We start from the raw sequence: 247238 nt of genomic DNA, 5'->3' as shown, positions 1-247238 counted from the left end.
CCTTCTGGGGCGCCTGTGGAACCCCCTGCCACCAGGAGTGACAACTTCAATTAAATATGTTGGGGGGAGCAAGCAAGCTCCTCCCCGCATAATCGATCACAGGACATGGCACATGCACGGCATTTGAATGATGGCAATGCCCATTAACTTTGGGGGGCAGCCCCCTCAAATATTTGGGGGGGCTGAAGGGACCTTGGTCCCTAGGAGTTTGCTCTGATGCCTGCTAGACTTCCCCAGTCACCAGAGCGTTTCTGTTTCCCGCACCCCAAAAAGAGCCCGTCACCTTTAGAACCCAAACCCTCTCCCAACAGCACCACGACAACAAAATGCTGCTAGAATGCAGGTGGCAAACCTGAGCACAGGACTGGGCTGCTTTTTCCAGTAGCTGGAAAAGAAACCACCATCGCCACTGAAAGTTTGTGGCAAAATATGCCCCCAAAGGCCCAAGTTTCCTTATGTGACAGGCCACCTGTGATTGGGTCCCACATCTTAGGAAGCAAGTGGGATGCCTTCCTTCTGCCATTTCTTTCCCCTATTCCTATGCTTCCTTAACCTCCCATCCTCTGCTGCTCTCCTATGGGCTGCTTCACCTGTTGCCCCCTTCTCTCTCTCCCCTGCCTTTTTTTAAACAGTAACAGAAGCAAGAAGGGGCACCAATGGAAGCTTCTCTCTCAGGACTAATACTAGAAATGTTGGAAGGGGGTTAGATTTTTTGGCAAAGCCATGGCAAAAAGGTTATTGAACCTCGACATTACAGTCCCAATGAGATTCAGGTGTGTTTCAAGAAAAGCAGCAACAAATGGAGTGTTTGCTATCACATTCAGCTGGGCCCAGAGATACAGTTTGCCAGTCCAGGCTTCAGAGACAGATAGATAGATAGATGTCGTTACTCCACACCGAGGGTGAAAGGCTGCAGGGGTGGCGGGTGGGCTAAAGCAACAGATTTAGGAGACCACTGAATGCCATCAAAATATCAATTATTTAGCATAGTATTAGAATTTTTTTACTACCATTGGTGTGAGAGTGGGAGCATGGGACTTCTTTTGCCCCAAACATCAAAATACATTGGCCTATCTCCTGAAATAACTCCTAGGTGGGTTTTGAATCCTGACACCTATCTTTCCACATTTCTTGTGACTAGGATACAGTAGTTACATGTTCTCCAGACACTAAAAATATTCACTAAAGGCAGCCCTAAATAACCAGAGTTTTCAGCTATGCATATTTAGCAATATGTAATTCAATCCAGACAGTGTAGACGAGTGTGAACAATTCATTGGCTGTGGAATAAAATCAAGACAGGAAGCCAGCCAGGTTTCACAACTAGGCTGCAGGGATTTCTCTAGTTTCCTCTCACAAATGAAGTTACAGATCTCCAGCATGTGGCAGAACAGTGGAGCCAACAGGCAAGGGGAATTTAGGGGTAAGTCTTGCTCATTGTTTACTTCATACTCCATAAATGTTAATTAAATTGGACACAAAACAAGTGCAGATCTTTGGCACAGTGCTTGTTGTTCAGTCTTGCTTCACTTGAAGTAAAAGTCTGTTATATTCAGAATTTTCCCATGGTCAATGCAATTTTTTTAATGCATTAATTGACATGGTCTTACATGGGTCTAGCAGGTTAGATCATGCATTAGACCACATCCATTGCCTTCCAATTTGGTTTTGGGTTCAATTCAACATGCTGATTATGTCCTTTAAAGTCTTAAACTGGGGTGAGGAACCTTTTCAGTCCAAGAACCACATTCCTTCATGGACAGCCTTCTAGGGGTTGTGGGAATGGCAAGAGACAAATGCAGAAGAGAGACCAGAAAGATGAAAGTGAGTAGAGCAATGGCTATGACTCTTACCCTTTTATAGTAGACTACATTCCAGCTTTGCAAAACTAAGAGGTCTCCACACATGCATCTGTCCGTTCTTGATCCAGGCAAGCATCAAGGACTCATTCCAGCCACAGTTTCATGTTGACACTAAATAAAAAAAATATTTAATGTGTTGCAGTTCCAACCAACTTTAACACTCTTTTTTCAGATGTTCAGAGAGAACACTTGACAGCTGAAACCAGGCAATGGGGGGGGGGAGCAACTTCCCCGTGCATGCAAAGTGCACTTGGAACCTCCCCTGTGATCAGAAACACTGTTCTTATGCCACTGCAGCCCCCCCCCATACATTTCAGGCCTTGCTAACCCCCCCCCCCACCTCACAAGATGCCTTTCAGGGGCTTCAGTGCACCTCTTTCAAAAAAAGAGTTTTGCTTACACAACAGTGGAGCGAACCATTAACAGCAGGAACTGCTATTGCCATCATCTGTAATGCTCATTCCAGATTTAAACTTTTTATGGCCTGCACTTGCCGTTTCTGACTTTTTTATGCTTTGACATTTTTCAAGTTTTCAAAGAGACGGTGGGATTAATTTCCCATCAAACAGGGACAGTGCATGCCAATGGAAAACGGCAAAGTTCTGTTGGCCAAACTGGCTCTTCCTATGAGGTGAGTGCGGCAACTCCATTCATCCTGTTTGAAGTTTTAATGAAATGTCCTTTGTAAAATCCTCAGTACTGTGGTGGCTGCTAAACAAAGAATAGTTTAAATTAACTCGGGCAGCAGCAGCAGCTGGAAAAAGAGGATGTCCCAGTAATGACAAGCAGGGCTGAGTCTGGCCCAACACAAATTGGAAATAAACAGTGTGGCTCTGAAACAGATCAGGTTGCTTCCCAAAGCTACAAATGCAAGTCAAATGTTGTGGCTGATGCACACCGCTAGAGTAAGACCTTTTGAAGTAACTGAAGCAATAACATTACCATCTTAAAATAATTTAATTCAGTCTAAAATTATGCATGCATCACTGGCTGAAAATCTCTCATCTAGAATGAATGTGTATTAAGTGTTGAGCATTATATATTGCTTCTTATGGTGTTAATTGCTTTAAAAAACAATGGAGTACACCTATTAATGACTGCCCATGCAATCCTAACCTCATTTACCTGGGAGTAAGCCCCACTGAATCAAATGGAACTTCTTTCTGAGGAGAAAGAGTTAGGATTGCAGCCTAACTTAATCCAACTGATTGCAGTCTTTGACTTAGTATAAGAATTTTTGGGAAGAGTGAAGCTAAGAAATAATTTTTTTAAAGAAAACAGAATATTCTTCACTGCATGTCATGCTCTAAGCTTCCATTTTAAAAAATTGTTTATTTTGTGAGTTCTTCTGAATGCCCACACAGGACTTATTTGTTTTGTTTTGGGGAAATGCACTTAATTCCTTCTGTTTTCCTCCATTGATTATAGAATACTCAAAAAGAAGCAGCTCTGGGAAGATGCCAGAAAACGCAGGGACAATGTAAAATATTTCTAAGCAAGGATCACTACAGTCCGTGGGAGGAAAGTATTTTGCAGAACTGGAATCTGTGATTGGTGCAAATTAATGAGGAGCTTCAGAAAGGCTGTAAAGATCTCATTAGGCGAAGTTCGTCGAGGATTACATCTTTGTTTTCTTAATTTCACCTTTAAATGGTCTTTAAATGGAAAGAATAATTATGCCATGAGACAGAAAGGGATAGGCAGTGGTGAATCATATTCCACAGCTCAATAGTTTCAACTTGAGCCATTTACTATGTTAACTTAGGCAGGAAAAACGAAGCACATCTACACCTACAGCAGACCAGTGAACACAGCCCCAGCTTTTCACCAGATGAGCTAATTCTACCCAATGTTGACTGGACTGGGACCAGCACTTGTGAAATTAATGGAACATAAGCATCTGGTGTGGATTTTGCCATTCTCCCGCCCCACATATGAGCCACTGGCTCACCATATCTGATTTCCAGAAAAGCCGTTATTATGCCAAAGGACCCACCAGTTAGCTTTGATTAACAAGGTTAAATGCCAATAAGAGCTTCACACACCAAGTATGCACAAATTATTGTTCATTTGCCGTGGCATGTGGAATTGGCTATGTGAATCATCATAAACTGTTCCCAACCATCATGTGGGTGTCTTAAAAAATGTTAACAAAAAGAACACCATCAAGCCCAGGCAAAGTTGAGGACTTTTTGAGCCCTCTTTATTTCACGAGCAAAATGAAACATCACTGTTGTTTTTAGAGCTAGTAAAACGGTAAAAATTCCTATTTTATGAGCTCTTAACCATTATATCATAATTATTATTAACATCATGCAGGACCTGTAACACAAGGTTGGAGTATATATTCAGGGATCCAGGCAGCACAGAACAGCAGCTTTATAGTGCTATTCAAGGGAGGAGGAGGAGAAGAAGAGGAGTTTGGATTTGATATCCCGCTTTATCACTACCTGAAGGAGTCTCAAAGCGGCTCACATTCTCCTTTCCCTTCCTCCCCCACAACAAACACTCTGTGAGGTGAGTGGGGCTGAGAGACTTCAGAGAAGTGTGACTAGCCCAAGGTCACCCAGCAGCTGCATGTGGAGGAGCGGGGAAGCAAATCCGGTTCACCAGGTTACGAGTCCACTGCTCTTAACCACTACACCACACTGGCACACTGGAGAAGCGTGAGAAGGAGTGAAAATAATGAGGTAGCCGATAGGATGTAGTGGCTGGTATTGAACTCGGACCTGGATTCAAATCCCCACTCAGAAAGACTTGGTAGCCTTGGGTTAGTCACTGTCACTTAACCAAATGCACTTCACAGGGTTGTTGCAAGGATAAGAATAATGTAGGCCACCTTGATAATAATGTAGGCAACAACAGATGGCGCCAGAGAGCAGGAAATTTCAAAATGCGATTTCCCATAGAGATTTTTTTTCTTTGATTATAACGATCTAATTTCTGACTTATTTGTAGCGTTTTTTTCCTGTGTCTAGATCCACCCTGAGAGTGATTCTGCTATTTTGTAGAGGTTGGGTAGCTTGTTCATTTTGTTTCAATATTCCTTTCTGACCCAAATCCACCCTGGGTAATTAATATACAGTTGTACCTTGGATCCCAAATGCCTTGGTATTCGGATGTTTTGGCTCCTGAACGCTGCAAACCTGGAAGTGAGTGTTCCAGTTTGTGAACATTCTTTGGAACCCGAACGTCCGACGGGGCTTCCACGGCATCTGATTGGCTGCAGGAGCTTCCTGGTTTCTGAACGTTTTGGAAGTCAAATTGACTTCCGGAATAGATTCTGTTCAACTTCCAAGGTACAACTGTATAGCATAAAAATGCAATACAAATACAACACAATGTCATAAGGGAACTTGAACATTACGGGCGGTGGGGAGGACATAATGAACCAACTTGATTCTATGCCAGGCTCTAACAGATACCCTTGGGGGATAGGATCTCAGTCCTGGGAGTTCTAAGCCTCTGATCCAGATCACTTACAAATGAAAGCAAGAGCAACCGGTCAGCTTACTTCAAGCAAGCCAAGTTCAAACACTGGGAATCAGCCTAGGTTCAGAACATACAAGGCAAAGTGGCTATCACACGACAGCCAGATAAGACTGTACAGTGGTACCTCGGGTTACAGATGCTTTAGGTTACAGACGTTTCAAGTTACAGACTCCGCTAACCCAGAAATATTACCTCGGGTTAAGAACTTTGCTTCAGGATGAGAACAGAAATCGCATGGTGGCGGCAGCAGGAGGCCCCATTAGCTAAAGTGGTACCTCAAGTTAAGAACAGTTTCAGGTTAGAACAGACCTCCAGAACAAATTAAGTTCTTAACCCGAGGTACCAATGTGTATTTATCAGCTATATATATCATTTATATATATCACCTACCATAGATTCTGGCATATTAGGCAACTGGGCGTATAAGATGACCCGCCAAATTTTTCATAAAGCCCCTCTGTGCCAGTTCCAGGGGGACCTTACTGCTCTCCTAGGTGCTTAGCCTGCAGGGACTTGGGTTCGTCCTCTAAGAGCTCTGAATCCAGAACCAGCTTAGGACTAGGTATGACATTCAAGCAGAATGAAGCAAAAGAAAAACCCAGTCCTCACTTTCTCCCAAAGCAAGTAGAGTACCAGGGCACTCAGAACAGGTTCCTTCACCAAACCAGGCCAGAAGCTGGATTCAGACTGCATAAACACTATACCAGGCACAGGCAAACTCGGCCCTCCAGGTGTTTTGAGACTACAATTCCCATCACCCCTGACCACTGGTCCTGTTAGCTAGGGATGATGGGACTTGTAGTCCCAAAACATCTGGAGGGCCAAGTTTGCCTATGCCTGTGGTGTTGTTGTTGTTTATTCATTTAGTCGTGTCTGACTCTTCGTGATCCCATGGACCAGAGCACGCCAGGCACTCCTGTCTTCCACTACCTCCTGCAGTTTGGTCAAACTCATGCTGGTAGTTCAAGAACACTATCCAGCCATCTCATCCTCTGTCATCCCCTTCTCCTTGTGCCCTCCATCTTTCCCAACATCAGGGTCTTTTTCAGGGAGTCTTCTCTTCTCATGAGGCGGCCAAAGTACTGGAGCCTCAGCTTCACGATCTGTCCTTCCAGTGAGCACTCAGGACTGATTTCCTTAAGAATGGATAGGTTTGATCTTCTTGTGGTCCATGGGACTCTCAAGAGTCTCCTCCAGCACCATAATTCAAAAGTATGCCTGTACTATACCTAATAATTCAAAAGTATGCCTGCATTATACCTTTAAAACACATCTGAAGTGCACACTTCCCTCAAAAAGTTTTGGGTACTGTAGTTTACACCTCACAGAATTATAATTCCCAGCAGCTCATAACAAACTACAGTGCCCATAATGATTTGAGGGAAGAAATGTGCTTCGAATGTGCTTTGAAGTTCTGGCATGTATGCAGCCTGAGATGGATTCATAAAGTACATCACACTTCCAGAGGAGCAATAGTCAAATTTCTGCTGAAGAAGGGATCGGTTAAAATGGATGAGGAAGGGAAGTTTACAAATGTGTTAAAAGTGTGACACACTTTATAAACGGTATTTCAGTTTTGAATGCAAAGGACCAGGCGTAGCAATTCAAGGAATGTTTAAGGTCATGGTAATATTTATCAACTCCAGAGAGCTTCGGAAGAAAGTGCGCCGTAACAGTAAATCACATTATGACTCCAGTATCCGTGAGTGACAGCTCAACATCCTATGCTACCTATCAGACCCAAATCACTATTTATTCCCATCTTGAAAGAGTGCATGTATGTGCAAACAAACTCAGGAAATAGCACAGGGAGCCAAGGCTGCTAGATATTGCTAAGCACATTCTATTAATTAATTTCCTAATTATTGTTCTTGATATGCTTCCGCAAAACCTGGGATGAATGGTTTTATAATTATGGGTGCAAAACATTAATTGTGATTAATAGGTTTTGGCTCTAAGAACTACAGGAAGAAATAATAAAGCAACATATTATCTCATCAAAAAACGGAAAGATTTATTACTGTTGAGCAGAGAAAGAACAACTCAAGTTTCTTTTCAGTCATCGTTCTAGTGCTTTTTCTAGTCTTTACATCAGGTATCACAAAAAGTAAACAGTTTCTTTGTTGGCACAGAATCAAAGAGTTGGAAGGGGCCCAGAGAGCCATTTCATCCAACCTTATGCAGTTGGCCTACATGGGGATCAAACCCACAACCTTGGCATTATCAGCACCATGCTCCAACCAACTGAGCTAACCAGTGTTCATAATGCAGTTGACAGCAGACAGTCATTTATTTTAACTTTGGCTCACTTGCTACCTGGAAATGCCATGCAGTTATTTACTTTCAGCACACCATAATGAAGGATCTGATTATACTAATGAGAGGTTGGGGGGGGAGAGTTGTTGGTCTGAATGATTCCTCAAGGATTCGACTGTAAAAGATCCAGGTTTAGCAAGGTGTAGCCAATATGGTACCCTCCAGATGTTGGGCTCCAACTTCCATCACCCTCAGCCACCATGGCCAATAGTCAGGGAAATAGTAGTTTAGCAACATATGGATGGAATTACATTTACAGTGGTACCTTGGGTTAAGTACTTAATTCGTTCTGAAGGTCCGTTCTTAACCTGAAACTGTTCTTAATCTGAAGACCACTTTAGCTAATGGGGCCTCCTGCTGCCGCCCCGCCGCCGGAGCACGATTTCTGTTCCCATCCTGAAGCAAAGTTCTTAACCTGAAGCACTATTTCTGGGTTAGCAGAGTCTGTAACCTGAAGCATATGTAACCCGAGGTACCACTGTACTGCCCCTGCTCAGATGATACCTTTGTTTAATGGGGGTTTTTTTAAAAAAAGAGGGGAATGGTTTGTCCTTTTCTCCTATGAGGACACAAGTAAGCTAAACTGGCATTCAGGTTGCCTCCAGACTGCCAGTATTTCACGTGAAAGATTCAAGTGCATACGGGAACTTTAGATCTGCACAATTAAACTGGATTAATGCTCTCTCTCACGCTACCACAACAAACACAGTTTTAAAAAGAATTGGACCTTCGGCTGTTTGGAAAGTGACCTGGAAATGCATGGGAAAATGTGGGATGAATAAATGATCAATGGGAAGGATGACAGCATATAAACACTGTGCAAGCAAATCTGAATGGATGCTTCTAACTGCCCCACAAATAAATCAGAACAAATGCCCAATAAGAATCTGACATCGTCTAACCTCCCTGTGAGCTTTGTGCAAGTATGAATGCTCAATAAACAGGTCATCCAGAGGAGCCCTCAGAATGCCAGTTATGAAGTGGTGCCGATATTGGCCCAAATTGGCAGCGGTGGGAGGGCAGGTGGAGAAGCAGTGGTGGGGGCGGTAGCAGTGGCAGGGCAGGGCAGGGCAAGGTGGCAATTTCTCCTCAAGCGGCGAAGCAGGACATGCTGCCTCTGCCCCCTGGAAATCTAATAGGATCTGCTGGAGTGTTAATGCTCTGAACCTTTCACTTAGTCATATCCTTTAGGTAAAGGTAAAGGGACCCCTGACCATTAGGTCCAGTCATGGTCGACTCTGGGGTTGCGACGCTCATCTCGCTTTATTGGCCGAGGGAGCCAGAGTACAGCTTCCGGGTCATGTGGCCAGCATGACTAAGCCACTTCTGGCAAACCAGAGCAGTGCACGGAAACGCCGTTTACCTTCCCGCCGGAGTGGTACCTATTTATCTACTTGCACTTTGATGTGCTTTCGAACTGCTAGGTTGGCAGGAGCAGGGACCGAGCAATGGGAGCTCACCCCGTCGCAGGGAATCGAACCACCGACCTTCTGATCGGCAAGTCCTAGGCTCTGTGGTTTAACTCACAGCGCCACCCGTATCCCGTCATATCCTTTAGTTGCATGTAAATAGACCATAAACCGCCAACATACCACAAGTCTCCAAAGGAACCTGGCTACACACTGTGTCTCTGGAGTTCTCACCACACACTGAATTGGCATCAGCATAACAATACATCTAGGGGACATTGATGGTAAGGCAAACTAATGGAACATAAGATTTTTTGCAAATGCCCTGCTAGGGATGGGGAATAAAGTACATTAAATTAGGACAGGGGCTAGCAAGCTTGTGTCTCTCTTCAACCAGATATTGCACATTTACCCATGCACAATAACACAAAAACTTCATCTCCCATTTCCACATGGAATCCCCGGTCTACTCATATGCTTAAATGTATTCACATGCGTACCTGGACTGAGACCCAGATTGCTTGTCTGGCAGAATATGTGGCCTCATTAACTGCTTTTGTGCAGTACTAGCAACTAGAAGGACACAGAAATTGCAGTGGGATAATGTGCTTACACAAGGAATGCTGGACGGAGGCCACGCAAGTTAGAGATGTGTCACTACGAGGTCAGAAGGTATGGAATATTCACAGCATCAAGAAAGCATTGTGTAAACTCTGTTGACTGTTAAAGTGGGGAATTGGCAGTGCATGTGAATCTCATTTAATATACTGAGGGTTGTTGTTGTTAAAAAATGAAAGCCGTATTTTTTCTCCATAAAACCGTGAGCACAGCAGGGTTTGTAGATTCCCTGTCAACTTCCTGAACAGATTATGGAAAGAAGAATGCAACATTGTGTGAGACTGTTCTCCTTCCTCTGCAGCCTCCCATGTGTCCCCTAAATCTGCTCTGGGGGGTCCCCATACCCCGTGGAGCAGATTCTTAGGGTGCACAGGATGTGCAGGGACTACAGGGATGTACTAAGATGGTGTCCCATTACAGAAGCTGAAATCACACATAGACCCACAGAAATCATAAGAAGCCAGGATAGAGAAGACCAGGATTCTGCATCAGGAATGGAAAACTTCTGACACTTCAGATGTTGTTAGACTACAGCTCCCATCACTGCTGTTTGGGGCAGATGGGAGTTGGAGTCTAGAAAAATCTGGAGGGCTCCATGTTCCGCTTCCCAGCTCCAGAGACAAAAGAAGATCAACTAAAAGCATGAAGACTCGAAGATCCGCTATAGGCTAGGAGGATGAGCGGATAGAAAAAGAAAGAAAGAAATGCTTTGAAAAAGAAATAAATTGCTTTATTACCAAGTAATAATAAAGTAATAAATCACTTTATTACTAAAATAAGAAAACTATCAACTAGGTTGAGTGGGAAACATTTTTCCATGTTATTTTCATATCTAAACAGCTTTTAAGTCTGCTTTTCCCACTTAGAAATATCACAGGAACTGTTTAATTGCTGCCTTTCAAACAAAAGTTTCTTTTTGTTGTTGCTAGAGCCTTCATCTGATGCCTTGATATTCATTCAGCACCCAATGACCTCCTCAGTCTACATAGTACAGTAAGTTAGCACTATAGTAAGGGCACTTCCAGATTGGGGGGGGGGGGTTAATGAGAGGGTATATTCTGCAACATGTCATTGATGCAAAAATGGTGGATTTATATTGGAGCACCCACACATTATCAGTGGTTTTATGATGCTTCCCCGAGGCTACTGCATTATCGCCATCGAAGGGGCATTCTTGCACTATAGTACAACAGCATCATTGGTGGAATGAAAAGGAGATTCCAACGAAACATATGGGGGAAAACTTTCTGAACGTAAGAGCTGTTCAACAGTGGAATGGTCCCCCTTGAAAGGTTGTGGACTCTCCTCCCTTGGAGGTTTTTAAGCAGAGGTTGGATGGCCATCAGTCACGGATGCTGTAGCTGAGATTCATGCATCGTTGGGGGTTGGAGTAGATGACCCTTGAGCCCCTTTCTACTCTAGGATTCTATGAAAAGTTACAGGATTTCAGCAGGAAGCTATGAAACATGCTCTAATCTGAAACAAAGGAGTATGTCCTCTTGAAAACCTTTTCAGGTACAAACAGTATTTAAAGAGAAATCACACATAATGATACCTGATACCACATATACCTGAGAACACATATAACCATGAATGCACAACAAAAATGGACCTCTGGGGAAGCCCTAATGCATTCCACAGAGGTTGGGAAGGCTACAGAAGCACTATTTTATTTTAATTTAGAATTGCCATGCAATCACACATCTCTGGGACAGAGGGTATAATTTTGGGAAGTAATCATTCCATTATTCATGACACAGGATTATATCTTTCATTTGTCGTGGCCAGATGCAAAGTCGTATCATATCTCCATGGCTTTGGGTTTTGTTTTGGTATTTTTTAAAAAATGTCGTCTTCCATTTGTATTATCTCCCTGCATTTACCAGCAATACCGTAACAATGGGAATATTGAAGACATGCAAAAGGCAGAACACAGAGCTATTGAGCTGTCTGGTGTATCACAGATGCTATCGACTGCAGTGTCTACTGCTACCTTCCTCTTTGCTTCCACTTCAAAGGCTATCGGCAGAGCCAAGCAAATGTAATGTAATTGCGATGCACTTAAAGGTTCCAGAAGAAGAAATGACATTTCAACGTCCTTATTGTACAAAACATGAAGCAAGCATGCAATGAACCTTCCATTAATCATCTAGCAAAGAGACCTCAGCTCATTAGTTATTTCTCTCTTTTTTAAATGGTCAGTCAACAACAACCACAAGGGAAGGTTAGATGCAGTCATTTAATGCATCTAAGTTCATATGTGTAACTTATGGAAACTTCCTATCTATACCACAGATGAGAAAAAGATGTAAGAACTTCTGACTGGTCCCTGCACTGTTTTTATATTTAGCTTTTGGTTTTAGTTAGTTCATTTCCTTTCGTTAAAAATATTTTTGCTTTCGGTACAGAAATAAACAGGAACCATGGAGTAACACTGAAATAACAGAACCTACATTTTTCTCCCCATCACTTACGTAAATTAAAATCATTGGTGACTATTGGATGCATGCAACCTCACCTGTATGAATTGAGGGCCCAAGGAAGCGTTTTAGCATATTGGAATCTCAGGTGGCAAGAAATGTTCAGGTGTTGTTTGCATCCCACTTGGCAGTTAGTTGCCTGCTGGTAGGTTATTCTGGTCTCTGGTTTTGGATGGTGTTGCTGAATGTGTGCGATTTATTACTCTGTTTCAATGTGATTTTGTACTGTGTACTTGGAACCCATGTCCTGGGATCTAGGAGATGCAGGCTATCCATATTCTTAATTAATGAATGAATAGGGGTATCCATTCATTCATTCACTCATATTAATAAATATGAGTATCTACCTACTCCCTAGGGATGGGCAAATTTGTCAATTTTTGTTTTCTTCTGTTTCTCATTTCTGCAATCTTAAGGTCAGTTCTCCACATCAGCTTGCAAATTATTACTTTTTAAAGTAGAAGTGTTTTGTGCAATTTTCTCATAATATACACTTCTTTGCAAAGCCATTTCCCCAAGACAATTTTTTGTTGTTGTTTTAAGCAACATATGCATTTTTGTACACATTACTTGGCCAGAGAACTGGGTTACAAAATTCAGAGAAGCATAAATTTCAGACGGTGGCTGTGTTTTGGTTAACATATTGTTTCAGAAAGTGAGAATGAGGTGAGTTCACTTTTAAACACTGACCAAATCTCGTTCTCCGCCATTCCTATTGCTCTCGTCTCTGCATGTATTTTTGTAAATAGCACGCAAGCTAGGCATTTCCAGTACACTCCCCTCACATGGGAGAAACCAATCCCATAGAAGACTGGCTTTAGAGTTATTATTGTAAACCAGGGTTTCCCAAACTTGGGTCCCAGCTGTTTTTGGACTACAATTCCCATCACCCCTGACCACTGTTCCTGCCCGCTAGGGATGATGGGAGTTGTAGTCCTAAAACAGCTGAAGACCCAAGTTTGGGAAACCTTGGTTTAAACATTTGGGGAGCACAGGAAGCTGCCATACACTCAGTGGCAGCAGCTGTCCAGAGTTTCAGGCAGAGTTCTCTCCCAGCCCAATTTGATGATGCTGGAGATTGAACATGGGACCTTCTGCATGCAAGGCAGATGTTCTACCACAGAGCTATGACCCTTGGGTATCCACAAACAAACCTGATCCATCAACCTGTTTGCACTTCTGCAGCTAAAACAGAGCTCTGGGCCTGGCAGCTAATGCACATTCCTATTTGCCAGCACATGATTAGGCCAGTACAGGATTTCATTGGGATCTTACAGCTCTGAAGGATCCATAAATCTGGAAAGGGAGAGTGGATGAGGATCCCTTGCTTTTTCATTGATAAAACTATTACCTCATCTCCATGATTAATGATGGGGTTTTTACGAGAGATTTCATGGCTTCCCTAACTTCAGGCAATCTGTAATTTGACTATCTTTGGTCCTGGTGAAAATTATCCATGTGTGTTATATTCAAACAAAATGCACTTCCAATCTCAGAGCGGCAGACAAAGGTTAAAGATCAATTAAGGGAGCTCAAAGATAGCCTGCCTAAGGCTAGAAAAATTCCAAAGATGCTTCACTAGAATACAGGCATAATGATGGGTTTGACTATACCGATGGCAGACAGAAACACACAGACAGTCATGGTGCTCTCTGTGGAAGTTACAGTTTTTCAATTGCAATAAAACCGATTTAATACAAATCATGCTTACGGTTGGAATCCTAAGCACATTTACTTGAAACATGTCTCAATAAAATCTATGAAACTTATCTATGAATAAGCTAGGTGATGGATTATAATTCTCATCTGTGATCTGCCCAAATGTTGAGATCATCTTCAGAGACCCTGTTCCAGGTAACTTTTTTGGTAACTCCTTTTTGTTGGGGGGGGGGTTGAGTCAGTTTTAAACTTACTACACAGAAACCCATTCCTTCAACTACACCTTTGGAGATAAGGCTGTGGGCAACTGGGGACAGAGCCTTCTTTGTGGTGGTGCCTCAGTCTTGAATTACCTTCCCAGAGAGAATAAAAAAAAATTTTCCAGTAGCACCTTAGAGACCAACTAAGTTAGTTATTGGTATGAGCTTTCGTGTGCATGCTCTCTGTAACTTCCCAGAGAGGTTCACCAGGCACAAAATCTTACGCCTTTTCAGTACCAGGTGAATTTTAAAATTATTATTATCTGTTTTACAATACGTTGAATGCTGCTGACCTTTTCAGACTATGCTGCAGCCTTAACCATTGCCAAAAGGTAATGCGACAATAATAAAACAATCTATTCCACAGTCGCCTGGCAGTGTTGGCTTGTTTATAGTAAAAAGGAGGCGGCTAAAATATTATAAATAAATAAAAGTCCTTTGTAGGAGTTGCTGCACAAAACTTTCACGTTTCTTTCTGAAGTTTATGGGCTGGGTTCAGAGATCTCCATTAGGAATGTGTGTGTGTGTGCATGTATGAAGTACTATAGATATGCATTTTGAGGCGTTGAGCCCATTTCATAAGTGGGAAGGAGATATAGCTCAGTGATAACATAAATACTTTGCACACAGATGGTCTCAGGTTCAATCTCTGAGAAAAACCAGTCAAAGGGTGAAAGACTTCACTTAGGAGAGCCACTGCCATTCAGATAGGAGGATTCAGTGGATCTGCATTCCAAAGTGGACTAAAATGTGGACAGGAATTTGATCCTATTTTGAATCTACACTCTAAAAAAAATCTAGAGCTGCCTTTTAAGCATTTTCTTTTCTTTTCTTTTACAGGTAACAGCCACTTTGAACTGCTAGAAAGCAGCACAGGTCCATTGGGGCAGCCATTTTTCTTCTGCATAATGTCCCTGGATGGAATAACAAGTGTTCCTGCCTCATTTCTCCCTGGGTCATTGTGGCCCTGGGGATGCGGGTGGCGCTGTGGTCTAAACCACTGAGCCTAGGGCTTGCTGATCAGAAGGTCGTGGTTTGAATCCCCGTGACGGGGTTGTTCAGTCCCTGCTCCTGCCAACCTAGCAGTTCAAAAGCACGTCAAAGTGCAAGTAGATAAATAGGTACTGCTCTGGCAGGAAGGTATACGGCGTTTCCGTGCGCTGCTCTAGTTCACCAGAAGTGGCTTAGTCATGCTGGCCACATGACCTGGAAGCTGTATGCTGGCTCCCTCGGCCAATAAAGTGAGATGAGTGCCACAACCTGAGAGTCGTCTGTGGCTGGACTTAATGGTCAGGGCTCCCTTTACCTTAATTGTGGCCCGATTTTCAGCCCTAGCAGAAGTAGCCATGCTTGTTAGCCCTCCAAGCTTCTATTATCTGCTTTTTAAAAAAATAAAAATTCAAAAGTAGTCCTTGCATCACATTGTAAGCATATTTTTAAGAGTTTTCGGCAGATTTTTTTTTTAAAGAAAGATCATAGAATAATGTAGAAACAGGATGGAATGGACTTAAAAAGGAAGTAAAATTGGCACATACTGAATTTAGAGTTATCAGCTTATTCCTACAATCAGATTGGTCAATACAGATCATCTGACCTGGTATAAGGTAGCTTCCTCTGGTTTTAAAAAGCGATTGTGCCTGGAGAAGGGTGCAGATCAAGGAAGGCAAATCCCAGAGTTCCTTCATAGGCATGGAACTAATTGTCGGCTTCTTGTGTATCCCGCATGGATATCCAATATCTCTTCCTACTTTTATGCATCCCATTAGACATCAGAACTGCCCTGGAGTTCAAATATCTTACCATGAAGTGTCTCTCCTTATTGTACACTGTCTGTCAAGTTGCGTTTCAAATTGGCTTTTAACCCTGCTGAAATGTAAAACCTTCCAAGACTGGATCCTGTGCTGCTTGAACAGTCTGAGCCATTACTTCATACCCCCCGAGACTGTAATTATCTTGTCATCGTCTTCAGTTGGGCATTGGCCTCCCAAAAGTTATTTCCTTCATAATATATATTTCTGGAATGTGCATCTCCTATGTCCTTCTCCCCCCAAAAAAACTACCTATCTTGACTTTCTCACTGTGGTCCACCAGTTAGAAGGAATGGCATGTGTAGGAAGAATAATTGTTTTAAGCAACAGTAACGTCTTTCATATTCCATAGGGGCAACAAAACCCAGAATACTGCGAGATCATCAGCCACCATCTATTTGCTCATTTGTTTAACTTTGTCCTCACCTATAGGGCTGTAGGACAGCATCTTAAAAAGCAGAGACATCACCTTGCTGGCAAAGGTCCATATTGTTAAAGCTATGGTTTTCCCAGTAGTGATGTATGGAAGTGAGAGCTGGACCATAAAGAAGGCTGAATTGATGCTTTTGAATTACGGTGCTGGAGGAGACTCTTGAGAGTCCCATGGACTGCAAGCAGATCTAACCTATCCATTCTGAAGGAAATCAGCCCTGAGTGCTCACTGGAAGGACAGATCGTGAAGCTGAGGCTCCACTACTTTGGCCACCTCATGAGAAGAGAAGACTCCCTGGAAAAGACCTTGATGTTGGGAAAGATGGAGGGCACAAGGAGAAGGGGACAACAGAGGACGAGATGGTTGGACAGTGTTCTCGAAGCTACAAACATGAGTTTGACCAAACTGCAGGAGGCAGTGGAAGACAGGAGTGCCTGGTGTGCCCTGGTCCATGGGGTCACGAAGAGTCGGACACGACTAAACAACTAAACAACAACAATAGGGCTATAGCTGGGGGGGGGGGTGATCTGCTTTGCATGCAGAATGTCCCAGCTTCAATCCTCAGCATCTCCAAGTAGGGCTGGCAGAGTGTCTAAGGACCCCTCCCAGTCAGTGTAGACAAGACTGAGCTAGATGGACCAATGGCCTGACTGGGCAAAAGACAGCAGCTAGGGCCACATTCCCTCTGGGTAAATTTTCAAGTGCTAGCTGCCTGAAGTCTCTTGGTGGTGGAACACCACCTATGGAGTCCTCTCCCAAGTGAAGCTTGCCAAGTGCCTACTCAGTGCTTTTCTTCTAGAAAAAGAAGTGCCAGAACTCACCATGAATGCCTTCCTTATTCTCTTATAATGGCAATGGTGCCCATCTGAGAGGTGCCAGTTCCAGTGAGTTCTTTTTTTTTTTTTATAAAATTTTTATTGGTTTTACAACATTTTTAAGAAAAACAAACAAACATTAAAAAAAACAAACATACACGTATAATTTCAAACATATTTTCATAAACCTCTTTTCTTGGACTTCCCCATACCCCCCCTCTCTGCATCCCAATGTCCATAATTCAACTAGCAACTCCCAATTGTTACTTTCCAATCTCTATCATCTTAGTCCTCTTTTATAGTCTAACCTTATATCCCTGTACCCTTTTGCTTCTGGGAACCACAACATTTTAGCATTCATTAAGTTTATAGTAGTCCTTAAGGTAGCTTTTAAATTTTTTCCACTCCTCTTCCACCGTCTCTTTTCGTTGGTCACGGATTCTGCCTGTCATCTCGGCCAATGTCATATAGTCCATCACTTTCATCTGCCATTCTTCCACAGTGGGTAAATCTTGTGTCTTCCAATACTTTGCGATGAGTATTCTTGCTGCTGTTGTGGCATACATAAAAAAAGTTCTATCTTTCTTTGTCACCAATTGGCCGACAATGCCCAAGAGAAAGGCCTCTGGTTTTTTAGGAAAGGTACATTTAAGTACCTTTTTCATTTCATTGTAGATCATTTCCCAGAAGGCCTTAATCTTCGGGCATGTCCACCAAAGGTGATAAAAGGTACCTTCAGTCTCTTTACACTTCCAACATTTATTATCGGGCAAATGATAGATTTTTGCCAGCTTGACTGGGGTCATGTACCACCTGTATACCATTTTCATAATGTTTTCCTTTAAGGCATTACATGCCGTAAATTTAATACCGGTGTTCCATAACCATTCCCAGTCAGCTGACATAATGTTATGTCCAACATCCTGAGCCCACTTGATCATAGCCGATTTAACTGTTTCATCCTGTGTGTTCCATTTCAACAGCAAGTTGTACATTCTAGATAAATTCTTAGTATTGGGTTCTAACAGTTCGGTTTCTAATTTTGATTTTTCCACCTGGAAACCGATTTTCCTGTCCTGTTTAAAAAATTCCATTATTTGACGATATTGGAACCAATTTTCTACTTTGTGCTTCAATTTCTCCTGACTTTGTAGTTTGAACTTATCTCCATCCTGTTCTAAAATTTCCCAATACTTCGGCCATCCGACCTCCATATTGAGTTTCTTCACTGCTTTAGCCTCCACTGGTGAGACCCATCTAGGGGTTTTGTTTTCCAATAGATCTTTATATCTTATCCAAACATTAAACAATGCTTTTCTAACAATGTGATTTTTAAAGGCACTATTAACTTTATCATACCAAAGATATGCATGCCAACCAAAAGCATTATTAAAACCTTCCAGATCCAAGATGTCCGTGTTCTCGAGGAGCATCCATTCTTTCAGCCAGCAAAAAGCTGCTGCCTCGTAGTACAATTTTAGGTCCGGCAGGGCAAAACCCCCTCTTTCTTTAGCATCTGTCAATATCTTAAATTTAATTCGGGGCTTTTTGCCCTGCCAGACAAATTTCGAAATGTCTTTGTGCCACCTCTTAAAACATTCCATCTTGTCAAGAATCTGCAAGGTCTGAAACAAAAATAACATTCTAGGCAATACATTCATTTTGATTACTGCAATTCGGCCTAACATTGACAATTTCAAATTTGACCATATTTCTAGATCTTTTTTAATTTCTGACCAACATTTTTCATAGTTGTCCTTATACAAATTCACATTCTTAGATGTTAAGTAAACCCCTAGATATTTCACCTTCTTTACCACAGTCAAACCTGTTTCCTCTTGAAATTTCTCCTTTTCCATATCTGTTAAGTTTTTCCCTAAAACTTTGGTTTTTTGCTTGTTCAACTTAAATCCAGCTACCTGGCCAAACTGTTGTATTATTTCTAAAACCTTTTTCGTACTAGTGTTTGGCTCTTGCAAAGTCAATACTAGGTCATCTGCAAACGCTCTTAACTTATAATGTTTAGCTCCGACCTGCACACCTTTGACCTGCTGGTCATTTCTTATCATGTTCAGCAACACCTCCAGAACTGAAATAAAAAGTAATGGGGAAATCGGGCACCCCTGTCGTGTTCCTTTTTCTATCTTAAGTTCCTCAGTCACAACATTATTTACAATCAGTTTAGCTTTTTGTTCAGAATATATTGCAGCCATACCATTCTCAAAACCCTGGCCTACCCCCATCCCATGGAGATTCTTCCTCATAAAACTCCAAGAAATATTGTCAAAGGCAGTTCCAGTGAGTTCTGGCTGGGGGAAAAGCCCTACTGACATTATTATATTGTTGGTTGAATACCACCCATAATCTCACATATTATTCTGCAGGTGCTCTTGCAGAGCAGAGTGAGAGGAGAGCAGTATTGAACACTGGGAGAAAAATGACTTATGTGTATTTTGATGAAGTAATGACAGTGGCAGCTAGAGGAGAAGGTAGGAAAGACTTGGAACAGTATCATGAGCCGCAAGATTGTCCGTAGAAATGAAGAAGATGTAATATTTGTACATAAAAGTATTATAAAGTGGGACGGAGTCTCTATTAAACTAAGGTTTGGTTGCCCTGCTGGAACAGAGATGGTAAAACTGCTTGCGCTACATTATGACACATATTTGTATATGCAAGAGTTAGAAGTCTGAGTTCTCTGTATGAATAAACATTGGAAAAGTAAAACCATAGAAAGCTTCTGAGATTTATAACATAAATGAAAAAGTCATTTACAAGTTAAATTTGTTCTATCTGTCCAATGTATGTATGTAGGTATGTATGTATGTATGTATGTATGTGTATATATATATATATATATAGAGTTCAAATGCCCAGTAAGGGATGGGCAATTTGAGCAATTACTACAGGAACGCTGTATGAGCCAGATGGCAGGAAATCATTTGCATTTTTACTGATGTGCAGACAGTGTGAGGCACATAATATCTGCAAGGAAAGTGGTGGATAAGCGACCAGGGGCTAAGTAGAAGCACTGTACTTTTGCAAATGCATGATTTATTTATTTTTTGATTTTTTTGCCATTTCCAGGAGGCAACCCAAGTCTTTCTCACAAAAGGCACAAACTAATTTCTTTGCCACATGCGCTCCATGACATCACACTGATTTTTCATGACACTACTTTAAATATTCATGCTTAAATGAGCGTGCTTTGAAATGCCAGGCCCTCTGTTTTATTGCAGGAGATGATGTCCCTCCTGCAGGCAAGTTCAAACTGGCGAGGAAAACGACTGACTGACGGATAGAAAGATAGAAGAATGGAAGAGAATGCTCCCAGGTAAGGCAATACATCTGTTGACGGGTGGAGGATAATGCATGGACACCAGCTCACTTCAAATGAAGCGCCCACTATACTGGTGGGGAATCTCCTTCAAATGAGAAATGGTGTTTCTGCTGCTGCATGGTCCTTTGGAAAGAAATGCAGCTCATTGGTGGAGCATCTGCCTTTGAATGCAGAATGTCCCAAGTTCAATCCCTGACATCTCCAAGTAGGACCAGGAAAAACTTCCTGCCTGGAACCCACCAGTGTAGACCATGGGTAGGCAAACTAAGGCCCAGGGGCCGGATCCAGCCCAATTCTAAATCCGGCTCACCGACGGTCCGGGAATCAACGTGTTTTTACAAGAGTATAATGTGTCCTTTTATTTAAAATACTATCTGGGTTATTTGTGGGGCATAGGAATTTGTTCATTTTCCCCCTCCAAAATCTAGTCTGGCGCCCCACAAGGTCTGAGGAACAGTGGACTGGCCCCCTGCTGAAAAAGTTTGCTGACCCCTAGTGTAGACAGTACTGAGTGAGATTAAACAAAGGTCCCACTCAGTATTGGACAGCTTCCTGCGTTAATTGATTTCCCTATCTATTTTCTAAAAAGCAGTGCCACAGCCAAAATGTCACTAGCTGCAAAAGATATCTCAGAGCCAAACTAGATGCAATGTTAACCCCATAAATGCAATTAATGTGTGTGTTTATTTAAAAAGTTAATAGCAGCTGCAAGGGGGGAAGGAGTAGTGGCACCACAGCAGAAGGAGAAGGAGAGTTTAACTCTCTCTCCACCCCTACCCCACTGTGATCCTGATGAAAGTCATCTCCCTGAAGCTGGCTTCTACACTGGCATCAATGGAGGCTTCCCTTCCAGTGCAAATACCAGCTTCACTGAGATTATTTTCATCAGAACCACAGTAGGGAAGGAAAAGTTAAATTTTTACCCCTTTACCACTGCAATTGCTCCAGCTCTGCTGCAAATGCAATAAAATAAGAAAAGAGCAAATTAATTGCATTCATTCTGGAGTGAGCCCAAGGACTGATGGGTCGAAGTTACCACAAAGGAGGCACTCCTCTATAGAAAAATAGCATATGTCCCACATGTAGATTATCACATGGCAATTGCATATGCTGACATACATCTTTACATAGGCACTGTCTAGCTAGGGTCACTACACAAAGTTGATGTCTGTGTGGCAGAACCACACACATTCAATGCCCCTTTTTAATGAGTTCAAAGAATTCCACCTATTGGCTGCCACATGCCAAACCACTGATAGGTGGGATTTTAGTTTTATTGAAGAGTTGTGTGTGCACAGTTCCACGGGGTCTGTAAGAACCCAAATGGATCAGGACAAGGAGGTACATGGCATTGGGAAGCTATGGGCAATCAAGACTTCACAGCATCTACAATATCATTGCAGGGTAACCTTTTTACAGATGGTTACTCAGGAAACTTTAATGAAGGTTATTGTGTGGCTTCTGTTGATTTCCATAAAAACCTCTTGGTGATTTTCATTGTTCACAGCAGTATTTAAAAAAAATAAAAAACAAGCAATGAACAAACAAAAGTAGGATGGCAAGTCATTTCTAAATTTGTTCAATCCCTACACAGAAGTGCTTTTGTGCTGAAATGTTGTCAAGTCTGAAGTGGCTCTCAGAATAGAGCATTTTATGATGGGTACCATGGAAAGTTTGCTTTCAACTCAGCAATTACAAATGTTTATTCGCAACCCCATTGCCAAAAGGCACACGTTGGTTTTATCTCAAGCTCAGTCAAGATAATCTATTTCATCTGGCCCATCACTCCATGGGGCTACATAAGCCAGAAGAGCCAGGGGACAAGATGCTGGCTTGAAATCAGTGAGTCGTGAGCCACATGGAAGTCTCTAACCATCTGCTGCTGACAATTTTATTTTTAAAGACTTTCACATGACTTAGAATTATTTATTTTATTCAGTCACGTTTCTCTGGCCCAGAAGAATCATGCTGGATGCCTATTTTTCAGGTACTTACTTTTCCATCAGCCAAACAGTATTTTTTTCAGTTTTATAGCTAATGCGCTTTTCAGCATAAGTGAGGCTGTGAAATGCTAGCAAAGCAATGAACAGCAAAGCATGTCTTGCAATAGGAGGATGGGGACAGGAGTCCCCTCCAGAGACCCTTTTTATTGTAGATTCATGACCATTTGTGCTCCCCATGTCACTGTGGGGTTTATAGGCAATCCCACTTTCAATGCATACTTGTTTTCACCTACAAAAGTTTTGGCGCAGACATACTGCTTCATTTCTGTGTCTCTCCCAGTAACTTCCTGCTGAAATCATGTCTTTTTCCATATCACAAATATGTTTCGCCTTGGTTCTGTTGCTCCATGGTGCAAAGAGCACCCCTGTAGATGACAATAAGGCCATGACAACGGAGAAGCATCTCAGAACCACTAATAAATTGGAATGATGTGTAAATGGTCCACCACTAACATTGCAATGGCAGCAAAAGAAGACACACCAGTCCGGAGGGACCCACTGTGTTTTGGGAAGCTATGAGGCAACAACATGAGGAAAGAGTAATACTGAACACTCCTGTAATATTGGCACTCCTGGCTAGTTGGCTGATTGCCACCCAAAAAGGGATGCTCCCGTTAGGATGTGAAGATCCACAGCAAGAAAAATGTCTCCTGTGTAATGCACATACTTTCAACCTGAACACTTTGCTTTTATTGATGAGTGGCATTGAAATGCTTGTTCTGGTAGAGTTGCTTTAATTTGGATAAAGCATTAGGATTTTTTACTCTCCAAGGTTGTCTGGAGAACAAAATTCATTACCAATGCATTCCTGAAGAAGAGCTTCATTCGATTCAGAGCATAAATCGCCTGCTGAAGATTTGGCATGCCTTTCATTATTTCCATGGCAGTATTTTTGCACTTTGCCTTCACTACTTGGCCATCTTTAGCCCTAATATGAAGAAGTCTGTAGATGTGTCAGATAGCAAAGACAGAAAACTGGTTCCTACTCTGTGCCTGATGAAATCATTTGTCCTGTAAAAGACAAAAATGGATGACCTTACTGAAATCCAGACCTGGGCCTCCTACAGCTAGGCAGTGCTGAAAGATGGTTTGTGCCTTTTCCAGATAGTGGGGACATGGTGAAGCAGAGGAAGAAAGAAAGGTTATAAATACTGGTGTACAATGAAGTGTGGAAAATATATTACCAATTAAGGGGAATGTTTATAGATGTTGGTACTTCTCTCTTTAACAATCTATGTAAGACCATACCCCCATTAATAAATGCTACTACTATCCCACAAACAAAGCAGCCCTATTGGCTGAAGTCACGTGGGAAAAGTATCATATTGGCTGCAGTCATGTGGGACAGCATACGGGCCAATAGGACAATGCAACAACTAGCCAGGAACATAGCGGGTGTCGCAATTTATTACCAGGCTTTGATTGTGTCAGTTATAGCCAGGATGCACTGTGGTGGCCCCATAAATGTATCTATCCAAGCCAATCAAGTTATGTGTATTACATTTTTTTCTTTCTAGCCAAGTCATAAACAGAGCCTCCATGTCCCTTCATCTATAAGATCCAGAAATCAATGGACGGCACCATTGGAACATTTTCTTTCAACAGCCAGAGGCAAAATCTAACACAATCCTCCACTTCAGGTAAAGTTTCATCTTAGAATTAAAAACGCCACCCTGTTCTCAAAATTACCGTATTTTTCGCCCTATAGGACGCACTTTTTCCCCTCCAAAAATGAAGGGGAAATGTGTGTGCATTCTATGGGGCGAATGCAGGCTTTCGCTGAAGCCTGAAGCACCGACCCCTCTCGCTCTCCAGGCTTCAGGAGAGCCCCACCGCCAGCCCCACAAGCTCGGGGGACAGCGGGGAGGCGCAGCACGCCTTTCCCGCTGTCCCCCAACTTAGTTAGAAGGCTGGCGGGGGGGAGAAGCCTGCTCCTCCCCGTCGCCAGCCCCGCAAACTCGGGGGACAGCAGGAGGCGCAGCGCGCCTTTCCCGCTGTCCCCCGACTTGGTTAGAAGGCTGGCGGAGGGCTTCCCCCTCCTCCAGCCCCGCAAGCTCCCAGAGCGATGCCAAAGCTGCACGCAGCTTCGGCATGGCTCTGGGTCCCGTTCTGGGGGCTGGGGGAGGGGGAAGCTCCGCTTTCCCTGCCCTCAGCCCCACAAGCTCCCAGAGCGATGCCAAAGCTGCACGCAGCTTCGGCATCGCTCTGGGTCCTGTTCTGGGGACTGGCGTTGGGGCAAGCCCGAGCTTCCCCCACCCCAGCCCCGTGCCTGGGGGGGGGGAATTTTTCCCCCTTTATTCCCCCCCCCCCCAAATCTAGGTGCGTCCTATGGGCCGGTGCGTCCTATAGGGCGAAAAATGCGGTGCTATTGCAGAAGCAGCAACTTTTTGATAAATCATTCTTAAAGCCTTGTGGAATACGGTGGTTTTCCTGTGGTGTTAAAATAATTAGAGGGTAAAATATCTCAAAGTAGCTATGGGTGTGTACAATCTACATACCTGCAGAATTCTGCTTTCTTCCATCTTTTTTCTCTAATGACACATGTGCCAGGCTCTGAATCTAATGTGTGTTTGCTTTTCTTGCTGGACTTGTTGACCCAGCTATGTTTTACCTCAGAACTTTTTGTTTTAAAGGCAATCTTTCTTTCTCTTACAATGTTGCAAGGATTTTTTTTTATTTTTTTTATTTTTGGTTGCCACAAGGGCCAATCAATCAGCACTCTCCATTGGCAGCTTGTGCAGGAAACAGGAAGAACTTGAGTTTGATTCTGACTTGCAAGAAACGGCCAAGTAGAGAAGGCAAAGTTCAGAAAGACTGCCACGGAAATAATGAAAGACGTGCAAAATCTGCAGCATGCAATTTATGTTCTAAACTTAGTGAGGCTCTTCTTCAGGAATGCATTGATGATTAATTTTGTTCTCTAGGCAGCTTTGGAGGATAAAAATCCAAATGTTTTATCCCAATTAAAGTAACTCCTGCAGAACAAGTATTTCAAAGCCGCTCATCCAATAAAAAGCAAAGCTTTCAGGTTGAAGCTCTGCATATTACACATGGGACATTTTTCTTGCAGTGTATCATCACATCCTAAAGGAGTGCTCCTTTCCCACCAGCTAGCTAAATTCTAATCCAGAATACTCCATTCCATTCCCCTTTACCAGTTGCCCATTCTTTCTCTTCCACCTGACATTTAACACTATATAGCTGTATCTTCAGACTTCACTGAAGGTTGCCCCCATGGCATGGTATCCAATGCATTAAATGAAAATGACCATCACTCTGAATTATTGAAGGTCAAGGACTGTTGAGAATCTGAGTGCTAACTTTGTTTCAAAACTTAGTTCCTTTTTAAGTTCACAGACAAAGTGGGTTACTCATGCTTTATGAGTAACATAAGGAGAGGTTCAGTAGATGCTGGCTGCTGACAGAGTTTCATGGACCATTTTTTCCACACAATAGAAACCATCCCAGGAGACAAATGCTCATTAGTAGAATACATTTTGGATGAGAAATATTTTTATGAACTTGAGCTTCTGCCAATGTGAACTCATTAACCAAGTGCAAAAAATATTCCTTCTTTTGCCAAATTACAGTAGCTGTGCATGGCATAGCCAAAACTAATTATGATAAACTTTCTGCTTTCAAGAGTCTAGGAATGACCTCTTGTTCTGCTTCATAGACATCTTTGGAAATTATCAGCACTTCCATTACTGGTTTATGATCAAGCTAGACAGGGCAAGCTTCCTATTTATGAGACGTCAGCAGGCATTCTGGAGCTTTAAAGCCACACAGAGTTATAAAACAATATTCCACAATGCCGAGCTTGGCAGTGTTTATTTATTTACAATAAATACACTGCAAATGCATGTGCATTGTTTATCTGTATCAAAATTACTACCAATAGGGATATTTTTTAAAAACCAAACTCTTAAAACATTTTCATTACCATCACTAAAGACCAGAAGGCAAAATTACAAGCTCAACATTCACAAGACAAACATAGGAAACCATCTTACAATGACTTAGACCATTGGCCCATCCAATTCAGTACTGTCAACACCGACTGGCCCCATTCCCTCCAGGATATCCGATCCTACCTAGAGATGCCAGGGATGGAAGCAAGGACCTTCTGCATACCAAGAAGTTGCTCTATGGCTGGATAATAACCCTTCCCCCTATTTTACTTCCTGAAACCAAAGGCAAGATGGTGGTTCTCCTCACATTCCTTATTCAGGAGGAGCCATCTAGCTAGTAATCAAATCCAGTTCAACACTGCTAATGGAATAGCATGCTCACTCACAGGCTACTTCAGGGGACATGGACGGCCCAGCTCTGTCCTCTAACGGAGGGGAATGGCCAATGGGGGCCAAGAGAAAAGGCTGGAGGCTTCTATCACTGCCTCCACACCATCAATGATCTGCTGCCTCAGATGACTGCCTCACTCTGCCTGCAGAGCCCTGAACGTTGTGAAATCAGAGGACAGGCTTCATACAATTTGCTTGTACATGCACTGGGACTTCTAAAGGCCTCCATTCTTCCTGCAGTCTTTTCTACTAAACACACACAAACATAAATGTCAGGGGACATTTGTGAGAAGCATTCAGCATGGAGGTCAGCAGCTGGAAAGGAAAGTTGTTCTTCCCCATCCTGTGTTTATGCACACATCTTTAAGTCATGCAGGGGGCTCACTTGCATGTGTCCACACTGATCATGCTATATGAATAAAACAACCTAAAAATTAAAACCATGAAATCAAGGGGTTGGATCCAATGGCTGGGTCCAACAAACATCAGATGCTTGCTTCTCTTTTTGAAAGAGGAGTTCAGATCATGGAGATCTCTCCACAGAAGCCTCTTGTTCCTGAAACAGAAGCTGAATCTGTACATGGAATGGACTCCTTTGGATTTAGCCTTTGGTGTCTTTGTTTTTGTAAGCTAAGGTTACTTGCCAATAGCTCCCCCCCCCCCATTTTTTAAAATGTATTTCTTTCTAATCAATTTTGGAAATGGAAACATTTTGGACTGCATCCAAAGTTTTACACCTCCTTTTCACACTGTCCTTTTCTTACAAGGCAGAAGGGCACAAGCATATTTTGTCTGGGAATAAGGGAGAGATGATATGGCAATGCACTGCAGCAACATTTCAAATTGATGAATGCTTTTTTCATTGATTATATCCATAAACAGTGCTAATAATATTTGCCCTCTGTAGAGGATGGATGTCAGGCTTCATCTGGCATTAGGAGGCACTGTTCGTAAGGAATATATATATATATATATATATATATATATATATATATATACACACACACACACACATATATATATATATATATATATATATCTCAGTGGTGAAGTGCATTGTTGCCTTTTTGTTGTCGTTAATAGTGCCAAAGCTTCTCTCTTTTCCTCTGCACACATTAATCGGAAGATTTCCTGTGGCTTTATAGCTGGACTTCCTTCTGAATTTAAAATGCCTCTGAAATGCACAAAGGGATCTCTAATTATCTATATCGCAGTGTCCAATCTGAGAATCAAAGGGCATGGGGCAAGCTTTTGAGAAAAGGCTATTATATTTTCTGGCACTTAATTTAACATAGTATAAAAATAGCCTGAATAAAACATTTTAGTGGGAGAGACTAAAGCGATTGATGAGGATAATGATGAACTCATTGAAACTACAGTGACACTTAGCCTGCTGCCACTAACGCAGCCTCATGCATAATTCTTTTTGGAAATTTTATAGTACGGGAAATGGCATCTCACATGCCGACATTGAAATAATTTCCATTGAGGCCAATAGAAATAAAGCCTACAGATGCCTGGAGGGAGGAAACAGGCTGATAAAGAATTAATACACCCTTTATGTAAAGCAGTATTGGTTTTGTCCTCTGTTTTCACATGCATGGATGGTTTTCATTGCAGTGATAACCCAACAAATCCAACTGGATTACTTCAGAAATCTCATATTATTACTATACATTCAAACAATAGGGGCTTTTTCAAATCTGATGCAAAGAAAATAAATACCAATGTAGAGGTGCTCCTGGAATTAAAAGCAATATGTGTGTATGAATGCATTTATGAACACAAATGCTGATCCCAGAAATCGGTAGAACAAGCAGATTCATTAACAAGCCTGATTTAAAGGGTACATGATACTAGCATTAATGCTTTAATACTTACTAGCACAAAGAGCAATGTACAATAATGCATGGGGTGCTTTTGCCATACACAGGTGGATGGGAATTATTTCTAACTTGTTCCTTCTCCTCCAGGGCTCCTGGTACACACATTCTCTCTGTTACCTGGGACATTGAAATCCTCTCCTTGACCTCCCCATTCCTCTGCCTTTTCTACACAGCTCTCTTGGCTGACCATTTCCTTGCTTCCTAGTGAGTAGGCCCCAGTTCATAAGCAGGTCATTGAGGCCTCCTGGTGTTGTGATGGAAGAAGCTGATTACCCAGTATTTCCATGGCGGGGATGCTACTCAGTGTTACAACACATGCTTTGCAAGATACCTTGACCTCTCAAGATAGGGCTGAGAAAGCCTCCCATCTGAAACCCTAGTGTTGTAGTCTCCTTGCTGAGCAACAGCGTGCAGAGCTCAGTGGAGTGGGAGGCCAACTAACCAAAAGAGTCTCTGAGGTGTACTTGCCTGGAGGCAGAGCCAGCTTCCAAATTCAGGAGCAATCCTAGGGTTGGGCAAACAACCATCTGCATGGTCAGATACTCCGGAAATCCGATGATCAGGAGTTCAAGGGTCAAGCTGAGCAGGAAGCAGCAAGGTAAAGCCAGGAACTACAAGCATTACTACCTGATTGCTGCTGGAAGCCCTGCTTAAGAAAGCTGAAGCCAGCTGGTTCTCATCAGTGCCTTCTCCTCTGTCTCCTTGAAGGCTAATCAGCTGCAGGTGGAGTCACTCCACCTTCTCCACCTTCAGGCTGCTGTTCAGCAGGTGCAGCTGACACCTAGAAAGCCACTACCTGTCAGTGTAGCGAGAGCACTGAGCCAGGTGGACTAACGGCATGTGTTCCTTTGCTCCTTCTGTGCTTAGCTTTTCCAGCTTTTTTCATCCCTCTTCTCCCTCATTTCTGTATCTGGGGGCCCTGGCAAAGAGGGATTGTCCTTCAGGTCTTTGTATACATTCATTCTCTCGCTCCGGGATCTTCAGAACTTTGAGGGAGTAACTACAAATTTCGTAAGACAGGGTTGAGAAACTTGTAGCCCTCCAGATATTGTTGGACTCAACTCCCATCAGACCCAGCCAATGTTCAGGAATGAGGAATGAGGAGCCAGTGGTTAGTAACTCCTGATTTAGTGCACTACAATCTGCTCACGCCAAGGTACCTGACTTGAGTGACAACTATACTGTTTCAGTGACTGGACATCAATAGCAGCTACAGGTATATATTACCGTCCCTGTTCGTTCTTTAAACAAATAAAAGTGTGATCCCATAGATCATGCAATGGCCTTGCCTTAAGGCTGCTGGGTGGCAGCTTTAAATCTAGTGTATGGGAGCTGATGCTGTTTTTTTTACCTTCTATCAGAAAATAGAACAGGTTTTTCTTAAAGTCACTTTTTATAAAACATGAAATAACTTCACACTCTCAAATTCTGTGATTCTTCCATATGATTTTTTAAAACCTCACATCCCTTTTAAGCCCTGTCCCTGTTATATCTTCCTCGCCGTCAAATTCAGATGTCGAAAAGAGCCGGGAATGTGTTTCACATTCCGTAAATCATGTCCGTGTTCAGTCTCAGATGTGCATTAACACTTTATGCCAAGCCCATAAATTTCCATTCCGAGAACTCCCACACCGCATGAAGTCATCTCCAGTGACCTTTGAAGCAGCCTCCAGCTGATAGCAAACCTCAAGATCAAACCTTCAGTGAAAACATTTGCAAAGCCGGAGCACTTGTAAAAGCTAATAGCTTGCTCCTTGTCATGGAGATACTGCCTTTCGATGTCTTTCAACTGTCCAGGTTTGTTTACATTGCGCCATCCTATCTCCTTAACCTTTGCTATAGACAGTCTTCAGCTTCTGGGCATGTTCCACAGCTGCAGATGTGCTATGAATGAATCACAAAGCAAAACATGTGATTGTTCTCTCTGGCTTTTACATAGCACAGTGGCTAAGAGATGGAAGTCTCATCCTCACCATGCAGTCCAGTCATGGCTTTCCCCAAAGAATCTTGGGAAATGTCGTTTACACCTCACAGTGCTACAGTTCCCAGTACCCTCAACAAACTATGATTCCCAGGATTCTTAAGGGAAAGCTAAGTATGGATGTTACCTGAGCTAAGATTCAACAAATCCTATTACTCTTGCCTCTGCCATTAATAGGCAAGATGTTCCGTCTATGCAGAGGTAGTATGAGGAGGAAAATTGAATGTTCCAGACTGAGTCTTAGACCAGAAGTTGTACTCCCTTGAAGGACTATGTCCATGGTTTGGAAATTCTCAGGGATTTGACCCTGAGTCTCCCAATCCTAGCATGACACTGTTAACTGCTACCCCACCCTAGTTGGGAATTCAATACTACATATAATTCAATACTGCTTCTTTTCACTCACACTGAAGGCTACAGTTGTGTTGTTACTTTAGAACTGCATTACCATCTTCTCTCTTCTGTTTATGGTGGAACAAAACTGCAGGGTGGTGATCTGAAAAACCAGCGATAAGAACAAAAAAGAGCTGTGCAATGGAAAACAAAGGAACACTGCGCTGCGACCTTTTAAACCACATCCTGAAATGACACCGGTTATATCCTTTGCACAAATATATCCCAACCCTCACAGCACTGAGGAGCTTCCCAAAAAACTTTCACTTGCTGGTTTAAACTGGGAGTTTTTCACACACACAAAATCACTTCCTGCTGATACTTAAGTTTGAAGCAAACAAGCTAGTTCAGTGTGGGAAATAGAGCATACCTTAATATAAGGGTTAGCAGACAGCATACCATAGTCCATCAGGGGCAAATGGACTAACTTCTAGTCAAACCATCATCTTATTATTACCATCATTGCTGGGTCATAAGCAGAAGAGAGAAACCTTTTTTCTTCTTTTTTGGGGAAATAATTTTGGGGGGGTGTTTTTAAAAACTGTGTTAAAAATAGTTGTCAGGTGTTTTTTTAAGGTTTTGTCAAGTAACAACTTTTATGGCTAAAAAGTAAATATTGTCATTGAAGAAAAATTACCACTGTGGGAGAAAAATATACAATTTCAGACAAACCCAAAACCTGTGCAAAGCATTATGCAAGCCCTGCATAACAGACCTAGAAGGTATGGGGCTCAGCTGGTAGTGCAACAGACTCTTAATCACAGGGTTATGGGTTCAAGCCCCATGTTGGGCAAGAGATTCCTGAATTGCAGAGGGTTCAACTAATGACCCTTGTGTTCCCTTCCAACTCTACAATTCTATGACTCTAAGAAGGCTTTGGCTCAACTGTCCATCAGCTGATGGCCAGTAGAGTCAAAGGCATCATTTTGCAGGCATTGGCTGTGCGAGTTCCCCAGATCTCTTGCAGCCAATCCAGCAGGCAGGTTTCTGCTCTTCCAGCTGATGACAGTAAAGCCCAAATCTGTTCTCCCTTGCCAATACACCACTGGGAATGCACTTTCAAGGCTCCCAATGGTACGTTGGCAGGTGTGTTTGTCCCTGCCTCTCACCTGAAGTCACGTAAGATGTCAAACGTTGGGCTTATGGGCGTGGTTTGTGGAAAACAGCTTTACAGGCCAAATCTGAAACCCAAGTTTGGTCCCCAGGCTAGGGATATCCCTTCTGTACTCTAGAAAAAATTATCAAAGTAGCCCCCCACAGCTTGGGATAAAAGGTTCCCTCTCCATACATATCTGCACTATTTTTGTATGTGTATGTTTTACTTCAAATCTTGAAAACTCTTACCTGCCACCACTGGCAGATTTACAGTTATGCACAAAGGCTTATGGAAGCAACTTCTTTTTTTAAAGAAAAACACATTCCCCCACCCGCCAAAAATGTTCAGATCTTTGGTGCACTCTTCTTTTTAAATTGCTGGAAATATTTGTGGCTTACATTTTTGGCAAATGTCTCTCCTGTATTTAATTATATCCCCCAAATCTTTCCCCTTCATTAAGCTCCCTTTTCACCTTTAAGTGCTGCATTTAGCCACAAAAAAGGGGGTGGTGTCCTACACAATGCCTTTACTAATCTGTTATATCAATCTCATCACACTTATCTGGCTTCAGGGTATTAAAGCTCACTCCCCGACCCCAATGAATATCATCCAAATCTTTGTCTTCTTAATCTCCTTAAGGGTTCAATTATGCTGCTCCTCGCAACATGGGGTGACGAGGAGGAGTGGCACAGGTGGGGATGGAGGCTGCACGTCTTTTTTTAAAAAAAACCCTAATCCTTTCAAAGGTGCTGGAGAAGCATAAACAGAGGCACAGTGAGTGTGTGCTTTCTCAAAGAGCATGCATATGAAATACATGGGTGCCCTCGTGTTTCTTGTGCTTCTGTCTTGGCCAACGATACAGAAGGTTAAATACCAGGGCAATATAGAGTTTGTGTATGCATGGCTGTGCAATTATTTATGGAAAACTTTGTTTTGGATGTTTGTATGTGATGCCAATACAAGGTTTGATGATGATGATTTATGGAACACCAATGGACAAGAATCAATGATGCCAAAACAGATGTGAGAGACTTTTCACACAGAGAGACTTTTCCTAGATGCAGTCCTTTTTTCCTTCCTTGAGTCCCCTCCCCCCCCCAGGAAGACTATTTGCATGAGGAAATGGCTCCACCAGTGCAGTTTCCCCACTCAAAACTAGCTTTCTGGAGTCTTAATTTAACTGAAGCTGCATTTACGTGCACATGCAAATCAGGACATCTTCTTCCTCTACCTCCCATAAATTGGATTTAAAACTTGCATGTGGATGTGCCTGGCGCAAAGAAAGGACGAAGGCTGCCTCAAGTTGTAGCCAACATTTCTCACAAACACCTTCGTCATCTCTTCTCCCTAGGCAACAGTCTTCAATTTCAGTCATTATATGAATTGAGAACCTGTGCAAAATGTTCCCAGCAGTGGAGTCACAATTTATAGAACTATGATACCCAAAATAAAATACGATGAGTTAGTATAGGAATCTGTATTTGCTGCATTCCAGTCTCTCACTCTGCTGCGTCTCTCATATAAGAACCTGCCTTCCCAATCATTCATTCTGCCCAGCAATTTCTGCTCACAATGCAGTGGTATCAAAGCAACATTGCAATCTGTGATCCTTTAAGTCACGGGTGGGAAACCTTTGGCTTCCCAGATGTTGTTGGGCTGCAAGTCCCATCAGATCCAACCAGCACTGCCAATGGTAAGGGATGATGGCAGCTGGAGTCCAACAAAATCTAGAGAGCCACCGTTTCCCATCCCTGCTCTAAGCAGAAATGCTGGGGATTAAACTAGAACCTTTTACATGCAGAGTGCATGCTTGGCCACTGAGCTTTGCGCTCATGGCTTGTTTCTAGCTGTGGTGTGCATTTGATCTGAATATCTGCTCCTGCTAAACATAGGGTATTTCTTGTTTTAATGGAAGCTCAGTATAAGGTTTATCCTCATTTGTGTCGCAAACCCTAGAAAGTTCACACTCTAGAATTTTGAATTTTCACTCATTAACCGAAGTATCCTAGATGCAATTTTACCCATTATTTCTTCCAAAGTGACACAGTACAATACTCTTAATTAAAGCACCAATTAAATGGCATCTAGCTATTGCTTTGTGATGCCATTTACAACTTGCAAAATTTCAGCCCTTTGTGTGTCTCACACACGCATGCATAGTAACCAAAAAAGCTTTTAATAAAATAGCACCACATGTTAATCCTGTTCCCAGATGATCTTGGTTTCTCTCCAAAAGACTAGCCATCACCCATATTGGGTAGCGACCTTTTCTTTACATCGTAAACAAAATCAAACCATTACCTTGTCTACAAGTAACAAGAAGAAACATTTTTTAAAAATGAAGGACATATTTTTTTGCAAACAAATGTCACAAAAATCAGGACCCCCCCCAAAAAAAAAACCCCCAACAACTAATGAGCAATGCTCATGGAAGAATTCAGGTTTGAGTGGTGCATAATTCAGAAGAGGCTGATCTTCTTACTTTCATGCAATTCAAATTTAGTTAAATAAAATTAGAGCCTGAGCGTGCAAAACCTTGGTTCAAAAGCAGAATGATTTAAGACACCCATGAGCATGGTAAAACAGAGCAATAATTAAGGAGAGTTCTGTAGTTTAAACTGAAGATGTTACTCTCTGTAAAAAGATTATAATAGTAAAAAAATAATATTACGTTTCCTAGGCAACTGTTTTATCTAGACATGATCCTTCTAAGTTGCAGTATTTTGTCATCCTATGTACAATACATTTAATGCCCGGGGGTGTGGGGTGTGAACCAGCCCCTCCCTGAGAACAGCAAAGTATACATGCAGACCTGCACATCTGTGCAGTTTTTGGTACATGGGAGGGAAGAATCCCCTTGTACGTGCAAAGATCTCCACGTGCAAAAGAATTCATTCTGAGAAGGACCGAATCATGTCTTTATTTTTCTCATCCTCACAACAACCCTGTGAGGTAGGATGTATTTGTATGTAGGGAAAGGATGGTCCCACAAACTGACCTGCCTGCAAGTCAGTAGCTGAGCAAGGATTTGAAGCCTAGATTCCTAACTGCAACATTTCATCTGCCTATAGATATTGGATGGCCACTAAGAACACATTCAAAATCCACAGGGTGACTGAATAAAGCCGCCCCCTCCAAAATGAGGAGGGGGAGGAACCACGAAGGCAAATTTTACAAGAGGAAACTATTGTGCACTGATGAGGAATGACCTACAGGACCTCGGGGTTTTGTTTAGTTTCCACTGTATAATATTGCTAATTATTTTCTGTAAGGTCATGATGAACAAGATCCAGACAAGTTACACACATTGAAAACAATTGGGGGTAGGGGGAAGAGCACAATAGGTTTTGCTAAGCTACAAAATTTCAGGTGTATTAAACGCTTTCTCACTAACTGTATAGGTTTCCAATTCATGCGCTGTTTGTAATGCTAATGGATACTGGTGGCCTCCATCCAGTGTGGGTTCATTGGCCACATGCAAACTGTTTCCGTGCATACACTAGAGTTTCCCCTTTGTCTTCTTCTTGACTATTGTGCTGAACTAGTGGCAGGATCTAAACTAAAGGCTTTAGGTGCTTTTTTTCTGGGCTGTGAAGGGGTCCAGAATTTCCACACACTGCCTTACACTCAGGCACCTGTCCCCACCCCAAAAACACCCCACTTTATACATGGGTTCATGGTGAAAGACATGGTGAAAGATACTGAAAAGTAGAGATGCCATGGGCTGTAATTAGTTAGCACACTATAATTAGAAATAGGCTTGCAAAACCAAGGTTTGTGCTGACTATGATATCTGAATTTCCAAACCATAGTTGCAAGAAGAAACCTAGTAAACTGAGTCAGACCTTGGTCCATCTAGCTCAGTAACTGTCTACACTGATCAGCAACTGCTCTCTGTGATTTTGGACAAGAGTCTTTTCCAGCCTCACGCAGAGACGTTTGTATTGAGCACTGAGAAAAAGGTAAAGGGACCCCTGACCATTAGGTCCAGTCATGGCCAACTCTGGGGTTGTGGCGCTCATCTCGCTTTATTGGCCGAGGGAGCCGGCGTACAGCTTCCGGGTCATGTGGCCAGCAGGACTAAGCTGCTTCTGGTGAACCAGAGCAGCACACGGAAACGCCGTTTACCTTTCCCCCGGAGCGGTACCTTTTTATCTACTTGCACTTTGAGGTGCTTTTGAACTGCTAGGTTGGCAGGAGCAGGGACCGAGCAACAGGAGCTCACCCCGTCGCAGGGATTCGAACAGCTGACCTTCTGATTGGCAAGTCCTAGGCTCTGTGGTTTAACCCACAGTGCCACCGGTGTCCCTATTGAGCACTGGTACCTATCTGTAATTACATAGATTCCTCCATGAATTTTTGATAGTTTATTATTGAAGAACTGATGTAGTAAGAGAAAAACCATGTAATTCACATTTTATTGCTGTGGTATGGCTTGATGTCCCAATAAATAGGATGTTTTAGCAGATGTCACACTGTTCCATCCATTTTAAAGATTCATCTTCATCAAATTGACTATTCTTAAAAGTGATATGGGGGGGGGAGACATGAGGGTTCAATGCTTAACCTCTATATCAGAGGGGGGAAAGAACAATTCCTTATTAAGATAATATGCAAAATGTACAAATTCTCCTGTCAACCAGAAACTCTTCCACTGACTAGAATTCCAGTAACTAGCCAAGTCAATACAACATTTGGTCATCGTGTTTGGTCTTTTTAACATTTTGAACAAGCTGGTGTCTTCACCGTAAAAGTAGCACTCTTCAAAAACAACAGAACACAGCACCATTCTATATTTTTTCTTTGTTTAGTAGATGTCAGAGGATTCTTCTTCTTTGTTACCATCTCATGTGGGTGCCATTGCCCATCTAAGAGGACAAGGGAGGCGTTCAAGGTGAGTTCTGGCACCTCTTTTTCTAGAAAAGTAGTACTGGTCACCATCTGAGAGACGGTCTTCATATAGCTCCAAGTGACAAATTAAGTCTGCTTGACAGAAAGAGTCATGTCACAAAACAAAAATGGCGGTGACTGAAACCAGCAACAGGATACTAGCAGCCTGTCTGCTGCTGCCAGACGTCCTCCGAGCATGGACAACTGCAAATACCGCATTAGTATGATTTGTTGGTATGTCTACATTGCAGATCATCCCTTCACAGCAAGAGATGCATTCCTGTAAGTTTTAAAAGACAACATATGATTTTTAAATTTAATTAATCAATGAATTACATCTGCAAAAAGTTGCATGTGAAGAAAAATAAACATTCTGAAGGAGCATTTTTTGTTTTGCTATAGTAGGCTCAACTTAAGAAAAGGCACTCCATCAAAACACCATGGCAGAGGGATGCCTCTTTTATGGTGGTACCTGGCATCTGTGGGTTGGTGTTTTGTTTCGCAAGTACCTGCATTACAAATAAGCAAGCGATCTGTTTCCTGATTTATTGGAAGTCACATATTTAAAATTAGAAGTTTTTTAAATCATTCATTTGATAACAATTAAAGTTGCTTCCACACCAAGTTCCTTACACTTAACTGGAAAGGAAGTTCCACAGAGCAGTAATATGGCACTATGTTATCCAAATGTACTGTACCTCTGTGTCAAGGAGGCAGAAAGGAACCCACTGCTCTTGAACAGAACAGGAGCTAAATGGCAGTTCATTATTATCCGTCAACCAAACTGAAAGCGGAGAAACAGCAGCCGCAATGTTTCTACAGAAGTAAAAGTTGCAATCCTCAGCAATGCTTTGCCTGTCTACATTGCATTTGTGTTGTGCAGCAAGAAATAGAAAACAAATGCCACAAATCGAGCCCAGCAGAAAGGGACGGGGACTCCTGGGATATAACAATTTGGCAATGGCATTGTCTGGATCCTCTGTAAGAAATGAGTGAACGAACGACAGTAATTCCTGAGAAAAGAGCTAATTACAGTGGAAGCAACCTAAATGTCACAGCCTCATATGGCAGCAGTTTCTTTACCATAATTAATTAACGGAAACTTGACATTTTTATGTAACTGTTAAATGCATAATAAAGGGCTGAATCCCTGCTAAATGTGTGCTTTTAAACAGAAGGTTAATAATTTGTGTAATGCTCTTGACATGTGATGTGCAATCTAGAAGAATGTACACTTGCAGATTCCCATTGCCAGCAACAGAATGGTAAACCATGTGAGTACAAAGGAAACATCCTTCATCTGTGGCCAGCACTGTTGAATGTTCTGGCTTCCCCCTGCTTCATAATTATCATGGTTTTTCTCCTCTACATCAGCTCTGTGAGAATAATGTCCATTGTCCCCATTTTATGGTTGTGAGACTGAGATTCAGCCTGAATGAGATGCCAAAACCACCCAGTGAGTTCTGTAACTGAGCTGATACTTCAGCCAATGTCCAAGCATGGCACTTCTGTCAATAGGCCACACCAATTCCCAACAGTGAAGACCTCAGTCAGTGATTCAGCTACATATAAACACGCATCATTTTGTCTACTACATGCTTGCAATATCTAGGTCAAAATGTATTAACCCACATACAGATATTCCCTTAGCAGCCTGGTCACAGATGTCTGACAGTCTGGGACCTCGGCTATCAGCAAGAACACAAGGGCCAAGGAAACCTTGCTTTTTCCAGCCTCTTGGGCAGGATTGTGTCCTTAAAATAAATTAAAAAATCAAAATTCTAGGTAAAGTGGAGTGATGTTCTGCAACCTATATAAACAAATGCAAACCAAGCAAAAATTATTTGTATGTTCTGTGCAATGTAATCAGCTTCTTCTGGAACGCTAATATGTGCATAATAAGCTGCTCCTGGTGAGTGACTAAAATAAATTTAATAATTAATAATGCACACTATGGCCTTTTAAACTGGGGGGGTACTGTTTTTGTTTGTTACTATGTTGTGTGTTTTTGTGTTTTTATACTGTAAACTGCCCTGTGATCCTTGGACGAAGGGCGGTATAGAAATTTAATACAGTCATACCTTGGGTTGAAGTCGCAGATGCTCAAAATGAGGTCACGTGCATGCGCGGAAGCGGCAAATCATGACCCACGCATGCGCAGATGCGGGTTGCGTTTGCTTCAGGATGTGAATGGGACTCTGAAACAGATCCCATTTGCATCCAGAGGTACCACTGTACATCATCACCATCATCACCAATGCAGGCAACAACTATACTTGGGATGGGGATTACTGTTGTCTTCTGAGTGTAATGATTGCCTAATTTATGCCTTGGGTGTGGAGGACAGAGAGGGCACCATGTTCTAAAGTACTTTCCTGTACACAAAAAGACAATGCTCACAGTGTGACTAGTTTCCCTGTGGTGGCGACATCCAACAAAACGGCACTCTTCTCTGGTAGCACATTTTTTAGTGACAGAGGTGCTCCTTCCATGACTGGTGAAGTGATGGACTGTCAAGCAGTACTCTGTGTCTAAGCAATCAAAAGGAAGAAGAGAAAATCAGTAATAGAGTTGATGCAGTGAGATTCAAATCAGAGACTGGACTTTCTGACCAGAACTCAAGATGTCTGGAGTTTTTTTATAAATAAGGCATTCTTTTTCTGCCCCCACTGACCTGCATTACCTGGTTTGACCACAGACACATCTCTCCTTGCTTCAGAATATTTTAAAAGTTTGTTCTATTGGCTCTGAAATTGGGGCATACACTTTCTGGTCCTGTTCTTCCTTAGATGGGAAATCCCTACATATTAACATACGCTCCTGCATTCCACTGGGTGCAGGTTTTCCCAAGGTACTGGAGAAGGTGGCCAGGATACTAGCACAATCCACCCTGCACCCATTCTTTGACCAGCACATTTTCCCACACAGAAGGCAAGACAGCACTGCTTGCATCTAAATGTAATCTGCGGCACACATAGAGATTGGAGGTGTGGGTGTTACCTAGACAAAAACTCAAGGAATGAGCACCACCTTTCCGCTACCAAGTCGCCATTTTGTTTTCCAATAACATGTTCCAAAGGTGCCCTTCATATATTACAGAGGAACTGCTGATTTGTGACATGTTAAAGTCTTGGCATCCTATTGGTGGGTTCGGGCTTGTGGTTTTTTCTGTGCAGTGGATGACAAGCTGGGAATGAAAAACAGTCCTATGGGAAAGAGCCTTACAGCAACAACATAAAATGAAGTTACTGATAAGCCATATGAAGGACACCAAAGTCAGATATACATGTGATTGGCTCTGTGACAAATAAGAAGCATGGCAAGTATAGCAGTGTACTCAAAAGCCAATAGTGTTAAATACCTTCTTAGCCACTTCGATATCTAAAATATGGTGTAAGGTAAAGGGACCCCTGACCATTAGGTCCAGTCGTGGCCGACTCTGGGGTTGCGGCGCTCATCTTGCTTTATTGGCCAAGGGAGCTGGCATACAGCTTCTGTGTCATGTGGCCAGCATGACTAAGCCACTTCTGGCGAACCAGAGCAGAGCAGCGCACGGAAACGCCGTTTACCTTCCCGCCGGAGTGGTACCTATTTATCTACTTGCACTTTGACATGCTTTCGAACTGCTAGGTTGGCAGGAGCAGGGGCTGAGCAACGGGAGCTCACCCCGTTGCGGGGATTCGAACCGCCAACCTTCTGATTGGCAAGTCCTAGGCTCTGTGGTTTAACCCACAGCGCCACCCGGGTCCCTAAAAATATGGTGTAGTCTGATGAAAAAGCCAGAACAAATAACATTAAATATCTTACTGTTCCCCATGTACTTACTCTGAGGACACCATTTGTCTTCAGCCCATCTGTTACAGTTGTAATTGTCAACCACATTGTCACATGTAAAACACTTGAAGCTGCTTGGAAATGGAGTAGCTTTGAAATTAAAAAATAAAAATAAAGAAATGAAAAGAAGTAAATAGTTTCAGAATCCCAAATGTCATAACCCCAAATTCAGTTCTTCCCCAGTTAGGTTCCGGAGAGAGGGGAACCAAACAGCAATGAGCCTTGTTGAATTGCATCACAATCCTAAGTATACTCACTATGGGCCTATTGATTTAAGAGTGGGTTTCAGGTGTGTGGAGGGGGCTGCCATATGGGGAGGAGCTAGGAAAGCCCCATTGCACGAGTGGAGTTTTGCTCAGTTTTCTCAGCATGGAACCGTTAATCATTTATATCCTGTCTCTCACACCCAACCAAGATACTCAAAGTGGATTTTGTCCTTTGGATGCTTTCTTGATTTTATTCTCCATCTCAAGAGCTCTCGGTGGCAGCATAGCCCATTGTGGGGTACCCACTGTACCAGGTTAAATAAAACAGATCAGCACTAACTACAATACAGTGGTGCAAACAGACGTTAAATGAGGAGCCGATCCAGCCCCTGGTTTCTTGTGATACAACATCCAAAGAGCAAGGCAACACATGGAAAACCGCTATGTTCAATTACAGATGCAAAATCTCAGCAGAATGTGTCCTAAACAACAGTATGAGAAAGATGTAGCAAAAGTAATAAAAAGAGGAACATGCAGGTGTGCTTTAATCAAGGGTTCAGCCAAAAAATTAACAACTATCAGAGAAAATCAAGTTGATGTTTAGCTTTTAGGTCTATTAGAAATGCATTGTGAATTCATGATGATGATGATGATGATGATACAAGGCATTTCAAATAGAAAATGCCCAAAGAGTTGAAAACATATGCACTGGCATAGCCAACAAAACTGTAACAGAACTGTAACTGGCTACTTACGGTCTACTGGAAGTCTCACATTATGGAAGTTGATGTTCTTGGCTAGAATCCAACTATTGGAGACTATGAAGAGCTGAACAAAAGCTGCAGCCAACATTTGACAGAGGAACGGCATGCTGTTTGTTGCACATCAAAGCATGAGGTTCTTATAACTGAGAGAAAGAAGGGGAGAAAGAATGTATCATTACCAAAAAAAAAGCCTGAGAACTGATTTTATGTCTGGCACACTCTGTACAATACGTTACTCACATCCACCTCTGCCAGCACTGTTAGTCCCAGCAATGGCCTAGGAGGCATACATGAATTAAAGGTGACATCAGCTTCACAAAGCTAAGCTGGCACTGCCTTCTGCTGGCCTGGTTGTAATGTACATCACAGCACTGCTACATATTACAGCAAAAGGCCTTTCATAAGTGCAGCGGTTGTGATAGAGCAGAGGAGGTTAAGAAAAAACATCCATTAACAACCTTGAATGAATAAAATTAAGCTTTTTTAGAAAGAAAGTTCAGTGCAGGTTGCAGTGGCCACTGGCAATCTGAACTGCAGAAGCATACAGGCCTTGGGTTTATTTTTTAAAGAGGGTTTTCAAGACTCTGGTCAGAATCTACAACACTATGATTTCTAGGCTGCCCATTTTCTGCTGAATGCAAAACAAGTTCACACATCGTCATTACTGCATGCATTTTAAATTTCTTAATTAATGCTTATCTATCTTTAACAGGTAGCATGCATATTCAAAAAGTAGTTGCTCCAATAGAGTTACCTACTTGCCTATTTTGCATCTCTCATCTTGCACAATGCCATCAAATCAGCAAGTATCAATGCTCAGCTTGAAGGTATCAGAATTCCACACGCAGATCTGCAGATGCTAATGAGAAATAAAAAGGCATTCAGTGTGATTTCTCCCACTAAAGGTCACATTTAAAGAAAAAGTCTTCATGGATAAACATTAAAGAATTTTTCCAAGTCACAAAGACTCATTTACCAAAATGGGAGGGTGGATTTGATATTGGTTATATAAAGGACAAAAGAACTTAATAAGTGCAGTCACATATTCAAGAAGAGGATGGATTTAATCCAAAGGTTTGGTGAAAAGATGAATATGGAACATAGAAAGCTGTGGGTCAGGCCACTGGTGTATTGAACTCAGTAACACTGCCTGACAGAGGCTGTGCTGAGTTTCAGACAGGACTCTTGTCCATCTCTCCCTGGAAGTGCTGGAAGTTGAACTACAGTCCTTCCACAAAATGTATCATCAATATCACAAAGCATTTTTGCCATGAATGACATGATTTACAACAGAATACACATGTGTCAAAGCTGACAAGCACGCACACGGTTAATGTTGTCATGCAGGAACATTGTTGGCACTTCTGAATATTGCACAAACACAACATGGACGTGTCAGATATTAGTGGACTGTATACGACTGCTATTCAGATTCACCACTAGATGGCATAAGATAAGATGAGATCTGCAGAGTTCCCAAACCCTTTTTTGGACACTGGGATCTGAACTGCAGCCAGTTAAGGTGCTGGGAACCAGCCTGTGCTTCTTCTCCCACTCAACGTGCACAAGTCAAGTCAAGTTTCATTGGCTAAAAACCAATGGCCATTGCAAACATGTGACGGTGACTGGGTATTACAGTTTATCATAGATTATTTCCAGAAGAATGTTCCATGTTTAGCAGGCCAAATTAATCCCCAATTCTTCCTAGGACACACACAGTCTTGTGTATGATATGTTTATCTCCATCTGGTCACCAAATAAATGAAACAATACCCATATGAACATCCCAACACACCGGGCCATGTCCATACTTCAGGGTTTCTAACTTACCACGGTTTATTGGAAACTAGCTGTGTGCTGATTAATTGCTCCTGCTGAGCTCCTCCTTCCCTGGTGCGCATGAGAGAAACAAATCAGGAAATTGATACTAAACTTGGCTTCTTGAGATGTCCTGGATTGTGCACCATTGCTCCCTGGCAAACCAGAATTACTAGCCATAAAAGCATGGTTTGTTGACTAAAAATTCCTGAGGAAGCAAACAATGAACTTGGGTTTGAACATCTCAGACTATGGTTTCTTGCTTTGCATTTCCCTATGCATGACAAGGGAAGAGCACAGTAGAATATATCTGCTTATTCCTGATAAATCATGAGAGGAATTCAATGTTGCACTAATCGTTCTGTCAGTGCAAGCATTTTGGCTTGCCACACAGAGTGATGACCCCTCTCCTACCCACCACCATGTGCTTTTCCATTGATTCTTCTGATCTACCCCCAAGCCAATGTCGGCAGGCACAGGGGGAGGAGATGGGGGGAAGCCCCATTGCACAAGAAAAAGTCATTGCAAAGGGCTTCCGCTGACAGTACACATTAGTTGAATCCTGCCCCATGGAAGCAATGCTGACTTACTGTGACGTGCAAACATGCCCAGAGACTATACTGTCACACAAAAACAAGTCCAATTTGTTAGCAAAGTTATTATGTTATAACTCTAGAATAATTCCAGCCACCAATACCAAGTAGAAAGTGCTCCCCCCCCCAAAGGATGCTGGTTTTCCTTGCTGCCAGGGGTGCCAACTTGAATAAAATATTGTGGGGGCCCAAGGTAAGCCGTGCCATGCATAATCGATCACATGGTGCAGTGCGCACACACCACTTTAAGAGGAATGCCCATCAACTTTGTGGGGGCCCAGCCCCCTCAAATATTTTATTGTGGGGGCCGAAGCCCCCATGTCCCCTAGGACTTGGTTCCTATGTTTACTGTATAAGGAGGCACACACCGTTCTTTAAAAATATTATCTTCGATCTTGTCTGCTTAGAACCATGCATTATTTTTGCTTTATTTCCATTTGACTTGACAACTATTTATCCCTCATGCACAACTGAAGAGTGGTAACAGGAGTAGACTCACCCTTGAAGTACAGTGGTACCTCCATTTACGAACTTATTTCATTCCAGAAGTCCATTCTTACACTGAAAGCGTTCTTAAACTGAGGCACACTTTCCTCAATGAGGCTTCCGATTGCCAGTGCTGGCTTGTCTTCTGTTCATCTTCCAGAGCAAAGCTTGCTAGCCTACTTCCAGTAGGAACATCTACTTCCAGTTTTGCAGAGTGCGTTGCCCGAATTGTTCATTAACAGGACTGTTCTTAGACCAAGGTATGATTGTACAGTGGACCCTCCAGATATGAATTAAATTCATTCCAGGGGTCTGTCCGCAACCCGAAAAGTTCGTAGGCAGAGGCGCACAGCAAAACTCAGAAGTATACACTTCCGGGTTTGCCGCGTCCAGAGCAGTATGTAACTAGAGGGTCCACTGTATTCTAAAGCTTTGCATAGCTTTGACCGTACACAGTGTTGCAATACAGAGAACTTTGTTTCTCCCAGTCCTTGAAACTATTGTTTCTGTTCTCTCTTTAAGTATCTCGTTCTGTACTCTTCAAACACCAAACTAGCCAAAGAATCTTGGGCCATAATATAGGGTATGTACACATTAGCAGCTTGGAGCCCAGCAAAGTTGTTTTCCTCTGCTACATTTTAAGTCACATCACCAATGCCCATTACCTTATTTGTTTCAGTGCACCAAACTCCAGTTCACTGAAACTGTAATCTGCACATGCGCTGTAATCTGCACATGCGCAATGACTGCCTGAACTGGTTTCCTATGGATTGTGGCTAGCGTCATGTGTACTCAGCTTCCACCACCAATGGTGCAAGTGTGCTGGAGCTGAATTAAGTGGTAATATAGACAAAGCTTTATTTCTGAATAGCTCACTTAATGTTTGCTCCGTGAGGGTGGGGCACTGATACCCTTCAATGCAGGGCTTATCTGCCACAGAAAAGCAACCAGCTTTTATGGGAGCAAGGCATGACACAGAGCTTCTGACAGCCAACACTCACCTTAAAACACAAAACTGCACCTGCACCACCAAACAAACATTTCACTCTAGACCTTGTCGCTTCCGTATGAGCCACTTCGAGGAAAACAAACAATGCAAGCTAAGACCAGACTTTGCCTACCTGCTGCCCACAAGGTGTTTTGGATAGTAATTCTCAACAGCCCCAGCCAGCATAGATTTTCTCCACTCTGAAACATCCCTGTACAATTTTTTTAAAAAAAAACAAAACAAACAAACTCATGGCATGTTTTTCTGCAATCCCAATCCCTCATCAAGGATGCCTACTATAATGTGTCACTGGCCTGAACAAGCCTATTCTCTCTTCTCTGCCTCCATCTTGTTATCTCCTTCCCTCCTTCTCAGACTAATGTCTTAACATTTTGTATATCCTGGAATCCCATGGGTCCTTGCTTGGTTGCTTAGAGTTTCTTAATATATATTTTTTTCTGTTGATTTACAAACTTGCATACATCAACACACCTAGGGTGTCCCCTGAGTATGTGGAAACCACTGACTTATTTTTGAGTGAGTCTATTTAGTTTCCAGACTGACTAATGCTTGACTGTCTGGGTTCACTATCAGAAAAGTGATTCTCAAAACTCTCCTCAGCCCCTCAGATGGACCACTTGAAAAATGCTGAGAGCCTTGGTGGGACCACTAAATGATTTTTCTGCCTGTTGCAGCCACAGTTTGAGAACCACTCTGAAAGGGAATTGCCTAAATTTGATCAAACTTTGGATGTAATATTCTTTCCCTTCTTCATTTTTAAAAATAAAACAAAAACTAGGCACAGAAATCTGGAGAGCTCAATGATTTAACACCCCCCCCCCCGGTGTGTGTACACCCAGGTGATGTTGTAATTACTCAGTTTTGGAATTGTCTATTTTTATCAGAAATTTTCTGCCCTCCAACCTAAATACTCTAATGTGGAATGTATAGCTATTTTTCCTCTACACACAGAGTTCTTAATTTAAATCTGCCCACCCCAGGTTACATATTAAAAGCCAGCCGAGTCAATAAATCCTTCGGTCAATAAAGTCTCTGTATCTCAAACATTTACACTGCCACTACCCCAAAGGGAACCAGCCTGGATATTTCCAGAGGTTTCTGCCCACCATCCACGACTTCATTAATCAAATTGTTTTTGCACGGCAAATGGTGTGCAGCAGCCTGTGAAAGTATCTGCTACTACAATGCAAACTGAACAAATGCACTGTTTAGAGTTTGTTTTTTACCAGTTGTTCCTGGAAGCTATTGGGGGGTTTTTGCAACTGAAAATTGTAGCAATCCAAGCCATTTCAGCTGCTACTTGTAATTAAAAACCTAAATGGAGTCACCAACTGTGAAAAACTACGGTCTTGTTTAAGTCTGGTAAAAGACTGATAAGATAATAAAGCAGAAGCAACTGGTGTTAATGTGTTGGGATGTAGTATTTCAATGTGTGGTTTTTGTTTTTAATGAAACGCAATCTCTTTATCATTACCTAATGCAATATATATCCCACCTTTTTTTCTTTAAAGGGGAAGATAAATAGTAGTGTGGTACCTCAGAGATTAATTTATTTATTCTGGCATGAAGCTTTGCGAGTGACGTCCTGCTCCATTAAATATAAATAATATAAACTGAACAGAAGTGGAACCCATGTACAGTTTCGGCACACTGAGATTACCCAAAGTCAAGCCTTTCTATTGCTGTATGTTTTGTTTCTAGGTACTGTTTCAGCATCAGAACATTTATGTCATGGGTGGAGAACTTGGGTTCCTCTAGAAAATGTTGCCTGAACAATGGTCAAGGTTGATGGGAGTTGGGGATCCAACAATATCTGGTGGGCCACAAATTTTCCATCCTTCCTCATACCTGACGTCAGATGTCGGGCCGGTGGGTGTGGTCAAATGGGGGTGCTGTATTTATGGGCTGGACATTTCCCATCCCTGCTATATGCCAAATTAGATCCCATACATTACACACTTTATGTATGACTGAGAGTGCAAGGGGGAATGCAAGTACTTGAACCAAGATTTTAAATTTTTGGTTCATATTAAACCAGATTAAAATTTAAATGAAGGGTTGAATGATTGACAGGGGATTTTGTTTTCCTAAGCACGATAAAACCACCTTATGTGTGGATAACAAGTGGATGCAAGTTTTCTCCTCTGCTTTCTTTACCATTTTAGGTGGCACACCTGTGCTTCAGAAAGGTGTCTTTGTTCTCTCTCATTCCACTGCTGTCCTCTCTCCCTTGCTTTTCTTTCTTCAAGCTTGTTCCCTTTTTTACTCCCTCTGGTTTCTCCTTTTGCAATGAAACAATCCTTCAGGGTTGTGGGGGAGGTGTCTAATATGTGACAACTGTGGTTATGTCCAATAAAATATGGCAATCTTCCTCTCTATAACCAACATGCCATGCATCTCTGAATTGAACTGAACCCTGACATTGCATTAACAGCTCATTCTTCAGACATTGGTGACTCAAAGGGGGAGGGGGAAAATGTGTGTAAACAGCTGCAGTTCAAGTTCATTTCTTTTTAAAGTATCACTCCCTTGTCTGCACTACAGCAGAGCCTCGTTTGGGTTAGGCATGTTTGTACTTACGCTTAACTGAAAGTCCAGTCTGATCCCCCAGCTTCAAAGGAACACAGACTGCTGGTAAAGGACTGCAGGGCAGCATTTGCAATGAGCTCACTATACCTCCCAGGACTTCAGCACTGCAACCCACAGCATTCCCCTGCATGTGTCTGAATGTTCCCTTTCTGGCTGCACACTTTCCCACTGGGAGAGCCATTGAACATGTCCTTGCCGGAACGCTCTCCTGCTCTCTGCTATCAGAAGACCAGTTCAACACCGATGGTAAAGAAAGAGTAAATCTTAACATGGTGTTGTAAAGCATGATTACAATTGTAAAGCAACCTGTGGTCTCTTGATGAAGGGCAGTATATAAATTTAATAAATGATGACGACGATGCTTTGTGAAATAACAGGGACCAAGGGCTAAGAAGGGTTCCCAAAATGAGGGGTTCAGCATCCTGCTTCTCTTGACTAGCAACAGGATTATGTAAAAAGGCAGTGACCTGCTTAAAAAAGGCAGGAAATGAAAGAGAAGTCCCTCCCCTCTCCCTTGCTAAGTGCAATGTCTTCTCCCCTACCTGCACCTTCCAAGGAGCAGATCAATGGAAGAGGAGGCTCTGGCCTAGCACTGAAGACAGAAGGCTGAGATACAACCTCCTTCTCTCTCTCTCTCTCTCCCCCCTATATTGGTAAGGAGATTTAAGTGGAGAGCATTGGTATTGCCCCAACTGCAGTTTGAAGCGATATAGGCCATTCTGCCACCTCAGGACTTTACACCTCCCTCATCTCATATATTGTGGTGGACAGGCAGAGGGGAGGAGATACAAATGGTTTGGGTTCAGGGAAAGAGAATCAGTGGTGGCGACAGAAAATATGCTGAAGGAGGGGGAAGGCAAAGTACTTTTCTGGGGCGGGCAAGCACTGTCCACCATCTTAAGATTTCTGAAAAAGAAACAACAGTGTATTTCACATTGGCACTCCCATCCAGTCAAGTCCCGTTAACTTTGATGGAATTACCCAGTAGGTATGCTTAGGACTGCAGGCTTGTTTAATTTTATTATTAAACTGCATCTTGTATGGAAGAGTGCCTTTCCTTCAAGCAATCACATACGTTAAATAATTGGGAGATGGGAAGGGGCAAGACACTTGTCTACTGGGGGATGCCTGGGTTTAGCTCCAAGAACAGTGAGGCAGATTGTGTACTTCCTCTGACGCCGATCCAATCCAACCACAAATAAACCAACTCACACCCAGGCATCAACCCATGTGTATCAATGCTTCCTTCAGACCAACCTTTCCCCAACTTTGGGTCTCCATATACTGGGTCCCCGTCATTCCAAGCCACCACAGCTAATGATCATGGATGATGCAGGTTGTAGTCCATCAATATCTGACCACCTCGAGTTAGAGGAGGCTGCTAGAGAACGTGGGATTTTGTAGAAAGTTTTATGGAATGTGTATGAAGGGCAGGTCATCTGAACATCACACTATTTTCTGCAAGGGTTGTCTGCACAATCCTGTCTTTGGTAATTCACATGCAGTGTTGCACCCCCTAGCACCCCCACAAGCAATCGTTTTTCTTACTCTGTCACAATTCCACTGTATGTCCTCATTCAGCCCTGCTGTCTCCAGAGGCTTCATTAAGATTGATCTGATTAAAGGGAAACTAAACTAAATCAACAGATCAACTGAAGTAGGTTAATAAGAACTTCCTAAAAAGAGGGCAACATGCTTCACTTACTTCATGCCTGAAAACAGGGTAATAAAGTAGAGATGCCTCAAGGTAATGTGTGTGTGTGTGTGTGTGTGTGTGTGTGTGTGTAGGTGGGTGTTCCCTCCAGTGTGGTATGCTGCACACTCATGTTAATAAAATGTACCTGGAGTTTTTACCCGCAACCTGCATACCTTTCACTCAGACATAAATCAGGAGCATGAAAAGGAAAGGAAGAGAAAAGCAGGTGGGGACACTACAGTGTCTCAAAACGATTAAAATTCCAGCTCTATGTGGTTCTGAACACAGTAATTCAGCACTGGTATTTGAAAAACTGATCCCTGATTTCAGCAAAAGCAACCTTAAATTAGGACGGTTTCAACAAGGTAATGCTTAGTGACGAAAAGGTAAGATAGATGAATAACCAGGAACAATCTTGATTAACCTACCTCTTGTCCACCCTGATAACATATGAGTAGGAATGGGCAAATCTTGCAATTTCAGTTTCTCATTTTTCCAATCTCAAGTTAAGTTCCCCACATTTTCACAAGAGTCTGAACATTTTTATTTTTATTTTTAGAAAATCCTCACAAGAATTTATCAGGATTTTAGGTCACATTTATCCTAATATGCATATTTTTGCAAGCACTTTCCCGTAATATATATGTTTTGGTATGCTATTTCCAACAATATGGGCATTGGTTTCTTCTTCTTCTTCTTTTAATAAAACCCTTTTTATTTACCTTTCATATGCTGTATATAGGTAACTAATATCCAGTGCAGATAAGTAATGCAATGAGTATACAGAGGTACATGACGCAACAAGGATAAACTAACATCTATAAGCAGAAAATAACAACAGCAACAAACATTCCTTCCCCCACTGCATTTCTATACACATGCTCCCCTAATATACACACACTGAACACGTTATTTGGTTGGAGAGCCACACTGCAAAATTCAGAGTAGTGCACATTTTGAAGAATAGCATGTTTCATGTTTGCACATTGTTTTGGGACATGCAAATTTGCATTAAAACGGAACCCCATCCCTTTATATAAGATATGCGTTTTGCAGTCATCCTTAGGTTTTTGTATTTCTGTTATGTCCTGTGGCCAATATGAAAATAAAGCTAGGCAGGCAATATATCATGGTGGTGTCAAGTCCTGCTAATCTTAAACTTGAGGAGATGCTGAGTGTCTTTGCTGAGTAAAGGTTTCCTTAGTGTTCTATACCAGGCTTCCTCAACATCGGACCTCCAGATGTTTTTGGCCTACAACTCCCATGATCCCTAGCTAGCAGGCCTAGTGGTCAGGGATGATGGGAATTGTAGTCTCAAAATATCTGGAGGGCCAAGGTTAAGGAAGCCTGTTCTATACAGTAAAATGGACTAAATTCCTTGGGGCTTTAAGGCATCCCATGAAACTACTCCAGCACTATGATGTTGATTTGAGACAATACTTCAATAGCCTTAGCTGCCAATTACCCAGATGTTTATATTACACTTCAACAAATCCAGATTTGCTTCAGGGTACAAAACTGTGCTGTGTCAGATAAGAAGACTGTGCAGGTTTGTTTTATTTTTTGCATATATTATACATCACATCTGACATGGCATGGCACTCGTGTGTTGAACGCAAAATGTAAAGTAAGAATTATCTCATTGAAATGAGTCAGCTCCTTTCAGCTAAGTGAGAAGTGGCCTTTTTAAAGCATACGGTTTAAAAACAGGGGCACTGAAGCTAAGGTTAGCATTCCACCATTGCAAAGATTTCCTTTTGCAAAACAGACTGTTCTCCCTCCCCCCCATTCATTCTGGGTTCCCCCCACAACTCTCCCGATGTGGGGATGGTGCAAAGCCACACAAGGGGGAGGGGGGGAATCCACTTGCACTAGCACGAGAAGTTAGCTGAAAACCACCTAAGAATGCTTAACATGTTTTTAAGGCTGCAAATTTATGCACATTTAATCCCACTGAACAGCAGGACAGAAGTATAACATACATGGATTTGTGCTAAGATAATGAGACTAGTTTTGCTAGTTTGTTCTAAAGTCTATGCTAGGGCTGGCCCACCCATGAGGCAAGGTCAGGCAAATGCCACAGGTGGCAGGATCTACGGAAGCAGCAGATCCCAATGCAGCTCTTTATTTTCCCACCCCCTTGTTCCCGATGTAGATCCTCACTCCTTTTTCCCCGGAGGGAAAGAGAGGTACCATTTTGTGGTTAGCCTAAGGTGCCAAAATGTCTTGGTCCAGCCCCGGTCTATCCTTTTACTAACTGAAACCCCAGTCTGCAACCATGAGTAAAGACTCCCAAAGCTGCACATCTGGTGAAATTGGGGTGTGCTTTATACAAAAGATGACACAACAGAGCTGCACAGCAACTGTGTTGAAAGAGTGTATATAATCATTCACAAAATTCTCCTGTGCTCCTAAAATCTTTTCTGCCAACTGTCAGCCTGAGGCAAATTTTTACAGGTGAGTTATAGCTTTCACTCTTGAAAACTGGGAGGGGTATATAATGGAGCTACTGACAAACCATCTTAATTACTACTGCTTTGAAAAATATGTTAGAAAGTAAGTCATAAAAGCCCCACATCCAAACCCCCAAAAGAGATTAAATCAGTAAGAATTCCTTTGCTATGAAACTACCATATGGGTATACAAAGGGAAATCTACATTATGCCCATAAATCAATAGATCCTTTTGATCTCTGTGTAACCTGATGAATTCTGTGCCCCTGATTTACACACCAGGTGGTGGCAGGCAATTGTCAATTGGCAACCAAAAAGGAAAAAAGAAAGAAAAAGAAAACAGCAGCCAGCAAGTTTATTGCAGACCAAAATGTTCACAATAGCCTTTGGAAATCAGGACGTCATTCTTCTTTTCTTGATGTGCTCATATTGATCATGAACTGAATCATGGCGTTTAAATGCCACCAATAAAAAGCAACATTCTAATCTAGTTCAGGGCTTATATGGTGTCACAGAAACTACTGTGGCGAGAGTGAAAATTCAAGATTCATAAGCGTTTGTCAAGGACAGAATACAGGCATAGAGCAAGTTTTGTTTGTTTTTTATGTCCATGTAAACCCCAGTCACAATTTGGCACCCCTTTTATTGAAGTGAGAGATATTTATGTGCATGCTTTACCCTTCCAGTAAAATCAAGGAGACAGGAAAGTGCCAGACTCTGGGAGGGGCATGATCCTATTGTTTCACACAAACACACCCCAACATGGGCAACTGTTAGAAGACTAAAACGATTGTACAAGCCCCTGTCATATACTAAACCCCTGCTGGCTTGCACAAAAAGAGCAGAGTAAAATTACTAGCACTTAAAGCAGCCTGAGCATTTAATTCTTGGTTATTAGGCACATATAATTTCCTGCAATTTAGACACTGCTGCTGGATGCCTCTTTGATGTTCCATAGTTTTAAGGTTGAGGAAAGACCACCACTAGCAGTACCATCTCAGAAAACGTGGCTCCTTGTTCTTTCATTTGTACTTGTTTGCTCATAGCACTGTGGGTGGAGGGGGAGAGGAAATCTCTTTTCTTTACATATTAAAATTGCTCTCAAGTATGCAGTTAGCAAAGCTTGTCCTAACAAATCAGTGGCCACACACATAAAGCAATCTCCTGGCTCCCAGGTACTCTGCACTCTGCAGCGTTAATGCTACCAACATATATTCCGTTGTGCTAAGGAAGAATATCCAGCTGATGTTGTTCTGCATAATGACTGTGCCCTTATGGTCTATTTACACTGTGATGCTGTCAGACAAGTCCTACTGCCTTCAGTCTAGCCAAGGTTTAGTCCCATTGAGAACCACAAGACTTGAGTTAGTTGCAACTAGATTATTTATTTAATTTGCATACCACACTTCATCCAAAGAGCACAAGGCAGTTCACAACATGCAAAAATACAGAATGAGAACACAAAATACATAACACAAAAACAAACTAATAACTCCCCTCCCACAAAAACATTTTAAAGGCCATAGAATGTCAATCAGCCAAAGGTCTGATTATGGAGAAATGTTCTGTTTGTATCAATGGGGACACCGAGTTTAACCACTTACCTACCCAAGAGTATGTCATTTTGGGAATAACAGAAACCAGGGTGGAAATTGAACCTGGAAGCTTTCCAGAGAGTTAGCTATGCTAATCTCTGGCAGCAAAAGCAACGAGGAATCTGGTGCCACCTTAAATAATAACAAATTTAGTGTGGCATATGCTTTTATGGACTAGACTCCACTTCCTCTGGTAAAGTACAGTGGTACCTTGGCTCTGGAACTTAATTCATTCTGGAAGTCCATTCCAAAACCAAAGCATTCCAAAACCAAGGCATGCGTTCCAACAGAAAGTAATGCAAAATGAATTAATCCGTTCCAGACTTTTAAAAACAACGTCTAAAACAGCGATTTAACATGAATTTTACTACCTAAGGAGACGATTAATCCATAAAATGAAATCAATAAACAATGTACTGCAGTCACACAATCAATCAGTAGGTGAACTGCATTCCACAGTCACAAAAGCGAAACAAAAAGAGCAACAAAAACAAAACCACAAAATAAATAGCAAAATCAGACAGACCTCAGTGTAACACTCAAGACGGAAGTGTGGCACTCAAAACGGAAGCGTAACACTCAAAACGGAGCATGTTCAGCTTCCGAAAACAGTTCGCAAACCGGAACACTTACTTCCGGATTTGCAGTGTTTGGGTTCCAAGTTGTTTGAGTACTGAGGTGTTTGAGAACCAAGGTATCACTGTATCTATTTTCATTGTTACTTATTCAAAGATATACAAAAGTTTATACCCAGTACAATGTTATCTTTTTATAATACTCCACTTCATCCAATGTAAAAAAACAAAACAAAGAAAACCTATGCCACATTCAATTTGTTAAATCCTTAAGGTGCACCCATGAACTCTTAGTTGAGATTTTCAGTTTTAGCTTGTAAATGTAAAGCAAAAGCAAAAGCATTTCAGGCCTCATGCTTGCTGTGCCATCTCCCTGCCTGAAACCCTGGAGAACCACTGCCAGCCAATGGAGACAATTCTTCTTCTTCAGCGATCACTCGTAGCCGAGTAAGATTGTCTTTCATAAACACAGTTTTAACAATGAGTCCGTAAGTGACTGTAGAGGCCAATTCTGGATCCACATGTCCTTCCACAGTGGGGACATTGTTTTCCAGGCAGGAGTTGATCATGGTGTGGATTTGCCAAGCGTGCCTTCCTCTTAGAACGTTCCTCCCTTGTGTCCTGAGTTTGAGTGTCTTCCAAAGTCCGTGACACCTTTGGTAAAGGCTGTTCTCCAACTGGAGCTCTCGCAGGCCAGTGTTTCCCAGTTGTCAGTGTTTATACTACATTTTGCCTTGAGGCAGTCTTTAAGCCTCTTTTGTTGACCACCGGCATTACGCTTTCCAATTTTAAGTTCGGAATAGGGTAGTTGCTTCGGAAGACGATCATCAGGCTTCCGCACAACATGACCAGTCCAACGAAGCTGATGTTGAAGAATTATTGCTTCAATACTGGTGATTTTTGCTTCTTCCAGTACATTGATATTAGGGAGACAATACTGGCTACACTTATTCTGCATCTGCGCCAATCTTGTATGTTCATCTAGGGTTACCCAGGCAGGTATTATTTATGCCTAAAGCACATTCCGAGTGAGTTCCGTAACTCACTTTTCTCTACAGGCAACCATAAAAGGATAGGTTGCTCACTCCCCCAGAGTATGGTTATCACAGTATCAGGTCAGAGGTTAAATGCCCTAAATTATGTCACTTCAGGTGAAGAACACAGCACTGCTTTGTAATGATTTTGCAAGAAGGGCTTGCAATTTTGCTTCTTAAGAGCAGAGGTGTTTGCTTGCTTTAGCCACTGCACAAAAGATAACAAGAGATAAGCATAAAGCTAGGAGCATAATAAAGCCATGCAGATAACATTACATACTCTCAAAACAAACTCAACAATTAATAACCAGTGGCAGGAACACTAACGTGATGGTGATGCTGCAAATGCAAGAGAAATACTAAGCTTGCTTTTCTGCTGTTCTACTGCTTTTGTAACATGTACTTGAAAACCGAGACTTGATAGGCAATGAAGTCAGATAGTAGCTGGGTATGCAAGTTTTTATGACCCAAACTATGCAGGTCTACAAGACATTTTTGGTAACAAAAGCAGCTTGGAAGATTGGAAGGATTGTTTACATATTAAACACTACTTGAAGAGTGTCAAGCATTGGTTTCAATGTAACCAACTACCCAAAGTTGTTAAAGAAAGATATTTCATCTGTTGAGTAGTTGTAACCTCTTGGAAACTTTGACTAAAATGGAAACTTTATTGAAATTTGTTGCTATTGTTTAATGAAGTAGTTAGCTGCCCTTCACCATAAGGTCCAAGAGTGGATTAAAAAATTTAAAAGTGCACTGCTTTAAAAGGTTTAACACAAATTACAGTTTCAGAGATTCACCTCATTATACCTGTCATACAGAATTCATGAGATGTCTTCTACTGAAAAAAATAAGCTTTAATATACATATTAAATTGTGTGTGTGTGTGTGTGTGTGTGTGTGTGTGTGTCAGCATTCTACCTCCCTTTGCTGTCAGAGGCAATTGTTTAGAAATCTAAGATATCCCACACACACCTCAGTTCAAACTCTTATCCACACCTGGACCCCCCTTTTTTCTTACTACCAAACGTTTAGATTCCAGAGTCTTCCATATGTGTTTGTGTATTATGTATAAGCACTTCTTGTAATGGAGGAGAGGGGAATAGCCTTTGCAGTCAGGAAGGCATCTCTTCATAGTTCCTCTTGGCATGACTGACCCAAGTTTTTGCAATCAGTTCTAGCTTCCGGTGGCTTCCAGTCAAGATGGCGGCAGGCCAGGCAGTCAGCTCCAGAGCTCCACAGATTTTAACTGAGTTTTAACTCTAGCCCTAATATGCCCGATATGTATTTTACAGACTGTTTGCAACATATACTCCTTCTAATGCCTTCTTTCACCATTCAAGGCTAAGCAGAAGCTACATGGGAAGCCAACCGCATGCCACAGTGGAAGCATGTCTGCGCAAAGTAGCTGAGAAAGGCATGCCATGGGACTGACCCCACGAGGCCTTTCCAGGAAAGAAAAGTGATAAAATGTATTCCCACCTTATTCACAAGTAGCTCTCCCATTAGTAAGCAAAGATTCCAGCCCTTGGCTTGCAACATACAGCTCCAGGGCACCAAAGATGCCAAAAGTGGAACATTCTGGAAGACCACAGTAGCAAGATTTATATCATGTTGTTAAATCACGATGAGCAAAAGGGGGATTTTCCAAACCAGGAAATGAGATAACAACTAGTTTGATAATAAGTTAAGTTCATTAAGTTCAACATAGAATATTCATCCATATTTTCTTTTCTTTGTTGCCTCAGGTTAGCTAATATCACAATGCTTCCTGGATGTTTAATTCACCCCATCAGCCCTCCCTGTCAATACTCAAAGGTCTGCAATCTGGCCATTTCAGTTTCAACCAGTGTTTCTTGTTTAACTTTGCACATAGTACAGAAGATTTACCACCTGCCAAATGCTATCTATTGAAAACAAAGCAAAGGTAAATTTGTCAAGCTGAGTTAGATAGACATTGTTTGAATTTCCATTTATTACTCCTCTTAGCTCATGGTAGAAATTAGTTCAACTATCCCTCTTTGGATTAGCAACAGTGGGTACCATAGGGAGCACAGAATTAACATGAGTCCAATGTGTGCACTAGATTGGCTGCACACAGCTCAAGTTTTAGAATTTTATGGAAATACTTGATCATGAGACTTCAGAGAATAATGTAGAAAATACCTGATGGGTGGGTCACAAAATAAAACTAATGGCTTGCCCACTCCAGAGCAAAATGTGGATTTGCACACTGCCTGTCAGGCCCTCAGGCTACTTAAGTCACCACCTTCTCCATAGGCTACAGCCCTCAATAGCCCTGCGTTGTACTCCTCAAGTATTTTTGGTTGGTTGGAATGTGTCGCTGAACTCTGATAATGCCTCTTATTTGTCCAGATCAGGGGTCTGCAACCTTTAAGACAAAAAGAGCCACTTGGACCCGTTTCCGAAGGGGAAAAAAGTGGGAGCCGCAAAACCATTGCGACATTTAAAACAAATATATCTCCGGAGCCGCGATCTGACAGCGGGCGGGAAGGTGACGTCGGGACGGTGCGTGACTAACGCATGCACCGCCCCCATGCGATGTCACAGCCAGTACAGCACCCGCCACAGTGGGGAGTGTCGGGGCGCACAATGCGCCTCCTCCCCTCGCTAGTATCCGCCCCGGAGCTGCAGCAAAGGTGTAAAAGAGCCACATGCGGCTCCGGAGCCGCGGGTTGCAGACCCCTGGTCCAGATGTAAGTGTATGTAGAAACTAGCTGACTATACAAAGGCACATCTTCACATGATTTTCGGTTTCACTGCTGGAAAAGCTGCCATCCTGGCTTGCACAATGCTCTGCTGTGTTCAGTGCAAATTCTCTCTAGGATCTAATAGTGTCTTTGCCTTAGTGGAAATTGCTTCCACTTGTCAAAGAAAGTTTTATAAGAGTAGAAAACTGAATTCGCTGTAGTTTTACTGAAGACAGGGAAGGGGTAAAAGTAATCCATGTAGATTAACAGCCTTGGTTTAGTGAGAAGCTTATTAAGATAGTCAAGTAACAGATAACTTTTGACACATAGCCACATAGCCAAAATAATTATAAGGACAAGAATTTTGGGAACTGTTTGCTATACTTCCACACTATCCCTCCCACACTCCGAGGCACCTTAATCACCCTGCAGTCTTCATCCCATATCTCCCTTTGATAAGAGAGAGGGAGAAGAATGTCTAGGAGGCATTCCTTCTGTACCAGTGATGGGCCACTTGGAAGAGACAAGAGAATACTACAGCAGCAACTTTCCTGGTGTTATTAGAAAGCACCACAGGAGAAACCAGAAGTGCAAACCACTGCTGCACAAGAGACTGCTGCTGAACAACTGCCATTCATTCCATTGAGACAAGGAGTTTGTAAACTATCCTCAGAACCATGCCAAAGAAAACTTAGAGAAGAGACATGGGGGGCTTCTGCTCCCCCCCCCCTTAAACCAGGCACAGGCAAACTCCGGGCCTCCAGATGTTTGGGACTACAATTCCCATCATCCCTGACCACTGATCCAGTTAGCTAGGGGTGATGGGAATTGTAGTCCCAAACATTTGGAGGGCAGGAGTTTGCCTATGCCTGCAACTGTCATATAGCATTACAAGGCATAAAGACCGATACATACTTGGCTCCTGTGCACATTATGCCTCTCCTCATGTGTACTGCAGCATCTCTTTGGCTTTGTGTTTTCTACTCAGACGTTCCACTGGGTGTGTTTAGGATTGCAAACTTCCTTGCTCTTTGAAGAGTTTAAGGCACATGAGGTGTTTAAATGCCTAGATGAGTAGGTCCCATTTGTGTGATCCATCTATTATAGAAAAGGGGTGCAGATCACACAGAAATTGCTTGCTTAGGCACTTAACATGTGTAGTCCCTGGGTTCACATTACAAGGGTCCATGAACAATGGGGTAATGCTCCCATGCCTGCTGTGTGTATACAGAACAAGGCCTTTTGTGACCCATACATCAGTCTGGTTCTACCATGAAAACTACTGTTGACATTTATCAAGATCATTAATTGGGAGCCCCTTTTGGACTTTGTGAAAAGGAAGATGAACACACAATATTTGGGTTTAAAGATTGGGAAAACACTGGATTATGAAAAGTGGAACAGTTCGATGTTACCGTGGAACGAATGTTTGAATAATTATTTTTATGTAACTGACAGATTTTTTTACTTTGTATCATAGAAAAGCTTTAATAAAAAAAATTATGGGAAAAATCTGGATCTACCGTGATGTGTATGTGGGAGAGGTGCCTTTTAAAAAATGTTAATGACTTAATTTAGATCACCTGGAGCTACTCTGATTTATGTACAAGAGACTGCTCAGTAGATTGGTTAACCAAACTAATCAATATACCTAAGCAAAGTAAAAAATTAATTATGTTGCCCTTTGCTCATTTCCACACACAATTATCTCCCAGGATGAAAAATGAGTCCTTATCTGGCTTAGCATTACATGTGAACCAGTGCTCACGGTTTGCTTCTCCCAAACTAACAAGCGGCAAGCCAAGAACAAACCTTGGCTTCCATTTATTGGAATATTGGAGAGAAACATATACTGAGCCCTGGTTCTCACACTCAATGCTAAGCCAAGGCTTATTGCTCCTAGCAGAGCAGAGCAGCACTAGCACACTGTTGTTGTTTTTACAGGAAGCTATAAATCATGGCACACCATGATGTGCAAACCAGCCCCGTATATAGGGATTGGGAAGTGAAAGGATGCATTGAATATACATCAGGCTTTTAAGAAAAGTCTTGTAGACCTTTGAGTAAATAATCCTTGGGAGTGACGAAACAGGTACCATAGCCTTGTTATTGGTTTAATTTGAGGGACTGCAGCTATAGCCCAGTTTCTAGTTTACCCTTGTCTTTAGTTTCCTGAACACAGATGGTGATGATGTCCACTGAATCAGAACATGAACATAATAGCTATACTCCTCCTGTGCCCCCCCAAAAAGATCGGCATCTCTAGTAATAAATAATTAGTTGGAAGTTTGCCCAATGCCTTAATTTTTTTTAATGTTATATGCAAGAGTGATCCTTTGTATTTTAGTCAACTGCCTCATATTTCCATGTGCTCCTTCTGAAACCTCCTCTTGAAACACTGTTCTGAAAGGTTTGCCTAACAGGGAGCATTAAAAAAAAAGGTCCACATGGTGTTTCAGGGTTTGCTAGATAATAGAAAACTCAACAGTGTGTGTTTTTAGTCCTATCTTTATTGACAAAGGCATGCCGGCTGGCAGGATGGTCCACTTAAGAGTGTAGTACTTTGCTCTGAAAAATGCTGAACACAAGTTTCGAGGGCTTTGCTATCTTGACAAATTCCACCCCTGCTAGGAAACAGCCAAGCAGCAATGGCCATGTTGTACGACTGGGGCACAATTCCTCATTATTCTACAATTCCCCAAGAGGCCCAACTCTTTCTTTCTCCACATGACAGCACTCCGGCACAATTATCCTTTCTTGTACCTTTCCCAATTCATCATAAAGTGAACTTGCTATGTGCCAGACCAGTGATACACTTTAATACAGCCTTTAAAGAATCCCAGGGTGAATAAAGTACCGTATTTTTTGCTCTATAAGACTCACTTTTTCCCTCCTAAAAAGTAAGGGGGAATGTGTGTACATCTTATGGAGCAAATGCAGGCTGCGCAGCTATACCAGAAGCCAGAACAGCAAGAGGGATTGCTGCTTTCACTGCACAGTGATCCCTCTTGTTGTTATGGCTTCTGAGATTCAGAATATTTTTTTTCTTGTTTTCCTTCTCCAAAAACTAGGTGCGTCTTGTGGTCTGGTGCGTCTTATAGAGCGAAAAATACGATATATACCCTGACACTCTCACACACTGGCCACTGCTTTATTTTCAACTGGGGACTAATGGCTGCTTAGGTTCCATTAATCTTCGATTTCCCCTTAATTTCCAGGTTTCTTATGTTGTATTTCCAGACTTCCAGAACACCTTAATAGCTGCTTTCCTTGGGTCTGTGTTCCACACAGCAGACTCTCGGTCAAATGTTCAGCAATCAGCCAGTTGGCTTGCAGTATTAGAGGTGAATTCAGTATTGGGTAATTACCTGCAGCATTTCTATCTCTGTCATGGCTGATGTTCGGCAAAGAGAGGAATGCATTCTGGGACTGAGCATCTCAGACCCTCCAAGTGTCCCTATTTTCCAGGGACAGTCTCAGATTTACAGAAGCTGTCCTGGTTTCTGATTTGATCCCAGAATGCTCCGCTTTTCCTTAGGAGGTCCCTATTTCACTGGGGAAATGTTGGAGGGTATGGTGGGATGTTCCTATTTTCAACGGAGATGTTGGCGTTATATGAGCTGTTTAACATTTAATGTTTTATTATGTTTCTATATATGTTGGAAGCTGCCCAGAGTAGCTGGGACAGCCAGTCAGATGGGTGGGGTATAAATAATAAAATTTGTTGTTGTTGTTGTTGTTGTTGTTGTTGAATAGGATGTCTCTATTTTCATTGGAGAAATGTTGGAGGCTATGAGATCTGGTCACCAACATTAAGGTTCACCCAGATCACCTGTTCTACATGTCTCTGGCAGCACATGTCACGTTCATTTGGTTCCCTGGAGCAGGATAGAAGCCTGAGAAGTCAATAGAATCTCTCCTCTCTCCCTCTCTCATATATATAAACAGTTTATTTGAAAATGCTGCATTAATGGGCTCGTGCTGAATGAGGGAATGGAAGGGTGGAAGGGGGAAGCGGGAAGGGGACATGCTAGCAACCCATACATGCAATAGCACCTGTCACCACTTAACCCAGAGTTCTCTTGACAGCGCTTTAAGAGTATGTTTGCATAAAATCTCTAAACACTACTGTAACATTATTACAAGGAAAGGTAGGAACTGGGTCAACCGTAATGAGATGGCAGATTTCTTCTTCTGGTCCCTGGAAGTTAGCAAAGCCGGGCCAAGTTTCTAGCTCAGCCCCTCCAACAACAAACGGTCTTTGTGCACACCTGACAGAAACCGAGACGCCTGCATTCTAGTGTTAATAGGTCCAACAGAAATGATAAAGGTATCAGTGCCTGCATTCCCTGAGAAATCCTGGGCTTTGTTCACTCACAGTGGCAGCCATCCAGAGGCACAGTGACTGCAGCACTGTTCTCCAGTGATTTCTAAGTCTCTCTGCTAGCATTAGGGAAACTTTTGAGGGCAGGAGCAGAGAGAAAGTTTTCAAGTTAGAAAAGAAATTGCCTGGGGGTGGGGGGATAATAATAATAATAATGCAATATTTAGAATACCGGGGACACTGAACTAATTAAGCTGAGGCTGGCTTAATTATGTCAAATTATAGACATTGCAGAGGGTTGCAGCTGTGCTGGTTTCCCAAAATGACACACCACCCAGCACTATTTGTTGACATAATTGTGCCTCTAAACACTAAGGCAGGATAAACACTCATTTATATTTAAATTATATCCAGGTTTGCTGCTTTCTGTCTTTCCTCTTTCATCTCAAATGTGGCACAAACTTGCCACGCACACAGTGCTTAACCCCATTCTTCTACAATTCCCCCAGAAACAACGACAGCAAGCAGCAGAAGCAGAGAGAACTGTGAATCTGCTGCAAGTTTATGGAAATTCCAAGAACTCTAAACCGTACTTGTCTAGTGGTGCCTGTTGAATGCTACCAGTGCCACCTAGCCTAAGAAAACCATGCATTCCAAACAGCAAACTCACACTGCAACCCCATGCAATGCGCTCAGAGGTCTGAACTGGCTGTCGATTTGCAACTGGGCTGAGTTCAAGGTGTTGCTATTAGTAGATAAAGCCATTAACAAGTTGGGGCCAATATGCCTATGAGATCGCCTTACCCCATTAGATGTGTCCACTTGACCACTTTGATAGGCAGAATTTGGAACTTTTACAGGTGCCACTTAATACCCACACCCAGCTCTATTTTTCTAGAAAAAGAGGTGCCGTAACTCACCATGAACGCCTCCTTTGTTCTCTTATAATGGCAATGGCGCACACCTGAGAGGTGCCAAACAGGATTGTAGTCAAAATGAGACCACTGAGAAAGAAAACCAGGGTGTCAGCACACTTAGGGTAACCCAAGGGTTTGCAGAATCTCACATTAAAACTTTAGGAACAAAATCCTATGCAGCAATCCCCTAAAAATAGCTCAGTGAGGCTGAGCTTTCTCATTGACAATGTAGTGGTGAAGGTGGGGGGTAGAAAACTATAAATGGAATGGAGTGAAATTATAACATAATTGACATTAGTTTCTTCTTCAAATGAGCCCTTTTATTGTCTGGCTGATACATATTTATCAATTCCTAAATGCTTTCAGTTCTACCAAATAGTTAACCAATGCATGAAAAAAGTATATGGTATTAAAACAGTTGTTTTCAGCAAATGCTAAAAGTTGTCAAAATGAAAAGGCAGTTACTAAATGGATTTATAATAAAAGAGATTACGAGATAAAGAGGACAGGTCATCAAGCCAGGCTCAGCAGCCTATATCCGGGGCTGTCATGCAGCTCAAAATTCTGCAAAGCATATATGAAGAGCTGGTAGACAGTGAGAGGTAAAGAATGTTAACGTTTTGAGTAAAACCGTGTAGCTAGTTTCGAGACAAACCTGCCTTTGAAACTCAAAACAGTTCTACAATTCAGGCTCAGAACATCTGCAAAGGAGCTGAATGTTGCATTTCAAATATGTATGAATTATTTATCAAGTAAAAGATGCACTTCCAAAAGGTGAGAGAGATCATTTGCAAACATAGGCACAGGTTTATATGGCAGGTGGCTGGCACTGAAGTCATTTTCACACAGAGCACACTGATGCATGACCTAGTGATGGAGCGGAGCATGAAGAAACTGAGTTAAGGAGGGCGATGGAATTTTAGAAATGGAAAGCTTGTGCTGAGAGGTTCGTGTTAGAAGCACTTAAACTGAAAGCAATTCCCTCCAAGGATCTTACCTGCCCAATGCCACCTGTTAACAATCAAGAGGTAGTAGAGGACCCTCTCTGATTCACTCAGGATGAGTACTCCACGCTTGTTTATCTCCTCATCGCATTAAAAAGGCAAGGCAAGAGAGTAGGCTAATCTGATTTCATTATACTGCCTCTGACATGAATTCTCAGAGTCGGCTTTGGAAATATGAAAACATTCCTCTTCCGTGCACCCCAGTCTAACTTGGTGGCTTATAATCATCTATCCAAACTTATTGGACTGAGAAGCTTCTTTCCCCCTGTATCTTCTTTCAGCAGCAGTGCCAACCTTTGGTGCCACAAAGCATTTTTTTTAATATGTTCTCAACATTACTGCTACTTACATATATGGTTTTCATCTCAAAACCAATAGGTTTCTGTTGCCTGCTGTTGCTGGACTCTATACCTGCTCCCTCTTTTGCTCAGCTACCTGCATCTCTCTGTTGTCTGTTAGCACGAGAGTATTTGGCAACTTTCCATGGATGTAGAGAAATGTTGCAGCGGCAGAAGGCAGAGCCAATGTAACATCTTTAACAGCCTGCCTTCCAAAATAAAGTTGGGAGGCCTATATATATAGATGTTCACATCTCAGTGAAGGTTTTGGGGAATTTGGTAACTAGAAGCCTCTCCCATCAAAGGAGCAGTTTAGCAGCAGGCATAATAGAGACTCCAGAGAGCAAGATCCAGTTACAGAAATCAAGCTACAAAAGGCAACAAAAACAGTATTCATGTTTCTTTGTGGGGGGAGGGAGAAGCACAGAGGATTGGTATTTACAGGCAGGAGAAAATCAACACAAAGACGTGCAAGGCATGGCTTCTGCTTGTTTGTTAAGGGTGGAAGTAGCACGCTAAAAGAACCGTAGGGTCCAGAGCCATGGTAAAAACTCTGGAACACCGAGGGCATTGCCCTGACAGCACACACAATTTACTATTCAATATATTTAAAAAATGCAATGATGTGATTCATAGCTTTCCATACAGGAATGAATGTGAAAATCAACTCATATGAAAGAGCAGGGCCGGTCCAAGACATTTAGGCACCTGAGGCAAACCACAAAATGGCACCCCACTCTCCACCAGGGGAAACAGGTGAGGGAAGATAGTCATCAGGTGAATAAAGATGTACATCGGGGTCTGCTGCCCCTGTGGATCCCGCTGCCTCAACTTGCCTCATGGGTGGGCCGGTGTGCAATGATCTTTTATGAAGATATCCTGCTGTGTGCACACAGCAAGGGATGTGTTTGCTGCAATCCGATAATCAATTGTTACTATTGACAAGAGATTGCTAAAAATCCTTACAGAGACACAATGACTCATTTTAGCTCACTAGGGTATTTTTTAACAGTTGAAACATTTTTGTACTTTCAACTTTTTTTACTATAATTTTAACTCCTAACGTGTTTTCTGTATTTTGTGAACTTTTTTTGGAAGCTAATTTGACTTGATTGTAGGAATAACACCAGGTTGAATTCAACACTGTGCTCTTCCAGTTGTTCCATCTGTGCAAACGTTTCAGGTTGCCAGGTGGAATGACTCCCCACCACTCTACCTACTGCACACTGTTCTGGGAGCCCTCCCAATCTCCATAGGGCCAATTTTGGGGGCATGCCTCTCTAATAATACTCAACATGACTGTTTCCTCACTAGTTCTCCCTCCATAGACCTACCATTGCCTTCTTCACCATGTTGCCCACCTCAAGTGGGGGCTCCTATTTGCCTTCCTCCTCCAGTCAGATCCTTGCTATTTTCCCCTTCAGTTATGACCTCTAATGCAGCAGAACACAAATTCATGAGAAACATCTCTCATTCAGTTCTAGGTCCCTTCACTTTTCTTAAACATCCAAGTTCTATCATGGGCCACAGTTTGACCTTGCTCATCTATCCAATTGCTTGAGTACCATAAGTAAGATAACCTGGTGGCCTTGAGATTTTTCATCTTCGCCAGCAACTACCTTCCCCGGCCTGGTGCCTTCCAGATGCTACCAGACTGCAATTCCCATGGTCAGGAAAAATTAGGATTGTGATCTGGAGGTGGCCAGTCTGAGGAACACGGGCCTACAGGATGTCATGCATGTTTGAGTCATACCAGGGTAAAGCACACACCCAACACCACTTAACTTGGATGACCTTCAAATCACCACGAGCCCTGCAATTTTATAATTCCAGTTTTTGAGCTTCTGTGATTAGGGTGGCAGTGATGAGAGAAGAATGAGAAGGTAATGACTATCCATCTAACTTTTATTTAATTGAAGTGAAGGTTATTGTACCTAGCCTTGACTGGTGGCAGAGAGCCAAAACCTTGGTAACAAAGCTAGTGGTTCATCTTTCATTCTGAAGCTTAGTCAATGTGTTAACCACACACAAAGGGGTATAGGGGTGGGGAACCACAGGAGATTAGCTCAAGATAGTGCTCCAAGGTTCGTACACATTCATGCCAAAAAAGATAGCTGTGATGGACTCTCAAAATGTCCTGGAGTTTCTGCCTTGCAGGTTCTTGACTTTGTCTCTTGCTGTGTGTCTTCAGCTATGGAGTAATATTGTAAATATGTCCATTATTTAATATAACCCTTTTGAACCTGCCTTCACTGGTAGGTAATGTGCTGAGGAATAGGGACCTTCCCTATAGCAGTGCCAAGGGATGGACAGACTAGTCCATGTTACTTTCACATGTGTTCATTCATAATTTTGTTCAATCTCAATTCCGCATTAAAATTACAAATTTTTAAAAAATCCCCCCAAAATTGCATTTAAATAATATTTGTTTTACTGTATTTTATCCCTAAATATGCATTTCTAAATGCATTTTGGCACTTTTACAAGCTGAGAACAGCATACCAAAATCCGGAGAAGAGCAAAATCTGATAAGGATAATGGACTGCACATTACTGTGGGAACTGCAAATCAGGTAAGTTCAAATCAGAAACCACCAAGATCAAATTACTCAAACAACCATAGTGATGCCTTGATTAGGACATTCCTTTCCAGACATGTATATATATATTTCTGTATCACCTTTATTTTTTAGAAGCCAGGCTATATTCCTTCCCTGTCCCCACCTTGGCCCAGGCTTTTAGTGGATGGTGGGTTTTGTTCTCTCTGATGCTCTTCTTTACACTGGCTTTTCAGCTGTTTTTCTCGTTTTTTATGCAGCTTTTTGTGACTTTCCTAAACCAAAGTTCCTCCCAAAGCAGTAGACACCCCCCTCCCATTGTACCAGTTCAGCTGGCAGCTTGGGCCTCATATTTTGGGAACGGACTAATCCTGATTTATTTATTTTTAAGTTCTGCAAGTAGAAAGCTGAGCCGCACCACCTTATTCTGCTGCATGTGCACACCGGTCCTTAGATAATCCTTCAAGGGACTTACTATCTACACTATGAATCTGAAATGGTCAGTCATGGCATTCTCCCAGGAACCCTGCAGAGCCGCCATTCTGGGAGGCGGGGGAAGGAGCACCTACTGTAGAATGTGCCCTGTGATTGTAAGCCAAAAAGTTGCTGTCTTATCAAGGTACACAAAGATGTGTTTATGGAGGTTAGGTTGCTATGGATGGCTGGACTGGAAGAAATAAAACAGAAACCAGGGAAATAAGCATGAAATAGTATGAAACATGATCAGATGATTTGCTTTTGTCTGAGCTGTTGCATGCTGAGATCAAAACGCAGGAAACCCACATTAATAGATGGCATGCCACATACATCTCAGGCAAAGAGAAAGATTTATTTGCTCAGCGAGACTGTTTAGAATGCCATTATAACTGCAGCCTCAAGGAACTGCCCTTGCATGTCAGATACATAGTTGGTCTTTGTGCTGCAGGAAATGAACACCCGCAGGAAATGAATACGCTGCCAAAGCCACTTCAGTTAAAACCTATTTGGGAAATCCAGGAGGTTCTCTAAGCCACTGATCACAGTACCATGACAGGTTAACCAGTGCAGCACAAGAAACCAGGATGAGTCACAGTGCAACAAGTGTGTTAGAGCTTTAATAAAAATCAGAATACTTCACCGAACATATGCATTTGCAGAATTTATTGTCATTCCCAGAACCCCACAACTCCGATACAAGCCTTTGCTTAGGTACGAAATATTGATCATGACGGAATCGCAGAATATTTGTTGCATTACGAAACGTTGATCATGATGGAATGACATAACATTTGTTGTGGCAGGATAAGCTGTCACCTTCCACGAAGCATTGGCTGCATCCACCTGAGCCTCATACCTTTCCATAACAACTCTCTTATAAAAAGACCTATTGCAGATGATGATTTCCACATTTGAGATTAAGGAATCATTGGCTACTGGAACAGGAAACTTGACATTTATCCCAGTCAAAATAATCAAGCAGGTTCACCAGCTGGGACACACAATGGTCAGGTTCAGGCAACGCCAACAACTCCCGTCTCACATCTTCAGAAACATGCGAATGGAGTATGAGATTGCACCTCCTAGTTATAGCCACCAGTCTGTTAGCTGCGGCTTTTGCATCAGTCTGAATGAGATGTATGTGCGTAAGGCTCTTCCATGCAAAGGAGAATCCTGATTGTCCCAGGAACACCTGTGTTGATTTCCTTTCAATCTGACACCATTGTTTGGTCAGCAGATGACAAAGCCAGGGCCAGTGTGGGGTTGTTGTTTTTTAATCAAAATAATAACAACAATGAGGTGTTTGTAGTCATATATTGACAGAAGTGTCACAGGTGCCAGCACAAAATAGGCAGAAAAAAGAGGGGGGAGTACTGGTACTCTTTACTGCCACACACACACAAAGTCCTGGCCCAAGAAACAGGTCAACTTACAAAATATATGGCCAGCAGTCACCATCTCTCACTTTCTTCCCCACCCATTATAACATGAATCCCTCAATGTAAGGCTTCAGAAATGCTATCAGATCCAAACCATATGTAATTAAGCTGCACAAGAACTTCCATATCTGTCTACTGGAGGTTTTTTCTGCATCTTACACAGTCACACTTAGATTTACATATAAATATTTATCCTGGTACATAAATTTAGTTGTGTGTTCTTTGAACTATTTTTGCTGTAGGCCTATTCACACAAATTACAGATATTACAAACATTTCTGAAAGGATTTCCTCCAAACCACTTTGAAGATGCGGCTGTCTCTACACCCAATAAATACATATTACACTGAGAACATATGACCCGGCTTTTTCTTGAGTGATAAATTAACTCAGGTAGACATTATGGTTTTACAGGCACTGCTGTGCTTGTTTGGTAGGGGTTTTCCCTGCTCTTTGTGTGTCAGATCCTAGCTCTTTGACTAGCTGCCATTTTGAGAGGCAATCCTTGCTTTCATCCTCTTGTTGCTACTGTTGTTACTCTCTGCCACACCCACCATCATGCTGAGTACTAAAATCTCTTCTGTTGTGATTTGGACAGACAAGGCCCATTCATGGTAATGCTGCTTTCATGCCAAATTTCCCCTGTATGAAAATGAATGATTTTCCCCCTGGAGCATACTTGAGTTGGCACGAAGCCAAAGGATACGAACCCAAACACACAGAGAAACACACTAACAATGAGATTCACAAACAAAAAGTCAGCTTCCAAACGAGTAGTCACGCAAGTCTGTTTTAGCAAAAACAACAAAGTCCTGTACCACTTAAAAGACTAACAAATGCACTGAACGAATATTGCCGATAATGTTTTGTTAGGTGGCAGTTTGCCCATCTTCATTCTGTACTTTCTTTTGTTTATACTTAATAAACATGTGTTATTTCCCTGTCAAAACAGAACAAGAGACTGGCATAATTATGACATAAACTACGTCTAAACACCGCAGCTATTCAGTTCTATTCTCAGGACAGTTGACAAAAGGAATAAAACCAGTGCTTTTTTCTGGGGGGATGCAGGGGTAGAAGAAGAAGAAGAGGAGTTTGGATTTGATATCCCGCCTTTCACTCCCCTTCAGGAGTCTCAAAGCGGCTAATATTCTCCTTTCGCACTCCCCCCCCCCACAACAAACACTTTGTGAGGTGAGTGGGGCTGAGAGACTTCAAAGAAGTGTGACTAGCCCAAGGTCACCCAGCAGCTGCATGTGGAGGAGCGGAGACGCGAACCCAGTTTCCCAGATTACGAGACTACCGCTCTTAACCACTACACCACACTGGCTCTTCATGTATACCTAGACATTTTGTGAATCTAATGGGAGAGGATTTTAAAAAATTTCGTTTCTTCTCTAGCACGGTGAATTGTCAGTTCCGTTGCTACCCCCAATGGCAGCCTCATTTCCTGTCACAGTGTTTCCTGAGTCTCAGACAGAAGCGAGGGTTTAATGTGTGAAGTAGGAGTTGGTGTATGTAAATCCATGGTTTTTGAAAGGACAAAATCTGGCGATGAACACCAACAGCAAGCAGAGGAATCGGGAAGACGCTAGTGCACACAAACTCATGCCAATGTGGAAGTTACTGTGATGGTCAGCTGTGTAATATGAGGTAATGCATGTTATTTGTACTTTTGTCCATTTACTGCATTTATTTTTCCTGATTTGAACTATAAAATGATTATTTTCTCGAGTCAAAATGAGAGTACCCCTAAACATTTTTTTAGAGAAAAAAGCACTGAATAAAACAATTGAAATGGAAGCTGAAAGGATAAAAGATAAGATAAGTGAAAAGGTAAACAGGTGGAAAATGAAGCAAGATCCACACCCAGTTCCCTAACACTGGTGGGCCACCTTAGTTAAACAGAGATGTTATAACGAAAAGCCTCTTAAATTAAATCAATGAGTACTGAAGAGGTAGGAGAAGCTGACAAACGGGTGCCTTCTGGTGAAGCCAAAAAGGTGACTCCTTTTTGTGGACTTGAGTCCAGTTGATTAGATCCGTGAGGTGTTGCCATCAGCTGGCAGGAATATATATATATACCTGTGGGTGTAAAACTATTCACAAAATGCAGTAGTTAAGTTATACACAGCACAGTCAGCTACCGTATTTTTCGCCCCATAGGACGCACCGGCCCATAGGACGCACCTAGTTTTTTTGGGGGGAAATAAAGGAAAATAATTTTTATTTCCCCCCCAGATGTGCTGTGCTAATCCCGAAGCTTGGGGCGTGCGGAGCTCAGCGCGCCCCAAGCTTCTGGGTGCCGGCAAGGAGTCCACTAGCCCTGGGAGAGCCGTGTAGCTCTCCCAGGGCTAGCGGACCGCTGCGCTAACCCTGAAGCTTGGGGCGTGCGGAGCTCAGCGCGCCCCAAGCTTCTGGGTGCCGGCAAGGTCTCCGCTAGCCGTGGGAGAGCTGGGTCTCCCACAGCTAGCGGATAGCTTCCTGAAGCCTGGAGAGCGAGAGGGGTCGGTGCGCACCCACCCCCTTGCTCTCCAGGCTTCAGCGAAAGCCTGCATTCGCCCCATAGGACACACACACATTTCCCCTTCATTTCTGGAGGGGGAAAAGTGCATCTTATAGGGCGAAATATACGGTAAACTGCGTCTTTATATAGCAGCCACTTAATTTTTGTATACAAATTCCTGTCAACTTGGAATTTGGCCCATCAAAATCCTTACCAGCCCTAGGGCCAGGCTGCCATAGCATATATTTTCACACTGATTTTTTTTTTTTATTATTGTGGCAGCATGGCCTTTGCATAATGTGGTGCCATCCAGCTCTCATTTACATCACGGAATCACAGGGGACAGCAGGAGCTGTATGTTGAAAACAGAGGCAGCAAACGACCACACAACAAGTACAGCAGCAAGAAGCAACCATATAATACATACAGAGATAGCTATTTCAGGAATGTTGAAGGCCTTGTGCGTGCCTGGTAGCTTTTGAGTTCTGCTCTCTGAACATCAACGTGCACATGCATGCATGTACAGGCATGCATTTGAAGGAGCATTGCAAATTAGTTTTCAAAGAGCTCGTAATTTCAGAAGTAGTTAGCCATAACAGTACTCATGTGGGGAGTGCAGAATTATCAAAAGGCACATGTGACAGCAGTTGAGCCACGTCTGCAAACCCAGGTCACTGCAGAACAGCAATGGGCTGAATAAGCGAGTTCTAGTGGAAAACCAGACAATCGTGCTCCTCAAACCACCCTTCCCCTGCTGTTAGGTACTACTGGAGGGTCAAAGACATAACTCTGCCCCAGTTAATGTGAAATTCTTATTTGTGTATTAAATTTATATTCCACACTTCCTCCCAAAGGAGCCCAGGGCAGCAAACAAACCAGTCATGAAATAATGCAATTAAAAATATACAAAAACAATTAAAAGGTTATTAAAAAACAAAAATTATCTCAGCACCATGGTTTTTCAGAATGTGGCTAACCTAGGCATGCATCTGGCACCGCAAGAATACAACAGTACAAACAACAAAACATAATTATTATGGCATAAGCTTTTGTGGACTAGACTGAAGTGTACTTCATCAGATGCAAGAGGTCTTATCCTTCAGCTGACCTGGTCTAAGGTGCTACAAGACGTTTAGTAGTTTTTGCTCCAACAAGCCTACGATGGAAAACAGATCATCACAGTGGGCCACAGCTGCCCACATGACATACGGCCAAATGGAAAGTCCTAAAAATGTGAGATTGGAAAAGATGATCTTGTATGTAAATATACAAGCAACAACAGTGCTTCAATGCATTCTATTCTTATAGCAGAATGGCAAAATATAGCAGGAGGGCTTCAACGTAGCACTGTGGCAATCTTTCAATCAGTGCAAGCTTTTCGGCTTGCCAGATGGAACAATCCCTCCTCCTCCTCTTCATCTCCTGTGCCCTGTTCTGGGTTTTTCCTCAACCTCCACCCAATTCTGGGGGGCTTGGGTTAAGGAGAAGGAAGGAAATCCTGCCACAGGCTTATGCTAGCAGGACAAACAGCTGAATCCCGACCAGTGCTTTACTGTTCGCATGATATTTGGACAAGGAATTAAGAAACATGTGTTACCATCACAATCTGTTTGTTTTAAATAGTAACTCTCAAGATACATTAAATATTTTGCAGGAATCCAGACATGCCATTTATTTCGGCTTGTTCTATCCTTCCTGCAGTAATAGCAAGAGGGCTTCACATAGCTGAATGATAGTGAGCCAAGAGCCCATTTATATTAGACAAGATTACAGCATATCAGTTGCTGAATATATCTTGCTATCTGCTTTTCAGCCGCAACAAGTTGTAAATCCTAATAAAGAATTCACCACAGACATGTGAAAAATAAGAGAGGGAAGAAAAGGACAAGGCTGCAGTCAACACAAACAAAGCACAGAAACAGGATCTAATTAAAATGAGGTTGGGATCTTCTCTTTTAAAAGTGGTTAACCACATCAAGCGCTGGATATGAATGCGCTTAGAATTTTAAACTATTTTTTTGCAGATAAATTCATTTCCAGAGATATTGAGGCAAATGCTGTTGTTAAAAGCAAAGTAATAGATATGCAAAGAGTGGAAGTGTTGTGCACCCATACTAACAGAAACCTATCTAAGAAAAAGAACTACATTACACCTGCTTTGAGTGACTGTTCCAATGGGTAAGCACCAAGACAAACTAAACATCAGATAAAAATAATTTATCATGCAGCTGAATCGTATTTATTTATCTGGAGCATTTTCATGCTGCTCTGTAGCCAAATAAGGCACCCAGAGCTGTTTACAAATCTCAGTGGATAACAGAGTTCCTTCCCTCAAGTTTACAATCTAAAAATTACATGACATAAAAGGAAAAATGATTGGGAGGGAGGAGGGGAAAATAAAACATGGCAACCCTGAAATTTGTCTAATCCTCTTTCAAAGACATCCAATTTGGTGGCCATCACTACAGCTTTCAAATAGCTCACTGTTTGAAACATTCAAACGCATTCAGGTAGCCGAGCAATGCCTAAGCGCTATTTTTTAATAGAAAACAAACAAACACAGTTCCCACTGGTCCCCAACAGACACATAGGTTAAAAGCATACAGCCCAGGGTATAGTGCAAGGGTGGGGAACCTGCTAGATATAGCTGGATTAAAACTCCCATCAGCCCCCGCCAACATTGCCAATGAGATTATGAGAGGTCTGTTCACCCTTCTAGGGTGGGCAGCTTTGAGGATGGGCCCTGAGCTGCTCTTGTGAACAGTGAGAGTCCGGATCGTCTCCCTGCCGCCAAACTGACCAAATTGACCAATGGCAGCAAGGCCTTTGGGACGTTCCCTTGGGTGTGGCATCAACTGCCCAATGGCGGCACTTGGTTCCATGCCCAGGACAAGGATAAAACGTGGCCTGCCAGGCCATTTGGCTGTCCATAGCATTTGGAGAGACATAATTTCATTGCTCCTGGTATAGTGTCACAGGTAAAGAGCAGGTATACCATCCAAACATTCCATGATGAGAATGAAAACCACTCCATTATCCTCTCATCAGATGATCAATCTAAAAAAACACAGGGGGATGGGGCAATGTTTTATCTCTGTGTGTGTTGTATGCCCATGTGGTGTGCACATTTATCCTGGTGTGTTTGCAATATGTGTGGTATGTGCCTGCACCTGCCAGGGATGGGTTGGCCACATCCACTTTCTGAGCACGCTGGCTTGCAGCCCACAAACCTGATGGCAATGCCGCCCTCAGGGCCATAAATATAGGTCACCCCTGTTAGAGCCAATTGCCACACAGAGCAAGATACAAGCAAGTAGAAAGATGCTTTGATTTGATTGTTTTGTCTCATTCAACAGATTTAATTTTTTCTCAAAAGTTAGCAAGAAGACTATTTTCATGCTCCCTCTTATTAGTATCACAGGCAAGACTCATTCTGGTTTGCCTATGCAAGTTGAAGCAGGAACACATGCAATGTGACATTCAAAGGGCTTGCCTACCCTTCAAGTAGTTCTTAATGGTTTCATACGGCCAACTGCAGACAGCTTTTGTTTGAAGTGCTGCGAACTGTACTGCTCCTGCATAGCAAGGCCAAAACTAGGCTTTATTTCACCCAGGTCAAAGATCACACACACCCCACGCATCTGCGTACAGAGAGAGAGGGAGAGGGAGAGAGGCTGGGAGCCTCAATGGCACCCCTCTGGAGGCTTCACCAGTGCCAAAAAATCTGGCTAGCCCACCCCACCCCCGTAGCTCTGATGCAAAGGACCTAACCAAAGTCAAATTACCAGGATGTTGCTAACACTGGTGTCAGATAAAAGAGTCCTGGATGCAGCAGCACAAACTGACATAAATATCCTCATGGCTTAGAGTTGAAAATTTAAGGAAATAAGAGATGCAATTCAATAAAAGACACACACTGCCACAGTTGCACAGAAAAAGACTCAACAAGCATTTACTTAATAATTATAATAATAATTATTAATAATATAATATTTATATTGTTATATAATAATATAACAATAACAATAATAATAACAATAACAATAACAATACAGTGGTACCTTGGGTTACATACGCTTCAGGTTACATACGCTTCAGGTTACAGACTCCGCTAACCCAGAAATATTACTTCGGGTTAAGAACTTTGCTTCAAGATGAGAACAGAAATCGTGCTCCAGTGGTGCGGCGGCAGCGGGAGGCCCCATTAGTTAAAGTGGTGCTTCAGGGTTTAGAACAGTTTCAGGTTAAGAACGGACCTCCGGAACGAATTAAGTACTTAACCCGAGGTACCACTGTAATAATTTTAGATTGTGCCTTGTTTTCTTTGTGTATGTCATTCTTTTTTTATTAATTTTATTATGGCTAGGGAGTCTCAAAAACTTGAACCAGTCCAGGGCTCTCTGGACCTCTGAGAGGACCTGAACTAAGCAGTGGGTCCTGCAACAGTTCTCATACACAGCTGAATGTCAGAGATGTACACAGTCTGCAAGGATGCAGTTGTTCCATGAGCCACATTTTCTTTTTGAAGTAGTAGGAGCAGGTGCCGCCTTCTATGACAGAAGCACCACCCACAGTCCAGGAACGAGCCTTACTATGCTCCCCTCTGTGGCAAAATTGACGCTTCTCTGTAGTGACCTCCTCACTCCGTTTGCAGTCACACATTTCCCAGGGTCTTCCTAGCCCCTTTAGCAGATTGGGGGCTGCATTTATTGCCTTTTGACTTCTGCACGACTGTTTTGACATTTGTAACTATGGTGACAGCAGGCTTTGCTTAAAATGGCTTACCAGGAGGTGCATGTTTCTTTTACCTCAGAGGAATTTATAATCAAACATGAAATTACCCGTTACAGGAGCTGGCGAGGTAAACTGGAAAGCATCCATTGTATGGCCCGATCAAATTTCTGCCCCAACCTTGCTCCCAGTTTTGGCCAACGAGTCACGTCTCTCACCTCGACATACCAGCTCATTCATTTTGTCAAACTAATGAAGTAGAAAACCTGGTTCACTTGACACTTCCCACACCTACAACCCCCCCCCCCCCCGGTATCCGGCTGCACAATAATTATTAGCCACCCAACCTGGTTCTTTCATAGAGGAACTGGAAGGTCATGTCACCTCCGCCTCAAGGGTATGAGATGTCAAGCTCATGCCATTCTAAATTCCCCATGTTCTCAAGCGATGGGGGGGGGATCCATTTGTCTTTGCTAGTATTTAGAAAATCATAAGGGTAGATAGTCATATTTGGAGATTAAAAATTTCAGTTGTCTTATTCAAGAAAGAACAATGTTTACTATTTCTTTATTTAATATCAAATATTTATAAGCCACCTTTTTCAGAGCAAAACCCTCACAGGGCAGCTTACATCAACACCAAAACAGACAATGGGTCACTGCAGTCCATAGGGAGCATCACACCTTCTCTCCACATGAATTTAGCTTGACTAAAGCATTCCCCAGCCTTCTGTGTCTCGTGTTCCAGCAAGGGGCCCAGGCAGACAAGAGACATTTCTGTCTTTAAAGCCAATATTCAGGCCAACTCAAACCATAACCTCAGGTTTTCTTGACCAGAACTTGTTTTCATACCATTTCACTGCTTCTGGGATTATCAGCTTCACCATGCAAATTAGATTTGCACCTCCTCTCTCCAAAAATGGACTGAGGGGGGAAAAAGAAACCTACATCAGGAGCTTCAATGCAACTTGATGTTTGGTCCTTAACGCCTACAGCAGGCTTCCTCAACCTCGGCCCTCCAGATGTTTTTGAGACTACAGTTCCCAGCATCCCTGACCACTGGGTACTGCTAGCTAGGGATCATGGGAGTTGTAGGCCAAAAACATCTGGAAGGCTGAGGTTGAGGAAGCCTGGTCTACAGTAACATTTACAGGATCAGGCTTCTAATTTAGGATATTGTTTCTGCTAAAGCTGTTATCCATACCAGCAAAATAATAATTAACCTAAATACATGCTCTATGGAACGCCACATGGATAAGTTTTCCTTAATTCAGTGGGTGGAGATGAACAAGTGGTTTCATCAGTACCAGCAGATACTCCTCCCTCCAAGTTGTCCCTGCCCTAAGCAAGTTATTACAAATAGGAATGGTATTCTCCTGTAGGTAGACAGGGTAACTAATCCAAATGATGAGAAGGATTTTCTGGGAACAGAAAACAAGTGGGACGTATGAGTCATCTAGAAAGGGCAGTTTGGGAATCTTCTCTGAAATATACAAAAGTTTTATTCTAGCCCACAAGGTTAAAAACTATTGTGTTGGGCCTTGAATCACTGAAAAGGACCCCAGATATATACTTCTAGGAATTTTTGTGAGACTTCTCGCAAGCAGTTCTGAGACATCACAATACATTTGCATTTTCCTACTTGTCCCTTGAAAATACTTCACCTCAACAGCACAGGAACAGCCATGGCAATTTCAGCAATTTAGAATAATCAATACGATACGATATGATAATCTTTATTGTCATTGTCCCATACAGAACAACGAAACTGAAAAAATCTACATCACAATACTGTATTGTTTATTATAAAGCTTTATATACATTTTGCCAGATAAATATAAATAAAATGATTGAGATGGGGGTCGAGGCTAGCAATCAGCAAAATGTCTCTGGATCCAGCATAAAATCAAAGCCGAACAGTGCTCTGCCTGAAATTACTACCACATTTCAATGCACTGCTAAAAACCCTAAATCAGATGCAAGAACAGCAAAGCCAAAGGCCTGGATTGGCCTGCCAAATTTTACCAAGTGGCCTGCTATCTCCCAACCTAGCGGTGCCTTCACTGAAATAAAAATCATGCAGGCACAAGTGAGGAAGGAGTGATTTCATCCCTATCATGGCGATGGGTAGGATGGAGAGGTTTAGTGGGCATGTAAGAATGTGGGTGGCCCCACTCACAGTGAGCCATGCCCATCATGGGCTTATAGCCCCTAGAAAGCTGTTCATGGGTGAATGTGGTCCTCAGGGCAAAAATATAGATATTCCTCACCCTGCACTAAATGAAAAATATTTGCTGCTATTACCCCGCTCTGATGAAAAGCAGGGTGAGCTTCAGGCTAGATGTAGAAACAAGAAAGAGTCTATGCTGGCTGCAGTGCTCAGACTGGATGCAAGGTTCCAGCTTAGCTCTAAAACTACAGAACTCTTTGCAAAAAACAAACAGATGGAACCCTATACAGTACAGTAGCAGCAGCTGATTTCCAATTGTTAGCCCCATCTGCACTGGAAGGCATTTATTTGATTAAAGGGTCCCAGCCCTCTCCAGCACTTCCACCAGATGAGCCTAATGAGACCTGCCCATTTATGTTGTGAACTGCCCTGAGATCTAAGGGTATAGGGCGGTATACAAATTTAAATCATCATCCTACCATGAAGGAGTAGGACAGCCTCTAGTTTCACACTAGGTCTTCTGCAATGAAGTCATATGGTAGAAGTGCTTCTGCAGCTAGCCTTGTGTGTGCTTCCTCTTCTGGTTAAGAGTCCTCAACCTCATCACCTGAGAAAGGGGCTCAGACTCCTGGTCCCAGATACCAGAGCACACAGAACCCACTACCCATAATGAAGATTGCACATTGGCCCTCAATGGACAATCTATGCAGCAAACAAAGCTGCAGAGACAGGGTAGGGAGAAGTGGATAGTCCACTTCCAACCAAAGCACTATCAGAAATTCTGATAAGAACAGGCTAATAGAGCAGCTGGGAGGTCTCATGGGTCCAACTTAATTGGCAAGTTTCACATCATGCTTTCATACCCACAATTCAGAAGGACACGCCCTCCTTCTGGAATTCCGGAATTCCAGAAAACATTACAGGTGGATGCAACATTGCAGACACACTCATGGAAGAAGAAAAAGAGGAGGTAATTACCCAAAATCAGAACAAATCTGCACCCAGTTGTCGCTTGAGAAACTTTCCCACATATCCACTGTTATACCGGCACAAACAACACTGGGGCATCTCTGCAAACTGGTACAGAGTTACATGGCTTGCACTTCATGATCTTCCAAAGAACATGGGGTACTAAACAGCAAGTGAGCTACTTAAGCTATGTCTGTAACCGAGCTGAGAAAAACTTTAGGCATGTTAGGAAATGTTAGCATCAGACAAACAACCAGACTCTTTTGAGCTTTAGAATAATGTACTCTCAGATCCTTTGTAAGGCTTTTCAGGCATGGCTGTAAATGGTTGCAAAGTCTTTCTTAGGGTTTACCATAATGGTAACTTTCACCATCACCTTTGAAGTTGGGAAGTAATTAAGGGAAAGGCTGTAGCTCAGTGGGAGAGCAGAGCACACTTTGCATGAGGAAAATTTAATCTTTGGCATCTCCAGGTATGCCTGGGAGAGTATCGTATCTGAAACCCTGCAAAGCAGCTTCTCTACAGTCAGTATGGACAACACTAAGCAATATGGACCAATGGCCTGGCTCTTATACAGAGATATAAGACAGTTTCCTATGTTCCCAACAGTAACTTTTGTCATCTGCTTGATTCCAGATTGCAATAAATCTGCAAAGGAGCAGAAAAGCATTCGAATTGCTGCACCTGTCCTAAGTAAGCCCTTCATTCTTTCCAGTGAAGCTCTGTAGCTCATGCTTTACCAACATTGCCTGGGGAAGTTATTGCTACAGATTTTTTTTTTTATTATCTTTTAGCACGAACCTTTTAGTCCCTGACAGCAGAATTTAGGCATCCTCCAGAAAGATTATACTCTGCATTCAGGCATACAGTTGTTAACAAATACTTTAGTTGTGAACTTCCAGTAGCTTATTGCTAGGTTACCTTAAGAACTGCTTGTCAGTTGGCAGATGAATTCAGATAACACCCATTTGTCTAAAAGGGAGTAATTGTTCACTCAGGTGTTGGGTGGCTCTGTCCTCCTCATTTATCCTTTTCTCCTTTACAACAAGCATTCACTTCTTGATTCCCCATCTAGACTTCATTTTGAAGGAAACTCTTTTAGGGTGCATTCAGATGTGGAGAATATTACATTAGTTTTCTTGATTATAATGCAAGTGCTTCTGTGCTGTTTTCTAATGTTCTTTTTGCACTGCAGTACCTGTTGCATTGGGACGCGGGTGGCACTGTGGTTTAAACCACTGTGCCACTTGGGCTTGCCGATCGGAAGGTCAGCGGTTCAAGACCCCGCAATGGGGTGAGCTCCCGTTGTTCGGTCCCTGCTCCTGCCAACCTAGCAGCTCAAAAGCACACAGTGCAAGTAGATAAATAGGTAGCGCTTCGGCGGGAAGGTAAACGGCATTTCCATGCGCTGCTCTGGTTTCGTCAGAAGCAGCTTAGTCATGCTGGCCACATGACCCAGAAAAACTGTCTGTGGAAGCAGACAAACGCCAGCTCCCTCTGCCTGTAAAGCGAGATGAGCGCCGCAACCCCAGAGTTGTTCGTGACTGGACTTAATTGTCAGGAGTCCTTTAACCTTTACCTTTACTTGTTGCATTATGGTACTGTGACTTTTTTACTGATCAAGTCATGCAAAATTTCATTCACATTAATGGAATGTGTGCGTGTTTTACACACACCGTTTTACACAAAAATGAATGTCATTGGACATTCTCCAACCTTCCTGCACGTGCATGCTTCCCGCACATACATATTCCCCCATGAAAACTGCAGGAAAAAACTGCATGTAAGTAGAATACCCCAAATTTCATCTCTTTACTGTAGTGGTTTTCTAGGTTAACAGCACTGAGAATGGGGTTCCCCGCACCCCACCCCACCCGGGAAACAATTAACATGGAAATGAGCACTAAACTTCCACTAGATTCCACATGACCTTATGTTATGTGAAAGCACAAATATATTATGTGGAAACAAACAGGGAAACTGCCATGAAAATGCACCTTTAGTTTATGCAAAGAAAGCATTAATCTGTATGTATTGATGCTCTGTTTAAGAAGTTCTTAAACTTAAAGCTTTTGGAATTACTAGTTTTTCTGTGTACATACTAAGATGAGCTTGGCGGACAAACCACAGGAGCATGCCCTGCAGGAAATGCTTTAGTAACTCCTGCATTAGTTGCCACTGCAGATGTATTTTTGTGTTTTTATATTGTAAAGTGAGTGCCCTGTGATCTTTAAGTGGTGTAGAAATTTAATAAATGAATGCAACAAATTTTAAAATTGAAGCTGTCAAATCAAAAACTACAATAGCAGTTGCATTAAAAGAGCTAGCTATCTGGATAATTCGCCCTTCATAAAGTTTATATCTGATCATCGTACTCTTTACTACATTTCAGAACATACTTCTATGTCCATGAGACTGATAAAGGTATTCATATCCGTCAGCTATACTGGTTGGTGTAGAATTAGCAGTCTGCTCTGAAACCTCAACTAGCTACTCCCCAAGGCAGGTTCAAGACCAAAGTCCTCTGTGTGGTCTGCTACAGGAAAAATGTCGCAACATTTCCAAGGGCCACACATTTTCAGAATAAACATTACAGTTCCTTGCCTCCAAAGTAAGCTTTCGGGGGACTTAAAGGTAAGGCAAACACACAGAACTTCACTGATTACTCTTGGCATGACACTATTAACCGAATCCAGGCTCTCAACTGATGTCAATCACTGTTAATCCACCACAAAAGAACTGAACAACATTAATCCTAATTTACAGAGGCACTCTCTATTATGTTTTTATGACAGGCTTACCAATTACAGCAATTGTAGGTAAACCATTATATTAAAACCCTGGATAAAAGCAAAGGTGTATTGCTCCTACAATGGGTTTCACTTTTCAGACTAATTTAGAAGCGAACCAAATATGTTATGTATATGTGTGTGCACAGGGAGTACACGGAAGGCTTTAAAGAGAATTTTCTTGCATCCAATTATTTTCATGTTTATTTTTAAAATGAGGCACATTTCACATCTTACCCAGAGGCAAACCAGAGTTTGCCATCAAGCAAGCATCCAGTAAGAAATGACAGCCCAACACAACGCCTTGAGCCATATGGTAGACATTTGCAAACCTGGGTCTGTACTTTTCACACAACATTTTAAGGTGTAAGACAAGACATGTACAACTTTAAAATATAATTTAAGTGTCGGGCTCTTAGAATCACTGAGGACTTAAAAAGAATGGTGCAGAGGGATGCAGCCTTAGAATATCAATTGATTAAAAATATAAACTTTTTCATTCTCATTCCAAGTTGTACAGGCCAAAAACACTTTCAGGCAATAATATTTTTTCCAGAGTAAGTTTCATGAAGAGGATACCTTTAGTTATAATGATTTCTTTAAAAATGATGTGGCCACCTCTTTATATCACAGTTTCTTCTACACAACACAATGAAGCTGGAAGTATAACACAGAAAGCATGAGTATCGCAGTCATGACCGTATGGCTCCACCACAGCCAAGCCTATTAAAATCCAAGTTACTTCACACAGTCACTATTTACCTTCTATATATTACTTGGCTATTTTATATGAATGATCCAACTTTAATAGTTTTGGCTAAGCCAAGCATCATCTTCATAGGCAATTTTGTGCAGAGATGCTGCCAAGCAGAAATCATGAGCCAACACTGTTTGTTAGGTGAAAGAGAGTTTTGTAAGAAGCCAATCCACAAGCTAAAATGTGCCTCATACACAAGAAAGCTTTTAAACAGGGGTCAGCAAACTTTTTCAGCAGGGGCCCAGTCCACTGTCCCTCAGACCTTGTGGGGGGCTGGACTATATTGGGGGGGGATGATGCAAGAGCACCATGAGCCCTGATGCTGCTTACCTGTGTCTTGCGAGTGGAAGGGCTGGCGGCAGCAGCAGCAGGACGATGAGTGGCGCACGAAAGGGCTCCAGAGAGGGGCTGCTTAAAATGGCGGCGGCTCGAGTGCTGCTGCTGCTGCTGGCACCAATAAAGCCCAGCCCCCTTCCTCCTCTAGGCAGGGCGGGGAGAAGCCAGGAGGAGGGAGGGAGGAGGCGCCGCCGCTGTGGGAGGGAGAGGGAAAGAACACGAACACTGGCGATCTGTGTGGTGATTCCCGGACCATCCGCGGGCCAGATCCAGAAGGCAATTGGGGCTGATCCGGCCCGCAGGCCTTAGTCTGCCTACCCATGCTTTAAACATTGACAATATTTGAATGTTTCAGTTGGCCTCTTGTTAATTGTGGCATCGAATAACGTGCACATGGCATCTTGCTTGATTTTTAAATGTGTACCTTGATAAATACATCTGAAATACACAGAAAGGAAGAAGCAGTCCCATGCATTGCCTGCACAGCTAGTATGGGGAACGTCTGTGCCTCCAGAACTACAACTCCCATCATCCCTTGCTAGGGCTGACAGGAGCTGTAGTTCAGCAACATCTGGAGCACCAAAGGTTCCCCACTTCTGCTCTGGAGTGTAGACCTTCTGGGATGCTTACTTCAAAAACCATCAACAAGTCCCAGAGGAAAACCAGGACATGTGTCTTTCAGGACTGTGGAAGTCATGTGACTTACTCATCCAAAAGAACTAAGGCAGTGGCTATTTTCAAGCTTGCACAAGTCAATCATTCACATATTACTGAAGAATGGAACAGTAATGCTTTTGAACACCTGTTGCTGGAAACCACAGAAGGGGAGAGTGGTGGGCTAGATGAGCGACTCGCCTAATCCAGCAGGCTTTTCAAATGTCCTTAATATTTTCTCCCAGTTCATAAAGTGCCTTGCACTCTTTTAACACAGCTTTCTTTTACAAATTCCTGAAAGCAACAATAGCAATAACCTTTATGGCATCTGGTCCCTTGGCGGAGATTGAAATAATCAGAAGCGGTCCAAGGATCAGCACACTAGGCAGGGCTCATCTGACATAAGCTGATCAACAGATTTACTTCACTCTAGTTGTTAACATGACATGGATATAGCACAACACAGCCATTATTGGGGATACAGCTCTAGCAAAGCTGTGCTAATGAGTACCATCTGGGAAACCTCCATCATCTTGGCAACTCCAAGGGGAATGCCACCAAAACTAGGTGCAAAAGAAAAACCTGCATAGAGTTGTGATGCATGGAAATATCACCAGCATTATAATTAAAGAAGCAAAAGGACAGAAACAGAACACAAAAGGGGAAAGTGGTTCCTCTCATTCTCTCTAACGCGGAAGATAACAATGTCCCTAAATTGTAGAGGTGCCTGTGTGCAAAACACAGATCTGAATGATTCACAGTGCAATCCATGTGTAATGCCTCACTGTGTTAATGAGGCTACTTACAAGCAAATGGGCATAGGAATGTAGTCTCTTTAGGCGCCTCAACACAGACAAGGAACAAGACTCCTTTTAACAGGTATCTTGCAATTGCACCTCGACATCTTTCATTTTCCTAGCCTGTTTCCTACTCTGTCCTAAGTACATACATGGTTGCAAGGTATACATTAGATTCAAAGAATCTCTCTTTCATCCTTTGTTATGATTAAATATTTGCTTTTACACAGCATGCAAGGCCTTTTAAAAAAATATTCTTACCAGTGAATAACACATTCTGATCAAGTCTTGCATCTAGCTGACAGGGAAATACCTACAATGCACAAATATGTCTGCTTTTTTATGCAATGTAAACAGGCAGGATCTTACAGGTCTGAACAGTATGAGGGGAACAAGGAGTAAGAGTTGGATGCAACCAGAGGGTAATTTAAAAAAAATAAAAATGAAAGGGTGTGTAAATTCCCCAGATTGTGACTTTTTGGATATAAATGTCCAGAATAACTTATTTTGCATTACATAGATATGGCAATTAAAGGAATTCCAGGATTTTTTTTCAGTCTAGTAAAGCTTGCATCCCTATATTCACGTATAGGGAGTAAGATTTACCAAAGGCAACAGAATTTAGTTTTAAGTAGATGTGTATAGAATTGCACTGCAAGTTACACAGTTACAGTGGTACCTCTGGATACGAGCGGGATCCATTCTGGAGCCCCGTTCACATCCAGAAGCGAACACAACCCGCGTCTGCACGTGCGCGGGTCATGATTCACCACTTCCGCACATGCGCGTGACGTCATTTTTACCATCTGTGCATGCGCGAGTGACAAAACCTGGAAGTAACGTGTTCGGGACTTCTGGGTCACCGTGGAGCGCAACCCGAAAGTGCTCAACCTGAAGCAACTTCAACCCGAGGTATGACTGTACTGGGATGTATCGAGGAACTGAAAAGGTTCATCAAAGATAGAGAGGAGTGATAATGGAGAAACTGAAGTAGATGTACTGCTTGAAGGGGATATTTTACACACATACACACATCTGGATTATATGCAACACATTTATTTTCGATTGAACATTTCAATGCATAAAAAGAAGCTACTGATTAGATAATAATAGTAATATTCCCTCCCTTCCAATTATCTCTAAAGATACAGAAAACCTTGGAGAAACTGGTGCAAAATGCTTGATTTTACATAAAACCCCATGATAAATACCATGTGGATAAGAATGAAATATCACGGGCTCAGTTACACCATTGATGGTGCAGTGGTACCTCAGGTTAAGTACTTAATTCGTTCCAGAGGTCCGTACTTAACCTGAAACTGTTCTTAACCTGAAGCACCACTTTAGCTAATGGGGCCTCCTGCTGCCGCCGTGCCTCTGGAGCCCGATTTATGTTCTTATCCTGAAGCAAAGTTCTTAACCTGAAGCACTATTTCTGGGTTAGCGGAGTGTGTAACCTGAAGCGTATGTAACCTGAAGCGTATGTAACCCGAGGTACCACTGTATGCCCCTTTCTCCCCTCTCTTCCACTTTGGTATGTACCCATGGGCATGTGCACAGACACTATAGGCTTCTTTCATGAATGGGAGGTACACACAGGCCTCACTCCTAATTCCCGTAGGAGCCTGGCATTGTGAGTGCCTTGAGTATACATGCTGTGGAGAGAGGAAGAGGAGGAAACAGAGCCCTATGGGGATTCATTTGGGTGCTGCACTCATAGAAGACTGGATAAAACTCAAGAGTCCTTGTCTATAACTAAGTCCCCAATGCGCAAGTATTTTTACTACCAATGTGAAAATTCCTTTGACTTATTATCCTAGGGCATATGTAAATAACATGTGCAAAAAAATGTTCAAATAGGAACCTGTTAGGGTAAGCTATAGGACACACTGACTTAAATCTGCAAGAAATGAAAGTTAACAGTAGTCAACCACCTATGCCTATTACTTACTCCTACTCTTTTTTTGAACAATAGTGTGCTATTTTCTTGATGGACAGCATAATGTTCGAATAACCCCCTCACACTGCAAACAATACTAGAGAAAGTGAGAGTTACTTGAATGCATGTGAAAATTTCAGGATATATCTGGCTTCATTTTTGAGCAAATTAGTCTCCATACAAAAAATTTATAGGGCCAGACATACTATTCACCAAATGTCTAGGAACCATAGCTATATATTTTTACTAAAAAAAATTCCCACCTAAATCTGATACCTAATTAAGAAACCCAACATAATGAGAAGCTCAAATTCAAAGTATAAAACTGTCCTGCAGCCCCAGAAAAATCTTCCAAAAATGTGTAGCTTGAATATTATAAAACAAAAAGTTGGGTTTTTTTAACTACATATGTGTAAATTAATAATATTTTCATACTACCTTACATGTTGCTGGTTTTATTATGCAGTTGCTTTATTTTAGCTTTAGTCTATTTCAGTGTTTCCCAACCACTGTTCCGCGGCACACTAGTGTGCCGCGAGATGTTCCCTGGTGTGCTGCGGGAAAAATTAAAAAATTCGAGAGATTTTTTTTAAAAAAAAGTCAAATTTTCGATTGGGGCGCCGTCACTAGATGACCCCTGGGGTTCCATCCCTCCCTCCTGCTCTGCGCCTCCCTCCTCCTCCTCCGGGGAGGCCCTTCCTGGCTCTCGGCCAAGGCTTGGCAGCTGCCACTCACTCACTCGCTCGTCCACCCGTCCCTCCATCCCTGCACCCGGCCTCTCCCCCTCCGTCCCCGGCGCGGGGGCTGCCGGGATCCGTAGTCCCCTCGCCTTGGGCTCCGCGCCCGCGCGGGGTGCACAAACTACGTTTCCCAGCGTGGCCTGGCGGGCCGGGCGTTTTGTTTGAAGCGCTCTTCTCCCGGCCATGGAATGAGCGCAGCGGCGGCGGCCGGGCGGGCAGGGGCTCTTCCGCGCAGACCCCGCGCAGCCTGCCTGCGCCCCCGCGGAGATCGGGCAGCAGGATGGAGCCCGGGGTTCCCCGCGGAGGCGGAGCAGCGGAGGCGGAGGCTGCCCCCCAGGTAGGGCTGCGTCGGGGGTTTTTTATTTTTGCAATGCTGCATCCGCGCCGGAGGGGACGCATCGGACCGCGGGGAGACCCCTTGGCGGGCGTGCAAGGCAATGCATGTGTGCAGGCATTGCATGGATTGCAGTGCAATGCAATGGCAACGCGGCGCCCTGCATGCATGCATGCAACTTCCACCGGCGCTCCGGACTTGGCAGGTGAGGGGGGTCCCCAGTGGGCGGCAGAGAGAGCCGGGAGGGCGAAGGGGAGCCGGGGGGGGAGCAGCGCTGCTCCCCGAGCCGAGCCCGGGGGGAAACTTCGGCGTCGTTGCGCCGGGTGTTGGAAGCGGAGGCTGGCGGGGGCCCCTCACCTGCAAAACCTGGTCGCCTCTCATATATTTCGTGCATTGCATTCATCGCCCGCTTTCTCCTCCAAGGAGCTCCCGGGGGCGTGCGTGATTCTCCCCGTGTTATCCTCGCAACAACAGCCCTGCGAGGTGGGCCCTGCGAGGTGGGTCAGGGATTGTCCTGGCCAGGTGGGGTGATTTGAACCCTGCTCTCTGCCCGGTCTTCGTCCTCATTTAGCCCCCACATGTGCATGACTGAGGTTTCCCCCCCTCGTCTTGGCTATGGTGTGAGTCTGTGCTGTTAATTAATGGGGTTCTGCCTTCGGAGAAGATGAGCCAGCCCTCAAGGAGGTGATTATGTAATTTGCTAGCAATTCATGTCCCTCCCGGCATGACGCTGCGCGCTGACGTCACGGGGCTGTAATGGTGGTGTGCCTCAAGATTTTTTTCATGAAACAAGTGTGCCTTTGCCCAAAAAAGGTTGGGAAACACTGGTCTATTTTACTGTTGTACTATATTAACCTTGTGGATTATTTTTATTAATGAAAAAAGAGGTATACATTTCTTAGAATTAAATAAATCAAACAAATAGAAAATACTCTTTACCTTGCTGTATTGTGAAAATCCCAGAAGAAAATAGTCCTTTTCCATCCATCACTTATCAAATGGATGTGGAAGTATTCACCCTAAATCCAGACCAACCTTGGAGATGGTTTAATGATATGGCAGGTGCCACAGGCAAGGGATGGTCAGAAGGTAGATTGGGATCTACAGATAGATAGATCTCTGGGTGATTTGCAAGTGTTTCTGGTTTCCAGTTGTTTTAGCAACAGAAACAACAAAACAACTTTCTTAATTAGGCTGCTGAAATGAGGAAAGCTAATCTGCAGTAGATTTTTACCTGAAAAGAATGAGTTCATTTCATTTCATTTCCTTATTTAACAAGATAGTTATATACCACTGTATCATAAAAATCTATAACAGCAGTTTACAACAATATAAAAACATAAAACCAGACAGTAAAATCCTAAAAAGTTTTTTTTTTAAGTTAAAAGCAAAACAAAAACAAACATCAGCAGACATGGTGTGTACTATTATTTTCCTGCATAGACTGGCAGAAGAGGAAAGTTTTCAGCAGGTGTTTAACAGCTGGTGCTGAAGTCACCCACTGAATCTCTATTGGCAGGGTGTTCCAGAGGACCGAACCAATAACACAAAAGTCTCAGTTTCCTCTTGTTGTCATATTAGCCTCATCAACTGGGGGAATGACCAGAGATGCTCTTGCAGATGATCTCAGAGATTGAGCTGGGATATGAGGGTTCAGGCAATCCATGAGTTGCCGTGGACCCAAATTCTTCAGAGCTTTGGAGATTAATGCAAGGACCTTGAACCTGGCTTGGTGGCAGATGGGCAGCCAGTGAAGCTGTTTTGAAGCCAGAAGCTTCCATCAGCAACCTGGTCACAGCACTCTGCACCAGCTGGATCTTTCAAACCAGACCCAGAGCATATTACAGTAATCTAGTCTCAAGGTTACCAATGCATGGGCTACAGTGGTCAAGCTAGGAACAGCCATAGCTGGCAAAACAGACAAAGCTGGTAAAAGGCACTCCTAGCATAGAGGGCACTTGGGCTTCTATTAACAGAGATGTATCCCCAATATAAGCACTTGCTCCTTCAGACGAAGTGCAACCCCATCCAGAACAGGTAAATTGCTAATTTCCTGAACATGGGAACCACAGACTCAAAGAGCCTTGGTCTTCCCAGGATTCAAACACAGCTTATTGGCCCTCATCCAGTCTACAACTACATCCTACATTGTTCTTTAATTCTAACTGTACGCCTTTTGCACAGGGCTCTGGCTGATAGATCCGGGGGGGGGGGGGTTCTAGCAAAAACCAAACACCAACATTGTAGGCTCCCAAGCCTGAAATCTCCCCGCCCCTTCCATAGGCCGCACCAGGATCTCATTAAAGAGCGTGATAAGCTCCCCACAGGGCCTTTTTGCTTGACAGCCTTGTCAAAAACAGAGCTATACATTTATAAATAGTCCTATCTAAATTATCATTAATAATAATTACAAACCTCAGCAGCAGGGATACACCCGAAAGTTAAATCATACTGTAAGCAAAGACTTGGGAGTCCAGACAGCTACTTCTGGCACACCTAAAGGCTTGCATGTGCCTTGGGGAAAATTTTAATCATTTTTTATTTGAACAGCTGACATCACACACATGCCATGCCATGTCACAATTTATTTCTGAAATCCCCCTCCATTTCAAAAGCAGATTTCCCTGTGTCAAAGGCAGAAAGGTGGCTATTGTCTGAGTAACAGCTAAGGCATGTAGAAACATAGTACTTTGAATACCTACCCCAACCCACCAACCCCAAAATCCTTCTCTTAAAGAACATGCACATCAGTTTGGGTGATCCTGTTTTCTCATGCAAATAAGAAGGCTGTTCTCAGAATGAGTGGCATAGAGATAATATTTTTTCCTGTAAGCAGATGCTTGAAATGCTTACCCAAAGCCCAGATGCTACCTTGACTTTTCATCATATCTGATGAACAGCATGCCCTGAGGACTCTTTGTTTCAAAATACAGCGGTCCTGTTAACGATCACAAGTCTCTATCAAATGCAGACAGTTGTTCCCTACTGCAAGCCTAAACTGACAAGGCTCAAGTTCAGATTTCATGAGTTCAATCCTGAACACTGATGAAGCCAGTCCCTTGCGGGTTTTCATTCTCCCTCTCCCAAAAGGAATGTTAACATTTCCTTTTCATCAACCAGGAAGATTTACATCTAATCTGTCACTTTGAAGTAACTCCTGCCTTGATTTATGCGCAGCAGATGCTACTGTAGAGCCTATTTATTTAAAATGCAACACTGAAGTTGAGAGACTAATGGATCGACATCTGTAAAGGATTATACCACAAACACATATGCCTTAAAACATAATGAAGAAAAGGAGGTCAAAAGCCAAATAATTCCAGGAATTCTAGTAGTTAGGGCACACAACAAATCAGTACTGATCCTCAATGTTTTTACCTCTTGTTATGGTATCTGTTACAAGCTGATAAGGAAAGACATGAGCGATGAGCCAGGTCTTTGAAGGTTTGGTAGTATTGCCAAATTTTCCAGTGATTCAGCAGAATTCTGTTACGGGGTAACTACAATGCAGTGCTTGTGCGAGGGCAATTTCTTTCTCCTCTTCCCCACTACAGCCCTGAAAAGCTGTAAGGGTTTCTGATCTTCAGTGGAGGCTTTCAGGTGGGCCTCCAGTAGGGAAGAAATGGTAGGGATTGTCCCTTCTGCACTCTTGCAGAAGCACTGCATTAGCTATTCTTTATGCTGTTTTTCCGTAAGGCTCAAAGTGCTAACCAAACGGAGAATTGACAAGGAAATAACAGGTGGATCGGCTCCAGGTGAACCAATACCTGACCAAGAGGCCTGGAAATATTCGTGGAAAACATTACAGGGTCAGGCTACGACATGCCTCTTCAGCGAGAATGTTCCACAACTTTGTCATGACTACTCTGCTTCTGACTGTTACCAAAACCAGCTCACAATCAGATCTCTCAATGTGGAGCGCTTCGATGGGGAAGAGGTATTCCCAAGGAATCCCAAGCTTAACAACTTTAGGACTTTGTAGGCAATGGCCATCACTCGGTAACTAAGCAGTGCTCTTGGGGGTTGCACAGGTAACCTATAAAGCCTACACTGCTGAATATCTCATGGTACCCCCACGCTGAACTCGCTGCAGTAGTCACTATGTGCCATGAGCTACAGCTGCCAAGATCCCTCATTTGTTGGTAAGAGTGTGGCTGCCAATGAATTGTAACAGACAGAAAGCACTGCAGATCAGAAATATCACCTGCTGTCTCTGAACAGCCCTGGTGGCAAGCCACTCCATCAGAAGGAGTGTGACCCCCATCAAGCAGGGGCATGCCACCAACTCCCATATCACAAAATTTGGTGTCGTTATGAATAAATTCGTAAAATAAATGCTGCAGCCCAACTCCCACGTTTCCTTCCGTGCAAGATCCGGTTCATGCGATGCTGTCAGCCTTCAAAAATTTAAAAACCAAGCTGTGTAATGTGGTTGGGAGCAGCATGTGCACAAGCACTGAATTCAGCCAAAGTTAGCCGTGGGCACAGCACCACAAATGTTGGAAAGCCATGCGTGCCTAAAGTCCATCCCAGCTGAGTTCAACAGACGGTAGGGGCAAGGATATAATTTCCTCACCAAGGGCTTTTGCAAGTGGAAGTTGGCCATGGTACCTTCCTCAAAACTGCCCCCTTCTTTGTGCAAAACACACTACAAAGCAAAGGGGTAGACTTTGGAGTCTATTCCCTCATAAAACAAAGTCACCCAGTATTCTTTTCTAGAGAGTCCATTTGAAATATAAATAAAAACTCTTGACTGAATAGCTCAGGTGTGCAATTATTGACATTTGCAGGTCTGCACTCTCAGAGAGAGTCACCACAATTGTTGGTCAACCAAAGCTTTATGGAAACAAATATAGTATAACCTACCAATTATAAGAGAAAAATGCGGCTCCGTAGTTGGGAGAGCAGAGGAAAATGACAAGAAAAGAAAACAAAGTTAATAGCAAGCTGGAACCAAACAGGACTCATGTTTGTGAATCACAGTCTAGCTTGTTTGTTCAAGTAAAACTGAGATTTGAATTTACAGCCCCAATTGTCATTATAGCTGCTTGACTCAAATACAAGCCAGTATGTAATATGCATTCGTTTGTATTCAATTTATTTTTAGACCATACACCCAAACACAGCTGATCTAAGTATTTTTTGATTTCTCAGTTTACTTGATGAATGGTATTGATAAGGAAGACTAGTCATGTTTAACGTAACTTAAGGCATATAAAATTTGGCCAAAAAAGCGCAAATAACTCCCTTGTAGCTCAAATTATGTATTTGGTGCAGGTCCCTATATCTATGCAGTTAGGTGAACACCAGAAGGCCCCAAAATATATGGACAAACTGAAACACAGCATTATTTGTCTTCAAAAGCCCATAGGAAATATACTAGTGTGAATAAAACAAATAAAAGAAATTAGATTTTTTTTCCCGTATAAAAAGAAGTTGTTGCAACCCAGCTGGAAAAAAAAGTAATAGATGAGTTCTGAACTTGAACCCACCCTGTTCAAAGGGGACCCTTTGAACAAGGGTTGCCAGGTCCCCTCCTCCTTTTCTTCACAAGGTTCCTCTATTTCTAACACTTGCATGACGGGCATACTTCAACAGCTTAGCCTTTCAGCCCCAAGGAAGCCACAGTCATGGGAACCGTTCTCCCTACTGAATTCCTGCCCACTCTGCAAAGTGTTAAATGCACAGGCAAACCTTGCTCTGAATAGTCATAGTAAGGGCTATTTGCCATGAGCAAAAAAACAGCACTCCTGTGGAACAAACAGAGCAACCTTCCCCAACCCAGTGTCCTCAAGAGGTTGTCAGACTACACCTCCCATCATCCCTGACTGTGCTGGCTTGGGCTCATAGGAATTGTAATCCGCATTATCTGAGGTGGTCCCCAGGTTGTCAAATGGCCTTCCAAGTGTGTCCTATGCCATCATTGTATGCTTCTCGGTGATTGGCTAAGACACACCTCTTTACCTGAGCCTTTGGTTGAATGGATGTCTTCCCAGTGGCGTAGCGTGGGGGGTGCAGGGGGGGCCGGCCGCACCGGGCGCAACATCTGGGGGTTAGGGTTAGGGTGCGCAAATCCACGGGTTAGGGGGCGCAAATCTACGGGTTAGGGGGCGCAAATCCACGGGTTAGGGGGCGCAAATCCACGGGTTAGGGCGCGCAAATCCACGGGTTAGGGGGCGCAAATTACTTGCCTTGCCCCGGGTGCTGACAACCCACGCTACGCCACTGTGTCTTCCTGCCTCCTGTGTTGCTACACACTGTTGTTCTGCGCTGTGGTTTTGTTATCGACCCTTTATTTTTATTTTAAAGACCTGTATATTGCATTTCTTTGAACTGTGATGGTTTTGTAACGGCCCAGGACCATTTGGTGAGGAGATGACAAAACTAAAATAAAGCTAAAATTGGGGGGGGGTTGCTTGTGAACTTCTGGAGGTGTCTGGCTGGCAGCACAATGCTGGACTAGGTGGACATCGATCAGAATCTCCACAGCAATACTTGCAGCCTTCTAGAGATGGACTTCACCTGTCTCTAGTGGCTGCAGACTAGATCTAACCTAGCACAGAGCAGGAGTCAGAGAGACCAAGGGGTGAGGACACACAGGCTAGCAGAGTGCAACAGAAACTATTCTGACACATTCTTCAGCCTGAAAAAATACAAATGCCTCAGAAGCCAAGGAGCCTGTGTTCAAAGCCACTTCCTTATTCCGCACCTTAACACGTGTTCAGAAGCCACGCTTTGCGTGCAAAAGTTTCCATGTTTGATCTTTAGCACCTCCCTGCAAAGCCTCCTGTCTGAAACCCTGGAGTGCCATGGCCAGACCCCAAAGCCAGGATTTATTGGGGGGGGGTAGTCCTTATGTGGTGATGGTGGGAACAACCAAATTATCTGTGATGCATTTGGTCAGTTCAATATATTTCTTTCCTTGCCTCCTCTGGCTACGCCCATGGTGGGAGTTGTTGCCCATCATTTCTGGCTTCCTGCTTACACCCCACTGGCTTGCCCCTGCCCTCTAACCCGATCCCCTCTAGGTGGGGCTGAACACCCCCAAACACCCCCCAACTCCCACCAGGCCTAGCAGAGAGGGCGGGAGCTGGCAGGCCCAAACATCTGGAGGCAGTGGCGTAGCGTGGGGGGTGCAGGGGGCGGGCCGCACCGGGCGCAACATCTGGGGGTTAGGGTTAGGGGCGCAAATCCACGGGTTAGGGGGCGCAAATCCACGGGTTAGGGGGCGCAAATCCACGGGTTAGGGGGCGCAAATTACTTGCCTTGCCCCGGGTGCTGACAACCCATGCTACGCCACTGTCTGGAGGGCATCAGCTGGAGGCTAGGCTGGGGCAGACCATCCCGGGTGGACCAATCGCCTGACTCGCTATATGAGGCAGTTCCCGAGGAGGAGGAGGAGGAGGAGGCGCTGCTTCGCCCAGAGCCCGCGCACCCGCTGCCACCCTGACTCACTCACCCCGCGCTCGAGTGGTCGTCTCTCTCTTCCTCCCCCGAAGAAGGTGCGCGGAGCCGAGGCGAGGCTTCGTTCGGGGCAGAGCGAGCGCCGGGAGCCCGAGGAAGAAGAAGAAGAAGAGGAGCGCCGTCGCCACTTGCCTGCCGTCGCCTCACACACCCGAGGGGCGGGGCTTTACCTGCTGCCGGGGTGGGGCTGCCAGGTGGGCGCCCGCCCGCTCGCCAGGGGGTCGGCTCGCGCCCCTCATGCTGAGAGGCGGGGGGAGAGTGGAGGAAAGCGCCGGCTGAGGCTTGGAAAAGGGCTGGAGGAGGCGCGCCAGAAGACACCTCACACTCACTCAATAATTCTCTCTCTCTCTCTCTCTCTCTCTCTCTCTCTCACACACACACACACACACACACCCGTCCTTCCCGCGCGACGGGCAAGAGCCACGCCTCGCGCTCCGGGACTCCCAGTTTGCTCAGGGAACGAGGAGCTCCTCGGAAAGTTGTTCCCTCGGCGCCACTCTCTCCCGCCGCCTCAAAGAAGTTGCTTTCGGGAGGCGGGACGTGGAGGATGCCGAGTTGTGCAACACCTGTAAGCTCGGCGGGGGCCGAGGGAAAGCGTAGGCGCACGACGGCCGGTAGGCGGCGCCGTGGAGACGCGCAGTTGGGATGAGCGAGAGAGCGAGCGAAGCGCCGGCGCGGATTGGGAAGCGGCTCTTCTCCCCCAGCAACTGCTGGAGTGCCTGGCAGGCTCCTCCTCCGTTTGGACCTGTTGCCTCTTGGGGAACGTCGGGCTTCGCAGGAGGAGGGTTTGGGGGGGGCAACGCGTCAGGGATTCTTGGACTAGATGCCCCCTTGGGGGTCCCTTCCAAACCTAGAAGTCCAGCGTTGGCAGCTCTCGCACGCCTCCCACCTGCGCGCGTGCGCACGGGGAGCAGCCGAGCGACTCGGTGACCCCAGTCACGAACCCCTTGTCACCCGAGGCAGCAATGAACTCGGGCACAGCCCCTGCTCCTTCAAACTGATTGTCGATTGGGGGGGGGGGAACCCTTTGTATTTGTATAGTTACACACAATAACCTACATCCTGCAATGTTACGTATTTATATGCAATTGCATAAAAGGAAAATGAATGCAGGAAAGCAAGAAAAGATGGGCCAATTTCATTTTAGTTCCTATTTAAGATAGCTAGGAAGATGGTTGTATATACAAATGGAAGCCGTATGTATGCATGTTGTAAAACGTTCTCGCATTTGCCTCTTCCCCCCCAGCCCACTCCCTCAAGCTCTTAACAAAAATTTTCAGGTCATCACTGCAAATACCTCTTTAAAAATGACAGTGACAAGACACCAATTTATAATCAGCAACCCCATTAGAGCCACAGTGATTTATATTGACTCCTTTCTCCCACTCTCTTTTTACCCAAGTTGATCTTTTGCTTATCAGAAAAGTTACCGTAAATACAGTACTGTACAAGATTGTTTGCAAACACTGCCACCTAGTGGAAGTTAAGTGGCCTTGCGTAAGTAGAGAAGCACTATTCCAATAGTAGTAACAACTCATAAATCAATAAATCAATAGGAGGGCTCCTCTGCAAGGGAGAAGCACGGAAGTTTTCCAGAGGAAACATAGGCTATCTGAGTTTGCATAGAAAAGGCCTCCCTTCACCTGAAAGCTTGGAGGCTTGCTTCCAGTCATGGTAGAAAGAACTGGGCTGGATGGGTCAATGGTTGACTCCTTATAAAGGGGAAGGGGATTGTGGTTGAGTCTGCAACTTGCCGAACACAGGTCTCCCTGTTTCTAACATCTTTATAAACCCCAACCCTTTGTGCAAACACAGTTTAGTACTCTGTTCTGATCAAAAGAGAAGGACTGGAAGGGAACTGTGTGTGCCTTGTTGACTGAGAAGTCATCATGCTATGAGCGACAACAAATAATAATACTAAATACCAAACGTATTTGCTGAAACCAAATGGGCTGCATTCAATCATCTCCTCTTGGGGAGACAGATCTCATCTTGTTAGTTTCTCTCCCCCCCCCCCCGCAACACGAAGGGCTTTTGCTGAAAATAGGGGCTCTGTGCAGGGTCCAAACTCTCTCTCTCTCTCTCTCTCTCTCTCTCTCTCTCTCTCTCTCTCCAGCGGCCTGTCTTCAGAGTTGAAGTGTGGTTGGTCCTAACAGGCATGAACTCTGCAATGCACACCCAAAACCTTCAAGTTACGTGCTGGGCTGGGCTTATCAATCAGTAGGCTTGCAGCTTGGACTGGTGAACAGGTTTGCTCCCACAGCAAGCAACAAGAACCCTGCGTATGATATGTTTATTAATTTAATTATATTATAATATAATAAATATAATTATAATTATATAATTAATTAATATATATTTATTCATTAATGTAGTGAAAAGATCTGACCTCGGGAAAACCGTCTGTAAACACAGAACAGGGTGAAATCGCAACCACAGATAAATACAGGCCACAAATGCTACTTGCAAGATAAAGTTTACTTCGATTTTATTTCCACTTTTAAACAGTTTTTGGATGATACATCATGCAGTCTGCCAGTGTATCCATACATTTTAATAGATAGTATTTTTAGAACCAAGATCAAAAGACTTATCTATGGGAATGGTTGGGGAGATTCAGGTCTGCTGTTACAGAGCTTGAGTCATTACAGCGTATTTTATAATAGTGGCAATTCCCTCCCCCCCCCCCCTCCGGATTGTAATCAGAAAAGTATCCACATTTCACTTTCCCCCCTTAAAACAAGCTACTGTACATACATAGATCCCAGAGAATACACATCTGGAGTACACATTACACACTTTACAAACTAGACATGTATACTTCTACAGAATGCCTGGATCCCTATTGTTCTTTCACATCTTCCACTATTTAAAGTGTTTCAGAAATGAGAGAGACAGAAGTATTTAGGAGTAAGACGTGAACTTGGAAGCTGACAATCCTTTTGTATGGGTGTTTAAAACAGACATTTGTCCAATGTTTTTTGAACTTCATAAAAGCATTAAATAAAGCTCTAATTGCCAACACAACGGAGCAAATTAATCATCCTTGTAAGTGCTGTTGCACAATTCTGATGAGAATGGTTTACTGAATAAAAAAACATTTTTGTATTCTGCTTGCCTCCAAAGTGTACAATGACATAGTGTTCAATCCATCGGCAACAGATTGCACACAGTTGCTGTATAATCTCTTATTCAACATGGCTTGCATGGGCAACACACACAGATATAACCTTCAGAAATGGGAACAGTCATGGGTGATACATTCCCAAGACCAAATGGCCAGGGTATAAATAATTTTTAGTACTACTACTACTAGTAGTAGTAGTAGTATGGTCCATTTCATATGAAACATACTATGGTCGAGCTTTCACGTGTGTGTTTCTTTTTTTTAAAAAAGGAAGTGTTTCTAGAGATCAAGTTGTTGTTTTACATTTTAAAGTAGCTTTTTTCCGCTCACTGAGGTATGTATACAGAAATGTTTCCAAAAACTCAGCTGCATTTAAGATACTAGTATATCTTAAATGCTTCTGATTTCTACTAGATTCAGAATAATCCATTCTCACCTTTGCTTGGCAAAATACGCACTTAGCAAATATCATCACGAGCTTTCTTATTTGTCTCAGCAAGGTTAAAAAGGTTAGGATTAAATAAAATACAAAGTGCATTTGAAAACAACTGCTTAGGAAAATGAGAAATTTGACAGTAGAAAAGGGTACAATTGAAATCAGTAACAAAGAAATTCCATATTGTATGGTTTATTACATGTCAAGTGTTAGATGCAATACTTATTTAAATAAGCTGAAAGAAACGATTTTGAATCTGAAAACAAAAAAGCAAACACAAATGACCATCAGTGATGAAATGTCGATGTTGCTGCTAAAAAATATGGTAAAAATTATTCTATATGACCTACTAATAGGTACCAAAACTAGATCTATTAACTCTTCAGCAAAAAAGTAACTCTAGCAGCAAAATAAAATTGCAGTGCCACAGAAACAAGATGAAAATTTGTGGACACTTTAAGAAATCAACTCTAAGATGTGCCTTTTTAGCATTTCAGAGGATAATCTGCCGTCTCTGAATCAGAATGGAATAGTTAGTTCTGATGCCTCCATTAAGGGGTTTATGCTAGATGAACTGACTGGCTGATCAGCAACTAGCTGTTCCTAAAATATATTAGGAACACTGTCCTTACAAAGGCATCAAAAGTTACTTTTCCATGGTGCTCAAGATAGACACACACTTGTGCAGAACAGCTAAAGCCCTCTGTTATGAAAGTGCTTGGGAACACACTGCACACAATTCTCATTAATTCTAATGGTGATTGCACAGGTATAATGCTCAATGGATTACATTCATGATAAGCACGAACTTTTACTTATACAAAACTATATGTTAACAATCAAAGGGGGGGACAGTTCAGTTACACATAAGCTACACATTAAAAAAAATACTTCATAAATGATGTACATGTAGAACTGATCTATATGATATGATAGCCCACACACTGCTTGAGAAAGTATCTGAATGGTAGATGCTACTCATGCTATTTTGAGCCAATTCCCATGTGGATCATTCCCACTGCATACAGCAGGGATGGGGACCCTATGGCTAGACTATCATCCAGAGGGCCACAAATAAAACCTGATTCACCAGGTAAAACCTTAGTAAATATTATCACCACCTTCTGGAGTAGTTGCCACTCAGAAACTGCTTCAAGCATCCTTGTTGGACTTATGGCATATGGACTGGCAGTTAAGTTTAAACAACAGAAATAGCAGTAGACTTCTTGGTACCTTTATTTGGAATACAGAGTTCAACTATATATAAACATCTTGGCCACATTACTCCCAGAAATAGGGTTCGGATATGGCAACTTGTACCTTTCAGTTTGTTGGCAGTGCTTAATACGTGTGTATTTGGAAACAAAAAGGGTTTTTTATATTTAAAAAAAAATGTAACAAAATAAATTAAACAAATGTAAAAGATTCAATATTTCATTAAATATGTTACAAAAAGTCTCTCCCACACAAATAGTGCAACCCTTAATAAATTAAGCAAAACCTGAATATCTTTGCTAAGTTTGAGAGCTTCTAAAGCAACATCAGGACAAAACATCTTTCCAAAGGCTTTAGGGTTTTAATGAGTTAGCTTCTTAAAATATGTATATAAGCCAAAAACATTCAGAAGCCCCCAAACTTACCCTTAATTAAAAAAATAAATAAATAATGCCACAGCAGCAGACAGGACTGAATGAATGTAAACTCCTAATTCAGTCATTTTGAAATAGTCTTTCAGGACAATACATTTTAATGTGCATGGTTGTAGATGTATTATTTTGTTTGTGTGTGTGTGTGTATACACACACACATACTACATGAAAGAAACACAACAGACATATTAAGCTACAGATTGCCTATCTTGCCTATCTAACATTTCCTATGGCTATGTTTGATTTCCACTAGAAATAAAATCTGACACCCTACATATGTCATTAAGAAAGAATTGAAAAAAGAAGTCTATCTCACTAATGGTGAGTAAGCTATAAAACTATACTATCCCTAGGCAGACTTGCATATTGTTCATTTCCAGCATATACTGTTATCTTATTTCATCTTATTTCATTTTAAACAAAAAGATCATCTTCCATCATTTTTCTTTTTTGTTGCACTGCACACTAAGCATGCAAACCTATTCTCCCTCAACACCCTGAAGAGAATCTTCCTTTCAGTACAGCAGATAATTTATCTCTTATTTCTGCCTTCTCAAAATCATGAAGAAATTGAGTTAAGAAGAGGATGGCAATGGTTTCAGCTGCTTTTGTAAATGCATCTTTCAATTTCATTATAACCAGAACCATGCTTTCACATGGCTGTTAGAAAACCTGATCTATGTGTTATTACAAGGCAGATCTAATGCGACATTTTGAGGGTAGGATGTGCCCATGTGACCACTGAATATCAAGAGATTCTAGAGCTACACTAACACATATCTCTACATCAGGCATAGGCAAACTCCGGCCCTCCAGATGTTTAGGACTACAATTCCTGTCATCCCTAGCTAACAGGACCAGTGGTCAGGGATGATGGGAATTGTAGTCCCAAACATCTGGAGGGCCGGAGTTTGCCTATGCCTGCTCTACATCCTCAGAGTTTGATCTCTACCGAATAAGTGTACTAATGATTCTGTGTTCTCTCCCATTTTAAATACAAGTTTAAAGATTTCACCAGGATATTAAAAATGCTAAATTGCAGAGCTGTACTTTTTGAAAGCATGTTAGGTTAAAAAGAAAAGAAAAACAAACCATATAACTGCACACTGTCATCTTCTAAAAATATAAAATAATATGCATATTTTACAGGAAATCAGAAAGATGGAGCACAATCACCTGCTTTTGATGGCACTTGGTTGTTGAATTGTTAATTCTTTGATGCCAGGTACCAGCATTTTAGTGATGCACCAAAGTACTTGAAACAGAACAAAAAAAGCATCAGTGCCAGCATGAAAGCCCCGAAGTAACTGGCACAACAGGGTCAAAAATGCAGTCAGTCAGTGAAAGAGATTGAGCAGCAAACTCCTACCATTAGCTTAAGTGCGTGTGTTAGATACACTGTACATGATTTCAGAAGAAAAGCCAGGTTGGTCACACTTCTGTACACATGGAGATTCTACAAAGCAGAAAAATATTTGAAACCGGTGCACTGCAGAAGGCTATAGAATGCGTACAATGAACAGAAGTACAGATCCAGTCCAAAAGGGAAAGGAACTAGTGAACTGCTGATGATTTTTCACGTGCGAAGTGGAGCCTGCAATTTTATCTGCAAGAGAAACATGCCGACATTTGTTAGTCCTACATCCTAACAAAAGCAGCATCACATAATGAACTTTCATTAGGAACACTTAAAATAATATACAGGATACACATCTCAATGGTGCAATGCTGCATAACTTAAACAGTGCTTAGGTTAATCTGAAATCAAAAGCATCAGACAGAGTCAAAAGTGAGGTAGTGAATGAATTGCCTTTTCATAGTTCTCTATTATTATTTTTTATTAAGAAATCCCCAAAACCTCCTCTTCTTCCATACACTATTCCATAGGTTCTCCCAATCCTCCTCTGTCAATTTCAGAGTTGTTGAGGGGCATGCAAGGGGAGGAGAATGGGGAAAACTTGTTTGCACAGGACTCCACTGATGGGACTCCTTAGCTGAACCCTGTTCTATGGATAGAACCCAATTGGTTCCTTTGTAATCACGGAAGGGCTTTTGCTCCAATGGACACTTCCACTAATGGAAGAGAGGGAAATCAGCAAAAATCATATATCCAGTTCTGCTGTTTGCAGAGACATCACCCTTCCATGAACATCAAATGCACGCCTCATCATCATCATCATCATCATCATCATCATCTTATACCCCACCCATCTGAGTGGGTTGCCCCAGCCACTCTGGGTGGCTTTCAACATAACAAAAACACAGCAAAACACCACATACACACACACACACACACACACACACACAACTTCCTGAAAGAAGACTGCCTTCAGATGCCTTCGGAAAGTTATGTAGTTGTCTATCTGTTTTGACATCTGATGAGAGGGCGTTCCACAGGGCAGGCGCCACACTATCAGACAATCTAATATTTCAATAAAAGTTCAGCCACAAGCTAGGCAACTGGAAAAGAATTAAACAAAAGACCGCAGCAACAGCGAAAGTCCACCATGAAGTGCTGAGTTTGGGCAAAGGCTGGGCAGAGCAAGTGCACTTTTATTACTTCTAGGAGAAATTCCATAGACTACAATTGGCTGAACTTTTTGCAGAGAGGATTTCACAAAAGTTATGGCACCATGGAGAAGACAACGCGTGGAGCAAGATTTACTTAAGGCTTTATGGGAGAAAGCAGCAGCTTAAGCATCTACTGGATCCTAAACTATTTCACACTGTGAAGGCATTTTGGATTGTGCTCAGAAACCGACAAGCACACTAATGTGGCGAAGAGTATATTAATATACTCACTGCAGTGGCGTAGCGCGGGTTGTCAGCACCCGGGGCAAGGCAAGTAATTTGCGCCCCCTAACCCGTGGATTTGCGCCCCCTAACCTGTGGATTTGCGCACCCTAACCCTAACCCCCAGATGTTGCGCCCGGTGCGGCCAGCCCCCCCTGCACCCCCCACGCTACACCACTGTTTGGGTGCAAATCCACTACTCAGTAATGATGCTCATTGGTAGCCTTGGAAAAATAATTGTGTTTCTGCCTTGCTACCTGGAAGGTGAGAATGTAAAAGATCACTACCAGTCCCTCCTCCTACCAGTGCTATTTGAACAAGGCTCTTTTGTGGCATTTTGGGTGTTCCAAGAAGCAGAGCACCAATTGTTAACATCAGCTTGTTTGTTTGGATCATCTTTCTCTTCCATATTATGGAATCTCCTTCAGCATGCATACTTCATGTGCACTGATTTCAAAGAGGATTTAGAAGAAAGCCTTTATTATTATTATTATTATTATTATTATTATTATTATTATTATTATTATTATTAGAGTGCTAAAGGCTACTGTCCAAGTATCTTTGTAGCTTGTCACATGTAAAACATCTGCATTTGTTTTGTGTCTTTTACTACTATTGTTGGCTACTATGTGGTTTTCTTCTATGTCTTTCAGCTTTAATTCAATACAGTCAGGACTATCATCATTATTTTTGCCTTGAGGTTTCTGTTCTTGCTCTGAAGATATGCCTTTGAGTTCTTACTTCCAAACACAATGTCTCTTTAAAGGCATACAAAACACACATACGTTCATTTTCTTTCACCTTGAAAGGCTCTTGCAGTGATTCTTCTTGGACTGCTTGCAAAGCTTTTATTGCAGATTCTATTGTATATGCTTCTTTTTGTTTCCCAGGGTGCAGAACAAGTTCAGGTTAAATTATTGGTGAGGCAAAAAAGCAACCCCACAGTCCTATCCTTAGACCACATGAAAAACCGCTGCATTATTTGTCCATGGAAGGGAAAAGAGCTCCACTTCTATCAAAGGAAACACCAGCAGCAAAAGAAAAAGGCCATGGGGAATAAAGCCAAAATTTGATATAGCAGATGGTTTGCAAACAGGTATGACATGCAGTGTGCTCAACAAAAGTGGCACATTATCCATGAATACTTGATGCCTAAAGAAACAAAGCCATTAAAAATACCCACATACAGCTGGTCTTCAGCCAGAGTCCCTTTCAGACTATGTGATAGAACCATGCAGCTGTTCACGAGGAAGCTTCAGAGAATAAACACATGGGGGGGAAATGGTTGGAAAAAGCTGGCAAGTTGCCATTAATTTTCCAGAATCCTTTTATATTTAGCTGTTTACCTATGGAAATGTTTAAAACATCGAGGAATGAAATATGATAAAACTGATATTTAGGAACTTCATTCTGTTTTTTTTTTTAAAAAAAATCATACCATGCAGGGAGAGGGGTTAAACTGTTTAGAAAAAAGATGACCATGCTATCAAGGAGAATATATAGATTTTAGAAGGAAAATCCTGTTGCTTCGAGTATGTTTACTTGAATAAATAAATTAATAATGATAATAAAAACAACAACAACATTCATTCATTCATTCATTCATTCATTTATTTATACATACATACATACATACATACATACATACATACCCCGTCCATCTGGCTGGGTTTCCCAAGCCACTCTGGGTGGCTTCCAACTGAATATTAAAATACAATAATCTATTAAACATTAAAAGCTTCCCTAAACTTGAATTGCTAGATTCCTGATACTGCGGGTAGGCGGCTGAATCTAATAGTAAAATTATTAGAGAACAGCAGCCAAAAAGAAAAATGGTCAGGCATGATGCACTACATCCATTATCAGTTATAATACCAGCTAGCATGAAACAGCACCCATATATGTTTTCCTATAGGCATTATCACAGAAACACTACATGTAAATTAAACCAAAGGAAAGCTTCTGAGCCAGGAGAAGAATCAGCCCTGACCATTGATCATCATCGCCGTCATCATTATTACTATTATTTATTATTAGAGATATATTGTCCTTCATCGTAAGTTCTCAGGCAGTCCACAAATCATGAGATTTGTAGTGCAATATCTGGAAGGTTAAAGGTTTCCCCTTCCTGCATCTCAGGACTTACACATACAACAGAAACCACCATGCTTTTAAAATCCAAGCATTTTCAGTATGGTGACATCAGCTACCAACCTACACAAAAGACCCAACTTGGCTCACCTCAATTCTTCTGCAGGTGAGAATTTGGAAACTGGCAGAGTGAGCACCTCACAAATAATCACATGCTGAAAACTTACAAGCCGATCACCATGAGCTCACCTGGTGTTTTATTTCATGTTCTGGTAATACCCTCCTCCTCCTCGAATGGCATGGATGGCTGTTGGAGAAGATGCTGGATAATGACCAGGGCGTATAGGCTTGGCTGCAAAGAGGCAAATCAAAGCCAGGGTGTGTGTGAAAAACAGGCTTTATACGAGCTTCATATATTTTTGTATTCTGTGGAAAACCCAAATGGCTAACACAGAGAGAGCAATATCTAATACAGTGGTATCTGGGTTTAAGAACAGCCCTGTTTACGAAAAATTCGGTTTACGAACTCCGCAAAACCAGAAGTAGTGTCCCGGTTTGCGAACTTTACCTCGGTCTAAGAACGGAATCCGAACAGTGGAAGGGCACTGGCGGTGGGAGGCCTCATCAGGAAAAGCGCGCCTCGGTTTAAGAATGGTTTTGGTTTAAGAACGGACTTCTGGAACGGATTAAGTTTGTAAACCGAGGTACCACTGTACACACGGTTCTAAAAATGGGGGAGAAGACAAGAAATCCACAACCTCCACTAGAGGCACTGCAATATTCAAATAACCCTTTATCTCTAATCATCTTGAGCCAGAATACATACCAATCTGAGCAGAGTGTGCTCTCCTCGCCATGTTCTTGGCTCTTACAGCCTCTTTAATGCGGTCTACTTCCTGCTGGTATCGTTTCCGGTCTCGCATGGCATTCTCCTTGGCTTCCTTCAGAGCACTCTCCAAGGCCTTAACTCTCTCTGCCGTAGCTCGGAGTCGTTTTTCCAGCTTAGGAAGCTCACAACGAAGATCTGCATTATCCCGTACCAGCTGTGAAAGATTAACACAGAGATCTGATTATGGATAGTATGCAGTACAAAATAGTCACTGATATTTTTAAATTAAAAGATATAGAGAAAGTCACAGAGCCTGTACAGATGGTACTTTCTGGAGAGAAATCTTTGCCATGTACCACCTTCTGCCGCAGCTTCTCATCCACATGAGAAAGGTAAGGGTGTGAACTGCTGCATTCTATGTTTAACTACAGGCAAAATCTTCCTGCCCCCACCCACATTAAAGCCATTTTTGAACTGAGATATTGGGGGTTAGGAAGATCCCACATTCAAGTAAACTCAGTGCAGCACAGTTTAGTGGTTATTTTTTCCATGTGAAAGAGTGCAATAGTCCAATCCCCATGCTTATTTACACGATAGCAAGTCCTTGTGCATCCAGTAGGGCTTACTCCTAGTAAGTGTACGTGGTTCTGCAAAAGCCAAGGTCTCTTACCAAGTTGGGATTTTTTCCAGGGAAAAAATTCTGAATTGGAGATCATGGCTCCAAACAAACCATGACCTGCAGCTAAGGTCTATTCTTGGCTTACTGATAACAATTTGGAGTTTGGATATAACACTAAGCCATGGGTTGTGGTTTCTCCCCACCACTACCATGCTAGCAGGGAGGGAGGAATTGGGAACAGCTGGTGCATTTTCAGTAAACAATTAACTGTGGTTTACCATGATACATGGATATTGTCAGTCACTATGTGATCTTTCATAAATTAAGTTCACTTTTTAATACATAATCATCATATGGTTTTTTGTTTTATCAGTCAGAGGAGCTGTATTCTGTGGTCAAACAAGACCACAGGAAGCCCACAAAGTTGACTGGGTAATGTTTTCCTTTCCAGGCTTGGAGGTTGGGGTAAGAATGGTAATGAACAACACCACAATTATCTCACCTGCTTGTGAACCTTTGTAAGTTGTTCCAGGTTGTTTTCCAGAAAGGAGATTTTCTGCTTCTGAGCAGCACTTCCACCTCCATCATCACTGTCTAGTTCAACACTCTGTGAAGACAAAAAGCCAAATTAGAACCAAGCCTCTGAATAAAATGAATAAATAGTGACTGAAAAACTGGAACTGTGCACAAGTCCTTCCGAGAAAGCATTAGAAACCAATATGAACTTCAACAGTGTGCCTGGTATTGAAGCTAAAGCTGAAACAATGCATTTCAGTTGGCTGGCTTATTAACAGAGATTTCAAAACAAAAAAACTAAACATTGTTAAGTTATAAACAACCACGGTTTAAGGTGACACAGCAACAAACCACAGTCCCCAAATATTAAAATGAAAGTGACGAGATAATTGCGCTTGGGTCATGCCTCTGTGAGCCCTTGCAGGAGGCACCCCCTCCTTTATGTGACAACCCTTCGCCTTTACCCCTCAAAAGGAGAGAAACTTCAATGTTCATCACAGTTTACCCTAGAAATGCATTTTCTTATTTTCATCATAACATCAAAAATTACTCAAAAGCATGATATGGGCCTCTGATAGTCTTTGGAAGGCAGATTAGGCATAACAGATTTATATCATCATAACAGGCTGTAACGCTGCTATGAATATCATGGTTTCTACTGCTGATCTTCCCAGTGAGGCTTCCCGGTGCAGCCTTTGGTATGGATTGTTAATGGCAATATCCAATAGGTCCCTAACTCCACACCCCACACCCCCAAGAAAATTGCCGAGGGTCTTGACAGACCACTTCTGCTTGTTGTGGCAAATGTAATGCACACATATATAGATGCTATATGATTTGTAATTGTATGATTACACATATGCCATGGACCCCTTAAATGAAGGCCACTGGTGGTCGTTAGAACTGTAGTTTGGGAACCCCTGGCATAGCCCATTAATATAGCTGCATGTATGTTTGCAAGTATTTAAACACAGCCAAGGTACACAGGCACTGCACTGCAAGGTGCATATATTACTGTTAGAGTGCTAAGCGTGTACATACATATGTACATACATATGTAGGCCTAAGAAAAGAAGATTTTTGCACAATTATTCTCTCCCACAATATCTCAACTTACTTTTTTCACTCTGGTAGTGAGGTCTTGAACAAAGAGTCTGCGCAAGTTATGGAGGGTCTGAAGCTCTCTAGCCTGTAAACAAGTTTAAGAAAGCGTTAGCTTGACAATGACCTATTTGAAAAAAGAAACACAAGGCAAACATTTATGCCAGGTCTTACGGATGGGAATATTTCAAATAAATGATTGGGGCACTATGGTGGCCAAGAAGAAGAAAAAAGAAATTGACATTAATGCTCCATTTAGTAGTTGGTATTCCTGAGCATGTGCTAAATTAAATCTCTTAGTTCCTTATACATTAATTGTACGTTAATGCAGGCTATATGTAATAATAAATAAGCACAATAAAAACCAGGGCTGTCATGTGTTTTTGCTTCAGAACTGTATTTTTTTTTCTTTTTGTGAACATATGCAAATTTAACTGTGAATGAATTTATATGGCGAATTATGATTTCTTTAATCAGTTAAATTTGCATATGTTCACAAAAGAAAAAAAATACAGTTCTGAAGCAAAAACGCACACGCTTTTTAAGATGATGTGCACAGACCTTAAATCAGGCATCATGTTAGATGAGATATCCGTCTTCCTCACATGAGGTTTAGTTGGGTTTGTGCGCAAGTCTCTATGGACCAGGGCCAGAACCTTCAAAAAATGCACACCATCTTAAATGCATAACTCACAACCATAAATGTACATCTGTTTGATGTTTTAGTCAAATTATAGTTTTGTTTAAAGCGGGCAGAATTTGAAAATTTCACACATTTCACTCACTTCAGGGAGAATACAACCAAGAAAATAATATATAACCTATTTGTGACTAACCTCTAACTTCACTTATATCTCTACAAACCGTATGCCACAAATCAATAATCTGGTGGAAGATGACTAAAATAGGGATTTGATTAGGTGCCATTGCTGTACAGAATGGAGTTACCCTTGTAAATATTAAGTTATTTTATTCATTTATAGACTGCCCTGCATACGATTATGATGCAGTAATACTAAAAATGTTAATATAAAATCATTAGTCATGAAATATTAGATTAACATTAGTGGTTTGTAGCTACTTGTGTCAATACAGCAGATGACAGGAGCAACACAGATCATCCAACCAAAACATCAGACGTGTGTCTTGAGTGAAGAAAACTCAATGATGGGACTGCTTGATAAACCTCCAAAGGAAGGCAGTTTCACAAGCAAGATGTTACCAGTGAGAAGGTCCTAGCCTGAGTCACCACATGACACACCATATCCCCTAATGGGACCATGAGAAGGGCCTCCTCAGCTGATCACAAGGTCCAGGCTGGCAGATATAGCGGCAGGCAGTCTTTCAAGTATTTGGGCCCCGAGTTGTTCAGGGCTTTACAAATTCAGCATGTAGACCTTGAATTGAGCCCAGCAACATACAGGCAGCCAGTACAGAGCTGGGAGAATGGGTGTTATATGACTCTGGTTTGATGCACTAGCCAAGTGAGTCCCTTGCTTTCTTCCTCCATGATACGCAAAACAGGAGGGAAGTTCACCATTATGACACATGACCCACATGAACAGGCCATCTATATGAGCCCCTGTTTTTTATTTTAAGAAACCAAGGTATGCAGACTGAACCACATGTTTTCAAAAGACACAAAACATACTAAAGGGAGCATACAAAATTCAAGTGTGAACTAAGTAGCGTCATCTCTAGTGACCTCTTTTTTCTTTCTTTTTTAAAGAGAGACACTGTAGATTTAGTACATACCACAGTTTCTTCCAGTCCCTTAAGATCTTCTCTTGCTTGTTCCCTTTTATCGTTAAGCAGTCTAGGCAGAGAAAAGACACTGCTCAACTCAAAAAATTAATTGGAATAATGTAAAGTTTCCAAGCGAACGAAACAAACATGCACACCTCAGCCTACTTATGCTTTCCTCAACCTAGAAACCAACACCTGTGCCCATCTCCTACCAAGCACTCCAGATCTCCTGCATTTTAAAAAGCTGCATCACAGAAGGAACTCGAAAAGATGCTGCTTCCCTATATGTTGCTGTGTATGCAAGGTGGGCAAACAAAGAACTGGAAGCAGCAAGGACAAACAGCAGCACTCCTCCATCTGGAGTACCAAGGGAGCGCAGTGTCTTTCCTGCCCAGAGGGAGGCAGGGCAGGCAGTTGTGGATACTGCAACAAAAACGGTCCTTGGTGGCACTGTAGCCACAGCAGCTACTGAAGCATAACCATCTGTGATGGCAGCCATATGTTATATGCAGCCCCAGGATTCATCCGTTTCAAGAATAAATAGAGAAGCATTTTCCATGCATTTTTACAGGGGGTGGTGGTGGGAGGTCTGGCGCAAACAGAACACCCAGCAGAATTAGCCCTGTTGCAGGTGCTGGATACTACTCATTCTGCACTTGTTAGAAATCTCTCTTTTAGTTTAGCAGCACCTATGTACACTTTGAAACGCCCTGCCTGTTGACATCTGGCTGCAATCTTTTCACAGCAGGCTTAAAACATTTTTGTTTAGTCAAGACTATCCAGACATGTAGAAGTAGACATGTGTTTTTTTAGCTTACTGTTGGTTTCAATCAAGTTATGAATGTTTTAAGTACTTGTATGTGTGTTTAACTGCTCTTTATTGGTAATTTTAATGTTTTGTTTTTGTAAAACTGATCGGCGGTTCTATTACCATCAAGCAGTACATAAATTTTGTTACGTAAAATAAAGATCAATTTTCCTTATGTTTCTGTCCTGGAGTAGTGTGTTATCATAGGGAGCCAGGATTGGTTGGATGAAACATTACTGGAATGCAAGATATTAAAGAATAATAAGAATAGATTGCCATGCAAACTTACATTAGCTTCTCCAGCTTCTTTTCCCGTTGTTGATCTTCTGCTTTCAATCTTTCATAGTCCAAACTCAGTTTTTCTTGTTCCAGCTGCAGCTTCTGATTCATACTGAGACAAAAGAAAAGGAAAAAGGAATGAAAATAAACCTTCCGTTCAAGAAGCCTTAAAGTTAGTCAACGCTTATACATTTACTCATCACAGAAAGACTCTACACAATAACTCTCTGGGAAATTTTATTGATAAGACATCTTGCCTCTTTAGAAAATTTCCCTTTATACACATCAGACAACACAACACAATACTTACCTTGTTACTGTTTCTCTCTTGGATTATTCACATGCATCCAAAACATAAAATGGCAATTCCTCTCTACAAGTGTGGACTTAATGCTAACTATTTCAAAAGTCAAAAAGCCTAGATCGGGGATGAAAAGCCTGCAGCCCTCCAAATTTTGTTGGACTCCCAACTTTTGTCATCCGCAACTAGTACGGCTAGAGGTCAGGGATGCCGGGAGGTGCTGTGAAGAGACCCTTGCGGCTGGTTTTGAAATTGCAGCTAGTACAGAATGCTGCAGCCCAGCTTTAAGCTGGAGCCACTCCATGTCAACATATTATGCTAAAGCTGAAAAGCTCTGCACTAGCAGCCAATACACTGCTAAGCTAAATTCAAGGTATTGTTGTTATAAAGTCCTAAGCTGCCTAAGACTTAGGTTACCTGAAAGACCGCTTTATACATCTGCCAGATCACTGGGATCACCTGGAGAATTCCTTCTGGCCGTCTCATATTTGTTTGTGAACTAAGGCTTCTAGCATAGTGGCACTAGTAATTTGGAATGCTGCTCCTATTGAAATCAGGCAAACACCTACAAACTTGGTGCTTCACCACCTGCCAAAAACATTTGTTTCACCAAGCTTTGCAGAATTAATTTGATTCCGTCTTGGCCATTGTGATTCAGTCTTGGTATTCCGTCATTTCATGATGTTAAGGTAAAGGTAAAGGGACCCCTGACCATTAGGGCCAGTCGTGACCGACTCTGGGGTTGCGGTGCTCATCTCGCTTTATTGGCCGAGGGAGCCGGCGTACAGCTTCCGCGGAGGTCATGTGGCCAGCATGACAAGCCGCTTCTGGCGAACCAGAGCAGCACACGGAAACACCGTTTACCTTCCCGCCAGAGTAGTATCTATTTATCTACTTGCACTTTGACATGCTTTCGAACTGCTAGGTTGGCAGGAGCAGGGACCGAGCAACGGGAGCTCACCCCGTCATGGGGATTCGAACCACTGACCTTCTGATCAGCAAGTCCTAGGCTCTGTGGTTTAACCCACAGCACCACCCGCATCCCTTCATGATGTCAGAATGCTTTTATTTCAAACCACCGTGACTTCTATTATTTTTGTTACTTACTAATCGCCTTCCACGTGTATTTCTCAAGGTGATGTACACAATATAAGAAAAAAACAGCTAAGATGAAGTTTAAAAGAACACAGAAAATGTAAGCAAATGAACTGGAAAATGATCAAAGGAGGCACCCACGGCAAAGTCTTGTTCATCCAGCCGGGAAAGCTTCTTGTGAGAAAAATGTCTCCAGTTTGTTTCTGGAAAGCAGATATAGTGGGCACCTGTTGCATTTTAACAGCAAAGCTGTTCCACAGAACGTGGACAACCACACTAAAAGCCCTTCGCCAAGTTACTCTGGAGAGGGCTTCTGATTGCCTTGGAATCTTCAGGAGAAAATCTTCCATAGACCCCAGTGACCTACTTGGCATTTAAGGGATAAGGCAGGTAAGTTGGTCCTGAGAGGTATAGGGCCTTATAGGCTAGTACCAACACCTTGGCCCAGTGCAGATTGGCAGCCAGTAAGGTGATATATACTGGCACTAGTTTGCCTCCATAAGAAACCTAGCTGCTGAATTCTGCCCTAGCTACAGCTTCCAGACCAACCTCAAGGGCAGCACATAGAGGCAGGACGTGCACTTAGATTGAAAATGTTCCTTTCCCATTCATTGTTTTACACATTCTTCTTGCTAAAAAATTGTAATGGGGTGGGGAGCAAACCTATGACTGGATGCTGGTTTTAGTAATATTGTATTTGTTTTTCTATTTAACATGGCTTGCATGTAAATAGCTGATTGGTCATGATCAGATATTCATCATCTTCTCCTCCAAATTTACCACTGCTTTTTTCCCTGCATCACTGAATTCAGTAAGGGTTTCTTCCACATTTTCACTTCCTAGTTATAAGCCTTGTGTCTTTCTTGGTCTCTGCTTCCCTACAGAGTTGTATAGAACAGCCTGGTCCCTTTCCTATTAAGCATCCACCGCCTATATCCATTTCAAGCTTTTCCTCCCACTCTTCTTCATTTCCATCATCTAGCTTTGCCAAAGATAAAGCTGTATCATCCCCAATCATTTTGATATAGTTTCTCAGTAGCAGCTTCTGAAGCAGTCTTAAGTCTGCTCAAACATTTATTACACCATGTGATTTATAAAGCAAAATAACTGAAAATATTTCCAGCTTTCAAGTCTTTGAAATTCATTAAATGCAGTTTTCTGCAGTTTCTTTACTCAATATCATTAGCAGGAGGAGGAGGAGAAGAAAACCCTGAACAGATACATCCACAGAAATAGGCCTCTGGGGTCCTAATGAGATGTTTGCCAATAAAACTAGATAAGAATAAATCATCAGCAGTTTGCAGTTGTGTGTGCACAGAAAGAGAGAGAGAGAGAGAGAGAGAGAGAGAGAGAGAGAGAGAGAGAGAGATGGAAAGGAAAGCCAACAGGAAAGGAAAGCATGATCTTACTCTCTGATCTCGTCAATGGTTTTCTGCTTCTCCTCAATCTCATCTCGCAGCCTGGACAGCTGCTTCTGGTGAGCTTCCCTGTGACTCTCCATCTGTTGCTCTAGTGTCTTCTGCTCATAAAAGAGAGAGGTGAATAAAATTACACAACTTTGCCTTTTTGACCGTGCTTTTGTCCAGTATTTCTGAAGTAGCTCAGAACTGCATATATTCCCATGGATTCCTCTTTGCTTTTTTAAAAGCAGCTGTGAATAATAACTTGCTTGATACAAATTGATTCTGCCTTCTTTAGTAAAAACTCCCACATGCATACACTGCCAGCTATAGCTGGCATGTATTTGTACCAACCATGGTCACACCTATGGATCAAAACTCCACTTAGAATACACAGGGGTGCAACTAATTCCAGCACTAATGCTGTACCAACATGTTGTCCTTTGTGTTTGCCTGGGTGGCCAATCTGTTGCCCTCCATTTGTTGTTGGACTCCAACTCCCATCAGCTCCAGACAGCATGACCAAAAGTGAAGGATGATTTGAGTTGTAGTCCAGCAACTTCTAGAGAACAATCTGTTTCCCACCCCTTAGCCCTTAAGGTAAATAGATGACCTGTTTGCTTAAACCAGCACTGGGCATTAACAGTAGTGTACACATGAAGTGCCAGGGAATACAATAGTTTATAGAAGCATGCTGTAAAAAGGATAATTAGCAACTTAAGTCAGGGATAGCTAACCTGTGGCCCTACAGATGTTGTTGGAATCTATCAGCCCTGTCAGCATAGTTAGGACCAACAGGAACTCTAATTGATCATCACCTGGAAGGACCACAGGTTCCCCATCCCTGACTTAAGGCCTGGGTTATAGCGCAATGAATGTTCAGTTACTATAATTTGCTGGATGGGATCCATGTGCTTTTCATTTCTTTACAGGGGTATCGCACAATTCAAATACTCAAGCTGCATGTTACAAATATAATGAGCACTTATTGGACAGTTCCTGTGACTTCACAGCTCTACAAGTCCCATTCCACCCAACCCCTACATACAAAAATGCAATATATTTTGGTTTTTTAAGTTGTTGTTGGCTGTGCTCCATCAGCATCAAACAACTCACTCAGCTTCTTCGCTACCATTTCAAGAGCATCAATGGGATTTAAACGCACACACATTTGCTTGCTGGTTGTATGCTCCCCTGTTAGCAATGTCTGGACAACATCTAGTAGATAAGGTAAACCTCAGCATACCTACCCCCTGCACTCTTATGCAGCAAACCTATCCTTCCTTTTAATTATGTGAGCATGGAATAATCTGCAACTGGTAAGGTTAGTACAAATAACTACCAAGAATATAATACAATGGTTTAAAAAAAATACACATTTGGTAGGGTAGCTCTTCCACCATACGGCAAACAGAACAGATTTCTTAATGCACACGTGTGCCTTTGAGATGTTGTTCAAAAGTACAAAGCAGCATTACAAGTGCACCTTGTCATGACTTTGAGAAGTATTATTGGTGAGAAACTGATCTCACAATTGTATTGTACAATGTTACCTTCATTTCCTCTGCATCCTGCAGCAAGGTTAAGTGCTCCTTCTCTTTATCTTTGAAACTGACTTCATGCATTTTTTCTGTTAAAACAAAAATTAAAGCTGAGCAACTCCTGTTTGATTTTAAACAAGATAGCATTCAGGGCCCTAAACAATCTACCTCTTCAAGCAGAAGACACCACTTCATATACTTCTATCTCCTGGCATTTGGACTTGTTTACAATGGCAACAAAACCTAAGGGAATCCATTTCCCGCATTAACAGCTGCTTCATTGGAACAAGCTACATTTAGCCTACGATTTCCAAGAGGTGCTTTTGGGGTAGGGGGAATGGGCACCATACCCAGTCCCATCTGTCTACTAAAATAGCATATTGTATGTGCTAAGACCTTTTTCTTTTTTTTCTTTTTCTTTTTTGCTACAGCCTGCTCATCCCAGTCACTGCTAATTCAGAGCATAGCAGTCCTTCCTTAGGGCCAATTTCCAAGACTAATTCAGAATGCCAGGAACACTATTTAGTTGCAGATCCATGGAGATTTCAGCACATGAATGCAAATCAGCACTGGAGGATAGGATATAAATCAGGGGTGGGAAGCCTGTGACTTTCCAGAAGTTGCTGGCCTACAACTTCCATCACCCCTGAGCATTGGCCATGCTTGGGAGGGGGGGCTGATTGAGGTTCAAGTCTATAACAATATATGGAGAGCCACGGGTTCCACACTCCTGATATAAATCTTAGAAGTCTACTCAGCCTCTGGCAGCCCCACAAAGCTGCCAGAAGAAGGTTGAGTTTTGAATCACACTGCACTGCACGAACCACACAAGATTCTCACATGTTGAATCAGATGATAAAGGATGCTTATGCAGCACATTTATTCTGCACTGGGGGGGGGGGGGGTCAGATCAAATAAGACATTGCAAATGAAGGAGGAGGAGGAGGAGGAGGAGGAGGAGGAGAGTTTGGATTTGATATCCCGCTCTATTGAAGGAGTCTCAAAGCAGCTAAAAATCTCCTTTCCCTTCCTCCCCCACAACAAACACTCTGTGAAGTGAGTGGGGCTGAGAGACTTCAGAGAAGTGTGAGTAGCCCAAGGTGACCCAGCAGCTGCATTTGGAGGAGCGGAGACACGAACACGGTTCACCAGATTACGAGTCCACCGCTCTTAACCACTACATCACACTGGCTCTGAAGAAGCATTGCTCCACCCAGATCAGACATGTCATTAGCCTTAACCAGTCTGAAATGCTATTTGAGTCCTCAGCAATGAGGAGGGTGGTTGTCCTTATTCCTGCCCAAAACATGATAATAGAGGCTCTTCCCATCCGAGTCAGATAGATATCTTTATTCAGGGAAGTTAACTGTACAGGCTCTGAAGCAGGCGCAGTGTAGGACTCAAGAGTTCAGGAGCTAGGCAGGAAGTTCAGGAATAGATGGAAGCAACAGAGATGTCTCCACATCACTCCAGCCAGGCTTTTAAAGATGAGGCATGGTGATCTTACGCATGAGACCCTCTTGCCTCACAGATGTGTCTACTTCATAGGGGCACATCCCATCTGGACGGGTGAATCTATTCCCATCTATGGAGGCAATGCCTGGTCCTCAGAGGCGATGCCGCATCTCGCCTTCTGACTCCTTTGTTCATCTCCCTCTTAGCCATCCTCAGCAGCCGGTTGATGTTCTCTACTCCACAGGATAGGCAGAAAGGGGAGAACCTACATCCGCATTCCCTTCCTCCTGCTTCCTCCTCATCCAACTGAGCCTGCCAATCCATGTCCAATCCCAGTGGAGCTGTAAGGCTCATTACAGTGGTAGGAAAGAAGGTAACTGCAATAGAAAAAGCCTCACCAAAATTCAGCATCTCCTGAGAAAAGCAGAAGAAAGCCCAAGGTCACATACATTTAAAGTGCTGTTGTACCACATTAACTGTTATGGCTTCCTCCAAACAATCCTAGGAACTGCAGTTTGTTAAGGGTGCTTAGAGTTGCTAGGAGACCCCTCACAGAGCTACAATTCCCAGTTCCATTAACAAGCTGCATCTCCTTGGATTGGTGTTTTTTTGGGGGGAGGGGGAAGCCATGACAGTTTAAGTGGTGGAAGAAAACTTTAAATGTACGGTGCAGATGTGACCCAAGAGGGCTGTTTTCAGCTCAGAAGAGGCAAAACATAAAACTGGGAACGCTTGAAAATATTGTACCTTGAGCACGCAATTTGGCCAACTCCTCATTAAGTGAATCCTGTGACTCTTCTAGCTGCCTTCGTTTATGCTCCATGTTCTGCATGTAGTCTGTGAGAGACTTTATCTTTGCTTCATGCTTTGAAAGATGTAAGCGAGAAAAAATATATATTTAATATGCACAGAGGCAAATTAATTGGACTGGTTAGTGGGTGGAGGAAGGGGGGGGGATAAAAAGAGAAAGCACTCTAATAACCTGAGAGATAAGGAGTTGACAAGCGGCAAGTTCCCTCTCGCTGGCATTCATCTTCCTGTTGGAGTCTATCTGGGCACTCTCCAACTGCTTGCTACGGTTCACCAGAGATTTCACCTCGGACTTCATCTTACTGATGTAGAGCCTTGCCATGGTGAACTCCTCCTCAATCACTCCATTCACATCTGCTAACTGAACATCCAAAACAGTTGCATGGTGAACATGTACAGTGGTGCCCCGCAAGACGAATACCTCGCAAGACGAAAGAGTTTTCAGTTTTGGAGGTGCTTCGCAAAATGAATCTCCTATGGGCTTGTTTCGCAAGCCGAAAATGTCTTGCGAGTTCCTGCGGGGTTTTTTTCCTTCCCCCCCCCCTTTTCTAAGCCGCTAAGCTGCTTATCAGCTGATCTGATAAGCTGATAAGCCGCTAAAAGCCGCTAATAGTGCTAATAGCGCTAATCCTCTAATCCGTCAATGGGATGCTTCGCAAGACGAAAAAACCGCTAGACGAAGAGAATCACAGAACGGATTCTTTTCGTCTTGCGAGGCACCACTGTACCAGTAAATTCAATTTGTTACTACCGAGATGCTCAACTCTGTTGGCATTAGGCAATGGAAATCAGCCCAGTGATGCTGACGTTCTGGAATGCTTTCCCAATAGAGGCTCACCTTGCTCAATTCTAGATGCCAAATTTAAGGTATTAAAATCTATTATGTATTTTAAATGGCAACCAGCAGAGTCATTGTTGTTTTGAAGCATTATATATATTCTAAAGTTTCAAAGTTGGAAAGAAAGAAGCTTGGGAAATTGTCACCATCCAGCTCCCATAGAGGCCCCTCTGTCCCCCAACTGCCATCACAGGGACATCTGAAGGACCATTTTGCCCTCAGGCGACTGAGAAGCAGTAACAGCTTGTCCTAAAGACACAAGTTGCCTTTTCCATTACATTGTAGCTTCTCCCCCCCCCCAAAAAAAATCAATACTTATTGTTTTATAATCTTATGTAAACTGCTTTGTGAGGTTTGATTGAAAAGTGGTATATAAATAGTCTTGATAAATAAATACTTCATTTACCAGAAGACGCAATAGATATTATGGTAAAGGTAATGGTAAAAGACCCCTGGACGGTTAGGTCAAGTCAAGGGCAACTATGGGGTGCAGCGTTCATCTCGCTTCAGGCCGAGGGAGTTGGTATTTGTCCATAGACAGCTTTCCGGGTCATGTGGCCAGCATGACTAAACCACTTCTGGTGCAACGGGACACCGTGACGAGTGCCAGAGTGCACAGAAATGCCGTTTACCTTCCCGCCGGTACCTATTTATCTACTTGCACTGGCATGCTTTTGAACTGCTAGGTTGGCAGAAGCTGGGATAGAGCAACGGGAGCTCACCCCACTGCACAGATTTGAACTGCCAACTTTCCAATCAGCTAGCCCAAGAGGCTCAGTGGTTTAGACCAGAGCGCCACCAGCTCCCCTTAACAATAGGAATTATAATAGATTGCTGGATCCCCTGCTTTTTATATAGATCAATGTAGACAATATTCAAAATCTAGAAATCCCATCCAGAAATGCTTGGACTTGCCATGCAGAGGTTTCTCAGCTCACAGTAGTTTCCCCATGAACCTCCAAGTATTTCATATGTTTATGGGTTCAACTTTTAAATGAAAGGACCTATCAGCAATTCCAGCCCTTTGGATACACAAACTGCCTGGCAAAATGAATTGGGAAAAGCTCACTTGTTCATGAGTTTCAAGAGAAACAAGCTTTGCAGTCCAGCCTGCCAATGAAGTTAGATAATCCCATTTAAGATTTTAAAAAATTCAACTTACTGTTTTAACGTCATTAGTGCCAATGATTCCTCCAATCTCACCAAGGTCCTTAAGCAGTAAATTCAAGATCTCAGTAGCTCTCTTCTTCTGATGGTTACTGAGTTCTTGCAACTGTCCCAACTCTCTCTGTGTAGTTGTCAGGGCAGACTGCAAAATAATGAACAGCAGTGAAGACTTCACACTTGTTGCAGCAATTGTACATTTCTGAGGTTAAGCTGGTGTTTGCTGCATTAAAAGTTTGTGTTCTTGAACACTCAAGGATAAAAACGAAGGAATCACAGCCAATCCGTGTAGCTGTGCCATCCTCAATAATGAATTAAACACAGACACTAAAATACTTTATACTGGTACCACCAGAAATTCCTGTATGGTTCTGTAAGTAGTCTGTTCCAAATCCTATTAAGTACCAATCCAGAGATTCGATAGGGAATTGTACACTAGAATTTGAACATGTGGACTCTACACAAGAATATGTCTTTGTACATAAAATGTCTGTTTACACACAGCCTCAGCATTTCCCACAGTTCAAATATCCCAGGTTTCGCTTAAAGTATGAAAGTTTCCCTTTGAATATGAAAACCACTCAAATCAGAGTATGCCCCTGCTGGCTTCTAAGTAGTAGCTAGAGGTAAAATCACTAGAGATAAATCAGAATGGACCAAGTTGGAGGTGGGTGAGGGTACCTCATTGCTTATGTTTAGTCTAAGTTAAGGGTTGGTGGCAAAATCCTTACAGAAAACAAGAAGCAGCAACCAAGAGAGCTTTTTAGAATGACATGAACACAAATAAACTGGAAGAACTCCAATGTGTATTATAGCAATAAGATTGCTCTTTCCATCTCAGACCCTACATCTTCACTGCTGAGTGACATGCCATTGGTCTCCCTTTCACAGCTACATCATGAAGACCAGGCATTGAGCTTGCTTTCTTTTTATTAACAGTGTAAGCAAGCTACTCTTAATTTCTCTTGAGATTGTATTCTTTCAGCAAAAACCATTCAATGGTAACAGGAAAACTTCCCTCTTCCATTTGCCTATCCACCCTGTTTCAGCTAATGTTCTTCCAATTAAAATCTGCACAACGTAACTGCTCCCCGGTGTCCATATGCAGAGGAATGGTACTCTGCCTTCTCATATATCTGTCATACATAAATGAACAAAATGTAAAAATGGATGCACCAATGTTTTATTATTATTATTATTATTATTATTATTATTATTTCCCTACTCTTAATTCTGCAACTGCATACAATATGTGTTTCTGTGGCATTCTCCGATATGTTGTTCACTACCTTGAACACCATCAATAGTAGAAGTTTGCAAAAGATGTAATTAAAAAATATGGTTTTACACTTAGCACCTGAAACAGGTCACTACTTTGGAGTATAGCTAATCCTCATAATCTCATTCGTATTTATTATAATCCTTTTCCCTCATTACCTAAATGGGGAACAAAGATTTGAGACACACTGGCTTAATTGCCTATTGAGTCTTTGGCCAAGCTGGAATATGAGCACAGCAATTTATAGGACTACTGCACTGGCTCTTGATGTGGATGTGAAAAGATTGCCAGAAGCTAAAGAAGCAATGTAACAGTATACAAGGGAAAGAGACCGAGACGTTAAAAAACAACAACACATAAATCAAGACTTGAAGGTATTTTAGTGAACTTTGTGGTGGCAATAGCACTCTACCTCAGTCTACCTCAGAATATAACAGCATGAAGTGCAGACAAATGTGAACATGAACTGGGTGAAAGCTTACACATACTTACCTAACAATAGGGGCCACTGGACTCAGTAGTATGCACTGCTGAGTAAACATTAATAAAATAAAGCTGCACATCTTATGCTAGTTTTAGAAATCCACAGCTTCTCTTGAAATTAGGAAGATATCATTGTTGATTCTAGAATGCATTTCCAGATTTCCAGAATGATGTACATGTAGACACGCATGCACATGCACACGCACACATACACACACACAGAGAAGGATTGTTCTTACTGTTTTCTGTGCAAGTTCGTCAGCTAGCTGTTCATTAGCTCTCAGCTTGTCCTCCACTTCCTGTGACTTCTGGTCATAATTAACAGCCAGTTCCTCCAGAGCCTGAAGAACTTCTTTCACTTCCTCTTTCGCAGCTTCATTTTCAATCTGGAGACGAGTGAGTTCCTCTTGGATCTTCTCATAATCTCTCCTAGTGGAAGCCAAAAGCTACAAAGAGATGGAAACATTAAGATTGTGTAACTCTTGGGTTAAAAGGAGGACCATTATGACATAGGCAATGTGAGTGAAAACGGCATAAACCAGACATTGGAAATAGAATTGGAAACAGGAGATGTTTGTGGGGGTGGGAAGGAATCGCTGAAACATCTCAGTGAGAGCAGAAGAGAAGCAGGGCTTGTTAACTGCCCCAACTCTTCTGAATCTTCCATTTGGCCATTATTAATAGAATAAATTATAACATGCTTAAGAGTAACAAACTGTAATTCAGGGTTTAGAAGAATTCTAGTATACTGCATGATACTCCACAACAACAGAAGCAAGAATGTTGCTTGCTCACACATAACAGTACAAGAGTGGGCTGAAAAAATCTTTTTATTTACGAATTATATTTCTCTGCAGCCCCATAACACAGGTTCTCTGGGCAGCATACATAAAAACCAACAAGAATAGATAATTGGTCCACCAACTCAATGTGATGCCCTCCAGACATTGTTCATCAACACTCCCATCAACCCCACTAAGCCAAATCCAACTTTCCCCACTTCCCAACTGATCACATCCTTCTGATTCATCCCTACACTAAGATCAATCTTCAGCACTTTAGAAGCACCCAGTGAGAAACTTTTAGCCTGCCCACCCCTGTGGAAAGCCAACACTTCCTCCATAATTCAAAAGGTTATGGTCCAATAAAAAAGATGGGAGACATTTGTAAAAGGCCTTTTGGACATAATTTGTTCATTATGTGTTGAACCATGTATTTTTGTGAATGTGCATCTAACCTGTGAACACAATACCTCCTTATATTTTCACCTACTCGTCAACACATGATACGCTTGTTATAGAAAGCCATGGAGTCTACGAGCATTTAGACCACAGGCTATGCTAGAAGGAGGTAAAGATAAGCCTACGAATTTGTATTAATCCTATCTGAACTTATAGAAAGTGGCATTTCTGGGATAGTAGGCCATGTATTCCAGTTACAAAGCTTAAAAATGTTTCAATAAGCTATCCTTGCAAAATGGGAAGATATCAAAAGAATTAATCAGCACAATGTTAAATATCTGTCCAAAATAAGGGTTAGAACTGTGATCACGCCAAGGAAACATGACAGACTAAAAAGCAGACCACATCAACATATCCATTACATCTAGCTTCTACATATACACAAAACTTTAGCCCGCATGGTTTAGCAATTTAAAAAATGAAGGCGTTCACATTCAACATACGGTCTATTTAGTCCCAGCAAATGATTTTGTGATGCACAAAAAAGTTAATCAGTGGGACTAGAATGTGAAAGATATTAGAACAGCATGTTCCCCTTTTTGTAACACTTATGCTAGCAATGAATCTGCTAGCTTAATCAGCCAGAAATAAGTGTGCTGGCTAATTAAGGAAAGCCATCATTAAGGCAGACACCCTGAAGCCCATCTATCACTGAGCTCATCACAAAGAACGGCAGAAAGCACTAGAGAATACAGTAAACAGGGAACAAAATTAAGCAAAAGCACGCTCCATTCCTAAGCAGAGAACAGAGTGCCACCTTACAAAAATTAATGGCAAAGTTTTTTTGCTTTTGGTCAACAGCTGGTTTTCCTAGCAGACTGTTTGAGGCGCATAGTACAATGATGGAGAACTTGTGGCCCACCTGATGTGGTTGGACTACAAGTCCCATCATCCCTGACTACTGGTCATGCTGGCTGGGGCTGGTGGGAGTACATATCGAAGGACACAGGGTCTCTAACCCTGGTCTAGTGCATTAATTTCCACCCACTGAAGCACTGATGTCTCTAGGTTAGCAACCAGAAGGTTACATTTGGAATTTCTCAGTGGGGTCTGGATTTGACCAAAGGGTCTCCAGTGTTACTGCCTCCTATTTTTAAAGCTAGTAGCACTTTATTAGTATGGGCATCATTTTCTTTTTTAAAAAAACAAGAAAAATCTTCCAAGTCGCAGAGCAAGATGAACTGAGAAAAAGGTGAGCTTCTGCCTAATAGCAAACAAAACCATGAATAGCAAATGAAACATCAGTTGAATTAGGTTTAAAGTGAGGGTTAGGATGGTGGGGCAGGGAGAAGATATAGGGAAATGCCCATTTTAAAAGGTCATAATAATTATTGTCACAATAATATGCTTTGGGCTAATATTTACCTCATCTTGATCCAACATCTGCTGCTTTAGTTTCTCTGCCAATTGACTCTGTTGATTGATTTCATCATCCTGCAATAGGTGAAAAAAACTATCAGGAACTTCTTCCCCTTTTTCTACATTCGTTAAAGCTTGAAACCAACACAAAATGGATGCAATATTGGAGTGAAATAAATATTCTACAGAAAAAAGAAATATCCTTCAAAGCAGACACAAAACTGTAACTGGCTTCATCCTGCTTTCTTTTAATCACCTGCATAATGTGGTTGTAAACATTGCTTGAAATTGGAATCTGCTTCTAGTAACAGTGCCATTTTATATAAATACACTACAGATTTATAACAAAAAATTCCCTTACTTTATTAAGTGAGAATTCATGCAATAAAACTGCTGATAGTTTAAAGCACCCAAGTTGTTTCATATAGGGTATGACATATATTATTTTCCTTTGCTGTTTGCTGTTTAAAACAAATTGTTTCCCCCTTCTTAGCAGAAGCTCTTGCTTTTGCAGAGATAAAGAGAAGCATGCGCTTCCTGTAGATTCCTGAACATTTATCCAAAATCAAGAACAAACTTCAGAGTGTTCAGTGCAATACAGTGGTGCCCCGCAAGACGAATGCCTTGCAAGACGAAAAACCCGCTAGACCAAAGGGTTTTCCGTTTTTCAATGCGCTTCGCAAGACGAATTTCCCCATGGGCTTGCTTCGCAAGATGAAAACGTCTTGCGAGTCTTGCGATTTTTTTCCGCTCCCCCCCTTTTTCTAAGCCGCTAAGCCGCTAATAGCCTTTTAGCCGCTAATCCGCTAAGCCTTTAATAGCTGCTAAACCGCTAATAGTGCTAATCCGCTAAGCCGCTAATAGGGTTGCTTCGCAAGACGAAAAAACCGCTAGACGAAGAGAATCGCGGAACGGATTATTTTCGTCTTGCGATGCACCACTGTTTATAATTATACCTGCGCCACGTGCCAACAAAATCACCCCCTCTCCTTTGCTCTCTTAATGGCCCATCACTTAGGTGATTAACCCAACATAGGAAGTTAGCCTGGCTTACATTTTTAACAACTGATGGACCCAGGGATTCAAGAGGGGTCTGGCACCTCCAAATCGCATAACTGTACATATGGCTGGGACAATGCATTATTAGTTGTTCAAAAGTGACAGGAATGGAGTTCGGTTAACATTTTTCAACTGTAATGACCACAAAACTTGTGAGATTTTACACCACCAGTTTTCTGTTTTGCACACTTCAAAGCATGTGGTCGTTTTGATGAATAAAAAACACTCTTTAAACAAAATCTACAGTAGTCGTCAAGACATAATTAAGTTGAAAGGAAATAATTTCTAAACCTTATCATCCAATTGTCTGTAGAGACTAGTAATCTCTTCATCGTATTTCCTCTTCTCCTCAGTTGTGATACTGGCAACAACAGGTGCAATATTATCGATAATGGGTGTATTGTCACATGGCTCCAAATTCTTTTGGTCCTTAGCACTGATCTGTTCATCCTCAGGAACAGCCTCTCCTGCAAACACATTTCAGTACAATCAGTGTTAATACAAAAAGTCCAAAAAGCAAGGAATCAATATTTAATCTTCAATGTCCTTTGGAGACTTAAATCTACAGTCCTTATAATTGAAGGCCTCCATGCCTAATGGTCTCTCAGAACCTTAAGGATCATAACTACGTTGTCAGAAGTAGCGATCAGAACTACGGTGGAGTAGATATACAGAAACAGCAGAACAACATGAGGCAGCCATCCTGCCAGCCCCATGTTTCAGACCACATTTCATTATTCCTCCAAAGAACCTATACATCTGGTTACTATGAGCTATATAAAGGTAGTGACAAAAGCTCTTAAAAACAGTCATCTACTCTGCAATGTTAACATTGAGTATATTCAAAAAGTCTCATGGTGAAACCTTTTCTCCATACTAAAGTCTCTGCCCCACCATCATACAAACAGGGGCAGCACAAAAAAATAACTGCAGTAGCAAACATGCCCGATTATGATGAATGGCAACTTCACTTGGAAAGAAAGCATACTTGTGTTCAAAAATCCAATATTTTAAGTCAAGTGCTAAATCACAAGTGCATATTACAACTAAGAATTTTGTGTTTGCTTCAGTAATGAATATAATTAACCTTTAGAGTACTGACTCACTGAAAAGATCTAGAAACAGAACTGAAGGTGGTTTTTAAGGGGCCTATGATTATGAAACAAAATTTTCAATACTTTTTATAGGTATTTTTTAAAAAAATCCTCTACAGCTCTCTCTGCATTTCATAATTAAAACTGAAATTCTTTGCAGCCATCTGGAATAAGGAGGGAGGGAGTGAATCCGTTAGCATTAGCTCACTGAAGTCTGACATGATCACCACCCCCAAAATTACCTTATTTTCCTCCTATCCAGAGTGCACAGCAATAATTGCTCTTTATGTTACTATTAGCAACAGAATTGCTGTTCCCTATGTATTGAAGTTCTATCCTGGGGGGGGGGGGATTGTGAGTTGGAAATACTGTGGGCTGCAGCCTGTAGTGAAGGATTTAAACCTAAATGTTAAAATCCTACCTAAGAAATAGCCACTACTTCACAGTCCACACCCCAGAAAAATGTAAAACAGAATGCTTGTTTTCATTTTGAAAATGCTGAAGTGTTGGCAATCTTCTCCTGCTCTGATGCTCCAACTACCCAAGATCAAGGGCTGATTCACACAGAGAAAATGAGTGTGCGGTGAGGAAGATACTCACACATTCCCACTGCCCATGCCTGTTCAGCCTGATGTTCACATGTCGAATGGAATGTTGGAATGGGAAGAAAATACGTTCATGGCCAATCCATTTAGCACATACCAACAATTTTGAGAAGACTGAGTAGGGAGGCACAATGCCATGCCCTCACTACTACGGGAACATAAGAAGACTGCTGGATCAGGCCAATGGCCCATCTAGTCCAGATCCGGTTCTCACAATGGCAGGCCGGATGCCTGTGGGAAACCTCAAGTAACACAGTTGAAGCCTTGCATGAACCAACCCACAGATAGAAAAAGTGCAGGCTGAAAACAGAAAAAGGCCAAGGTGGTGGGAAAGCACAACCCTTCTGCCAATTCTAACCTTAAATGCAATTAGAAAGGTGATAGTACTTTGCACTCCACATTATCCAATATGCCGCTGCATAATTGTATGGGCAGCCTCAAAAAAAACCAAAAAAAGTTATTTAGCCAATCCTGATTTATTTAAGATCCTTGCTGGCTCTTTTCCTATATGCTTTTTTCCTTCTTCTTACACATTGGGCGGAAAACCCTACCACAATCCTGCGAACCACTTTCTGCTAGGCCAACTGAAATAAGTTGGTCTATTTCCAAGGTTTCTTCTGCGATATTTCACTTACAGGCAGTTCTGGTGACACACTAGAGAAGAATGCCTGTCTCTTTACAGTTGAAGGCAGCAGTTCCGGAGGCTATGTTGCTATTTTTGAAAGCACCAGAAAAGTTAAAGAGTGGCATGTCTGTATCACTGCAAGTGTCTTGGATACAAATGCTTTCAAAGGAAAGAGGAGAACTGGGTTTAATTAAGCACAAACAGCCTCAGAATTTGTTCCAGTGTGTGCTTTCTGCTACTAAAGAAAATAAGCTGCTTATCATTTTCACAAGTTTATACAGTGGCGATCAGTAGAATGCCTTGTGGTGGGGGGGGGGGATGGCTGCTTCCAATGTTAGTTTTTTAAATGGTAGAAGTGTAAAGCAAAGCTGTGTCCCTGTGGTGGAATAATAATAATAATAATGATGATGATGATGATGATGATGATGATGATGTCAGGGGCTGTAGCTCCCATTAGTCCCAGCCACCATGGCCAGGGCTGTTGGGAATAGTAGCAAAACAAAATTGAGAGAGCCATACATTCCCCATCTCTGGTATATATTTGCAAATGTCATTATCTTTTGCCCTTTAAGCTTTCCCTGCCTATCCAAGATGTGTGCAGATGGTGGTGGCTACTCAGCAGTGAGGGGGAAAGCTCCCTGTTCATGCTTGAAAATAATTTACTGCTACATTGTCCTGGCAAAATTAACCTTAGCTCCTGGTATATGTAATTTCACTTTTGTTATATTTATTTTTTAAACTGTAACAATATAAGAGGAACCCACCCCATTATGTGGCTCTTGCCTGTCATATGGCAGCACTGTGGCTGGGAAAACCCAGCCAGATGGGTGAGTATAATAAAACAAAAAGAATTATTTTCCCCTTCACAACTGAGTAACACACAACCAATATTCACATATCTGGGTTATAGGGGGGGGGAAAGAACTCTTTTGCAATTGAAGCCCTTCTTCTTCAACAACACATTGTATGCTACTATGGAGGCTAGCAACATCAGACAAAATAAAAATAATAATGTATCTATAATATTTACAACATACAAACAATGCTTTTAGGGGGAAAGTTGTGATTTCAGATTTATTGTTGCTCAGACTGGTATTGCTCTTTTAAGTAGAGAAGCATTTGCTTCTTCTGAATTATCAATCTGTAGGTCCAATAGTTTTCTGTCCGACAGAGAAAAACATATAAGCAGAATGACGGCATGGTGGTGAATAAAATAAAACTCATCAAGGGCAGTATCCAAGGGAAAAAAGTGCAAGGACTTTAAGCTACACAATAGAGTTTCCCTGCCCTCAGATTTGGGGTTGTTGTGTGAGGAGATGAAGGGTACAATGCAAAGCTTAAAGTTCTTGAGCTAGTGGGACCATTCAGTTGGATACCACCCCAAGTATTTAAATTCCTACAATTGGAGTTCATTCAATAAAACCTGAACCATATGTTATCATACCTGCATGGAATTTTGGCATTATTTAACCATTCTGTAGACTCTCATTTCATTTCCCGGTTAGATTGCTATCCTAACTCCACTTACCAGGGAGTAAGTCCCACTCATTTCAATAGAATAATGAGCAGACAAGTGTGTTAAGGTTACTCAAATTCAACTGTTTTCAATAGGACTTACTTCTCAATTAATAGTTTCAGAATTTTAAGTAAAGAGTGCAACAGCACAATGTTCCATTTACAATTTTCCTTCCTCTCAATTGCAAGTCTATTGATGAGCAATCTCTGTGAATAATCCCATCCCTACAACACGTACACGTTATCATTTTAAAGTTGGGTGTGACAGCTAGTAGCCTAAGGAAACAGGGCATAATTTGTAAATATTTCCTGCTTAGATCCCATACCCTCCAACATTCTGCCTGAAAATACAGACATTCTGTTAATATTCTAGTCAGTTAAACCAGGGCTTCCTTTTTCAGACAACAAGAGAACTCTGATGTAAAGCAAGCCAGGATTCTCCACACTATACAAGAGGAGGAGAGGGAAGACCACAGGGTAGGACTGTGTGGGCCTAATGTTGGTTCCCAGCTTTATAAACCATGGTTTATGAAGCCAGCAATGTGACGTCCTGAACCAGGCCTATGTTTAGGGATGAACTGAAGTTGAATAGGTCTGTGCAGACAAACAGAAGAACATGATTCATCATTGTAACAGAGCCTTAACAGACAGTAAAGTGTATCATAATTTATTTTACTGCAACTATTTGGCTTCTTTAGTTTAATACCTTAACAGCTGCCTAATAATTGACAACAGAGTTATTTCTCACCATTTCTCCACCTGTTCAGTTCCATCTCCAGATGCTGGATAACATTCTTCAATGTCTTGTTTTTTTCCTTCTCCTTCTCATATTTTTTCTTCCATTCTTCAGCAGTCAGCTCAAGATTCACAGAGACTGTATTCTTGATGGTCTTTGCTCTGTACAGAAATACAACAACTTACCAAACAAGCACTGACATTAATCTTATTAACTTCTCTGTGGTCTGAAAGTTGTAATACTATACACACTTAGCTGGAAGTATATTCCACTGAACTCAATGGAATGTACTTCTGGGTAGATATGTACAGGCTTGCATTGCAAAAGAATAAATACAAACAGCAGCAAATGTAGAATCTTTCTCCTGGAAAACGAAATATGAATATTTCTTTTGCATCCTTTACAGCAGGGTGAGCCACGTAAGTCTTTATTTCTGGATAACTGGTTTGTACTTCCTTCTTGAAGTTTTCCTCAGAGTCTCTCTTTTCCCACCGGTCTCAGCTGGCATTTCTGTTTTTAATAAGAGAAATGACAGACTCTGTTCTGCTGATACCAAATTGCACTGTTTTTCTTTTTTCTCTCCCACCGCCTTTAAACAACCCCAGCATAGCAAGACTTAAATGTACTCATTTGGTTCCAGTTTTATGGCTGACACACACATCCCTGAATTCATTATTTATGTAGCATCTATCATAGCTCTCATTAGCCAAGGCTATACCACACTATGTTGGCTCAGTCTGCTGCAAAATGGATATGACTTCCAAACGAAAATCCCATCCTTTTTAAAAAAGCTAATGCAAAAAGAAAGATCCAGTCAACAAACAAGAAAAGACAAGTGTGATGGAGACTACGCGGCCTGAATTCTGTGCATCTGAGCAATAATCTGTCACATCTGAGCTCTTTACAACCATCTTTCCCCTCTGCCCTATACCAAAACCTTTGGATACAAATACTACTAAGCTTCCAGTAGCACTACTGGGGTTTAAAGATCAGAAGTGAAGCCTTCTGAAAGGCTTTTTTAATATGTCCAGTTACATTCACTTATCTGATCTGCACATTTACTGTGAGGAAAGCTATGCACATTATCCACATCAACGCAGTCACTGGAAGATCAATAGAGCCACATCAGGCTATGAGCCAGCAAAGCACCGATGCAGAAAATTAAGCACAAAGCAAGTTCTTTTGCTGCATATGCAATTTTATTCTTGAGTGCCTTATCATGGAACTACTGCAATATTATTGTTGTCTGCTGACAGAAGATGCCAAGTCTAACCCCAGCAATGTTTTCTTATCCAGCCATAATTGGCTGGCCTCACTTCTGCCCATAACTCAGCTTCCATTCTTCTGATGAAGGCATTTGCTAGATTAAAGAGCCTTTGTCAGAGAGGGACACAGCTGGATCCAACCCATAATCTCTCCCAAGAGACAGGTGCACCTGCTCACCTCTGCCCAAACATTAGAGTAGACTTGGTTTCTGCTTCATTGAAGATGGATGGGGAGCAACAGATGACAATGGTGGTTCTACAGTTTCCACCTAAGGAGTCCTGAAGAATCCTGGTCATCTTGCTGTCTCGATATGGGACATGTGTTTTCTAATTAAGAAGGATGATACAGAAGCAGAACACACACAATTGCTTAAAAGGGATGATAATAAGTAAAAAGTAAGTCAACCTAGAATATGTAAAACTGTTTTCATATTGCTAAGGCAGGTTCATATAATTTCTAACAGATTGCCATCTGATCCGTCACTAGTTAAATATGGAACTAAAAGACCCTGCAGTAAAAAAAAAAAAAAAAAAAAAACAAAGTGGGGGTGGGTGGGAAGGGAATATATACCTTTTCTCCTCTGAATTTAAGGTGGAGATCTAGTATTAATTTGCCCCAAGAGGTAGAAAACTGGGGGAAGTAACCAAGTAACTGGGGGAAGTAACTGGGGGAAGTAAAAAGTACAAATTACTTACAGTTCCTTCTGCTAGTGCTGAGATCACATTGCCCAAAGCAGACAAAGACTTGTTAATATTTTTGGCTTCATCAAGAACAGAGCCCTCTGCACCCGTTTTGCTGACCTGCCAGAGAGCAGATATTGCTCAGTGAGCTCAAATTCTGATCATTGCAAAATAAGAAAAAGGTGCAACACTTGAAAGTAGCTTTACCCCATCTTGCCTGAGCCAGAGAAGTTATCAGTTTGCAAAGCTACAAAATGTTCATAACACTTGTAACAGTTATTTTCTTTGCTAATCATATATAAACACAACACACAAGTTGGTTTTTTTAATTAAAAAAAACACCTTTATTTCACTTATATTCAAATTTCCCTTGTAGACCTTAAAGCAGCTTTCATATGAAATCTCAGTGACCATTCTGGCCCTTTATAGAGGCAGATTTGCTTAGCTGCAACAGAATGGTGTCCTCTACTTCCAGATCATTCTCTGGTCCCTCTTGTATAAAAGATAATCATGCAGTGACTTCAAAAGGACTAGTTAGGATTTGAAATAAAGCTACCACCATCATGCACCACTAACAAATCAATAATGTTATGTAGAGTAATAAGGTACTTCTGTTACCTTTTCACTCCCAGCCAAGTCTACCAAATAAAGCTTCCCACTGAGTTTTTTTTCAGTTTCAACATTCTCTTGTTTGATATTAATTAGGAAGATGCTATGACTTCTAGAACTGTGTTCATTCATGTCTACGAAAAAGAAAATTCGGTGAGGTGTTATACAAAATACTATGCATCTCTTCAAAAACCTGTTTTGTCGTGAGGGTTGTTATTAATAACTAATGAGCTAAAACAAACCAATAAGAAGCCCTCCAAGTTAAAACAATTTGTGACCACAAGAGAAAGTAAACAAAAGTCTGCTCCCACCAGCCACACCGTGCTACATATGGGAGCGTTGTAATCTCCCATTACACTGAGCACATTTTTTAAAAAAACCCACAAAGTTTAATGGTGGCTAAATTTCACTCATTGTATTAGAGGCTTTATGACTATGCTAGGCAACATAATGGTTGCTCTTTGCATTAAATCTGAGCAACATTGTTTGCCTTATAGTTCACAAAAACAACTGCCACATATTTGCAAACACTTGAGTTTGGCTAAATTTTACACAAGTTATAAATGTGAATACTCATGGTTGCTAAATAACACATAAAGTTACAGGATTTTTAAATTTTTTTAAAAAAACTATCATTTATCAACAACAAGGTAGGAATTCATTAGGTATATTGTAAATTTAAAGACCTAAAATATTATCTCTCGTGAAAATATCAATCATAATTTTCAAAATGCCTTTCAAGTTACAAAAATAGTAATATATTTTACCATTATGCATTAGGAACTCCAGCATAAGAAAGCTGAGTAAAATCAAAGAGACTAATCACATACTAATTGTACCTTTTTTGCATTATAGCAGGCAGTGAGGCAACAACATTGACCGGAACATTAGCATGGTGTTGGTTGCAGTTAGTTAAAACCTAATTACAGGGTTAGCAGTAAATAAATGCTTACTTGTAACAGCTACATGGCGGTTTGTTTTCCCCTCATCAATTACATCCATAACTTCTTCAGGACTAGAGACAAATCTTTCTGTGCAGCCCTAGAAATTCAAATTCAGCACTTGTCAGATAAAGAGAATTTGTACCAATAGTCAATATACTTGGCCCAAATCAAGGCCAAAATTCTGTCCTCAAATTTATGTTGGACACCACCATAGAAAACATACCGGATAACAACAGAAGAGCAGTTTCTACAGTGCAATTTAATACGCAGTTCCAGAAGGCTAACAGACCAAGTTCTGAATAATAAAGATTGAAAAATACCTTTACTTCCCTGACACCTAGAACATGAACCTAAAAACACCATTCCCTTCTATGAATATAGAGAATAAAATACTTCCTTCTAGTGTCTTCCATATTTATTAAATATTAATATTAAATGCAAATGTTTCATTTCAATAGGATGACTAACAAAACGAAACCATTTAAAAAGGAGGAAAATGAAGCAAAAATTGCAAAAGTCCATTAATATTTCAGAAAAGCATTGCTTGAATTTTTATGGTTAGAATTCTCGGTTGATGAGAAATTATTCCCTTCCATTCTCTAGTGTAAGAGAGGCTTACTGAAGTACTGTTAAAGATAACATTCAGAGCAGCACAAGGAAAAAAAATGTTTCTAAGTAATTGAATCTGAATATCCACTGTAACACAAAAAAACAGCAAATTATTTCGTGACAATTGCTTGGGGGATGTGTGTGTGTTTGTATGTGTATGAGAAAAGTTGTCGAAATTTACCTACACAAGGTCTTTTCTCAGGAAATAAAAAAATTCCACTGGGAACATAAATGATTGCAGTCTTTTTTATTTTACCATATTTTGAAGGGTTCATTTAGGTGGCTGGTATTTGAATGAGTCACATTCTGAATAGACCAATAGACTTATTAAGTAAGTCATGACTTAGCTGAATACCACCTAGAATTTCTTATCCATTTATTTTCTTTTTGGTAATATGTATGTTTTGTTGGCTCCAGTAGTTAAATAATGGTATGACTGCTTTTATGGCCTCGATTCTATACATGGGGTTGTGCCCCAAGTTGCTGCTCCACTCACATCACAGACTTTCACTTCCATGACAGAACTCATCTCCGCCTAAGCTCACCCCATGCAGCCTCAGAATCTGCTCCAAAGGGTTGGGGAATTCTCTGGAGCAGATCTGGCAAGGGAGGGGTGCAGGAAGAGGAGAGAAAGCTGCTTGCACTGTATTGGAATCATCTATGTATTCCACAGTTTTTGTCAAGCTATCTTGATGGTATCTGAAGAAAGGCAGCATGCAAATTTTAAAAATAAAGCACATTCATGTGATCACACAAACCATTTTCAATCATTAGACCAGAACAATTTCTGAAGGTTTTTCTGTATCTAAAGGAATGTTTTTTACCTTGACATACGGAACTCTGTTCTTGTCTTCATGAACTGCAAGGTTTGTCTTTGAAACTAAAAGGGGGAAAAGTCATCAAGAATCACTGATGAAGAAAGTGCACAAATTTGATGAGCCACAAGAATAATCTGAATAAAACAAGCAGATCCTTCCATAGAGGAAAGCAGCAATTTAATCTACACAAAAGTTAGCCACATGGTGTACTTAAGAGTATACAATGCCATTGCTTAGTTCTACATTAAACGACAAGACAGGAGATTCAACTAAACTCCCCAAAAAAGCAATGCTGACACACATACTTTACTCTGACTTGCTCATGAAAAGCATACATCACAAAAAAGTTGGAAGCTTTGATGTATGTCTGCAGTGCAATTTCTCCCAAATGGTTTAACCAAGATAAAAACTACTTGGTCAATGCACAAAATCATCTTAAAAACTAGAAGTGACCAGATTCAGGACCAAAGTGATAATGGTGCCACTTCAGCCCAGTTCACAGGTCACATTTTCATTCCAGCAAACTACGTTCCCATCATCATATGCTTTGTAGAATACTTCTCGTTTGTTCTATGGCCTTTTAAATGTGTTTGTGGAAGGGGGGTTGCTGGTTTGTTTTTGTTTTATTATGCATTTTGTGTTTTCATTCTGTATTTTTATGTTGGGGACCACCCACCCTGTAATCTTTGGATGAAGGGTGGTATACAAATTTTAATTAATAAATAAATTCTTAAACCAAAGCTCACCATGACTCTGAAACCAGGCAACAGTATATAGTCATGGTTTGCAATCCTGGTTTGTAGAAAATGGTCAACTTGTATGTTCCCACTTCAGGTGTTTCCATTGTTGTTTGTTGTTGTTGTTTTGTATTGTATTGCATTGTATTGTACTGTAGGTTTTCAGTTTTGTTTGTTACATATACATACTGTATTTCTTATTTTGTAAATTGCTTGGAGAATGTGAAATAAATAAAAGTGTCATGGCAAAGAAAGCTCATGACAGAATGAGCTTGCTGTTTGCTCCCAGTCCAACAAACTATAATTTTTTGGACCACATGCACTAGGCCTTACTGTACAAAGTATTTCAAACCAAAATATTAAGGATGCTTAAAACTGTTTCATCTCTTTTATTTTTCAAAGCTCTCTGGCTTGTTAAATATACACAGGTATAACATGATTCTCAATTCATAAGATATCTTTTTTAAAAACGAAAACAAAACATTAAGAGCATTCCCAGCAAAAAACTTTTTTTAAAAAAGTATGAAAAATAGTGGGAAATTATTGCTTCAACCACTATTAAGACCAGGAAAAGGGAACCCAACAACCCTTGAAAGCCCAGGAAGTCTGGTGGGAAGGGGACATGGGTGCAAACTCTGCTCTCCGGTCTGAAATTGTAAGACAGTTTCCCACCTGTTATATGTCATCTGCCCCCGTTCTCTTCCTGTAAGTAGTGCTTTGTTTACAGAAGTCTAAATATTGGGCAATTGACTACAGTCTCTGGGCATTTCAAAAACTGGATATGGACAACCCAACCAGCCTTTGCTTCTGGATGTACTTCTGGAAGTACTTCTATAGTACAGTTTATCTTTTAATCAGGGATGCCTTAATGAACTACATAAAGATGGCTAGCCTGCGGCCCTCCAGATGTTGTTTAACTAACTACAAGTCCTATCATTTCTGACCACTGCACCATGTTGGCTTAAGATGGTCCAACATTGCATCTGAAGAACTACAACTCCTATCAGTTCCAGCCAGAATGTCCGATGGCCAGGGCTAATATGGTGTAGTGGTTAAGAGCAGTGGACTTGTAATCTGGTGAACCGGGTTTGATTCCCTGCTCCTCCACATGCAGCTGCTGGGAGACCTTGGGCTAGTCACACTTCTCTGAAGTCTCTCAGCCTCACTCACCTCACAGAGTGTGTGTTGCGGGGGAGGAAGGGAAACAAGATTGTTAGCTGCTTTGAGACTCCTTAGGGTAGTGATAAAGCGGGATATCAAATCCAAACTCTTCTTCTCTTCTCTAATAGAACTTGTAGCCAGCAACCTTTGGCGCACCAAAAGTTTAGTTCCGCACCCTCCACTTTAAATGGGTGATATAGTCTATTAACCCAAATTTTATGGGAAAACAGTCTTATCAGGCCTTAATGTCTGCACTGTATGAATATTACTCCAGGAAATGCACACATCCAAATGTCCAGGTTTCAGTCCTTGACCTGAAAACCATTTTATTTTTAAAGATAAAATATACTCATTACGGTAATTACAGCTACAGTAAAAAAAGAGAGAGAGAGAGATGCTGCTTTACTTACCATCCAGCAAATCCCTTATTTTGTCCAAGTAAATCTCAAAGTAGGAAACCTAAAGAAATGAAACACACTAATTTAACAAGTTTTCAAAAACCTCTATCAATTTGGGTTCTTGCAAAAAGGTCAAATTGAAGGAATGGGTTTCTTCCTTCAAACCCATTCCTTCAAAATCTGTTGCAAACAACCATTTTATGCTGTCTAGGCATACTACTTTTGTTGTGTATTCTCTGCCAGGGTTGGATTTACTTATTACATTTTTATTTGTATTGTGTAAAAGCTGAAACAAGAATCAAAGAATATTTGCACAATCCACAGGCTAGCTAAACGGGGGGGGGGGGGGGGTAAATGGATTACTTGAAGAACTACTGAAACCACTTCTAATTATTTGGGGTGGAACAAGGAATTAAGAAAGTAAAATCCAAGGATACTGAGAGGATATATCAAAGAATAACAGACTTAGGAGATAAATAAATCCCAGTAATTTCAATGGAAATGAAAGGTATTTAGGATCACTAACGGTAGGGTGAAAGCACAGGTTAATTAAAACAGACTCCATGAGTGGCACATTATTAGAACATTATTATACCTTAAAAGTGGACTGATGGGGTTAAAAAAAATATCTTCGTAGGGCTGAAAATTCACTTGATTCAGTTCTAAAAGAATTTCCTTCAGGCAATGCACGAAAAGGTGGCTTCCATACTAGCATAGTTATGGTATATAGTCCAGAAGAGCTATTGAACTTACTTGTAAAAATTCATCACGCAGCACTCTAATTTCAGTGTCACAAAACTTGTAAACTAATATAGGCATTCCACTGCATGCCACAACACATTATCTCTAACTGGATCTTCTTATATGTCTCCTCATACATATTTCTTTCCCTTCTCATCTTTTTCTAATATGACAGAAACAATGGATAGCTGTTTTCTTGTAAGCAAGTGGCACTGATTGAGATGAATACACGATGTCTTAAGTTTAGACTCTTATGTTTTTGTTTCTGCCCATGAATGAGAAGCGTCCAAGACTGTACTGCAGTCTAGTTACGTTTTGTCTTACTTTCTCAGCTTGCTAAGGAACAAATATGTACAACTTCCCATTTGTTTCCCAAGCAACCATAACATGAATCAGTCACTTATGCTTATTAAACTAAATACAAACATGCTCCATCTTAATATTTGACTGGGTATTAAGCTACATCTGAGAGCTTTTGTTTGCTTGTTTCCATCATTAAATATTAAATATTTGATGCTAGACTCTCAGAACATGAGTTACTCAGGCAGAACACTTTTGCTATTGATGTAATGATGGCTTTAATTGACTAGTTCTCACTGCTCACTGAAGCCAGACTACAAAGTAGCCTTATTGCATTAAAAGAAAAAAACCATGCTTACCAATACTGACAAGCACCATAGTGACTAGCTTCTAAGCTAACCCAGTTGTAATTGAGGAGAGGGGCTGAGGACTGGGTACATTTGAAGTGTTGACAAAAAATTTAATCACCCCTGGGGCAGCATGACCATTTTGCTTGCACTTCATTCATTTCTTCTTCTTTTTTTCTGCCACCAGGAGTATACCAGGAGTACAAAGGTGATAAATTACTGAAATCAAAGGTTCTCTCTCTCTCTCTCTCTCTCTCTCTCTCACACACACACACACACACCACTATCGATATGAAAGCTGAGCATTTCTATATGAAAATGCTCCACTATCCTTTTGAATTTTACAACTGTATTCTAGATTTACATTGATTCAGGTGTTTGTTGATATAAAACATAGCTTATTTCCCCTTCTTGGCAGCCCTGATAGCTTGACTTAGAGGGAACTTACTCTGCAGAATCTGAAATCAACAGGGATTTTTATTCGAGTAATTAAAGAAGGAAGGGCGCTTTTTGAAGAAAGTACCACCTGACCTAAATCATCCTCACATAACTCTGAATAACACTCTGTTTACATTCATACCAGAGCTACAAATCAAACTTTTTCCTTCAAAAAAAGATCACTATTCTTACAAAAATAATAGTAAGTAAAATAAGATACTTTGCTTATTTTGTTTCTCTTGAGAGGGTACTCAGGACATACTTCCACAAGGAAACAGTGGGAGAAAAGACACCCAAATATGGGGCATACTGAATGGTAGAGCTAAGCCTATAATCATCATTCTATTTACCTCCAATGTTCAACATGCGCTGAATTAAAAAAAAAAAATCCCCTCTCTCTCTGTTGTGTATGTGGAGTGCATTTTGCCCATGTCTCAGTTAAAAATAAGCATGTCTCTGCAAGACTCAACATTTTAATAGAAACATTCTAATGCTTGAGCAAGCTTTGACAGTAGCAATATTTTATCAGAAAGCCATGTAGCTGTTTGATGGAATTCCCCTCTCCATGTCCAGAATGCCTGCCATTTCCAAACAGCACCTCTCTTGCTTAATCAGCTTGCACAATTTGTTCAATGCCATTCAAATACATTTGCTGTCACAGCAGTACAAAACAGTAGTTGAGTAGGCTAATTTTAAGTATTCATCTTCTCCTTCTTTTTGTGCACTCACGAAGGGAAGAAAAACTATTTCCTTAGATGTCCAACATTAGACAATGACTGAAGAGATCTTATATTCTAATTTTGCAGGGGTTTTTTAAATTCCAAAAGAGATCTAAACTCTAGTCAATCACCTCAATCCAAGAAGGACTATCCACATAAACAAGCTAAGCTCTGTGCTATTAGAGAAGAATATGACCAATGTGGTGATTTAAAACGACAACACAACACTATATGCAGCACCTGGGGAGTGACGGTGCCAACTATTGAGTGGTAGGTGCATGCAAGATCTTTGCAAGCAGCAGTGATGTGCATCACCTGCGTCTGCAAGAATCTATAGCTTGGAACAGATGGAGTCTGGTATGCTAGCAAGCTGGGTGTTGTTAGCATTAATCAGGGTTTGCAAACCAACTTCCAGCCCTGGTTGAAAAGCAAACTTTGTTTAGCATTAACTATAGTAAACATGAACATAATGTTGCAGTTAATGAGGAAAGGGCGAGGGCAGGGAGCACACACCAAATCTCCTAACCATCTCCTTAAAAGAAGGTTGACACTGCCAGCTTTGTCAAATGGAATGGGAGAGGAAAAATATGCCCCTGGGTATGTGAGTTTAACCAACACCCAAATTGTGTGCACCAAGATTGATGTATCAGGCAAATCACCCATTGGGGGTGTGATAATTAAATCAAGGTATCCAGTCCCCACCACCACCCCACCCCCCAAAAAGCAAAGCTTGACAGCACCTACAGTGGGTGCAAATATATAGATCTTTTCAAATGCAGCACCATACACAGTCACTACGGCATGCAAGGATCTGTGAATCATTTCTAATCTGTCAGTCAGTAACAAGGACACTTAATTTTCCAGCAAAGCAACAAAAATAGTGGGAGCTTCTTAAGAAATGCTAGTCTACAAGTAGCATTTTTAATCCCTTTAAATGCTTACAACTATATAATATTTCAGTTGGGTGCCACATCTGATTAACTCAAAACTTTGCCAATCGAAGAAAAAGCTATCAGCCTGGTACACAACTAATCCCGCCATAAGTGCAATATTTGGCTGAATAGCTCACTCCAGGATTATCCAGGAGCCACTTAAAGCTTTTAAATACAGCCGGAGTTAAGATGTGCTAAGCTCTTAAATCTTGATCATATCATTAAGAGTGACATGTAACAACTTTCTTTCCACAGCAAAATGCAGACTGAATCCAGCACAAAATAGGATTGTGTCTGGTCACTGTGCCTCAAAGGGATGTGTTTTATAGGATTTTACAACCTTTCTTTTTTTTCAAACTATGCAACCCTATATGTACTTTTAGCTCACTACTTGGTTCACATTTCTCCAAATCACATTTGATTCAGTTATTTGCTCCCACTCTCAATTCACACAAAAAAGAAATGCAGGCACATAAGAGCTCATAAAGAACTGTATGTAGAAATAGAAGTTATTTCAAATAAACAAGAAAGGATACTTTTATCTGAGATACTGAAATCTTGACAAGTAACATTTGTGAAAGTGAAATATTGCAGATCCAAATTTATTCTGAGGTTTTCATTTAAGGGAAAAGTGCAACCTTTGAGGTTTGGCACCTTGCTCAACTTCTTTTTATCCGACCATTGCATAACATGTCATTTTGCATTTACCTTTATGTGAAATTCTAGGTTTTCATCCATGGAATAGATGTGATCGAAGATGTCATGTGCAATTCTTGGAATTATTCCCATTAGCTGTGGGTCATGTAGCTTCCCCTGAAGACACAAAAGGTAAGATGTAAATTGCACAAGACTGTTCACCATGTGCATACATGTGGCAAATCTTCACAAAATGCATGTTCACGTAATAAACATAAGCTGACTGCTTTCCAGTAATGTTCTAGATACGTACACAATTGCAAGTATTAATAATTCATATAGTGCTCCTTTTCAATTTGTCAGGTTCACAAACTTTACTATGTTTTTCTCTCTGCAACAGTCCTGCAAGATGGGATACCAATGTATGTACCTGCTATGTGGCAAATGCTGTAAATAAGTAATAGTATATTTTTTTAATTGCCTATTTTGCACACTATGGTTATGACCCCAGCATATGTCTTATTCCCCGTAGTTGATGGTAGAGGGTGGGACATGGACTCAGATCTGACTCCAGCTCTCAGCTTACTTCTGCCCCCACAATGTACTGTTTGTCAATAGTGCAGCAGGGTAGTTAAGAGACTGAGATATAAATTGGGCAGCTCACCTTTGCCATGAACTCACTAGTTGGCCTTAGCCAAGCCACAATCTTTCTGTCTCAGGCACACACCCCTGGAATATACAGATAATACATTGGGCCCTGTAAGGTAGGCCAGAGCAGGATAGTCCATGTAAAATGCTTTCAACACTCAAAGGCAATATACAAATGCTTGTATTTGTTATGTATTATTACTACAACCATGATTTATCATACTGTTAATTATTATTAGCTTCCCCCCGTTATCCTTCTATCCCTAGAACTTGCCGAAACCACAACCATTTTTAGAGAAGTTGCTGAATGTACCGTACTTTTCGCCCTATAAGACACACTTTTTCCCCTCCAAAAATGAAGGGGAAATGTGTGTGCGTCTTATGGGGTGAATGCAGACTCCTTGGCTTCAGCGATAGCAACGCGAAGCCTCCGAAGCCTGCGCTCCGGAGGCTTCACGTTGCTTCCGCTGAAGCCAGGAGAGTCTGCTCTTTGAGGCTGGCGGTGGGGGAAAGCAGCGCTTCCCCCATCGCCAGCCCCAGAGGATGGGGGGCAGCAGGAAGGCACGCGACGCCTTGCCACTACTCTCCAACCCAGCTTCGAGGCTGGCGGTGGGGAAAGCAGCGCTTCCCCCATCACCAGCCCCAGAGGATGGGGGGCAGCGGGAAGGCGCGCGACGCCTTCCCGCTGCTCTCCAACCCTCCTTTGGGCTTTTGCGGGAGATGGGGGAATTCCCCCACCTCCCGCAAAAGCAGGCAAAAGCCGTGCGCTCTTTAAAGGGGCTCCGTGGCTTCTGCTGGCTTTTCTACGAGGGGGGGATTCCCCCACCTCCTAGAAAAGCCCGCAGGAGCCGCGCACCCTTTAAAGAGCACACCGCTCTTGGGGGCTTTTCCCCGAGGAGGGAGAAGGGACTGACTGGCCGTTTCAGTCCCTTCTCCCTCCTGGTCGAAAAGCCTGCAGGAGTCACGTGGGGCTACTGTGGGAGGTGGGGGAATTCCGCCACCTCCCGCAAAAGCAGGGAGAAGGTCTTGGAGTAGCGCACAGGCTGCGTGCAGCCTGTCTGCTGCTCCCAGAGCTGCGGGGGGTGTCATATTTTTTCCTTGATTCCCCCCCCCCCGAAAACTAGGTGCATCCTATGGGCCGGTGCGTCCTATAGGGCGAAAAATAGGTACATCTCTTTACCCAGTTCCCTGCTGACCCCTTTTCTCGTCCTCTCCTCTTCTTCTACTGTGCAGGCCTGCAGAAAAGACTATTTCTACTTATATCCTTGCAAAGTGCTTAGCCAGCAGGGCTATAAGCACTTGTCATCATGTGACTATGCAGCATAGCCCCAACTCTACACCTCAACATCCTCTGTAATGCTGTACTAAATTAGGTACGTAAGAAGCTGCCTTTTGCCAAATCAGGCTGTATGTCCATCTAGCTCAGAATTATCTCCTCGACTGGCAATGGCTCTCTAGAGTCTCATGAAGTGAGACTTCCACATCACCTCCTACCTGATCATTTTTACTTTTCTATTTTTTTGAATGGGAGATGCCTGAGACTTGACTCTTGGGTGGTCACTTACTTCCACGTTCAAAGCATACACTTTATCACTAAGGTATGCTCATTTCTCAATTTATTTGTCCTTCTTGGGATTCTCTATAGAAAGAAATGGCTCTTTTTGGCCATTTAACATCAAAACAAATCTCTTTTGGGGAACGCAGAACAAATGTCTCCAGAACACAGTTTCTAATACTTGGAAGGCAGTTTCCAGCTTACGCACCAGCAACTGAGCCACCGCATAGATGGAAATTATTGCAAGATGGAAGAGGGGGAGATGGGCCTGTAATAAGTCTGCAGATTGTTCTGCTGGGCCTAATGCCAACAAATGCTGCTTTGCCAGCACTGCTGGTAGCTTGCAGAGTCAGCTTCCTTTGCTTTATTCGGGAGCTCTGAAGATGAAAGAGAAGAACATTTTTCCTGACTGCATGTCATTTTTCACTTTTCCTCTGGAAACAAAAATTAGTCAGTGCCACAATAATGAACCAGCATCCCCCTTCACTTTCCTTTTTTTGTTAGATGCAACATAATGCAAGTGGGCTTGCTGTCCATCTGTTTAATTATGAATATGAAACAGTCAACTTGCCCTTTCAATCAACACCTTGTGACTGAGGTCACCCTGCCTGAAATGTAAAGCTATCACTCTGAAAAATTACCCAAGGATGTTGATGTGAAGGGTTGCAATGGTTCTGAAGAACAGCAAAGGGTTTCATAACAAAGGTCTTGCGGTGCATGTGCTCTTAAAGAAGGCAAGGTTTTATGAACCTCAGGACACTCCTGAAAGGATCATAGAACCATAGAATTATAGAGCTGGAAGGGACCCCACGGTTTATGTGGTCCAACCCCCTGCAATGCAGGAATCTTAGCTAAAGCATCCATGACAGATGACCATCCAACCTCTGCTTAAAAAGCTCCACAGAAGAGGAGTCCACAACCTCCCGAGGGAGACCAATTCACAGTTTCACAGCACATATGAACTGAAAAGCCAGAATACATGAAGGAAAGGGAAGAGCGTGACTGAATTCTTAGGGCTTGTGCCATTATTTTCTGACCATACAGCACCATACTGGTGAGGATCAAAAGTACTGGGAAAGTAGAATTAAGAGGAAAATGAGGGAGGATACCGCTTCTTTACCCACTGGAAGCCCAGCATTCAATCTAGAATGGCCTGCTGCTACGTCTGGATTTTTGCAAAGCTGGGGAACCTTTGGCCCATCCCTCATAATTATTCCATGATGGATGGGACTGTTGGAAGTTGCAGTCTAAAGGCTCCCCAGGCCTATATTACAGTGAAGGGCCCTTTAATCTTTTTTTTTTAAATGAAGGGTGGTCTATAAATAATTTTAATCAATGTAAATAATATAATATGTTTACAGCCCATCTATTTTTTGCCTCGCTGTGCCACTTCACAAACAAGGAAACTGGCAAATCCAGTCAGTTTTCATCACAATTCTCAGCTGCATCTCCCTTTGGGCATAATGTGCTGTACTACACTACAACAGAGCTGGTGGAATGGCAGCCAGTTTAAACATTTAAGCCAGTCAGAAGGAAATTAAAAATGAAAAGCCAGCAGACTATATATAGCTGCCTGACTCAAGGGTTCTCTTCAAAGTTTTCCATCCTCCAATTACCAGTGCTATTCAGGAGGCAGAAATGAGAAAGAAAGCTGTGAGAAGGATGATATTCAGAAGGCATCCCTAACAAAGAACCACTTGGCTATACTTGGATCACATATTATGCCACAATAATGGCAAAAATTAATTGATTTTTGCAAATATCTAACAGATGACTGGCTACTGACTATATACATTCAGAAATACTTTGAAGGTCCAAGATTTAGAAGATGACGTATCCTGCATATGTACTTCACTGAAACATGTTTCATTGACATTTCAAAGTCTTCATGTTTGACCCATGTCACATTCATATATATATAATGCAATAAAATTATGTATTCTTCTTTTACCAAATCCTGAACTTCTGCAGAGCACATTCTGTTTACAGTCTTGCTCCCAACTTCAGCACCTGAATACTTAGAATAGATTGAGTGGGTGAAGAATTGTGCCCACTAAAACTTCCCAACTTCATACATTCAAGCAGGAGATGAGAAAGATGCATCAAGAGGAACACTGTGATTAAATGGACAAGCCTATCTCACCCTTCTCAATCCTGTATTTTGGACTGCACCTCCCATCATCCCCAGTGAGTATGGCCAATGGTAAAAAATAATAAGAGTTGTAGTCAAAAATATCTGGAGGCCACTAAATTGTGGAAGGGTTGTCTATACATATACAACTTGCAGTTCCCAAGGGCCATGAGAAATAGGATTTGGGGACAAAAGGAAGAAGTTTACTGTGGATTATGAAAAGAGTGGCAAACTGTAAAAGGGTTCTTGTCTTTTAGCATTCAAAGTATTTTCAAACCTGGAAAATCTGAAGCATTTAAGATGTTTACTTCCAGGAATTAATGACCCCTCCTCTCTACATCAACTCCCCTCCCCCAATAAAGACGTATACTTAATAGTATTATAAGAGGGCTTAAAAGGAAGATTAAAAAAAAACTTAGTAAAGACCTGGAGCTGCATTTAAAGCATCATAAAAAGCATGATTTAACAATGGGTAGCAAACATTCCCGTCTTTTCCTACAATAATCTGAGCCTGTAACTCTGAATGCAAATTGGCTTTCAAATATATTTTTTCCATCCACCAGCTCAAGCACCACAGACATTTTGATTTAATTAAATTCTAAGCTGGTGGATTACTCTGTCATTCCACCATCTGCACACAACAAGTGAGTGATTCCCCTTGCCTGCTCCACCCCCGAACCTGTTCTCTAAAAAGGCGGCAAAGACTTAGCTAAAGCAGAGGTGGCATATTATTCCATCATTAAATTTAAAAGGGGGAGGAGGTAGGAGCTGCGGAGGGAACTGGTTATTTTATAAGAAGCAAAAAGCTAATTCTCACTTCCCTTCTTATGACAGACTACACAGTCATTTGGATTCTCACCACATCCAACCTCCAGTGGCTCAAGGCATTCCACACAATTATTACTATTTCATCTAAAAATTAAAACACCAAATACACACAGTCAGCCATATCACATCTAAAAAGAGGAGCCTTGAAGCACTTGCAGAAAGTGTTCCATTTCTGCTGAAATGGAAGTCCTATGGGAAAGAATTCCATATTGGCAGAGTAGCGACCAAGATGGCCTCTCTACACATCCATAGACCAAGATGTTCTTGGCGAATCAGACAATGTGATAACCTCAAATTAAGTGGCATTTTAGGTAAGAAAACACACAAGAGCCAGTGTGGTGTAGTGGTTAAGAGCGGTAGTCACGTAATCTGGGAAACTGGGTTCGTGTCTCCGCTCCTCCACATGCAGCTGCTGGGTGACCTTGGGCCAGTCACACTTCTGTGAAGTCTCTCAGCCCCACTCACCTCACAGAGTGTTTGTTGTGGGGGAGGAAGGGAAAGGAGAATGTTAGCCGCTTTGAGACTCCTGAAGGGGAGTGAAAGGCGGGATATCAAATCCAAACTCTTCTTCTTCTTCTTCATTAATATTCAAACTTGTAAAAATACCATGTGTGCTTGTGGCCTCCACCTTATGTGCTACAACATGTAAGAATGCCAATCACAGGTTTTGGAAGGTATTAATTTAACACTGACCTACAAGAGATTTACACAGAGCAGGGAACCAGCAATTTGATTAGAGCTTCCTGCTGTGTGTCTGCATCTTTCAAACCACATGAATGTTTCACATAATGTGTGGAGCAGTCCTTTAACCACCTAGGAATGGAGAACATGTGGCCCTTAGCCTTATTTAATGCAGCTGGGGAGAGGGAGGCTCCGGGGGGGGGGCAGGAAACACCAATGGAACAATGGAAGGAAGCAGGAAAATGTTTTTTTGGAACACTACACTACTTTACTGTATAAGAAATGGTCATCATGTCCTTGGCTAACAAGAATCAGCAGCAGCAGCTCGGAGCTTTCTATAGGACTCCTGAGGGTTATAAACCACCTAGAAAATCAGCACAGCAGGAAGCCAGTCAGTCATTTTTGACAGATGTGCATTTGGAAGGAAAATAGGCAACTGTGTGACAGATAAGGCTTCTTCTAGACCAGGCAAATGTGCCACCACGACCACATTCAAGTATGTTAAATAATGCACATTTAATGCACACTAAAAGCTGAACTGTGCATTATTAAATACTGGTAGAGTTATTTTGCAGTCTACTGCTAGCATGTCCTCCCTGCAGCATGTTATTCTCTTCTTTAGTTTGAGCTGCACATTCATTTACAAAGAAAGCAGGGGAGCTTATCTGCCACTGCCAGGGGCTCACATCCATGGTGACTAGAATGGAGGATAAGCTTGCAGTACCTCTACTACAAGTGCAACAAAATATTCATTTTGTTAAAGCCAATAGGCAAACTAAAATGTGTGGCATCAGGCTGATTGCAATGCTCTATCTCAGAAGTGTTGTGGACTGGAGAGGAGTTCAGGCACTGGGTTTGGGGGGCAGCAGATGGGCTGTAGAGAAGGAGGGGAGGCATTCAGTTGGAAGCCTGCAGTTTTCTGGGTACAAGTCAGAAAAATATGTGTGTAATTGCTGCCTAAGCTTCTGCCAGTTGTTTGTTTCCCACCCTTCCCAGGGAGGGTTATAACAATAAAAACAACATTATTTTTTTGGGGGGGGGGAAACAACCCACAACCATTAAACAAGGGGGGTCCCAAAAACATACACCTCACGTGTCAAAAACTGGGATAAAGAGGCTCATCCTCATCATTCTCTAAAAGCTGTACATTGAAGGGGCCAGATGCACCTTGGTGGCAAGGAAGTTTCATAGCTTAGGGGCCAACAACACAGAATGCCTTTTCCTGGGCTATCACCCCACAAGCCTCTGAGGAACTACCAAAAGGGCGTTCTCTGTCAATCTCAGCACCTGATAGGGTTTGTATGGAAGGAAGCAGTCTTTCAGGTATCTGGGACCTGAGTCATTCAAGGCTTTAAACATGAATACGAGCACCTTGAATTGGGCCCAGAAATGAACTGGCAAAGTGTAAATTGTATCTGGCTACCAATGGTATAGGGACGCGGGTGGCGCTGTGGGTTAAACCACAGAGCCTAGGACTTGCTGATCAGAAGGTCGGTGGTTCGAATCACTGCAACGGGGTGAGCTCCCGTTGCTCGGTCCCTGCTCCTGCCAACCTAGCAGTTCGAAAGCACGTCAAAGTGCAAGTAGATAAAAAGGAACTGCTCCGGCGGGAAGGTAAACGGCATTTCCGTGTGTGGTTCGCCAGAAACGGCTTAGTCATGCTGGCCACATGACCTGGAAGCTGTACGCTGGCTCCCTCGGCCAATAAAGCGAGATGAGCTCTGCAACCCCAGAGTCGGCCAAGGGGTCCCTTTACCCTTTACCTTTACCAATGGTATGGCTCAGTAGAAGGAATTTTCCTATGCTCCTGTATGTCACTAGAGGTTGCTACATACTACTCCTCTTCTATAAAGGTATAAAAAGGATTCACTCTGTTCTACAGAGGCAATCTAAGAAATTGGCTGCCAGTAGAAACTATTGTTAGCTAACAAGCCCAGTTACAGCTTGCGGATCCTTGGCTGTTATCAATTTTCTAACTGAGGAAACCCTAATAAGAATGGAAGAAAACCCAGAATGCAGTTACAAAACTCTGATTATGTTATCAGATTTGACTGAAGAATGTGCTATCGCTTAGGAGAAGAGTAAAGTTACCTTCTGATAAGCCAACCTTGCAATGCCCTTGCCATGCATGATCAAATTCTACCCAGTATATATGTAGCATGGCCTCAGCTGGAGAAGAAGCCCCATTTATTTAGTGTAGGATGCTTTTAACCTACAGAACATTTTCCTATTCTGTGTGGGCTTAAGACAGAGAGAGAGATTCTAGCTTTCTAGATGTAACTGGCTGACTAAAAGCAGAGAGTCAAATATATGCTAAGAAACAACCCCACATATTTATGCCCAAACTAGAACATTTGAGTTGGGTAAATTTCAAAATGGAAGTGTGCATACATACACATGCACATGCAATCTATTATACATACAACACAGTTGTTTGCTTGTGTTTTTTTTTTTAAAAAAAAACACCTTACCATGAAAATGTACCCTTCTAAAAATGCAGTTTAATTTTAGTGGGGTCTACCGGTTATATCCTTCAAATTGTGGAAAGCTTTATACTCTAGCAAAGCGTTACATGCACAGAAGGTGGGAGAGAGAGGTTTTTGCACAATGCCCGTGTTCCCCTACAGCCCTCTGCATGTTCCTGGGAGTTCCCCAACTCTCTGAAGCAGATTAGAGGAAGGTGTTATAGAGTAACAGAGAGAAAATCCACAGATACCACTTCTCCCCTTCCATTCATGGGAGCCTCTGCAGGATCAAAGACGGACATAATTTGACACAACCCCTCTTTCTCTATTAGTAGCAAAATCCACTTCAGCGATTTCAAGCTGTTGTTCCTGTCTAATAAGCATATTGTCAATAAATCTATATTTCAAAAATCACTCTTACCTCCATGGTATGTGTTTTTCCTGAAGATGTTTGACCATAAGCAAAAATTGTACCATTGTATCCCTCCAGAACATCTGAAAGGAGAAAGAATGAATTTGGTTTTTTTTATATAGGATACTATAATTCATCAAGGAAGATGCCATTAGCCAACATTTAGTCAGAAGATGGGGGGGAGGAGGAACTAGGAAATTAGAAGAAGGTATCTGGCAGGAAAATGTACAGATGTACCATGCAGGGTAACATAAAGAAACCAGATTTCTTCCCAGCTAGATCAAATTTAGAAAATAGCATCTGTTGTGACTTCCTACTGCTTCCCTGAATAAATATCATTTGGATACTGGTTACTGTCCAGTTTACTAATTGAGGAAGATAAGGAAAGAAGATAATTATATGAATCATGAGCTATGCTGGTTCCAAAGTAAAAGGAACAATGGCCGTTTTAAGATTTGCCTACTGCTTCTTCTCAACATAGGATTATTTTATATTCATTTTTTTCTTGTTATTTAATGGGAAAGGAGTAAGAAAGTTGATTCCAATGCCTATTCTCTTGAAAAGATATGGAGCCTAGAATACTTCCCAGTGTAAATTTGGCACAATGAGTTCCTCCTTCCCACATTATGGGGGACATCCAGTGGTGTCCGTCTGCCAACAGAATGGTCTTCCACTCAAGCAAAGAGACTTTCCCTTCCTCTCTCTCCAACCTGCACCCCAATAAAATCTGCTCTGGAGGATTGAGGGATTCACTGGAGCATATGGGGAAGCTGTAGGGGAAAGAAGAGGAAGGAGAAGCCCTGTTACATGAGTGGAAGTAACCTAGTGAAGACTGAGGACAGAATATTATATCCTAGAGCTCATGCAGCAAAAGAAATTAGACTGGAACAGAAAGTTGCTTTCAGCGCATACTTATTTTAGGAAGGAAATGACTCTCAAGATCAGAAGGAATAAAAGTAAAAATAATAAGGAACACAAAATATTATGTTTCCCTCCCCTGCCAAATTCTTGAAAGTTACTTTGGCTTGTAAAATATAAGCAGTTGGATTCACCTAACGAGTTCTCTCAGTGCAAACCCTGCACAAGGGCTTCTGCTTGCACATCAGGGCTTTCCCTCCCGCTTTTCCCGCAGTGCTCCCCAAAATAGGCTCACGGAGTCAGGAGAACACCCAGAGCAGCATGCAGGGGGAGGAGGGGACAGAATCATTCCATAAAGAAAGCTGTAATGCTTGCACTGCCAGGATGTCTACCACAGCACAACACTGAATACCACCCAAAAATTCACCAAACAAGGAAGTTAGGAATACAGGGGGGGAAATGTAATTAAGAGCCAGTAAGACCACATTGTTCCCACACAACATGTTGTGAGGTTGACACACACTCTTCTTCACCTGGCACAACTTCTGCTGTTAAGAGTCTGCCCTGTAGCACAAATAGCTTCAAGGATTTGTGACAAGAGAAACCATGTCCCACCCCACCCACCCCAAAATCCCTACAACTGTTGCAGAAATTCCAGGTACCTACTCTCAGTTCCACAAAGGGAGCTGTCCATTCAAGAAACAGAATGACTGGACTTGCATGCATTTTGGAATGGCCAGGTGGAAAAGAGAGAAGGGCTCCTGAACCTTTTAATAGTTGTGTGAGAACCTAAGAGCAGACTGCTGGGTCAGGACAAAGGCTCATCTAGTCCAACATCCTGTTCCACAGTGGCCAACCAGATGGGCAAGACCTGAGCAGAAGAACATACTCCTGCATCTGTGTTTCTCAGCAACTGGTGTTCAGAGGCATACTGGCTAAAAGTAGCAGTGTGTTGCCATACAAGCTATGTCTGATAAAATTCCCTCTTCTGCACAACTATTAAAAGTGTAGGAACCGTGCCCTCCTTTTTTCATCCGGCTACTATCACATAGCTTTTGGCTCACTAGGGTTTGTTGAATTGGGCTACCTAAGCTGCTGGTGTAGTCGAGTGACAGTCAGTAGGGTAGTGAGAATAAATAAATACCCCTCTTAAAGAAGATGGTGTTACAACAACTTTTACTGATGGAGGTTGGGGTGGACTATAAAAGCCTCAAAGCAACTTGTAAAAAAACTCCATCATGCTTTTAATAGTAAACAAGGGTGGTTGAGTGCTTATCAGGTTGGAAGTGAAACTGGGTCACCTCAAAACACATTTCTATATGCTCAGAGGATTTCATGGGTTTGCAGAAGTATATAAATTTGAAAGAGAAAACAGGAAAGGTATTTTTTATGTGAGCTTCAAGTCCTACAGAATGCTGTAGGCAGAGAGAGAAAATACTAGAATAACTAATCATTGTTTGGAGAAGAACCTTACATATATCTGAAAAGCGTGGGGAAAGACACTGCTATCTAATCACAGTGACTGTAGAATTATTAATTCTTCTACAGTTTTCTATAAGCAGTTACCATCCCAGGGGAAGAAATCATACAAATCCAGTGACTCTTTCCTTCTTAACCCCATTTCAAAGCTTCAGTTTTTCTCTTTAGCTTACTAGGAATCTTATTTCCTGGCTTGGAGCGGGGGAAATCACCATGCTACTATGCAAAAACACTGAAGAGCAACAAAGAAATACTGGCATAGATAAACAATGAATACTAGGACACGGAAAATTTTCCCTGTCCTTCTGCATCACAAACATAAAACAGAACCACATTACTGATAATAATAAACCTTGTTCCTTTCCTACTGCAAGACTGACAGCACTGATCTCACAAAATGGGGGGAAAAACTGAACTAAAGGTTTAGCCTTTAAACACAATAATTTATGTTTCTGGCCAGCCTCTTGCTCTTAGCAAAGGGGTCCCTAAACAGCTGGAGGAATTACAAGCTTGTGGAATTGCAAAGTCTCATTCTGAATGCCTTCCTAAAAGCAACATTATATTGATTTTCAGTTCAATGAAACAAGACTTGCATATTATTGAGACAGCATCTTTCCTTGGTAGAGCAATCAGTTGTGGTTTCAAATAGATAATTATGAACCATATTTTAACCATCCATGCACTGTATTTCACTCAAAAGAAACCACTTAGGCTGAAAATTAACATTTAATTTAGCTCTGTTTGTGTTTTTTTTATAAAAAAAAACCAAAAGCTTAGGGCAAATAAACAAGGTAAATGAAAGGCACTTTTTTAGAAATTAAAAAAAAAAAACATATTTAGATCACGCTAATTTTAAAACACTTAGATCCAATAGATAGTCAATATTTTTACTTACTAAAAATAATTACTAAAATCTGGATCTTGCAATATCTTCCTAGACATGTACAAAGAAATTACGAATCAGTTTTTCCAAAAATTAGACAATGTCCTGACTTGTGTGTTTTAATGCAGATTTGCTAATCTACAAGGTCAATATGCTTTGAGATAATCAGTAAAATTGTTGCACTTTTCTGAAATGAAACTTAAGATGTTTGTGCAGAATTTGGAATGGCTGATTGTTAGGTTTACAATCAAAGCTGGCAGTTCAGCAAGAAACCATCAAAAACCTCCTGAGTTCTATCACACCCACGGAGCTGTCCAGAGGAATAGTGCTGATGGCTGTGTACTAAAAAGGCACTGTCGAAACCTGCATCAAGATCCTGGAGTGTTGTCTTCTTCCAAACTGAAGAATTTCTTTATATATAGACCAGGGCTACCTAAACTGTGGTCCATAAGCTTCATTCAGGTGCTCTATGACATGTCTGCGGATATGTGGCTGAAGACCAGACACAGCACATCCATCACAATAAATATCCATATTTATTTGTAATTGCATTTTCATTGCTTCTTATATTTCTTATATTGTATTTATTGTATTACAATTTGGAATTTTAATTGTCTAACCATAAACTATCACATATAAGAAATACAAAAGATAATTAAAAATGCAATTAAACATCATACAGCATTTAGCACAGTGTATGACAATTAATACAACACTCAGAAAAACCATAAAGCCCAGACTCTCAAAAGTTTTCAAATGCTCTGCTGCAAAGAAATCCCTGATACAGACTAGGGCAGATTCTTACGCCATGTTTCCATTTCATGCTAATCATAACACAGGAATGCAGAATTCACACAGGAGAAACAAAATCAAGGACAGACTCCACATGTTCCTGCTCTTTTCTGTTCATGAATTTCTACACTGATAAAATAGCAACCATATTGCTCCTGTAACACAAGTTCAGTTCAAAATTACACACACACACACACACCTCTACATTTTACAAAATAGATATATCTGCAATTTATTATTCAATGGTCATGCAATAATATAACCCAAATGAGTCGGTCAATAGTTTATTCATTGTGGACTGAGGATGTCTCAGTAAGCAATTATTTTCAGAAAATCATTAAAATATCATTTTGCCTTTATCCAAGGCTCCAGATGTCCCTTGTGAACAGCCACAGTAAAAAAAACAAATGCCCACCAGTTTGCGTATATTGGCCATTTCTTATTCCTACGCACTCCAGTAACATCTTCTAGTAACCATGGTGCTTAATTCCTCCCAGTCAGCAGGATTCAGCTGATAGAACAGTCATTTTCCTGCACAGAAAATGGACTGAAGCCTTTCTATTCTCCTAACAACAAATAGCTAGAGCAGGACATGAGAGAAAGCAGGGGGAACAATTTACAGGAAATTGTGGTTGAAGCTTGAGGGGGGTGGAAATATCAGTGTTAACATATTGCAATGAAGCAAGCTTTAAGATATACTAAGATCTTAGTGAAAGATTATATGTGATATTTAAGACAGGAGAAAGAGAAGCCATCGCTTTGCCTTTCAACTATGAATCCCCAATTTCAAAACTGAATGTCAACATAACACTATTGGTATCCATACCAACTGACAAAATGATTACGGAATGAAGTGGCAAGCTCCACAATAAACATATCTTTTTAAAATAGCATTTCCAGCTCCAAGCCACTAAATGGGAACAATCCCTAAGGACCAGGTTGCCACTGAGAATAAATGAGGACATGATTAATTTATTCATTGGGAGGGATAGGTATAACCCTATCAGTTAGTCTAATAAGGTTAATAGCACTCCGGAAAAACCAGCAGATGGATAAAGGCACTGCAGACACCAATCTGCATCCAAAACAAAGGCCACAAGATGCTATGCAAGATGCATGTATTTCTCCACCCGAGCTACAGGCTGAGATCCTTGAGCTCCCAGTTTATTTCAGAGGTTTTCACATCTCACCTGTAGCTCCATACATATCAACAGAAACAAAGAAAAATTACCCCGTTCCGCCTTTGTTTACTAACCACTCTCTATTTCAGTTTGCCACGAGCCCTTTCAGGCATGACTAGAAATTATTTGAGAATCTCTTACCTTTAACAATCTGCTTGGCACAAGCATTATAGACTTGTTCTTGGGATGTATTTGAAGGGAACACTCTATCGAAGACATAGGGTTTTCCTTGCTGAAATAAAAACAAAAGGTATTTTTATGAAAGATCACAAATGACAAAAGGGTGATTATAAAAGCCTACAGAGAACCATATAAAACAGCACACCTGCTCAGTTTGGATTGTTGATTACTACAAAAGATGTTCCTATGGATATAATGGCATATCTGGCATTTGTGAGACAGTCTATTCAGAGCACTTAGCAAACAGCAACTAGAATTCTAATTTCCCAGAAGCTTATCAGATTCATCATCGTATGAAGGAAACAGAATAGGCTCAAACATTAACATTGCAGTTGGAAAGGCTTGACCTCCTTCTTTAGCAATTAAAAATATAAAATGAATAATCTGAACAGAAACTGGCATTTGTAATATCAAAACATTACAATCTCTCTCATATAATATCTTATTCCCACTGAATCCTACATTAACAGCACATTAAGGTACAGATATACCTTGTTTCAATTAAGGAAAGGGAAATGTTTAAAGGGACATGGGTCTATAGTTGAGATTATATTACCAAGGAATGGGAAACTCATCATAACACCTTCCTCCTTCCAATTGTGTGAAGTGGGTGGCAGAAACATCAGTGTTATATTATTCGGATTGAAAATAATATAATATATTGTACTCGCATACAAAAGCCTTGTTTTTTTATAAGAAGCAGGAGGAAGATTTTGACATGGTCACAGTCTTTCAAGTGTCATGCAAAAGTGATTTCAAATGCAATACAAAGAATTAAGTAAAAAAAAGGTAAAGGTAAAGGACTCCTGGACGATTAAGTCCAGTCAAAGGCAACTATGGGATGCAGCGCTCATCTAGCTTTCAGTCCGAGGGAGCCAGCATTTGTCCACAGACAGCTTTCCAGGTCATATGGCCAGCAGGACTAAACCACTTCTGGCGCAATAGAACATCGTGATGGAAACCAGAGCCGCAGCGGTACCTATTTATCTACTTTGCACTGGCATGCTTTTGAACTGCTAGATTGGCAGAAGGTGGGACAGAGCAACGGGAGCTCACCCCGTCATGTGGATTCGAACTGCCAACCTTTCGGTCAGCAAGCCCAAAAGGCTCAGTGGTTTAGACCACAGCACCACCAGCGTCCCTCTAAAGAATTAAGTATTGGGTAGATGGTACTTGAGGATTAAGAACCTAAGAAAAGCCCTGCTGGATCAGGCCAAGGGATGATCTAGTCCATCCTTTTCACACAATGGCCAGCCAGATGCCCATGCTAAGTCCACAAGCAGTACACTGAATGGCGTCCTGCTATAGTGCTTCATGGATGCCAGTAAATACATAAAAAGAGGTATGGGCAAAAGGTGATGAGAATGCATTCTAGAATATCCAAGCACACATACACAATTATTTCCCAGATCAGCCAAAAGGGAGAGAACACATTATCCAGCTCAGCCAAGAGGCGTAACCGGCAGCCCCTATTCCCAGGGCTCCTCTTCCAGCCATTCTTGGTACAGTTGTCAATCTGAAGGGCTCACAGAGGAGCAGAGCACATATTATATCCATTACATGCATGCTGAAACAGCCTCCTCTTTAGATTCTGATGCACAGAACTCACAGTGCAATGAGGTCATCACATTGCAAGTTTTCCTTTTGATACCTATAAATGCCAGGAACACAGATACTCACCTAACAGCACAATCCACATTGCAAGTACAATTGCGAGCACACACGCTGAACCCTGTCCGTGGAGCCTACCCCCCCAAAGAAAGAGACAAGAGACCAAAGTATGGGTTCAGATTGGCCATATCTTTATTTAACTTCAGAATGTGGGAAACCTGGCATAGGCCTTGGCATGTAACCCTCTTAGCCCGTCCGGGTCTGAGGATATGCAGGGCAATGAGGTGCAGTGGGAGGGGACTGTAAAGCACAAACTTACACAGCATGCCCTCCCACCTTACCTCCGCTGGGACTAAAGGATACCTTGCCAAAGACTAGATCCACCACCCGAGGCCCTAAGGAATCCACATTGCAAGTACAATTATGTTACAGCCAGAACAAGGAAAACTTGGCTTAAGGATTCTGCCAAAAATGGCCTCCACTAGAGGCTATGTAAGGGGGAGGGGGCAGAGTCCTCATGACAACTATAAACAGCATCTTGTCTGGCCACGAATCACAGGCACTTTAAACCCTCTCAACACTGGTTCATGAGTGGAATGAAAAGCCCTTTGCCTTAATCTCTGCTTGATAGGAGTCTGTGGGCAAAGTTAACACTGCTTGTTCTTCAACCAGTACTTGCTCAATTAAAAAAACCACACAGATTCTTTTTTAAAAAGTTGAAGAAGAAAAAACACAACTGTTACCAACCCGAACTTGTCATTTAAGACTGCAAGCTACCTTCTATACAGGTAGGTTCTACTGTGTTGTAAAATTTAGTTTTAGCTGTGACTGCCATCTGCAACCAGATGTTCTGACACACATAATTCACGAGTTTCATTTTTATTTATCCATAAAGGCAGCTATAAACCTGTCACCTGCTTAAGTTAGAGTTCTAAAGACCGGTAGCAAAAAAATGTGCAAAAGCCACATTCAAAAGCAATATATTATCCATGAAATGAGATCTCACCTGCAATATTTTGTGTTTCAATGTCAGTGTGTGCTACTGACTATAAATCCATTCTTTTATCATAATGGTTCAAAATCTACAGTGTAGTAACATATTGTAATAAAAGAATGCAATGTGTTTAAGACACATGTTAAGTCCAGCAGCCACCATAATTTGACATTTTACCCCTTTTAACATGCCTAAAGTGATAGCTTAAGGCAGAAGGGATACTCAAAGCCTGAACTGTTCAGTTTCCAGAGAAGACCAACGTTGATGCACGTTGCCCAAGCAGGGAAACACTTACTGTAAGGCCCTATAAAACCAGGTAACTTGTAGGACTCACTAGAATTCAGGTAAGCAATAAATCATATTTTTATTGTACCAAGATGAAAGTGCAAGTTCCTCTATCAGACATGTATAAGTATGCAGCTAAAAAAGATTTTTTTACCAGTTCTTTCGGGACAAAGAACCAGTTCATTTGTTTCAGAATTTCTACAAGAGTCACCACATTAAATAAACACACACACATTCATTTTTTTACTTTATGAAGACAAATGCGCATTATGGTTTTTGCATATATTGCTATTTGTAGTGTGACAAAAATAACCATGATAGAGAGCCACACTCAGAAACACTTCGAGCAAACCACAAGCAAGAAAGAAAAAGATTATCTGAGAAACAGCAAAGTATTGCAATCTTGTTTAAGTGTTCAGATATAGAAAGTTATATTGGATTTATTTTTCTTTCTTTTTTAAAGATTGTATTCCACCCTGGAATGTTACAGTGAATGGTGGATAAGAAATCTAGCAAATAAAATAAGAAAGAGAGAGTGTGTTTTCTATAAATGAGAGAGAGAGAGAGAGAGAGAAGGAAATAGAGAGAAATTATGCTGGAAGTATGTGCACCTAGTGCAATGTGTATTATGTCTTGGATCAGCCAAGTGACATCATTTCAAGATTCTTGTAGAAAAGGTAAGGCAACAAATGTACTGAATTTTAAAAGAGAGGGAGAATAAGCTCTGGGATAGAGTAAGAATTGCTTCCTGACTCAAGCAGGGCAGTTTCCGTGAAGAAAACTGCACCTAAACATTCACCACAATCTAGATCATTCATGCTGTAAATATAAAACTAAGCAAAAATCCTCAGGCAGTTGCACCAAGTTAACAGAAATCACCATTAAGCTACAGCCAACACTCCCTTCAGGCATGCACATATTAGGTTGTCATTAAAACTGTGTCATCTCCTAAGACACAGTTCCCTACCTTGGGGCTGCGATGAGCTGCAAGAACTCAATTACTGAATGCTTGCACACCGCTTTGCAAATGTGAATCATTGCCAAAAAAAAAAAAAAAATGCTATCTACCACCAACTCCTCATTATGCTCAAGGCCAGCATAAAACAACAACAGCAACAAAAAGTAAATAAAAAACCAGCACAACCAGCTTCCTGCAACCTTCTTCTATCAAACTTCCCTACTGTGCAAAACTGCATACTAAGAACCAAGCACATTTTTGACAGGAAGCACAGGCGTGCATTTGTATGATTTTATCCATTACTAAGAACTCTAGAAGTATGTCTATAGGAGAAGATGTGCATTAAAGAGAGAGCGGGAGGGGCTATCACATTATTATATGTATTATTATATGCAGTGCTTTTTTTCTTTAAAAATGTTTAGGGGTACTCTCATTCTGACCCAAGAAAATCACCATTTTATAGTTCAAATTGGGAAAAATAAATACAGTAAATGGACAAAAGTACAAAGATTCACAAAATGTTTAGGGGTATGCATACCTCGGCGCCCCCTAGAAAAAAAGCACTGGTTATATGTATTTATACCCCACCCAGACAGGGACTCAAGGCAGCTTACAGATAAAATAAGGGCAACATAGAAAAACAAAAACAGATATACCAATAAAAATTACTATATAAAAAAATATAAATCTGGTCTGCTTTCGAACAGCTAGGTTGGCAGGAGCTGGGACCGAGCAACGGGAGCTCACCCTATCGCGGGGATTCTAACTGCCAATCTTCTGATCAACAAGCCCAAGAGGTTCAGTGGTTTAGACCACAGTGCCACCCGCGTCCCTTTAACCAAAATATAGACACCAGCAATAGTGAGTCACTAATAATTCCTGTGATCATCTTTCCCTCACCATCCCTTTTGTGAACAAACTCAAGCTACCTTCCATTTGAAACTACACAAGCCTCAAATATGTATTCCTTCAGTGAACAATGCTCTTCATTCTTTCAAACTATCACATTGAGCCTCCATACATCAGAAAGATGGACTGAGTAATACTGACAGAAAGGAAGTGAGTGAACCTTCTCTCTCCCTCTCTGTCTGCGAAAGAGAACTGTCTTCGTACATATATAATGGGTCTGACAGAAATACTACATTGAACTTTACAGAAAAATACCGTATTTTTTGCACCATAACACTCACTTTTTTCCTCCTAGAAAGTAAGGGGAAATGTCTGTGTGTGTTATGGAGGGAATGCCTACGGGTGGCATGCCTACGGATTTTCCTCCTCTAAAAACTACGTGCGTGTTATGGTCAGGTGCGTGTTATAGAGCGAAAAATACGGTAATAATAATGAAACTGTTTTTTTCTGAATTTTTTAAACACACACTTGCACTGCCAGAATGCAGGGTTTTCAGTGTTAATCTCTATTCTGTTCATAATATCACGATCAGAACTGCACGCACCTCCCCTATGTCTGGACACCATTGCATAAAAACATTCATTCTACACCTTTAGGTGCCAGGCAAAAATGTTCCTTTTTAACCAGGCCTCTGGTTGATTTGATTGACATCCTATGTACACCCTATTAAAATGTGGCTTGGGGGGGTATTATTGAGTTGTTGTTTTTATTTTGATTATGTATTATGTGGTTTTATATTTTGATTTTATTCTGTGAACTGCCCTGAGACCTCCAGGTATAGGGCAGTATAAAAATTCAAAAAGCAATAAAATAAAAGTAAGTAATCAACTCAAATATACTATTGCCACACTATTTGTCATGAAATAGGGTAAAATTCATTTCTTACGTTTCTTCATGCTGCAATAGTGTAATTGCACAATTTCACACATTAAGCCTTTTGCTGCACTGTACAGGACTATGATCAAACAAGAAATAATGCAGGTGCACATTTTGCTTAGATGTGTAGTTCTCATCTACTTCCCGACTTCTGTGATTTACATGCTGTCGGACATGATGTTCTTTTTTCAAGACCCCATAATCAATTATTGTTTCAACAATTCCTCATTGATTCCTTCTGTCATTTCTTCCAATTTTGTTCTAATCTCACCCACTGTGTTTCACTTTCCCCCCCTCCTGCCATGCCATTTTCAGTCTGCAGCCAGTTTTCTCACTTAGAGAGAGGGGGAGGTGGAAATCAATATTCTAAATCAAGAGAAAGCAGAAGCAACCCAGCTGAGAAGCACAAAGCTCAGTCAGCACCAGCTAAATAACCGAGCCAGGTCACCGGTGGCTTGAATTCTAAACCCAAAGAATACCAGTCAGCAGGATACCAGCTTCTAAAGAGAGCAAACAGGGTGGGGAAGGAAAGCATTTCCATTGATGAAGTGGTAGCTAGTGATATTCCACAATTTACTGCACACTACAAAGCCTTAATCTGTGTTCATATCAATCATATCATATCATAATGTATCATATCTTTCTTTAAAAGCATTGTGGAATAAGTGATGGGGACACTGACCTCTTTGAAGGCCAAGGCAAGAATGCTGGTCTGTAAAAACATGGAAAGCCCCAACACTATCATTCATTTACAGTGGGACCTCCTTTGACACCCTGACTTGGCTGTCCAACAAAGGCGAGCAATGAATTAAGATTCTAATATTGCAGCTGATCCCATATGATCAAGAAGCATGCGCTGCCTCAGACACTCACAATGGCACATGCAGTTGTGCATGCTGACACACGCAAAACATCTGTATTCTTCTGGCCTGTTGAACCCAACAAATGAAAATCTCATCTGCCTGCATTCCAATTCAAGCGAATTTATCAAGGGCTAAACATTAAATGGAACTTGCTTTATTTATTTATTTGATGAGCATGGTCGTTAATGAGCCAGATTCTAACATTCTTAATCAACATCCCATCATCCCTGATCATTTGTCATGCTAGCTGGGGCTGGTGGGAGTTGCAGTTCAGGAACTTCAGCCATAAAGCATATTAAATATATTCTAGGCAACTTCAGCAGTAACAGTAGCCTTTTTGGTGGAGTTAGCCAGGGCCCTGCCTTCCCAGACGTGCAAGACATCAGCCAAAGAGCAAGAATCAGGACTTGCGGGTTTTACAGCTATGTGGTCAAGGTCATAGGCTTCCCCATAGCTCTACCAAGTGCTTGCTGATGTGTCTTGGAAGGGCCTCAAATTCTTCTGAATGTGAACCTGAATCAAATGCAGCAAACCTCAGAAATTTATATCATTAATTGTACTTTGTTCACATAGGCTGTCTAAAATGACTAATTATCCTCCCACTTATAGCCAAGATCCAGATTTTGCCTCTAGTGTTCCAAGTAAAGATGTTGGCTAGTGTTTCTGGACCACAAGAGATCCAGTTGCTTCTAATGAACGTCGTATAATCAGAATGACTTGACAAATAATCCTGACACAAAGCCAGTCTGATGAAGGTGGGACCTCTGGTGATGCCAAAAGGATGCAGCAAACTAGAAAGAATGAAAAGGGGAAAGGAAAAACTTCAGTCTTGCAGACAAATAAATCCCTACCTGAAAAATGATGTGATTAAGCTGCAGAGTACTTTCCATGTTATATCTTACCTAGCTGGGTCTTTGCACAGGCAAAGCAACACTCAACAAAACTGATAAAGCAAAAATACAATTTTATGTAAATAAAATTTGCTTCATTTTAAAACATCATATCCAGGATGGGAATTTTTGTTCATTTTCCGACATTAAGAGACCAATAATTTATACTAGATGTAGTTGCCAGTTACAGAGGTCAAATGTAATTTGAGGAATTGTTTATATCTTTGATAAAAGCACACAAAACAAATGTCACACTTCTCAATAATCAACCATGTCAGCAGATTCTTCTGTAATATTGTTCTCATGCTCCATTATGGTCTTCTCCTTTTTGCTTCTGCTCCATATTCTTGTACCAATGGAAATAAAATGTATATCTGTCCAATTACAGAGGGATGGGAGCAGGGGATTACCCTTTTATGCCTTTTTTGCAAGACCAACCTCATTTTTCCTTAGTGCTGCTCTTCCCCCCACTTTTCAAAAACTACCATGCATCGAAGCAGCATTTAACAATGTAGGATAACTTGACACAGAGCAAAAGGACAACATTTAACCCAAAGCATTTGTGGTACTGGGTAAATGCAGTTGCATCATATATATCAAGCTTATATCATGGCAACAAAATGTCATGGTACAAAGTTTACGCATTTCATTATTTTATAAAACTGAATAATTCAGGGGTTTATTGGGCTACCAGTGTTGTTTTCATGATGGTTTCACAACCATTTGTCTTTTCATAGACTGTTATTTTACACAGTAATGGATAAATCTGTTGGCATCCGTCTGTCTCAAGAGACAATGGAGTGCGCCTCCAAGTCACTGGGGGAGAAGACAAACTGCTGCAATAGCAGCACCAAGGTGACCTCTCTGGGGCACAAGCCTGTTGTTGTTGTTGTTTAGTCATTTAGTCATGTCCGACTCTTCGTGACCCCATGGACTAGAGCACGCCAGGCACTTCTGTCTTCCAATGCCTCCTGCAGTTTGGTCAAACTCATGCTGGTAGCTTCGAGAACACTGTCCAACCATCTCGTCCTCTTTCATCCACTTCTCCTTGTGCCCTCCATCTTTCCCAACATCAGGGTCTTTTCCAGGAAGTCTTCTCTTCTCATGAGGTGGCCAAAGTATTGGAGCCTCAGCTTCAGGATCTGTCCTTCCAGTGAGCACTCAGGGCTGATTTCCTTAAGAATGGATAGGTTTGATCTTCTTGCAGTCCACGGGACTCTCAAGAGTCTCCTCCAGCACCATAATTCAAAAGCATCAATTCTTCGGCGATCAGCCTTCTTTATGGTCCAGCTCTCACTTCCATACATCACTACTGGGAAAACCATAGCTTTAACTATACGGACCTTTGTCGGCAAGGTGATGTCTCTACTTTTTAAGATGCTGTCCAGGTTTGTCATTGCTTTTCTCCCAAGAAGCAGGTGTCTTTTAATTTCTTGGCTGCTGTCACCATCTGCAGTGATCATGGAGCCCAAGAAAGTAAAATCTCTCACTGCCTCCATTTCTTCCCCTTCTATTTACCAGGAGGTGATGGGACCAGTGGCCATGATCTTCTTTTTTTTTTTATTTTGAGCTTCAGACCATATTTTGCGCTCTCCTCTTTCACCTTCATTAAAAGGTTCTTTAATTCCTCCTCACTTTCTGCCATCAATGTTGTGTCATCTGCATATCTGAGGTTGTTGATATTTCTTCCAGCAATCTTAATTCTGATTTGGGATTCATCCAGTCCAGCCTTTCGCATGATGACTTCTGCATATAATTAAATAAGTAGGGAGACCATATACAGCCTTGTCATACTCCTTTCCCAATTTTGAACCAATCAGTTGTTCCATATCCAGTTCTAACTGTAGCTTCTTGTCCCACATAGAGATTTCTCAGGAGACAGATGAGGTGATCAGGCACTCCCATTTCTTTAAGAACTTGCCATAGTTTGCTGTGGACCTTCCATTTTGGATGGCATTTCAGTTGGTCCCAATAAAGGTACTGACTAACTTGATTTTGGAGTTTATTATATTTTAGTTGTTCTACAGGATTTTATATAATTGTAATGGTATGATTTAAGGGTGACACCAACATCATCCATATATGAGTGGGACTGACTTATTGTACAAAGGGGCTTCCCCTTCTTCTCACCCTCCCCCATGCTGCCAGAATTTTTGGTGGGGAGGGGCACAAGGAAGTCCACTTGAATTTTACCCTAAATCTATGGTTATCTGCTTTGAACATCCAGGATGAAACATATGCTTACTCATTCAAAGACATTTTAATAATTTTTTTAAAAAAACACACTGTTAAAAGCACCATTCAAACTATTTTCATGCTAAACAGTGCAAGAAATCAAGCAGAATAAACAATAAAGTTCTGCTAATGAGCAGAACAGCTTTACAACTTACTGTATTAAGAGTTGGGTTTTATTTGACTAATTAAATTGTTGTGTTTAAGTTGCTAAGCATAGATTTAATACCAAAACAAACTTCTGAAATTTATTCCTGACACTGGGACATGAATTGTTGTGACAACTGTTTTTTCTAGGAAGCATACAATGGATGGCTGTCACAAAGTTATCCCTCTTTATTTGAGAACGTTCTTCTCAATCCCTGAGCAAAATGCCTTTATCTAGATTCTTTTATAATGATGCTAGATTTAAGGCACAAGTAAAATAAAAGTACTTCTAAATCACATTGATTTCAGCAGGACTATCCAATAGATACTTAAATCTCTCCCACTGAGATAAATAGGACTGGAAAAGTGCTTTACTTTGGCCAAAACATGCTTCTGTTTGCTCATGCAAACAAAAGGCCTGTCGTGGTGATCCAAGATCCCTGGGGTGCATTCTTTTTTTTATTGACTTTAAACCAACAGGATGCAACAGGCAGCAGATCTGGATTGAAAAGAACTGATTGAAAAGCATGCACTTCATAGCCCACCAGAGGAGTCTATTGAACAGCTAAGGTTTGTACTGCTTTCCAAACCTCAACACTGCCAGCACTGCAGAGGCACAAATGGTTTGCTGAGGTTTGTTTGTTTGTTTTTTTAAAATGCACAAATGTTGCTGTTTCCTTTCAGTTTTAAAGTCCATGTGCAAATGGGTGTGATGGGTTCTATCCCACCCAGTGTCAGGACACAGAACCAGCACAGCACTGGACTAAAGCATGCTTACTGCTGTGGAATGACAAGAAATACTGGAAAAAGTAGAAACTATCAGCTGTTGCACTAACAACAGAGTAATTAGTCCAACTAATCACTGCAGTATTCAGCAGAGAGAGAAAGGAGACCTCAGCAATTACAGGAGGGCCATCGTACAACCTACATTTGTGCAGCATATTCATTTGCAAGCCAGAGTAAACCATGCCTTTGATTGCAAGTTAACAATTGGTTGCAATCACTGCTATAATTTTTTTTAAGACAGCAATTTGGTGAAGTGGTGGAACAGTTTTCCTAGCTGTAAAACAAGGCAGGCAGAACATAGAGAGTTAGGCAACAAGTTCCCCCTGAAAAACACCAGCACCTATTAAATCTTGCAGATTTACGTGAGATGCAATAAATCCACTTAGCATGGTGAGCATGGCCTGCCCATAAGAGAGTGTGATAAGTGGCCTGGCCAACCTTTCCACTTTGAAGGTAGTTGTGTGGCAATCCTCTCCAGCTTCAGAGCTGGGAGAAAGGCTAGGAACTGCATGCCCAAGGAGAGGAGAATAAGCAAGGTAGGTGATAAAACATTGGTTGCCTCAGTCTAAAGATGCCCACAGTAGCTTCGGACAGGGCAGCACAAAAATGTGCACACCCTCATCTCCCAGTCTTTCCTGAGGGAAAAACCAGCGTGGGAAATTGCTGGCTATGATTTTGGGGCTTGTCAGCAAGACCACCCAAAAACTAACTGCTGACTACACACAATCCGAAACATTCTCTAACCCTTCACATTTTGAACACAGGAATATGAAAAGGTTTTTGTTGTCAAGCTAATGCCACCACATTGGCATAAGTTGATAAGTTCATGAGTTATTCATGTAGCAAATGTAGTTGCCACTAAGTAATCTAAAGGTGCTAAAATTTGTAATCACTTATTGAGTTATTATAGATAATTTCTCTTATGAAGTAAGCTAATTCCACAATATCACACACAGCCTGGAAAGAAGGAAGGAAGGAAAGATATTCAGCAAGCTAAATTTATGCTGAATCAGCTTTGCTTGATTCTGGTGCAAATATGAGTTCAGTCTGTGGTGATGAAGAACATAGAAAATATTACCACCTGCAAAGTTTACAGAGGAAGAAGAATCAAATCACTGTTGGTTTCCTCCACTTGCCTCGAGACAGCTTTACAAGCAAACAGGTGAAGCAGGCTGTGGTTGGCAATGTTTCCCCCAACTACACATAGCAAGAGATCTGCACCCACACAAGCCCCCTAAAAGAGCCATAGAAGCCAGGAGAGCAAGAAAGTAGTGAAAGCTGTCCTGAAACAAATGGAAATTACACAATAGGAAAGGATTGGGAGGGTAGAGATTTCCAGTGGATTCCACCCAGCTTACAGTGGTACCTCGGGTTACATATGCTTCAGGTTACATACGCTTCAGATTACAGACTCCTCTAACCCAGAAATAGTACCTCGGGTTAAGAACTTTGCTTCAGGATGAGAACAGAAACCGTGCTCCAGCGGCGCAGCAGCAGCAGGCCCCGTTATCTAAAGTGGTGCTTCAGGTTAAGAACAGTTTCAGGTTAAGAACGGACCTCCGGAATGAATTAAGTACTTAACCCGAGGTACCACTGTATTTATATTTGGTTGTAGGCAAGTAACAACAGCTAGCTTCAAAAGAGATGCTTCCATGTATTTTCTTTCCATAAGCTTAAAAAAAAAGGGATATGTTGATTTCTATGGGCAGGGTTCAACTAAGTTGTTCTGTGTGAAGAACAAGGTCTGCTTGCATGATAGGACTTTTCCCTCTTCTCCTCCCCCAAGAGTTCTTCCTGCACTCCCTAAATCTGGCCTGGAAGGCTGGAGGAACCCCCAGAACAGATTTGGGGGCACACAGAGAAAGACCCATTACACAAGCAGTTCTTGTTCCCTGCACACGTTTCCCAATTATCGTGCTACATTGAATTTCACCCTATAAAAATATATTCTCAAATTCATCATTGTGCTCTTTAAAAATGAAAGCAAAGCTGTACCAATGAGTTCTAGTTACAAACCATTTTTAAAAACAAACTACTTGAGCAAGGTTTTTTAGTTTATATTTAGTGATTCTAAAGCTACTTAGTGATAGAACTTTTAAGTATCCAAGGACAAAACCAAATGCAATTAATAATATCACTGCTGCATCCAGAACTACCAAGCATAAATAGCAAAACATAACGACACCTACAAACACTGTAATTATTGTTTGGCTAATTGCTCACTAATTCAAGTAAAAATTATCTAGCAGAGTACTGACGTAAGCCTATTAGAATAATCATTCGTTAGAACAAAGCCCTATAACCATTTCCCCGACAACATAAATATTACACCCACATACAAATATCTATTGCCATTTTGTTGTGGTTGATAGACCAGAAGTAGAAATGAACAGAGTTGGCTAGTGCTTAATTCATTACTAAAGTTTCCTAGTCCAGCTCTGATGTAACTCTGAAAACTGGGTATGGGTGTACTGACAATTCAAAACAACCATTTCAGAGTGGGGGGCAAATTCTCATTGCAGAATAAAGAGAAGTAGATATCAATAACCAGTAAAGATCAAATAACCAGACAGATTTCCTTTTGCTTTATCAACTGATAGTTGGTTTGGGGTTTTTTAACTCTTCTTCTTAAAAAAATTAAAATTGTCCATTTATCAAATCTTATAGGAATGTTTATATTTTTAAAGACAAGAAAAACAAAGCACTTCTTTAGACAACATGCAATACTGCCACAGAATGTTCCAATGACAACAACCATACAATAAAAAACAAAAATGTTCAAATAAGAATTCAGCTAACAATTACGGATGCCAGGGGATTGTTCCTGGGACCTTGCCCTACACACTCACAAACCTGTTATGATAGAAGCACCAATCCCTTCTCATACCTCTGAACATAATCTGTCTTTGACAGTCACCTTCTCTCAGCCATCCCTACCTTCTCAAAGTTATTGTGAGACTCAAATGTCGCTTTGTGGTCCAGAGGTAAAGGAGGGAGGATACAAGGGTAACAAAAACAAAGGTTGTTGAAGAAGCTGCCCACCAATGTTTTAGAAATGTAGCTTTCAACTCCTTTAATAAAATGCTTTCCATACTGACTTTGTCCACTGAAGAGTCGGACTCTCTGGTATATTCTGTGGTGCACACTCAGTTCACTGGGGTCCACAGCTGCACACCACCAGGAACTCCAGTAAAGGGCAGGCAAGCTGAAAGCTTTGTCTACCATTACTGATCTTCTAATTAAACCAGTTTCCTTGGAACACATTTTGAAAATCTTAGCATGGAGGCAGAAGGTTGCCATTATTCAGGGGAATTCAGGTGGAAGGTTGCCATAGATTCATATTACAAGACTATTAGGTAATTCATATTGCAAGGAGAAAATTACCACAAATTGCCCTGAAGGCCAGATACCTCTGGAGTTGAGGTCAGATATATAGGCATCCTCTCCCCCACCCATGCCAGCACATCTAGGACAAAGGAAGAGCAAACGTCTCAACCAAGGCCAATATGATCCGGTAAGTGATAAGGAAAGGAACTCTTGTTAAGCGAAGGTTCTCTCTCTCTCTCTCTCTCTCTCTCTCTCTCTCTCTCTTCTCCCTCCCCATAATGCAGCAAGAAGAGCAGGAAATGAACACAGCAGGCAACGAGTGAGCATCTCTGGATGGAATACATAAATTTTGCTCTTGTCTGCAGAGACTGCAGCTTGGCATGCTTTTAACTCAGGGCTGCAAAAATGCATGAAAACACAAGCTGGGTTGGCAGAGGGGGTGGGAATTCCTCCACCTCTAATTCTCTCAGCAATTTCTTGCCACCTGTCAATCAGTCAAAGGCATCAGGAGGGAGCATGTGAGCATGCCCAGTGATCCAGATGACATCAGCTTGATCAATGCTGGGGATTGGAAGGCTGCAGCAGCAAGGAGGGAAGGGAGGCAGCTGGAAGAGTCAATTGGGGTTGACTCTATTCAGTTCCCCACCATTGCCCTCTGCTGCGGCTATGAAAACAAGGAACTCAGCCAAGCAGTACCTTACATGGCAGGTTTTCCCCTGCAGAAAGCATCCAAAAAGGGTTGAAGGAGGATATTTTGTTGCAGGGCACTAACGTTTGGCAGATGTAGGAATTAAATGTAGTATCTGGCCTATAGGAGCAAAGGACGATAAGACAAGAAACGGGCACTTCAACAAAGCTAGACAAGGGAGTGAAACATTAAATAAATAAATAAATGCTTGCATTTCATGCTTTTTCTGCACCACCATTCGCAGTTACTTTCTCTAGACCTATTTATGCCTATCTGTCAACTGAAGGCAACTATGCCATGCATCTGCCAACGTGGGCTCTCAGCCCACAAAAGGCTCACGCCGCAATAAATGTCAAGCTTTCAAAAAGGTTGCCGCAAGACACTTGGCTGTGCCATTCCCCTTATGCTCCTGCACATGAGATGGCTTGAAATGTTGCATCCCCCAAAGGGGGGGGGAAGAATGCTACCACCAAACACCTATATTACGTGACACCCACCCACCCCCAACAAAACCTACCGACACCCTTTCCCACAGCTTTTGGGTATCTATTCCAGCTAAAGAGAAGAGGAAGAGGCATTCTCCTTTGGGACCCCCCAAGATGATCTCCAAGTCTGAGGAGTAAGGGAGGAAGACACCCAGGCGAGGCGCGACCTTTCCTCCCACGCCAAGTGGCTGGAAGGGGTTTCCCAATCTCATCCCCGCACCCTCCTCCCGCACCAGGAGCTCAAGGTGAATGAAAAGAGCCTGGATGGGAAAGCCACCCAGCACACAGAAAGGCTCCAGAACAGCAGCCAAGGTTGGGAACAATGGGCGGAGGAAGGAGGAGCACAACAATGCAGTGCGAAGGCACGCCAGGCAGGGGGGCCCAGCAAGGTTGCCGGGCGGGAGGAAATTGGCGGGTCTCTCCTCTCCGCACGTTGCTGCAGGAGGCGAGGGAAGGTCCTGAGGCGAAGGGGGGAGGGGGGCAAGATGAAGGCAGCTCCCTCGCCCGCGCCCCTCACCAAAACAACAACAACAAAAAAGCCACCCCAAGCAAGGCGGCGGCGGCGACGAAGCTTACCCCGACCACGACCGTCTCCTCGCCTTTGAATTTGGGGATGAATTTGTCCCCGCGGAGGATCTCGGCTTCGTTGAGGGGCCGGAACCGGCACATCACTTTGATGCTGCATTCGGCTGGGTCCGCCATCTCGGCGCGGGGAGGAGGTGGCGGCGCCTTGACCTACGGCGCGTGGCGAGGACGGCCCGCTCCTTTGCCCCCCTCCCCGGCTTCTCGTTTCTTTTTTGGGGGGGGTGTTCGAGCTGCAGGGGAAGGAGCCCGGCCCGGTCAGGAGAGGCGGCGGCGGCGGCAACGAGGCATGCCCGGTTGCCTCACACGACGGCGGGCGAGCGCCAGCAACTTAGGCAGGAGAATAAACAGAAGGGCGGGAATGGCCTGAGGTGAGGGGTGGGGTGGGGGGCGCCCGCCTCAGCCCATCGAAGGTTTCTTCAGAGGCGGGCAGCCGGTGCCGTGAAAGAAAAGCATCCAACTACAGGAATGCATATGGTCATTCGAAGCCTTTTTATATATATAAAAAATGAAGCCGGGTCCTTTGCTCTCCACGCCGCCCCACTTCCTGCCCACTCAAACGCCGGAGCCGCTTGCTAGCTTTGCAAGCTCTGCTGCTGCTGCTGCCGCTGCCGCCGCCGCCACCATCCTGCATCCCCGCCAGCAAACCACCTTCTCCCTCTCCCTCTCTCTCTTCCCCCACCCTCAAGTGCTTTGTGACTTCACTGCATTACATCAACCCCTCCCAAAGCTCACGGGCTGGAGGGGGAGAAGTTCCTGGCGCATCCTGGGAGTTGTAGTTCTTGGAACAACAGGTGGGGAGAGCGGGGGACCGGAGAGACTAGGCGGGAAAGAATGGGAAGAGAGGTGGTTTTCCTCTCTCCCCACCACCAACTTCCCCCCTCCCCCTTCTCCTAACGTTTTGCCATATTTTGGCACCTGGAGGACTTCTAACAAATACAAATAGAAAATATATTTCAAATTAACCAAGCAGAATGGCACAATGTTAGCATGTATCAAGCCTGAAATCACTCGTCAGACTGAAAATCAGGCGCCTCCTGCCTAAAAGAGAAGGTTGCAGTTCTTCCTCAAAACTCGTACACAATCCCATCCCATAGTCCCAATATCGGCATATAGTATCTTAAGCATACTAGTTTTAGAGTGCCTTGCTTGAAACAACTTGTGAAAGTAATATTATCTGCCAAGTATGATGTTGTTGTTGTTGTTTGCTTTTTTCTTTAAAAATGTTTAGGGGTATTCTCATTTTCCTACTCATACTGAAATACTGTCCCTCAATGAGGCCAAACTTATATTCACAAAAAGTTTAGGGGTATGCGTATCCCTGCGTACCCCCAGAAAAAAAGCACTGATGATGATTATTACCCCTTTCTGAGATCTTCCTGATGTTGCCTCTTCACATTTTAATTTACTTTTAATTTACTTAACTTAAAAATCCTGCTCTCCATCACTGGCTCATTGGGTGGCGTTGGGTATATTACTCTGGTAATCCTTAATCCTTTCAATCTTGCCAACAAAGGTCCGTATAGTTCAAGCCATGGTTTTCCCAGTAGTGATGTATGGAAGTGAGAGCTGGACCATAAAGAAGGCTGATTGCCGAAGAATTGATGCTTTTGAATTATGGTGCTGGAGGAGACTCTTGAGAGTCCCATGGACTGCAAGAAGATCAAACCTATCCATTCTGAAGGAAATCAGCCCTGAGTGCTCACTGGAAGGACAGATCCTGAAGCTGAGGCTCCAATACTTTGGCCACCTCATGAGAAGAGAAGATTCCCTGGAAAAGACCCTGATGTTGGGAAAGATGGAGGGCACAAGGAGAAGTGGACGAAAGAGGACGAGATGGTTGGACAGTGTTCTCAAAGCTACAAACATGAGTCTGACCAAACTGCGGGAGGCAGTGGAAGACAGGGGTGCCTGGCGTGCTCTGGTCCATAAGGTCACAAAGAGTCGGACACGACTAAACGACTAAACAACAACAACAACAATCCTTTCAATCAGACGGGTACCCAACTATCCATGACTTCTCTGGAACCATCTGAATATTACAAAATTTAAAATATGTATATTAATAATTAAATATTTGACTTGCCTCCTCACAAGTCTTTCCAATAGGATTGCTTCCCTTTTGCTTTTCTCGCAGCTTCATGGATTCTTGCTTTGTCAGCAAAGCACTACTTCACTGGTACTTAGAAAAAGTTAATGGAACATGTTTCCAAGATAATGTTGCTTGCACCAGCTCAAGCGAATCATAATTTTATGGTGGTTCCAGGCTTCATTGCACATGTACTTTTAAAAAAATAGTTTTTGCTCACTGTCCTTTGCCTTATGTTGGTAGTTCCCATTCATGCTACAGTGTTTAATGATCAGTGCACACCTATTATAGATCTGTCCCTCCTTTGTGAGGCCTTTCTGAGCTTTAGTAGTAATTGATAGGCAATATTTAGTGTTGCCTCTCCTCTGACGTGTTCCCACTGCACTCAAGATTATTTCATTGTTATTCAGCCTTCCCACCAATGAGCTCAGAGAAGCATGCACCAAACTCATATTATATACTCTGTTCTATATTATTGAATCAATGCAGTACATAAATTGTCAGGTTGCCCCTGTGCAACAACTCATGCACCCAATCCTTTTGGATTGCACAGTGCACACCAAGATTGATCTGACTAGCTGTCAACCCAAATACCTTCCAACAAATATTTGTTCCATTATGATCAATGAGACCCAAAAATGTGTTTAGAATTGGGGTATTTTGAAAGACCTTATATTAAGCTGCCATCCTGAGCACAAAGCAGGAACCTAGCATGAAAAAAATAATTTCTATGGTTCTTGCTGTGTGCTCAGGATGCTAGCTTAATATAAGGTATATTAAGCTTCTTGAAGAGGTACCAAATGAATGGATGAATCATCAGGCTATACATGCTTACACTGAACTTAGCAAGGTTTATTTCTCCGTATATCTGCATAAGTTCAAACTATAAACGTCTTACACCGCTTTCAGCCATATACACACACACACACACACACACACACACACACACACACATGCTGTTCAGTTAGTTACTTCCATTATCTATGGAGGATTAATATTTATATATATTTATATATCCTTTATTCTTATAGGGACGCGGGTGGCGCTGTGGGTAAAACCTCAGCGCCTAGGACTTGCCGATCGCATGGTCGGTGGTTCGAATCCCTGCGGTGGGGTGCGCTCCCGTCGTTCGGTCCCAGCGCCTGCCAACCTAGCAGTTCGAAAGCACCCCCAGGTGCAAGTAGATAAATAGGGACCACTTACCAGCGGGAAGGTAAACGGCGTTCCATGTGCTGCGCTGGCTCGCCAGATGCAGCTTGTTACGCTGGTCACGTAACCCGGAAGTGTCTGCAGATAGCGCTGGCTCCTGGCCTATAGAGTGAGATGAGTGCACAACCCTAGAGTCTGGCAAGACTGGCCCGTACGAGCAGGGGTACCTTTACCTTTATCCTTAGGTCACCTCCTTATATTGTCCTTTCTGCAGCGTTTTTTTCATGAATGAAGACAAGAGAGACTTTATACCTTTTCACTAATAATTTAAACATTGTACTTCATAATAATTTCCAGTATTCATCAGAGATCCTGGGTCTTAAAGCATTGGTTTGAAAGACCTGTCCTTTGAGCCAGAAGTCCTACTTGCAAGTTCTAGATGAGCAGACTATCTGTAGCTGCTAATTGCTGGAGGAAAGGCACTCCATATTCTTGGATTGGTGCCCTAATTTCCATCACCCCAAACTGCACAGAAAAACAATCTAGCCAATGGGTAGATTGGAAAATCTGTTACACAGGAAAGTGTAGAGCTGAGTGCTTAAAGCTGAGTGCTGAGTGCCTAAAATCTTTTAACTGTGATGAAGTGACCCGCCATATAAGCCTAAAGATCCCCAGAATGGGACAGACAGATTTAGAAAGCTATACAGTATTCCAACTTCTAAAGGACTATTGATATCTGGAAAAATATACTCAAATAGAACTTAGCCGCATCTATTCATTTACTATCTAAATTCATACATTGTGATCTAGAGAAACCTGGGACACTTGAAACTAGGTCCTAGGGCTTCATTCTGGCTCAAACCAGGAGTATTTTCTTCATTTGTTTAGCATCTTTGTCCGATATCTGCTACATATTATTAAAGCAGGAAGTTTATGGGGAAAACAACAAACAGCCTGTGCACCAAGCAACCATTGTAATGTTTTATAAAAACTATGTATCAAATCCCTGGGAAGAAGTTAGCTGTGGCTTCTTGCCAGATAGTGTTGCAAAACCATCACATGGTGATAATGTAGTGCAACAGTGTCAATATGAAAGTGTCATGTCTTGCATAAAACGTTTTCTATGTAGACAAGTTTGTCATATGACAAGTGGTTGTTACTTCACAGATCACAGAGCTGTTTTGACCAGAATGAATAGTTTATAATATTAAATTACAGAATGTATTGTTGTTATTAGTATAGTTTGATTGCCACTAAAGGATGGCTATCAATATGAAAGGTGACTTGTAGATTGATAAGTACACATACATTGAGGCAGGCAAGTTGTCACAGTTCTTAACATAGTGGTAGTCAATGTTTTGTTTCTGCTCAAAGGCAAACAGTCAATCCATTACATTTTGACCTGGACCACGTGTTCCTTAATAATTTATAAACATTAAAGAACAAAACACGACATTCTGAGGGATTACTTTAAATAACCTCAATGTTTTCCGGTTCATTTGCTAATTAATCCCCAGAATATTGAATTGCATTCCTGACTTCACTCCCCTCTAGGTTTATTCTTCCCACTTGAGCTCACTGTTGGCCTTTTTACCTGCTGCATAAAATCAGTAGAAAGGTTTCAATGCGGCAATGACAGCATTCCACCTAATGGTGAATTTGGGTGATCAAGTGCCTAAAAGTTTGGAAGTAAAACAAAGGCTGCTCAAAAAGTGGCTATTACATATTCAGGGTCCTTCCTGAATATAAATTTGCAAATTAAAAGCCCTTTAGCGCTATGTAGCATGGTGGGACAAAGTTAGAGGTTTGGAACACATACCAACGTTTTGTAATCCACTAGACTAGTACTAGTACATGAACCCAAGTCACTCAGCTGTTGGCTCCACATCTTAGGTACTGCTGTGCTAATTTGGTAATTCTAACTGGTGAGTTTCCCTACTCAAACTCTGAGCAGCTTGGGATATTTCTTCTCTTACAGTGGCAGCAGTCTTCTTGGTACTAATACTGTAAAAGGTATGAGCAGAGCCCCTCCTCAAATGTTGCAGAGTCCCACCCTTGGTGTGCACATGTTTCCTGACTCTGTGGAAGAAGTGGCTGAATAAAATGAAAGCATATTAACAGGAATCTCTCTGCTATAATTGGGGTCTTAATTTTCTAAAAAGCACAACCTGTCTGCAGGGAAGGGCATGAAACTTCTGCGAACAGTTGAGTGCTTGGCCGGGGAGAACTGAGGGGCCGAATTTGAATGTCCTTTGCTGCAACATGAAAACCATAGGGGTTGTTCAACAGGGAATCCAAACCACCCTTACTTTTTATCTGATGTATTAACAACTGACTATATTGCAGGGCTGAGCTACTCTCTCAGCACAGACCTTCAACCAGTAACAGGAATTGATTGAATTACACTGCAGGGTTGTTGCGTATCAGTCCAATCTGCAGAATAGACTGCAGATTACTGAACTCACCCAGTTAACTCCAACCTCAACTTAAGCACATGCAACAGAGATCTAATACTTCTGCACAACACTGCCCGATTGTTGCAAACAATGACCAACAGCATATCAATGGGAACCCTTCCCAACTCCCAAATGCATCTGCTTTGGAATTGGCATTAGTAGGATTATTATTTTTTAAAAGAAAAGTTTAATAGATTTAAAATTTAGAAAAATAATCTTCCTTCATACCACCTTTTGTTTTTTTGGTGTGTGTGTGGTCTAATTAAAATATCGGATTTCTCCATTAATTTATGCTCTTGCATCCCTAGGAGCATCTAAAAATAGCTTGGTCAGTGAGAACTAGGAAATGAATGACCCAGGCAAAGAGTTTTCTTTGTACTCTTTTATCACTATGTAGGTCTTTTCCCATTCTTCCTTTTCAACTGCTTCATTCAATTTCCCTTCCACCTGGTTGCCAATTTTTTTCATTCAGTTGCTCAGCACTCCATGCCATTGAGTTGATGAGGCCTCCCCCGCCCCTTAGTTTTTGCCTGTTTTTTTCTGTTTCTGCAAACCTCAATGTTCCCCTAATCTGCAGGTACCTGTGTACAGGTGCTGCATGTTGTCTACATAACAGTTGGCATTCTCCCCTGAAGTTGCGAACTAGAACGTATGATTTCAAAGTGATGCAAATGCCGCTACAAAACAGGATGGCTACCAGAAAAGCACCTTGAAGCTGGACTTAAGTGACATCATTTCTCTCTTTGCCCACAGAGTATTAACCAAAATTCCAGATATATTTGAATTATTGGTTCTTTCTTTAGCAGTGATTCTTCAGACTAATAAAATGAAGGAAAAGCAGACCTCAATATACCAGTTTTTCATGGCTTGAACAGTTAGATGTTCAGTTTTATTTGGAAGATATGAGGAGCCACGTTCAGTACTTCTGTAGGTTCTTCAGGACAATTTAACTGACTCCCTATATTTTGCTAACAAACAATATCCTATACCCAATATCCAATATTTAGACTGGCTCAATAGTATGTATGGAGCCGTCAAGCATGGGTCACCTATTCATTAACTTCTTACCTTTTTTCACAACCAAATCTTAACAAAGCATGACAAAGGATAACATATATGCTGAAAATTCTTCTGAGAAAAAGCCATTCGAATCCTTTTCTTTCCTTCTCTGCAATGTTTTAAAAACTCCAGGAGTTCATTAGTTGCCAAGAGGGGGAATGTCCTCTGGCTCTCCTCTACTTTTAGACAATCTGAAAACTCTGGCAGCAAAGAAGCAAAGAGGCTCAATGCATTTTACTTTAGAACAGATAATGATTCTTTATATAATAACTGATGGAAGTATATTAATAACATGGTATACACACATGATTTATACTTTTTTTAAAAAAAAAGATGCACAACATAAAACCATGTAATATAATATAATAAAACCTAAAGGCAGCCTAATTCAGATGTCACTTGTTACTTTAAATATGTTCAGTCCCACTTCAAAAATATAAATTCAGAAACAATTAAAATTAGAGAAGCATTTTTGTCGTTTTCTTTGCCACATACATAATTCGAGTAGTAAATTTCTATTTAGATGATTCTGCAAAAGCAGGTGCAGCATAAGTTACAGCTATGAGGTAGGGATTACTTGTGCAATATGCACTAATGTACATCGATACAAATGAAGGAAAACTTGCCCCTTTAAACAGATTCAAGCCCCAATGAAGAGATTGGCACATGCTGCCGTGTGTTGCCCACACAGTTCTGCACATGCCCAGTGTTTACCACAGTTTACCAAGTTGACTTTTACAGCACTATTTGTTCAATGATGTCTACACGGTACCAGTCCAATGTTGGGATTCACACGTGCAGCCTCGAGTCCTGGATGCAGAGATCCAGCTCCATGCAGCAACCTTCTGCACATGCACTCCATGATCCAGCCAGTCATGCGCCTCGAGAAGCTTCTATGTGTTGCTGGATGGAGGTGCAAGTGTACATGCTCAACCTCGGAATATGATAGGCAAACTGTTCTCCGCATTGTGAAATAAATACGTATGCAAGGTGCCCATGTTTTGATATGTATTTTTATTTCCCTGCAGTTTTCACTTATCAAGAACAAGTAACAGGGAAAGTTGTCTGAACTAGTGCATAAACAAACATTCTGAAACACCACTACACGTATCTAATTTACAAGAACCGTATAAAAAAAGTCACTAAAACACTACACTACGAAGGTGTCCAACGCTTACAGTCAGACTTTTTCCAACCCGTTACTTGCCTTGTAGCCACAGGAAAACTCTCCAAAATTGAAAGACAATCTGCCACAACCCTCCCCCCTCCCCCATCACCTGGGATGGCTCGATATCTAGACATCCAATAATTATTGCAATGATATATAATGCAATACATACCTGGTAAAATATCATTTATGTGGTGTGTTACAGTTAAAAGCCGGTTAAATTATGCAGACTTCAGATAAAATATAATCAGTTGAAAATTTTCTTCATATCTGCACAGTTTAATATGTGCTAGATGCATAATTTTTTACTAGTCAGGTTTTCTGTGTAATTATTTTTTATAAACTGGTATTATAAATAGAAATATACATTCAAAATATATGGAAAAGTGGGTTACTACATTAAATTTGCATGTATCGATCCATCCCTTTCCCCTGCACAGTAATAGAAAATACTATTTTGCCTTGAACTTCATATTTGACAGTGAAATGCCACTAAAGTATTTACCAAAAAGTCCATCTAAAATTGTGAAACAAAATGAACCAAGTGAAAACTTTACATTTTCTTTAGAAAAAAATTACAAGAATTTTTCCTAGCTATGAATCTTTTAACTTTTTTTTTTAGACACAAAGTTGGATTTATTTTTACAAGATACAAAATGTAAACATGGCAAAATAAATAGTTAAAACAAGTGATGCAGGATCCCATTTCATGCTCATGATCCCATTAAAGAATTATTTTTAAATCCATTCAGTTGCAAATTCAAGTGCAAAAGCATGATGATGAATATCTACTATTCAAGTAACAGAAATAATATTGATGATACAAATAAACTATTTTACAAGGTAGTGATTTTCCCAATTTTACAAAATGTACATTATATATCGACTTAATATACGATATGATAGTCCATTTAGGTCCATTTTAATTCCCTGTGATCCACAGGGTGTTGTTTTGCATTCAGCTGGAATATAAATGACTACACCATTAGCACAGGTTGAGCCACTGCTTTGAGGTTATGTCACCTCCATTGCTACTGTCGTCTCTGCTATTCCATTCAACCCCAATCGTTCTGGTTCATGGTTCTCTCTGAAAATGTGTTTATAAAAGGAAAATAGTTAATTTCCCAATATTTGGCAAATTAATTATCCTAACTGTTTTTTCCACATTTATTGTATAGAGAAATAATAAACATAAACACAAATTAAATTAACTGAAAATCTTACTGTTTATTTTCCAGATTTTTAAAATAAAAAAACTTACCTATTGGATGTTATTTAAAGGTTCATCAAAGTTCTATTTAGTTGAAATGAATCTTATCACATGAAAACTCACAGTGCAATTCTGTCCAGGTTTACTCAGAAGTCACAGAAATAGGACTTATCAGAGATAAATGGACATAAGATCGCAGCCTCAATATTTTCACCAAGCAGTCTAAGTTTCTTCCACAGTAACATTTCATAAAAAGATTTCTTCTGATTATAGGCGATTATTTAACTGAAAATCAGGATTGTGGGTACATTCAGTTCCGGGAGCACACAATGTGAAACTGAAAACAGAATTCAGCTTACAGAAAACTACTGAAGGGGAAAATAAAAGGCACGAATGGTAATGTGTGGAATTTCAGATTTTTCCTGAAACTTCAGAAGGTGGAGTGTTGACTGAATAAACTTTACAGTCACTGGGGGTGGAGCTTCATAGCTCCCTGCACCTCCTCGTGACCATCAAAATCAAAACAAATTAGCTTAATTTTAATATAATTAAAATTATATGTAGGATGTGATCTGGGATCAATTCAATTTTATGTTAAAAATAAAAAGCAGAGGTGGTCACATTAAAATCCTGATTTGAATCATTGTCTGTCTGTCTGTCAGTCTGTCTCTTTCTCTGTTTATATATACTCACCTTGCTATGCTGCTGATGGCGCTACTAGGAGTCACCTTTGGCACTCTGTCCATACTGGCAGCAACTGTGGCAAGTTTTAAGGCAGTTGGCGATGGTGCTGAAGTCCTTGTATTGATATGTACATTGACTGGAGAAACAACACTGACATTGTTGAGGTGCACTGCGTTGGTGAGACAAGAATTGTTCATGGGAAGCGTTTGAGGGCTGTTTGTGCACAATGCTGGGATTAAGTGGTTTGTGGTGGTGTGGCCAACTGTCCTTACAAGTTGTACAGTTGAGATCCCTGGGCTAGATGACAGAGCCATATTGGTGGAGTACAAAGTTTTTGACGTTGCTGTTCAAAACAAACACACAAACACACATATACAGTAAGATTTCCAGGAATAAACAATAACACGTTCAAGAAAATCAAGGTCATTGTGAAACTAATCTAGAACTAAACACCAGAACACTTTTGCTTAACCCTCCAAAGCCTGTAAAAATTTAAAATGGTAAAGGAGGTTTAAGCTGAGGATAAGATCTGCCAAACTGCTTTGAAAGGGCTTGCACAGTTGAGTGCAGATAGTAAGAAGGATCAAAGCACTAGTGAACACACAGAGGCAGCCACTCACTTCTCTAAAGTGTGGCTGAAACAAAACACACAGTGAAAGTATGACCTTGTCCATTTGATAAAACAAATTTACTCTCAAATGAACAAATTCTCATTTATTTCCTAGGTTTGTTTCCAAACCATCATTTGACAGTAAGAGCTGTTCGACAGTGGAATTTGCTGCCAAGGAGTGTGGTGGAGTCTCCTTCTTTGGAGGTCTTTAAGCAGAGGCTTGACAACCATATGTCAGGAGTGCTCTGATGGTGTTTCCTGCTTGGCAGGGGGTTGGACTCGATGGCCCTTGTGGTCTCTTCCAACTCTATGATTCTATGATTCTATGATTTCACTAAAAATAAGCATCAAGCAGTTTGTTGCAAATCTTACTTGATTGAAGAACAAAAAAGAAATCCATACCTGTGGGCTGAACAACACCATTTATATTGTGGCTGGCACTCTGTTCCTTTGTCACCTCACTGCGACTGGGAGCAGGTGCACTCACCACTGCAGATGCAGCAAAATGGGCGCTGGCCGAGTCAAGCGTTTTTGACATACAGTCAGAGGTGCTTGAGCCCTAGGGAATTTGCACAAAACAATTATTGTTAATTATGGACTAATAAGGAGATGCTGGTGCATTAGCTCAGTGTGCGTCTCATAACAGGCAGAGAAAGTCAAAATATGATTCCAACTCAGTGTTATTACATTTCAATATCATACCCCAGAGTCAAGAGACCATAAATGAGTATCTTTGCCTTTCACCCACACCTCTATTAGCTCAAAATTTTGTTGATCCGTTCTGAAACTATAAAGAGTTCCTTTGGATGTCAACACCTCCACACCCCAAACAGTAGCAGTTCCTGCTACATCAGATACTGCTTGCCAAGAGCTACAGAAGACATTTGGTGGTGGTGGTGGTTGTGGCTTCAATGATAATGTGCAGTGTTCTGCATGAGATTATTCTTAAGAATTCACAATTCCAAATAATTTTCAGCAGTAGTGTAATAATTTCCAAACAAAAAATATGGGTGGGTTTACTTATTTTGAGTGTATAATGTGAGTCACTTATTATTTAAGATATAAAAATGTTCTTAAAAACTCATTCACAGGAACAAAAAAATATGAGAGGTGAAATCAACTTAGCATTTCTTACTCCAATTTTTACTGATTTCAAATGATCCTGTTTGCTGAATCATATTTTAAAATAATCTGTTTCCTTTAAGTAGGTATTTCTGCTACTTAGACCTACAAGCAGAACAACAGTAAAGTTGACCCATACTTTTGATACAGACAGCCATCATGACATTGGCAGAATTTTTTTTTGTTTTGTCGTCTACATATGTGACTGTCCAGTTCAAACAATACATTTGTCTGTGTGTATATGTGAATGTATATCTAGAGCAGGGATAACCAACTGGGTGCCCTCCAGAAGTTGTTGGACTCCAGTTCCCATCAGCCCCAGCCCCATGACAGATTCCAACAGCATCTTTGGCTATCCCTGACCTAGAGGAAGATCAGTTCAGAGATGACAGGGATGACAATATGGACAAAAAGTGCAGCGTGAACCAGTTTTAAAGGAAACAGCTCAATTCCTTTTGGGGGTGGGTAGTTTTATTCTCTCTCTATCTCTCTCTGAGCAGGGATAACTGCTGTTAGAATCAGGTTTATAATAGAAGAAAAACATTTTCCAGAAAAAGAATATTACCTGTGCTTTTGGATGCGTCTGTTGGGAGGAATGCTGAGACTGCTGTTTCTGCTGAAGCTGAGCAAGTTGCTGTCTTTGCATTTGAACTAACTGCTGTTGATGTGTTTGAAATTGTTCTTCTGTAATACCCCCTGTTACTGCAGAAAAGGAGGAGATTATGCTTAAATTTCCTCAAAGAATCTGGCAGAACACAATTCTCATAGCAAACTTTAAAGAATATGAAAACAGGACAAAAAGCAACAGATTTATACAAATCAGTTAAGCAATGTACAGAGGCTTCAGTAAATGCTTCTAATCTTGTGCTGTTTATTGGTTTCTGTTTTGTCTGATGACTACCTGCTGGATCACAACAGTGAACAGTGATTTATAGTATCTAAATATAGATGCTATGGAAGAATTCCTTGTCTAATGAAAACCTTTGAAAATGTGTTATGATTTGAGGTAAGTTACTTAATATTTAAAATGCCACCAGAAAGGAACTCCTTTCACAGGTACTGCAAATAATTTCTCAAGTGGTCCTCAATTAACAGGTTCTGTAATATTCCAAGGATCAATGAGTTTCCTGAGCAAATGTTCCCTTTTCCTTGGAATGTTGAGAATGACTTGTCTCTGTGTTTGGAAAACTCGAAGTATCTTGCTAGAAGTGACTTACTAATGAAGCAAATCACTAGTATAGCTGCTCAATGAAGGCTAGCGAAATGATGGGTAGGGCTGTTTCAGGTTGACAGATTCCCATGACGAAAGGGAAAAGGCAGTTACTACACAGGTATTACTTCTTTGTAGATGAAAATAGCCGTACTGTTTATCATCATTTAATATTTATAAAAGTGGCTAAAATGTACTAGTGTTACGAAAGATGAATGCACATGCGTTCCTAGTTTCAATTTATGACGATAACATGAAAAGCATGCCTTGCAATGTTTTATGGTGACTTGTGGTTGTCTTATCATTCAAATTCATTGCAACCTAGTGTGAGTAATTCATGGTTCAATTAGTGGCCAAGTTGAAGCTGAAGTAACTACAAAGTTTATAAAGCATTCATGAAATTTTATACTACCCCAAAAATATTTTGTGCTATGGGTGCAATCAAATGGGAAAAGAATCCATCGGTAGTATAGGAAAGGCAGCAATTTGGGAGGCTGCAGATTAATTGCTGAAAATTGCCTCCACCTCTATTCCGCTGATGCATGTCTTGCATTAGTGGATATATACCCACCCACTGGATCCCACCCTATGTATTATTTTAGATAAATGTTATTCAGGAAGTCACCATAGTTTTCTTGAAAGCTAGTACAACTCACAAATTAATGAAGAAAAGGAAAAGTCAATAAAGCAAAAACAAAATTTCCAAATTTCACAACTTATTAGCAAACTTGTTGAGCATCGCAGCTTTTGCCTTTGCTGCATTCTGCTGCTGTGCAGCCCCTTTCTACTGCAGCAGGCCAAGACTAACATAAATCCCCAAGGAGTTGAGGAGAGGGGAAAACAGGTTTTCGAATATTAAATGCCTCCTATATACTCAAGTGGTTATGGACTAGGTTAAATTGATGCCAACAAATGGACGCGCAAAAAGCAGAAGTAGGGAATTTTTCAAGTATTTCAGCCCAATTATGGTTTTGACTTGTACTTGGGAATGGAATGCTACTTGAGCTCTTCAGTGTAAGCTTCAAGTGTTTGGCATTTAGCATCAGAACCTTAGTCTTACGGTTGAATAAAAGATTTGATGTGCCTAAGCATTTCATGTGCCTCTGCATACAGCTGCAAAAAAGGTATCATGTGCCTAAGCACCAGAACCAAAACACTTTTCACCCCAGCTTCACTGAAATAGATTCTTCTGACCATATTTATTTTGGAAACGTTCTATTAAGGAGAACAATAGATTACTGTTGTTTTTTTACTGAAGAGTAATGTAGCTGAACCACATTCGGCTTCCACGCATATGCTCTCAACCTTTAAAAGGATGATTTTTGACTCGAACTCAAATCTGATATACAAAGAACTGGTGCAGCGCAGCTGTGATCATGAGCAGTTGTGATCATGATCGTGAGCTTTGCCAATCCCACTGGCAGCAGGAGCCCACTGGGGAGACTTAAGTAAGCTATCACTCTTTCAGTCTCAGTACCCAGCCTATAATATGGGGATAGTAATTCTGGACTACATTAAGGCCTGCAGGGATTATTGCAACGTTCTCTTTGAAGCATCCATCTAATTTATGAAAAGAGTTAGATAACTAATAATTATAGAAATCAATATTCTTATGCCAAGAGTACTTTCTCTTGCTGATGTAAAACTTGTTTTTGAAAGTGCGAATCATTTTGTAGTGCAATCCTTGGCAATGACTGTTTTGCTCTCAAAGGGTACAGATATTATTTGTCTACTATGTACAATCACTTTAATTTGACAATTGACCTGTTAATGACAGTACTGCTACAGCTGGTTCCATTTTCAGCAAATTTTAGTGGAGAGGTTAACAGGAATATGGGGTCGGAGTTCTACAAAAACCCCCAAAAACTAAGATACTAAAGTGTGTCTCTTCATCACTCCGTTATACATATATGAATCAGTTCTGAGATCAGTTGCTGCTAGCATGTTAAACAAGCACACAATTTTTGCTTATACCACTTACAGAAGGTATTGAGAAGAGATAGGAAGTAACTGTTAAGAATCAAGATCCTTAAGATATTACCCAATTACTGGGATAAAGTGCCTATTGTTGCTGCCTCAGAGTAAGCCAGGGCAATATGTATAACATGAGTTCCTGGAAAAGCTTTGAGGACTCCCCCTTCTCCACTTTAACTGAAGCTATTTAAGACTTATGAGAAGCAGGCCATCAGGAAGTTCATTATAACAGTTTCTGAAGAGACTGCCCAAGACAACTTAGTTTTTTCTTAAATTTCTTTCTTTCTTTCTTTCTTTCTTTCTTTCCTATTTTGATTTGTTGTATGAACATTTGCAATGCCATGGTAAAATCACACATTCCATGCGGTAAGCCACTGCACATTAACAGATTTCTAGTCAGTAATTATGGCCACAGAGTGATTTGCCGTATTTTTCGCTCTATAGGACGCACCCGATCATAAGATGAACCTAGTTTTAGAGGGGGAGAACAAGAAAAAAAAATTCTCTCCCTCTCTGCGCAGTGCCCCTTCAGCGAAGCAGAGCCCCTTCCATTTCTCCTCCTGCTTCACTGAAGGGGCGCTGCACAGAGAGGGAAAGCTGCGCAACACCTCTCCAGCGAAGCGAAGCCAGGAGAGCAAGAGAGATTGGTGCACACTGACCCCTCTCGCTCTCCAAGCTTCAGCGAAAGCAACACGAAGCCTCCGGAGGCTTCGCATTGCTTTCGCTGAAGCCATGGAGCCTGCATTCGCTCCATAAGATGCACACACATTTCCCCTTAATTTTTGGAGTGGGAAAAGTGCATCTTATAGAGTGAAAAATACGGTAATAATGGCCTCGACCACCATGAAAAAGCTAATGTTGCTCAAAGGAGGTGTGCATAAATTGTACAGCATTGTGCACGTACTGTTATCAATACTAATAAGCAAGGGCAACTCCTAAGTCCCACACAAAGAATAAAGAATTATGCCGAACACGTCTTTAAAATCCAGCAATGCAAAGTTTGGTCCATGGGAAATGTAGCGTATGAAGGTCAATTCACTTATTATCATTAGGTGTGTGTGCGTGTGTGTGTGTGTGTGTGTGTTACAAGGTGGCTTTCGTGTTGCATTAAGGATCAATGTGCTGCTTGTGCTGTAACTGCTGTAAATAGTGAATCAGTTTTCACGATGCAAAAATAAAAATAATGGACTTTATAAATTTCTTGTAATTTCTTCTGTTGTGTAGCCTGATCTTTTTTATACGTGTCACCAAAGCTTACTCACGACTAAGTGTGCAGCCTTAGTGCTAGCAATATAAGCAAGTCATATGTTAGTCCTCTGTTTAAATCCATTACACCAAATATTAGTAAATGATCTATGTGGGTGGGGTGTGTAATCTCAGGGACAAGATGGCTGAACTACGTAAGACTTGCAGTGTCCAGGACAGCATTCATTGCCCTGCATGGCTCTTTACACATCCACTGTATGAAGGAATAAAATATCTGTACAAAAGTATGTAACACACACACACTGTGATTCTATTTTATTGCAGTGACATCTCTCTCTTCCCACCCCCAATACACATACTATTTTCTCTTCTAGAATCCTCAGCCAGGTCCAAGGTGATAAATATGCATTTAAAGTTCAACATTGCAAATCTCTGCCTACCTGATATGCCATTCTTGCTGGTGTTCAATAAAGCTACAGATGGCGCAGAAACTCTTTTATTATTCACAGCCTGCCCTGGTTTCCTTGAGGTACATTCTTCACTATCACTGTCCTGTATGTTTAGTAGCCGTGGTTGGAAACACTGCAGTCGACACGATCTGATATTGCTTAGTATTTCAGAAAGAGAAAGTCTATTTTCACAATGTTTATTGGAAGCATTGGTCCGTGAAAAATTAGAAGAAAAGTCTACATTTTGGGAAGAGCTTGAGCAACTGTTTAGCATATCTGGGTCAATCTGTTTCAGGACAGGATCATGTTCTGTGGATATCCGGTCCATCAACACCCTGTTTTAAAAGAAGAAGAAAAGAAAATATTAATATACATTTGAGTGTTGCTTCCATGAAAAGGGAAGAAAATAGTATGTTATTTTACCAACAAAATTAGCAATTATCTTACCTTCCACCCCTGCCAACTCGTCTTCTTGCAAATCCTATACATCTTCTTGGAACTGTAAGTGTTGTAAGGCAATGCCTATACCTTAGCTTATCCAATTCTGCCAGTTCTGAATTCTCATGAGAATAATTAGTTTGGTCCAAATGAGCCTGCAGAAGACAAGACAAGAATAATTTTGCTTTCATTCTTGGGAAAGGGAAAATGAAACTTGAATAGAACTATTTATGTAAAGGTCCTGACATTATTTTGGCTGCAAAAAGCAGAACACTTTCATAAAACAATTTTCTCATTTTAATTATTGCTCTCTATTGCTTTTGATGCTTTTATACTGCTATACACTACCCTGATGAGGGGAAGGTATATAAATACTTTTACAAATATGAATAGACTAAACAAACATCATACAATGTATGCGAAAGGGTGAGACAATTGCTAAGAGGACACAAATATTAGGTGTACAAGTAACAGGATTAGATTTGCAGGGTTCAAGCTACTGTGTAAGATATTTTGATGGAATGTAGTCCCCTATACTTAAACTAGTGCATTCCTGACACTATTAGTTTTTTTTAATCCCTTCAAATTCCCTTCACTGTAATCTCATATGCCCCAACCTCCTTCCCCTGAAGTTTAAGTGTTTGTGTATGTGTGTGTGTGTGAATGTGTATACTCCCTCTCTCTCATGTCCTATTTCTCTTTCTCTCTCTTTCTCCACACACACACACACACACACACACACACAGAGAGAGAGAGAGAGAGAGAGAGAGAGAAAGAAATAGGACATGAAATCCCAAAATTGAAAAATCAAAACAGAAAAAGCATAAAAGAGTAAAACCAACAACAGAATAACAGTATTCCAAAGGATCAAAAAAGTATTACGATTTAGTCCGCAGAGCCTGGGGAAATAAAAAGACCTCCACCAAGCACCAAAGACTGTAACAAAGGCATTGAGTGAGCCTCGTTGGGAAAGGCATTCCACAACTGGAGTGTCACCACTGAAAGGGCCCTCTAGTTATTAGCCACCAGCCTCACCTCTTTTGGCAGCCCTACCCTTTCAAGCATACTGAAATAGTTCAAGTGAAGCTAGCAGTTCCGTGTGTGCCCCAATTTCCTCAAGGTATATCCCTTCCTGTACATTTGACAGCCTTGACTGGATACACTGTAGCTGGCATAATCTGATATTGCTTTGTATTTTAGGAAGATCAATTCTGTTTTTAAACAGCCAAGGTGGACGAGAGAGAAAAAAGAGGAAGGCTGAAGTATGTCCCTTTTAACCAAACATCTGTCTTCAGCATTAATCAATTAGATAGGTCTTAACAGCAGCAAGAATCCTTACAGCATAATACTGGCATCCTGCCCTCCTTCTGAATGCACTTGCTCCATCAGGATCATTTTCTTCTTCTGGCTCAGACACCGGTGAGGGTACCTAGGGGGCCAAAGCAGTTTGATTTAAAAACATGAAATTATGCCAATTTATTATAACTGACAAGTACTCCGTTTGCTCAGTTTTAGCAGTTCATTTATTATTAATAAAATAAAATAAATTCCCATCAGCCACCATCTTAGGAACGGTGAAGCAAGTTTTGTGAACTTAAGGGTCTGTATAATTGTTTTTCTCCATTAGTCCCCCATATCCCACAAAGACTATGTTTATGAACTGTTCTTGAGAGCCTGGGAGATGCGAGCTGCCCAAACACAAAAAGGGCATCAGGCTCATCTAAGCCCTTTGTAGAAGCCTAAACAGCCCTTTGGATCCCAGTGCCTGTGGCATGACATTCCAACAGAAACCTATGGTGAAAGGGCAACATTTAAAAAATAAAAAATAAAAAGTTAAAGTGACAATTATTTCTATTTTACACAACTTTTTCCTTTTCTCTCTGTCACTATAACTTAGTTGACATGTATTACCTGTGGAAATTCATCTTCATCTGAACTGTGGAAGTCATACTGTTTGATATCACTTTTACTGATCACAGGCAAAGGCTCAGTAGTGGGTTGCTGAGGATTTATTACACTCTCAGTTTTAGGCTTCTTTGGATACTTCTTCTTTTGACGGACAACATCAGACACTTCCTCTTTTAGAGATGAGTGGTGAGCATGCTGTTGTATACAATAAATTTTGGACAACCCCCCGTTTATTAATAATTATTCTTATTTCATTAAACAGTCTATATCCACCACCACCCTTCTAATCTCATTATGGTTCAGCTTTGCTCATGAACAGGTTGCCTAAAGAATAAAGTTTATATAACTCTGAACAAGTATTTCTTTTACAAAATTTAATATTCAACAACTTGCACATATAATATTCAGTATCCTTTACTGTGTTCTGCATTAACTTTTAAAAGTACTCAGTAATTTTCTAAAAAGCTGATGTCTTGCACACTTTTTCCTGCTCAAAGTTTGTTACTTTGTGGCAACAGAGGACAAGGCAAGTATGAACCAAACTGAACAGTGATAGGTGCCTACAATGTAATAACCACTAGATGTCATCAAAGTTAAATACAAGAGAGAAATGTTTTAATGAAATATGTTCTTTTTGATTTAAAATATTTGAAAATGTTTAGTTCTTTTCTAAAAAGTACCATCTAAATATATGTACTGCAAATAAGCCAATTCTAAAATCTCAGCGAGCATGAGTCTCTATGAAATAATTGCAACTATTACCATTACAATGATTCGAAGACAGTGCTGGAAGATTATTTCTCTAATATGAAGCAAATTTTTAAAAAATGTGTCTGGATAAATTAGCTAAAGTCAACTGCCAAAAAACTTTAATCTGCAGTTATCTCTTGTAAGAGGACTAAGGGAAGAAGCAATTTTTATGTTCTTGACCTCTGTAACCTGAAAGCATTCTAAAATGCAGCAATGCCTCCACCAAATGGCTTCATATACAACTAGAAATATAGCCCTTTCTAATTAGTTGCATAAACCAAGAAGCACAGCAAACCTTCTCAGCTCCTGTGCTATTGATTTTTGAACTGCTAAAATGAAAAAAAGATATACAGCTGGCTGTGTACATCAGTTATTGCTGTCTGTACATACAGCTTAAGATAGATTTTTATTTCTGCTTTTTTCTGACATTATAGAAAATAATTATTACTACATATACATCACACTTTCCACATTACAAAGAGGACAATGTATCCAGTGAAATTAATGGTGATGCAAGTCATTTACCTTAGCTTTACATTCTTGAACCTTGTGATGATTTCCATTATGAAGAGCTGCTGGAGTGTTCATCTCTTTTTCAGTTGTATTAAGTTTGACTTCGTTAAGTATTTCACCTCCATAATCACCCAAATGGTATCTTAACAAAAAAGAAAAATAATTATTGCTAATCATTAATGAACTACTTTAACTATGTGAAGTGCTTTAAAATATTTTGTCTTTATTTATTGTCACAGGAACCCTGCAAGGCATGACATCATTGCTTCCTATTTACAAACTCAGAACAGAGGATATGTTTGATATATAGGACAGAATACCCCGTGTGCCAAGTGAAACATTCCACCAAACATACTGTATTCGCTAATCACGGCACTTCTACTAAAACATATTATTTTATGGAATTCAAGTGGAACCTGTTTAACAAGAATGGATGAAAAAATTACCTTTTCTCCACAACTTCCAATGTCAAATGTAACAACTCTCGTTTTGTTTTCTCTCGTCTCTTAATCATCTCTAAAATTGTTATGGCTCTACTAAACTCCCTTCTTAATTTCAGCATTTTCTCATAAGAGGCTTCATCATTCTTTCGGTTCTGTTGGGGGGGAAATATTAATAGTAAAAAGCATGTATGGAAGATGCAGTCGTACTGAGTTTAAATAATTGCACTTTATATTGAATCACTGACATTTAAGGTTGGGTCCAAATTATGTTCAGGTAGCATTCTGCTTCCACAACAGTCATCCAGAACAAGGTAAACTTCACCTCCCCAGTCAGAAACATCCACAGAACCTATGCCTTGCCTGAATTGAGTCCATGACTTTAGGCACTTGGTTCAAGACTTCTACTGCCTTACCCAAGTTAGATGAAAAGGAATTAAGCCAAATGTCAGCAATGCCCTGGTGACATCTCAGGCCAAATTTCCAAATGGTTTTCCTTAGCAGTATCATACAGAAGTTAAATAGCACAGGGAATGATACAGACAGTGATAGTCCATAATATAATTGCCATGGCACAGAGCGGTTCCCCAGCATCACCTTCTGGAAGGAATCTGCCAAGCAGGAACAGAAACACCTGACCACAGTGGTTCTCAATATCTAGTTCAGCCAGTGAATCTCAAAGGACACTAGTCCATGTCCCTGAACGGTCCAAGAAAATTAGCATGGTCACACTTCTCCATCCTTCTTCCAGCAAATGTCATCCCATAGGGTAATTAAGGCAGTTTCAGTTCCAAGCTGGAACTGGCCTGAAGCCAAATTGGGATGACTCTTAAATAGCGTCATCTAAAACTGAAAAGCCACTATTTGCTCAAGCTACTTCCTTAAAAAGGAAATATTTACAACTGGCCTATAGGATATTTATTTATTTCCAAAATGCAAAAACAAACAACAGAAATAAGATACAGAGACCCAGGCATCTGAAATCCAAGAAAATGAGACTGAATCATACTAAATAATGGACTGCAGAAAGTGACAAGTGAAGGCAAACTAAAGTCTTGAACCAAAAATTGGAAATTAGGATCCACTTTGAAGGCACACTGAATTCATGGCAGCTACAGTACTCCAAAAATTAGAATGAGAATGTGGTTAGTCCCATGATCTTTATTTTATTAATATTCCAGCTAATAGTACTTAAAAACTTCCTTACTATCATCTTGATTTTGAGTTAGGTAAACAGATTTTAGCAGACAATGCAACATTTTCACCTTTTGTCCTTAATAAGATGAAGAATTTGTGACATTTAACCTTTGGAAAATAGCAGTTTGGAAAACTGCAGAACTGAGAGAGTTACCTTTCTTGTCTGCATTTTCTCTGTTCTCCTCCGAAAAGCCACGTATGGATCATTGTTGGTGGAGCCATCTCTTTTTTCTTGCTTGATTTGGGGGATGAGGGAAGGCCCTCTGCAGTTCTTACGTTTTCTTACCCAGTAGTCATAGACAGCCTTAATAAGGTAATCATCCTCATTTAGCAGCAACTTAGCTTCCTGAAGTGTTACAAGCTGGAAAAGATATAAAAACATTGTTGTGCAACACAAGGAATTATTTTAAAAGTTGTTCTTAACAATAATCCAGGATGAAAATTTTGAAGAGGAAATGTAACACACAATCCTCTACAATGTATTAGCTATTAGAACTTTGGTTTCTTCATACAATTAGTACTGCAAGGTGTGAAGAGAGCAATGCGGTATGACTTTACCGCTTCAAAAAAAAAAAAGTCCTGTTGCACAAAAATTAGACATCAGACATTTTATGACAAAATACTTCTTTTATACTACTAATTATTCATCAGTGTCTGAAATGCAGCATCTGTATCATTTACTTCCTCTGTAGCAGCAGTCAGTTATTTTGGCTGCAGGTGCACATTATATTTCTATACTGTCAATACAGCAATAGAAACTAGGAGGTTCCTTCAGGTGATTTGGGTTGATCAAAGTCAGAATATTTTGTACCTCAACAAGAATATCTTGCTAAACGATAAAGGACTAAAATGATGCCTACAGTTGTGTCAAAATAAATCTATAAAATAAATAAATAAATTTCTCTTCTTCTTGCCATTTCCATAATCTGGACCCTGGCAAACCTACCAATTTCTCTGAAGAATGGAGTTGTTCCAGGGAATACAGATCCGGACCACCCCTGAGCTACACTGGAATTGTCTGAGTTCTGCCTACACTCCTTGAGTGAATGGTCTCTCCATTCCAAGCAACAAAACAAATAAGCTAATGAGTTCTATTAGGTATTTAAAAAGATCTACATATTTTATTCACTCAGCCCTTAGGAGTACCCAATGAAAACAAGTTTTTATTCAACTAAAGGAGGAAAAGCAAACTGGAAAATGTCAGTTCATCTTTACATAGATAAAATTACTGAACTTTAGTGCTGTGGAATCTAGGCTGTTAAGCCTTTTTCCTTGCCACATAATGACTATAAGGATAGGAATAATTAGATTTTGGCGGGATTGAGGTATAAAACTAAAGAACTAGGGTAAAGGGGATATTTTATCATAAAGAAGAATGAGAACAGCTCACAGCCGCAGGAAATAAAAGTTTTCAGAAAGCTTTCTCTTGTAGTCAAAATGAGGATATCAACACCCAGCGGCCCTATTCTAACTAAAAGTAGTCACACTTATCTCCCATTAAAATTAATGGGGCTTAAGTTAGCTGTAACTACTTTGCCTCACAGACTTTAATGGGACTTGAGTGCAACTAACTTTTGCTGGATTGAGACAAGTACTTTAGAAAAACATGATGATGCTTCAGACCACATTACCCTGCAATTCTGAGTCTTTAAAAAAAGCTACCCTATAGGTCCCAAAATACTGATTTCTGATGCACTGTGAGGTACTATAGACATTCCAAAGTGCTCCTAAGAGCTGCACATTGTAATCCCAGGTGTTTCCAGAAATACATATGTTTGGAAAAGTAAGAGTTTGACATTCTGGGACTACTTCTGTTAAGTTTCCTCCTCTGAAAACATTCTAAGACAGTGATTCCCAATTGGGAGTCCATGGACCCTTGGGGGTTCGCGTAACTCACTCAGGGGGTCCTTAGTACCATTCACATAACAAAAATTACCAAATAATTTCCTCCCCAAAATTAGAGGATCCATGGCTTGGCTTTTGAAAAACATGGGGTCCATAGGGTAAAGGTAAAGGGACCCCTGACCATTAGGTCCAGTCGTGACCGACTCTGGGGTTGCGGTGCTCATCTTGCTTTATTGGCTGAGGGTGCCACCGTACAGCTTCCGGGTCATGTGGCTAGCATGACGAAGCCGCTTCTGGCAAACCAGAGCAGCGCACGGAAACACCGTTTACCTTCCCGCCCAAGCAGTACCTATTTATCTACTTGCACTTTGACGTGCTTTTGAACTGCTAGGTTGGCAGGAGCTGGGACCGAGCATGACAAAGCCGCTTCTGGCGAACCAGAGCAGCGCATGGAAACACTGTTTACCTTCCCGCCCGAGCGGTACCTATTTATCTACTTGCACTTTGACGTGCTTTTGAACTGCTAGGTTGGCAGAAGCAGGGATCGAGCAACGGGAGCTCACCCTTTCGCGGGGGTTCGAACCGCTGACCTTCTGATCGGCAAGTCCTAGGCTCTGTGGTTTAATCCACAACGCCACCCGCGTCCCCATGGGGTCCATAGTACTTAGCTAATTGGGAACCACTGCTTTTTAAGATATTGGCTGTGTTCACAAATAATGCTAAACCATGGCTTGCCCACTCCACCCTTCCCTCTATTCCTCCTATTTAGTGGGGTGAGGACTTCTGTGGAGATAAGTTTCATTTTCAATGAATGTTGGCTTGTTGTGTCATATGAACCAGGAATTAAGTCTCATGGTTTGCAGTTTACCTTACATTAAAAATTGCTCGAGTTTACTGTAAGTTTGTTTGTAAAGCTGTTGCATATGCAGGCACAGATTGCGCTCTAAAAAGCTGCAACACTTTAAAAGTAACTTTTTATGGGGTGGCAGGATGAACTGGTTCTTAAATTCTGTCAAGGTTCATTGGATTCAGGCACATCTGATAACAACGCTAATTATAACAATATCAAGGATTTGATAAAAATCTTTTATTTCACTTTTTGAGATTTTGAGAATAGTAACTGGATACCCAGACATCAACTAAACAGAACAACCTCTCCATTATGCTTATATGCCTGAAAATGTAAAGCTACTTTTGACACAGGTTACACATTTGTTCTATATATTTGAGCTCAAGACATTTGAGCTCTATTGTTCTTTGTTTGCACAAACAACTATTTCTTTGAAATGAAAACTGCTCACTTAATGAAGTTAACTACTTCATTGGAAGACCTTGCTTTTCAGCCAATAATGATTTAATAGCACCTACACAGAAACTATTACTATCAGCTACCTTTCCTACATGAAACGTACCATATTTTTCTGTTTATAAGAAGCCCTTATTTTGGGGGACTCCAAATTAAGAAAACACCCCTCAGCACTACCAATGTATAAGACGAGCCCCAATTTTAAACCTAATTTTTTGGTTAAAAGGCCTAGTCTTACACACGGAAAAATACTGTATTTCTTGGGCAACTTTCCAGTTCCACATGTTCAAATGCTTATTCTGGGATCCTGCACATGCTCTGCTGGATTAGGTTTAATGCCATCCAGTGCCTGAGAATGGAAGACTGAACTTTTGGCAGTGTCAAAATGAACCAATATTCAGCACAAATCTATAAGTTATTCCATGCTCTTTCACAGCCTTATTTTCTTCAAACGAAAAAAACCAATGATCAATTAACTATCATTATTTGGACAGTACCTGAAGTTTAAACTAGTTGCTATCTTATTTACACTTTAGAAGATGACAGTATATGATTTCTATGGTCAAGTCCCCCCTTCCAGAAGAAAAGTGATCCTAGCATCAATTATGACACAGTCTGCTCTATAATGAGAGGCCCTATGAAGTACTATTTAACCAGCCAATTGAAGTACAGTAGAACCTTGGTTCGTTCCGGAAGTCTGTTTGACTTCCAAAACGTTCAAAAACCAAGGTGGGGCTTCCCATTGGCTGCAGGCACCCCGGAAACAATAGCCAACAGCCGCATTGGACGTCCAGCTTCTAAAAAATGTTCGAAAACTGGAACACTTACTCCCGGGTTTACGGCATTTGGGAGCAAAAATGTTTGAGTACCAAGGCGTTAGAGAACCAAGGTTCCACTTCACATGACACAACAAAGAAAATTTCCCAGTTCCAGGTTATGAATAGAAAGTCTTCAAAAATCTCTGGTTTTTGATGGCTCTAACCACAGCATTTGTCTAAACTGTTAAGGTTCATATGACAGAATAGCAGTTAGTGCTTCAAGAAGATGTAAAATCTTGTTATTACACTCATTCACCAGGCATTTCTAAAACTATTGTTGGAACCACAGAAGAATACACAAATATAGAATGATTCCTCAAAGTATAGATAAAACTTTAATTCAACTTTGAATATGGTTTTGTGAGGTTCAGGTGACCCTCATGCCACCTATATTATAGCTCTGCTGTGCTTCTTGATTTTGTTGGAACAGAGCACTGAGCAAAATTTTGCATCAGCACTGTAGAACACATTGCCCTGTGAAGAATAACAGTCCCCTCTCTTTTCTTTCATCAGTTGGTAAAGACATTTTCATTTCGGCAGGCCTTTGCCTTGCTTTGTACTTGATGTTTAGTTTAAAAGTTATGTTTTAACCTTGCACAACACCTGCCTCTATTGTATTTTTAAAATATTTTAACTGAATGATTGTTTATGATACTATGATTTAGATTTTTGTAAATCACAAGGTGGAAGTGAAATTTCTAAATAAAGTAATATCAGTAAGAAAAAATGGGAAAGCTTAAAAAGAATACTTTTTTGACAATATAATGAAACTAAGGATTTATAGTCTATTGTGTAAATTGACGTGTCATGTTTTTCTTTAAATTGGAGAAAAGCTTTTAGCTTGACAAAAGGCATGCTGTGGTCCTTTCTACAGCAGCATTAGTAAATCCTAGCTAAAGTAATTTTCTCCTGGATTTTGCACCTAGGTATGATTCAAGCAACGCACAAACCATGTAACTACTGTCCATAAGGACCCTTCATGCAACATTAAATGAGAGGCACAGACGGCCTTATCCCCCCACAGCTGAGATGGGTGTTCAATACAACCTCCCAACAAGGAAGAGGAACTGGTAACAGATAAAGGAAAACCCCATAGACTAGTAAAGCTTAAGGCTTTCATAATGATATATATATATATATATATATATATATATATATATATATATATAATTTTATTTATATGCCACCCATCTGACTGGGTTGTCCCAGCCACAAAAAATAGTAAAAATAAATAAAGACATTCACATTAAGGAACTCTTATCAAAATTCAACTTTATTAGTGAAATCTTAGATGAATAGTGCTTTGGAAACTGTAATACCTGATTAGAACTAGCTTTCTCAAGCCTGTCTATCATAATTTCAAACTGCAGTGGTTTGATTTCCATCTTCCGATTGAGCCTATTTAATAATGTCTCATCTTCTGAGTCCATATCATAATCAGGTTGCTCATTGTCCAGATTGAAAGCTGAAATAAAAAAGGGACAGAAACATACTTTAAAATACCATGTGAAATGGGCATATGCATACTAACAACAATCAGCTGGAAATGAATAAAATGTCAACTAGTTCAACAGCTGCTCTCAAAAGGGAGGACTTGTTTATTGGAAAACTTTCTCTTCCATCGTAGACAATACAGAAGATCAGGATCAGTACACCATAAGAACAGAGCATCTGTGCTGCTGAAAGATACCCACAGAAAATATGGCTCCAGCTGACTCAAAGTAGTGACCTACTGTGCACAATACAAAGAAAGGCAAAATAATTTGGGGGCTACTAAACTAACAAGACTTAAAGAATAACATAGAACAGAGCACAACTTGGAAAAACTTTCCCCTAATGTGACAGCTTTCCTATCCTACCACATAATATGTGTTAAGACACCCTATCTTAATGACATTAATACCCTTTAATGTCTTAAAGGATAGCTGGACACTTTTTCCAAATACTAGTTCTCAAATTACAATGACAAAAAAGGAGGGAGCCCTTATGAAATCTACAATCCCTATCCTTGGATGCCTTCAATTTTAATCAAATTAGGATCCCCAAAAGCCTTCTAAAGAAGTCATGAAGGGGCTTTCACAATCAGCCACCCTTATCATTCAAACACTGGCATTTATTCGTTTGGAAGGTTTTCATAACCTCAACAACAGCTGGATGATATAAATAAATCTCACTTTCTTATTCCATGATTATTTTTTAAAGGAGGTTAGATTATCACCTATTGACTTCATCCTTCTACTACAGAAGACTGAATAAGGTAATAATCAAGATTATTCCAATTCTATGAAGTTAAACTTCATCTTTATTTTTCTTTCTCTAGTAGTAACTGTTTCCATCTACAGCTCGCATTATGCTAACCTCTCACACTAGGCATAAACGTAACTTGTCCATAAGAGTTCAAGATCATGAAACAAACAAGAAGCTCATCCACAATCTAAGACAGAAATAAAAATCCAGAATTGCACAAAACAATAGTTATAAATGGGGGTGGGGCACCTTTTCCCTTCCAGATATTCTTGAAGTACAACTCCCATCAGCCCCAGCAAGCATGGTCAATGACCAAAGCTTCCCCACATCTGTTATAAAGGGATCCTGATGCACATTTCAAGCACCAGCTCTTCCTTGGTGAAATAATTTTTATTTCTGGGCACAAATGTTGTTAAAGCACCATATTCAACAAAAAGTGTTTTGTGGGGAAGAAGTGAGATTTGAAACATGCATTGAAATCTTAAAAAAAAAATACTTTGTCTAGAAAAGCTTGATATAATAAATAGATGCCTACGAACCTAATTACCTTCCATAATCAGCACCAAAGAGCAGCACCACTCCCCCAAGAAATTCACAGAAAGGGCATAATGAAAACTGTCATTCTGTTCATTCCCTGCATCTGTCAGTAAGAGATGCCATGGTAAAGCCTATACTGAATGGATTGTTCTAATTCCGAACACAGTACCTGGCAAATAACTAGATCCATATAACCCTTTGTTCCCACTAAGGGTGAAATACTGGATTCAAGGCTCCCAAATGTGTGGCCAGCAAGCTGAAGCTAAAAGATCTGAAGAAATGCCAGAGCCAAGGTGCCACCATTAAAAATGCCCTATTCTTGGTCCACACCTGCCTCATATCATTGAAGACGCCAAACCAGGATCTCTATGAATGACTTGGACACATGCTATTGTGTATTTGTTTGGATAAAGCCATAATTCTGAACTACAGAAAATGGTTTTGCACCTTCCAGTATATTTTACTATTTCTGTCCTCATCAATAATAAGAAGCCGAATTCAATGTGTCAATGTGAATTATATGCAAGATAATCTAGAATCTCATCCACAAAACTAATATAGAAGAATGGCTAGTTCCCAAAAGGCCTTCCTACTTTTCTCACAGATTGAGGAAATTACATTACTTCTTCAACTTGAAAGTACTAGTGGACATCTTTTGTCAGCAGCCACTCTAACTTTGACATTTAATGCAAAAGAAAAAAAAGTAACAGTGAACTTACGTTGGATATGAATGAACTGTTTTGGCTGTTTAAACTCTCCTTTGTATAGACGATTGTAATAGTTGACATTACTTTCTGCTTCGGGAACTGGAATAACCATGTTCTCTTTCTTTTCTCTGAAGACTTGCTGTGCTGAGATAGCTCGTTGCAAATGGTGTTCCTAAAAAGAAAGTAGTAGTTTAGATGTCACTACTGCACTATAGAAAAACAACTAGCACAATATCCTGCCTTATCATAGTGAAAATAATAAAATTTGGAAAAAGCTTGATTTCAGAATATTTCAATAGGTCAGATAGACAATAATGATTCTCCTTAAAATGAGAAAAATATTTTTACTAAACTATTATATATATTCAAGGGAATGTCTCATTCATCCTTCTTCAATAAACCCATAGGTTACAATTAAAAACAAAACAAAACTTTCGAGAAAGATTGCTCTCATTGCCTTGCCAAGTAAGAATACCCTGCAGGCAAGCAGGCAGGGAATCTTTATAGAAACTATTTTTCTTCTTCTTATGTTAAACCACACATAAATACTATAAATATGTGTGGGCATGAATACTAGTAAACATGTTAGTGGGTTAATTACTTTTGTGCATTTTTTTTAACAAGGCAGCTGTAATGAGAAGATATCTGGCAAAGGGAAGAGATTTTATGAAGTACTTTCCAGATGTGTGAAAGATGTAAAGGGCAAAAGCCCCTGCTCACTTTCCACAACACAACTGCAAATGATGAATGCAGACATAGATTGCAAGTTGATTAAATTAAAAAGCTTGTACCATGCAATGCCTCAAAAACAGGGTCAGTAAAGGAACTGCTGGATCCTAAACCAACCTATTTGTTAGAGAGGGGCCCTGGGATAGTGGTGAGATCCACGAGAGATCCTGGGGCAGAATTAGGATTACCCTGTCCATGAAGACTCCTAAGCATCAAGATTTAAGTTTTTAAAATCCACAATGAGGATCAGAGCTTTCTCTTTTTTCAGTACACAAATATTTTAAAGCAAAAATGTACTAAATACATTAATTATGAATCCCCCCAACAGAATATGTGTTGCCTGCTTCATCACTTAAATTCTTATACTTCAAATAATAAACACCTTTGCAAAAAGACAATCCTAAATTTGCCATAATTTCTTTTAAATCTTCATTAATCACCATGTACCACACACAGTGCTTGTGCTTCAGATAAGAAATTTCCAAGACAGGTATCAGTTTCTTATAGGAATGTTTCATTGGACTTTTAGGGTAGTGTGAAACATAGTTACCTTATACTGAATGAGACTACAGTGGTACCTCTGGATACGAACCGTATCCGTTATGGATCCCCGTTCACATCCTGAAGTGAACGTAACCTGCATCCGCACGGGTCGCGATTTGCTGCTTCCGCGCATGACGTCATTTTGACCGTTTGCGCATCCGCGAGTGGCGAAACCCAGAAGTAACGTGTTCCGTAACTTCCAGGTCGCCGTGGAGCGCAACCTGAAAGCGCTCAACCTGAAGCATATTTAACCCAAGGTATGACTGTAGTAGTTGGAGGAAAAATTTAGCTCACACTGCTTGCAGAGTGGATCAATAATTAAAGCCATTCTATAAAAATGACAATATTAAATAATTTCAAGGAAGAGAAAGCTTGTGTCATCCATCTACTGGCCATGTTCAGACCATGGTAAGTGTGATGTGAAGGCTCATAACCTCTGTCTGCATACATGTGCTCACCTCCCACTCAGCTAAGGAGGAATTCAAAAACTTTTGCTTTTAGCCAACCTTCACTTCCCAAACGGTTAAAACAAGGAATTGTTAATACAGTACTATGTTGAGTTTCAAGGGGCAAATTTCTGAAACTGAAAGTTTAATGTTTGCATTTTAAGTTTAAAGTGGCAGAATGAAATATAGCCACTATACAAAAGTGTAAGAAAGAAATGCTTTCCAGTTCTGAAAACCATTACTCCCCAATTAATGTGAATTTATTTATTGTATCAACATGGTAGATTTAGAGGCTGCCCTTCAGCACCAGGCCCCCAGGGTGGTGATATCTGAAGCTCACACATTAATTACATGCCGTATCTATTCCTGAAAATAACATTCAATTTCAAATCAGTTTGTTCTATTATGCTCTGAATAAAACCCTTATGAATGATATCTCATCATACAAAAGCAACCTTTGCAAAACATGGATACTCAGAGGCTAATTGCATAATAGAACAAGCAGAACTTTCAACAAAATGTTTCAGAGTGGAGTGCTCCTTCTTCACTTCTGTGGTCAGTTGTGCCCTCCTATGGGTACGCCATTCTATATACTGCACACTGTTAACTCTCTTAACAGTCAAATTTGTAATTTGTCATGAGAAACTCAATAGACAATTCAATGGGAAAGAGAGAAACAAGACTCTCCTGAACTCGTTTCAGCTTCTTCTTCTTCTTCTTCTTCTTATTATTATTATTCAGCTTACTATATTATAATACTTTACAATTGGTGGCTAAGTTTACTTTCTTCTTCCTACCCTGGCCCCTTTTTCTTGTGTGTCATGTTTTGCAACTGCAGGCTTGCAGGCAGGGACTATTTTGTTTTAACTGACTTTACATAAGCCACTCTAGGAGGCTTTTTGGCTGAAGGGTGGGATAGAAATACTATAAATAAATAAGAAAGGAAGAAAGAAAGATGCACATGAATAAGAAATTACACACCATTTAAAATGGCACTAATTTACATGCAACTTATCTTATGCCTATTAAGAGACTAATTTATAAAGTGTGATAAGGTTAGAAATTGAAGAGCATATACTGCCCTTCTTAGATTCCACCTCAGAGGCAATCACAGAACCTGAGCCTGTGCCTCCCTCAAACCACCAGCCAGTGGCTCCTAAAGCAGGTTTGACACCTTTAAGGCAAAAGGCTCTACTAATCAGGGGTTGGCCTAGATGTACAGTATTACTTAAGGCTCAGCCAGGGTTTGCCGGTTGTCTGAATAACATTCAAGTTTGCCTTCCAGCGTTGGCTCAACTTGGAGCTATCCAGGGTGCTACCCATTTTGCTTCTTCACCTTTTGGCCTTGACTGCAGCTTGCCTGACTTTTTTAATAATCATGACCTATCCGCTGCTATGTCTCACCTTTCCTTAATGAAACCTGGCCTCTTCTTTTCTTTACTTACTGAACCTTAATGTGGAAGTGGTGGTACAGGACCTTGCCACAAGTGCCTAGAACACGCCTCCCCTTCAGGCTAGCACTCTATCTCCCAGCTGGGACCCCTGGGAATATATAGGAGGGAATAAAAAACCCAGAAAAGGTCTACTCTGTTTAAGTGTTAAACCACATACATGGAATTTGTTATAAGCAAAATGCTAAATTATTTCCCCTACCATGGGGAAAGGATCCTAATTTGCCTTTCCCATTCAAGTTAAGACTTGACCCTTGACCGTTAAAAGAGTGTGTGTGTACACATCTATACCACTTAAAACAACAAATATCTCTAAGTAATTTACAATAAAATACAGTAACAATAAAAATGCAAATATCTTTCAATAGATTGGTCCTTAAGGCAGTTTAGGTCCTTAAGCCAGTTTAATACAAGTAGAGCCGAATCAGTAGCAAATTGGTTTAGGACTTTAAATGCCAACAACAAAACCTGGCTCAGTACCTAATAGGCAGCCTGAACAACTTTTTCAAAACTACTGTAATATGTGTAAAGCTGGGTGTCACACTAAGCAACCCAGCAACTGTATTTTACACTACCTAGTTGCAACTTCTGAACCAAGTGTAAGGGTATCCTCACATGTAGTACATTACAGTAGGGACAGCCATAGTTGGCACCAACTGCAGTTGGTGTGCCAAGAGCTCCAAACACAGCAGTGTACCTGGAAGCACTTTAATACATACACCTGCTTCTTCAGAGGGAATATAACCCTATAGAAAGTTGGTACACAACCCAATTGTCTGAACTGGGAACCACCCAGCCATAGAACCTCCATCTTGTCAGGATATAATCACAAGTTATCAGCACTCACACAGTCCATGAGTGCATCCAGGTACCAACGTTCAAAACTCTTATTGTTCTAGGCGCATTCTGAGACAGGGAATTTCGTTTATGAGAGCAGTTTCTAAGCTCCGGGGGCAGTACTGTGCCTAAGATTTCAGATTAAAATTGCCACTGCTGGAACAAAAGGAGGACCTTTTGCTGCCTCCCCACTTCCAGCCACTCTCTGAGGACTGGAGAATGGACCCTCATAAGAATATTAGGGGGGCAGACAGGGGAAGTATGGCTTTGTTTTTTTTTTTTTTTGCAGTCTTCAGATAAGGACTAGACTATGCAAAAAATGAATATAAGATTTTAGCTGCAGTTAATTCATTTTTGGCATTGTATTCTTGTACAGTAATAAAAAAGCACGCCTAGACATTCCGTTGCAGCACCATTTAGCTCCTAGCTTTCTTATTACAGTTTCTAACACTGCCAGGTACAGTGGTACCTCTGGTTGCGAACGGGATCCGTTCTGGAGCCCCGTTCGCAACCTGAAAGGAACGCAACCCGTGTCTGTGCACGCGCGGGTCACAATTCGCCGATTCTGCGCATGCACGTGATGTCATTTTGCGCGTCTGCGCATGCGTGAGTGGCGAAACCCGGAAGTAACCCTTTCCGGTACTTCCGGGTCGCTGCGGGACGCAACCTGAAAAGACGTAACCTGAACCGAACGTAACAAGAGGTATGACTGTACTGGTTTAGGGTATGCACACCGTCTCCAGATTCAGAGAAACAGAGTTGAGTATCACCAGCATACTGGCAACATGTTGCCTTATCTCTTCTAACAACCACTCCCCATGACTTCATACAGAAATTAAATAAAACTGGGACAAGATGGCGTGCTGTGGCACCCCAAAGCACAACTGCCAGGGGGCTGAGGTGCAGTCATCCAAATCCATAAGCAGGAGTGAAACGGTCCCACCCCCAACCTACAGATGCAGTCCAGGAGGATACTGTGGTTAAGCTATCAAAAGCTGCTGAGAGTTCCAGGAGAATCAACAGTCACACTCTTCCTGTTCTTCTCTTGAAGGTGATCAGAGTGACCAAACCAAATTCTGTCCCCCAAAGCAAGGGCTTAAGTCATACTGGAATGGGTTGATACAATCATTTCATCCAAGAACGTATGCAGCAGAACTGCCACCGTCCAGTGGAATACATGGATCAGGAAGTAATTCTGGTTTGAGAGGTCCAGAGAATATCCCCTGGCTCAGGAAGGTTAAGAGCAAACATTCTTAACAGCAGTGTTCATGTAACTTGACCAGTTTTCATACAACTTGGATGGAGATAGGTGGCTGAATCAAATGGTGTCCCTTCCCATTTCACTGACAGATGAGATTCCCCTTCCCCAGCCCTCTAAATATGCTCAAGAATGGGAGAGAGACCTTTTGGAACAGTATGGAAACAGGAAATTGGTGAAAGTAGCTTTCCACCCTGTTCTGGTGACAAGAGCCTCTGCTGGATCAAAAAACATTCCAGCAGCATGAAGAGCACCTGTTAGACATGCTTAGAAAATTGAGGTAATTTAAATCTGTTTTAGTATTTTAACTTTTGCATGTTTTAAAGTAAGGATGCACTATTATATCTTTGTAAACAGGTTTAAGCGTGTATATTTTTAATGAATGAATGAATGAGCCCAGTGTGATGCCCTTCTTGAGTACTTTTGCCTAGTTGGAATGAACTGTGATAACACTTTTTGAGTGTTTTGGAGCTGTGTATGTGTAAAAATACCTGACTTTTGTATGAAGAAATTTTGGAATGTAACCAACTGCTCCATACACCACTGGAATGTGGTGTCTGGAAGATTCCCCCAAATTCAGTCTGTCACCTCACCACTGTGGCCCAGTTTGCACATCACTCTAAAACATTCTTCTGACAGCAAAGTATACTTCAGAATGCAATTATATATCCTCCTTGCTAGCGATCCCTGGTTTAGTGCTACTTCTGAATTGGTCATCACAGGCTTTTTTTCACTCATACCATACTCAGTAAGCCAATACCAAATTTTAGCTGTCATTGTGTTTTTCTGGAAGTGAAAATAATCACAACCCCCAGATTAATGCAAAAAGCAAGGGAGTATGATTTGTTTCTTTCACAAACCAAGTGGGGAGGAGAGACAGCCTATATCCGCACATTCATTGTGAACCATTAACTTGATAATGCAAGAAACCGTAAGGGTCATAATCCTGGAATCTGCACCAGTACCCCCTCAGGTTGCAGAGCTACAAGCAGGACTGGCCAAAATGTTTTTGCACCCAAGGTAAGTGATGTTAAATTCTCGAGAATAATCTTTTGGAGAATTTTCATTTAAAGTAGGAGAATATTCATTTTAATGCATTGAAAATGATGTAATTGTAATGCATTGAAAATTATATAATTACTTAGTATACATGTTTATTCATGGGCAAACTTGTTCAGATGGCAACCCAAAACTAAATAAAAATATAGAACGTCAGCTGTTTAAATCAAGGCCACCTCACATGCTGTTACACATAATTGTATAGGTCTAAGTACTTTAAGTGTATAAAGCATTAAAGCAGTGTTTCCCAACCGGTGTTCCGCGGCACACTAGTGTGCCGTGAGACGTTGGCTGGTGTGCCGTGGGAGGGAGGCGGGCGAGTCGGGCGGTGAGAGGCGGCGGCGGCGAGGATCCGCGTCGAGCCGGGGGCGGCTCCGCGGTGGTGGTGCCGAGGTTTCTCTCTCCATTCTCCCCTCACACACACACACAGGAAATAACACAGGATCAGCTGACAGGACCCAGCCAATGGGGCGGCGGCGGGGCAGCGCGTGCAAAAGGGAGGAGCGCGAGACAGCAGACGAGGAGGAGGCCGGCATGTCCGGGCAGCAGCAGCAACAACAGCAGCAGCAACTCCCGGCGACGGCTCCTCAAGCCCCAGGCAACCCTACTCCCTCACCGGCCTCGGCCGCCCTCCTGCTCCACACGCCGCCGCCTCCCCCGCCTCCGCCGGCCACCTCGGCCCCGCCGCCGCCCCCTCCTCCGCCCGCTATCACCGCCACCACAACAGCCGCCGCCGCCTCAGCTGCCGCTGTCCCTCAGTCCCTCGCTTTGCTGCCTCCTCCCCCCCACCCCCAAAGCTTGGAGGTTCCCCGGCAAGGGGGAGGGAAAGAAATTGAAAACTTTCACTTTCGTGCGTCCCTCCCGGCGTGACGCTGCGCGCTGACGTCACGGGGCTGTAATGGTGGTGTGCCGCGAGATTTTTTTCATCAAACAAGTGTGCCTTTGCCCAAAAAAGGTTGGGAAACACTGCATTAAAGCTACTCTCTGCAATTAAAAAAAAAAATCACACTATATGGCCAAGGGTATAGAATTGCTAAGAATAAGGTCGCACCAAAATAGAAAAAAGGCTATTACATATAGTTGAAATACATATGAATTCAAATGTTCATCAAATTAAATGAATAGCATTTTTAAAACTAAAAAAAAAAAACCACAAATGTTTTCTGTAGCTCACATTTCAGATCTGCCAATGGTGAATGACACAATGCCCAGTAATGTAACTGGATTAAAAAAAAATCATTATTCACTACTTAACACAGCTTGACTTATTATTTACTAGATTTTTAAAATGTGGGTTGTAAAACTGGTTCTTACATTAGAATTTACAGTTTGTGGAGAATATTCTCTGGAGAATTTTCTAGCAGAGAATATTCTCACCTCACATCACTACTAGAGGCAAACCACAAAAAGGGCACCCCCTACCCCCAAGTGAAGGAGTAAGATCTATAGTGGGAACAAGGTTGGAGGGCAGGGGAGACAAACAGCAACTGTTCATCAAGTGGCTGCTGTAGAGGCAACATGGGGGTGGGGGGCTGCCAAGGAAGCAGCAGATCTGGCCCGAAGGGAGCATGCCAAAGCTGTCACCACCACCATGGCAGCAGCAGTGGGCGATGCATTCCTTGGAGGCTGGATCTGCTGCCCCTGTGGATCCTGCCACCCTACCTCATGGGTGGGTCAGCCCTGAGTACAACCCTTGGGTTCTAGGCATGTGCATCAATTCTAAGAAGTAACACAGGGCTGCCTGAAGCAGGTTGTACAAAGGGAACAAATTAAGAAATAAAGCAAGCATAGAATGAAGAGGAGTATGTAACTATGAGTAGGGAGGTACTTAGCTAGTTTGGAAACAACTACTTTTAAAAATGTAAACAATGAAAAGGCAACTCCATCCAGGCTAGATCAGAATACAAAGAGAGAGCATATAATTAGAATCTGAACTTAGATCTCCCAATTGCTAGTGCAGCACGACACTATAGGAAACTAGGCAAGAACATTTTTACAGTTTGTCTCAACAAAAATAGCTCCACATGCATACACATACTTATGCCACATGCTCTCTCAAAGCCCTCGATTAAGTATTCACCCTCAAAAGATTTCAAATATTTAGATATGCTGCAAAACAGCAAAACAGACTGGAAGATTCTTAACTGTGCCATTCAATATATGTCTACTCAGAAAAAAGCCTATTGGATGTACTCTCAGGTTTAAGATAGCAATTTAAATCACTATTCAGTTCTTGAATAAAGTATGCATAGCATCCCCGTTTTTGTTAAAGTAACTGCAGAGCTTATTTATTTTTAAAGAACGTAACCTTGGAATCCACAACTCTGTGTGTGTGTGTGTGTGTGTGTGTGTGTGTGTGTAATTTTCTAAGCATATATAAATGACAGAGGCAAAGAAAGAAAGAAAGGAATAAAGCACACTCTACTTTTAATGGTTATAAGGTATTAAGTAAGCAATCAGAGCTCAAAATTTGCAGTAGACATACTACAATAAGACATAATCTAATTATCTGTGTGACCTAAGAAAGAGGAAGAGAAAAATTAATTTGAATGACCAGCAGCAAACCAAAATCCCAGGGGCAACATTGCCTTCTGGACAATCTGCCAAGGGACACATACCAGTGGTGAGCAGGGCCAAAGGCAAAAATGAGTGGAGCAACAAATGCACATTCTACTTTTGTACAGTAGGCCACACACTCACACACCCCTCTCTATCCTCCATCCAGGCAGGTAAGAAGTATTATCCATGTTCAAGGACACATTCTAGCCAAGCAAAAGCACTCAAAAAGGGTGTGAAGAAGGGCTAGTGAGGAGCATGACCTAGAGGGCAGCCTGGAGAAAGCCCCACTTGGGGGTGTTCTAGTGACCACTAGAAAAACAAGCTGTTAAGAAAAAGAGGCACATAACCCTAAAGCAAGTGTGCCCCTAATTTCAATAAAGGAATATAATAATGATAATTATAACGATATTATCTATCTCTCATCTGACTAGGTTGCCCTAACCACTCTGGGCAGCTTCCAAGAAATTAAAACACAATACAACATCAAACAGTAAAAACGGAACAGGGCTGACTTCAGATGTCTTCTAAAAAGTCAGATATGGTGCTTGCTTTCCCTTCTGACATTTGGGGTCTCTGCTTCAACTCATGCCAACTGTACTTAACTTGCTTCACCTCTGAAAGGCTCCAAATTCCTATAAGACACCCCACTTTCATCTTGAGATTAATCTGATGCAGAGTTCAGTTCAGTTCAGATATGAAACTTGACTGGGAACAGAACTTCTACTAAGAAACATGCTTGCACAACCATCTTAAGAGAACCTTCTTTCTATATGAGGTGACAGGGAGATGATTGGGAAAAGCTCCCTTGTGGTTGTGGCATCCCATTTTTATGGAATTCACTTCCCAAAGAGGCTTGCCTGTTACCTTCTTTACTATATTTTTGGCACAATGCAAAAACACTTTTATTCTCCTGTATTTTTAAGTTCAATGTATTTTATTAACAACCTGTTTTATTACTCCATTTTTACCCCGCTGCTTTATTTGCTGATGATGTGTTTGTATTTTATAAAATAAATATTGAAGCAAAAAGGGAAGCAAAATGTGAGGTAATAGGTATGACAATATACTGAACTGAAATCTTATTTTTAAATAAAAACAAATTTGCTTTCTACTCCCCATCATTTCATCAACAGTCATGCAATCTATGGTATATTTCTTTCCACAAACATCTAGCACCTCCTTTAAAGAGCAAAAGCCAGAAACAAATTAGATACAGTCAACTCACAACGTATGCATGTTTAGCTTGTGTGAATTCTGCTTTATGCACTTGGACAAAAAACAAAACAAAAATAAAAATAAAAAGGGAGCATCAGGAACGTTTTGACTATACATGATTTTGACTTTATGCGCTATCCCCAGAACATGCCCCCTATGTAAGTTGAGTCAACAGTACAGTGGTACCTCGGTTTTCGACAGTCTCGGAAGCCGAACGTTTCGGTTTTTGAACGCCAAAAAACCCGGGAGTAATTGCTTCCATTTTCAAATGTGCCTCACAAGTCAAATAGCTTCCACTGCGTTTTTTCCCCTTTCAATTTTCTCGATCGACTTTGCAATCAGCTCTTTCTGTCTTGGTTGTCAAAGATTTCGGAAGTCGAAAGGTCTTCCACAATGGATAACATTTGACAATCGAGGTACCAATGTATAGCTAATTGCAGTAAGGGTTTTTGCAGTTTACCTTGTTATAAAAAAGGCAGGTGTTATTTATCTTGCTGGAAAAAGACAAATTGTCAAATTTTGTATGTACATACAACATGAATTCCTAGTTTATTTCCACTGCAAAATCTGTGCTGAAGCACACATACATGCAAAACAGATGCAGAATTGTGTTCAAGGCACTTGATCCTGAGCCTCTGTGGTCCTTAAAGGTAAAAGGTAAAGGTACCCCTGCCCGAACGGGCCAGTCTTGTCAGACTCTAGGGTTGTGCGCTCATCTCACTCTAGAGGCCGGGAGCCAGCCTGTCCGCAGACACTTCCGGGTCATGTGGCCAGTGTGACATCGCTGCTCTGGCGAGCCTGCACCAGAGCAGCACACGGAACGCCGTTTACCTTCCCTCTATAAAGTGGTACCTATTTATCTACTTGCACTTTAATGGTGCTTTCGAACTGCTAGGTGGGCAGGAACTGGGACCGAAAGACGGGAGCTCACCCCGCCGCGGGGATTCGGACCGCCGACCATGCGATCGGCAAGCCCTAGGCACTGAGGATTTACCCACAGCGCCACCCGCGTCCCCTTCTGTGGTCCTTAGGATACCTCTAACAAGGCTTAGGCTTTAAACTGAAAAACATCAACAAAACCTAAGATGCTTTGATCCCAATATGTGCTCACAGAAGGGGGTTTATATAAGGAGAACTTGACTGTGCCCAGTTTGGGACAATTCAACTCTCCATCACAGCCCAGCATCCAAACATTTAGGAAATGTTTTTTTAAGGAGGCTTGGAGGTTTGCAGGTAGGGCTGTTCAATAAATCGCCATATCGTTGGAATACCATCACGGTAAGTGTTTCAACAAGCCAATATACCAGTGAACAAAAGGGGGTAGCTCAGCTGAATGATACTTTGCAAATAATTTGCAGGCAAGTGTCTCCTGCTTTGTTTGCTCTCCCCCCCCCCCACAGATAAGAAATGAAGATAAGCCCTCACACAAACCAGCAAACTCTTTCAGCTTTACTGGTATCTATCCACTTAGCTCAGCTAATTATGCAGAGCTTGCTAACAATCCAGGAGGAACCCTCCACGACCAGACAATCAAAGAGGCAAAGTAAACAAAGAACTGGAAAGCACTTCTCTCACCAGTGAAAAAAAAAGGGGGGATATTTTTATTTTCTGCTGGTGTTGATATTGTTAGTTCCCCCTAAACAGCTTTCTTCCATATTAAAAAGGATGTTTTTTTAATTTAAAGGAGACTGTCTCCTTTAATTTAATTTAAAGGAGACAAATCTAGACAGCATCTTAAAAAGCAGAGACATCACCTTGCCAACAAAGGTCCGTATAGTTAAAGCTATGGTTTTCCCAGTAGTGATGTATGGAAGTGAGAGCTGGACCATAAAGAAGGCTGATTGCTGAAGAATGGATGCTTTTGCATTATGGTGCTGGAGGAGACTCTTGAGAATCCCATGGACTGCAAGAAGATCAAACCTATCCATTCTTAAGGAAATCAACCCGGAGTGCTCACTGGAAGGGCAGATCGTGAAGCTGAGGCTCCAATATTTTGGCCACCTCATGAGAAGAGAAGACTCCGTGGAAAAGACCCTGATGTTGGGAAAGATGGAGGGCACAAGGAGAAGGGGACGACAGAGGACGAGATGGTTGGACAGTGTTCTCGAAGCTACAAACATGAGTTTGACCAAGCTGTGGGAGACAGTGGACTACAGGAGTGCCTGGCATGCTCTGGTCCATGGGGTCATGATGAGTCGGACACGACTAAATAAATAAACAACAGCAACAATCTTTTTGCTTGCTTGTCCTCCCTCCAGTCTATAAAAAGGGAGAGATTGGTGGGATGAGGGTTGGGGGGGGGCCTTTCGGGGAGGGGAGGGGAGAAGATTGAGCTGGCTGCCTTATGCTGAAATGGGAGATTGGGTACTGTGTAAGAATGATGGGGAGGGTGTTTTTCAGAAAGCAGTGAAAGCAAATGTGTGTCTATTCACAAGCAAGCCCTACTGAATTCAATGGGGCTCATTCCCAGGAATGTAGAAGTAAGCTTAGTTGAACTCAGTGGGGCTTATGCATGCAGATTTCACTTAGACCTCTGAGTGGGGAAGCAGACGCAACTTGACTAGTAAATCACTTAAACTACTGATAAATTAGTTGAAAATATATTAAATATAAAAATAGAAGTTTCTTTACTATTTTTATTAAATCTACTACTTCCTTACATTTTAAGACCCTCCACCACCAAAGGGAGCCTCGTCAAGGCCCTCTGCTGCTGTGGGGTGCTGTGCTGTGTGGAACAGCAAACCCTCCACCGCTGTGGGGTGGTACGGTGGGACCCTCTGCCACCGCAAGGAGGCACGGAAAGGCCCTCTGCTACTGCAGGGAAACACGACGCACCCTCCCACACCACTGGGAGGCATGGCAAGACCCTCTGCTGCTGTGGGGAAGCACTGCACACCCTCTGTCACTGTAGGGAGGTATGCCAGGACCCTCTGCCCCTCAGAGAGGCATAGCAAGGCCCTCCGCCACTGTAGATATATATTGTGATATAACAAGATATGATATTTAGATGGTGATATATCATGATGTTGAAAACTAGATGTCACCCAGCCCTATTTGCAGGGGGTTATGAAAGTGCTCTTCCACCAACTACCTTCTTCTTGAGCACTTCTTACTAGCAAACCATACAAAACATGTAGCCAAACCCCACCTTAAGCATCCACTAATCAGGTCAAACAGTGAGCAGTTACCTTACCCAGAAAATTCTGAAGGCATGGGCTGAAGGAAGCAAACCAATTCTAACACTCAGTACAGCAGCAAAACATCCAATACCTAAGATTTTATATGGAGCCCTCCAAGCCATAGTGATGGGCTTGCAACCAAACTAGGGCCAGAAAGACAATTCAAGGAGGAGGTACAGAACTGATTCTTAGGTCCTAGCTAAGTAGTGGAAACTGTGTCTGCACACAAAGCAGTGAGGGTCCTCATCAAACAACCTAATAGGAAAGCTCTGTCAATGTTAAGAATAGCCAGGGAATTAGAATTTACACGTAAGTACTTCAATTTCACATTATTAATCCTGCCTGAATGTGTAGGATATAAATATTTTAATAAATAAGTTAAAGGACACAGTTGCTAGTTGTACGCAGCAAGGAGCTTCTGGTCCTTTTCAACAGGAGTTAGAGCAGGGGTCAGCAACCTTTTTCAGCCGTGGGCTGGTTCACCGCCCCTCAGACCATGTGGTGGGCCAGACTATATTTTGGGGGGGAAAGAGAACAAATTCCTATGCCCCACAAATAACCCAGAGATGCATTTGAAATAAAAGCACACATTCTACTCATGTAAAAACATGCTGATTCCCAGACCGTCCATGGGCCAGATTGAGAAGGCGATTGGGCCGAATCTGGACCACAGGCCTTAGGTTGCCTACCCCTGAGTTAGAGGTGCACTACAGAAAGCAGGCAGTGGCTGAGGCGGTAGAATAGCGCACAGGAACTCTGGGGCAGGAGGCACCATTCTTTCCATGGGAATGGTGTCTTCCCACATGACAGAGGCTGTAACTGCTGCATTCCATTTGACACTCTCCACCCTTGAACCCTTCCCCTGCGGCAAACTGCAACCTGCTTTTTCAATTTCCAATAAAAGACAATTTAGTAAAAATAATAATAATAAAATTTCAAACAACGTACATGGCAACTTCTTGTAGGTGATTAAGTAAGGTAAAAGATAGTGCTTTGTTACAAGCACCATTGTGAAGTTGGTTGCAATAAAGATGTTTTTTCTCACAAACATTCCACAAATTAAATCCACAGGAGTAGTTGGTCCCCGTCCCCCCAGGGATTTAAATGTGTTACAAAAGACCTATCAGCTTGGTAACTCCATGTTTCACCTAACCACCCTTCAATGTATGCTGAGTTTCCAGGTAAGAGGTAGTATTCAAATAATAAAAGAAAACTGCTTACGGAACTCACTAGGACGGGGACTCTTAAACTGTCAAAGCAAACCTTCCTAAATTAAGATGGAAAACTATGTTTTGGTTTGTATGAGGCCCCTTATCATTTTTGTAGCTTGTGGTCTGAGAAGACAATTGAATCCAACTAATAATTTAAATACTAGCGTGCAGTGATCTCACAAAAGTTGTTTTTGTTTTGTTTTTAACTTGCAGAGAAATAGTTGCTCTGCTGATCCCCAAAATTGGTAATTCAACACAGGAACACATGTCACCAAGAAACACAATGGAATGAGTTAAGTGTCTCAAGCTGTTTTGAAGAACCACTGCTCTAAATTTTCAAGTGTTTTTTTTTTAAAGGAAATTCTATCATACTGAATAGAAAAGAAACCTGTTCATGTATATAATGGCAGGCAGTAACTGTACTGGACAAGTGCAGAATCTGAAACCCACTGTGTTGTAGAAATGGCATAAGTGAGGTAGTTTCTAACGGAAACAGTACTCTAAATCCAAATAACTGTGCAACCTGTTCCACATACCAATGGGCTTGAACAGTGGCCCTCTTTACTTCCTGGTAAACCTCTCCTGAGTATAAAGAAATTTTGAAGGGAGTGTGTGATATATATATAGGGGGCAACAGTTCAAAGGGCAGAAAGCATACGTAAACCAGGGCAGATAAAAAAATAATGATTTTTTAAAATCAGATTTTTAAATATTTAAATTGGATTTTTAAAATAAAATGCTTTTGGGGGGGAATCTTTCTAAATATAGTTTTCTATTTAAGTTACATTATAGTTCAAAGGCTATTCATCAGGAAATAAGGATTTGTTTTAAGTTTTTCATGTGTGCCAAAACTCAGTCTAAGGTGGGGTTTTTTTAAAAAAAAAAACGTTTAACCACATCAGTTAACAAACATGGATACATATGCTATAATGTTACTGTTTTAGTTAAATAAATTGTTTAAATTGTTATTAAGGAAATGATTATTTTTCTCCTTCCAATAAAGTACAGCAGAAAAGTTGTCCAAATATAAAGTTAACTTATTAAACCTCACAATAATTTCATAATTATCTGTCAATGTATTTCTAATAGTATAACCAAATCAGTAATTTTTGATATAACTGTAAAAACTACTCTGAAAATTTATTATTCCAAAAATGAAACCATCTGGTTGTAAATATTAAGATTACACCAGCAAAAATGAGTCTTTCTGTTAAAAAAATGATTTAAATCAAGTCTTACTGACTAGTGATTTAAATTGTGATTTAAACTGATTTGATTTAAATCAAATTCACCCTCACCTAAACTACCGTAGTTCTTTGGATCATAACCATTGTCATTTGGTCTGTCAAAACTTAAGAAATGAGAGGAGCTATTCTGTAGCTAGCCAGATCTATACAGTCATATCTCTTGTTACGTCCACTTCAGGTTGCACATTTTCAGGTTACGTCCCATGGTGACCCGGAAGTACCAGAAAGGGTTACTTCTGGGTTTCGCTGCTCCCACATGCGCAGACACACAAAATGATGTCATGCGCATGCACAGAAGCGGCAAATCATGACCTGAATGTGCGCAGACATGGGTTGCGTTCCGTTCAGGTTGCGAACGGGGCTCCGAAACGGATCCTGTTCACAACTTGAGGTACCACTGTACAAGAAAGAGTCTGATCCTGGAAGTGTGACAGTAAAAACAAAGCAAACCTTTAGCAATACAACTGGAGGTGCAGGGGAGGGGGGTTTAGAAACAGAAAAGTAAGGGAAAGGCGGATTGAATTATATTTAACAATACAACCTCCTCACTCGGAATAATACACTGGGCATAAACTGACTGTCTCCTGCTGCAAAAACTACAGTTTGCTTATTCCATGCTTACTTAAAGAGAGAAAAGTTTCCAGCAATATTTTTTGAACTGGATCTTCCTCTATACCAGAGATGCTGTGTGAAAAAAGTGAATATAATAACCTTTAATCTGCCATTTGCCCGCTCACCAGGAGCAAGAAGAAACTCTCCACAGAAGAACAAACTGTATGTGACCCATGTGGAGGACTCTTGGGCTCCCACTTTGCAAGCAATTACAAATTTAGGGGGTATGGAGGAGGGAGAGAGGGGAGCAAAGTCCCACTGATAAGGCGTAAGGTGATTAATGCTGCACAGTGCTGTTTAATGCTACATTGTATACAACCTGTCTATCTCGCCACCCTTCCACTGCATTATGCAAAATGTTCTCTCAGAGTCAAGGATTTATCTTTGCATTTTCTGCCTTAAAATTCTCTTTACCATATACAGTCTACCAAAAATGACCCCAACAAAAACTACCATGGTGATTGAAAGTATGGCTCAACACATTCAGCATTCAGTTTCTACTCAAAATATTCAGAAGCAGACTATTCCTTATTGATTTTCAGCTGTATACTGTTCCTGAACACTGAAGCTCCATTTCTGCTTTCATGACTATTAACCACGGATAGAACTACTGTATTCTGTGATTTTGTCCAATAAAAATAAAACCTAACTAAGATTCTACATTTTATTCTCAAAGTTTAGTGTGCCTTGTGTGAAGTACAGTGGTACCTCGGGTTACATACTTAATTTGTATGGAGGTCCGTTCTTAACCTGAGGCACGCTTTTGGTAACGGGGTCTCCCGCTGCCGCCGGCACGCAATTTCTGTTCTCATCCTGGAGCAAAGTTTGTAACCTGAGGTACTACTTCTGGGTTAGCAGGGTGTGCAACCCGAAGTGTCTATAACCCGAGGTGTTTGTAACCCGAGGTACCACTGTACCTGCTTTTGTCTGTTTTGAACAGACTGCCAATATCACTGGAAGATCACAATACAGTGATATCTCTGGTTGCGAATGGGATCTGTTCTGGAGGCCGGTTAGCAACATGAAAGGAACGCAACTTGCAGTGGCGCGTCTGCGCACGCGCGGGTTGCAATTCATCGCTTCTGTGCATGCACAAGCGGCAAAACCCGGAAGTAACCCTTTCCGGTACTTCCAGGTCGCCACAGGATGCAACCTGAAAAAATGTAACATGAGGTATGACTGTAATTTGTATTGAGAGAAATAAATACAATTAATATACCCTCTCTCTTCAGGCTGTTAATAATCTTATAAATATTTGTCATACCCTTTATTGGCTGTCATTTTACTATAAGTAAAAAGCACCAAAAGCTTTCAGGTGAGGTGCACCAAACCCCCGTTTATCTTAGCTTCCCCCTGTTGTACCTCTTCCAGTTATACAGCAGATTTTTTTTTCTGGGAGGGGAAGTGGGGGAGACATCAAGCATAAATGTACAAAATATTAAAAGTGTGACCACACTGTGGACTACAGCTAGATTTTCTCTAGAAGAGGAACAGAGATCCAGCAGGTAGAGAAAGAGATCACACCAGTAGAGAGACTGCACTGTTCACACCAAAACCACCTTCCATGCTGTTACAGAGTGCCCCCCAATCCTCCAGAGGAGCTTTTTAGGGAACATGGAGTGGGGGAATGAGTAAAAATGGTTACTCCACCCTCTTCTTCCAGCACAGACAGAACTCTACTGAGTGCAAGCCTGGATCCAGCACCATTAGATTTACAGAATGTCACAATGCTATTGGTGTTTTATTTTCTGTCCCTTCCCTAATACAGTCATACCTCGGGTTGAAGCAACGTATTTTTCACTCTATAAGACGCACCCGACCATAAGACACACCTAGTTTTTAGAGGAGGAAAACAAGAAACAAGAAAGCAACGCAAAGCCTCTTGAGCGAAGAGGCAGGAGCGCTCCAGCTGCGCTCAAGAGGCTTTGTGGGGCTATCACTGAAGCCAGGAGAGCAAGAGGGATCGGTGTGCACCGATCCCTCTTGCTCTTCTGGCTTCAGCGATAGCTGCACAGCCTGCATTCGCTCCATAAGACGCACACACCTTTCCCCTTACTTTTCAGGAGGGGAAAAGTGTGTCTTATAGAGCGAAAAATATGGTAACTTCGGGAGAAGTATTTTCGGGTTGTGCGCTGCGGCGACCCAGTAGTAACAGAGCGTGTTACTTCCGGGTTTCGCCGCTCACGCATGTGCAGAAGCGGCGAATTGCGACCCATCCACGCGCAGACGCGGGTTGCGTTCGCTTTCGTATGTGAACGGGGCTCCAGAACGGATCCTGTTCGCATCCAGAAGTACCACTGTAACCTTTTAGCACCGACCCCCCCTTTCATCGCCAAAGCTTGGAAACTTCTTTATTAACACCTCTGTTCCTTTTTCTTTTTATGTAATAAAAAGCAAAGGTGTAGAGAAGGGAAAAGGCAGGACACAGGGGAGGGGGGTGTAAAGGGAGGGAGGATATAGGTCAGATTGAAATGCCTATCTCAGGGGTCAGCAAACTTTTTCAGCAGGGGGCCGGTCCACTGTCCCTCAGACCTTGTAGTGGGCTGGACTATATTTTGAAGAAAAAAATGAACGAATTCCTATGCCCCACAAATAACCCAGAGATGCATTTTAAATAAAAGCACACATTCTATTCATGTAAAAATACCAGGCAGGCCCCACAAACAACCCAGAGATGCATTTTAAATAAAAGGACACATTCTACTCATGTAAAAACACGCTGATTCCCGGACCGTCCGTGGGCCGGATTTAGAAGGCGATTGGGCCGCATTCGGCCCCCGGGCCTTAGTTTGCCTACCCATGGCTTATATACTTGGAAACACTTCCCAGCTCAGGAAGTTGTTCTAGGAACAAAGATCCATTTACTACCAACAGTACAACCAGCCCCAAAGCAGTAATGACACTTAGGGCAAAGAATTCAATATAAGAAGCCCATCTGGAATAAGAGAAATTTGGAAATCGCAGTCTACAGAAGGATGCATGTTCAAATACAGAAAGCATACTAAGCTCCTCAGTCCTTTGTACCACCACTGGCAAAGGTTTGGCATTTTCAGTAAGCTTTCTACTGTGACTCCAAGATCTCTTTCCTCAACAGTTACAGCGACTTTTGACATCCTCAGTTTATGAGACATTATTTTGGTTTATTTATTTGTTTAATGTGCTCAAGGTTACATTGAATCTAATGTACTGGTTGGTTCCTAGTCAACCAATTTGAAAAGATCGTTTGGGAGTTCTCCACAGCCTGCACATCCTGAATAATTCTGTGCAATCAATAAATTATATTTATTTCACCCTACTCCAGATCATTGATTAATAACCAGAATTATTCCAAATTTAGATTCTTGGGTAACTCCATTGTTAACTTCCCTCTAATGCAAACCACCTGTTGATTTATTCAACTCCCTTTTTAAGCAGTTACTGATAAAAATTGCTTAGAAAATCTGTAATTTTTCAAAATATATTTAAATCCAAATTTAGCCTTTATCTACCAAATCATTCTAATTTCACGTCTACTGACACTATCTAAAAATTATTTAAAATCTACTGAAGCAATATTTTCTGTTGCAGAAAAAAAAGAATAATTCTGTGTCATCTAACATAGCATTGCATAACATAACATTTCTGTCCTTTGCAGTACTATCAGTTTACACGGGCAAGCATGATAGGAAATGTGGTTCATGTAGGGCCAAAGGTTCCCAACTGTTTTTGTCTCAAAATCTTGTGTCGCTCCACTTGAGTCTTCAAAATCATTTCCTCAAAACCATCAACTCTTCTACAATGAAAATTGGTGTAAATAGTTCATTTAGCTTCTATAGAGTCTCCCTGTCGTCTTTCAATGCTCCTTTCCCCGCATAGCTATCTAATAGCCCCATTGACTGTGTGACTGATTTCCTGTTTCAGACTATTAAAAAAATATTTTTGTTTATTTCATATTAATATCAATACCATAAGATAACAGTAATAATACTAGGATCAAAGAGTTTGGCTGCAGTCAGAAGTAACTAGTAACATGTAATAACTGATGGCTATGACTTTGCATCCTCATTCACAACACACTTCTTATCTAGACAGTTAAACAGAGCTTGGATGAGCATGTACACCCAGGTGCATTTCCACCTGTGTGCAAGGTAGCTTATATGTATATATTTCTTTTTACAGAATCAAGGCATTTGACTTGCTCAATAATGGTTTACTTTACCATCAATTACCCTTCATATGCCCGAGTTTGTGCTTCCCACCCCCACTTTTTTAAAAGAAAATTTACCCTTTAAGATTAAAAGGACTGACTGCATTAGGTCTTCTGGAAAATTCTCAATTTGCACTGAAGTTAAATATGATACTACTATGGCCACAGTATCCAAATGGTTTGGCAATGCTTAGATCTCACAGCAGATCCTCATCAACATTAACAATGCAATCCTATGCTCACTCACCTTCCACTGAACTCAGTGGGGATTACTTCTGAGCAGACATATCTAGAATTGCATTGTTAGTAAATCAAAAGTCATCCTTCTTCTTGATAGCTCCATGGTCGCCGCTGCAATCATCTGCAAATCTATTGGACAATATATCCCATTAAACACACTGGGACTTAATTATGAGGAAACACGCACAGGATTGGGCTGAAACTATCAGAGTTACAAAGCCAAGCAAGGTCCGGTATGGTTTCAAACTGGGTGGGGACGGAGTGTTCAGATTCCTGCATTGCAGGGGGTTGGACTAGATTACCCTTGGGGGTCCCCTCAAAGTTTCAACTCTACAATTCTATGCTACTCCAAGATGCACTTACTTTTGCTTTAAGTGCATCTGTGTCAAGTGTTGTCTCTTTCCTTTGCTCAAACTAAAGAGGAAAATATTTTACGTAATCCGCTGAACTGATTAAATTCAGTCACTGTTGTTGCATTCCCATTAGGCTAAATCAAGTTCTAGAAAGCTGAAGTCACTTGGGCTGTTTCACACACTCTAAAACCCTCCAAGTGGAATGCAAACCCTGGGGAGGAAACAACATCTCAATATGGCCATAGTAAGAGGCACCATTTCCCATCAACAACTGTCCCAACAAGGGAGGCAAACAAATGGATGGAAACATTCATGTGGCTCTCTACTGGAAAGAAGTGCATTTATGACAGGTGTGTTGATACTTCCTGTCTTTGGGCTGTGTTCACTCTCCAAAAACCTTTTCAGAATATCTGAACACAGCATTTTGTGTAGCTCAAACTGAACTAAAACTTGATTTCAAAGTGTGTAAACTCCATTATTTATTAGCTTATGAAACTTACACAGCTATCTTCAGTTTGCGTTAGCAAAGACAATAGAATACAGTGGTACCTCGGGTTACATACGCTTCAGGTTACATATGCTTCAGGTTACAGACTCTGCTAACCCAGAAATAGTACCTCAGGTTAAGAACTTTGCTTCAGGGTGGGAACAGAAATTGTGTTCCAGCGATGTGACGGCAGCGCGAGGCCCCATTCACTAAAGTGGTGCTTCAGGTTAAGAACAGTTTCAGGCTAAGAACGGACCTCCGGAACGAATTAAGTACTTAACCCGAGGTACCACTGTATAGGTTTAGGCCATGGGTAGGCAAATAGGCAAACTAAGGCCTGGGGGCCGGATCCGGCCCAATCGCCTTCTAAATCTGGCCCACGGAAAGTCTGGGGATCAGTGTGTTTTTACAGGAGTAGAATGTGTCCTTTTATTTAAAATGCATCTCTGAGTTATTTGTGGGGCATAGGAATTCATTCAGTATTTCCCCCAAAAAATATAGTCTGGCCCCCCACAAGGTCTGAGGGACAGTGGACCGCCCTCCTGCTGAAAAAGTTTGCTGACCCCTGGTTTAGGCTGTGACTTCTTGTTGAGTTCACTGCAAAACTACCAAGCTGCAAGTACATTCCTGTAAATTTTCATTGTATGTTAATGATTTAGGATTCTGCCATGCTGCTGGTAAATACCATGAAAAGGCTTGTGTTCTAAGGCTTTAGGCATGGTTGGGGAACCTTAGACCCTACAAATGTTGCTGGACTACAACTCTCATCAACTCAGCCTGCATGGACAATTAGCGAGATGATGGGATTGTTAGTCCAGCAGCAGCTGGAGGGCCCCAGGGTCCCCACTAGCTTTAGGCTGCAAACGTATCTGGGAGTAGCCCACCAAATTCAACAGCACTTACTTCTGAGTGGACATGGCTAGAACTGCACTGTTACTAAGTACAGAATACCACCTCCTAACATTTTTCATTCAGATAGCTGCAGAACTGCTAAGAATGGTGATGATCATATGTGTACGTGAAATGTGCTAGTAGTTTAAAAAAAACAACAACGAAAAACAAAGTTTAGTAAAATCTTTTTTAATCTATTATTTAATACACAGCAGTCTCTAATGCTTTATGCATAAATTAGATTTTAAAACATGTATGCATTAATATCATCAAAATTAATGCTGCCTTTATAACCACAGTAGTGCAGCTAAAGGCTGGACCATAGGGCTAAATTCTAGGGCCTCACAGTCCAGCCCTCCACCAGTGACCACCTAGAGCAGAGAAGATGATGTACTAATTTTATTTGAGTGGAACTGCATCTAATTATTGTAGCTACTCAAGTGGCACTATTGTCATGTTCCACTTATACCTTACAATCACAAGCAACACTACAAAGTTACATCTATTCCACTTCATGTTTCTGTGATTCTGCATCAGCAGAACTGATCCCTAAAAAGGCTATGCAAGTACTAACTAAAAAATAAAATAGTTATTTACACCAGGCAGGGGGAGAAGAGAGATAAAGCACCTCTTTATTAGGGGTCCACCATTTAATAAGATTAATCAGTACCCTGATCCAGCCAAGCCAGTTGCAGAATTGGTTCAAACAATGTAATTTGGGTTACCTTGCTGCAGAAGTCATCCCCCACTTTAACGAACAACAAGAGTATACCAAGTCTAGTCATAAACTCTGTCAACCCACTCCCACACTATTTTAAGACCTCTGGCCCATTTACAGAAGCACTGTACTCATCATCATCAATGGCAATTATAAGCAAAACTGACTGAAATGTGACTGAAATGTTTTCCACGTACAACTGCATGAAAGAAATAAAACTGAGGTTACTTTATAATGCCTCACCGCATGTATATATCCACCCTATTACAACAGAGAGACCCACTTGTAATCTGCCATAGTAGTCTTTATGCTTTTCTCGATCAGAAATAGAGAGCAACCAAGAGGATGTGAATGAAGTGAAATTCAATTTATTTAAAGTTAGAACAGCCTTCTTGAGTCTCCAGATCCTGTTGGACTACAAATCCCACCCTCCTTGACCGTTGGCTACGCAGGCTACGGGTGTTCCAAATTGGAGTCAAACAACATCTGGGAAGACAAGGTTGAATAAGGCTTACTTAGAAGTCCTATTCTAACATGGGGAGCAGATAGGCAAACACACATAATCATCACCCCAGCATCAACATCAAGCAAGACAGTCTGGAAGAAAAAATCTAAGCATGTTCATTTGAACATGGCTAGAAGCTTCCCCAAAATTGGAAATCCTGCCTTATTCAACCAAACACACATAGAACTTCCTTCAGATGTTTATGCTGAACTTCAGTATGATCGTCTGAAGAGCCTGCCATGCAGGGGCACTGCAGCAGGACTTGCACGTGCACTCCAGTCCCTCTCCACTTTTACCTCTTGCATATTCAATAGGGCTATAGAAATGGCAAGGATACCATTTTAAGGATGGATACTGTATCCTCAAACCCCTTTGGTCAAAGAGGAAGAGACAGCACCTTGAGCCAAAAATATCTGCGTTCCAAAGAAAGAGAAGTCCAGGGTCAGGCTTTTTTGGTGGCCACTCCATAGGAGGGAGTATGTACACTGGACCTGGTGCATCTTTAATAACTAAGCTTGGTCTGGGCCAGGCATAGGCAAACTTGGCCCTCCAGATGTTTTGGGACTACAACTCCCACCATCCCTAGCTAACAGAACCAATGGTCAGGGGTGATGGGAGTTGTAGTCCCAAAAACATCTGGAGGGCCGAGTTTGCCTATGCCTGGTCTAGGCTAAGAATGGTTGGTTCCCATCTTGTCCAAGCAGCCCTTTCTTTAGTTTGAGCCACTTCCTCTCTACGGAGACAGAACCCAGTACCAGACTTGCATCTGCAGCCCGGCACAGAAGCTCAATGGGAGAGGTCCCACTGAAAAACAGTCAACCAGTGCAAGGTTTTCCTGACAACAATTTCATGGGGAAGTATTGAGAATGGCATAGGATACCAGATCAGAAATGGCAGCCATGTATAGAGGAACCCTCACAAAAGAGTAGGTATCAAGATAAACTAAGGGTTTAATTACGTCAGTGGTTCCCAAACTTTTCCCCCTCATGGATCATTTGAAAACTGAAGGGTCTTAGTGGACTATTTAATGATTTTTAATGATGCACTGTCCAAGATGCTTTATGATTTTTATTTGTGTCTTTATTGCTTCTTATATATTTTATAACAATAACTACAATGCTAAATAAAAGACAATTAAAAATCAGGATGACTATTTAATGCAATGAATATGCCATCTCTTGTCTTTAGCCACAAATCCAGACAAGCTGTGGACCACATGAATGAGGCTCACAAGTGACTGGGTGGTCCGCAGGACAGTTTGGGAATTCCTGATGTATGTAAACCTCTTTGTGGAGTTCATCAGAAGAATATGTAAATGTATAAATTAAATTAAATATTTGTTTCAAAGTTCATCCCACTGATATCAATGTGATTTTTTAGTAAGCATGGCTAGCATTGGGCTTGAAGCTTACTAACTATGCAATCCTATAAATGTCTACTCAAATAAGGCCCATTGCTTTCAATGTTAAATCCAAGTAAGTGTGCATAGGATTGCTTTAAAACATTAATATTATTCATATTTATTAGTTGCCTTCCTCACAAATGTGGCTGAAAGGAGATATATATCTTTTAAGTGGCAGTCTAAGTGGGTCACATATCTGCACAAAAGACACTCTGGGTCATAGAGCCGTACTAGGAAGTAAGACTCACTAGACACGGTGGGACCTAGTTCTGGCTAAACATGCACATGACTGTACAGCAAGGCTTCAACCTAACCTATCTGTGAGAATGTCCAAAAGAGACTAGCAAATTTTGTTTTCAAGAGGCATATTTCATATTTAACTGTAAATTATGACTGCTTTTCAAAAAAAGCCAGTAATAAAGGTTGTATATGTTGGAATAATTTAAAATGTTTTTATTAAAATTATAAACAAAATTTGCAAAATTTAATATCCAGATTTTAAAAAGAATATTAATTCCACTTTCTAAAATGTGTAAGTTGCCTGTAACAATATAAATCTGATCTCTTTTAAACTAAACAGCTACTGGAAAAAAGCAGTTAAATTAGTAAATATAAACTACATTATAGTTTGCTTTAAAAGTACACATTTGCATTAATTCACTTCCTAAAAGGGTTAAGACAGTTGAAGTATTAACAATAGTCAATATATTATAAATTATAATCCAAAAAAATACAATGAGGTCATAATCATGAGTTACCAATGATTACAAAGATGCCTCTCTGTTTTAACTGTCAAACAAGGAAGCCAATCACAAAGTGTGCGACCTTCTTCTAACAGTCACAACCAATCCAACACACAGTGGGCTGGCAATGAGGCGGAGAGATCGTTTCATTGAAGAAATTTCTGAGGATACATTTACTATCAGCTCTGCATGCAAGCACAGCCACTTTAGAGGGGCAGCTTGTACACAGAACAATATGCAACTCCAGCTTTTAAGAAAACTAATTCAGCAGGTTTGCTAAAGAAGCACAAATAATACAGACAGCAGGTGTCTTATCTATAGCATACAGCAAAGGATTATACCTATACTCCAGAAGCAACCTTAACATTTAATTGAAATCATAACAATGAATTAAATCAAACTATCACAACCTAATAGAGATGTGAACTAACAGAAAGCTGGTATTTCACACCTGCAGCCCATTACATACATTCAACCACCACAAACAACTGTCATCATTTCCAACATTAGTGGTCACTTGCAGACACTTCTGTTGTGAATCATTAAGTCTCAATTACAATTCTATACACATTTATTTAGCAGTAAGCCCCACTGAACTCAGTGGTAGTTGCTTCTGAGTATATGCATGTACTGGATTGTGCTGTCAGTGTTGTTTTGGTAACAGAAACAAATCAAAATATAACGGAACAGTGCTGGATCACACAGATTAATGTAAACCATAAAAATCCCGTATTTTGGTTCTGCACGGCTCACAGGTTAGCCAAAGAAAACTGGCAGCGTTAAGCCCCACTTGGATGCAGAAGTGCGGGCTGTCAAAATAATATGACAGCTTCCGAGTCTTGGGATAGGGTCCATTCCCTGCGAGCTAAGCACATCACTATTTCATTAAACTCAAACGGAAGCAGGACCCTACTTCCTTTCCCCTAACGTACATCTCTGCTATTTACCCAGCCAGATACAGCGCTGCCATCACTCGCTGTGCTGCTACGAGAGCAGCCAGCTGCGAATGTGTACGAAACAACATGAGCTATAAGGATGTTCTGATGCCCTGGAATAAAGACACTCCGTCAAAAGCAAAGAAGGATATGGGAAACTCTAGGAGCGGCTGCCGTTTTAAGCCCAAGCCCGCCTAATGCACATAAACTGAAGACCAAACAGCAGCAGCAGAAGACAAGCTCCGACAAAAACGGCCGGCGCGCACACTCTCCCATTCAAGGACGCCTTTTGCGCTTCCCTTCCCTTCCGCCAGCGTAAGAGCCTTCCCCTCTCACTCTCCCCGCCCCTCCTTAATCAAAACACTTCGCGAGTCCTGGGGACGCAAAGAAGATGGCGGAGCAAGGCCCCGCTTACGGCGCCGGAGGAGAGTTTACGCTGCGCTGTTTACGCAGGACCCCATAGGGAGCGTGCGCCGCTGCGGCGGCGAGCGTGCGTAGCGGCGCTTGGTGAATGCCAATGGCCTATTTCCCGTGAGGGGAGGGGGGGTGGAGATGTCTGATAAACAATGGTGCCCCCCCCACTTGCGCGACTCCCTTACCGATTCCTCCTCCTTCTCCATGCCAGTCGGCATCTGCGGCACGGCGCGGTTGATGGAGACGCAGTCATTGAGGTCGGGCATATCCTTGCCGCGGTAGATGGGCAGCGGTTTGGCGGCGTCTAGCGCCCGAGCTCGGAAGGAGAGTTTGCTCATTGTCTCCCCCTCACAATAACACCCCGGGGCCGGGCTGGGGGGGGAGTGTGTGTGAGGGGGGACCCCCTCACTACGGCCTCGCCGCCGCCGCCTCCCAGCCGCTCCCGGACCCGGCCCGACACACCATGGAGAGCCCTGCCGCCCCGGAACAGCTCCGCCGAAGAGCCGCCCGCAGCCCTAGGTCCGCGCCGGGCTCGCTCGATCCGCTCCCTGCGCCATGGCAAACATGGCGGACATTAACCAAAGCGGCCAGCGATCCCGGCAGCCAACGCGAGAGCGCGGGGAGAGGGAGGGGTGGGGAGAGAGGAGAAGTGCGAGCGCGCGAGCGGAGCGAGGAGGGGTGGGAGGGGGGAAGAGAAAGAGAAGCGGGGAGAGCGAGAGGAGGGGGGAAGGCTGCGCGCGCAGCCCCAGCCGGGTAACCCGCAGAGCGGGCTGAGGGATACCAGACCCTGCTGCCGCCGCCTCGCTCTCGCTCCGCTTCCCGCCCCCACTCGCTCGCCGTTCCTTCGCCTCACCGAACGCCGCTGCCGAAGGCGATAAAGTGGCCGAGGCGCTGCTGAGGGGAGAGCTCCAAGAGCGCCGTCGGGACCTTTCCTTCCCACCAGCAAACTTCCACCCCCCCTCCCAAAAAAATGCATAAATGCCTTCTCCAGTTAAACCCTCTATTTATAAAGGAATTGGCGGCTTCACACATACCTCTTTCACACGGGTTCGAGAGCACAATACGAACGGGGACCGGCACGTGTATGAGGGCGGTGGGGGGGAGCAATGGGCTCTCGGAAGGTCCCTATTGAACGCTGAACCCGGGGCAAACCTGGGTCTGGATTTCTGCGTAATGTGTGAAGCTGGCTAGGTGATTGGAATAAGAGGTGAAGAACAGAGCTCCCATGCTTTTTTCCCTTTTGTTTTCTGTATCATTGGTAGTAGCAGAGTAGAAAACAGCATTTCAGCTGAGGTGACACTTTGCCCCTCTGCCAAGATTGAGAACCCCGCTTTCAATTCTAGTCGCCTTCCAAACAACCCGAGACTTAGTTTAGCATCAGGGATAAGAGACTAGATAATGAGAATTATCTATGGTCTTTTATTCACCAAGTAAACTTAAGTAAGGTGCTGTCAGCACCTACACATACCAATCTTAATGCAGGTTATTTGCCTACCTCACTGGGTTGTTGTGTGGACTCCCAAGATAATGCATGTGAAGTAGCATATTCTTCCGTGAATGACGGTCCCATGTATAAGGTGCCCCCTATTTTCGGAAACTCCAAATTAAGAAAACACCCCTCAGCACTACCTGTGTATAAGACGAGCCCCAATTTTAAACCTAATTTTTTGGTTAAAAAAACCTAGTCTTATATATGGAAAATATACTGTACTTTGAGCATTGAAAGATGCTCGTGGAATGTTCTTAAAAAAATATATAGAGTACGTAATATAATACAGCAACAGCTCATAGTCAAGAAGCGCTTACCAAAGAGATGACAGTAAAAAGATGTATATATAACGCATTTCAAGAGTTCACTTTTCAGTTAAAGCTCTGTAAACCAGCTTGATTTCTCCATATTCAATAGCTCTTTGCTGGCAAAACAGTAGTAAGAGTTTGAGGAGAGCTTGGATTTGGGACGTGCAGCTCATAGCTCAAAAACTTACCTACTCTCAAGAGGTCCTCACTGCATCCAGTAAACTTACAGTACTTGGTATTAAGAAAAGAAGGCTGTGTACACAAGACTGAAATGAGAACCACTGTAAGTCCATATGTAATGCAAAATAAAAGCCTACATTGATCAAAGAATGTAACCACATTTCCCCCCAGCTTTTGTTCTTTATTAACAAACAGACATTTGCACCAACACCATGAATGTTAAAGTGGATTTATTGCGCATGCATAGTTGGTGAACACCATCCCTGCACATGTGCAATAAGACTTTCAAACATAATTGGCATTTAATTTAAAGACACCACACAAAGCTATGATGTATACAAATTCTGGCAATAATTTAATACTAGTACCGGTATGTTGATGTGCATATGTACAGGCAAATACACATTTTACCTAATACACTGAGAGTGATCCCCAGATGAAACTTAGCTCATGCATTTCCCTATGTAAAATAGACATGAACAGAAAAATTTCATATTTACTGCTGTGCCTGTGCAAACCTGATAACCTGTCTGTTTTTATCATTATTTTGCACATGGGCTTCAAAGTGAAGATCGGTTAAGTTTAATGTCATTCAAAATAGAAGCTAGAATGGCACTGAATATTTTTGTGGGATGTTCTTTTTTGTACCACAAGACATTCCTTGTATCCAATATTGTGTCTGCATTCTACTTTCTTTGCCACATATATGAATGGAGCTGAACGATAGAAACAGTTTCCTCTGCTCTAGTGAATGTGAACATATGTCTAAAAGTAGAACTGTATAAAACATTGTCCAGTGTGATCATACTGTGAATAGAATTGACCGTTGACATACATGCTCAGATCACAGTAAGGGAGCAGACTACCTAGACCTCAAGCCGTCTAAAAAAACAACAGCCTAGGAAGAGAAGATGAAACTGTTGTCCAGAATCCAGAGAAGGAAGTGTTGAAATAATGTGTGACTTGAATTATCTTCTCATGATCATCCTGGGCTATTAATCTAGGGGCCTTGTATTGCTGCCCATAGTGATTTTGTTAAATTACATAATATTAATGTGCATATACAAACTGACTTTATTTTTATTCCAACCACTACCAGTTAGAAGCACTTGTCTGTGTCACACAGAATCACATTCCCTTCACACAGATCCCTAAATAATACTTACTGCATTATTATATGTATATGCACATGTATGAATAAAGATATTAAATATTCATGGCCTATATTTATGCCAACATTATCCATTTATTACTTGAGCAGCAGTGGTGGCATCCACATTGCACCAGGAAGAAAAGTTGGTTGTCTATAAAAGTGTGTCTATAACTGCATAGACATACTCACAATACCTGGACAACGTTTAGCACAAAATGTTACAGTCAGTTCATACCACTTGCCTAACTTTTGTCATGGCTGCTGCTTGTGAAGCGCAAAAATCCAGTCAGTGGACAAAATGCTAATCTAGATGCTTAACGTGGTTGATGTTTTTTTTACCTTGGGCAAAACAATAAGACTACAGTCCTAAACGGAAGGTATCATTTTATGGATAAAATGTTGATTGGCATGTACAGTGGTACCTCAGGTTAAGAACTTAATTCGTTCTGGAGGTCTGTTCTTAACCTGAAACTGTTCTTAACCTGAACCACCACTTTAGCTAATGGGGCCTCCTGCCGCCACTGCACGATTTCTGTTCTCATCCTGAAGCAAAGTTCTTAACCCGAGGTAATATTTCTGGGTTAGCGGAGTCTGTAACCTGAAGCGTATGTAACCCAAGGTACCACTGTACTGCCTGCTGCACTCATGTCTTCCCATAGGCATCTGGTTGGCCACTGTGAGAACAGGATGCTGGACTATGATGGGCCTTTGACTGGATCCAGCAGGGCTCTTATTATGTTCTTATGCTTAACCAAGTTACAGCTTGCTGTCTCTAACTCTGTGTTTCACAGTAACATTCAAACATTAGACATTGCTAGCTAGCAGATGTATTAGTGTTGTTGCCAATGCCATGTGGACATGGAGCTTTGCTAAAAGCAATTTATAGAACTAAACTCGCCCTGGAAGAGTCATGAAAATAAGATCTAGTCCCCTGCCCCACTTCATGCCAGTGCATTACTAATAGTTAAGCCCTCATAATGCCATACAGCCCGCTGTCACCAAGACTTAAGTGCCACAAGTAGCACCACTGAAAACAACCTGAATTAGCAACTAAAAGCAGCACTAATAAATCCCACCCTGAAGGATTGCTCACAACACAACTAAATTAAAACAACAAGGCACTGAGCAGAAATGCCATTAAATGCTTTGGGAGGTCATCAGTAGCATCTCCAGTTGCCCCCAGAAGCATAAATGGATAAAGCCCAAAGATCTGAGTGCAGACATTATATGAAGAAAGAAGACAGCTGTATTCTGCAGGGCATCTGAAACCTTTGGGTGGTTTTCCAAGGACAGCCTTTAGCATATTGCAGTGGATTTAGGGCACAGACACTTTCCATGCTATCCCCTCATCCAAGTAATAACTAATATATTCCCTAATCTTTTCTCCAGGTTGTATACATGTAATATCTGTTTTTAGCAACAGTATTTTTAAAACATGTTTAAAACCTGCCCTCATATACCATTACTTTTAGAACATTTTCCCATTCATATGCTTATAGTGGGCATCTGCACATGAAAAACATCTCTAACATGTTCGCTATTACTGATGGAATGGGGTGTGTGATTAACATATTCAGATGGGGGTGGACAAAAGGGCAAGATCATTGCCACTGAACTACCACACGAGGGCCAGAAGGCTTTAGATAAATGGAACAATTGTCTTTAGCTAATGGCTCTGCCAGGTATTTCCAGCAGTCCGCTGTTTTGTGGCACTGCTGTCAGGCTGTCCTCTCAGATATGCTAATCAAGGACAGCCCCCTACTCTCATGCCAGGTGTTTATGGGGGGCAATATCCAGTGCTTCCATTCTACTAGAACAAGAGACTTATGATAGAACTTTCCCCTCCTCTCCCCTGGGGCCCCTTCCCCATGTCCTCAAAATCAGCTCTGGCGTTTTGGGGGACCTTCCAGAGAAGATTGTGGCAGCTCAGGAGGGAAAGACAGGAAGCAGAAAGTGCTGCTGCATCAGCAGAACTCCACTGGTGCTGCTCTAGATATAACCCGTAGTTTTAAAGGACACATGCAACATCAAACAACACATTTAATATCACATGTAGTTTGTATGGATGCTTTTGAATTATGGTGCTGGAGGAGACTCTTGAGAGTCCCATGGACTGCAAGAAGATCAAACCTTTCCATTCTGAAGGAAATCAGCCCTGAGTGCTCACTGGAAGGACAGATCCTGATGCTGAGACTCCAATACTTTGGCCACCTCATGAGAAGAGAAGACTCCCTGGAAAAGAGCCTGATGTTGGGAAAGATGGAGGGCACAAGGAGAAGGGGACGACAGAGGACAAGATGGTTGGATTGGGTCTTTGAAGCTACAAACATGAGTCTGACCAAACTGCGGGAGGCAGTGGAAGACAGGAGTGCCTGGTGTGCTCTCGTCCATGGGGTCACGAAGAGTCGGACACAACTAAACGACTAAACAACAAGAACAACCATTTTTACCATCCATGCTAATGGCAAGAATTCACTACAAGTACCGTATCACACATCTAGATCTTAGCCTCATCCATTAAAAGGCTATGCATTGATGGAAATCTTTTTTCATAGATAAACTTTAGAGATTATTATTTTTTGTTTCCTTAAGCAGATGGCTTAGAGCTCCTGCACCAGCCATGCTTCAAATTAATAGTGGCTTGAATTTTCCAATTTAAATTAGGTCTTTGAGTATTTAAATATAAATACATATCTCGCTGTCATGCATTTAGAGAGTTGGAAAGTATTTAGCTGAGTAAAGTGCAGCCTCTCTTCAATTCACTGTGTAAGATTTAAACACACTATATTTAGCTAAGGAGAAGTCATTTATTCACTGGCTAATAATTCTGCTCAGCTATTTGTTGTAAATCTGTGCTATGACATGCTATCTACACCATAAGTTTAATGCTTTTAATACTATCCCCTCTCGCCTTCAAGGCATCGTTATCATCAGGGCTTGTGGGTCCCATTCTAGGCATTTGTTTGCATGCACATCAAAACTATATTGAATCAAAACTATATTGAATTCTGTTTGTGGTGATGAAGCTTTGGAGGCTGGGTGGAGTGGTGGCATGGTAACATAAGAACATCTCAGCAGCTCAGGAAACAAAGCTGGAAGCAGCACAATACTCATAGTTCAGCTTTTGCGAGCAAAGATTGAAACCTCATAGGTCCTAAAAACAGGAAAAAAAACTTTTGTGGTGAACAGTTAACACTCTGAGGAGGATTCAGAGGTAATGCAGAGAAATAACTAAAGTACAGATGCAAAGTAGGCAATCGACTGAAGAACAGTAACATTTGAAAAGAGAAGGAAGGAAAAAGTAAGAGGTTTAAATAAAAGGGTATAGAAGATATGGAACTGAGGTAAGAATGTGAGAGGAGGGAGTTGAAACAGCCAAATAGCACTTAAGAGAAGAGGCATCTGAGTTATCTAAGTGAAACAGGGTGAGAGACAGGAGTGCTGGGAAAGCTTGGCCAAGTCCCTGAAGAATATGTAACAAAGGAGGCAGTGAGCTAAGAAATTGAAACCCGATGAGAAAATGGGTGGTAGGGAGACACGGAATTGAAGAAAGAAACATTCAAGGAGGACTGGGACAAAACCTCCCATTGGGCTCAGAGTCAGGAAGGGCTGCAATGACTGGCAAGAAGGAAGTGAAGAGGCAGGACAGGTTTTGTGGATGAGGGAAGTAAATGGGTATTGGGTTGCCAGGTCTAGAGCAAGAGTGGGAGAGAGGATCTGGCTGGCAGGTGAGGCTGCCCACCTGTCAATTACCTCATCTCTCCATGGTGCCAAGTGAGCCTGCTTCAAAGTAAAGAACAGGGAGTGCCCTCTATCTCAGTTCTCTCTTCCTTTGCATCCCAGCCTTAGTTCAAGCTGTTACTCAAGGGGGAAATGTCAAACCCTTGAAAGGGATCAGGCTTCCCGGTAAGTGAGATGCAGTTTTTGTAAATGATGGCAGCATTCTGCCCCACCAGCTCCCCAAACATCTGCTGAATACCTAAGAGAGCATAGCTGGGAGAAGGTCAGTCTCACCCAGGTTTCTGTATTGTATGCCAGGTCATGTGGCTGATAGACCTTTAATCACCAACAGCACCTTACGGTGAGATGGCTCATTAGTCAAAGTGTTGAGGGCAGTGTTGTAAATATTTCTTGGCAACTCGTGACTTTTAGGCAATTGCTCCATTCCAGCAAAGGAGATCAAAGCATGGAAAAGGTGTTGGGGTGAACATTGCGCCCATGCTTCTTAGGGGCTTCATGTGAAAATTGCAAATTACTCCCATGCAAGTAGGAGGTTTGCTTTGCTATTCTGAAATCTGTTCAATCCTGCCAGGTTTATCATTTCTGGGCATAGACCTGAACTGATGATTACCTTTCATTTCATCCAGCCCAGTGGTATTTTTATAGAAAAAGAGGTGCTGGAACTCATTATGAACTTACCCTTGTTCTTTTACAATGGCAATGGTGCCCACTTGAGATGTGCTGGAACTCAGTTCCTCCGAGTTCGGGCTGAAAAAAAGTTCTAAACCAGACCCAACCTATTAACAGGTTTTGTAGCACTGTGGCAAAAAAAAAAGGGGGGTGGTAAAAGCAATTTCCCAGTTTGCTACACATTTAAAGCTTTCATAATTTTTGGGAAAGTATGCAGCACCTTTTACAAAACTTAAGATGTTGAAGTGCAAGTTTGGATGGCAGACAACATTTGAAAAGCCAGAAAGCATATCTTCTGCACGGGGGGAAGTGCAGAGCATTCTGATTGATGGCTAGATATAGATGAATGGATTTGGAGTCCCACTAAAGACTATGAAGTCCTTCTTTCTCCCTTTTGCGGAAAACTCCCAAATGAAATGAAAGGCTCCTCTGTCCTATCAATGTCAATGGGTTTTTGTCATTTATGAAAAGCTTAATCAAAGTAGCTACTAAGCATGCTGAGTGGCTCCTGCTCAGAGAGTTAAACATCTCAGCTGTTCCAAACTATTTTCATCTGAAGTTACTATAAGAGTTTACAGGGCTAGCCATCTGAATCCTTTCCTCCCTCCCTATCCCGGTTAAAGAACTTACTGTTTAGAAATGATATGTACGATGCCAGAAAGCTACTAGGTTAGAAGCTTTCCTAAAGATGAACCCAGTAATGCCTTAACATTTTATGGTAAATTTTTAAATATACAGTTCACTCCAGAAATATCCAGTCCTGAAATTTGAAAATAGCTGGTTATAAAGCATCATTTAGAAGGAAAGAACAGCAAGGCATTTATTTAACTTTCTGTGTGTGTGTGTGTGTGTGTGTGTGTGCGTGCGCGCGCGCGCACGCACACACACACACACACACACACAATGAGTATAACAGCTTACCTTCTAAGATCTTAATTCTACTGTTATTCAGTACTTATTAAAAAAACACACAAGCAAAATAACACTAGTTTCTAACCCACACTCCTACTGAATAACTCCATCATTGCTGTAATTTCATGGTTACAGCAAAGCTGGAATAACTGTGGCATGATTACAGCACTATCTTTATTTGCTTTTTTGGTTGTAACGCCATAAAAAAGGGTGAGCCAGCATAAACTACCTTTCTACGTTACTACGTAATGCACTCTCAGACAGCATTTTGCACTGAACGTGCAGCTGGCTCCCACGTTCCTCCTCCCTTAGCGGGAGAAACAAACCATGGTCCCTGGCTTAGCGTTGCTTCAGAACCAGGGATCATGGTTTGTTTTGCTCCAAAAAGACTATGATGTGAAACCAACATTTGTCCAACTGCATTTTATTATGCAGAGGGCAAAATAAACCCTGGCTCCTAGTTCAAATCATCACTAAACTAGGGATTGTGGTCTGTTGCTCCCACTCATAACCATATCCAGCTAAGATAACACTGGGGAACAATCCCCCCCCCCCATTTTCTGTTGCATGAGATTTTTCAACTGTTCTTACATGTTATTTCAATGCTGATTTCAAATCTGAAATCAGTTTTCATGTACATGCTATAGTTATCTTGCAATTTTTGACTTTTGCCGATATGTCATATTTACACTGGGGATAAGCGGACACTGACACATTGATCTGCCCCAATCACATGGTAATTATTGTTTTGCAAACTTAATTTTTATTTATTTTTACAATTTTGTAACCTAAATATTTCTATTTTTCAGATTGGACCATGGCTTCTTCAAGTAGACAAAAATGTGTAAACAAGCCTGATGCCTTTTGTCATGTATGTGGCTGCTACGCACTTCCTCGTCAAAGATGCAATATAACAGCATTTGTGAGGCATGCCTATAAAAGCTATTTTGAAATTCCCCTGGGCGACCAAGACAAGAAATGGGCTCTGCATATTGTTTGTCACAATTGTGAGGAAATGCTTAGAGACTGGACAAAAGGAAAATGGAAGAGTATGCCTTTTGGGGTTCCCATGGTTTGGCAAGAACCCAAGGATCACACAAGTAACTGCTATTTTTGTTTCCCAGTGGTATCTACAATTGCTATTCAGGTACTTGGTAAAGCCTTTCTGTTGTCCAAGCAAGAAGTTGACCATTTTGAGATCCACACAGATGATCCAGTTGTGCTCCTCACCATGTTCACTTCTTTCATCTTCAAAAGAGACAAACCCCTTAAAAACCTGTAATTGGGAGTTCCTCAGAGTGCAGGATAGGTCTAATTGCTGAAGGAATAGGTGGGATAGGTGACAGCATGTCGGTTTTTCTTGCCGAAACCCTTCATATTGACCAGACAAAAATAGCATTAAAAAGGCATCAGGCTTGTTTACACATTTTGTCTACTTGAAGAAGCCATGGTCTGAACTGAAAAATACAAATATTTAGGTTACAATACTGTAAAAATAAATAAAAATTAAGTTTGCAAAACAATAATTACCATGTGGTTAGGGTAGATCAACGTGTCAGTGTCCGCTTATCCCCAGTGTAAATATGACATATTGGCAAAAGTCGGAAATTGCAAGATAACTATAGCATGTACACGGAAACCGATTTCAGATTTGAAATCAGCATTGAAAGAACATTTAAGAACAGTTGAAAAATAAATAAATTTATGTATTCTATTTTTTAAATTATTGATTTAAATTATATTTTAGATGGCTGTAAAATGCCTTAGCATTATATGAATATAAAGAGGTATATAAATTATTCTAAATGCATACATACTGTAGAGAAGTCGTAGTGTTTGCAGTATGTTGATTCTGTTGAACGCTGGGATATCAGGATGTCAGCTGGTGCACTTGTTCAGGGCAAAGTTATACATAAGTTTTAAATAATTCTGCTTGCTTTTTACCTTAATGGAGTTAAGACCAATGGGCTAGAATCAGACTAAAAGCTTGTTGAACTTGGGTCCCATGGAATTTAGTGTGAAAAGCTGCTTGTGACATTGTCAAGTCCCAGTGATTTCAATGGGAACCAAGTTCAAGTAACTTATTCTGGATCCAGCCCAATGCAACTTTGGAATTATGGAACTGGTTTTTAATGGCTTTATATATGGAACATTTTTATTAATACTAGACCTTTAAAATGAGATACTTAGAATTATTTTCATACTGTATTTCATATATTTTCCTCTGATCTGTTCTTTCTTTGGTATATATTTTGGTCTGCTGATTAATAGATCCTGATCAATAGACAATGTTTAGAATATCATTTCACCCTGCTCCCCACTCCTACTGCAACCTGTTTTCAAAATGGTAACACACAAAATAAACTGTAATGAAATCTCTGCTTTAGAGGCTGGGGTACCGGAATGCTATCTGCATAATGATTCATTTGTTCAAAAGCCACAGAGGGAAAATTGTATTTGCAGAAAAAGCTGCTTTTGTTCTGAATTATTATAAAACCTATAGCTGTTTTCTAACCGTTGAGAAACTTGAGCACTTCTGGGCCCATTTCTTAAAACACATTCTTACTATGCTTCAAGCCAGATTTTTAAAACATAGGTGTATACCATCTTGTCAGCAAAATATGTCCTATCACTCTAGGAAAAAATACATTACCAGCAACTCCACTGCATGACCTGTAATGGTACCCAGGGCTCCGCTTTTGATCTCTTGTGCATCCGTAAGTCACCTAAAGCCACAAATCTTCCACGATACAGCACATATCTTCACAAAATGACCTGGGGAGAGCAAAGCATGTCTACTGTACATTTGCTCAGGAGGAGGAGGGATGGAAATCTGCAGCAAAATATGTCTAAAACCTGGAGCTGCTGTTCCTGCACTCTGATTACACTGGTACAATGACAAGCCTCAAACAAATATTCACTAGAAAAGTTGTGTGGGAGCAGGGGGAGAGAATGGCTTGTTGAAAATCCACTCAAACATAGATACATATGCCAGCTAGACTTAAATTAATCAAGCCAATTGATTTCAAAAACCATTCACCAAGTTGCAGTCATCAATGCAGCTCATGGATTATCTAGGAATCTCATCATAATGACCCAGCAGAAAACAGCCTAGATCTGTTCACAACTCTCTAAGCATCAGATGGGTCAACATGAACATATGTATAAGCTTTCTAACCTTACACCTATACTTTGGTAGAAGCAACATTACAATCCCAGGTCCTTCTCCCAGTGATTGCAATTAATCAGTCATGCATGAAATAACAACACCAACCACCAACCTACCTAAAAAGGTAAAGGGACCCCTGACCATTAGGTCCAGTCATGACCAGCTCTGGGGTTGCGACGCTCATCTCACTTTATTGGCCGAGGGAGCCGGCGTACAGCTTCTGGGTCATGTGGCCAGCATGACTAAGCCGCTTCTGGCGAACCAGAGCAGCGCACGGAAACGCCGTTTACCTTCCCGACGGAGCGGTACCTATTTATCTACTTGCACTTTGACATGCTTTCGAACTGCTAGGTTGGCAGAAGCAGGGACCAAGCAACGGGAGCTCACCCCGTCACAGGGATTCGAACCGCTGACCTTCTGATTGGCAAGTCCTAGGCTCTGTGGTTTAACCCACAGCGCCACCCGCGTCCCTTACCAACCTACCTACCTACCTACCTCCTATTTGGGGTTTGTTCCAGGTAGGACAGGGATGGGAAACTTGTGGCTCTCCAGATATTGTCTGACTCAAACTCCCATCAGCCACATCCAGCATGGCCAATGGTCTGGAATGATGGGAGTTGCAGTCCTAGTATCATTTGGAGGGCCACAGGTTCTCCATCCCTGTGTATGTTATAGAACATTATGAAATTGTGAGATATAGCACTTTTGGAATCTTGATACAGGAATCATTTCCTCATGTAAAAGGAAATTATTTATTGTCCATTATCTCACAGGTCTCAGACAGCTATGCACACCTTCTTATGTGCTACTGCATGTCTATGAAAGGGATAAAATTGCAGTCTACCTCTTTATAAAATATTTATCACTACGTAAATAGAAATCTTTTGGTTGGATTGTTGTGAGACAAAAGTAAATAATCTGATGCAAAATACTTGGGGGGGGGGGAGCACAGGATAAATCTTTTTCATAGTTATGTCCACATATTAGACTTTAAACAAAACATTTATCTGCCATTCTCTTAATGGAACTTGGCTCAATCATGTATTTTATTTATCATATATTTTTCAAGGACTGCTGACCACTGCCCCATGTGGTGAGCTGCATAAATGCAGCCTCTCAGGGAAGAACCATCCAGATCTAGCTTGGCTTCATCCACCCAGGCTGGCTATTGGCTTCCCCTTGGCTGTATGAAGTATACAGTGGTACCTCAGGTTAAGTACTTAATTCGTTCCGGAGGTCCGTTCTTATCCTGAAACTGTTCTTAACCTGAAGCACCACTTTAGCTAATGGGGCCTCCTGCGGCGGCTGCGCCGCTGGTGGAGCAAGATTTCTGTTCTTATCCTGAAGCAAAGTTCTTAACCTGGAGCATTATTTCTGGGTTAGCGGAGTGTGTAACCTGAAGCGTATGTAACCTGAAGCGTATGTAACCCGAGGTACCACTGTACTGACTTTAAAACGCCAAAATGAACACAGTTAATTCTGTGGGGTTTTTTTAAAGAGAAAAGATGACTTCAGGTTGAAATCTTCTGCTTCCATATGTAAGGGGCAGCAAGTCCCATTAAGACATAGTGGGATTGACTTCTGAGTAAGCATGCATGAGATTGCATTGTACATGAAAAAGGTTCTCACTACAATTCTATATCTTAATCACAAACAAGTGCAACTCCCTTAAGGAAAAAACCCAGAACCCCAACCACACACCCCACAACCCAGTCCTCAGTTGAAAGAAAGTATTATAACAGGATGTGGTAATAGCAGGAACTAGGTTGGTGGCAGTAAGTAGGCTGGTGGCAGGAAATCAAAATGTTCTTAGAAGGCCACTCCTCACTGCTAGGGGACCGTTCTTGAATGACTGCAAAATGCAACTAATAAATGTACCACTCTTTTAAAAAGCTGATTAGATTTAATCTCTCTCTCACACACATGCAAAAGACTGAGGTGAAAACTAATGATTAAGAAAGCAGTCAGTTACTGCAGTTTTGCATGCAATCATTTGGCTAACTGGTCATCCGTAACTTCTCACTTAGTAGCAAAGGTAATTTTACATAATTCCTGTTTCTCTGTACTTCTGATCTGAGGTGATATGCAATAATGTTGCTTGCTTGCGCAGGGAAAATCAGCTTGTACGATAGTCCTTCCTTTTCTTCCCTTGCACCCCACCCAATTTGCCCCAGATGATTCCCCAAACTTCTGGAGTAGATTCTGGGGATGCACAGAGGTTGCAAGGTGCCATGACCCATGACAACGCACTGTATGATGGATGACCAAGGAGGATAAGGCTTCAGCTCTATCCATTGGGGGGCAGGGACGGACGGGACCTTCTTCAGGACCTGCATGGCATGAACACACTGTCCTGCTGCCTTCTTCTGATTCAGAGAAGTCTCTCACAATACTTGTGTTGTCAAAGACCGCAAAATAAGACAAGAGCCCTTTAACAGTCAACCAGCTCCTCTGGGAAGGCGGGGTTCACCACTGCAGGGCCAGTTAACTGATATACAAGGCTTCTCATGGATCTAGGTGCTTGCAGAGACAGTAGTATATATAGCTGTCTCAGCAAGATCCTGGGAGCTCTCCAATGTCCTGTTGGTGCTCAGGACCTTGGAGATGGCACACAGCCAGGCTTCTCATATGAGCTTCAAGCTCTCACAGAGCAGGACAGGGAGAGGGGAGGAGAATGAGAAGCCTTGTTGCACAAGTGGAGACCACAAGTGGACTCTCTCATGCAATAACTTTATCAAACTGACAAAGCACACGCAACTTGACTTACAGCAGCCACCTCTCTCCCTTCTTGCCATCATCCTCTAACAAGGACAGATTTTCCTTTGCTAACTCCCCCCCCCCCCATTATCTGAGCACCAACATAGGCTGTTTGGGGTTAATAATTTCCAGGGTTGCCTGGAAAAGCCTCCTATTGAAAGTTGATTTCTTGACATTCAAGTTTTATAATGCAAAGCTGCATAATGGAATAGCCAAAACTGATCATGCTCAGGGACCATATAGCATTGCCAATACAGAAAGTTTGAAGCTTTTGAAAGTTATATAGGCTGTCAAAGTAAGGTACTTGGAAGCCCTTGGCACAGATGTGCATGTGAAGTGCCTTATTGCAATTACTTCTAGGGATGACGTGGGACCAACTCACATAACTATCATCTCATGATAGCTGCAACTATAATGATGTGAGCGTCTGGCTGAGTAAAACGGGCATCACAAATCAGTTCCTTGTCAATGGAGGCTAGTAGGGCAGGCAATATGTTGACAGACAATCACTATTACTCCAAGCAAGAGTGTGTTAACTGGCCCAGAGGGGGGAAAGCAACAACTTAGGAACTTCGGATAAATCCAGAAAAAGCATGTTACCCATTTTTAATCACTGGATGTCTCTATCCTTATTGCACACATATCTATTTCCAGGTGTTATGTTTTTGCTTTTTCATATATGTTATTAGACAATATATTGATGTGTTGTATCACCCCTGCATTTTTATTACCTTGTGATATGTGTGTGTGTGTGTGTGTGTGTGTGTGTGTGTGTGTGTGTGTGTGTAGCATTAAGTCACTTGGGGACCTTTGGGTGACAAGTGACTACTAAGTTAATACATAAAATAAAAATAAGGTGGCACTGGACTTCAGTTCCCATCAGCCCCAGCCAGGACTGTCAATGCTAAGAGATGATGTGAGTTGTAGTCCAACAACATGAGATGGACACCATCTTGTCTACCCCTCAGTGTTCCTACTAGAGCAGCACAGACTAGGAATAGGCAGAAAGTAGATGGGAATTTGCTAGTCGATTTCTGTGTGATCTGCAGTAGATCAACAAGGGTTTCTGACTCCCATATTTATATAAAAAAGGCTACTCCCTTCTCTTTTCTTAATTAGGCTGCTAGGATTCCAGAATTGTAGCCGTGTATGCAGGTAATCCCAGCGGTGAAGTTAGTAGCTCTGCACCCTCAACAAGTATTGTGGCCCTGACTCTGGTTAGGACGAGTTGGGGTTCTGGTCCAAAACCAGATTTCACAAACTTGGAGGCTATCCTCACCTGTTTAAAAACAAACACATTTCCATTTGCTTTCCCTTGACCAGCCCTTTAGCAAGCCAGTTTCCTGAGACACCTAATAATTACCTGAGGGGAGAGCAGCTTGCCAAATATCCATTACTCCAGCTGTCCTGTGACTGACACATACACAAGCCAAGCCGCTGTTAATACACAAACATTTTAGAGCAGACACACAGGGAGTAAAATGCAAGAAGTAACATCTCTGATTAGCTGGAACCTATTTTTCCTGATGGCAATGACCAGTGAAGGCTCCAGTTCAACTCTTTAAGTTTCAAACAAAGAGGCTTATAACATGAACTGGGATGGGACATGAAAAGTCGTATTCCCACAAAATCATTCCATTCCAAGATCTCTGTTTTGCTTGATAATGTCCTGCTGGGCATACTCCATAATTAATTTAAATCTACTTAATTAAAAACAGTCTGCAGGGGAGGAATGTGGCACGGTTATATTTGCACTGAAGTCAGGTAACAGTTGTTATCTTTTTTTTCAACCCTCAAGGTATTTGGATGCTATGCAAATAAATACTGCAAGAGATAGGATTCCTCATGCTCTTGGTACAATCTTTATAGATAAAATGCTGGACTACATAAATAATATTCTTTGCCAACTTCTTTGATTATGCTTTCGATCCTCCCACTTAAAACTGGTGTCTTATTATGCCTGTGTAACTATGTAAAAGCAATAAATTTCATTAACAGTAGCAAGACCGTCTCTTGCTAATGGTGGGAAAAGGCAATGGAGACAATAAAATAGATAAATAATATCTGAGAAGAGAATCTGAAAAGCAATCAAAGCTGTAATCCTGTAATTGCTTACCTGTGAGCAATCCCCTTTAAAAACATTTGCGCTGTAACAAACAAAAATGAACTCACCCAAAAAATCTAGTGCTTTTCTGTATCCAGGGCTTTTTTCAGCCAGAACTTGCTAGAACTCAGTTCCGGCACCTCTCAAGTGGGTGCCATTGCCATTCTAAGAGAACGAGGGAGGTGTTCAGGGTGAGTTCTGGCACCTCTTTTTCTGGAAAAGTAACACTGTCTGTATCTGTACCTATATTATTATTTTTACATTTAACAATGGCTGTTTTTGAGATTCCTGATTTCTTTGTTGCAAGCCACTTTGAGCACGAAACTTTTTGTGGAAAAGTAGCATACAAATAAAATTATGAATGAATATGTATCTATCTCAGAAGGGGTGGTGGTGGTTGGAAAATCCAGAGTTTGGATGCTGGTTGTGACTTACAACAGTAATTCAACCGTAATTTGGGTAATTTAATATAAACCAGTAATTTAATATAAACCAGTGGATTTCTACAAAAAACAAAAAAAAGCTTCCCATAAGCAGTGAGAATGCTCAATCCTTGTTCGGCTTCTTTCTCTGTTTGGCCTCCTCCCCTTTCCTCTGTGATTTTTTTGTGGGGATGAGAGCAATCCCAGGTACACTAAGCCCTCTAATTTCCTCTAGTGATACCTAAGGGCAGCTTTGTCTTTCATGCAGAGCCATACCTAGGGTCCCTTGCACCCTTGGCAAGGAGCTGTATCAGTGTGCACCCCCATCACTTTACCACAATAGCTACATTAGAAAATACTATTTTACACAACCAAGTGCTCAAAGTGTACAGAGTGAGGGCAAGGCGAGGAGGGTGAAAAAAATATGCACTCCTTTGTGCACGTATACATTATATACTCCATAGTCTGACAGCTGATATTTGTGCCGCACTCTGGGCCTGCGCAGAGGCTGGTTTCACCAATCCCTAGGTCGCCTCTGCTTTCATCTCCAGGGACACTGAAAAAATAGCTTCTCAGTGTGAATCGTTCTGTGATCTTTGGGTGAAGGGCAGTATACAAATTTAACAAATAAAAAGGAGGAGATTGGCTCTTTCTGACCTTTAGTTATGTGTATCTGCCCTCTTGCTCAAGCCATTCCATTCTTACCTTCTACCTGGTTCTCAGGGTTCTCCACTCTGCCCCCCATCCCTGCATGACAAGTCCTATTTGGCCTTTTCATTTCTCTCATAACAATGATATAAGGCGGTGCTGACAAGCCCTGCCCTCACTGGTGCATCATGGTGCCTATTTTAACAGTCCTCCCTGAGCTGTAGGGTATCCTTCTGAACTGAGTCTCTTTTACTTGTGTGCCCAATGATTTAGAACCCTGGTGAAGTCAAGGAGGGCTGTAAAGAAGGGGAAATGATGCACTGGAAGGGGTGGGGCTTGCCAGTACAACCCTGTTCTCCTACACAGGATTGAAAAATGAATGCCCAAAGTAGGGCTTCAGTGTCTCAACATTACATGCCACTGAGTTATTATGGATCGATTTGGAGTTCTGCCCCTCCTGCTGCTAAGGGTACTAGTGCCCACCTCAAGGCTTCTCCAAGTCTGCCAACACTCAACTCATTCATTGTGTCAGTGGTGTGGTTTTGGTTACATAAATATGAAAATATCCAAATAAATATTAGTATACAGATTTAAACTCATAAGCATTGTATTTCAGACATATCCCCCCTCCCAAATGTTGGTATACTGTTTTTCGCAGTGATTTTAACTTACCTATTCTGTATTATATTTTTTTTAAATAAAGATATTCTGTTTTCAGACTCGGCTAAACAGAGACAATGCGTTATTACAAGCTTAGGCCCATCTAGGTTAAAATCTTGCTTCACCAGACTCACTGCATAGCCACCAACATCTTCCAGAGTTTTTGTTTTGCTAAGAGTGAAAAAGAAAGTTTGTCAAGCAATTTCATACAGTGCTATACAAATTGTAAAGCAATTTCATACAGCACTATACAAATGATATATAATGACTATATTCAGACAAAGTGTCTTTTAATTTATTCCCCATTACAGCATAATATCCCCCTATTGTTTACTCTGTTTATATGAAATAATACCCAACAGAGACACACACCAGAGATTATCACTTTTTATAGCAGAATTGTATTAACTATCTCCAAGGAGAGTTTCCTAAGGACATACAAGAGCTTAGGGAGAACTTTAATTTTAATTATGTTTACTTCGTGCTTGGAGAGTCGGGCTGGAAGGGCTTCTCCCTTGGCAAGTTCTCGCACAATTTGCCAATTCATTGTTCTGTTAGTAAAAGCAATAAATATTAATGAGGAGGACAAACAACATGGGATGTAAACTATGTTAACATTGAAAATATACTTTAGAATCCTCATCCTACAATTTGCACAGCTCTCTTGATAGGACGGGAGATGGATGGAAATGATCCAAATTGCCAGTGCATTTTGCCTGGGGGGAAGCCAAGGTGTTCAAATTATAGACTGCTATCCGACTATATCTAAGTTGATTAATTGGATGAGTTTTAGCTGATACGCCAGTTATACTAAATTATATCTACATATGGGTAAAAACAATAGTTCAAAATCAAGAGGCATGCCTTTCCTTTGTTTTTCAGATGATGTATCCATGTATCATATTCAAAGAGGCATCCCCCACAGTCTTAAGACTATGCTTGCCATCCATAGGTTTTATAAATTTCCAAAGGAACACACACAAACCATGAGTAATCAGGGTCACCATCTTTTTCTTTTTCTTTTTCAACTAGTCAATAAAAATAAAATAAACTTTGGGCTATACTGAATGACATATCCATGCCACCAACACCAAATTCTGGCGAAAGTCAGATTCAAATTGTGCTGTCCCCACGTCTGTCTACATTTGTTTATGAAAGCTTATGACGATCTGTGCTTTGGATCGATTATCTTTTTGGGCACCGCAGCAGGGCTGGCAGGCACCAGATCTGCTATTCTTACTGCGCTGTCCAAACAGCTTTGCTTCATACTTAGTTGTAGCATTGTCGCAATGGACCTTTGCTCCTGTAACTGAAAGGGCAGCCCTTGGCTCATGGTTCAAAGGGCAGAAACAAGGAATTCCCCTCAAGACCTGATTTTTAGTCCCAGCATTACAGCAGCTAGGAACACCTGAA

At 41.6% G+C, this 247238-nt stretch overlaps 3 protein-coding genes across 12 annotated transcripts; all 3 read right to left on the bottom strand.

Annotated features, from left to right (window-relative positions):
• Positions 1-35052: 35052 nt before the first annotated feature.
• LYPD6B (LY6/PLAUR domain containing 6B) lies at positions 35053-96220 on the bottom strand. 8 transcript variants are annotated; one of them, XR_014523946.1, is made up of 8 exons: positions 95642-96212; positions 63650-63733; positions 42605-42705; positions 41838-41989; positions 40868-40966; positions 39443-39573; positions 36472-37322; positions 35053-36103 (listed from the first exon to the last, which is right to left on the bottom strand). XR_014523946.1 is itself a non-coding variant. In XM_083495210.1 (7 exons), exons 4-7 carry the CDS (start codon positions 41950-41952, stop codon positions 37158-37160), a joined length of 510 nt encoding a protein of 169 aa, XP_083351336.1. In that variant the 5' UTR covers positions 41953-41989; positions 42601-42705; positions 63650-63733; positions 95642-96213; the 3' UTR covers positions 35053-37157. The 8 variants fall into 8 exon arrangements, 6 of the variants coding, with proteins under 6 accessions (XP_083351336.1, XP_083351335.1, XP_083351332.1 ...); XR_014523945.1 differs by lacking the exon at positions 63650-63733 and having other exon boundaries at positions 95642-96220; XM_083495210.1 differs by having other exon boundaries at positions 35053-37322; positions 42601-42705; positions 95642-96213.
• Positions 96221-98117: 1897 nt separating this feature from the next.
• On the bottom strand, positions 98118-171983 carry KIF5C (kinesin family member 5C). 2 transcript variants are annotated; one of them, XM_083493764.1, is made up of 26 exons: positions 171296-171983; positions 155630-155720; positions 150305-150378; positions 141648-141752; positions 137475-137523; positions 135173-135228; positions 133749-133836; positions 132805-132929; positions 132202-132306; positions 131684-131832; positions 130253-130401; positions 125957-126132; positions 124613-124681; positions 122246-122452; positions 120243-120389; positions 118415-118603; positions 118180-118297; positions 115990-116066; positions 114446-114555; positions 111651-111752; positions 110563-110623; positions 108824-108895; positions 107693-107797; positions 106569-106785; positions 105981-106094; positions 98118-102464 (listed from the first exon to the last, which is right to left on the bottom strand). In XM_083493764.1, exons 1-25 carry the CDS (start codon positions 171419-171421, stop codon positions 106000-106002), a joined length of 2862 nt encoding a protein of 953 aa, XP_083349890.1. In that variant the 5' UTR covers positions 171422-171983; the 3' UTR covers positions 98118-102464; positions 105981-105999. The 2 variants fall into 2 exon arrangements, with proteins under 2 accessions (XP_083349890.1, XP_083349889.1); XM_083493763.1 differs by having other exon boundaries at positions 105992-106094.
• Positions 171984-179051: 7068 nt separating this feature from the next.
• Positions 179052-228436, bottom strand: EPC2 (enhancer of polycomb homolog 2). 2 transcript variants are annotated; one of them, XM_083493840.1, is made up of 14 exons: positions 227799-228436; positions 200406-200565; positions 198222-198367; positions 193088-193294; positions 191743-191891; positions 191309-191438; positions 190037-190228; positions 189465-189554; positions 188135-188280; positions 187679-188022; positions 183414-183550; positions 182129-182285; positions 181126-181459; positions 179052-180309 (listed from the first exon to the last, which is right to left on the bottom strand). In XM_083493840.1, the coding sequence occupies exons 1-14, from the start codon at positions 227949-227951 to the stop codon at positions 180237-180239; spliced, it is 2418 nt and encodes an 805-aa protein (XP_083349966.1). In that variant the 5' UTR covers positions 227952-228436; the 3' UTR covers positions 179052-180236. The 2 variants fall into 2 exon arrangements, with proteins under 2 accessions (XP_083349966.1, XP_083349967.1); XM_083493841.1 differs by having other exon boundaries at positions 183414-183544.
• Between the last annotated feature and the right edge of the window lie 18802 nt (positions 228437-247238).

The sequence above is a fragment of the Podarcis liolepis genome (genome assembly GCF_965112155.1).
Source record: "Podarcis liolepis genome assembly, chromosome: 1".
NCBI classification, from domain to species: domain Eukaryota; kingdom Metazoa; phylum Chordata; class Lepidosauria; order Squamata; family Lacertidae; genus Podarcis; species Podarcis liolepis.
The sequence above is the reverse complement of the archived record's forward strand: the minus strand, read 5'-3'. Positions and strand labels throughout refer to the sequence as shown.

Excerpts from the sequence above, each read along its gene's own strand:
- LYPD6B (XM_083495208.1), bottom strand. The coding sequence starts at position 41,952 with ATGCCGTTCCTCTGTCAAATGTTGGCTGCAGCTTTTGTTCAGCTCTTC. Across the intron at positions 40,967-41,837 it reads TGTGAGACTTCCAGTAGACC|CTACTCCATTTCCAAGCAGC; the intron begins GTAAGTAGCCAG and ends TTAATTTCAAAG. Across the intron at positions 39,574-40,867 it reads AGACAAATGGTGTCCTCAGA|ACACAGAGTACTGCTTGACA; the intron begins GTAAGTACATGG and ends TTGATTGCTTAG.
- KIF5C (XM_083493764.1), bottom strand. The coding sequence starts at position 171,421 with ATGGCGGACCCAGCCGAATGCAGCATCAAAGTGATGTGCCGGTTCCGG. Across the intron at positions 155,721-171,295 it reads AGGAGACGGTCGTGGTCGGG|CAAGGAAAACCCTATGTCTT; the intron begins GTAAGCTTCGTC and ends TTTTTATTTCAG. Across the intron at positions 111,753-114,445 it reads ACCATTGACGAGATCAGAGA|TATGAATCAGAAGCTGCAGC; the intron begins GTAAGATCATGC and ends CTTTTGTCTCAG.
- EPC2 (XM_083493840.1), bottom strand. The coding sequence starts at position 227,951 with ATGAGCAAACTCTCCTTCCGAGCTCGGGCGCTAGACGCCGCCAAACCG. Across the intron at positions 191,892-193,087 it reads AGAAAATGCAGACAAGAAAG|AACCGAAAGAATGATGAAGC; the intron begins GTAACTCTCTCA and ends CCCCCCCAACAG. Across the intron at positions 188,023-188,134 it reads CGAGTTGGCAGGGGTGGAAG|GGTGTTGATGGACCGGATAT; the intron begins GTAAGATAATTG and ends CTTTTAAAACAG.